General features: G+C 43.4%; 3 protein-coding genes across 5 annotated transcripts in view; 1 reads left to right on the top strand and 2 right to left on the bottom strand.

Annotated features, from left to right (window-relative positions):
* SLC44A3 (solute carrier family 44 member 3) overlaps window positions 1-11,055 on the bottom strand; it is a 76,788-nt gene extending 65,733 nt beyond the window's left edge. For both annotated transcript variants that reach the window (XM_056844107.1, XM_056844108.1), the window contains exons 1-2: window positions 11,014-11,055; window positions 5,860-5,967 (exon numbers count right to left, since the gene is read on the bottom strand). In XM_056844107.1, coding sequence (XP_056700085.1) covers window positions 5,860-5,967; window positions 11,014-11,040 — 135 coding nt within the window. In that variant the 5' untranslated portion in view covers window positions 11,041-11,055. The remainder of the gene's footprint in view (window positions 1-5,859; window positions 5,968-11,013) is intronic.
* A 24,021-nt stretch (window positions 11,056-35,076) lies between these two features.
* F3 (coagulation factor III, tissue factor) lies at window positions 35,077-103,375 on the top strand. The gene is made up of 7 exons (XM_056844739.1): window positions 35,077-35,202; window positions 90,734-90,845; window positions 94,892-95,006; window positions 97,427-97,611; window positions 99,486-99,667; window positions 101,818-101,977; window positions 103,221-103,375. Exons 1-7 carry the CDS (start codon window positions 35,077-35,079, stop codon window positions 103,364-103,366), a joined length of 1,026 nt encoding a protein of 341 aa, XP_056700717.1. The 3' UTR covers window positions 103,367-103,375.
* A 21,865-nt stretch (window positions 103,376-125,240) lies between these two features.
* Window positions 125,241-176,811, bottom strand: ABCD3 (ATP binding cassette subfamily D member 3). Of its 2 annotated transcripts, none has more exons than XM_056867663.1 (23): window positions 176,691-176,811; window positions 154,658-154,688; window positions 152,198-152,296; window positions 151,227-151,315; window positions 150,341-150,410; window positions 147,169-147,266; window positions 146,876-146,999; window positions 145,554-145,610; window positions 136,218-136,360; window positions 134,329-134,398; window positions 133,050-133,119; window positions 132,246-132,343; window positions 132,060-132,151; window positions 131,436-131,524; window positions 131,278-131,350; window positions 130,479-130,542; window positions 129,243-129,320; window positions 129,088-129,153; window positions 128,912-129,001; window positions 128,191-128,310; window positions 127,760-127,864; window positions 126,920-126,976; window positions 125,241-125,819 (listed from the first exon to the last, which is right to left on the bottom strand). In XM_056867663.1, exons 1-23 carry the CDS (start codon window positions 176,807-176,809, stop codon window positions 125,742-125,744), a joined length of 1,980 nt encoding a protein of 659 aa, XP_056723641.1. In that variant the 5' UTR covers window positions 176,810-176,811; the 3' UTR covers window positions 125,241-125,741. The 2 variants fall into 2 exon arrangements, with proteins under 2 accessions (XP_056723641.1, XP_056723640.1); XM_056867662.1 differs by lacking the exon at window positions 150,341-150,410 and adding an exon at window positions 148,985-149,054.
* Between the last annotated feature and the right edge of the window lie 54,810 nt (window positions 176,812-231,621).

Here is a 231,621-nt window from a genome sequence, read left to right as displayed (position 1 = left end):
CAAATTGTTAAAGCACCTGAATTCAAATGTCATAAAAAACTGGTTTGATCAAAGACTTCCTAAATCAGGGACAGCGGCTTCATAAGTGGGGTGGGGAGAACAGGTTTTTCTACTTGTATGTTTTCCAGCTTTCTTCAATGTAACAAGCATCCAGTATGGCTTTTGTTCCACAATCCCCAGCATAGACTTTTCAGCAGTCAAAAGGGGCCCCCTCTTTTACCAGTGGAAAACCTGATAGGATGCAACTCATCACATCTCTGTGTGTACCAGTGCAAGCATTCCAAGCAATGAGTGCACACAGTTCTCTATTGTACTATGTACACATGGTAAGAAGCCTTGATTGTGATGGATTTCCTTCTTGGAAATCGAAATAGCAACATGTATCTCATTGACATATCATGTAATCTCCCATATGGCCATAAACCGTGTGAGGGAAGTGTTATAGTATATGAATTTATTTATTTGATTCATACCACAACCTTTCTTCCCAAGTGGGACCCAGAGCAGCTTACATCATTTTCTTCTCTTCTATTTTATCCTCACAACAACCTTGTGAGGTAGGTTAGTCTGAGAATGTATGGCTGGCCCAAGGTCCCATGGCAGAGTAGGGATCTGAACCTGAGTCACCCAGATCCCAGTCCGGGGGTCGGCAAACTCATTAGTCTAAAGAGCCAAATATCAACAGTACAACGATTGAGATTTCTTTTGAGAGCCAAATTTCTTAAACTATATAGGTAGGTACACTGTTTATTAACTTAATAAACTTTAATTGAAGTTTTAAGTCTTAATTAAACTATAGGTACACTGAGTAAAACTTGATATCATACTTAATAGTGATCTTATTTATTGATAAAAATAAAATTGTAAGTCCCTGCCATTTCCCCCTCCCCATCCGGAGTCCTCGTCTGGAGGCCTGGCCTACCGCCATAAAAGCCTATTGGTAGACCTGGCCTCCGGCTGAGTCCCATTGGGAGGCCAGGTCTACCCATTGGCTTTCTTGGCAGTAGACCTGGCCTCCGGAGGCTCATAGAAGCCAATTGGTAGACCTGGCCTCTGAAGGGGGACTTTTCCCCCTCCTCGGAGTCCAGGTCTACTGCCAAGAAAGCCAGTGGGTAGACATGGCCTCTGAAGGGGGACTTTTTCCCCTCCTCGGAGTCCAGGTCTACTGCCAAGAAAGCCAGTGGGTAGACATGGCCTCCCAATGGGACTTAGCCGGAGGCCAGGTCTACCAAAGGAAGCCCGCCCCGCCCAACAGCTGATAGGTGGGGGGCAGGAACCAATGAGCTGCCCGCCCAGCAATCGAGCGGCTAGAGGGGAGGGGAGGCTTTAGCCTCCCAACCATTGAGGGCAAGGGAAAGGGGGACCCGGCCATTCTCCACGGTGTGGGGGGGAAGACAGCACGCCCGCTCGCCCGCTCTCTCTCTCTTTCAGGCGCGCTGGCTCCACAGCCCAGCTGCCGGCGCGAGCGGGCGCAAGAGCAGGGGCTCCGAACCAAGTTCGGAGAGCCGCACTCAACGGGCCAAAGAGCCGCATGCGGCTCTGGAGCCGCAGTTTTGAGACCCCTGTCCTAGTCTAACACTCTAACCATTATACTGCACTGGCTCTCATGGTCTATCCATTCAGCATATTAAGCTTGCAAAGGATAAGAGTTCTTTATCATTACTTGTAATAGTTAAACAAAGAGAAAAGTTTTCCTGGCAAATTGCAATGATATGCTTAGGGTAAAAGATATCAACTGAAGCATCACAAAACATTACCGTATATACCCATGTATAACCCGACCCGCGTATAAGCCGAGGTGCCTAATTTCTCCCCAAAAATGGGGAAAAATTAGGCACCCGCGTATAAGCCGAGGGTCGGCTTATAACCCCTCCCTCCCCCACAGGCTTACCTGACAGGGCTCTCCAGCGGCAAGGGTCCGGCGGCGGCGCGGCCCGGGGGGGCCTGGGCAGCCTTCCTGCGGCTGCAGGAGGCTGCCCCAGGCCGCTCCCGGCAGGAGGAAGCGGCGGCGAGGCCCAGGGGGACCCGGAGCAGCCTTCCTGCGGCTGCAGGAGGCTGCCCAAGGCCCCTCCCGCCCGGAAAAAATGGCGGGGGGGGGGCGGGAAGGGCCGGGGCAGCCTTCCAGGAGGCTTCCCATGGCCCCTCCCGCCCGAAAAAAATGGCGGCGGGGGCGGGGGGGGCCTTGGGCAGCCATCCTGCGGCTGCAGGAGGCTTCCCAAGGCCCCTCCCGCCCGAAAAAAATGGCGAGGGGGGCGGGAAGGGCCGGGGCAGCCTTCCTGCGGCTGCAGGAGGCTGCCCAAGGCCCCTCCCGCCCGAAAAAAATGGCGGTGGGGGCGGGGGGGCCTTGGGCAGCCATCCTGCGGCTGCAGGAGGCTGCCCAAGGCCCCTCCCGCCCGAAAAAAATGGCGGGGGGCGGGAAGGGCCGGGGCAGCCTTCCTGCGGCTGCAAGAGACTGCCCAAGGCCCCTCCCGCCTGGGAAAAATGGCGGCGGGGGCGGGAGGGCCTTGGGCAGCCATCCTGCGGCTGCAGGAGGCTTCCCATGGCCCCTCCCGCCCGGGAAAAATGGCGGCGGGGGCGGGGGGGCCTTGGGCAGCCATCCTGCGGCTGCAGGAGGCTTCCCATGGCCCCTCCCGCCAGGGAAAAATGGCGGCGGGGGCCGGGGGGGCCTTGGGCAGCCATCCTGCGGCTGCAGGAGGCTGCCCCAGGCCGCTCCCAGCGGCAGGAAGAGGCACGGGCCCGGCGGCGGCAAGTTTCCCCCCTCCCTTCCCCCGTATTGACCCGCGTATAAGCCGAGGCCAGCTTTTTCAGCCCATTTTTGGGGCTGAAAAACTCGGCTTATACGCGAGTATATATGGTATGTTATGCCAGTATAGCATTAAGGCAACAGATATACATGCAGTTTTTTGTAAGGATTATATTGCCAGCTTTGCAATTGGTAATGGACTTTTAGTTTAACAGAAACATCAATTAATCTGCAACTGTTCGCTTAATATGCAGCATTTATGCAACACTATCATATCCCTTGAGCCTTACTACTCAACAATGAATAATGTAACGCTAGCGGCCTAGAACATTTATCTTAAACACATTTACTTAGAATACATTTACTGGGGATACAGTGAATTGAATAAACTGAGCCTTACTTTCACGAAAACTTGTAAAGAATGGGCTGTAAGTCTGCAATACTAAACATAGCTACCACCAATGAGGCCCTTTTAAAGTTAACGGCACTTACATCCAAGTAAATATGTACAGGATATAAACTGTGCAGAGAAAAATGTTTACATGTTTTCCAGATGTGAACAGGAGCTCATCTGCTATCTCTGAAGAGGATTCTTCACAAAACTAGAGCCGTAGTAGAGAATGCCTTACACTAGTCCCACACAGATGATACTTCCCATTAAACTATGCTAGGTTTGATGCTGGCAAGACTATATACTTAACCCCAGGTCAGCCATTCTGCTGACTTTTAATGTCACTCAATTTTCCATCTTTAAAACACCAAATCACTATTCAGAAGATGAATTATATAAAAAGACATCTGAGAAATGTGCATATTGGTTCTTTATTGCAGTACCTTCTCATTCCTCATTCATTTCTTTACACCCACCACTGACATTATTCCCATACCTGTTCATACACCACTCTTTCTCTCAAGCACATTCACCGCCGTTCACACCTCCTTCAAATACCGTATCTCCCTACATAAGAACATAAGAACAGCCCTGCTGGATCAGACCAGTCCAGCATCTAGTCCAGCATCCTGTCTCATACAGTGGCCAACAGTTCCTCTGGAGGTCCAACAACAGGGCACGGAGGCCGAGGCCTTCCACTGACGTTGCCTCCTGGCACAGGGATTCAGAGGTTTGATACCTCTGAACGTGGTGGTTCCCTTTAGTCAACATGGCTAGTAACCACTGATAGACCTATCCTCCATGAATTGGTCTAATCCCCTTTTAAAGTTGTCTATGCCTGTGGCCATCACTACATCCTCTGGCAGCAAACTCCACATTTTAATAATTTGCGGCATAAAGTATTTCTCTTTGTTCATCCTGAAACTATTTCCTATCAGTTTCATTGGATGCCCTCAACATCTTGTATTTGGGAGAGAAAGAAAAAGTTCTCTTTGTCAACTCTCTCCACCCCATGCATAATTTGATAAATCTCTATCATCTCCTTTAGTTGTCTCTTTTCTAAACTGAAAAGTCCCAGATTCTTCAGCCTTTCCTCATAGAGAAGGTGCTCCAACCCTCTAATCATCTTGGTTGCCCTTGTCTGTACTTTTCCCAGCTCTGAGATGTCCTTTTTGAGACACAGTGATCAGAACTGCACACAGTATTACTAATGAGGCTATATCACAGATCTAAACAGGGGTATTATAATATCAGCCACTTTATTTTCAATCCCTTTTCTAATAATCCCCAACATAGTGTTTCCCTTTTTCACCACTACAACACATTGGGTTGACACTTTCATTGAGCTATCTACTATGACCCCAAGATCTTTTCCCCTCTCAGTAGCAGCGAGTTCAGACCCCATTAGCCTACATTTAAAGTGGGGATTTTTTGTTCCAATGTGCATAACCTTACACTTACCAACATTGAAGTTCATTTGCCACATTGTTGCCCACTCACTCAATTTGTGGAGATCTTTCTGAAGCTCTTCAGTCATCCTTGGTTTTCACCATCCTGAATAATTTTGTGTCATCTGCACACTTGGCCACTACACTACTCACGCCTAGTTCCAGATTATTTAGGAACAAATTAAATAGTACTGGCCCTAATACCGATCCTTATAGGACCCCACTGCTTACTTACTTCCATTGTGAAAACTGTCCTGTCATTTAACTAATTTTTAATCCATAAGGGAAATCGTCCTATTATCCCATAACTCTGGAGTCTTTGGTGAGGCACCTTTTCAAAAACCTTTTGAAAGTCCAAGTATGTAATGTCTATTGGGTCACCAGTGTCTACATGCCTATTCACTTTCTCAAAGAACTCCAACAGGTTGGTGAGGCAGGACTTCCCTTTGCAGAAGCCATGCTGATTTTCCCTCAGCATGCTTTATTCCTCTATGTGCCTAATAATTCTATCTTTGATTACAGTTTCAGCTAATTTGCCTGGGACACATGTTAGGCTAACTGGACCCACACTTTTCACAGTGAACACAGAAGCAAAAAATTCATTGAGCTTCTCTGCCCTCTCCCTATCTTTCTTTAACAATCCCTTTATTCCATGGTCATACAAAGACCCAACTGCTTCTCTGGCTGGTTTCCTGCTCCAGATATATTTAAATAAATGTTTATTGTTTGTCTTGAGACTTTTAGCAACCTGCTACTCAAATTCTCTTTTTGCATGCCTAATTATTTACTTACTTTTCTTTTTCTAGAGCCTGTGGTCCCTTCTGTTCAATTCATTGGGGCAGACCTTCCACTTTTAAAAAGAAGCCTCTTTACTTTTTACAGCTTTCTTGACTTGCATTGTTAACCATGCAGGTATTCTTTTGGACTTGGGGAATTCCTAACCTGGGGAATGCATTCTTTCTGCGCTTCAATAAGTGTGGTTTTAAATAGTTCTGAGCAGCTGAAATTGCATAATCCAACTGTAACACTTCAGCAGTTAAGCCAATGAGCAGGGGGGATTCTTTCAGTCCTGAACCTTGAATTCTCAAAAACAGCAATGGAAGTTTTAAGTACTACTATAAAATTTCAGAAAATCAATGTAACAGTGTTACAACACCACAGTAAAGGGTTTTGTGATACTACACTCCAAGATTATCATTCATACTGCAAGCTTCTAGTTAGTAGCAATTTCAATATTTTTTTTTGCAATACATTTGTTTTAATATGAGACTACTTACCAAACCTGCCCAGAAGAGAAAGAATAGCATCAACCAAAGGGAATCTGTACATTTCCTGTACATCAATGGTTGCCACTTCGTTGGTTCAGGTAACCCATCTTCAGAAACCTAGTATTTAAATGTTACATTAAAAAATAAAACATTAAGTCTTGTATATGCCAAAAGAGAAGTTTAAATAGAAAAATAGTGCAGTCGTATGCATGAACACATGAAGTTGCCTTATACTGGAATCAGACCCTTGGTCCATCAAAGTCAGTATTGTCTACTCAGAGCAGCAGCGGCTCTCCAGGGTCTCAGGCAGAGGTCTTTCACATCACCTACTTGCCTAGTCCCTTTGACTGGAGATGCCAGGGATTGAACCTGGGACCTTCTGCATGCCAAGCAGATGCTCGACCACTGAGCCACAGCCCAAAGGGGTTTATTCCCAGGTAGTGTCTTCTTGCCTAGTAATTTTTTCCAACAGCATTAATTTAGACCACACATAATGTTCAAGCATTGCTGGGTTGAAAATATGTGCTGCCATAAGTAATGAAGATAGTTTCCAAACGGATCAAAACAAAAGCATGAAGATAAAGTGCTGTTTGTCTACTAGCACCAACAGCTACAGAATCAAGACATGTCCACGTGGAGCTAATGTGCTGATTCACCATATCTAGTTCTCACAAGCAATAGATAGGTGTCTTCCACCTTGGGTTGCCAACTCTGGGTTGTGAAATTCCTAGAGATTTGGAAGTTGTGACTGAGGAGGGCGGTGTTTAGGGAGCTGTGGGAACTTAGTGTGGATGTGATGTCCCTCTACGACAGGGGTGGGGAACCTTTTTCCTGCCAAGGGCCATTTGTATACTTATAACATTATTCGAGGGCCATACCAGGCATAGATCTCCTGTGGGGGGGAGGAGGCTAGGGTTGCCAGGTCTCCAGCCACCACCTGGAGGTTGGCAACCCTAGCAGAGGCTGTGCAGAGAAGGAAGGGGAGGGACGAGGGAAAGGAAGGAACGAAAGAGAGGGAGAGAAAGAGAGGGGTTCCCAGCTTCTCCCCCTCACACACATGTGCAAACCTCCCCAGCTTCTCCCCCCACACACACACACTCACTCACTCACTCATGCAAGCACAATGGGGAGAAACCTCCGTAGCTTCTCCCCTGCCCCTCCTAGCAAGCAAGCACCTGGCTGAACTAGCAAACAGGAGCGACTGGGAAGTTGCCTCCACAGCTTCTCCCCCACCCCACCCCAGCAAGCAAGGAAGCAAGCAAGCATCCGGCTGCACGAGCAGCCGGGCACAACTGGGAAGTCGCCTCTGCGCCCCCCCCCTGCCCCCAGCAAGCAAGGAAGCAAAAAGGGAAGGAAGCAAGTAAGCACCCAACTGCACGAGCAGCCGGGCGCAATTGGGAAGACGCCTCCGCGGCTTTTCCCCTGCCCCCCTCCCCAAACAAGCACCCGGCTGCACGAGCAGCTGGGCGCGATTGGGAAGTCGCCTCCACGGCTTCTCCCCCCCTCCAAGCAAACAAGGAAGCATATATATTGCCTCAGGGCGGTGGGGCACGGCCGAAGCCAAGCAAACAAAGTTGGGCTGCTGAGAGAGCCGACCAGGCACATGTATTCTCTCTCGCAAAAAACAGGAAGCAGGGAGACTTGGGGGAAACGCCCCCACAATCACACAATCAACCTTTCCTTTTGTATTCATGCGGTCCCGGCTTCCAGCCAAGCTGAGGGGATGGCCTGGCTAGTGATAGCTAGCTCCGTGGCGCTCCAGGCCTCGGCAGGTGGGCTGCAAAGCTCCTGGCCTTGGCAGGCGGGCCGGGGGCCGGACAAAATGTTCTCGCGGGCCGCATCCAGCCCGCGGGCCGGACGTTCCCCACCCCTGCTCTACGACTTCTGTTTCTCTGCCATCTGAAGCTGTCATTTTCTTCAGAGGTACTTATCTCTGTAGTATGCAGAGCAGCTGTAAATCTGAGAACTCCAGGCCACACTTGGAAGTTGGCAAGCTGACTTAAGCCCATGTTAGTGCCCCATCAATGTGAAGATGTGATAGACTGATAGGTATAGTTCAAATATAACAGCAAACCATGATCTGGTGCTACATGCAAGGGTTTTGTGTTTATAAACTGTAGCTTCAGTGAAAGTCATAGTTTGCTAGTCCTGTACACCATGACTGCAAAACATGGTTTGTTCATAGTTTATAATCCTCCCTAGTTTGGAGAAGAAGTGGAAATGATGGCCTTTGCTAAAGCAGAAACAACGAATTGATTCCAGCAACAGAAGACAAGGACAGAAGTGGAAGTAGCATGAAAGCACAAGGCTTGTTCATGCCCTATTAAACCAAAGTTTTGTTTTATGGATCTGAATTCTACCAAAGAATTCATTCCTGGCAGGACTGACATCAGCACAGGTTTCCTGCTTACAACCGTTGTTTTTTATTCTTTCATACAGATGTACCAATTTGGAAACTGGACAAATTTCCAACTCTTGCCTACTGGGCAATTGCCATTTTTTCTCTGCAACTTTCTCTCACAATGTAATGGGTTAGTTCCTCCATTCTGGACCAAATAAAAATATTAATGGATGGTCTGCTTAGGCTCTTTTGTCCTGATTGTCTTGATGTATTTCATAGTAAACATAAATCCATTTCCAAGTACTGAAATGTGTGACTGCACGGAAGGGTACAGTATTTTTTTATAATGCTATGTTCACAAAGCACACCATGACAACAACTACATCATACATCCAGTCAGCATAGTTCTTGCTGGACATTTGTTGGACCCGTGCCATACAACAAAAAAAGACAGCTCTTTCTTGTGACCAAATTAGGATGATTTTGATTATATAAACTTACAAGGAGACAGATAGCATTTATTTTTATTTATACCATAAATTCTAAACCTTTAATTCACTGCTGCCTACCAAGTATGCAGCAAAATCAAATCTCTCCCTCCCCCAAGAAGCTATACATAAAGGTATACTTATGATATATGCCAAAAAATACCTAGATGTCTATTTCTCCCCCCTCCAGTTCTTAAATGTCTTCAAGATTAGAAGATTGACCCCAAGGGTCTTATGGCCCTGTTAGGAATAATTGATTTATACCCGTGCCCTAATGGAAGGCACTGGCAAACCACCCCGCAGTCTGCCTAGGAAACGTCTGGATGTGACATCACCCCATGGGTCAGGAATGACCCGACGGGTTACCTCACTTTGTATTCCCAGTGATATATTAAGAGTTTGAAAATGTTGTAAAAAACATCGCTTTAAAAGGGTTTTTGGATACCACGGCTTATAAATGGTTGGAAGACGTCTTCACAGCTAAAGGGGCCAAACAAAGTGCGAACAGTATTTTTTATAACATTTCCAAACTCTTAATACATCGCTGGGAATACCTAGTGCAGTAACAGCCACTGTTTGCACTTTCTATGTATTCCTACTGATGTATTCAGAGTTTGAAAACACTATAAAAAATACTGTTCGCACTTTGTTTGGCCCCTTTAGCTGTGAAGACGTCTTCCAACCATTTATAAGCCGTGGTATCCAAAAACCCTTTTAAAGCGATGTTTTTTTTATAACATTTCCAAACTCTTGATACATTGCTGGGAATACCTAGTGTGGCGACATCCAGTATTTTTTATAACATTTTCAAACTCGTTAATACATTGCTGGGAATACAAGTGTGGTAACCCCCCACGCGTTTGCACAGGGGACCTTTACCTTTTAATACAACTATATTGAAAACTTGGACTGAAATCTTATTATCAAAGTTTGCTATGGAACCTATTTAAGCGCAGAGCCTGTTTTACCCGGTGACGCGCCCCTCAATCCTAGCAGCAGAGCCTCTGCTTGGCATGCAGAAGGTTCCAGGTTCTTTTTTTAAAAAATTTTTTTATTATTTTTCTTCATTTAATATATCCATAAAAAACAATATAGTAATGATAATAAAGGGGGGGGGAAACAAATATTATTCAAATTTAACAATCAAAAGACTTCCCCCTCTCCCTCTCCCGTCTAAAATTAAATTGTATAATCTTTAGCTAACAAGACTAATCCCAATATTATTTTAATTTATCTATTCTCATCATATCCGACATTATGAAATCAATACCTAATATAAAAGTTAACGCAAAATATGAATTTTGATTAGATCAATGAGTATCCTTTACATCACTGGTTCCCAACCGGGGGTCCGTGGACCCCCAGGGGTCCGCGAGAACTAAATTAAGGTCCACGAAACAAAGTTATAAACCCATAATAAATTAATATTCTCGATTAAAAGTTCTCTATTATAAAAACATATATTCAAATATTATTCTAAGTTTAATGTTTAACTAACAGTTCTGATTAAAGTTTATTTTCAAATTCTCGGAATTTTTATTTTGAACCTTGGGCTCCCTGCTCCGAACAAAAAAAGCCCTAGTGGTCCCTGGCCAAAGAAAGGTTGGGAACCACTGCTTTAAAGGGTCCCGTTAAAAAGTAATTTTTTTCCGCAATACATTCTCCAAGCCTCCCATTCCCCCAAAAAATTGTTCATTATCCTTCTGATTTATCAAAGCTGTAAGCTTCGCCATCTCGGTCAATTCCAGCATCTTTTTTTTTTTTAATCCAGTCTTTTTTTATTTGGTATCTCAACTGCCTTCCATGTAGCTGCATACCTCAATCGAGCAGCCGTGGTGGCAGAAATCAAGGAAGTGCTAGGAGTCAAAACAGCGCCCGGAATCCTACTCAGTAGCATCATTCCAGGTGTTTTCGGACCAGTTCGTTGCATAGAAGGTCCCAGGTTCGATCCCCGGCGTCTCCAGCGAGAGGCTCCTACCCTCCCTGCTTGCAAACTTTATGGCACAGCCGCGGAAGGAGGGGGCCCTACCCATGCAAGCGGCCCAAAAGAGGCACCTGTGTCCCCCCCCCCTCGAGAGAGAGAGAGGGCCGCTCGGCTCCAAAGCGCGCTAGCTTTGCGGCTAGGGCAAAGTGGCATGAAGTGAGACCCCTCCAACACCCCCCTGGGCCGCCCTCGGGAAGCGGGGAGGCGGCGCGGCGCAGCCAGCTGAGGAGAACAGCGCTTTGCAGCCGCTGCAGCCGCCCTTCTCCCTTCCCGGGAGCCGCCTCCGACTCCCCCCCCCCCGCAGGCGCCGCCAAAAAGCCCCTCCTGGCGCCTCCCTGCCCCCCTCTTACCACGTACTCGCCGCGGAAGCACGCCATGCCGCTCCTCTCCCGCCTCCCGCCTCCCGCCCCGGGGCGGCCCCGACCTGCTTGGCCCGCCGCACCAAGGGAGGCTCGCAGGCTGGGCGCGCGACGGCTGGCAAAGCAGGCGGCCGCCGCCCACCTGCCCGCCCTCTTGGACCCGCCCCTTTCGTCGTAGGAAAGGGCAGGAGTCCACTGGCACCTTACAGACTAACAACAACGTTTGCTGGCAGGGTGTGAGCTTCCGTGAGCCACAGCTCCCTTCCTCGGATACCTATATTGTTAGTCTTTAAGGTGGCTTCTGGACTCTCCTCTCTGGCCAGACCCATTTCTCCTGTGGCATTTTAACGAATGAATGGATTGTTTATTACAGTAATATACCAACACATACAGAAAAGGGCAAGAGTCCAGTAGCACCTTAAAGACTAACACGAATATTTTCTGGCAGGGTGTGAGCTTCCGTGAGCCTTCTTCACGTACAGCTAGAATGTGAACCCATCTGTCTTTAAGTACAGGAGAGTGAATTCAGACAAGCATCAGTATGTAAATGTTAACCGTATGTCCATGTGAATAGCAGGCGTGATGGGATGAGGTGTGGCATGCAGAAGAGTCTGTGATGTCCAGGGGAGAGATGGGTGTGGAGAAATCAGCACTGGTCATGAGCCATGAACGCAAGGTCTTTATTCAGCCCAGGTAAATGCATTGACTTTAGTTTGAATATCTGCTGTAATTCAGCAGTTTCTCTTTCCAGTCTCCCTTTGAAATTCCTTTGTAAGAGAACTGCTACTCTTACATCTGCAACAGGATGTCCTGGAAGGTTGAAATGTTCTTCCAAAATATTTTCTGGCAGGGTATGAGCTTTCATGAGCCACAGCTTAGAATGTGAATCCATCTGTCTTTAAGTAGAGGAGAGTGAATTCAGACAAGCATCGGTATGTAAATGTTAACAGTATGTAAATGTGAACAGCAGGCGTGATGGGATGAGGTGTGGCGTGCAGAAGGTTCTGTGATGTCCAGGGGAGAGACGGGTGTGGAGAAATCAGCATTGGCAACGAGCCGTGAACGTAAGGTCTTTATTCAGCCCAGGTAAATGCGTTGACTTTAGTTTGAATATCAGCTGTAATTCAGCAGTTTCTCTTTCCAGTCTCCCTTTGAAATTCTTTTGTAAGAGAACTGCTACTCTTACATCTGCAACAGGATGTCCTGGAAGGTTGAAATGTTCTCCCAAAATATTTTCTGGCAGGGTATGAGCTTTCGTGAGCCACAGCTTAGAATGTGAATCCATCTGTCTTTAAGTAGAGGAGAGTGAATTCAGATGTGAGGGTTCCCAACCTCCCTGTGCAAACTCCATAAAATCACTTGCTCAGATGGTCATGCAGAAACAAGGAACTTTATTGGAAGCTTCAGGTTAGTATAGGCCCTACAATGGCAAAGTTGCAAGTGCTAGCAATTTCACAAAGACAGAATTATAACCCCTACAGGGAAGCAGATGTCAAATACATGTTATGGGAATCTACAAGATAATTGTGCATGGTACAGGAACATCAAAGATCTCAGGAAGCTCATTATTGCTATCTACACACCAAGGCCATAGCTGGTGGGAGGGAGTCAGAGAGAGCAAGGGAGGTGGATGGTGGGAAGAGACATTCCAACCTGGGGCCTGCTGGACGCAGCGCCTGAACCAAAGAAAGGCAAAAGGCCTGGACTGCTTTTATGAGCCCAGGGGGGGAGCACACAAAGCAAAAGCTTACAGACCCTTACATCAGACAAGCATCGGTATGTAAATGTGAACAGTATGTAAATGTGAACAGCAGGCGTGATGGGATGAGGTGTGGCGTGCAGAAGAGTCTGTGATGTCCAGGGGAGAGACGGGTGTGGAGAAATCAGCACTGGCAACGAGCTGTGAACGTAAGGTTTTTATTCAGCCCAGGTAAATGCGTTGACTTTAGTTTGAATATCAGCTGTAATTCAGCAGTTTCTCTTTCCAGTCTCCCTTTGAAATTCTTTTGTAAGAGAACTGCTACTCTTAAATCTGCAACAGAATATCCTGGAAGGTTGAAATGTTCTCCCACTGCAGACAGACTAACACGGCTACCCACTGTGAACCACCCCTTTCGCTTCAGATTTTTTTTTCTTAGTCCCCACAGGGATAATAATTTCCTTTTTGGGATCGGTTTGCGGGTATCGGTGTGGGTTTTATGTATGTCCTTAAAAAGGCCACAGAAGTACGAGTACTCAATGTCCAGAGCCAATTCCTCACCTCGTGTCACGGCTTATTTGCCCATTCCTCTAGCCAAAATATCGCCTTCAGCCCCATCCTGTTCATATTCGCCTGAAAATAAGGGCCATTTTTCCATCCTGTTGGGTTTATGTCTAGGTCACACGGGGGGGGGGGCATTATGCTGTTACCGCATTAGGTATTCCCAGCGATGTATTAAGAGTTTGAAACGGTTATAAAAAATACTGTTCGCACTTTCTATGTATTCCCACCGATGTATTAAGAGTTTGAAACTGTTATAAAAAATACTGTTCGCACTTTGTTTGGGCCCTTTAGCTGTGAAGACGTCTTCCAACCATTTTTTAGCCGTGGCATCCAAAAACCCTTTTAAACCCTTTTAAATACTAGGTATTCCCAGCGATGTATTAAGAGTTTGAAAATGTTACAAAAAACATCGCTTTAAAAGGGTTTTTGGATGCCACAGCTAAAAAATGGTTGTGAGACGTTTAAAGGTGCCAAACAAAATGCCAACAGTATTTTTTATAACAGTTTCAAACTCTTAAAACATTGGTGGGAATACATAGAAAGTGCGAACAGTATTTTTTATAACAGTTTCAAACTCTTAATACATCGTTGGGAATACCTAGTGCGGTAACAGCCTTATGTATTCCCAGCGATGTATTAAGAGTTTGAAAATGTTATAAAAAACATCACTTTAAAAGGGTTTTTGGATGCCACAGCTAAAAAATGGTTGGAAGACGTCTTCACAGCTAAAAGGGCCAAAGTGCGAACAGTATTTTTTATAACGTTTTCAAACTCTTAATGCATCACTGGGAATACATAATGCGGTAATCCTTATGATTGCTGCTTGCTGTAGTTGCGTGTATGTGTGTTCGCTGGTATAGTATAGTGTCCAATAGGGGTGGGGAGGGGAAGAGACTCATTCAAATCCCCACTCAGCCATCAAACTCATCAGTAATCTTGGGCAAGTCCTTATCTCTCAGTTTAACCTAATTCATGGGGTTGTTGGGAAGATGCAGAGGAGATACACTCACTGAACTCCTTGAAGGGGATATTGAATAAACATATCTTGGAGAGTTTTATGTGAGCAACAAGAATTCATTTGGAGCCACAATGACAACACATGAACAGGAAATGCAACTATTTTGCAATGGCCTGATCTCGTCAGATCTCAGAAGCTAAGCAGGGTCAGCCCTGGTTAGTATTTGGATGGGAGGCCCCCAAGGAAGTCCAGGGTTGCAGAGGAAGGCACTGGCAAACCACCTCTGTTAGTCTCTTGCCATGAAAACCCCAAAAGGGGTCGCCGTAAGTCGGCTGCGACTTGAAGGCATTTTACACACACAGAATTATGGTATTACCTGCTTTCTTAAGAAATTTTAAAGAAAGTTCCTTTTTCTCTACATTCAAATTAAATTTATCATTCTACAAGCACTGAGCCCTCGATGAAGATAAGCCCCCTCCTCCCCTGCTGATCTCTAATGTGTCCTGGAATTCCATAATTCTGTGCCCAAATTCAAACACCACTCTTGGCTTCTGGAAATGGTTTCTAACATTTTCTGGCAAAGCCCTGTTGCATAACAGGTGCATGACAGAACAGATCTTTTAACAGCTTGATATTACAGCACCTCTGTATCAGGTGCCAACTGTACACCTGACAGGGTTGCCGCCCTTTAACCTGGCAAATTAGGAGCAGTTAAAGAATTTGCCACATTAGCAGGAAACAAGGGGTAGGACAGAAGGGTCACAATAATCATGTTTATTTGGTCTCACCTTTTAAATTAGTTATTATAAGGTTAGGTAATTAATGCTTCATGCCATTATAGGCCCTATGAAACAAACTAGTGAGGTACTTGATGGGCGCCATTAAGGGCAGTAGTGTGGGATGCAGACAGCTCTGACCCACAGGGTCTGTAACTCTTACAAAGCTCCCATTCATTTTAGTTAGGCTTGTGCAGAACTATTGAATTGTACTCTGAGTTAACTCATAGGGAACTGGTACTATTTGGGGTTTGTTTGGGGGTTTGGGGTTTGTTTGTTTGGTTTTTGTTTTGGTTTTTGCTTTTGGCCTATTATAACTGGATTATATTACAGCTATTTCAGTTTTTAGAACTAGAAAATAACATTATATACTATATTTCTATAAAACAGGCAGGTGGCCATATTAATTCTTTCTACCCATATCTCTCTTTTAAAGCATACTTGCTGTTGCTTTTCGTAGCTTCCAGGTGGTCCAGTACATAGTTCTGTCTTTAAAAGAAATACATCTTTGGACTTCCCAGGGTTTGTGTGTATGTTTCCTAAATGGGAAAAGACATTTTGCATCTACAATCTGACTCATCTATGGACCAAGACATGCATCAAGGTCCATAACAGAAAGCCAGGTTGTCACTGTTGAGTGGACCACTACTTGTTGCCTTGCTTTAGTGCACTGGTTCCCAACCAGGGGTCCGTGGACCCCCAGGGGTCTGCGAGAACTAAATTAAGGTCCGCGAAACAAAGTTATAAACCCATAATAAATTAATATTTTCAATTAAAAGTTCTCTATTATAAAATATATATATTCAAATATTATTCTAAGCTTAATGTTTAACTAACAGTTATGATTAAAGTTTATTTTCAAATTCTTGGAATTTTTATTTTGAACCTTGGGGTCCCTGCTTTGAACAAAAAAGTCCTAGTGGTCCCTGGTCAAAAAAAGGTTGGGAACCACTGCTTTAGTGCCATCTGGGCAAACAGACATTTGGTTAGTTAGATTCTATTAAGATATTGCTACAGAGGGAATTGTCTTCTATTGTACTCTTGCAAAAAGCACAAGGCAATCAGGACACATGCCAGCAAGGAGGCCACTACCATACACCTGCCAGGTACTTTGGTGTTGTACTGAAGGTACCTGGTGGATATGTGGTAGCTGGCAACACTAAAGGCCTCATGGTGAGAGACAGCACCTGGGAATCTTGCATTGCCTGGATGTGCAGAGCAAGGCAAGGGGGAAACTGGTGAATGCTACAAGTGGATACTCTGGCTGCTGCTGGCTGCAGTACAGCCAAAGAGCTTACATGCATGTGTACCTTTTGTAAAATAGCCCAGTATTTGCCTGGATTGTATGCTTCAATCTGGCTTGACTAAGCAAACTGCCACTATTGACACACTGCCAAATTGCCCACAATCACCTTTTTATGCTCAGCTGCTGTTTCGCATATGGATCACAACTAACAAGCAACATATTTTAGTTGTTGCTCACAGTTTAGCTAAATATTATTTGACATTTTAAACCAACAATCTTAGCTTTCGTAAGAGATATATAATTTTTTCTTCCACATGGTGGTGCTCTCAGACGATAAACCTGTTTCATCAAATTGCTGTGGTAAAACATATCCTAGTTTATTGTTGGCTTATCTCATTGAATATGGATGGTCAATTCAGAACCATTTACTCAACTTCTACTGTACATTTACAGAAACGTAAATCAGATAGCTGTTTTTGTGTGACTACGTTTATTGAGATATGAAGTTTATAATATATAATGTACAACAAAAATAATGTACAAAAGGGATTGTATTGAATTGTATTCTGTATTGAATTGTCACTCCTTGCTGGATCAGGGCCAATTAATTGAAATGACATGAATTTCAGCAGAATCTACTTTGTAATAAATGTACTTAGGCATATTTACCTAAAATAATCAAAAAGGGCAAGAGTCCAGTAGCACCTTAAAGACTTAACAAAAATATTTTCTGGTAGGGTATGAGCTTTCGTGAGCCACAGCTCACTTCTTCAGATACAGCTAGAATGTGAATCGATTCACATTCACATTCTAGCTGTATCTGAAGAAGTGAGCTGTGGCTCACGAAAGCTCATACCCTACCAGAAAATATTTTTGTTAGTCTTTAAGGTGCTACTGGACTCTTGCCCTTTTTGACTACTACAAACAGACTAACACGGCTACCCACTGTGAATTACCTAAAATAAGTTCTATTAAAACCAATGGCAATCAGTGCCAAGGAGAATACATTTGAAGATACTTTTTTTCCAGAATGATGCCTCAGTTAAAGGCATTTAAAATTACATTTCCTTCAGGGCTACACTTCAAACACCTGTGCAGGCTGTGATGCCTCTTATTCATGAACTCTGCTGGACAAAGCAGGGATATAGTCTGGGCAGTAGATAAATGGATACTTAACATCATTGAGAGAATAGTACAAAGTTCTTTGACTTCCCAGTATGGGTGATATCCTGATTGGAGAAGTGAGAATCCACTGACAGGTTTTTATGATTAAAAGAGAACAAACACTTCAGGAGGAGCCATTTCTTCCACTGAAACTCAGAATGTCACCATTAAAGGCCTTGTGCATTTGTAAAGTCGGGTGTGACTCTTATTAACTTGCTCAGGAATCATGTATGCAGGAAAATTCTGTTCTAACAAGCTGGCATCCATTCCAGTGTTAATAGCTTCTACATCAATTGGACAGCTTGGCACATCCATAATTGAAATGAAAGAGATCTGGTATATTTTTTATTAGCATCATAGTTTGATCCTGCCCTTCCTTCAAGGAGTTCTGGCAGCATATTGGGGTTTTCTCTGTTTCATCCTTACAACAACTCTGTGTGGTAGGTTAGGCCGAGAAAATATTATTGGCTCCAGTTCACCTGGTGAGCTTCATGGACAAGTGAAAATTTGAGCCCAGTTCTTCCAAGTCAAAAGTCTAATTAAGATGAAAAAGTCACAGAGCTTTCTGTGCTGAAAGTGTTATTTTATCTAGGCTTGCTACACGCAAGTAGAGACAGTTTGAGGCAGATGGGCCCATGGAGAAGCTGCAGAAGAAGTCTGGTGATGTAAGATAAGATGAGCACATGCAGAGGAGAATAGAGTTTGGGTATCTTTAATACTTATGTAGAAAAGAAACTGACAGATGCAGTTTGTCATGCCTTGACTAGTGGTTGCAGTATGGAATGATGAGTCTGGAGATTGGTGCACCTATATAAGCTAAGGAAAGTAGCCACCTTATAGGATTATCAGATCCATGTATTTGGCAGAGGATAGATATTCGTGATAAGAATGTTGCCCTGGGACTGTTCTCAGGGAGACAAAATTAGAGAGGAAATTAGAGATTTGTGGTTCAGCCTATACATGGCTAGTAAACAATTTTGTTGAAATTTTTAAAAGAAAGAGCTATACACAATATGAAGGGTAGCACAGCCTGTCAGTGAAACATTACAGAAGAATCCCTGTCTTTTATTTATTCTTTTTCCATTTATTTATCAATCTATTTAAGACACCTATAAATTTGCCTTTCTCCCAGTACACTGGGACTCAAGGGATCCAGTTTTCAGACCATCTCATCTCATAAAGTGATCTGTCTGTCAACACATAAACCATGTATAATGACTCAGTAAATGTTTCACAGAGAGTTCAGGTCTAGCTGTTCAATTATTTCTGCCAGGGCACTTCTAAATACAGTGCTTTGTACAGAATCAGTTCACAGCCACCTACATATCATTCAGAGTTCTGATCCTCATGCCAAGTGCTACTGCTAAACCTCTTCTTTAAAATATTATCTGTAGTTTTTTCAGATTCTTACTGTTTAGGGCAAAATCTAAAAGTGCCCTAACAAACGTTGATATCCGTCTTAAAAGGGAAGAATTTCAGTGACAGATGTCATTGACTTGCCGCCAAGTTTACTTTCTGTGCCCCCGCAGGGGTTTGTTTCTTAACTCAGAGAAAACTGGCTCACAAACGGACTGGCGGTGGACACACAACAGAACACCAAGTGCTGCTTTTCTATCTGAATAATAAGCCTAGAAGGGAGGGCAGAGAACAATCTTTAATATGCAGAGGTGCACATGGGAAAGTGGCCAGGGATTCAGGAAAGAAGCCAAAACAGGCAGCCATCCAGCAGAAGACAACAATCTGTGTGTTCTTTGACCATAGCAACAATATACATGGATGTTTATGCCCTTGTCCAGTTATGAGGGAAAAGGGGGATAAAGCATTCTAGTCTGATAAATGAGAAGAGATTCTGGCAGCCAGGACCTGTATTAGTATTGTGCTCATTTCAAAGGAATGTAGCTGAACTGGGTTCCCTTTAACTAAGCCTAGCAGTGGCTATTTATTAAGGGGACAAACTTAACGTAATAAAGAAGTCGAGAGCAAAGTCTATGTGCAATTTTTCCTCGTTGTATAAGCAATTTGTTTTTCCTCAAGTGGATTTGGCAAGTGTGTACATTCACACATGAAAAACAACTATGTGCAGATCTAATCCAAAAGCATTATGTTTTCCTAAGCAGATCTATGTTTATAGAACAATCAAACATTATTAACCTTGAATTAAAGGAACAGCTATTGCCCTTGTATGTTCTCCCAGAAGGTGTCAGCAGAAGGCAATTCTAATCTTCTGTAAAGTTACTGTGAAAGATGCTTGAAAACTTACTCATGTGGGCATGAAAATATCTTATTGTGGTTTCCTCGATTTTTGTTGTTGCTTAAGATCAGTGATGGTTGTTTAAGAAAGTCTCCCTGTTCCCCAAGGCACAAATGTTAGCTCAGCAAAGACTGGGTTGCAAACTGGGAGCTGGGAACCAGCGTGGTATAGTGGTTAAGAGCGGTAGTTTGGAGCAGTGGACCTGATCTGGAGAACCGGGTTTGATTCCCCACTCCTTCACATGAAACCAGCTGGGTGACCTTGGGCTAGTCACAGCTCTCTTAGTGCTGTCTCAGCCTCACCTACCTCACAGGGTGTCTGTTGTGGGGAGGGGAAGGGAAGGTGATTGTAAGCCAGTTTGAGTCTTCCTTAAGTGGTAGAGAAAGTCGGCATATAAAAAACAACTCTTCTTCTTCTTTTTGCTAGTAGGGAATGTGAGAGCAGCACATTAAGAGGAGGAAATGGTTGTTTACCCTCTCATGCACAGTCAGATTTATGCACAAAAGTAAGGTTCAGTTTAGCACCTAAAATTATGAGAGGCATCTAAATATAAAAAGTACATACCCTACATTTCAATAACACCAATTGACTAATGTAAATCCCTCACTAAACCCATGCAAAGGAAACACTAGGGTAGAGATTAATGTTTCCTTATAATTTCTAGTTATGCCTTCATATTCCATAAAATAACAGAATGTCAAAACAAGGAATAGTAAGTATACAGAATTAATTTGTGTTATTTTTATCACATGAATTTGGAAAGATCCCGGAATAACCAGAGTGCCTCCTCTGCGTTGTTATTTCCAATAAATTGTTTTTTACAGTACAATTTATATTGTATTGGTATTTTCGATGTATAGGCAACATATTTTATTGTGTTCTATGTGATAAAGAGACTGCAATGTGAGGCTCAGGTGACCCAAACACTAGTGTCACAAAAGCAGGTTTATCACTTACCTTGGTAGTATCTCAGATGCTGTGTGCCATGTCCTGGTTAGCCCAGGCTAGCCTGATCTCACCACCTCCAGGTGGTGGCTGGAGATCTCCTGAGATTACAACTGATCTCCAGGCAACAGAGATCAGTTCATTGGAGAAAATGGCTGCTTTGGTAGGTGGACTCTATGGCATTATATCCCATTGAAGTACCTCCCTTCCCCAAACGCCGCCCTCTTCAGGTTCCACCCCCAAAACCTCCAGGTATTTCCCAACCTGGAGCCGGCAACACTAGTGGGCCCTGGCTAGTTTTGGGATGGGAGACCTCCAAGGAATACCAGGGTCATGATGCAAAGGTAGGCAACAGCAAACCACCTCTGAAATTCTCTTGCCTTGAAACCCCTACGGGGTTGCCATAAGTCAGCTGTGACTTGAGGGCAAAAAAAAAAAAAGAATGTCTGTGTGGCAGTAGGAACCACTTATAGAATGATCCTGAGAGTAGGAGAAAATAGTAATTAAACATCTCACGCCCAACCAGATTCTGCCAGCTGTATTTCCCACATTTATTGCAGACTTTAGTATGATGGTCTGCTTATACTGATGGCGTGAGAGTAGTACAAAGAGCATCTAAGTCTTTCTTCCTTTTTCCAGAGCACAGTGTGTTAGTGTGACATCACTGGACTCTCTAAAGAGGAAGCTACTTTATTCAGAATTGTGGTGTGTTTTCTAAGAGAAATGTCTATTTTTGGTAACAGGATGTTGCATTTTTTCTAATATGAAAAAATCCCAAATACTGACCTATGCCAGACTACTCAACCGATTACAGCAGTATGGCAGCAAAACACAAGTCTTTTCTGCTCACATGGTCACACTGTGATGTCAGTACATTGCAAGTGCTGAGGAAAGCTCAGAATGGAGGATGAAAACACAGAAAGCCGCTGAACCCATTGAACTCTGCAGATCCTGTGGTGTTGACTTGGAATTCCCCGCATTGCTTTGGGAAATGAAGGTTTATAGGAAATGGACTGGGAGACCTCAGTCATCATGGGACTAATGTCCTAATACAGATGTATCTCCAGTTATTAACAACAAAGCAACACACACTCATCTCAATGAAAGGTTTACAGTACTGTGGCTGAACAGTGGCTCTTATCTACATATTGAATTACTCTTCCAAACTGCTTCTTTCCAAACAAATCCCATGCTGGTTGTATGTGGAAGCACCAGAAGGGAGGATATGAAGGGTATTTATTTCCTGGCTTATTTATATAATATAAATTCAGTTATCCAGATGATAGCATATTTCAAAGCAGGTATGCTTTAATGATAATTCTCCCCCCCCCCCAATGTACTAATATGAGGCTTCATGCTGAACTCAAATAAATAGGAGTATAAGGAAGCTGAATTAAAAACAACCAAAGCGAATTACAACTTATTAAAAAGAAGAAGATATTGGGTTGAATCCTATCAGCGCTTTTTTGTGTTATTTTATCATATATAAGGCTGCACTGATTTCCATCATCCCCCCTGCCCCCCAGTCTTGGGAGAGCTGTCTAAAAGGTGCCATCGTTCAGTACTGGTGAGTACAGTGACCAAAAAAGTCTTGCATCTTATGAACCACAAAGAGAAATCATTCAAGGATTTTCCTCATCTTTCTCTCCCCCCAGCAGTCACTTGTAAACCCTAAAAAGCTGATACTGAGATGTGAGAGAAGAAAATACCATGGAGCTTGGGAAGTTGCAGTGAGGAGGAGGAAGGCAGGCAAAACTTCCCCTTCCTGCTATCAGCCTGTGGCACCAGCAAAAGATCTGCTGGTGGAAGAGGAAGGTAGAGGTGATTTTACCTGATTTCCTTTCCTCATTACATCCCTCATGCCCTATAGCTTTTTGTCCAGGAGGCTTTCCTGACTCCCAGAAAAAGTCCTGGGGAGGCCATAAGGGAATTCTGGGGAAGGAGAAGGCCGCGTCTGTGAGTGCTTGTACTTTTATGGCCGTGGATCCTAAAGTGCCGTTCCGTTGGTTCAGCAGCAGCAGCTCCTCTCCCATAATACTATTTCCCTCTGCCAAGGAAGAAAGCTGGACTTTTGCCAATTTTCCCTTCCTGCTGCAGGCTTCTGGTTTGCTCCCTGCACTAGTCCACCAGATCCAGTGGCCAGCAAGCATACAGTTTTGGGAAGCAAAGAAAGCTACAGAGGAAGGGGGGGAGTTGTGGAAGTTGCTTTTCTTTAGTGTAACTGCTTGCGTTGCTTTGGATCCAAGCCGTTGTTTATAGCAGGGATCCTATGAGCACCAAGGCACCCACCAACACCTTTCCTGGCCCTTGCCTAGTGTTTTTAGAAAATGGGTGGGGCCAAATAGGGCTTTTCCAGTAGGGCTTCTGATTGGCCGCTGGAGATATGATTGGCTATGAATATTTTTTAAATGTTGCTTCAGCAGTAGCTGCATTAGCAGTAGCAGTAGCTGTCCGCGGATGCGTAAATAATGTGAGCCGACACCAGAGCTGGGATAATAAAAGGGCCAACTTTATTTAATCATTCAATAGGGATCTGCAGCGCACAAAACCAAAATATCCCCAATAACTGACTGCAGTGCGGGCCATTGTGGGGATGCTGAAGAGTCAGGCCTCCTCTTGCTTTTGCATCCCCGCTCTAAGGGCGAGACCCACCCTGGCTCTGAGCTCCGAGCCGTCACATGTGGTACGGCTCCCGCTCTTCCTTGCCAAGCCTTTTTAGTGCTCGAGGGAGGTGTGCCGCGTCCAATCCACCCTAGCCGCGAGGTCTATAGGTAAAGGATAGCGGCACCCCTCAAGGAGTTCCTGTCCCAGTTCCCTGCCAGGCACCGAGGCCCCAGTCCTGGTTTGAGGGTTACTCCTTCATCTTCCCAAGTGATGCCTCAGGGTGCTCACCGGAGTTGTAAAATGAACCATGAAGCCACCTTTCTCCCGCACTGCTCCCGCATGCTACCTACCACTTTCAGAGCAGGGTAGGCGAAAAAACCCCTTCGGCTAGTTGCCAATGGTGCCTGGGGGGTAAAAAATTCCTACCCGGCCCCCAGACGGGCGACCAGCTTACGCCTACTCTGAAACACGGAGAGGGAGGGTGGGATGTCTGCTCCGTCCGCTTCCAAAAGAGGGAGGAAATTTCCACCCCGGCGCTCTTAAGCCCTTTCCCCCAGGCCCGCCCTCTTCCCCACGTCAGGCAAAGATGCAAGAGGACTGGCTCTCCTTTCGCGCCCGCAGACAAAATGCGCCCCTCCCCTCAATTCTTTGAATGTGGGGAGGGGGCGGTCTTGTCCGCGGATGCGTAAATAATGTGAGCTGACACCAGAGCTGGGATAATAAAAGGGCCAACTTTATTTAATCATTCAATAGGGATCTGCAGCGCACAAAACCAAAATATCCCCAATAACTGACTGCAGTGCGGGCCATTGTGGGGATGCTGAAGAGTCAGGCCTCCTCTTGCTTTTGCATCCCCGCTCTAAGGGCGAGACCCACCCTGGCTCTGAGCTCCGAGCCGTCACATGTGGTACGGCTCCCGCTCTTCCTTGCCAAGCCTTTTTAGTGCTCGAGGGAGGTGTGCCGCGTCCAATCCACCCTAGCCGCGAGGTCTATAGGTAAAGGATAGCGGCACCCCTCAAGGAGTTCCTGTCCCAGTTCCCTGCCAAGCACCGAGGCCCCAGTCCTGGTTTGAGGGTTACTCCTTCATCTTCCCAAGTGATGCCTCAGGGTGCTCACCGGAGTTGTAAAATGAACCATGAAGCCACCTTTCTCCCGCACTGCTCCCGCCACGGGGGCGGATCAGCCCAATGCTTGGTCCGCCCCCAGCCCCCACTTGCCCTCTAGGCTGCCAGGAGGCCCCGCTGCAGATCCCTCAAGAAGATGTCATAGCCTGCATCTGAAAGATGGACCCCATCAGGTCTGTATAGGTGTGGAAAGCAATGCTTGATTTCCGGATGCGCAATATGCAAGCCATCCCCCGAGACTACTGCACGCCGTATTTCACCATTCACCTTTGCCCGAGCCCTTTCCAGGTGCCCTGGGGCCAATGCGCCCTTCCAGACCCGTCTCTGGAGCATGTCTGACCAAACCAACCGTACGCCGGGCACCAGGGCCCTCAGGTGCTCAAAATCCGCCAGGGCTTGCAAAACAATAGACTTTCCAGGCCGCTTTCCCATGTCATTCTCGCCCAAGTGGATGACGATTACTTGAGGTGGGTGAGACGCCTTCAGGTGATCGTGGAGGGTTGGCAGTAACTGTTCCCACTGCATGCCCCTTCTGCCCAGCCATGCAATCAGCATCGTTTCGCTTAAACCCAGCTGCGTGCCGAAACCCCCTGTGGCTGCCCTGCGGCTAGCCCAAAAGATAATGCTGTGGCCACAGATGAGCACCCGCCTCCTCCTGCGCTGGCAGCCTGTAAAGACAAAATGTCAGTGTGCCGGCAAAGAGGATCCCTGCCCCGGACCCACTCCTTGTAGCTGTGCCACCGCGACCAAAGGCCTGACATAAGACCTGAAGGCTGCTGATCGCCACCTGCCAACTGCCTTAACCATTTCATCCCCATGTCCCAGAGTGGCCGCTGTGGAGGCAGCCCCAATGCGAAATGAGTGAGTACCAAAAAGGTGAGGGGGGGCTCCCAGGCTGGCTAAAACTCTCTTCACCACCGCCCAGAACTGGTACCTAGTAAGTGGCTTGCCATCGGCATGCTGGAAAAAAGGCCCAGATCCCTGTCCCCGTGTTGCAACATAGCTCTGCACGGCTTGCACGGGGCAAATGGCCACTGATGCACAGGGGTACAATTGAAATACCACTCCCTTACCCTTCTGATCAGTCTTAGATGCTCGGAGCGTGACCGCCAAACCCGTGGCCGTTACGGAAACATCCCGCATATGCAGTGCCCTGCCTGATCGATCCCACTTGGACCGCACTAACATTTCACTAATCCGCAGGGCCCCAAAGAAGGCCAGGAGGGCAGTTGCACGATACAGTTTGACCTCGAAAGCTGAGGCGCAGTGCGCTTCTAGGCCCAGCGACAGGCCTGCTAGCAACTCAGGGGACACAGGGGCCCTGGCATCTGGCTTCCTTGGCTTTTCTCTGGCCCACCCCTCTAGCATCCTCCGCACCCTAAAGTCGCCTGTCGTGTCTGCCTTCCCGGCTGCCTTTGCGTAGAATGCCAAAGCTGACAGGCGGCCAGATATAGTGGAAACCGTGTACCCTGTGTCGTGCAGCTGGACGCAGTACTGCATGAGGTGGTCCACCGGTATAGGCCAAGCCAGCTGTAGCTGCTCCTTCCCCCTAAACTCCTCAAAAGCCCGGAAACTCCTGGCATAGCCATTCCGAGTACGCGGAGCCAAAGAGTTGTTTATGGCACGCCAGGCCTCACCCCTCCAAGACTCCACAGTGCCACGGGCATCTCCTCTGGTGATTCCTGGGCTAGAGGGGCCAGGCTCCTGAAGCGCTCTATCTGAAAACGGGATAGTGCATCAGCGCAATTATTTGTTATTCCAGGAACATGGCGAGCTGAAAAGAGGATGTTATATTTGAGGCACTGTAGTACAAAAGCCCGCACCAAAGACATGACTCTAGGGGAGCGGGAGGACAGTGTGTTAACGATGTGGACCACAGCCTGATTGTCACACCAGAAATGCACTGAATGATTGGCTAGAGCCTCCGGCCAGATGTGAACTGCCACAACCATTGGGAAAAATTCTAGGAAAGTGAGGTCCCGTATTATGTCACTGGCCTTCCATTCTGCTGGCCACCGCTCGGCACACCACCTGCCCCGGAAGTAAACGCCAAACCCATGGGCCCCCGCTGCATCAGAGTGCACCTGAAGTTCTGCCTCGAGCAAAAGGTCTTCCCTCCAGAAAGATACCCCATTGTAACTTTCCAGAAAATGGGCCCACATGCAAAGGTCCTGCCGCATGGCAGAAGTGACCCGTATCCTATGGTGGGCGGCCCGCACGCCAGCCATGGCCCGGCAGAGGCGACGCAAAAAGGCACGCCCCGGCGTGACTACCCTGCATGCAAAATTCAAATGTCCCACCAAGGATTGGAGCTCATGCAGCGTGACTTTCCTTGCCCGCTTAGCCTTAAGCACGAGGCCCCGTAGCTCAGCAAGCTTTTGGACTGGCAGCCTCGAAAGCTGGCCCACGGTATCCAGTTCGATACCTAGATAGGTCAGTTTGGTGGATGGGCCCTCAGTCTTTTCGTGGGCCAGGGGCACTCCCAGCCCCTGGCACAATGTATGAAATCGCTGCATGAGCTCCAAACACTTCTGCGAATCGGGGGGGCCGGCAAAAAGGAAGTCATCTAGATAATGTGTTACACCTGATAGACCAGAAAGCACCCTAACTGCCCACTCCAGCATGGAGCTGAATTTCTCAAATGCTGCGCATGATATGGAACAGCCCATAGGCAATGCCTTGTCAAAATAGAATTTGCCTTGAAATGAGAAACCTAGGAGATCGAAGTCAAGTGGATGGACGGGGAGGAGGCGGAATGCAGACTTAATGTCGCACTTCCCCAACAGTGCACCCTCTCCAAAATTGCGTATCAAACGCACTGCATTATCAAAGGATGAATATTTGACCGAACAAAGCTCCTGGGGAATGGCATCATTCACCGATCCGCCCTTTGGGAATGATAGATGATGTATCAGCCTAAACTCCCCAGGAGCCTTCTTTGGGACTATACCCAGTGGTGAAATACGCAGGTTTTTTAGGGGCAAGTCACTGAACGGGCCTGCTACTCTGCCTTCCTTGACTTCCTTATCAATTTTCGTTTTAACTATACCCTCCATCCCAGTTAATGACTTCAGGTTCCTGGCCATGCTATGAGCCCTAGGGCCCACCGCTGGGATCCGAAAACCATATGTAAAACCATCCAGCAAATACCGTGCGTCTAAGTCCCTCGGGTAGGCAGCTAAAAGGCGCCGGAGTTCGAGAACTTTAATTGGACTGGGCGCCTTTTGGAGCAGCACCTGTGGCAGTTCCCCCACCTCCTTTCTGACCCCAGCCCCGGTCCCCTCGACCCCGCCTATTGGGTCGGCCCTTGGGGCAGGAAGTGACGGGGTGGGGTTCCCTACAGATGGGGCATTCATGTCTGTATCTGCAGGGGCGATGATCACAGCGGCCGGTGGAACTGAAATCCCAGCAGAGCAAGCGGGGTTGAACCGCCTGGCCCCCAGGGGGCCTAGAGCTCGGAGCGCGATCGATGAGGTGTCCGCTGTGGGACCTCTCACCCTGCACAGCCCTTGCAGGCATCATGCACTGCATCCACAATTCACCCTGCGGGACATCCCAAGCAAGTGCCGGATTACGAGCCGCTCGCAGTCTGAAATTCTCATCGTACTGGAGCCAAGCCTGGCCCGTGAACTCGCTATAAGCACGATTAATGATGTCCAGATACTTGACCAAGGCCAAGGCCCTGGATGGCTGTTCACGCACAATCACCCCCTGGTAGATAAGGTAACCTACCAGCCAGTTGGGCCAAGTGCGGTCCACTTTCCTCCTCCGCCACTTATCGTCATCTCTATGCCCTTCCTTGTCTCTCCCTTTTGGCTCCTCATCCCCATTCAGGAGTGAAAACATATCCACATATTCCCCTCTAAGTATTTTGTCTGTGAGGGCCTGGGGAAGGTGGGATCCCAAAGGAAGCCCCATCTCCCCATGTGCCATCAACTGAGGTTGAGGGCCCTGGCCAAGCGTAGCTGCAGCAGTAGGCTGCCCAGCCACTGTAGCGGGCCCTGTGGCTCCCCCGTCCAGCGTCCCCCGGGGGCAAGTGGCCTGCTGTCCTTGCCAAACCTGATTGACCACAGACATTGGATCCTGGGCAATGGCAGCAGGCTGGCGAGAAGGCTGCCGCCCCCGCCCAGAGAACTGTGTGGGCCCCAAGGCAGGCAGTGCTTCATTTGACTGGTAAGGGGGTGGCAAGTCCATTGCCTGCTCATTAACTAAAGACTCCCCAGTAGATGTTGTGGCCCGTGACTGTGTGTGCACTGGGGACTCACCTGATTCCGGGAGCCTGGGTGGAGAGCAGCTCTCCCCTGTTGGTGCAGGGGCAGACTCACTGCCCTCCCTGGGTTCACTGGCATTCCCCTGCTCCAGCGTATCCATACGCCCTGCAATGTCATCCATACGTCCTGCAATCACGGACACAATCTGGTAAATGGATTCTAAATCATGAGCCCCCTGTGGTGAGGCCCCACCCCGAGCAGGCGGCCTCCCTTGCCCCACGATTCCTTGCACCCCACTCACTCCTTGAAAAGCACCGCCCCGCTTCCCTTTCCGGGCGGTCGTGCTTCTGGCTTGGATGTGCCGGGCCACGTGGCCAGCAGCCTGCCCCTCCAGCACTTTCAGCGTAGGCTTACGTGCCCTTTTAGACCTTATGGCCTGTGAGGGCTGTGTGCCTTTCCTTGATCCCATGGCTGGTAAGGCCAGAGGTTGAGGGGTCAGAGAAGGAATGCAGGGGCTTCCGATTCAAAAACGTGCGCGAAGCAGGAGGCAGATGCTGCAGCCGACAAAAGTTTCTGTTCTAAAACGTGCGTGAGTGAGAAACAAAAGCTAAGCCACCAGCCCCTTAACAATGGGGGCAGTAGGACCCTGTTGCCGGGCAGCCCGTCCGCAACCCGGCTTCCTAAACAGGACAAAGGATATGACCCTTAAAAGCAGAGGAAACAAAAGGAGCGAAGCAGCGTGCGGACAGCGGGAGCTGCTGATACCCTCCGTGCACAAGCAGATGCTTGCCACCCCCTTGGGAGGACTGTACTACACGGATGCCCCCCCCCCCGCCTTTCTCCCTCGCTCGGATACTTAGCCACGTGTCCGGGTGTGAGTTCCTCTGTTCCTCCGACTGCCTGTCTGCTCCGTCCGCTTCCAAAAGAGGGAGGAAATTTCCACCCCGGCGCTCTTAAGCCCTTTCCCCCAGGCCCGCCCTCTTCCCCACGTCAGGCAAAGATGCAAGAGGACTGGCTCTCCTTTCGCGCCCGCAGACAAAATGCGCCCCTCCCCTCAATTCTTTGAATGTGGGGAGGGGGCGGTCTTCGTTTGTTTATTTAATGCTCATAGACCAATCAGTCGTGAGCATAGGGGGAAAGGCACACTATCAGACAACATAATAATTAGACAGGCTCAAATGTAGAAATTACATTTTCAGCTTTCATAAAACGTCGCAGTAGCTGCTACCACAACACAAGGATCTTCACGGCAATTGTCTTCTACACAGGTTATCTGCCACAAGTTCAGTGCTTTTGGGAGCAGGCTTCCCCCCACACACACACCCCGCAGCATCGCAGTATATTCATGCACTTCCAGAGGTTTCCCCAGCTTTTCTCCAATCTTTCTTGAACCTGCTTTACTCTGAAGTTTTGGGAAAGATCACAGTAAAGCCAGGATGGCTGCTGTGGAGGGGGGGAAGGGGGGATTTGGATTTTTCTTAACTTGTCCTTGTGGCAGCCATTGATCCCTACCACTGGGGGGGGGGGCTTTAAAAAATCAGCACTAGAATACTGTTATATCAATACACTGTTGTAAAGATAGCTGTAGCAGGTTCTCTGCATTTCTGGTTTACATTTTTTTTAAAAGACCTTTTCCGCATGCTCAACTTATTCCTGATTTTCTTGGCAGTCAATCCACAAGCATTGCAATTGGTTTGGGTAGGGTTCTTTTGCACATCTTCCCCCCCCCCCTCTGCATTTTCACAGTTGTGGAGTCATCTTATTTTCTTCCTCTCATGCCTTAAATAATAACAAATTTCAAGAGAGGGTACTGTCATCATTGGTGCCATCAGTGGCATCACAATATACTGATGTAGTGTTGTAATGTTAGTTTAAGCAGGTTCTTGGAATTCCCTGCTTTCATTTTTTTTTTAAAGTAATTCTCTATTCCTTTCCTTCACAGAGTTATGCCTTTTCTCTTATCTCTCTATAAGGGAAGACGATAAAGATTTACTTTTTAAAAAAATGAAACCTTGGAATTCAGTGAAACTGTTTAAACTATTATTACAACACTACATTGATATGTTGATATTTTAGGGCCTTAAAAAAAAAAAACTGAAACCACTCATCTTCTTTTTGAAGATGATGACAGTCCAAACACTGAAAAATTGGCTAAAGGTTGGTGGGAGTGGGCGGGACAAAGAGAACCAACAGAAACATTACGCACAAGGAAAAAGGCGATCCAGATAAAGACTGGGATAAACGTGGTTTCGGAAGAACTGGGAAAAACCTGAGGAATAACAAAAAATACAAAAACTAAAGGTATAATTTTTTTGCAGAAATCAGGAGAGAAATTGAAGCAGTATGGGGCCACAACCAATTAAAAATAAACCATGCTGAAAAGTCCTAAGTGTCTAACCCTTTCTCTTGCAGGGATATGAGAAAAGGTATAGAGACTTACTTTAAAAAAAAAATGGAAACTGGGAATTCAGAGAACATGCTACACCTATCAATACAAAGATATATCAATATAGTGATATTATAGTACCCTTTCTTCTTCTTTTAATTGCAAAAGCCCTGTTGGCCCAGGAGAGGGGAGAGGTGGCCACTTCTGGGGATCGAGGCAGGGAAACTATGGGGAAACCTGCCATGCGAAAGCTTGTTGCTGCTGTGCTTAATCTGCAGCTGTACCAGCAACAGGGAAGAGCCCCGTGGTGCAGAGTGGTAAACTGCAGTACTGCAGTCCAAGCTCTGTTCATGACCTGAGTTCGATCCCGATGGAAGTCGGTTTCAGGTAGCCGGCTCAAGGTTGACGCAGCCTGTCATCCTTCCGAGGTCGGTCAGATGAGGACCCAGCTTGCTGAGGGTAAAAGGAAGATGACTGGGGAAGGCACTGGCAAACCACCCCGTAAACAAAGTCTGCCTAGAAAATGTCGGGATGTGACATCATCCCATGGGTCAGGAATGACCTGGTGCTTGCACAGGGGACCTTTACCTTTATTTACCAGCAACAGGGAAACTGCAAAAGCCTGTCCCTGTGTGGAAGCCATCCGTTACCGTGTGTGGTATGCAAGAAAATATTTTAAAACAATATGTTCTACCTGAAGTGTTGAAGTTACCACTCCCTGACATTTTGAGGTTGACTTCACCTCCTGTGACAGCCATTTTGTAGCTGGCTCTGCCTTCTGTGGAAGCCATTTTCTGGTTGATTCTGCCTCCTATGGCAGTGATTTTGTGGTTGCACCCACCATCCTGGGTCAGAATTCCAAAAGGGCCCACAGACCTGAAAAGGTTGGGGCCCCCTGGTTTATAAGGTCCAGCTAGGGTTGCCAGCTCCAGCTTGGGAATTACCTGGAGATTTTGGGGGTGGAGCCTGAGGAGGGTGGGGTTTGGAGAGGGGAGGGACTTCAATGCCATAGAGTCCAATGGCCAAAGCGGCCATTTTCTCCAGGGGAACTGATTCCTGTCACCTGGAGATCAGTTGTAATAGCAGGAGATCTCCAGCCACCACCAGACGTCTTACTTTGCCGTCCAAATACATAGGAAAGGTACACTCCTTAATGTATTGAATGAATAGTGCACGGAAAGACTGAAGGCTTGAAAAAGTTTACACGAAATGGAATTATACCGGATCTCCATTGTACCACGTCTTGTTTCCATTGCCTACTGATGCACTATCTATGGATTTATAAGAATTGAGCATTTGGGCTTATATATTTTTGTATTGTAATGGTCTTATGCTATGAGTTGGGGATCTTAATTAGACCAATTGTGTTATATATTTCTTTGCTCAAGAATTGTGACTACTGAAATTGTTTCCAATATATGTTTCTAATAGCAAGAATTGCAATTGTTTGTTTTCCTAACCTTGGAAATAATTGTTTTGTGCTATACTTTGAATTCCACACTCCTGATTAGCACATGTGAGCCGCTGTTTGATTACTACCACCTGGAAGTTGGCAGCCTTAGGTCCAACCCATTATGTTGTGTCAAATGATGAGATTATAATCCAACTTGATTGCCTGCAAATGTGCACTTTATATTTCTAGAGTCAGAATAAGATTCTTGCTCACAGTGCTTTTATGACTACATGTTTATTCAAAGGACATTGATAGTTTGGATGATAGGTGGAAAAAGAGTTGGCAGATGCATTGCGGTCAGCACAGGAGACAGAAGTCTGTGTTTTACAGCTCTCAAGAAGCCTGGGGGAGGGTGCATGCTAGCCTCTCTTGGGAAAGAACATGTGAACATCCTGTTGCGGGGAAAGCTTCCAGAGATGTTGGTTCCATTGCGGGGAGGGGTCTTGCCTCTCCTGGAAAAGAATATGGGAGCTTCAAATAAGGATCTGTTTGGATAATCGCTAATGGGAGGGTGCCTTTCTGCCTTTTCTGGGAAATTTGGTGGGGCACTTTTCCCCAGGCAGGTAGTAGGTTTGAGTGGGGGGGGGAATGGATAAAGAGTCTGATAGAGTGCACCATCACAACAGTGCAAGCTGCAAACTGATCAGTATCCAAAAGTTGATAGGACACACAAGGAGAAGGTACAAATTAAAACTTGCATTGTGGGACAAGCACCCCAAATGCACTGGAGCCCCTGAGGGAAGGAAAACACAGAATGATGCTGATGTCTAGAAGACACCCTTATTTAAGCCAGAGCCAATTAAAGACTTTTGGGCTGGAGGGGGCACACCCTATTTTGTTTTTTTTATTGCAGGGCTCTGTAGCTGCTTGCTGGTATCTTACTTAGGTGTTGGGAGAAAAGATGGTTAGCTTTATACTGCGTGTCCCTGATTTTGGGGGCAAAGAATGAAGGCAACAGTTGCTTCCACATGAAGATTTTACTGTGATCTGGCATCCAGATTGGAGCAAGATTTTTTTATTGTTTTTTCTTTTGTTCCCCCCCCCCTTTTTGAGCATTCACACGTCATCATCCACTTTCCAGGTTTCCCCTGATTTGCTCCAGTCTTTTCCAAACTTTCTTTGCTATGATCTTTTTTGGAAAGAAAATGTGTCCAGGAGCATTTGTACGCTGTCTATGTGGAAAGGAGTGCTTTTTGATGGTCTTGTCCACATCAGCACCATTTTCCTTCCAGCAGCCACCATTTGCTCTGCGAAGCCACCAGGGGGTTTTCTAAGGGCTTAAAAAACCAGTAATTCCTATTGCATTATCACACGCTAACATTATAACACTCTATTGCCACATTTTACTAGTTCTGTTACATTCCCAACTTTCATTTTTTAAAGTAAGGCATTTTTTTGTGGCGATGTAAGGGGAAAGGTGCATGCAGGTTTTGTCCTAGGGTTGGGGAGGGAAAGCTGCAAGATGGCTGGAGCAGGGCAGGAGTTCACTGCTCAACCAATCATGTGGATTTTCTGTTGCTGTTGCATGCCCCTGCATTCTCACCAGCAATGAAGAAACATGAATTGTCTCCATGTGGATGCAACCTTATACTTTCCTCTTTCTGATTGAGGCAGAGAACGACATGTTAGCTTTGTCACAGGAAGCAGAAAGGGCCAATTCATGATGGCTTCTCCATGCCACTGCAATAATAAGTAGCATGGCTGATCATGTGATTCTCTGCCCAAGTGAAGGGAAAAGGCTGATGTATGTGGTATGTGGTATGTGGGGAAGGCACTGGCAAACCACCCCATAAACAAAGTCTGCCTAGAAAACGTCGGGATGTGACGTCACCCCATGGGTCAGGAATGACCTGGTGCTTGCACAGGGGACCTTTACCTTATGTGGTGAAAAGTAGCACTGGGTCCTTTTTCCGTAGCTTGGGTCCTGCATCTGAAAAACCTACTGTTTCACAGCACCCAGAGGAATCATGGATGTGAATGTGCCTAACTGGTATGCTATAAGTCTTCCTTTTTCTGTTTCTTCTAAAAACACAGCGGGGTGGGGGGAACTGACCATCCTTCCCGAAGGTTTTTCCCACAATTAAGCAACTAATATGATGATGCCTCAGGGAAATTGGAGTGTTTAAATCTGATGCCTCATGGTTGACACAGCTGAAACCCCTGAAGGAGCGCAAGATCCAAACTCTAGCATTCTGCACTGCTTGTAATTCTTTTAATGTGCATAAGCAATAACAAGGCACTCTCCAAAATAAATATTACTTCAGCATCTTCTCAGCAACAAATACCCAGCATGTAGGAAGCTAGCTGGCAGTATTTCAGGCTTGTGGAGATGTAGCTACAATCCTTTTTTCTGGACACTGTGCTTCAGTTCTTTCCAGTTTTACTCTTTAGATGAATCTCTGCTTAAAATTTCCTTAGCATTAAATTTGCCACTATTATTGATAGCCATTCTCAACATTTTTGTACAGTGTAAGTCAGAAGGAGTAGTAAAATCAGGAAGCTGGCAATTGATGACACTACAGTACGACAGAAACATACAGCGCATTCCTGAGAAGCGCTGGCGGCACTTACCAAAGCCCTTAGGAGGCTGATGAAGGCCTCCGCCGGCGCAAGGGTCCACAGCACCAGTGCCCGGAAGGCGCATGCCGGCATTAGCAGTCCTCGGACGCTGCCATGGCAGTGCTGGGCCCGGACGCCGCCAGAGCCTCCCGCCGGCATCCGGATGCCAGCACAGGCTGTGGCGGCGCCCCAGGTGTTCTGGCGCCCCAGGAGGCGTTCCTGGGGTGTAACAGCGCCAGTGTAACAGCGCCAGCGCCATTTTGGCTTGGGAATGCCCCCTTTTATTTTTTGTGAGATATGCCACCTTTGCCTGAGACCCTGGAGAGCTGCTGCTGATCAGAGTAGACAATACTGACAATACTGACTTTGATGGACCGAGGGTCTGGTTCAGTAGAAGGCAGCTTCCTGTGTTCCTGAGTTCCTGTATTTATTTATTTATGTGAACATGGCCCGGCCCACCAAGTGACATTCATGTCATATCCGGCCCTCCTAACAAATGAGTTTGACACCCCTGCACTATAACCTCTTGGATTTTTATCAACCAGCCTCAGCTCCCTCTTGTCTGGATTCACCTGCAAGCTGGCTAACAGAGCCTGGCCCAGAACAGAGATGGCTGTCCCTGGTAGCTTAGATAAAGAGGTTTATAGCTGGGTGTCATCAACATATTGGTGACTCACCACTCTGAAGCTACAGGCAATATCCCCCCAAAGGCCTCACACAGATATTAGATAGCACTAAAAAACAGAACTCCCCTTCTGGATGCACACCTTAACGTGGTGAGGGGGTTTGTGTGTGTCAGGGAAGCTGAGAGCAATACCGTAAGGGGTCTAGACTCTATCAAGAGACTAAACTCCTAGCAGAGTCACTCAAAATGGAATGGTCACAGTTGAGACACCAGACGAAGATGCATCCACTCCCTTAAGGGATCGATGGCCACATCCGCAGAAGAGAACAGGCAGTTCCAATGGGGATGGGGGCAGAGGAATCCCTGAAAGTTAGCTACTGGGCAGCATTAGTAGTGGAAGGTGACACTGGCGGAGGATCTTTCGTAGACAACGGCAGTGCCACTACGGCTAACCCTGGTTAGTACTGCGCAGAAGAAGGCACTGGTAAACCACTTCTGACCAACCTTTACCTTGAAAACCCTATGATGAGACAATCCAAAATGAAAGAAACAACAAAAAAGGAACAACAAGAGATCTGTTCCACAAGATCCAAGAAATCAAAGGGAAATTTAAAGCACGGTTAGGCATGCAGAAAGATCAGCATGGAAATACATTAACTGAACAGGACAAAATAAAGAAAAGGTGGGAACAATACACTGAAGAACTATACAGAAGAGATGAAAGGATAAAAGGTTCTTTACAAGAAGAATCTTTTGAAGAAGAACCTACAGTTTTAGAAAGTGAAGTGAAAGCTGCATTGAGAGCAATTGGGAGAAACAAATCACCAGGAGCAGATGGGATATCAATAGAGCTATTCCAAGCCACAGAAACAGAGTCCATCAAAATCTTGACAAGAATATGCCAACAGATATGTAAAACAAAACAATGGCCCAGACTGGAAATGATCCATTTACATTCCAATTCCCAAGAAAGGAGACATCAAAGATTGCAGCAACTATCGGACCATCGCATTAATTTCTCATGCAAGTAAAGTGATGCTCAAAATCTTACAGCAAAGGCTGTTACCATATGTGGAATGAGAAATGCCTGATATTCAAGCTGGTTTCAGAAAAGGAAGAGGCACTAGAGATCATATTGCAAATATACGCTGGTTACTGGAGCATACGAGAGAATTTCAGAAGAAAATCAGCTTGTGTTTCATAGATTACAGCAAAGCTTTTGACTGTGTGGATCATGAAAAGCTATGGCTGGTTTTAAAGGAAATGGGTGTGCCACTACATCTGATCGTTTTGATGCGCAACCTGTACTCTGGACAAGAGGCCACAGTTAGAACAGAATATGGAGAAACGGAATGGTTTCCAATTGGCAAAGGTGTCAGACAAAGATCTATTTTATCTCCTTATCTCATCAATCTATATGCAGAACATATAATTAGGAAAGCTGGATTGGATTTAGATGAAGGTGGAGTGAAAATTGGAGGGAGGAACATTAATAATTTGAGATATGCCGATGACACTACATTATTGGCAGAAAATAGTGAAGATTTGAAACAACTACTGCTGAAAGTTAAAAGAGAAAGTGCCAAAGCAGGACTACAGCTGAACATCAAGAAGACAAAAGTAATGACTACAGGAGAATTACACAACTTTAAGGTTGACAATGAGGAAACTGAAATTGTTCAAGACTTTCTATTCCTTGGCTCCACCATTAACCAAAAGGGAGACTGCAGCCAAGAAATCAGAAGGAGATTGAGACTGGGAAGGGCAGCCATAAAGGAGCTAGTAAATATTTTGAAGTGTAAGGATGTGTCACTGGCCACCAAGACTAGATTAATTCATGCCATCGTATTCCCTATTACTATGTATGGGTGTGAAAGCTAGACAGTGAAGAAAGCTGATAGGAAGAAAATAGATTCCTTTGAAATGTTGTGTTGGAGGAGAGTGTTACGGATACCGTGGACTGCCAAAAAATCAAATCAGTGGGTTATATATCAAATCAAGCCTGAACTGACCCTAGAAGCTAAAATGACTAAACTGAGGCTATTGTATTTTGGTCACGTCATGAAATGACAAGAGTAACTGGAAAAGACAGTCATGTTAGGAAAAGGGGAGGGCAGCAGGAAAAGAGGAAGACCCAACAAGAGATGGATTGACTCAATAAAGGAAGCCACAGCCTTCAGTTTGCAAGATCTGAGCAAGGCTGTCAAAGACAGGACATTTTGGAGGACTTTCATTCACAGGGTCGCCATGAGTCGGAAGCAACTTGAAGGCACTTAACACACACACACACCAAAACAGAACAGAGCAGTATCCCACAAAAGAGACCCCCTCTTGCCAATTCACCCTCTCCAGCTACAACCTTCTGAATGAAGCCAATAAAAAAAATTTCAACCACTCTACCCATACTGTTCCTCCCAAAACTAATTCTGATTCCAAAAATTTTCATCCGTATTGAGTGGCTAACCATGTTGAAGGTTGCTGACAGTTCTAACTACAATGACAGTGTGATAGCTCCAGCACTCATCTCATTTTAGATTATTTCAGTAATGTAAGAAATAAAACCCCAGGAAGCCATTGAAATGGGATATCTTGACACACTCCTGACCTTTTATCACCTCACCACAAACCCCATTTCTGTGTGCCTGTCATTACAAACCAAACCTCAAGATTTATTGCAGAGCCCACCGGAGCATAGATTTTCATCTCAAACCTTTCCCACCCCACCTTCTGGGGAATTTCAATGTACTCTTTGAAAGCTTCATTTTATTAAAACAAATAGTAGCCTCTACAGCACTTGGTGAGGCAAGTTAAACAGTATGATATTGTGCAAAGCAGTACGAAGACATTTATTCTTGAGTCTTCTTCTCTTTCCTCTCATTAAGATCATTGCTCAAAACCAAATCCATTTATTTAACAAGGCATATCTAAAACTCCCCACATTTAACCACCATTCATTTTTCATCAGTATTTTCCCTTGACTTTGGTTTAATGTGGATTCTCTGAATAGAGACTGTGTCGGCTTCTAGATTTCATAAAGCACTTAGCACACAAGCTCCTAAATTAATGCATTTCAGGGCTGTGTCTTCTCTCTAAGAGTTGAATAAGCAGTCTTATAAAGAGATTGTTTTCTAACAACTTTTTCCAGGAGACACTTCTCAGAGGTTCCTAGTGAGAAGATCCATAGTGTCAGAAAAACTTTATGATAGCTTGCTTATCACTACCAATCTTCGTTGGCATGTTATTAATCCTGCAGTAGGTATGTTGTAGAGCAGCAGTCTTCATTCCTTGGGTTGGGACCCTCTGGTGGATTGCAGAGCCCTTCCTGTTGGGTCACATGCCCCTGCAGAGCAGCCATTTTAGGCTGCCCAATGCCCATTGTAGGGACACACGGCACAGAGAGCAGGGTGGGGTCTGTGCTTCCCAACTCTCTCTGCATGCATACTGAGATGAGCAGCAGGACTGCAAGGAGAACACACTCACTGGTGGAGAGGATTCCTCCATGGCTCTGACCCTTCAGCTTGTTGCTCATTGCAGCACTCCTTCTGGTGTGTGGCTTGTGTTTCATAATACCTCACTGCACAGTTCACCTTGGGGCAAGATCTGAACAGCACTCTGTGAAATCAGAAAATTTGAAATACCACTGACACAGAGGAAGCGTAACATGGTAAGGTGATTAGCAATGAGAGAGTGAATAGAATTCAGCAATTTCAAGTTCAGGCATACCACAAAAATGCCTTTGAGGTCACGTGCTAACAGTGGGTGTCTTTCATGTGGTCTTTCATGTGCAGCCATCCAGTTTTCAATTCAGTTGAAGGCTGTGCAGAAAGGTGGATTTACAACCACATTACATCCTTTATGTAATTTGGCATCACTTATAAATGCTGGGTTTTGCCTGAAGCAGGTTGTTGGTCTTACAGACAAAATTGACGGGAAGCCTGTACAAACTAGGCCAATAAAGATATGTCCTGCACATAATGGGGCTGGAGCCTAGTGCTTCACTTCAAGATAGGAATGGAAATGTGAATGCGCTAAAGCAGCGGAGATGTCTTGTAGAAAAATAGAAGTGAATTGTGCAACATATGTGGACACTACCTTGGAAGCTACACTTCCAAGTATGGATCATTTTGTGACAAGAGCAGAACAGTGTTGCAAGATTGCACTCAACCAGGGACTTAAATGTGCATCTGCGGCCTTACTTCCTGCTCCTAAACTCCATTCCCAGTAGACAAAAAGCAATGGACTCAGACCTGGCTTGACCACAGAACCCTGTGCTAGCCTTGCCCGTGTGTTTCTGATGTTTACCAAATAAAATAAAATAAAATAATTGCATCCCTGCTACAGAAAGTTGCTGGTAGGTGCTTCCTTTCTGTCTTGATGACTTTTGTCTTTAAGTGGGGGATGCAAAAGTACTGCGTTTTGGAGTATCATTGCAGCTTTAAGATTAATCAGTAATGATATAAGTTTTACAAAGCAGGGATATTTTATTGTGATGAAAACTTTAAAAATGTGATCCTCCAACTGCAATCTGAAATGATGTAACCCTAGGAACTATGTACTATGTGGTTTATCTGCATGGTGAGATCCAGCAGAGCTCTTCTTTTATTCTTTGTTCTTAAATTCCTTTCTTCTGTTCCCTGTTTTACATAAACTATCACCATGTAAACTGTGAAAAAGATGCAAAAGCAATTTAAACTTGACATGTGAAAACTCCCAGCTTTATCTGACTGAAAAACAGAACCAGGCAGTAGAACCTAAAAGTTACGTGAGCTTATCTGAAAACATAAGAAGAGCCCTGTCGGATCAAACCAGTGTGATCCGTCTAGTCCAGCATCCTGTGTCACACAGTAGCCAACCAGTTGCCCTGGAGGACTAATAAACAGGACATAGATGTCGCCTCCTGACACTGATATTGCCTTCTAGAACTGTTTCAGCATTTAACTGCCTCTGAATATGAGGTGGGAAATGGGCAAGACAGAAATGCTTTTTAAAAAATAAAACAAAATCAATAAAATTGATGATATACCAAGAAATAACAATTTGCATTAATCTTGTCCTTTCTCCAGTATTTAGAAGTTAGTGTGAAAATATTTGATTAATGCGCTTTTATAACTGAGATCATCCTGAGGGAGCCACTCCTACTGGGTTACATAACCAGCAAGTAGAGCCAACAGTATGTGACTTAAAACAATCTGGATTAACAAAAGAAGGGATACACCCTAGGGTGGATTTTAAAACCATTCAGTACTTGCAATGTACTTACAATGAAAATAAGAATGAAGGTTGTGTAACAATTAGAACTTGTAGGTCTCCATGTGAGAAATGAAAGTGGGAAGAGGTAGAGTGGAAATGCCCATCGGGAGCTATGCACGGTAATCAACACTCTGCCAAAGTGACTCAAGTGGTTGCTTGGGGTACCACAAGGAGGAGAGGGCACGCCAGTGCTGCTAGCGATTGTCTTTCTGCCAGTTGGCAGGTGTACAGGAGGAGATGAGGGAGGTATGAGTTATGCCTACCAGCAGCCAGGCCCAAGGTGAACTCCTAAGGTGTTCATAGTGCTGCTGAAACTTGGGTCGAACCTGGCCATGTGGGAACAGGTGTCTGCCAAGGCTGACACCTGTCAGTTTCAGTTTCAGTCACCTTTATTGGCATGATAGCTGGCACCTGTCATTGCCTCCTTGATCTTCACTACTGGCAGTCAGTTCTGAACTGAGCTCCTGTGGTTCTAGTAGTACCACTGGGGCTTGGCTTTCTCCTGACCGGTGGTGGCAGCACAGGAAGAGGATTTGTTCCATCTGGATCCATGCTGCCACCATCTGGGTCTTCAGCACTACTCTCTTGGGGCAGCAAAATACCTTGATCTAACAGTTACATGTTCCAAAAATGTGGAAACTGTAAATTAAAGCTGTCCCTCTGTGATGCCATGTAAGCAGTACAGACATACAGGCTGACATTTTGTGCTTGCTAACAATTTAGACTCCATGAAGTTGCACTTTTAGATTCTGTTTCCAAATTGGCATTACTGCTACAGCCATTTCTTAATCAGGGCATTCCGGGTGTAACCAAATTCTCATTAAGTTAATGCAACTAGCACCATAAGGATAAATATACTTAAGCAAACAATGGATGGTTTGAGAGGCACTTTCGGCTTCCTCCAATGTAGTTGAAATGGGGGAAAGTGTCATGACTGGGAGGGGGGTTTGGCTACAACTGGAGGGAAGAATAGTGGCAAAATGTTGGGGAGGAAGAGGTGTTGATAATTTCAGGGTGTGTGTGAAGGAAATGGTGATGGATGGACACATTGTCTGGCTGTGTCCAGTGGCCCATAAAACTTGCAATTGACAATTCTGCTCTGGTTTCTTGGGCCCAGGCCATTTAAGGACGGATAGGTTATAACTTGAATACAATCAAGAAAGCAAGGGCTATATAGCTCTCTATACCAGCTGAAGCTGGTGCTCTGTGTGAAGTTTGATATGCATTCAAAGTGGTGAGAGGTTCCAGGAGCAGTGTTTACCTGGGTTGGTTCCTTTTGGAAGAGGAAGCACTGAAGACGTTTGCCATTTTGCAGTATGTCACATCCATATGTAGTAATGGGGAATATGATAGTATCTTGTATACAGATGCAAAATTAGGCAATGTAATTCAAGCTAACATCAGAAATCTTGTTGTTTTTGTTTCCCTGTTATGCCTTCCAAAAGTCTTTCATACTTTCCCCTGCTGGTTGGCTGGCTTTAAGCAGCAGTGGTGGTGCTATAGAGCTCAGGAGGCCTAACACCTCAGCCCCCCCCTCCCTCTTTAAAGCTGATTGCTACAACTCCCCTTCAGGGACAGAAATCCACCATAGGTATTAAACTAGGTCCAAATCTGACTGAGAGCCAGCATGGTTAAGAGCCAGTAATAGTTAAGAGCAGTGGACTCTAATCTGGTGAACCGGGTTGGTTTCCCCACTCCTACACATGAGGCCAGATGGGTGACATTGGGCTAGTCACAGTCCTCTGAACTCTGTCAGCCCCACCTACCTCACAAGGTGTCTGTTGTGGGGAGGGGAAGGGAAGGAAATAAGACAGTTTGATTCTCCTTAAAAAAAGGTAGAGAAAGTCGCCATATAAAAACCAACTCTTCTTCTACAGTGGTCAAGTGCTCACTGTCGACTGATCTTGTGGCTTAAAGCCATTGCACGTGAGGGGTTTACAGCAATTCCCAGAGCTGGTAGTCAAGGTCAAAAAACACTTTATTCCCCCCCCCCCCATGACACAACATATACATGTGTTAAAACTGCTTTCAAATGCAAATCAACATCAGTTATCCTTAAATATGAGCAGGGGGAGACAGATCTAGAATCAAATTGGCAGTGCAGTGAACATTAATAAATATAATTATTCTGTTAATGATGGCTCTTATTTGAGATGTGTATAGTCAAATAATAATCTGTGACCATCGAAGCCATTTCCTCTTATTGGTACATGGCACAATCCTATTGCTGGGTGTCATGATAATCGTACAGATGTAATGAAGGCAGGGAAACTGAGAAGAGGCTTCATTGTTGGGGAACTACCTGTTTTATTCATTGAAACCATTCCACTACTCTACAAGTCAAGGTACCAGTGAAATTGACAAGAGCAGGGATGGAGAAAGGGTAGCCCAAGACTATAATATCCCTTGCCTAAGACTACCTGCTGAGATGGCTGTTTCTAAGACAGTATTTGAATTACAAGCACAAGCAAACAGCTGAGAGACTGCTGCTCACCTCATAGCATATCGCCAACATTGTACTGTATTTAACTTATTTCTTTATTCAAGCCCTTGTGAATGTGAAGACTGATGGACTTTTACAGGCCATTCCTGAGCTGACAGCATACGGAGACGGCAGGGAAGAGGCGCAGCGGTGCTCAAAAGCAGACACAGCAACGGTGTTCCCGGCAGCAGCAGCCAGGGGACGAAACGAGATAGGGGACGAAACGAGACAGGGGACGAAACGAGGAACGCTGTTCCTCCCACCGGAACACCCCCCGGAACGGCCCCCTGTGCCGGCGCGGCCTCTCTACACTGTGGCCTGTGCCACAGAGAGGCCGTGCCGACTGAGGGGGGAAGCGCGGTCCCACGGCGCTCTGCCGCTGGCGGGACTGGCCTCACCGCCTCCTATCCACTTTCGGCCCATTTCTCAGGAATGGGCTGTTATTGTTCTACAAGGACCACCCTTTTCTTGTTTATGAAGATTCTCCCGAGTTAACATCTAATTGAAGTGGAGGATAACAATGGAACTTGGAAAAAATTCTGTTACAAGAGAAGCTTGTGAAGAGAATTTCAGGATGGACTGATTAAATGTTTTGTATATGCTTAAAATATAAAATAATGCAAATTGCAGTCTCAGTATTGTTGTTGGGTTTTATTTGTTTGTGTGTTTTGCTTGTGTTTATAATTCAAAATTGCCAGAGATTGGTCTCACTTGTTTTGTTATGAGATAGAATTTGAGCCAGGGACTATTCAACACTACACTATCTTATACCACAGTGGGTGGCCATGTTAGTCTGTCTGCAGTAGTAGAAAAGGGCAAGAGTCCAGTAGCACCTTAAAGACTAACAAAAATATTTTCTGGCAGGGTATGAGCTTTCGTGAGCCACAGCTCACTTCTTCTGAAGAAATGAGCTGTGGCTCACGAAAGCTCATACCCTGCCAGAAAATATTTTTGTTAGTCTTTAAGGTGCTACTGGACTTTTGCTCTTTTCTACTATCTTATACCAGAATGTGAAGTACTTACATACTAAAGAATGAAACAAATTATTGAAAAAAAGAATTATTAACTCTGTAACAGCAATCTAACCTCTAATGCATTTCTTGGATAAAGACTATGACCTCTGTTTGAGAACACAGAGAATCTCTCTCCCCTAAATGTTGCATTCTGTACACCAACATTGTGGGCACATGACAAATATGTGTGGAGGGTATAGTGAAATGATTCCTCTCTGCAGCATTTTGATGTACTGAGAATGGGAGATCTGCAGCAGCAGTTGCTCCCCAAGAAGAAAACCGTATTGCAAACAGACCTCTTTATGATGTTAAGGCTAGAAATAAAACTCTAAGAGCAATATAAGTAAAACAAATGAGGCTGCTTCAGTTACATCTATTTTGGCCCTAATTAGAAATTGAACAATCAGCTATTTAGTATGACTGCCAATGATGTTATGCAACAAGATTCAATAGCTCTACTGACATGGGCTGAATGACTAATAGGCAGGATTCAAGAAAGAAGCAAGTAATTGATGTTTTCACAGGGTGAATATTACTCAGTATGGCAAATATATAGCTGTGGATCCTGTTTTTTTAATTCCATGGTTTTGCTTGTGCTTAATTTCCCCCCTTTTAATTCCTCTTTTTAGAAGCAGTTGTCTAGGGAGCAGCTAAGAATCACCAAAAAACAAAACAAAACAAAAAAACCCTGTGTTTACAGAATGTTTATAACTGCATGAACTTTTGACAGCTGAGTCAAGCAATCTCTGAATTAAAATGGTTTACTTTTAGAATGTGAAAAAATTGAAATCACCCACCCTTACTATCCAGCCCACCAAATTCTCGTCCCAAGCCTTGCTCTCTGTGTTCCACCTAGAAAAGTGAGGCACATGGCAGCCAGACAGGGCTTTTTCTGTGGTGACACCTTGGCTTTGGAATGTCCTTCCTCTTGAGCTCACCTGGTATCTACTTTACTATTCCTTAGGAAACAAGACAAAGCACTTCTTATTCCCCAGGCTTTTGATTGAAGGGTTCCACCTTTTCAGTTGTTTTTATAGGACTGTTTTATGGATATCATTGGAGACCGATTAATGTTGTTTTTATGTAGGTTTTATGCCCTGGTCGGTTTTGACCTGTTTTTATGGATTGTTTTTAATATTGGTAATATTTAGGATTTATAATTTTATCGTATTTTTGTATTTTGTTAATTGCCTAAAGCTGGTCTCTAGACAGGCAGCAAATACATTTTCTAAACAAATGTGTGTGTGTGTGTGTGTGTGTGTGTGTGTGTGTGTGTGTTAAGTGCCGTCAAGTCGCTTCCGACTCATGGCGACTCTATGAATGAAACAAATAATAAATAATAAATATATAATCTAAACAAATAATAAATATATAATACTACCACACATTAGAAGGAAGTTTGGTTGACTTATTTGGTCAACCTCACGTCCCAGAATCTTAGGGTGGCTTTTACCTCCCTAAGATTTCAGACCATGCCTTCAGCCTTTCTGACAGGACGGTATAATAAATCCCCAAAGGAACATTTACATGTATCTGTGGATCTTCATCACTGGAAGACATTTTTCATTATGTGTTATCATGTCTGTTGTATAGTGAGCCTAGAGCCAATTTTTTTGATATAATTTTAAAGGGAGTAATTTTTCATTCTGAAATAGATAAATTGATTTTCCTACTTTTTGACTCTAATTCGCATGTCACCCTCAGAATGTCTTAATTTGCTATTGCAGCCAGGAAGATTAGAGCCCTATCAAGAAAAAATTCTGTATAGGAAATCAAATGAGTGTGACCTTTGTTTTAATAGAGATTGTATATGAAATTTTTTTATCCGGGAAATGTATATCAGTGCAATTTTATCCCTTTTCAGATACCATTTTAGGTTTCTTTTTTGTACATACGTAAGGATATTTTGTAATGGCCTATGGCTAAACAAATATACAAATTCATTCATTCATTCATTCATTCATAGGACTGCTCCAGTTCTGCTACCTTCCAGTAAATCATACAGAGATACAACTGGTAGCATCTTGTCGAAGTATACAGTGGGTTCACAGAAGTTTTCCGTTATTTATTTATTTATTTCTCAAGGCACAAAAACAGTTATTATGCAGCAGTTCTCTTGTGCCTGGAAATTATCGATTTAGATGTGGTGTGTATCTGCATATACACGCACAAGTTCAAGGGTAATGAAAGCTGAATAGTTAATGTATATAACAACCAGCCATTGTGCACATCTGCCTTGGCTCAAGGAGAATATGCACATCATTTTTCCATGAAGAGAGAATTGCACATCTTACCTGGTCAATAGACAAACTATCCCACAAGTCTTGAGATATGTGTATATATTGACTGTGTTTTCAATTTATTTATTTATAAACTATATTTTATCCCATTCTTCCTCCAAAGAGTTTAGGGCAGCATACAGGCTTTCAGGAAACTGAAATAGTGGGGGAGAATGAAATGCCCCCCACAAGTCCTTGTCAGTCCCCCACTTGAATTTTCTAAGCATGTAATCAAACTAGTCAGCGTCAAACATCTAGGTGACTATGATATGAGTGCACAGTAATATACATGCAGCAGCCCGTGTGCTTCTGCCTGGACTGGAATTATGGGCATTTTGCTTGGTTATCTTATTTGGTAAATGGCTGTGTGAATCACACTTGTTACCCTCACAAAATCTTTATCCTTTTTTGAACCATTTGAATTCACTAAATTGACCAAATAAAAGCTGTTTCAAGTGTTATCGACGTGATGTTTTTTAGGCATCTTCTTGAGGCATCGGGCTGCCTACTGCTGGAAACAGAATGCTGGACTCCATGGACCTTTGCTTGTAGTAGTATAATTCTTATACTCTTAGCCATGCCTGCCCATATAACTGTGGTGCCAGAATCATGATGGTAGCTTATAACATATTTTAAAGCTTGGCCTTTACATGGGCTATTACAACAGCATGTTTTTTTAAAAAATCTTTTCCCCAAATGTTGCCCTCCCTAGGCTCCAGCCCCCCAGTCTCCAGGAATTTCCCAACAGAGGTGGCAGCCCTGTATGAATGTTTGATCTGTGAAAGTAAGAGCCAAACTGGAAGACACTCTGGGAGATCCACAAATGGATTTCTCCAGCATGATTTAAATGGAACTACCATCCTTGTTTCCTGTCCCCCATTCGGATTGGGGATATAGTTTGGGAGGGAGCAGAGGTAGTTTCTCCATTGCACACCAAACATTTCATTTGTTATTTGCCTTGGACATGGGGGAAAAAACACCTACCTTGTACCTCTGACCACAATCTTAGTGGAGGAGAGGACTGAAACCCCACAATGCTTTTAAATGGAGTTCCCACTGGGAACTTACAGCTGCAATATGGCTGCAAGTACCTGTGGTGGACTTGCATATAGTTTGACACTGCATTGGTAATTTGTGGAGCCATCTAAAAGAAGCAAAGAACTCTCTATTTGAAATGCTTCCTTACCTGGTTGCCTGGAAACTCAGGCCGCTACTCACCTTAGGCCTGATTTGCGGGTGTGGGCAGGGAGTCCGGCTCTGGTACGTTTGGGGAGAAGGTGAGAGGACTTGCCCGGCAGTTTCACGAGCCACGGAGCTTGGGTGGGGTTTTCCATGCTTGCAGGCATGGCTCTGCGCCTCGACTTGGCAGGGGGGGATCAGCTGCTGTGTGGCTGGGGCTGGGTACTGATGGCGACAAACAACGCTGCCTCGCTGCGCTCCAGCCCCTCCCCTGCCAAAATTCAAATGAGCCAATCAGTGCCTTCATGGAGGTGCGGCTTCCTGGCCGGCTGCTTCGGACCTGAGTTTTTCACTCAGGTCCAGTGGCCAAGCAGTTAAAGCCAGCCCTCTCACCTCCTAGCTCAGTTTTCCCTTCGAGCTTGTAAAGGGAAGACTAGGAGCAAGAGCTTCCAGCTGAAATCACTGGGCTGAATCACTGAACTGAAATCACTGAGGGCTTTGCTGGCATTTGGGCAACTGAAGTGGTGCAAGGGCAGCAGTTTGTGGCATTGTGGTCTGAGTTGGGGGGCTTGCCTGGCTGGCCCCAGTTTCCCTCATAGCAGCCAGCAGCTGGAGGAGAAGGTGTTGTGGGGCAAGTGAGCATCCCTCTGAAGAAACATAGCAAAGCACCTCAGAAGAAAACAGGACGGGGTATTTTCCCCTCACTGCACCAGGGGTTAGGCTGGGGGGCCAAGGAAGTCTGGTGGAGCCCTGGTGCCCAGCACAAAAAAAGTCACGCCTCTTGTAGAGGTGAAACCACCATGACAGCAGAATCTGGGGAAACAGCCATTGGGTCCTTCCCAGCTGGGGGGGCCTTCACGTGCTGGGGGGTACTCCTTACAGGGGCTCACTCACCTAGTGAAGCACTTTCCTTTTCCTTTATTTCAGGCTCCTTTGACCAAAGGTCTTAAGCACAAATACATAAATTAAAATACTATAGTATACAAATTTAAAATAAACCACAAGAATAACTTAGGATTCTTAAGGTGCTTAAACATTAAAATCAAGATCATTTGCCCAAAGTTCAATTACTCTACAGAGGCAGCAGGGACTGCAATAGTACTCATATCACACTACAGATGCAACAAATACAGCAGCAACTCCAATGGTAAACATGACACTGGTCACAATGGTTTTAGTCTTGTCGTCCCTTTAGAGAAATTACTATTACCAAATATTTCGCGACAAATTTAGTTATTCCTGGATCAACATCACTCATCAGATATGAGGCCACCCAGGATTCGGCAGGGAGATGGTATTTTAGTAAGATTGGTGTGATCCAGGTGGCCCACAGAGATGGTTTTTGTAAATAAGGGATCATATCATTCAAGTAAAGATTGAAGAGTAGGGGGCTAATAGACAACCTTGTTTAACTCCTTTTAACAGGGGAATGGATTTTGTTGATTGGCCTTCCAGACCGCAACGGACTTGTGCTGTTGGATTCTCGTATGATCTAGAGATTAGCCACAGGAGCCTTTTGTCAATTGATGTACCAGCAAGTTTGCGCCAAAGGCGGGATCTTGGGACAGAATCAAAGGCAGCCCTAAGATCCATAAATGCTGCATAGAGTCGCCCACCTGGTTGGGAAGTGTACTTATCTGCTAAATGGTAAAGCGTGAGGCAGTGATCCATGACTGAGACGCCCCTCCTTAATCCTGCTTGTTCAGGATGCAATATAGATTCAGTGTCTATCCAATTCCGTAGTTTAGAATGCAAGAAGGCTGAGTAAACTTTACCAATAGATGACAACAGACTAATAGGCCAATAATTTGTAGGATCGTTTTTGGCTCCTTTTTTATATAGACAGAGACTATTATTGCATGTTTCCAATCTATGGGGATAGTTCCAGAGGCATTGATTTGAGTGAAAAGAGGGACCAGGCTACTCCACCAAGTCACGTTTGCTTTCAGAAGGTCAATTGGTATCAAATTGGGCCCAGGGGCCTTACCTGATCGCATTTGTTTAATTAACAAGGCGACTACCTCCGGAAGAACCTGGTGGAGGACATTGGGCGCATCTAAAGGCAGCAAAGGGCACTCCTGAGTCCTGACACACCCAGTGGAGCTTCAGACGGGGCGCTCAGAGGTTGCATCCAGAGCACCGGGAATTGCAAAGGAAGGGGAAGGGCTCATTGTCCTCTAGCCCAGGCAGCTCAGTATCCAGTAGCTTGAGGTCTTTAATTTTGGTGAATGCTTATTTCCCACCCTATTCCATAAGTTTAAGATCTCTTGGTGCTGGAACCAATTTGATTCCTATTTAGAGAACCTGGTTAGGCTTCATCCTGAGACTCCAGTATTATTGGCTAATGACTTTAATCCTAGAGTTCGGGAAACAAAATATAATCTTTTTTTTTTAATGTTTCAAAATTCAGATAGAGGACATATCAATCATGAATTATAAAAGATCTAAAGATAGGAAAAGTAATGGCGCTGGCAGATATTTTGCAACCTTGCTATCAAAGAACGATCTAGTGATAGTAAATGGATGTACTCAATTTGATGAAAAAGGAGACTATACATGTATAAATCATGAAGGGGCAAGTGTAGTGGATACAGTTGGTTATTTTGTTTATTTAGTTGTATTTTGTATTGTATTTAGATTGCTTTTTATTATTGTAAACTGATTTGGATCCTTTTGGGAAGAAAAGCAGAGAATAAATATTCTAACTTCTCAAGCAGGTTGAGTATAACCCTTGTGCCTTACAAACCTCTTTCTGAATGTTTGATCCATTCTAAAATATTTCATAGCTACAAGATGAATATGTGAATGAAGTACAGTGCTACTAGGGATGACATCACTTGTGTACTTTTATGATATAGGAAAGAAGGTGAAATCCTAGACATGTATGTGAGCAATGAATTATAAGTGGATAATAGAAACCTGAAAGAGCTCAGTCACAAGAATCATTGTATATTAAAATGAATGAGTAAGCAGAAAGGCATTTAAATAGTTTCTGGTGTCTGGAAATGGAAAGACCATAGTACTGCCAGAAACTTGTGTCATTTTCCCCATCAGTTCAAAAAGCTTGTTTCAAGAAGCAGCATGTGTTTTAGTTTAAATAGTGAAACAAAAAGTATAGATGAATATGATGGTGCTAATGGGTTGGATTCAGATGAACATTTCCTGTGGGCACAAGGACTTCTGTCCATGAAGCACAATTCCCCCCTCCTCCCAAGGCAGCATAAAATAACCCCCAGAATCCCACGGGAGAGAGGATCCTCAGGCACAAGATTTGGGTGGGTGGGGGTTCAGGTTACTGTGAGAGGGGAGACACAGGAAAAATAACTTTCTGCTGGCAGAAGTCCTTGAACCCAGAGAAATGATAGTCTACATCCAAACAATTAACTCCAAAGTAATTTGAGAAGATCTAGTTTTGTCATGGACTATGACATGGAATTTATATAATATATTTATGTAATATAAACAGTGTCTTTTTGCTCTCTCCACTGGACAAATCGGGCAGTCATGATGCAAAAGTATAAATGGACACCAATGTGACATTAGAAATCACAATATTCAGAATCCAGCGGGAGCACAATTTAATCTTACAGGACATACTGATACTGATCTAATAGTAACTGTGTTCCTACAGAAGAAATTCAAAGGGAGAATCCAACAAGGAAGTACTGAATTAAGCCATCAAAGATGCAAGACTATCTCTCCTGTAGGCTTCAACAAGGACTTGAACTTCCTCACTCACTATAGTTAGTAATAGCACAGCATGGCTCAGCTTTTACAGCTGATACTTAGTTTTTCTTGTCACGTTTCACACTATATCTTCCTTGATCTACTCTGCCCATCCTCAACAGTCAGGAATGGTCCTCTCCCACTCTGAATGAATTGATTTCTCTTTGGTTATTGTTTCAAATTGGCTTCTCTTATTAACATCTCCCTACTCCCACCCTTCTCTTTTCTTGAAACTTTAAGTATAAATAGTGGCTATAAAGGTATACTTCATGCTTCTGATAAAGTGAGTTCTGTCTCACAAAAGCTTGTGCTGGAATACATGTTGTTAGTCTTCAAGGTGCCACTGGATTTCTGATTAATTTTGCTGAGACGGACTATTGTAGCTTCCTTTCTGACATTATGGCATTTATGTGACGTGCATAATATTCTCACAGGTCTCATGTAACCCCACGAATTCTCTTCAGAATAGGTTCTTGTAGGTTATCCGGGCTGTGTGACCGTGGTCTTGGTATTTTCTTTCCTGACTGTCACACAGCCCGGATAACCTACAAGAACCTATGAACTCTGACTGTGAAAGCCTTCGACAATATCTCTTCAGAATGTTAATTCTCCAAGCTATAGTATTTTGGACGAATACTTTCCTCATTGGAATACTTTCCTCATTGCAATAGTTAAATGTGAAACCCTACTTTGAGCTCTATATTTAAGTGAGTTAATTACTATCCATATACCTACAATGATTAGAAACAAGGGTGTGATCTCTGCCCTGAGTCAATGGCCCAAGAATGTCTCCATAAGCTAAGAAAGAGATTGGCATGATCATCCATGCAAGCAATTACAGTACATCAGTGCACATCATGCTCAGCCAGTCACAGAAATGAAACAATGTTGTTACCTTCTTCCTCTTCAATGATTAAAGGATTATTACTTTTTAAAGAACAGAATCAGTCTAATAATCCTATTTTCTGTTGTGCACCATCTGAACAAAATAGGATTGTATATGTCTACTTGCACTAGTGGAACACAGGGCCAGTTTATACCATCAGCAGAACCGAGTGATGAAGCTTTTTCTGGATCGTCTGCCCAAGAATTATTCAACATAGACATACCAACAGGCTCATGAATGACTAATTGCACATTACATAGATGATGCATGCCTTTAGCTATTTTGTCATCACTTTCCAAGAAAAATGGAATAGTAATGTGGGAAGCAGTTTCCCTGACTGTCACCTCGGCCTGGAACTACATTATTATTGTTTCAAAGGCAAACCTCTAATGATTGATTTCACATTAGCTGACTGAGATGACTGAGAGGTGATATGATAACCATTTTGAAGTACTTGAAGGGCTGTCATATAGAGGATGGTAGGGAGTTTTCTGTTGCCCCAGAAGTTCGGACCAGAACCAAAGGGTTGAAATTAAATAAAAAGAGTTTTCAGCTAAACATTCGGAAGAACTTCTGACAGAGCAGTTCTTCAGTGGAACAGGCTTCCTCCGAAAATGGTGGGCTCTCCTGCTTTGGAGGTTTTAAAGCAGAGGCTAGATGGCCATCTGACAGCAATGCTGATTCTGTGAATGTAGACAGATCATGAGAGAGGGCAGGAAGGGTTGCATCAATGCTCGGCTCTCATGTCCCTTTCTTACATGCCCAGGGTAATGCCGATTGCCACTTTGGGGTCACAAAGCAATTTTCCTCAGGGTCAGATTGGACAGGGATCTTGGTGGGGTTTTTTGCCATCTTCTGGACATAGAGCAGGTGTCACTGGGGGTGAGGAGGGAAAGTAGTTGTGAATTTCCTGCATTGTGCAGGGGGTTGTGCAGGGGATAAGACTAGATGACCCTGGAGGTCCCTTCCAACTCTGTGTTTCTATGATTCTAGCCAATGACTACTGTTAAACTATGCAAATATGATCTCCCAAAGTCCATCTCTCTCTTTTTTGAACAGCTCACATTTTCAACTACACATGAACATACACATTTGTTCTAGTAATCATGATAACTCCAGTAGACTCTAGGAAGCAGAATGTAAACAGTAACCCCCTTCCCTGCTGGAAGTGTCTGGGTAACAAACTCCTGAAAAGACAAATCCCACATTAGCTTTCATTGCCACAATCAGCAGAGCTGAAATCCAGTTGTGTGCATTGTCTGAGTGAATGATGTGGTCAGTTAAGTATGAGCAGAATATGACCCCAAGCTTCCCATCTGGACTGAAATAGTCGCCAGATGCCTTTACTGGCAACATTAGTGGAAGGAAGGAGTAGGTTATTCCAAGACCCCCAAATGTTTTGCTACTGTATTTGTACTAACACACTGGTTTAGGCTGCTCCTAGTGATAATGAAGTAGCGTAAATGGAGAATGTTTGCCCTTACATTATAATTACATTATAATTTTGGTGCTCCTACTTGGCATACTTGGAGAGTGTGCCAGATGTGTGTAACCCTGAAAGTAGTCCCGGTTGGGAGCTATGGTTTTAAGCCCCACTCCCATGATTTCTCAGACTTTATGCTGTCTGAGATTGCAGGAGATGCTCCATGTTTGATATTAAAACCGAGAAATTAAGATCACAGACTACAGGCAAAATAACCAGGTTCCTCTGGGGGCCTAAACACTCTCTTGACAGTGGCTGTATTCTTTGGCTCCCTGAGGGCTCAGCAGAATTCCAAGCCATACAAGGTTTGCAAGAAAATAAGCTAAATCTAGAACCACCCAGGAATCTGCCTTACAATGCAGACTTCCCTGGAAATCTAATTATGAGTAAAGCCACAGCCATCAGCCATTGCCTAGCCTTTGTTATTCCATTCTGCCACTCAGGTAATTCCGTTTTCCTGCCTATCCCATGTCCCTTCTGCCTTGCCTAGGATTGCCAATTCTGAGTTGGGAAATTCCTGCGGATTTGGGAGTGGAGTCTGGGTAGGGCAGGGTTTGGGGAGGGGAGGGACTTCACAATGGGGTATAATGCCATAGACCTTGGCTTCCAAAGCTGCCATTTCCTCCAGGGTAAATGACCACTGGAGTCTGGAAATCATTTGTAATTCCGGGGGATCTCCAGGCCCCACCTGCAGGATGGCAACCCTAGCCTTTCCTAGTACATATCTTTATCACTTCTTCCTTTTGACCAAATATGGATATTCTATGCTTCTCCTCTTGTTGTCCTTACAAAGGTCCTGAAAATGCCACCAACAGAATTTGACCCTAGTAGTAAATGTCCAAGAAAAACAGGATAAAACCTAAGACCCTCTTGTTCTCACGCGCAGCCCATTCCTGAAGCAGGGGGTAGATAGGTGGCTGGGAGCGCTGCCGCTGCACCGCCTTCACAGAGGTTTCCTGGCTGAAAAATAAAGATTAAAAATGCATTTTAAAAACCCCGTGAAACTCCCATGGAGTTACACTGGGCTGCACCAGCTATTTTGCTGATGTAGCAATGCTGCAGCATAGAGGGGTATTCCCAGGCTTAAAGGAGTTTGGAAACTGACTAATGTCAGCTCTTCCCTGGGAACGCCCTGGGAATGCCTCGCTGGCACGGGCACCTACTTCTGGTTTTTAGCTGCCTGTACTGCTGCATCGCTCCACAGCGCTGGCCACTTTATCTCAGCGCAAAGTGGCACAGACACTGGTGCAGGGTTATGCTGGCTCCTGTGGCACTTTGCCCCCCCCCCTTCAGGATTGCACAATTAGATAATAAGGCGAAATGCATATCAGCTCAACAAAGGCTATTTTTATTACTATTTTTCACCACAAACTGTCCCTCCACTCCAATCTGCTGCTATTAGCATTGTGCCTGCCAGCAGTTAACTTGAAAAAAAAGTTTCATTCATGGTAGTAGGGCAATTCCAATGGCAGCATAGTGAGGTCTTGGGGTTATGATGGCCTTGGGTATCGGGCACTTTCAAGAAAACTGTTATATGAAATATCTGAAAGCTTACAAGAACTACGGAAAAACTGTGAGAATTATCTCAGGATGAACTGTGGAATAAATGCATTAGTAAGCTACTATGGCCTGGCTATGTCCCACTGTAAGAGTGATTCACATACCTCCTACACTAATCTAGGCCGGTTGAAGTCTGCAGAGAACCAATCACTCTTCAGACTTCTGTGCATACAGAAAGGGGAATATCCTGTGCAGAGAAAATTCTCAGGACATCATGTTCTACTCAGCATGTGGTTTGGGTTGGGGTGTGAGCTGGCTAGAATATAATACGATGTCTTCCAGATGTGAAACATTTTCTTCAGTTAGTCTTCTCCTTGGATAGAACTGGACTCTATTACGTGTGTCTTGCAGCATCTGCTCCTCCAGAGTTATAAATAGACTAGCTGCTACTAAAAATATGCCTAATGATGGTCTAAGCATACAGAGATTAGCCTTTACTTACCAAGAAAATCCTTTCCTCATGTGGAAATAGAAAATGTTTAAATAATTGACAAAAAAGTTTAATGAAACTAATAGATATAGATTTGTTTTCCTATGTTAACAGTAATGGTATTACAAGTAGAACATTGGTCTTAGATCAAGGACAGTTGATTTCATATTCCTGTCCAGACATAAAGTTAATGAAAGAGTGATTTGTTCAAGTCACTGTCTTGAACACGTGAACAGATGAAGCCGCCTTATATAGAAACAGACCCTTGGTCCATCAAAGTCAGTATTGTCTACTCAGACTGGCAGTGGCTCTCCAGGGTCTCAGGAGAGATCTTTTGCATCACCTACAACCTGATCCTTTTAACCAGAGATGCTGTGGATTGAGCCTGGGACCTTCAGCATGCTGAGCAGATGCTATGCCACTGAGCTGTGACCCCTCCCCAGTTGGGGTCTCTTAGGCATAACAACCAAAATCTACCCCACTGTTAGCCCCAAGCCCTTTTACCTGACTCTGGCAACATTTGCCTCCATTTACCTAGTGCCTTAAACACTGACACTGTAGTTCTAATTCTAAGGATGTCAGGCATGCTGGGAAAACTATATGACCAGGGCAATGATTGCTTGGGTCACAGGTGGCTGGGAGGTTAAGTATTTTCAGAGGTGAGTTTGGAAACACACAAAGCACATTTGCAAATCCCATTGCATTCCCAATGATGTCATTAGGTACATTAGGATAAGGATTATTAATTTTGGAACTAGGGCTGGAAAAACCAAATTGGATAAAACTGAACAAGGCTCTTCTGGTTAACCCAGAACATACTTTCATGTCCATCACAGAGAACAAGAAAGCTGCAGTTGTAAATTATCTTTTCTGTAGGCCATCATTCAATCCAGAACTAGGTATGAGTACATTTAAAACTGCGTGTTTTTCAAGTCAGAAACCTGATATTCACATACTTTCCCACATACATTCTGTTTCTCATGTTTGCACACCAGAAGTGGGATATGGTCTGAAAAATGCTATAAGAGGCACATATGAATTTGTTCATTAATTTGTACATCTCCCCAAAGCAGCTTCCAAAAGTGGGCTGACTGGGGTGTTGCCTTTGGATTTCCATGTCATGCTCCACTAGATTTTCTGCCTACTGAATGCTGGTACATTCCAGGTGGCCTCCTCTGTGGATGTCACAGGTAAATGAATAACAAGAACACATGCAAACTGGCACCACAGAACTACAGAACCATTTCCACAGGCATTGTGTGTTCGGAAATGGCAATACACTGTGGATGGCTGCTTTGCAAACCTTCAAGACCAGAATCCTATGGACTTCTAAAATTTCTTTCATATTTGCGGTATCCACCTAAAAGCCATTTCCCAACATTCTGTTACTCTCTGGTATGACCAAGAAATGGAACTAAGCATGAGCTATACAAATAGCAGGAGACTTTGTTCTCTTTGACAGAAATCACTAGAAGCACAGAGCCCATTCTGACCTCATCCTAATGGTACTTCCCAATGTATCCCTTTACTGTATACCATACAAACGTATAGTTAATTTATGTGGGGGGGGTGATAAAGTGCTGGACTTGGGGATACTTTTGGTTAAGGGCAAATCTTGACTGCATTCCTGACACTGGATGATTTGAGGTGTCACTTACAGGAATTCCAAAGGAGGATGCTGTGTATCTCTCAGTGAAGCGCTCACAGTACACTATAACACCTGGAGTCACTTGCAATGTAAAAAAGTTAGAAAGCAATTGTTTTGACTGCGAAGAGATAAAGAGTAATTAAAGCTCCAATAAAAGTAAAAAACAACTGGAATGCAGGTTGGCAATAACATCATATGGATACTCTGTAAAAAATGGGTGAATGTGAATTATGTCTATTCTAGATTTATTTAAAATGTATTATTTTTAAGCAGTGAAGGAAATCTGGGAAGAACTCTGCTAGCTGTGTGAGCCCTGGGCTAAGCCTCTGTTCCCTTTTTTGCTACAGGCTTTTCAGCCTGGGAGTGGCTAGAAGCAGGACAAAGGGCAAGAGTGAGTTATAGATTAATGAATCCAGGACCAGCCCAGGATGTTGGAGGTATTTTTCCCGATTGTTTAAATTGTGTTTTGTGTTTGCTGTGTAAACTGCTTTGAGTTTCCAATGTGGGAGAAAAAATAGGTAGAAATGCTTTAACAAATAAGAATAAATAAGATTAGGGCAGTGCACGTGATTTCTCTCCAACAATCCTGTATGGTAGGCTAGTCTGAACCAAAGTGGCTAGCCCAAGGTCGCTCAGCGAGTTTCATAGCTGAGCAGTGATATAAATCCTAGTCTCCTAAATCATAGGACAGCACTTGAAGTATACAGTCTGAGTTAGTATGATGTTGCGGTTAGTGTGGGAGCAACTATGTCATAACCCACTTCATAAGGCCAAGGACTGAGTCAAAATGGATTGCAAAGAGAATGCATTTGTTAAAGAGATTCTTACCACTTCCCCTACCCACACAGTTTTCTGCTCCCCCGGCTCTCCTGGGGATTGATGTACTTTTAATTAATTTAAATTAAGGGTTTTTTAACACTATTTTAGTCTGGAAACTTTAATTTTAAACAGTCAGTGACCTGTTTTTATTGTGTATGTTTTTAGGCTGGGCTGGATTTTTCATTCTGGATTTTAATTAGTAATTATAATGTTTTGTTTTTGTTATGTTTATTTTGTAAGCTATCTCAGGCAAGTTCTTGGAGAGGCAGTATAATTTTTTTCTAACTAACTAACTAACTAACTAACTAACTAACTAACTATAACTAACTACGGTAACTAAAATAATGTGCACTCTTGTGTGGGTACTGCCAGGAGGGGAAGTTCACAAAATTCCAATTTCTTGCACAAGTCTTTCTCTACCAAAGCTAAGTGTGTGTATAGGGGGCGGGTATGTGTGCTACGAACAGTAAAATGGTACAGGGGAAGATATGCACACCTCTTACCTCCTCCCCCAGTGTCATAGTCCTGAACTTTTTACTACCCAGGGCTGCTTTTACTCTAAAGAAGGGGGGAATCCAAACTCAGATCTCTAACTGAACATATAATTTTAGTTGGATTGGGGTGAGTGGTATTCAGCTAACCAAAACTCAGGTAAATCTTCTCACTTGTGTTATACATTAGGCTACATGCATATTTAATTTTTTTAACCCACAGTTCATTTTACCCTTGAAACTAAGTGCTCTCACATAAATCAGCACATTCAACAATGAACAATCCAAGCAGTTGCCTTAGTCTGCTTGCCAGTAACAAATGTCCAATTACAAATTTACATATTGTACTAGTTTAAGAAAATGGAAATCTCGTGGGTGATTTCCATTTTCTTAAACTAGTACAATATGTGTACAATTTAACAATGATGTAAGATATCCCAAGGTTTCTGCTTGAAACATTTACTGAAACAAAAGATTTATTTCTTCTTGTTCTGGATTGTTGCCTCTACAATGACTTCACTAGATTATACTATTCTCACATAATATACCCAGTATGTTATTTTGGGTCTCTTTTTGCTTACTTGTAAAACCTATTATATCTGGCATGTGCTTAGTTTACAGTACAATCATTAGCAGAGTTACATTTTAATATAAGAAAGCGGAACACTGATTCAAATAACAGCCCTATCCCAAGTGTGGTGATAATAACCCTTTCAAAGGAGTCCCATTACACTTGCCCACCCTTAATACCTTTGCAACTTACCTTTATGAAACAACACATTTGTCCTTTATAGTTATTACCAGAATGCTCTGGAACATCTTTAGCTACAGGCTTCACTATCAAATCAATACATGCAGTGAGTTAGTATGATCATACTTCGGTATTTTCTCACGATCTATGTGAGTTGATCTACCATTAGATAATGTTCTACAGAATGAGAGAAAAAAGTGAGATAAGTGAGATATGTGCTCAGAGATATAAAATTATCTCAAAGTACTGGTACTTCATTTCATTATCTATGCAAAGGCAACTTTGTAATAAAAGTAGCCATAAGAGAGGTCAGATTTCCTTGGCAGTAGCATACAGAATTGTTCCCAGGAACTGGGAAATTAATGACTCTTGGATGCTTATATATTCAAATCAAGGATCCTTTATTTGAATTGTGTATAAATTCACTAACATTTTGAGAGAACATACACACACTCAAACACAGTTTTCTCTTCTTGTGTGCAAATGCAGATATACTTTCCCATGCTCCTCCATTTTCTTTACTAGGATATTTGGTATCTTCTGCCCCAGACCATACATTAATTCCCGGGGGACCTTGAAGTCTTTGTACACATAAGCATGATAAGACTTGATATACCTCTAAAGAACAAAAGGGGATAGAGACAGATGCTTAACAAAATGACAGCTTTATCATCCTAACCAAGATAAAGGGTAGCAAAGAATAGGAAACCAATAGCACATGAGTACAGATCAGTCCTAAGCAGCTAAATACAGGTGGCATTTTTAGTTTAGGCAGTTCAGTTGTAAAATACAGGTGGCAATTCAATAAAGACATTCATTTTGCAAAACCCGAATGTAATCATTTACCCCAAATAATGTGTTCCTCCCATACAGCTAATCCAGAGAAATACTACTCAGGATGGAGGGAAAGTGTATGGGGATGCCCCTGAAGGGATGCAAAGATACAGAGGGTAGGTGGGAGCAGAAGGTGGGAGAAGGAAGGAGTCCCTAGCCAGGTGAGGAAGAACAGGGAGTCTATAGGAAGCTGGAAGGTGGCAAAACCAGCCTGCTGAAGGAAGAGAAGGCTGAAGTTATGGGAGCAGGGAGGGAAGACAGGACATGAGGATAAGGTTCTGAGAAGGAAGGCAGGAAAATGTGAGAAATTAGATGATACCCTGCTTGTCGTAAAGCAGGGATCCTGTCATCTCATGTCAGTAATGGAAGGAGGTTCAAGGATGGACACCAGTTCCTGTGCTAGTGTTGGAAGAAGGTCCCGGAAGCAAAACCAATTCAAAATGGCAGAGCTCAGAGAGTCCTTTTCCACCTAGTTAGTGTTAGGTGGTTGCACTAGGGAGGTGTCTGGACCCTTATACCATTGCTCAGACTTTCAGGTGACTAAAGGTTACTGGACATGGAAGGTATTAAGGCCCTAAGGTGCTGGTTTTAATATGGCTAATTTTTATGTTTGTTGCTTTTGTGATGTTATAGGTATATTATTTGTACTTTGTTAGCCACCCTTGAGCAGGTCTTTGGGGAGGAAACATATAGGTTTCTAACACAATAAATAAAATGTGCATAGAAGTGCACACAGACTTCTCACAGATTCTCACAGTTCTAAAAAAGTCACATCATTATCATACTACCGCAGCAGGAAGGTCAATGATGTGGTTCTTCTTCTGAAAATCTGTAGAGTAAGGAAGACAAAGAGGAAATGGTTTCATCACTAACCGACAATTTGGGTGTCATCACTGTCTCAGTTTTTATGTAACAAAAATTATTTCCTAGATGTGTTAAGTATTAGTTGCTTTCTAAATCAGGAAGCTGCAAGATAATGGAAATTCTGACTCCAAATTCCTCACAGAACCTCAAACTGTACTTTGAATACTAAACACAGAAGCAATTATATGCAAAGTTATTAACATGCAGAATATTAAATAAAAGTGAAGACTAGGGTCGTGCAAAAGAAAATTCAGTAAATGTTGGGTTCGGGTTTATTGGGCCTGATTTTTTTGGTAAACCTGAAATAATCCGAATACCCATACTGGTAAATTTCAGTATTCAGTTTATTACCAGGTTTACCGAAAAATTCAGGCCTATTATAGTCTGGGATTATTTTTGAAGCTCTTGTGTGGGCATTTGTGGAGGTAGAGTCACCAAATTTGCAGCACGGCTGCAAGGACCATCTCCTTAGATCAGGGGTGTCCAAACTTTTTTCAAAGAGAGCCAGATTTGATGAAGTGAACATGCGTGAGGGCAGACCATTTTGCCTGAAATTCTTAATTAAATTAATTAAATGCAAATTAACTATTTTATGCAAAGTTTATTGCAAACGGCATACTTATTATGCCCATAACCACAGACTGCACCACAAAAACCATGGCTACGTTCCTTCCTTTCCCCAAAACCCCTTTAAGCTCACCGGACGCCCCCCAGCTTCTAAATCTCCAACCTTCCTTCTGTAGGGAGGGAGCAAGAACTCTTCCTCCCCACCCCCCCGCTCACGTGCCTCTCTGGGACTGTCAACTCTCTCCCTTCAACCATGCCGGGGGTATTCTGTCCTCCCCTCATCTGAGCCAGGAAATAAACTGGTTTTCATTCTCATGGAGTCCAAGATTCAAACACTGTGACATCTCCCGTGTAGGGAGGAATGTGCAGTTTTTCTCCCCATGAGAGCCAGCGTGGTGTAGTGGTTAAGAGCAGTGGTTTGGAGCGGTGGAGTCTGATCTGGAGAACCGGGTCTGATTCCCCCACTCCTCCACATGAGCGGTGGAGGCTAATCTGATGAGCTGGATTTGTTTCTCCCGCTCCTACAAACGAAGCCAGCTGGGTGACCTTGAGCTAGTCACAGCTCTCTCAGCCTTACCTACCTCACAGGGTATCTGTTGTGGGGAGGGGAAGGGGAGGGCGATTGTAAGCCACCCTTAAGTGGTAGAGAAAGTGGGCATATAAAAACCAACCCTTCTCTTCTTCTTTCCTTCTGACCTCTTTGCTCTCTGCTCGGGCTTTGACCTCCGGAATGAACACGGGTGTCCTCTGCAGACGCGGCCCCATCTGAACGCGCCTCGTTTCCAAACACGATACATGCCAGGAGTCATTTATTTCCCCCACCCCATCCCTTATTTCGAAGCAGCCACTTGCCTTGGAGAGAACCTGCTGGGGGGATCTGACTTCAAACACTTCCCGCCCCCAAATCCAGCCCCCTCTCCCCCTGCCTTTCCTTGACTCACAATCCCCCCACTCAAGACCCATCCAGTCTCTCCCCTCCTCCCTCCCACCCACCCTGCAAATCTGGATCCCTCGCGAGGCCTCCGCAATGCAGGGAAGGGGCTGCATCTCCCCCCCATCCCAGCCTTCTGCAGAGAGGAAGGAGGAAAAAGGAGAGCCAGATGGAGCAGCCCCCCCACTCCCAGGCTTTTCGGTGTTTGTGTGTGTGTGTGGGGGGGGGTGTCTTTCCTCTCCCGGATTGGGGCAAGCCTCTGACCTCCCTTGCATTTCCCTCCCCCCCCGCCACCTTTCCCACCCTCGAGTCCCCCCCAACCCATCCTCAGGATCCCCCTTGACCCACTCGGGAGCAGCTGCTGCTGCTTTTCCATGCATCAGAACAACAAAGGCCCGTCCCCACGCACGGGCTCTGGGTAAGAAGGAAGTGGCCTCTCTAGGGTTTCAGACTCGCTGGCCTTCATTCCGGGGGGTGGGGCTAAGACAGCCAATCGAGGTGACCCTCCACCCAAGCGTCGCCCCCTCGGTCGGGGATGCAAAGCACAGGCGCAGCCCCCACGCACCCCCTTTTCTCGGCTGGGGGGCCATATTAAACCGGCCCAGGGGCCGCAATTGGCCCCCGGGCCGGACTTGGACATGACTGCCTTAGATGGTCACTGAAGTTTGGTGAATTTTGGGACAGGGGGTCCAATTTTATGGGCCAGCAAAGGGGTCACTCTCCTAGTCTCCAGGCATTTGCGAGCCGAACTGTCCATTGGTTTTCAGGTTCAGAAGTTCAGTGTTGCCGAGGACTGGCTGAAAGAGCCGATTGGCAGGCTGGCAACTCAAAGTCTGCAGCTCCCTTCGTATCTGGGGCGCATAGCATGATGTCCATGCAAATTAGCTTCCAAACTGAGAAAGAAGTCTTAAATGCAAGAAAAATAAGGAACAGAAATAATTTATTTTGGTTGCAAATGACATCCTGTGAACAGTCCTTTATTATATTCATCAAAAAGCTGATTTCAAGAGATGGTCATGGTGCGGGGAAACGAAGCTTTTACTCAGGGTGACCTTCAGCTTGAGAGCAGGTTTTCGGGGGGGGGAGTGATATTGGAGCCAGCTGAAGTCATGACCAAGGCAGCTCTTGTGAAGGAGATTGCTCATCCGCGTGGGTGAGGAGTCTTCTACAGAAGCCCAATAAGTAGTTGTAGAAGCGGCCATTTTTTAGTTGGAGGTTATATCCCTCTGGACAGGACTGGGTGAGCCCCATCTTTTAAATGCAGATCAGCCCAGTGCCTGGTTGGTCAGGCCAAGCTGGCTCCAATTACATGACCCCTGCCTCAGAAGGGCCCCAACTATGGAGCCTTAACAAAACCAGTTAAAAAAAGATAGAAAAATGGGAGAAAGCACAGAGCCATGCATCTGAGCAAAGGCGAATAGCCGAACCCGGAAAAGCCAAATAATTATTCAGCTTTTTCAGGAACTGCCTGTTCAGCTTTGAGCAGATTTCCTGGTTTTGGTATTCAGTCAACCTAAAACCCAAATATTGCCAAAACGGCTAATTTTGGGTTTATTTTCCGTTTGGGTATATTGATATGCACAACCCTAGTGAAGACTCTTCCAGATACCACTATTAGTGGTAGTAAGGCAACACTCCCCTGAAACCTAATTCAAATGGTACTTCCTATAGTATGGTACCATCCTTATTTACGTATGGACCTAGTTCTTTCCTATCTACTGTGCTGACCAGGCTGGTCAATGAGGACTAACAGCTCTTGGTTGGAACAGGAATCTCTACACTTCCCTTGCCTTTCTCTGATCTGAATATTTGATTTGCAAGTGATGGCAAGTAGGGTGATTATTATTATTATTATTATTATTAAACAGGGTAGCCCCTTTCCATTAAGAGTGCAAGGTAATTAAGGAGAAATTGTTAATAGGTACTTCCTGCCCTTGTTCCCTACAACAGTCCTCAGCCCCTGGTTTCCACACTAATTATTTGTACCGTTTAATGAAATGTCTTATCTTTGTGTGTTCACATCAAAAACCTTCCATTTGGTCTTGGAAATGATTTTCCAAGCATCTAATCTCTGTTTCTTCAACAAACACATACATGACGATGTATTTACTAACTCTGTTCCAAAGACGACTATCCCCCAGATGCAGACAAGCTGGAGACAGCATTCCTTTTTCCGCCCCGCCCCCACTGGCAACACCCACTGCGTTGCCTCCCCTTCCCAATACCCCCTCCCCACTTGCTAGCTATTTCCTGTGGTTTTTAATACTTAAAAAAAATTGCAATTGATCTAGCAAAAGAACTTTGCAACATTGATCTAAAGGAACGTTAAAGCGTTGGACTAACCCACCCTAGAATTCCCAGCCTTTGTGGCCTTTGGGCAGGTGTGTGTACTGGAGGGAGGGGGCAGGGGGGGAGGAAATGGGCTAATCAAACCTGTTATCATGGCCAAAAGAAAAGAACAGTGCTCCTGCCCCTCAGAGAAAACCAAAAGGCTCAAGAGAGGCTTGAGTGGCAGCAAAGTTGCCTGGCAGAATGCTGGAGCGCCTGGATTTATTCATCCCCCTCAACATCAACATGTCCCATCACACCGGTCCCCACCTCTGAATCAAACAGCAAGGAACTGGAGGTTGGCTGCTTCAGATTTCTTGCTGTTTTGGCCCCCCCTCCCCAAAAGAGCTGTCAAACAGCGAGGATGTGGAGGCTGGAGCCTTCAGAACCCGAGGCAAACAGTGAGGATCTGATGGCTGGAGCTTCCAGATCCTCACTGTTTGCTTCAGATTTCTCACAGTTTGCCATCTCCCCCCCACACACACACACACAGAGGGGAGAGCCAGCAAACAGCAAGGAACACATGCACCAAAAAAGGGGGGTTGGATGAAACCAAAGCAATAAAATGGCAAAAGAGACAGCATGCAGACAAAAAATTCACTTCCAATCCTATCACATTGAACACCAGGATACTCAGCTCTAAGTTGATGGTGCAGTAACAGCCTTAGTTAGGCATAATACCAGAGATCAGAATCAAACCTGCTTCCAGGCAGACGTATTTGGTGAATCAGCCAAATAACACTCCCTGGGACCATTTCAGATTGGGAAAATGGCAACGAGAGGAAGGTTGAAGCCCCTTCTCCATATGTACCATGGACCTGCTCCAAATATCTGCTCCCATTGGACATCTGGTTGGAAGAGAGCCTTCAGAGTCCCAAACAGACAAAGTGGAGGCTGGCTTCCCTTGGACACTCATTCAAGTATGTGTATGCAAAGTGCCGTCAAGCCACAGCCGACTTATGGTGACCCCAGCAAGGGGCTTTCAAGGCAAGTGAGAAGCAGAGTCCATTTGCCATTGCTTTCCTCTGTGGAGTCTTCCATGGAAGTCTCCATTCCAAGTACTGACCCTACTTAGCTTCTGAGATCCGATGAGATCAGGTAATACCATGCTGCCCCTCCTCCTCATTCAGAGAAGAGCATGTGAAATTTGGTATGATTCCAGAGAATCTAGAGAAATGTATAAAGAAGTTATTTAACAGATTGCATGACAGAGTTTGGAACTGAAAACGAAGTCTCACATGCTTTCCTTGCATCCAAATAATGGATTTTTGCAATCTGTCTTCTTAATAGTAATTATTTAGTTAACAGGAGGACTGCTTTCCCACAAAATTCCACTTAAGTATCATTAAGTAATGATGTATTACTTGACTTCTCTGGTAATGCTTGATATTACTAATGCCAAAAGCCTGCAGACACTTTCTGGTGTCTATACAGTGACACACATACACCCTGAAGTGTCTCGCATAACTTATGATATATGCAGCATTAGGTGAGTAAAATCTTTCATTATCTAACACATATTCACATATGTTCTTGTTAGTTGGTCTGCATATTGGTATTATAGTAACCTCATCGGTTTTGCCACACAGGTTTTGCCATCTTATCAAACTGTTCCATCAGTTACATCTCCCACACCCTAGTTGGCACAGATGCCAAGATTACCCATGGATAGCAAAAAATAATTTTTATATTCCATAAGAAATGTCACTCTCCTGATTCACTCTGAATCAATTATTTACAAAAGACAAAAAAAATCCTAGAAAAGATATTGTTTGATATCTGCAAAGAGAAAATGGGACTTTGGCAACAATGCAGTCTTGTTGACATTCAAGGAAGTGTGAGATTTGTTTGCTTGCTTGAAGACCGATTGCCCAAGTCGAGAGTGAAAATCGATTGGCAGATACAGGGGGTGGAAGCATTACATTCCTTGATTTAAAATGGCAGAAGATCTAATACACAAGCACATCTCAGATTCCTGGAAATGTGGCATTAATTCGTGGGCAGGGGAGACATGAAAAAACAGGGAATTAGAAATAGGTTTAGGAATTATATTGGTCAATTGATCAACAGAGCAACAATTAGCTTGTTATGTGATAGGACAGCAAACATTTAGGATGGCTTTGCAAGGACAGTGGGTTCATCAATTATAATGATTTGTACAAAAATTATCCTTGCTATGCAAAACTTATTATTGAAAACCTGTGTGGAAGGTGACTGAAAAGCATATTTTTTCAAAAAATTAAGAAGAGTCAAAGATGAGTAACAAATACAAAGAAAACTGAATCATTACTTTATATTTAAACTGTCAGCTTTCTCAAATGTAATCTTCCTTAATCAAATGTAATCCTCTTTAATTTTTTGCAGCCTCAAAGTAAATATAGTTTGAAGCATGTTTTAAGAATAAAAAATCAACACCCACCTTGGATACTCAGGGTTACTCCATGTCTATAATTCACTGGTTTCCATTTTTTTTACTTTTCTATATCAACATCTGCTAAGGAACTCTTGCACATCCGCCACAGAAACTTAGCATGTTCTAGGTCTCTTTTACTCTGATGCATTGTGACTAAGACAGAATTGCCATAAGCATAGTAGACCACTCATTCTCTGTAAGTATGAGGAGTTATTATAGTTTTGTGTGAAAACGTCTGCCCCTTTATGTTCATTGCTCCTGTAAAGTGTATTGAATGTGTATATTCACTTTGAGGTGTTACACATGGGTTGTTTGCCAAGGCTTGGATGTTATTGGGGAGCAAGTGTCCCCCAACACACACTTCCCTGTAGTATTGTAGGGCTTTTGACAGAAGGAATCTATAGAATTCAGCAAATGGGAGGGTCCATGGCTCAGTGGTAGAGTATCTGTTCAGCAAAGCACTGATTCAGCCAGACCTGCTTGTCCCCATTTCCTGATAACATTTGAAATCTCAGAACACGTAGGGCACCCAGCTATCTTTTCACTCTAGGAAAAATAATTAGCTCATCACTAGCATAGTTTTATACCCTTGTTTAAAACATGGGATGTATGTGATTGTATCCCATAAACTGAACACCACCTTCTACTGACTGTTCTTCTTAAAGGAAGTACCAAAACCAATTGTAACTTGCAAGGATTAAAGATGGTTTGCTAGATGTTTTCTCTACTCACCAACGCCAACTAAGCCAACAACATATATGACTTCATTGTTTTCTGTATCATCCAGGTGTGGTTGGAATAGTTATGAAACTAATCATAAACTCTCGTACTGATAGGTTAAGAGCCACAAACAGGAACATTGACACTTCAGCAGGTATCTACATCTCTGCATTCCCAAAAATCACCACACAACATTGGGGCTGCAAACTTGCCTGAAGAAAAATGTCCTGTCCCTTTAGAAGAGTGGCAATGGAAATGGATGGGTGAAGCTTTTTATAGCATGCAAGTAAATAACATCCCATTAAGCCTCCATTAAAAGAACAGGACATTTTTCTCCATGTCAGTTGACAACCCTACATGACGTACATGTATCATTTACCTACTAATATGGTAAAAGCTCCTACTATGGAACTTAAATAATCTCACACTTTATTTTATCAAGATAAGATGCCTACACCACAGTAGCTACCTCACGCTATTGACTCAATAGTGTCTGCAAGCAGGGCCAAACTGGAGATCACAGTAATTTTGGGAGGCTTGGGATGCATGTCACATCAAGTGTGGGCTTAAAGGTTAATAGAACCTGTCCCTTTGTGCAATGTTGTGCAGATATGGATCTAAGCCTGAATAGAAAGAGCTGACAGCAACCCTGCCCTGTTTTTAATATCTAGTCTGACCTGACAACTCCAAAAAGTCTCTGGTAGGCGATGCTGTTTTGCGTAAAGGATTCCCCTCTCTGTAAAGTTGCTTTAGTGCACAGGGTGAAGACATTTTCTTCTGCTTGTGTTAAAGAAAAAGGGTAAAAGTCCCAGGGAGCTCTGTGCTTGATCCTATGCTTTATGCCGCAGATCACAGGAACAGACTTTCAATGCAGTTTTGAAGTTTTAGTTAAAGGGGAGTTTGTGAATATCCACACTACCTAGTACTACTTAAGCAAAGGCATTCTGCAATCAGCCAGAGGCAGAATATTAACGCTTTGGCTTATGAACATCCCACAGTGCCTTTCCAGAAAACATGGTCATTATAGTATTGCTGAGTCCAATTGATGCACTACCGATGACTACGTCCCTTTCTCCTGTTGGTTTATTTTTAAAACTTTTTTTTCCAAGCAATATAAGAGGTATCGTCCCTTGTTACAATGATACTTACGAAAAGCAGGAGAGGATGAAATACTGGCAAGTAACAATGTCTGGTACCAAAGTGTTAAAAGGTTTGCTAGCAGTCAAGTTCAACAACCATGACATTGATGGAACGGATTCTTGCTAAGCATGCAACAACAATGTAAGAAAGGATGAAAATGTGTACATTACTACATTAGTGTGCAGTCTCTTTGGTAACGTATAGCATTTTAAAACTAAGCCAATATAGCCTAGGAAGAGATTTTAAAAAAGAAAGAAAATAATTAGTGCTATGAGGGTTCATAGATGCTTTGAGAACCTGCACTCTTCTTTCCGTAAAAGACACTTACAGTGTAATCCTAAACAGAATTAGAAAGGTGTAATCTGTTGTAGCTAGTGGGTTTAGAAGAGTGTAACTGTTTAGGATTGCATTGTTAAGCTGTATTTTTTGTTGTTGGGCTACTGCACTTCTGCTTAAAAAAGAAGTAGGTTTTTTTAAAAAAAAATGGCATTTCCAGGCTATGTAATGATAATAGTATTGAGTATCTCTGTTTCAACAAGAAGATAAGATATAAAAAGAGACGTGACCACACTATAGGAAAAGTAGGAGTAACGGTGCAGCCAGATAATGCAAGAAGCAGAGAGGAATTGCAACAAGCTCTGTCACAAGCGACGTCACTGCACATGTCATTGAATGCTCCTCTGCAGAAGGTGGGACAATACTGAGACACTAAGCCAATCTGCACCTGCAAGGATTACAACTCAATCCCATTTGACACCAAAAATATCTGTACAAGTGAGCACACTGAAGAGCTGTGAGCACAATGCAAAACGCACAGAAGTCTAATAGGCTGGGTACAATGTCAATGGCATGAGTGAACAACACCTGCTCCAGAGGAAAAAAGCCAGTGTGAAAACAGCCTTAGTTTCTCTTGCTATCATTGATCACCATGTTCACAGCAACAAAAAGAGCCAGGCTGAGACTGGGAGAGCTTCATCTTCACCTCTTGAACTCTTGCAGCATTCTCCAAACCTTTTCTTCCTGGATTCTTAACAGACACTTCAGATTTCTGAAACAATCCTGCCTTCCTAGTTAAACCCTTGATTATGTTGAAACTAGTGAATAATACAAGTCGTATTAGCTTTTCCCCTAAGGAATTTGAAGGTTGGGTCTAAAGAGGATTTTCAGAGAACAGCTGGAGCCCGCAAACTTAAGGTGTTTACTCAGTGTTTGGAAAGAACTCTTGAAGCTTGAACTTGTGAAACTTGTATGCTTCATTATGTTGACACAAGCCATGAAGGTAACTAAGCTTATTGAATAATGTCATTTAGGAAAAGTACATTTGCAATCTGGTTGTATTCAATTGAACTTTCAAGTATTAGGACTGCAGCTTTGGGCAGATTGATATATTTTTTTCTGTTAAGGTATTATGATAGGGACATCATTGTTCATGGCTGGCATACTCCTTCCATGGCCATATCTAATCAAATAGTTTTGTAATGCTTCAAAATACTTGCCAAACCAATTGATGAGAGACAAAAGGCCAAAGAAACAAGGGTATAAGCTGAAGACAGTGATGGCTTCAACTGTATGAAAATCTAATGTATTTTTCCAGCTTCTGTACATCTTCCTTGCAACTAATGAATCTTTGCAAAGTTTTGTGAAAGAAGAAATCAAACTTGGAATTCAGGTTTTCAAGCTGCAAAATTGTTAGTAGAAGAAAAGGAATGAAATGAAGCCGGGGTGGGGGTGGGGAATACTAGAGAGAAATACCTTCTGATCTCGTGGAACTAATCCAAATAACCCAAATACTTTGACTTAACTAAGTGGTGGATGAAGGTCAAGGTATGCTTAAAACATCAAGAAGCATTTGACATTTTGACCCTGAAATGAGCCACTAAAATAAAATGCTGCCTTAAGAATGCAGGGCAATCGCAATTTGATGTCAAAACAAAACTGTAGTCTCGTTCTTGCCAATCTCCTTTCATTAGCTACTGCAATGCCAAATTCCTAAGCATTATACTGCTCTGGTTTATGTCAAGGGAACCTGAACATGATGCCTGAAGTCACACCAACATTGACACTGATAATACAGTATCATTTTTAGATTGATTACAAACTGCATTTTCCAACTACTTTCAACTTTGAATGATTGCTCATTCATATTTAGAAGATTTCAAAGGAACAACATAAACTTTTGACCTTTTTAACCAAAAAGCTACATTCAGTGAAAATCTCCTGAGCAATGTGTCTCATGGCCCATATCTTCAAATCTGGTTTGGAAGATATGAAATATGGGGCTGGCTGGACTTAGTGCATAGTTTTCCTCTCCCATGTAAATAAATTCCTCTTTTTAAAAAACCTTTCCTTAGGTGAACTCTTGAACAGTTCAGAATTAGCTCTGCTTCCCTAACACAGAACGGCAACTCTACGGTCCCATCTCCTAAGCAAATCCTTTTGCTCTGCTTTACAGTCCCTTGAGGGAGGTGTAGTGGCAATATCCGGAAGAATATTGTACGAGGAGTTTTAGGTTGACATGGCACATATTCCTCCATATTCCCTATATGAAAGTATAGTTTTCTGTAATGAATGTTAGTTTAAAATATTGTCGAAGGCTTTCACGGTCAGAGTTCATTGGTTCTTGTAGGTTATCCGGGCTGTGTAACCGTGGTCTTGGAATTTTCTTTCCTGACGTTTCGCCAGCAACTGTGGCAGGCATCTTCAGAGTAGTAACACTGAAGGACAGTGTCTCTCAGTGTCAAGGGTGTAGAAAGAGTAATATATAGTCAGAAAGGGGTTGGGTTTGAGCTGAGTGTTGTCCTGCAAAAGTATTGTCCTGTAAGTATCAAGATAATGTGCTAATGAGGGTATGGTATGTTAACTATATATTACTCTTTCTACACCCTTGACACTGAGAGACACTGTCCTTCAGTGTTACTACTCTGAAGATGCCTGCCACAGTTGCTGGCGAAACGTCAGGAAAGAAAATTCCAAGACCACGGTTACACAGCCCGGATAACCTACAAGAACCAATGTTAGTTTAGTTTCGTTTGTTTCTGTAGTGTTAAAAAGGGGAGTGTTGGGTTGCCAGATGCGCTTACTAGTTGATTAGGCAGTCTGTGCTGGCTCATGCAGCAGCTGGTATGCATGATCAGGAAGGCAGGGCTGTGGGCCAAGTGCCCTGAATCAACCCAAAGTACCTGGCCCAAGTGAAAAACCCAAGGAAGGAGACGAACGGTGGGCTTCTACACAGATCAGGCTGGATGCTGTGGGACAGGACTGGTGATTCTGGGATCTCTCTGGATGCGGAGCCCCCTGCACCCAAGAAGGAGAGAGAGACACTCATGTACAGTGGTATTGCTCTGAGTTACTTTGTATTGTTTTGCCTGCTGAATGTGTAGTTTGGTAATTAAACTGTTGATTTTCCTTCAATTACCAGTGTGCTCATTGCCTCCAAATCTTAAAGAACCCCTGCTTTGGCGGGACAGGAGGTCCTATCCTATGGAGAACGACCTCCTACCCAGAAAGTTCACAAAATAGTATATATAGGACCCAGCAAATATATCAGTCACCACTAATGCTATAATAAATCTGTACCTCAACTCTTCTTTTTTGTTTTTACATTTTACATTAAAAAACATACCCTGCCTGAACCAAATATTGTTTTCCCAGGATACAAATTACAGCACATTACAGAGCTTGGGAAATGTGCAGTCTCTACATAATGAAGAAGCAACTTCCATTCTTGCTTTAAAAAAACACACACACTCCATTGCTCTACTCCCTCCTGAAACCCTCAAAAGTGTCAGGGAAATTTGAGAATGAAATCACTCTGCTCTGACCCTTCTCCTTGGACAGGAGTTATAAGTGTGAACTGAGGATATTTGTTCAGTTAAACACGTAACTGGAAACTCTATTTTTCTCTGATGCTCTAACATACCTTTCTCCTTGCACCTCTGTGTGCTTAATAGCCTCTCCTGATTATCTGAAACAGAATGCTCTGAGACAACAGCATCAAGCAGGTTCCTCTACCCAAGTGCCATGGAAACTCTTAGCATACACACATACCTGGACATTGAGAGGAGTCTTGTTCCACAGTGTCAGAAAGGTCTGATTACATCACTTTACCTATTAATTTTACTCTCTTCAGGGAGAGCCAGCATTTACCCACAGGTCTGGGTTAATACAGAGAATTGGACATATTCTGGAGCATACATTATTTAACATATAATGTCTGATATTCTATGCATTGGTTCCAATTGCTGTAATCCTAGTCCTTTTATATTGTTTATCAAGTGTCACATCACATTGATTGCACTGATTTACAACTTAAAGGAAAAGAATATACCAAGAGGAAACTGTACTGGTATTTGTATTATATGTGTTTATTACGTGTCCCACATTATCTTTATCTAAAAGAATCTTAAATAAACTGACATTGGGAATGAAAGAAATACCTTATTTTACATAGAAATTGGGCTATTTTATTTTAACTCTCTCCAGGAAATATTGTTTTTGGTATCAAAATTCTACCCTGGCTACCTACAGGTGATTTGATTTATATTTAAAGATACAGTGGCAGAGGGGCATGGGATTTGCTATTCCAAAACCTATGTAAAAAAAAAAATGTGCCAAGCTTGAGAACACTAAAGGAATGTCAGCATCAGCAAAAGTCTCCCTGTAATCTGGCAAAAGAATCATTCCAAGCTAATCACCCCATGATAAGGAAAGAATGGCTGAACAAACATGGTTTTAAAAAAATAAAAATCAGCAAGGACAGACATGTGACAAGCATGAGCAGAAAGCAAATGGATCCGAAGATAAAAAGGCAGGCTGAAATGAATATGCCACTCCCTAAGTCTTTGTTCCTTGCTTTAGGTAGACTGGCATGTAAGAGGGAAGATTAAAAGGTAAAACCTGAGCAAATGTTAGAATTTGGTCCACTGTATATGGACAAAAATGCCACACCTCAAACCACTCTTCCAGTGTTAACCTCACTTACTGAGCAATACACTCCCAAGAATGTCCAGAAACTCTCATATAATTCGAGAGGATCAGAATTTCTCACTCTGTCTATAAAACATGGTATGTTAACTGTTTATTGCTTAAAACTAGGCCCTTGATCATTAATTTTTTCATTACATTGTGTTTTCTCTTCCCATACCATTTTTCTCTTTCATCTTCTTTGCACATATTTCCCCTACATTTCTCAAGACTGTGGCCTTTTTGAGAACAACAGGCACTCTGCAACATAGGCGTAAACTATGGGGGAGCTTGGGGGCTCGCGCCCCCCCAACGTGGCTGGGGGGGCTGAACCCCCCCCCCCGGGCAACCAGTGCCCACATGAGGGGCTCAGTTACAATGGCAGCTGAAGCATAGTTCTGTCCTACCTTCCTGTTGTATCATATTACAATTTCCATGATTCTTTGGGGCGTTGTTCCTGTTTGCTAGTATGCTAGAAAGGCACTGCTGACAATTTTAGCATCAGTAAGGTACCTTGCCTGTCAGAGCATCGCAATACGCAGCCATGACGAGGAAGAGTCAAACCTGAAACAGCTCTTGCTGCTACGTGCTGCAGATGTTCCACAGCTGAAATCATGGTTGAATCGTACAAACTACAAATGGATTTCACCTACCATTGTGAATGAAATGCTTGAGATCATGGCTCACAATGTTCTGTGTACACTAGTGAGGGAGATTAAAGCAGCTGTTTATTACAATGAGACCACAGATACCACTACACAAGAACAGGTTTCATTTTGCTTCTGCGTTGTAAAGGAATTCTTTTTTGGATTTCAAGAAACTGAATCCACCACTGCTAAAACTCTTTTCTGTTTTGAAAGATGTACTGTCACTTTGATCTTTCTCTCTCTCTTTTTTTTTATTTTATTTTATGTTTTAAGGGGTACAAAAAGGAAAAGAAAGGAAGGGGGAAAGATAAATCATGAATATATATATCTTTCTCTTGACAGATGTTGTGGCCAATGCTACGATGGAACATTGAATTTTGCTGGACATCTTAGTGGAGTACAGGCTCTTGTAAAGGCTGAGGAGCCAAGAGCACTATGTGTTCATTGTTTTGCACATGTTGTGAACTTACTGGTATATGTCATGTCAGAAAATGTTACTAAGTGTAGAAATTTCCTGAATGAGTTATCTGACATGATTGCCTTTGTGAAAAATTCACCAAAACATCTTGCTTTGTTTAAATACTTTTAGTAGGCCGAGAACATAAATCTGAGACAGGTGGACTGTTAGAGCAGCTTCCTTACAGTCAGTGGCTTCAAATTATAGGGAGTTGATTCAGTTCTTTGAGAATGTATCATAAGAAAAGAGTAGGGAGTTCCTGGTGCACGGAGTTCCCCAATTTAACTATGCATTGTGTGAAGAAATACTTCCTTTTATCTGTTTTGAATCTCTCACCCTTCAGCTTCAGCAGATGACCCCATGTTCTAGTATTGAGAGAGGGAGAAAAGCCTCTCCCAGTCTACTCTCTCCATAGCATGCATAATTTTATATACCTCTATCATATCTCCTCTTAACCACCTTCTTTCTAAGCTAAACAGCCCTAAGCGTTTTAACTGCTCCTCATAGGACAGTTGCTCTAGCCCCCTGATAATTTTAATTGCTCTTTTCTGCACCTTCTCAAGCTCTGCAATATCCTTTTTGAGGTGTGGTGACCAGAACTGTACACAGTTTTCTAGGTGTGGCCTCACCATAGATTTGTACAAGGGCAGAATAGTAGCAGCAGTTTTTATTCCCTATTCCTTGTCTAATTATGGCCAGCATGGAATCTTCTGAGAGGAGATCCTGAGGCAAAAGCAGATGGATATGCACAAAGCTTGTGGGATTTGTTACTTATTTCATGCTACAGTTACTGCTGCTTGTGTTTGGTCGTATGGACACATTAAGCAAAACTCTTTAAAAAAGTAATCTACAGTTCCATCAAGCAGAGATTCTTCTTGCTTCTGCAGAGTACAAAGCAATTGCAGAACAACTTTGAACAGTTCTGGACTGGTCACAGACAGTCATGACAGCAAAAGACTTAGATTTAGAGAGTCCTACTGTTCCTAGGTGCAGAAAGCCTGCACGACATGTTGATGCCGGGTGTGATCCTCACCATTTTCAATCTCCTAAGGTTTCTACTGGAAAAAAATTATGAAGTCATTGATAATATTTACAGCAGTTTACACAATTGCTTTTCCTCAGATGTGTCCCAACACATGAGCAAAATTGAAAAGTTTGCCATAGGAGAGGATGATAGTTTTGTAAAAAGTTTAGAATGTATGTACTGACTTGGATGCTGCCTGACTACAGCTTCATCAGGATATGTTTTGGGATATTGCAAGCGAGAGGAAAGTCAAACTGTTAGCTCTTTGTGATGTTATTGTTCTGTTCAGGGAAGAACAAGAAAAATGTCTCCAGCAGCTACTACCAGAATTAGCTAAACTTATCAGAATAGCCCTTACCATACCTGTTTCTTCCTGTGCTTCAGAAAAGGTCATTCTCATGCCTTTATAGACTAAAGACCTTTCTACAGTCAAGCATGAGACAGGCAAGGCTCAATCACATGGTTCTTCTTCATGGACATAAACAGATCTCTCAGGAAACTGATCTCAATGTTACAGCTAATGACTTCATTCAAAGAACATCAATTAGAACAAACACATTCAGTTTCATAGAATTATAAAATCATAGAGTTGGAAGGGATCACCAGGGTCATCTAGCCCAACCCCTGCGCAATGCAGGATATTCACATTTACCTCCCAACACCCCCAGTGACCCCTAATCCATGTCCAGTTAAAGTTGTATTTCAGCTGTCTGATCAATCACTTGTTGAAGCCCCCTAAATTTCTGGGAAGCCCCCCTAAATTTCTGGGGAGCCCCTCCCTAAATCCCCCATGGCCTTGGCTCCATAGATAGTGGCAATGGAGGCCCCTCCCTGTGATGTCACTGACTCCTCCGTATGATGTCACAGTAATGCCTCTGGTCCAGCCCCAGTCGCAGCCCCGAGAAATTGGAAAGTCTACGCCCCTGCTCTGCAAGGGTCCTTGCAACGTTTGTTCTTTGGTTTTGTATATAAAAGGCTGTATATAAAAGACCATAAAGGTACCGAGAGCCTTGCCCGAGATAAAATGGCAAACAAAACCCATTCCCTACTCTGAGAACTGTAGTTCTAGAACAGCATATCAGAAACATAAAGCAGGTATTTTATTTTAAAGCAATGCCCTTCCTCTCTTCATATGCCCTCCAGTAATGAGGATTCTATCACTCATCCTTACCTTAGCTCTGCTGAAATCAAGCAGGATGCTTGTTGAATGCACTATTTCAGTGCAGATGGGAGTTGGTAGGTATGGGGTGGGATTTATAAAAGATTGCCAGTATTTGGCATCTGGTATTCCTGACAGAAGGCTCGAGGCAGAATGCCCAAGATTGGGGCAAAACTGACTTGAAAGGTTTACAGAGTTGTATAAAAAAAGGCAGATTGGAAGCTGATATTCCCCTGTAGACATGCATGCTTTAGAGGCGGCATGACTGTATTTAGCTGTCTCCCTCAAATATTAACAGAAGTGGAATACAATAGGCAGGACTTAATTCATAAATTAAGAAACTGAGAAAACAGATCAGTAGGGCCAAGCCAAAATAAACAATTTATGTATTCAGGTCATCTTTGTCCCTGGAAAATATAAAACAGATTACTGGCAGTGTAATCCTAAACAGAGTGACACTCTTTTATATCACTTGAAGTTAATGGGTTTAGAAGGATATAACTCTGTTTAGGACTGCAATGTAAAGCACACCTATATTGCTTCACTTTCAATATGTCCCCATCTCATTTTATTATATTTCAACAACCTTCAAAGAGCAATAAAATTCTATCTCACAGGAACTGTGTCATTTCCTTAAGGGTACCCAGATACACACAGTTAACACACTTGCTAAATAAACACAAACCATAGGGAAGGGCGCTTTATAATTTCTTTAGCTTTCAAGGAAACATGGGTTTCAAAACTTTTTATTAATGAAAATATATACATAAAACTTGCTAAGTGTGTCATTTGTTTGAGGGACGTGCACTGGCTAACTTCAGTAATAAGACTCATCAGAGAAAACCCTGCATTTTCCAACTAGCATGTACTTCCACTTCTTCCAGCAGCTATTGATCTAAGAATGAGAAAAGATATTTTACCATCAGCTCTTCACATATGTCAAGCTTTCAAGAATTCTCTGTCTCAAGAATAGATGAAGAAAGATCAAGAAGTATCAAAGCAGATGAAAGAGTTTTTACTAGATGGCTCAGCTTTCAGATATTAAGTGCCTTCCAAGAATATTTAACATTGCTCCATGTTATTTCCAACAAGAGCAAGGTCCCAAGAGTTGCTAATAGAAAAACACACGCACAAAAGCACCTTTTGTTAAGACCAACCAGAACAATATCCAATGAAATGGAGCAAAGAAATATGTACAATATGTTGTTACATCAGAACACAGGTAAGTTGCAATAATAAATATTACCGGGGAGGGGGGCACAAGACCCAGACTGCTGTGTTTGGTGATGACAGCGGTGGGTTTAACATAACATTGAGTTTGGCCCAACTCTTGGAATTAAGCAAGCTATGTGATAACACTTCAGAGATTTGCATGTAGACACTATAGCATGCAAAGGTGAATGCTTGACATTAAACTGTTACTAGGAATTGGAGCGAAGTACAAGAATATCACTATGATTTACTGTGCAATTATAAGCAGAGTGGCATGAATTTAGAAGGGTGTAACTCTGCTTGGGAAGACAGCACTGTAATAACAGACCTGACTTAATCCCCCAATGGCAACAAGTGATTTGTTAAAAGGGGAAAGCAATGAAAGAGTCCTAAAAACGGGGTGTTTAAAAAAAAAAAAACATTGGGAGGCAACTCAAGGTTCAAAGAATACCTGTATTTAGTTTATTTAATAGAAGGTTAATAAACAAACTACACTGCCTGGTAAATAAACATCCCATTAACCTTCTGTTAAGGGAACAGGATATTTTTCTCCAGATGTTCTGGCAACCAGGTGTGTGGAACTTAGCAATGGGCAATCCTATATGTGCAGGATGGCAGGACATCATCCTGGAGAGCCAAGTATTACAAAAACAGTAGGAGGGCAAAACTCAGTTTTCAAAAACTGGATCTGACTGGTGAATAAGGTTTCCATGCCTGGCCTGGCAACCAGCAAGAGACTGGGAGGGTGGGGGGCATCAGCAGCATGATATCACTTCCAGGGAAAACTTGGAAGTAACATTGTACCTCTCCATAGGGAAACCATAGAGTTTCCCACAGTTCCTAAAGGGGTGTGACATCACTTCTGGGTTTCACCATTGGCTAAGTGGCCATTTTTATTTAAAAAAAAAATCTGCTGCCACTCAGAGCGGCAGTGGGAAAAGGGAGATCGGGGCTGGTAACCCTTCTGGTGAATCACGTTAGTGAACAGTTTGTGAAGCTAATCATGCATTAAATGCTTAGAGACAATATAAAGCTTGAGTTGTCATCAGTTTAATTTTTAAAAGTGTATGCAGCTTTGCTTAAGGCTGTAATCCAATTAATTACTACCTGGGAATAGTCCCCAGTGAAAAAACAGTGGGTTTTACTCGAAAATAAACATGCATAAATTGGGCTGCAAGTAGTTTACTTTCTTAAAGACTGGATTCCCCCTCCAGTTTTGTGGCATGAATGTTGTGAAAGATAAAAAGCAGTCAAGAGGTACCTGGTGGGAGAGCATATTACTAAGCAAGAGCAAGCATAATGAAAAAGGAAAGCAACACAGCAGCCTTTGTTTATTCCTGGCAACCGTATCACATGGGCATAGTTTCTCCATGCAATATATCTTGATTCAATTGTGTTATGTCCACAAAAAGGAGATATCAACTTACCATTCCTTTTCAAAAGTAAACTAATGGGAATGCAGCAGGTATTCAAGCACTCTGGAATGGGTACGTAATTGAAGGAAGACAAAGAACAGAGTGTTTGTAATGTTCTGCATCATCTCTTTACTATATTGTAGTCTGGTTCCTGGGGTCACTACAATATTTTGTAGTGAAAAATCAAGCCACCATATTAGACCAAGAAGAAGATTGCAGGTAGCTGTATTCATCAGCAGAAAAATTCAAAATGCAATAGTTGTGTGATACCTTTCGTTAGGACTAACCAAAATATATTTTAAAAAGTTTCCTCAACAAAATATTTTCAGTATGATTTGTTTCACAGGAAGTTTTACAAATGGGGTAATCAACCAAATACTCCTTGAACTTTTGAACGTAATGTTTTTTTCAAACACAAGCCCAAGCCACAAAGTATTCAATAATGTGAAAAAAATGCTGATGAAAAGGACTGCTGAAGGATTAAAATCTAAAGAAGTGGCTTGCTGGGGACACAGCTTTGGAACAAACACTAAAGAACTTGTCTAGGCATGAACAGGGCTGCAGGCATTCCACATTCTTCTTCGGAACCAGTGCCTGACTGAGTAGTGACATTTTCTAGTCCATGATAGAAAGGAAATGAAGAATGTCAAAGGATTTTCATTTTTAATGGCATTTCTCAATTTTGATTACTTTAGAATTCCAAATTAAGAATAATCTGAGCTGAGACCTATACATTCATTAATCTTAATTTCTTTTTCAGGCATGATGAACATATGGTGGGTTTCAGACAGCCAAGCATTTTGTTCATATCTTTACAGGCGGGATTAAGTAGAAATTATCTATTCAGCATGAATGACAGAAGTCTCAAGAACATCCAGTATCTTTATTGGTAATGTCGAACCCAAAGTGGATCAGATGTGAGTGATTTATCAGCAAAGCATTAACAAATTGGTTATAGCAAGCTGCTGGTGTATTTGCTCCATCCTCCCAGGGGCCCTGTGGCGCAAAGTGGTAAACTGCAGTACTCAGGTCTGCTCACGACCTGAGTTTGATCCCGACTAAGTCGGTTTCAGGAAGCTGGCTCAAGGTTGACTCACCTTCCATTCTTCTGAGGTTGGTAAAATGAGTACCCAGCTTACTGGAGGTAAAGTGTAGACAATTGCGGAAGGCAATGGCAAACCACCCTGTAAACATAGTCTGCCTAGTCAACGTCATCACTCCATGGGTTAGTAATGACCCGGTGCTTGCACAGGGGACTACTTTTACCTTTTACCCAGGGGCCCATATGTAAGAGAAGTCCTACCCATCCATTCATTGAGATGACTCTTTTTGCAGAGATCACATAAGGTTCTTTTATTTTGTTGGCAGTTATAGGTGAACTTCTACTTGAGTTATTTTTCATTAGCTCTTGTTCTAGCCACAGGACTGAAACGTGTGCAGATGAGCTTGCACTGCCAAAAACAGAAGTCATTTTTTAGAGCTTGTGCCTTGAAGAGTACCTTAATTGGCTGGGGTGGAAGCACATTGTTAGAGGCCATAACCCATATTAAAGTGTATATGTATACAAGTTGTCTACCTAAAGAATCATGGGAATTGGTACAAATGTAGCTGTCAGAGACATTAGGGACTAAAGGCTCCATCTCCCGTGTTCCGTTTAGAGAAGGGATTACTTTTAAACTAGCCTGCTCATGGGCTGTGTACATATATCCCATGTGCATTTGTAATTAACTAGCCCTGACCGTTTTGGAGACTTGCTGAGCATAAAACAGGATTTAAATTTTGTGAAATAAATAATAAATAGAATTAAATAATGAAGGCTGCCCATGGGCCATCCCTCTCTTAGTGATCTTGCACTAAGGGAGACACTTCAGTCCAGTTCTGCATACCCATCCCTCTTACTCTAACACAGCAAACTGGGTAGCACAAGAATGGAGGGGTTTCCCAGTGGTACCCCCACCCCCGTTGTGGGTGCAAGCTTTCAAGTTCTCCAGAATTCTTTACTCATTCAGATGTTAAAAAATAAACACTTCCATAGAAGTTCCCTTCATGTTGAACTCTAACATCACCAAAGATGGGTGTTCTTGCTGTTTTATGGGTTAGAATTCAACTTCATTCTGCAGCATATTTTGATCATGTTCTCTCCTTGGCAAAGTGGCATGGCCAAGCCTACTCTGCCTCATGCCATGGAGAGACAGAGGAGGCAGCAAGGGGAGTAAAGGGTTCCAGTTTTCCCACTATAGAAGTCTGGTCTGATCCAGCCAGCAGCTTTGTGAAACTTTTCTGCACAAGTGGAGCAGGCTCCTACTGTGAGAAGCCTGTATGCCCTGTAATTATTTCTCAGCCTGGCATGGTGTAGTGGTTAGAGTGTCAGACTAGGATCTGGGATGACTGGGTTCAAATCCCCACTCGAAGCTCACCTGGTGAACTTTGGCCCATTATAATCTCTTAGCCTAACCTATCGTCACAAGGTTGTTAATGTGAGGATTAAATGCAGGAGGGAAGAAAGAAGCATGTGAAAAATTTGTTTGGATCCTGATCAATGAGAAAAATGGGACATAAAAGAATAAATAAAAATAAATTCTCTCTCTCTCTATCCTCATCATGAGGCACAAAAGCTCTAGTGAGAGAGTAAGACAGGATGGGAGCTGGTAAAACCATCCCCACCCCAATGTGGCCAGCTTGATTTTTTTCTTGATGACTGCCATGGTGGTGGTGGCTTTACTGTCTCTTCTCTGCTTACTATCCTCCTGGAAGCCACTAGGTGCTTGGATTAGAACACAGAGGGTGCAGAGAAGGGTGTGCAGTTGTTGGAGAGAACAGGCCCTTTACTCTCACCCATAGTATGGAGCTCATGGTGAGTGACAGCTTTCCCATCTTCTGGTCACTCTATCTGTGGCTGTTTCAAGGTGGAAGCCACCAGCCAATCACAAGCTGCACTGGGCAATGGCCTTACCCACCTTCCTGGAACATGGGGCAAGTGCCACACTGGGGGATGCTACTAGGATTGCCAGCCTCCAGTGGGACCTGGAGATCTCCTGGTATTACAATTGATTTCCAGGCAACAGACATCAGTTCCCATGGAAAATGAACTCTATGGCATTATACCCCACTGAGGTTCCTCCCCAAACCCTGCACTTCCCCAGACTCCACCCCCAAATTTCCAGGAATTTTCCAAATTGGAGTTAGCAACCCTAAATGGTGCTCTGAAGAGCCACATTTGGCATGTGAAGAGCCACACCGCTCTATAATTACCAAGATTAAGTTTAATGATTACCTAGCATTACATTAGTAAAAACTAAGCTTTTGTTGGCCCTGGCCTAGATAGCCCAGGCTAGCCTGATCTCGTCAGATCACAGAAGCTACTGTATAATTATATTTTAATGAAATTAACAAATAAATCATCATATCAAAAGAAAAAAAACTGGCAGAGAATGCCCGGAGAAGTAAGCAACGGCATAGCTGCTTACCTCTCTGGTATCAATGGCTTCCTGGGGCTTCATGGAGAGGATGGCTGAAGGCTGGCTGGAGAAGGAGTGGGAGGAGGAAACACGAGAATAGGTGTGGGAGGGCGTGGATAGAGAGACCAGTGCTTTGGCTTATGCACAGTAATGGCGATGATTTGACCCAGGTTGATCTTGGAGAAGAACTAAGAATTGCGTTAATAGAGCATCAGGAAGACCCGGAGAGAGTGCGGGGTGGTTGCGAGGTCAACTCCGAGGGACGTAAAACTCATGCATAACTGCAATTCAGTCCGGGGGTGACCATGAGTCAAAGCACCCATGCATAAAAGACCTTACTTTTAAAAAACCGAATGCTGAGAATTCAGAGAACCTGGTACACATATTGTTACAATAGTCTAACGATAATTCTGGTGCTGATTTTAAAAATGAAAAAGCCTTCAAGTAGCAGGGGGAGACAATGGCTGCTGCAGGGACACAGTCTGGGGAAATGGTTGCTATGTAGGTCAGAAAATCCAGATTTTCTCATCCACCCAGCAGCCATCAAGGCTTTACTGTGATCTTTCCCAAAAGTTAGCAGCAAAGCAGATTTGAGAAAGACAGGGACCAGTCATGTTACTCAAGCTCCAGCACCATTTTTAAGTTCCAAGTACATCCCTGTAAGCCAATACACTGAGGACTAACTACACATTATATTTTCCTGGGTCCGTCCCTGGGTCTGGACAACAAATGTGGTCTAGAAGTTCTGTGCTTTTCAGACACAAGTAGTCTGATTTGATCTAGGACCCTGGTGCACTATTTTCCAAACTGCAATGAACCTAAGAATCTATTTGTCCCACTAGGAAAACTAACCATATACTGGCGGGGTTACCACAAGCTAGCTGATTGCAGGAGATTTCTGCCCACTGCTGCTGCCGGAGGGCAGCAGGAGGAAAATGGCAGGCAAAACTGGTGTTCCCAGCATGATGACAATCTGCGGCATGACCCAGAAGTGACCACCATGTTGGGTGACACTCTAGCATTCACCCCAAACACTATGGTTAAACCATAGAGTTTTGGGCAAACGCTATAGCATCACCATCAGTGCAATGACATCACTTCTAATAGCTCATATCTAAGCCTTGTGGCGGCTGGGCATAGCATAGCCAAGGTGCTGCTGTGGCACCTCCAAAGAAGCTCCCCAGCTGTCGCAAGGCTTTAAAAAGCCTTTTTAAAACAAAGACAATGGGATTCCCCCACATAGAAAACAGTGATGCCATGCCAGGAAAAACTTGGCACAGCAATGCTGTTGCTGGAGGGGGTGTTCCCGGGCTGGAGGGGCTTTGGAAGCTTACTACCATCAGCTCCACCCCTGGGAATGCCCCAGGAAACCCCACCCCCCATGCCGGCGCCACATCTCTCTTCCAGGATTTAGGTCCCAGAGAGACTGTGGCATCAGAGGAGCGGCATGCAGCTCTGCGGCGCCCAGGTGCCAATGGAACTGCCCATGGTGCCAGCATAAGTGTCTCTTATTCCGTGATAAGAGGCCACTTACACTGGCAGCGGGGTCACGCCGCCTCCAGAGAACTTTCAGCCCCCCACCTCAGGAATGCACTTTAATGCATCAGAAGTTACGTCATCAAGGAGGGAACACCAGTCATTCCCCCCGCAACAGCATATGTCCCCACCTCCTTCATCTCCCAATGGTTGCCAATGCTGTGCTTGGTAGCCCTAGCTGCATAAATACTGCAGGTAAGCAGTTTCAAGTTACTGCCAAAGGAATATTTTCCTCTGTGAACAAACCTGGAATGCATTTGAAAGTTGAAGTTATCATACCAGATATTTGCAGGAGTGATCACAGTTCCCCCAAGGAACAGGAGTAAATCCAGGTCTGAACTGGTTCTGTCTGGGGGAGTACTTGAATTGAGATGGCTAATTAGCGTGGCTTATATACAGAATTGGTTTCCAAAATTAGAATGCTAAAAGCCAGGATTAGAAATGAGCATATTTCTGAACAAGTGTTTTGACTAAGATTGATTCTTACCATATTTTTAATGAGATGCAATAAAAGGTAACTTACACAGAATAAATGCCTGCCCTTCAGTCAGAAACAAGGATGTACTTTCTTGTAATGGCTGGTGCAGATATAACACTGAAAGCTAGTGACCATAGTAAAGGGATGAGAAAAAGGCTGAGCAAATGTGTAGTCTCACCCTCATTCTCTGTTGTTCAGCACCCCACCCTAAGATTCCTTCCCCACCACTTCTAAGCACAGTTCATGATTATATGTACATCCAAACCCTATTTAATCCTAAAATAAAGTCTTTTGGCTCCATGAAACTGTACTAAACAAGTTTTTAAGCACAGGTGCACCCAGTCCAAGTCTGTATCTAAGCTCATTGATTTTGATGGACTTAGAAAGGAGTAACTCTATTTAGGATTGCACTGTAACTGGCCAGCATTAAAATTTCATCAATTACTAATATGTTTAGTTAATATGCCTTAACATCTACCCTGTTTATGTTTTATAATATTACTAAATTTTCATATCAAATAGAGCTGTTGTGAGCATATCTTTGAAATCAAATGACACAGATTTTGAATTCATGATTCACATTAAACCACAGAGGCTCAGTCTTCCTGCGAAACTCTGCTTTATGGTATTCAATTGCCTACAGTACCATCCTAAGCGGAGTGGCGCCCTTCTACACCCATTGAGGTTAATGGGCTTAGAATGCTGTAACTGCGCTTAGGATAGTACTGCTAATGTTTGTGCTCTGAGATGGTATGAAAGGTCTGTACAGGGCTGAATAAATGCATCTGAATTTGATTAGTTGTCATAAATTGTAAATTCAGTTTGTACTTTCTGCTTTAGTGAACCAGCAGTTTGTGTCCTCAGGCTGATAAGTATGCTTACTTAATTCCTTCTTGAACACATTCAATTCGTGTCTGAGAAGCACACTCTGAAGTATTAGTTAGGCTAACCTTAAGTGACTAGGGCTATAATCCTCAACTATTCAATAGGATTTAACCAAACTGTGCAGTGGATTGCATCTGTAAGCAACCTTTTCTGTACATACAATTGAGAGGAGACATGTTCCATTACATCAGATAGTTCTGTACAATGGCAATAAAATTTCAAGGACGCCAATAACGTTGACACAAGCATGATCGTCAGATGAGTTTACCTTGATTAAACTCCTTTACTCAAACACGAAGCAAGCTTCTGACTGGGTCGTCTTGAATTTTCTATTAAAATTTGTCTTGAGCACTGTGTCAAGCATTTTTGCTCCTGCACTGCACCACTTATACTACGGAGACAGGCTGTGGCTTTGTAATAAGTAACAAATAAATTACAACTTGTGGCCATAATTGCATTTGCACAGTCCGCAGACTAAACCTTTCATTTACCAGAGAATAGGCATGCATTTTTTCAGGTCATAGCTAGAAAATTAAAGTGATCTATTCATCATTCATTCATACTCTGGTTTCTCTTCAGATCGTATAAATATATTCATCAACCACAGATTCAAAATTTGTCCCGTTTTTGCTCCTGCACAGTCATATACATTCTCTAAGACCTTCTATGCATGGGTTGTTCCCATTGCGGTCAACACCCCCCCTCCACTACTTTGGGGCTTTGTTTTAATTATGCATGAATTTTCCGACCTTCAGAAGTCACCTCACTCTCCTGGCGCAGTTTCCTCAGGTTTTCAGGATGCTGTTTTATCCTGAGTTTAAAGTCTGCCTCAATCCCAACTGGAAAGCCATTCCTGTGCCCGCTTGTCACTTTGAGTTTCTCTCCCCTTCCTCCTTCTTGCTTCTCCCTCTCATGCATCTGTCCCCCTCATCCAACCCCTCCCCTCTAAGCCGTTTGTGAGTGCACTAGCAAGGTTCCAATTGCAGAATATAGTTGGAATAAGTCCAACTGAAGACTTTCCCCCCTTCCTCTCCAAAAGAGCTTCTGAGGGAGTTACTGCACTTGTATTCCCAGCAATGTATTAAGAGTTTGAAAATGTTATAAAAAATACTGTTCGCACTTTCTATGTATTCCCACCGTTGTATTAAGAGTTTGAAAACGTTATAAAAAATACTGTTCGCACTTTGGCCCCTTTAGCTATGAGGACGTCTTCCAACCATTTATAAGCTGTGGTATCCAAAAACCCTTTTAAAGCGATGTTTTTATAACATTTTCAAACTCTTAATACATCGCTGGGAATACAAAGTACGGTAACTCCCTGAGTCTCAGGGTGCTGGAGGAAAGGAGTCAGAGGAGGATCAGCCTCCCCCCCCAATACTGACATGTGTTCAACCGGCTTGGAAAGATGAAGAGCAGGGACAGGAAGGTGTGTGTGTGTGTGTGTGTGTGTTTGTAGGAGACTCGAGAAGAAGGCAACAATGCCAAAGGGGGCAGGCATGGGGAAATCTGGATTGGGGCAGATGCCCCCTTGCCGGTCTGCACACATCCAAGGCTTCTTCTGGGATGGAGCTCCCAGGCCCTTTTTTTCTCCTTCCCCCATCCCAATCCCACACGGTGCAACTACTAGCCCCTCAATCCAAAGAGAAATAAGTGGCAAGGGAAGAAGGAGGGCAGCCGGGTGCCTGATGGAATGATGAAATGGTCACAAATGACCATACAAGTGCTTTTGTGTTCTTATGAACCCTGCATTGAAACCACCAGAAACAAGTTCGTTGGAGGGAGTTGTCCTTCTCTGCTTTGGCTGTAAAATGGCCACTCGGTTCAGATCAAAGGAATCCTGCTGAGGGGCTGGTGACATATTTAAACAAAATACACCACAGCCAATTACAAAGCAGCATTTTCGGGGGGAGGAACTCCTGCATGGTTCAGAAGCTCGGTATTTTTGCTTGTGATCAATTATGCATCCCCATGCATAATTGATCACAAGGTACTCTTGGAATTTCTTGGGGGAGGAAGCCCCTGTGCATGGTGTTTTCAGAATTCAACTGCATATACTGTGCAGCAGATCCCCCTGAAACAGACCATGCATAAAAGGCTTAAGTAAACCTGCAAAAAAAAAAAATTGCCAACTTTTTGCTCTTGTGCAGTTAGGGGCATTTATTGTAAAATGATCACATGAACTAATTGCAAGATTAGCTAGGTTCAAGGGCAGGAACTAGTCATACAGGGACACCCAAGTAGTAAATCTCAACTCATAAATCTCAAATTGATTCCCCCTCTTTAATGATATGCCTTTTAACAACTGAAGGTACTAGCAGATTGGTGGTGGTAAGGCAGCAGCTATGAAAAAGTTCTAATTGTGTAAATGGACAACTCCACATTTGGACACATCAAGAATAACAACAACATCGTAAAAGTTTTATTACTTCCACAGACACCAGTATCTGAAGTTCTTACTTGTTGCACATTTTTAAAAACAAAAATATTCAGCAGACCAACAACCTAACATCTGCATCATCACAGTGAAAAACCATTATTACATGCACCACCACATCATGAATGTCAGATTTCTCACTGACACTCCTCCCTGAAAGAGGCTATTTTTACAAGAACGCATGAAGAAGCTTAGGTTGAGAAGTAAAGAATGAAATCGCCCAACGATTTCCAACTTCAACAAGGATTTGAATGTGTATGTGTCTCTAGGATTTGTCCTTGCCTCAAGTACGCATGTAGCACAGATTGGCTTTCTCCAGTTCCGTGACCTGCATACTGAAGATGCAGCCTTGAGGATGACTTTAAAAGTGTGCCACACCTGTCTATGATTAGAAGACCTGCTCTGCATCCAAAGTGTGAGAGATCTCTTTTGTAATTAGGTCATGACGCCTTAAATGTCAGATAGGCTTTTCCCTTTCCCTTCCCAGATGACGTTAAAGAAACCAGAATATTTTAGGAACAGACGATACAGGAGGTCAACTGCCACTCCCCCCTTTTTTAATGACCGGGTGTAGGGAGACACCCAAGAGATTTCCCTGGCTCGGATATGAAACGACTCTAATAAACCTTCAATTCGTGACTGGAGAGGGAAATTATGGATGTATATGAGGATGGCCAAATTAGCAGGATTCCTACACGGAAATGATATGGAAGAATTCAAAAAAACTTGGGCAAAGGCCATCACATATTGGGATAAACGGGCAAAAAGAGATTTTACTATTTTAGTTAGTGAGTTATAGAAACAAGTTTCTATAACTCACTAACTCAAATATAGCCTTCGACAATATTTTCAAGTTTACTTACTTTTCTATTATTACTATTAACAATTTTCAAAACTGTTTAGGCACTTCTGCGGAAGTCAGGTGATGGGTCACTTTAAGGTGGGTGGAGGGTCGAAAGGGTATTTTTGCTTTGTTGAATTTTATAACTTTGTATAATTATAATTGATACTCTTTTGTATTTTCTTGTATTTTTTGTTATTATTGTATTTGTTTATTTTGTTTTATATTATTAAAAAAAAAAGGATATGAAACGACTCTGGCTGTTGGTCCTAATCCTCCCCCTCCTCCCCCACCCCCACTCCCAGGCTGCAGCTTTCGTGGCTTCGGGGTCGTGTCCTTTCTCAGCCACTTATGGAAACGGCCAAGGCGGGGCGGGGCGCGTGCTCCCTCCCCGCTCCCGGGGGTCGCGAGCCGTCCGCGCCTTCGGCTCGCCTCATCCCTACGCAGCCGATTGCCAGCCCTTTGCAGCTTCCTCCTCCTCCTCCTCCTCTGCCTGTGGCAGAAGCAGCCCGGCAAACCGCCCCGCAGCTCACCTGGGTTCCCCGTCGGAGGAGAGAAGGAGCGGCTCTGCCGGGCGGGAGTTGACTCAGAGCCGGTGACTCAGCCCCCCACCACCACCCCGCCAGCCTTTTGTCTGGACTTCCCTGGGGGCTGGCGCTTATAACATCGACGCGTCCTGGGTTCTTGCACACATCCCTCGCAACAAGTCTTTGCGCCTCCGTCTAGGCGCGCGCCGCCAGCGCCTCCCCGCCCCCTTTCTCTCCAGTGCGTCTTTCCCAGCGTTAGCAGACAAGGGCAAGAGTCCGGTAGCACCTTGAAGACGAACACAAATATTTTCTGGCAGGGGGTGAGCTTTGTGAATTTCCCAGCATTAGGCGACATGGCGGCGGCCGCCGCCTCCGGGAACCCAGCGCTGCTCCTGTGCGCCCTGCTTTTCCAGCTGCGACCCAGCTCAGGTGAGTGTCCGGCGCGAGGAAGCGGCGCCTCGTGGGTTCGCCTCGGGGGAACTGAGCTCGCGGGCAGAGACCACCTGTTCCCGCGGGTCATTGGAGGAGGGAGGCTTTCCCGCGCAGTCGGCTCCCTCGGGAAACAAACACGGGACAAAAAGGCCTTCCCCCCACCTAGGACTTCGCCGCCGCTGAATTCGACGCGGTTGCCTTTGCTTTTCAAGGCAGCGCCCTGGTGTGGGTTTGGAGGCGTTTCCCTCCCCCCCCCCTCCAAAGAGGATAAGATTAAAACGCTGGACACAAAATTTGGTATTTATCAAAATAATATTTTGATAAAGTATTATTCATGGAAGGTTTTGCCTTGGATTTGCCACTCTCTAGATGCACCTTTCCCCCATCCGAATTCTCAAAACTCTGCATGGGGGCTTATTGTTGAGTTTTGAGAATATGGATGGGGGGGAAGTGCGTCTAGAGTGGCAACTCCGAGGCAAAACCTCCCATGAATAAATGGAGTTTATTATCGGGTCCTCAGCGCTGAAGATCTGCCCGCGAGGGAAGGACCCTTTCCTTTTCGCGCGCGGCGGCGGCGGCTCTTTCCAAATAGGGGTGTGTGGGTTGGCGGGCGTGAAAGCCGGAACTCCCATAAACAGAAACTGTTGCGCAAAAACGGGAATGTGTCAGAGATGCTCTCCTCAAAGAGCAACATTTAGGAGACTTCCTTTAGAGCCGTGGAGATGGCTTCGGACGCGTGTTTCGAGGCATCCAAGCCGACCGAATTCCCACGCCAGGCAGAACTCGATGGAATGATTGGCACCAGTTCCTAAAGAACCCACTTTGAAGGGATGACGCTGCACCTAAATAGGTTTGCAGCCTGGGATACGCTTGGGAGAGTGGCTGTCTAGCTGTCCATGACTTGTCGGTTTTGTGGATTGGGATGCCTCTCGAAACTAGGTGCCTTGGCTAGTTTCGTCCCTCACTAGTTTATTTCCTGAAGGTGCTCAGAACACAGATCCTTTGGAGGTTTTGTGGCTCGCGGGATAATTTGGACGCAGTCCTTTTTATGTATGACCCTGTGACCTTGATTCGCTTGGATGCCTTCTGTCAGGGGTGTCGAAGTCAATTGTTACAAGGGCGAGATAAGACATAAATGTCACTTGGTTGGGCCGGGCCATGCCTCGCCAGCCCAGATTGAGAGCGGGAGGGCTGCCTCGGTGAGCCGGATAAGAGCTCTCAAGGGTTGGATCTGGCCCTCGGGCCTTCTGTTTGACACCCCTGCCTTAAGGGTTCTGGTCTCTTAAAAATCATTTATTTCCCAGAACAAGCACTGGAAGTGAATTATTTGATAGGTCCATGGCTACATTTTTATTTATCCATTTGAAATATGTGGATTTGGCTGGTTAGAATGTCTTGAAGGTGGACATTGTGGCCTGTTCTTCTGTGAAGAAATTAAGTCAGAATGTCACTGCTTTGCTGAGGATGTTGTGTAACTTCAACAGTTTACTGTGGATGTTGTGTAACTTTAACAGTACATACATCTGTGCAATGTTATGGTTATGGTGAATATGATAAAGTTGTGTTATAAGAGATTCTCATAATATTTCAGAGAACAATGCACATTATCTATGAATTAATATTGAGAGAAAGATTGCAAAGGAGAATTAACAAAATTGATACCTTTAAATATGTATATACTTTTCAATATACGGTACTTTAAAAAAGCTTAAATCAAGACTGGTGAAATAAATGTATATGGTACATACATTGTGAAATAAATGCAGCTGCAGATTAAAGTGCTTCATATTTAGCTAATTCCCCATCCCCCATAGCAGATGAAATTTGGCTATAGTTAAAGAATAAGCAAAATCTCAATAATTGTTCCTAATTATTGCATTGCCCTGACCTGGATGGCCCAGACTAGCCTGATCTCGTGAGATCTCAGAAGCTAAGCAGGGTCGGCCCTGGTTAGTATTTGGATGGGAGACCACCAAGGAATACCAAGGTTGCTGTGCAGAGGAAGGCACTGGCAAACCACCTCTGTTAGTCTCTTGCCATGAACCCCCCCCCCAAAAGGGGTTGCCATAAGTCGGCTGTGACTTGACAGCACTTTACACACACACACAATTATTGCATTGGGAAGCCAATTTATTAATTGCTTTAGTTGTGGAAGGATAAAAGGCTTAAGATCTGACCTGAAGGAAATGACACATGATTCCCAGAATAAGGCAGTGTTGTTGCATACATGTGTTTGTGAGGAGAATACAAATGTGATGCATTGAAAAGAAATCTAACTGGAACTGGAGCAGAAGAAAAGAAGTGCTCTATAAATATTGTCGAAGGCTTTCACGGTCAGAGTTCATTGGTTCTTGTAGGTTATCCGGGCTGTGTAACCGTGGTCTTGGAATTTTCTTTCCTGACGTTTCGCCAGCAACTGTGGCAGGCATCTTCAGAGTAGTAACACTGAAGGACAGTGTCTCTCAGTGTCAAGGGTGTAGGAAGAGTAATATATAGTCAGAAAGGGGTTGGGTTTGAGCTGAGTATTGTCCTGCAAAAGTATTGTCCTGTAAGTATCAAGATAATGTGCTAATGAGGGTATGGTATGTTAATATGGAACCATTGTATCCTGAAGTGATCTGTTAATGTGTGTAATCCAAAGCTAATCTGTATGGCTATTGTTGAATGTTGTCTTTGTCTGGAGGTTTTTCAGGGCAGGAAGCCAAGCCTTATTCATTCTTAAACTCTCCTCTTTTCTGTTAAAGTTGTGCTGATGTTTATGAATTTCAATGGCTTCTCTGTGCAATCTGACAAAATAGTTGGTAGAATTGTCCAGTCTTTCAGTGTCTTGGAATAAGACCCTGTGTCCTGTTTGTGTCAGTCCATGTTCAGCCACTGCTGATTTCTCAGGTTGGCCAAGTCTGCAGTATCTTTCATGTTCTTTTATCCTTGTTTGTATGCTGCGTTTTGTGGTCCCGATGTAAACTTCTCCACAGCTGCACAGCTGCAAGGTATACGATATACTCTGCAGGAGTATATCGTATACCTTGCAGCTGTGGAGAAGTTTACATCGGGACCACAAAACGCAGCATACAAACAAGGATAAAAGAACATGAAAGATACTGCAGACTTGGCCAACCTGAGAAATCAGCAGTGGCTGAACATGGACTGACACAAACAGGACACAGGGTCTTATTCCAAGACACTGAAAGACTGGACAATTCTACCAACTATTTTGTCAGATTGCACAGAGAAGCCATTGAAATTCATAAACATCAGCACAACTTTAACAGAAAAGAGGAGAGTTTAAGAATGAATAAGGCTTGGCTTCCTGCCCTGAAAAACCTCCAGACAAAGACAACATTCAACAATAGCCATACAGATTAGCTTTGGATTACACACATTAACAGATCACTTCAGGATACAATGGTTCCATATTAACATACCATACCCTCATTAGCACATTATCTTGATACTTACAGGACAATACTTTTGCAGGACAATACTCAGCTCAAACCCAACCCCTTTCTGACTATATATTACTCTTCCTACACCCTTGACACTGAGAGACACTGTCCTTCAGTGTTACTACTCTGAAGATGCCTGCCACAGTTGCTGGCGAAACGTCAGGAAAGAAAATTCCAAGACCACGGTTACACAGCCCGGATAACCTACAAGAACCAATGCTCTATAAATATTCAACATTTAAAAAGAATTTGCCATGATGCAGCTGTGAGAGCAGTTCTGCACATTTCCCTCAAACATAATCTTGTGGATATACTTGGGGTATATCAGCACTTGAAAACTCAAACTCCCGAAACCATCTTTGCATTTTCTTTAGAAATCCAAGAACTGTAGTCCTGTGTGAGAGATCTCTAACAGAATTTCTCAATACTAAGCTACAATTTCAAGGATTCTTTGGGAGAAGCCTTGAAAATTAAATGGATGTGTCTGTTATTTATGTTCATTCTTAGTCATTTGTAGCACACTCAAAATATTGTTGTACATGGGACTAGCTATGTATCACTTGACTAAAACTGGTTCTCTCAACTTTGTGTTTAAAGGTGAGTCCTATATACAGACGGCAGTTAATATTACTTGGTCATCCATCAATTTTAAGACAATACTAGAATGGGACCCCAAGCCATCAAATTATGTTTACACTGTTGAAATAGATGGGTAAGTTGCATTTGGGGTGTGTGTTTTCTGTTTCTTTTCTTAACTGACTTAAAATCTTATTTAATGGTTGAGAAACAAATAGTGCAACCCTAAGCAGAGTTATAACCTTCTAAATCCATCCAAGGCTTAGAATGATGTTGTTTTATTTAAGATTACACTGTACTGAATCTGTGGCTAATGTTTTTGATGAAATTGTTAAGGGGCAGAAGTTAAATGATTTTAGAGTTTTGGTTTTATTTGATCAACTGCTTGATGGTATGCCAATAAAGGGTATTGAAATTTGATTGCACTGTCAAATAATCAGAATGCCACCACGGGTTTCATTAGGACTGACTTCTTTATAAGGTTGTAATTTGATGAACAGCTTTGGAGTAAATCTTATTGAAATGTTCAGGGAGTAATCTTGAGATTTCAGGTTAATTTGAATAACACTGAGCTGTTAATATGCAAAATCAAAACAAACAAACCAAAAATCCCACTCAAATGTAAAATTTGTGGAGTTGTTTGATCTGATCCTTTTGTCTACGTGGGTACAAAGCTATCCTCTCCATGTAAAAATTTTTTTTTTCTGATTTCCATGATCTGTTCACCTGTCCTCAAATTTTGGTTTGTTAGTCTGTTTTCATACAATTCAAATAGGATTTGACCCTAAATTAAATGATGTTTTATTTCTTTTTGCACTTAGCATAAGGATGCAAGTCCACAATTTTATGATGGCTTTGTACTCGCCTATATTTTATTTATTTGAGCATTTTAGCCTGCTCTCCCCTCCCTCATACACACAAGGGACACACGGGGGGGGGGGGAGTTCCAAATTACAAAATGGACAAATGAATCTGGGCTGATCCAGGTATGGCAAGCCAAGGTCGCAGACTGTGAGCCCTGGACTGAGAGCCCTTTGGATTGTGCCTGTGACCCCACCCACATTAAATACCTGCAAAAAAAAGGGAAAAGTCAGTCTACATGGATGTCAGCTGCTTCTATTTTGCTGCAGCAAAGTCTCACTCAGTTTCCTCCTTTAACCGAATTGCATCTACATCTGGACTATGGGATATGCACTGTAATGAATGTGTAATTGCTGCTAAAGTGATGTTGACTTTGGATTCTATGCATGTTTCAGAGTCCTGCTTTAAAATGCTTCAGGCCACAGCAGATGAACTAAGCAGGAGATTCAGACTGACAGACCTAAAATACTATTTTACTTTTTTTGTAAAGGTGGAAGCTAAATGACTTACTTCTAGATATATATAATGAATGTTCAGCACCTATTTATAGGGTTTATTTTTTATCTTATCCAATAATGAGTTGTATGATTAGATATTGCAATTCATCAATCATTGCCACTATGCATTGTCCATTTATTTTGCTGAAACATTCCTCAGTGGTCACACATGATCAGTATTTGGTAAATGGCACTTTATGTAAACATACTTACAGTTGGTAGATCTTTATTATCATCACAGAATTGCTGGGAGAAAAAAAGTGTTATCATTTTGATATAGTACCACACTTACTCCAAACTTTTTTCATTATGTTGTTGTTGCTTCCCCGTACATTATCTTGTGTGAATGGCTGACCGTGTGCACTATTTCAGCATTCAGTTGCTTACATATCTGAATTATAGGCTGGATCTCAAAACAGCTGACCTTGCTAATTGGAAATAACATTTCTTAACAAGAATTATAGTTATATATTTTTTAAAGCCTGGTAATAGTTTCCTTCCTGGTTGTACAGTTTATAAACATTAAAAAAATCAAAGGTGTACATTTCCATGTAGCTAAAATTATTTTTATGAATGGAGTGCTACCTGCAAATTTGAGGATGATTCTAAGCCAGCAGTCTCCAACAGGTAGCTCATTAGCTACCACTAGCTCACCAGCTACTGCAGAGTAGTTTGTGTAGCTCCTAGAAGAACCAGGAAAATATCACTTTAAAAAAAAAATCTTTTAAATCTTTTTTTTAAGCCTAACTTTTTTTAAAGTCTAACTTTTATACTTCATAGGATTTTTCTTTGCACTGCTTTGCTGCTAGCTTCTTAGCTTTGTCCTGTCCTAGAACAGAATGTAATCTTGGTAACATGTTGGGGAAGATGGGGAGAGAAATAACTTGGAATATTTTTCACTATTCAGAAAGAGCCCTCCATTATAAAAATAAAAAAGGTTGGCAACTGTTAAAAAGTCATTGAAAATGTTATAAATTCACAGGCAGACGATGTTGCTGACTTTTGTTAATGGTAGCTTACATAACAAAAAGAGCATGTTTTATAATGATCTGGTTTATGATGACACAAAAATGGCTTAAACAAAAACTGGCAAAAATGATGCCCCCACAGTTCACTGAACCACACTCCCTTCACACCTACTTAGCCTTGACAAATGTTACAGTTGTTGTCTGAATAGCATACTTCCATTTTACAGAAGTCAATCAGACTGGAAGAAAACGTGTGTTCATTCTGCACGGACAGAATGTGACGTTACTTACCTTCTGGATGATGCAAGGGATACCTACACTGCCCGTATACTGTCAGAAGTGCCACTAAGGGACAGCAGTGATTTCGACCACCCTCCTTTTGCAATCTCTCCACCATTCATACCTTATGAGCAAAGTAAGTAAAAAAATAATCATACCTTTTGCATAGCTCTGCATGCATTAAGAGATTGTGGGAACAAGCCCTAAGCAGGTCTACCTGGAAGTAAGTTCCATAGTATTCAGTGGAGCTTACTTCCAGGAAAGTGTCTTTTAGGATTGCAGCCTGTGCTTGTATCCCAGTGTCCTAGTGTAACTTCCAAGACTGACAAAGAGTGCCCTCTTGAGAACTGTCCATGCACCCAATCTCTACTAAGAAGGCACACAGGGATGCATTCACACTGGCTGTCTGCTTTGCAGTTTTGAAATTTATTGTTAAGGGACAAACTACAATTTACTTGATAAATCCATAATTAGGTTCTCCCAATGTTGGTTTTTTTAAAATCAAAATGTAGCTATGGGGCAGTTTGATCAGAAGAGGGTAGCTAACCTCCCTTCTCACATAAGTTATTTTCCAAATCCAGTTTCCTTCCCCCTCCCAGGCTGGTCTTTGCATATTCAGTATGGCCACAACATGTTCTTGCAGTTTAGAATTTTAATTGATTGAAATTCTGAGAAATCTTACCTTAGAGTTTGCGGCTCACCCACGTAGAGTCCAAATAAATGACTGAAAACTGAACATAATGCAGTTTGATGCATTGGATGCATAATTTTAAACGCACCTTTATATGTTTAAGTAAAGAGGTGGCAAAATGTAATGCTGTCCAGGTGGCTTATTTATTTCACAGTGGTTGTAAGGCTGATGGAGTAAATATGATTTCTGAAAACATCTTAAAATACATTCTTTTCAGTTGATTGTAAGCACTGTGTTGAAACAGCAGCCCACTACTCTTCTGTAAACAGTTTTGGATAAAATCATAACTTGGGCTTCCATGAGCACTATACAGTCACCCTCCAGACTTGCTTTTTCCAGTGGCTGTTTGGATAGAAACCTCAAAACAGCTAAGGGTGAGCTCACCTGTGCATGCTGACCACTCATTACTCCAATAGTAAGAGGCAATTTAGATGTATAAAATGGCCATAACTTCACAAAACAGATTTAATGTCACTTTATTTTCAATGGATAAAGTTTACACATTTAGCTAATAGTTACAGTTAATGTGATAAACTGCCAAATGGTGAGATTGTGTGTGCTTATTTGCTTGTGTGCACACACCCTGAAGGAAATGTTTATTTAAAATTTTTTATGAACCTGTGCATGTTATGTGCTGATTTGCTGTGCAAACATCACACACTTGTGTTGTTATACTTCCATTGTAGAGCTGTCCTTGCATTGCCATAGGATTGTGCAAATGTTTTTGGACATACAGTTTATGACTACAGCGGCAGGTTGGAACACCTGCACAGACCGTTATGGGCATAGGCAACAATGGCGTAATCCATACATTCTTAATTTTCTGACATGTATGGGACACCTTTACATATACAGGCTTATTTAGACTTTCTGATAAACATGGTGGTGGTGATGGTGGAGGGTATGGACTGCAATTATGGTAGTTACCCTCCCCCGCACACACACACCCTATACAAGAACTACCAAAATGATGTCTGCACAGGGTTAGAGTGTTCTTCTTTTGTGATCACAAAATGTAGTGCCTCATTGTATGTGCTTATAGCAATTACTAACAGTACAATCCTAAGCAGAGATACAGCCCATTGACTTCAATGGACTTAGAAGGGTATAACTCTGTTGAAGATTGTACTGTAAATCTCATGATCAAGCTCTTACTACTGATTAAATCCATCCCCCTGCACTGCATGTTACTTTGATAAAATAAATTAATCCCTTAGATCACAGTACTGAAAAACTAGTTTATGTCTTGATAATCAAAACACATTAGGAATTGGGTTTTGCCTTTCTCATACATAATTAAGAAAATGCTTCTCATCTAGCTGTGATTGGAATGCCAACTATCAGAAAGTTTGAACAAAAAAACAACATTTTGAAAGTTGTGATAGAGGATCCATTAACACCATACAGATTTGTAAATTCCAGCTTTAAAAGCATAAGAGACATATTTAAAGATGACCTGGAATACACAATGTACTATTGGAAAGACAAAAGTACAGGAAGGGTGAGTTTCTATTTTAAATCTCTACGATCTTTGTTTTTGTCTTCTCTAGTAATCTTATTATCTTTTCCAAATAGTTAAATAAAATTATACACTGGCCATACAAATATCTGGACCTGAAATGTTAATCATATAAATAATTTGGACAAAATCTGCCTCCATCTCCTTCCTCTTGGTTTATTTCCCTTCTTTTCTTCCAACTCCATCCCAGTCCCTTGCATAACTAATCTTCTACTCCTCCCCTCTTTTTAAGATACAGATAAGATTCATTATGGATAAATGTTAAAACATCATTCATAGGAAATGCTGGATTTTTTTTAAGAGGGCATCAAAATAACTATTTCATAATACAGATCTAGAATTATAATTCTGCATTCTTTGAAATTTGATTTTTTGTGTTTTTTTCATATATGAAGTGTATATGCCTCACTATGAATCAAAAGCAACAAGTTATTTAGGCAGAGCTATTGATACTGATAGAGAGACAGCATGGTGTAGTGGTTAAGAGCAGCAGACTCTAATCTGGAGAACTGGGTTTGATTCTCACTTCTCCACATGAAGCCTGCTGGGTGAATTTGGGCCAAGCACAGTTCTCTCAGAACTCTCTCAGCCCACACGGAGGCAGGCGATGGGAAACCACCTCCAAACGTCTCTTGCCTTGAAAACCCTACAGCAGTGATGGCGAACCTTTTAGAGACCGAGTGCCCAAACTGCAACCAAAACCCCACTTATTTATCGCCGAGTGCCAATACGGCAAAGTAACCTGAATACCACCCCCAGAGGGGGCCCAGAGGGAGAGGCTAGGGTTGCCAAGTTCCTCTTCGCCATGAGTGGGAGGTTTTTGGGGTGGCGCCTGAGGAGGGTGGGGTTTGGGGAAGGACTTCAGTGCCATAGAGTCCAATTGCCAAAGTGGCAATTTTTTCCAGGGGAACTGATCTCTATTGGTTGGAGATCACTTGTAATAGCAGATCTCCAGCTAGTACCTGGAGATTGGCAACTAGTTCCTTAGTGTTTTCTCTCTGCATATCAAGACAAATGGAAAGGTGTTTGGAGGATAGCTTGTGGGAACTTCAAAGGTGGAATAGGACTGCACGCCCCTCCGCCCGCACAGTCCCAGAGGGTGCCGGAGAAGCCGCTGGAGGGAAAGAAGGAAGGAAGGAAAGAAGGGAAGGGAGGGGGAAAGGGAAGGAAGGGAGGGAGAGAAAGAAAGAAAAAGAGAGAGAAAGGGAGAAAGAAATGGAGCAAGGGAGAGAAAGAAAAGGACAGAGGGAGACAGAAAAAGAAAGAGGCCATTTATGCATGGGAGGTTTTGCCTTGGATTTGCCACTCGGTGGGGCGGGGCGGCAGGCTTGTGAGAGGCGAGCAGGGTGGGGCAGAGGGCGCCTCCTTCACACCCACCGACCAGCCATGCCCCTCCGCTCGCACAGGCCCAGAGGGCGCCGGAGAAGCTGCCGGCCATGCCGAGTGTGAGCGCTCAGCTTCTGTTCCCAGCTCTCCCACCCGCCTGGCTGGCTGCGCACGCTCCAGCGGCGGCAATGGCGGCAGCTTCTGTGGGAGAGTCCGGGGGCCACCGCCAATGATGTCGGAGGTCCCCCACCCCTGGGCTACAGCCTCCCCCATCCGGGGTGGGGCAGGGCCGGAAAGGCCAGTGGCTTGGAGGAACCGTGCGTGCCGGCAGAAAGGGCTACGCGTGCCGGAAGTGGCACCCGTGCCATAGGTTCGCCAACACGGCCCTACAGGGTCTCCATAAATCAGCTGTGACTTGACGGCACTTTTCACCACCACCACTGATACTGGTATTTCCGTAGTTTTGTTATAATTTAACTTTCCTGTCTGCCTGAATGAAGAGGAGGAGCCGGAAGCAATTGGGAGAGGGGAGAGATGGTGCTGGGGAGGGGATGAGAGAAATGGGGTTTCTTCCTTCTCTCTTGAGCTTCCTCATGGGTCTCCTACTAGTATTTTTAAATGAAACTGATTCTATTTTAATGAAACTGATTCTATCAAAATGTAGGCTAGAAGTCCTGTTTCTCTGGTGGGAGGGCTTTAAGTTCAAATGTACTGTGAATTTCCACAATCTGTAGTAAGTGTTAAACGCTAGAATAGTTGCAAATGTATCTTCAAGGAAACTTTTTTTTTTTTTGGCGTACTTGTAGAAAGAAACAAAGACCAAAAGCAATGAGTTTAAAATCAACATTGACAAAGGGAAGAATTACTGCTTCTATGTTCAGGCTACTATTTTGTCACGCACAGAGGACCGTAAAAGTGAAAAAAGCTTTGACAAATGTACCAGTGTGGACAGGAAATCATTGGATGGTATGTACTGCATGATGCAATAAGCTTTGCCATCAGCATATAAACTTTTCCTGCTTTAAAATCTTATGTCGAATTTCAGTCTAGATAATTTCTGCATAATTTATCATTTCACCTCCTGCTAAAACTGATCTGCAAATTGAACAGTGAGTGGACTAATTTTTGCCATTTCTCCAAGCTGTTAAATTACATGGAGGTGCATATAGTCTGGCACAGATTTTCTTTTCCAGAATAATAGGTTTTTTTCCTATTACAAGAATAATTCAATTAAGCTATTTTCACTACTTCAGTACTATGAAAATGTTTATTTTGCCTTATCTTAAATAAACATTGAGAAATATCACATTATTAGGAGGGGGCTTTACCATTCAGAATAGAAACTGGGGTATGAATGATTTAGAAGCTCCCTTTGTAAAAAGAAAAAAAAAATCTATCCGAACATAGATTGGTCAGAAAGAATACCAAACTAGAGCCGTTGCTTATATGCTAATTTGGACATGGAGAACAATTTGATTTTTAACCCCCACTTATGTCTGAAGTGGAGCAGTCTTAAATGGCTTGATCGCTTAATGGTTCTGGAATGTGTAATCTGTCCTTAATAGAGTTTTGAATTCAACATATCTACGGCCCTGGAGAAAAAAAATTGTGTGTAAACAAATATGCATGAAGTTGTTTCAGAAGATACATTACATTTAACTGAATGATTCCTTATTCCAGAGAGGATTAAGGAAAAATATGTACATAACAGGAGGAACAGTGACACTTTCTGTTCATGTACCTACCCCATTCATGTATAAATTGAAGGTGGGGAGGGGTCTACGGTTTACAGCAAGAGGGACGTGACGGTAAAGTTTCTTGTCAGAGCCAGGCTGGGAAGAAAAGTGCCTAACAATGCAATCTTAGGAACACTTAGGAGTAAACCCCTTTGAATAGACCTAAGCAGGACTCTGAGTAGACCTGCTTAGGATTGCTCTCTGAAGCAACAGAGAGTAGAAAGTATGAGACAGTTTGGCTTCCCAAAAAGTCCATTCCTGCATTATTTATATGTGAATGGTACAGTCCCGTGAATAAACTAACAAGGCAAGTCTCCTTGCTTTTATAGTTTGGTTCTAAACCAGTAATAAGAATTAATCAACATATTTCAGAAATATAATCTTTATTAGTTTTATCCCCAAAGAGCCGCCAAGGACTGTTGTATGAAAAAAACCTGTGACCTCTAAATGAATTTGCATTTTCCCCCCCACAGATCTTGAGCCAGAAGGAATCCTTATAATTGGAGCTGGAGCAGTTGGAGTCTTCATATTATTTATTATTTCATGTGTGGTTTATTATAAATGCAAAAAGTTCAAAGCTGCTGTGAAGGAAAAAGAGAATGTGCCACTGAATGCGTAAGGCAAAAAAAAAAAAAAGCCATGAGATGAGTCTGTTACTGCTGCATAATGTTGTAAGGAAACCTATGTTTGTGAGAGAACTGACTTTTAAATCAAGTAACATTTGCTGTTTCTGTGAAACAGTTTCAGTACAGTTGACACTACATTAACAGCCTGTTTTATTCTGACAACAATGAAAACTGATAACATACATTAGCTGACAAATACACTGGAAATACTGCTGTTTCTCCTGCACTTTTGGAAAATGTTGTGGTCAAATGATCTGGGTACATTACTTGGTACGGGTTTAACAGCCTCAGAGATGTCTTTCAAGGTATAATGGTGCAAGTCAATATGAAAGATCAGAATACATTAGTTCCAGGTACCTATAATCAGCTTCTAGGTCAGAGACTCTCTACTTTCAAACTGACTTCTGGAAACTTTAAAGTTGGTAAGTTGCATTATTGACAGTCACCTTGAATTAACAGGTATGAGTCCTATACATATTCATTATGTATCAGGATTTAGCACTTTAAATATATATTAACTGCTGGACAGATACCCAACATCTAAAGTGTCATATGTCTGTATAAATAATTACATACTTGTGACTAAAGTTTTACATGTTACTGTAATCAATGTTAATATATTTGTGATTTTTACAAATAGGTGTATAATTTTATATTATATTTGTATATATTGGTAGTAACTTATTTCATATACTTTTACAGAAATAAAGGTGAAGGAGAATAATAGCGGATTCTTAATTTAAGTCTGTCTTTGTTTGCAGTGAAAATTTTTGTATGTGTCTAAAATCTATTAGGCCATTAAATGTGCTGTGGGTGCCATGTACTTATTGATGTGTTTCCTGCGGTTCACTTGCATCTTCCCCAAAGTGAAGTGCCAGTCCTGGCTTCCCCCCACTTCCCTGGAGTAGGAGCTGCTTTGGAAGAGCCGAAGAGGCATGGAAAGCAGCTGCCTCCATCATAGGAGAATGCTTGGTTTGGAACCTCCTAACGTTTTGGGATCGGTTTTATCTCTGCTCTATCTCTGAAGGCAGCCGTTTTGTTTTGGCACTCACAGCCTGTCCTCAACATCCCAAGAGTGTCAACAAGCTTAGGAAAAACCTATACTAGGGCACCGCACATCTGAAAACCCAATAAGGACAAGATCCTGCCTGCAGGCTTATACTCTTAAGAAATCAGGAACTGGAAGATAATTTTGGTTTATTATTTCACCTTCAAGAACCAGAATAGAATGTTGTTCACTTAAAAGCTGGATATTTTACCACTCTCTTCTTTCATTCCTGGCTCAAGTTTCTTTTCTACTGGGACAGTTTCAGCTATGAATGGATTTTAAAAAAAAAACCTGCTGGCTATTTTAGGAGCAATCTTACACCATATCTGAAGATAACGAAGTCTCACCGTGAACTGAGTCTTTGTAAAGACAACAAAATAAAGAGCCATTGCAATGTTACAGTGGCAAACTATAAAGATTTGACAGGTTATTTCTGGAGCCAAATGACACAAAATAGAATAGCTCTACCTCCTACTTCCTGTTGACACCTTTTAATCAAGGTACCTTGGATCTGCATAAACGTTTGCAAGTATCAAGCATATTTACGTAGAACAAAATGTCATACTCTTATGGAAAACTGGTTATACCCTACAGCTGCTGTTACACAACATTCACAGTGCTGTGAAACATTCTAGCAACAGCAGATTTAACAGAGGAATTTGCTTCTCTCGATACAGAAGATATTACTGTATTTTCTCTTGGGCATTATATATATTCTAGCCTTAGCATCAGCTAGAAGGGCAACACATTCTGAGAATACCCATGATTTAGCACCTGCGTGTGTGTGTATGCGCGCCTTGTTGGTGTTCTTCCTAGCAACAGTTGTAGAAGACCGACCTTGTTTAGAGATAGTGGAGGTTTTGTTCACTAGCGCATTTCTAGCATAGCAATCTCTAGTTTAGACAGTCTGCAGCCAAAAGGCATGTAATGAAAAGAATGTGATTATGGGCTTAACTTGGAACATTGCTCATAGGACCATTTAGGACAAAGCGCTTATGGCATTGCAGAGGTAACAAAAAAAAAATAGATTAGCAGGCTGGTGCATTTCTTTTCCTCTGAGCCCAATTTGGACCCAAGGATCTTTCATTAAAATTTAAGCAAAGCAGTTCATAGCAAATCAAATTTTGTAGGAGATTCAGCCTTGGCAGGCATTCCCCCTGGTGATTTAGCTATTAGGCATATTTTTATGCCACACTTCCTCCCCAGGAGCTTACAGTTATATTCAAAATTCTCATTTTATTCTCACAACAACCCTGTGCAGTAGGTTAGGCTGAAAGATGGAATAAAGTTTTGTGAGTCTTTAAGGTGCCACAAGCCTCATATTTATCCTCTCTTCATGGATCAGTTGAATTAGCCTCATGATTGTACCAAAGAATACCTATATAAAAAGACAGTTTAATGTAAGGTTTAGCCTTATTGCACATAACTGAAAGGCTTGTGAAATGGCATAGGTAAAGGGGCCAAGCAGGACTCCATTCCTTTCCCCTGCCATTATCCTTATTCCCCCTCCCGCCTTGCTTTGGTCCCTGCCACTTGTTTTCTCCTTGACGTTTTGCTCATTTAGTTCCTCCCTTTCCTAACTTCGTCCCTTCAAAGACACACTGGTAACTCTCTCAAGTCTGGGTCCTGAAGTTGTGTTTTCATTTTTTATAAAGCAATCACAGGGTATTCCAGTAATCCTTCCCCACATGCTGCCTTAAGAAGGGAATATTTTTTTAAAAAATTAAAATTTTAGTAAGAGAAAATCAGAATACAACAACAAAAGAAAATGGAAATATAGCAGAAGGAAATAAATTGTAATGCACTGAACTCTTGATGTTCCTCCACATCAGTTCTTGGATTTGAGGGTGTTGCATTTCCAATGCTTCATCCCCCAGCCAATCCAAGGGATGGCTCCAGTAGACAGAAAAGTCATCCAGTTTTTATACATGCTGGCTCCTAAGATGAGGACGGCATCAGAAATGCATTCCCTCTGCTTGGCACGTTTTTAGCTTGCTGTTCCTCCAAGAATCTAAGGGCAGCATACACAGTTCTTCCAAACCCCCATTCTGTCCTCCCTATGAAGGGATTGTGCCTAACCCACATGCCTGACAGCTCAGAAAACATACAAAGAAGGAATGTTAGGAAGCAGCTATTATACATATTCTGTGCTTCCCACTTCAAGCTGTAAGAAGTTGAAGCTGTAAGAAGAGCTTGCGTTCAGAGATGAGAGCTCTGTGTGTTTTGTTTTTGTATTTACAAACATACAACTAAAGCACATGCAAGGACAAAGGCAAAGAGGCATTCCTGCATGGCCACAGAGTTCGTACTCCACATCATATCCCAAGAGAAAAAAAGGTCCTGCCCCATCCAGTTACTCTAGCTAACATACAGCTGTCCATCTGCAATTCTTTGCCCAATCTCAAAACTGCATTCCTACACAGAGACACAGCTACCCACTCCCTTCAGCTGGGAGGAATCAACCTCCAAGCTCTGATGGGTACTCCAGTTTAGCCACAGGGAAAACATCTAACACTTCGGGCTTATTGAGAACTGGCAGTCAATCCTGCTGAGCTGTTAACCATCAAAGGAACAGTCAGCAACTAACTGCAGCAATGTAGATAGACTGTACAGATAACCCATAACTATCATGTCATTTGAGTTCTTTAAATACTATGGCTTTCTCTGTACATAATTTGCAGTATAGATTATAGTACTTCTAAAATGGAGTTTTATCTCCCTATCTCTTCAATCTATATACAGAACATATAATTAGGAAAGCTGGATTAGATTTAGATGAAGGTGGAGTGAAAATTGGAGGGAGGAACATTAATAATTTGTGATATGCTGATGACACTACATTATTGGCAGAAAATAGTGAAGATTTGAAACGACTACTGCTGAAAGTTAAAAGAGAAAGTGCCAAAGCAGGACTACAGCTGAACATCAAGAAAACAAAAGAAATGACTACAGGAGAATTACACAACTTTAAGGTTGACAATGAGGAAATTGAAATTGTTGAAGACTTTCTATTCCTTGGCTCCACCATCAACCAAAAGGGAGACTGCAGCCAAGAAATCAGAAGGTGATTGAGACTGGGAAGGGCAGCCATGAAGGAGCTAGAAAAGATTTTGAAGTGTAAGGATGTGTCACTGGCCACCAAGACTAGATTAATTCATGCCATCGTATTCCCTATTACTATGTATGGGTGTGAAAGCTGGACAGTGAAGAAAGCTGTTAGGAAGAAAATAGATTCCTTTGAAATGTGGTGTTGGAGGAGAGTGTTACGGATTCCGTGGACTGCCAAAAAAACAAATCAGTGGGTTATATATCAAATCAAGCCTGAACTGACCCTAGAAGCTAAAATGACTAAACTGAGGCTATCATATTTTGGTCATGTCATGAGACGACAAGAGTTACTGGAAAAGATAGTCATGTTAGGAAAAGTGGAGGGCAGCAGGAAAAGAGGAAGACCCAACAAGAGATGGATTGACTCAATAAAGGAAACCACAGCCCTCAGTTTGCAAGATCTGAGCAAGGCTGTCAAAGATAGGACATTTTGGAGGACTTTCATTCATAGGGTCGCCATGAGTCAGAAGCGACTTGACGGCACTTAACACACACAAAATGGAGTTGCAACAGGCACCTACGATCTAAAGTTTCACAACTGGCCTAGCCACTTTCCTTATATTGCTAAATAGCATACCTGCTTTTTTTCAGATCTAAAACACTTGGGGACTTGGCACCAAGCCATTACCAAAGCCAAAATTTCAAGTTAACTCCTTAGGCATGCTGTTCAGTCAAGGCAAGTGAGCATCCGAGATGCAAAGAGCAGGGTTGGAGCTGATCAAAGCAAAGTTGCTTCCCTCTCCTAGGATCTTGTTCTCAAAGAAAAGGGAAACCCTCAGTTTGTTAAGCTTGGCCTGCTAAATGGAAGACCCACTGGAAGTTGCAAGCGCTGGGCAGTGAGGGAGAACTCAGTGCTCGTGTTGCCAGCCACAACTAATTAAAAGGGAAGAAAAAAAAGAGTTGGTTATCCTGGTTTTCTCTACCTTTAAGGAGTCTCAAACTGGCTTACAATTGTTTTCCCTGCCTCTCCCCACACAGACCCTTGTGGGGTAGGTGGGGCAGAGAGAGTTTGGAGAGAACTGTGACTAGCCCAAGGTTACCCAGCAGGCTTCATGTGTAGGAGTGAGGAATCAAACTCAGTTTGCCAGATTAGAGTCCGCCGCTCTTAACCACTACACCACGCAAACAGGAAGCATCAGGTGGCTCTGCCTCACACTGGAATATGACTATAGCTTGCAGACCCAGTGCCAATTTAGGTGTGTGCCAAGAGCCGTCTACCCCATACGACCCAAACCGAACTCCAGTCCAGAACCACCCTTCACCCCATTAGGTTAACACGTGCATGCAATTGAAGACACTGAAAACAGTAGCTGGATGAAAACGGCCACAACTTTATTTGGATACAGCAACAAAGCATTGACGTGGCATAGGGGCGTGATCCATTGACATCAACCAACCACCTGTTGGCTGATGCGCTTTACTCCCAGCCCACCTACTGGGACTGAATCGAGATGTATCCGGAAGCCAGCTGTGGGGTCCAATGCCACTTGGTGGGAAGGTCCTTCTGACAGCTCCCAAGCTGGGCATGTCCCTGACAGCCCCCTCTGCACTGGGGCATGCCCTGACAGCCTCTACTGGCATTTCCTGTCCAGGCCTCCACCAAAATCCCTTATTTGGATCCTCAGCATGGGGAAAAGGGGGCACACAAGCTGGCTTTCCCCCCCCCAACAGGATCCTGCCTCATGCCAAACTGCCACAAGAGTTGGATAGGCCCCCCAACCCAGGCCCTGCCAACTCCCGCCGCCTAGCACTGTAAACATACCTTCAGGCCATGCCAAATGTCATGCAGCCAGACATCCATCCCCCACAATGACAAGTGGACCACATCTGGGTGGAACAAGGCCTTCAGATATTAAGAGATATCTGGGTGACAAATCACAACACCCCCAAGATCACACACTGCTTTGCCCAGCATTGCAGTGACCTTCTGCCTGGCCCGATCCACCTTCTCCAGACACACCACTCCTTGCCAGGACCACCTCTTCAGAAGGTTGGATCATAGTAAGCCGAAGTCGGGAAACTCAGCCACCAAGGCCCTCAGGTCTGTCATTGCCGTTCTCAGGTTGATGCCCTTCCTTGTTCCCAAATCATTCTCTCTCAACTAGATCACCAGTACGTCAGGGGGTCGACTAAGCCGTGCTCTTCTCCAAAGCATGAGTGGCAAGGCATCCCAACGCATGCCACATGTTCCCAACCAAACAATTTCCACACAGCTTTCCAGCCCCAGGTGTCGGCCTCAGCCTGATGTCATGGCGTATTCCCCAACTCACCGCACAATGCTGTGCTTGCAAATCCAGACCCATTTCCTCAGAAAAGCTGCAACTTAAGCAGAGGCTGAAAACGGTGCTCCCTATGGCCTGACATATGCTTTACAGGCTCCCAGTCACCATCTGCCAATTGTTTTGATCTTGGCCTCTGGCAAACCCAGCCTGACTGCCTCCGTGGCAGCCCCAATTCAGAAGGAATGGGGCTAATGTGTCTGCTTGGGAGGTGGAGCTTCACAAGACATTGCTGCAAAACGCTGGTGAACAGATACTGCATAAAAGGTGAGCCATCTGCATGCCATTGCAACATCCCCTCCCCCCGTGGTCGTATTGCCATAAAGGCGGACAGGGCCCAAACCGGGCATGGGAAACCAAGCAGTGCCATCCCCAGCCTCAGCACCATCCTATGCCCCTGCTGATTGGTTTTAGACCTCCGAATGTGCAGAGATGTACCTCCCTGGACCCCAGCCTGGCATCACCTGCAGCCAAAGCCCAGCCGGAGCCATCACTGCGGGAACCAACCACCAACTCCCCCACCTGGAGTGCTCCAAAGAAGGCCAATGTAAAAGTGGCTTTGAACAGAGTTACCTCCAGCATATTGATGGAAGGCCCCTGATCATTTTAGATAACAGGGAAAGAGTGATCGGTCTGCATTTATCAGGGGGCCTAGGTGCACGATGGCTCCAATCCTCAACCACACACCTAACCACAAAAGAAGCACAAGGATCCAGGTGTCAATAGGCTTTATTAAAGAAGGAAATGGCAGCCATGTGCCCCCCATTGTCCGTGGGCCGATCCCCTGCTCCCTACGGTTTGCTAGGTATGAAGCACCATCTCCTCAGCAACCAGCCAAGAAGATGCCCCCTGGTGGCTTCCTGAGAAAGACAGAAAGGCAGCAGCTGTTGCAGAATATGACAGAGTGGTGGGAATGACTGAGCCAAATACCCCCTCCAGTATGGCATGCTGACAAGGGACCAAAGGTCCTCTGAGAATGGATCCTGCTGAGGGGTATGGAATGTCATGTGTCCAGGCCTGACCCCATGGCCCAATGTGTTGGTTGCCTGGGGCGAAAATTAAAGATATTGTAGAGCAGATACCAAAACTGGTCATACCTTAAGATCATTACCCAATTGTGATGGTCCATGTGGGAACCAATGACAGCTGTGAACACCATCAAAAATATTAAGGCTGACTATGAAGCTCTCGGGAGGAAGCTGAAGGGAATGGGGGCATAGGTGGTGTTCTCTTCAATCCTTCCTGTCAGAGAAAGGGGAATATGACGGGTGAACCACTGGCTTCATTAGTAGTGCAGGCAGGAGTGATTTGGGTTCTGGGACCAGGGCGTAGGTTTTCTGGATGACAACCTACTAGCAGGCGATGGAATTCACCTTTCAAGGTCAGGGAAGAATGTTTTTTGGAAGAAACCTGGATAGATTCATCAAGAGGGCTTTAACCTAATACCGCAAGGAGAAGGAGATGACCAATGTAGGGATTTAAATGAAGGAAAGCAAACCGCAGAGGCTCACCCGGGCACGATGGGTCTAAAGGAAATGAAGGTGAGGGGCTTCAGGTGTCTATGTACCAATGCCCAAAGCTTGGGCAATAAGAAGGAAGAGCTTGAGCTTCTAATGCAGTCAGTGGGATATGATTTAGTAGGCATTCCAGAAACTTGGTGGGACAATTCCCATGACTGGAATGTAGCAGTGGATAGATATGGGTTCAAGAAGAACCAAAAAGGTCGAAGAGGTGACGGAGTGGCGCTGTATGTGAGGAGAGGGTTTGCTTATTAAGAAATACCAGAGGAAGAGGGTGACAGCCCAGTGGAAAGTATCTGGGTGAGGGATAAGGGAAAGAAGGACAAACAGTATTGTGGTTGGAGTCTGCTACAGACCTCCTGACCAGGGTGAGGAGGTGGATGCTGCCCTCCTTGAGCAGCTTGACAGGGTATCCAAACAACAAGAGCTGGTAGTTATGGATGATTTCAACTTCCCTGATGTGTGCCTGGAAACAAACTCTGCAAAGTGACCACAGTCATGCAAGTTCTTCATCTGCCTGGCCAACAACTTCCTTCATCAAATGGTGGAGGTCACTATAAGGGGCTCAGCCATACTCGACTTAATATTGACCAACAGGCAAGAGATGGTAAATGAGGAGAAGGAGGTGGGGACTTTAGGGGGAAGTGACCATGTACTCCTAGAATTCCTTTTGCTGTGGGGGACCAAAGAAGTTCATAGCCACACATGCCTGTTAGATTTTGGTAGGGCAGATTTTAATAAACACAGTGGCATGATGAGAATTATTCCATGGCCAAGACTGCTGGAAGGGAAAGGAGCCAGTGAAGAGTGGGCTCTCCTAAAAGAAGAGCTCCTGCAAGCTCAAGCCCTCACTATTCCAACAAGAAGGAAACATGGTAGAGGATCCAAGAAGCCAATGTGGATGAACAGAGAACTCCATATTGAGCTAAGGGAGAAAAAAGAAATGTTCAAGAAATGGAGACAAGGACATACTTCTAAAGAGGAGTATCTGCGGGGTTGCTAGGCACTGTAAGTCAGCCATCAGAGAGGCCAAAGCTCACAGTGAGCTGATGCTGGCCAGGGAAGCTCGCTACAACAAGAAAAGCTTCTTGTGTGAGAAGCAAACGCAAGGGAAAAGAGGTCATAGACCCACTGTTGGGTGAAAATGGAGGAAACTGGTAAATGACAGAGAGAAAGCAGAAAGACTTGATGCCTATTTTGCCTCAGTTTGTTTCCCTGAAAAAGAGAACAGGCTCATCTAGAGATGATAGTAGGAAAGGCACGGCATCTGGGCTGCTGGTTGACATGAACAGAGAGGTATGAGGGGGATGGTCTCATTGACCAAAAACTGTTAGAAATTAATTCGATGAATCGTGATTGTGGTTAGAAAGAGTCTGATCAGAGCACACAATAAACACAGACAAAAACTTTTGTCTTAAGCAAAACAAATTCTTTACTCTCTAACAAGGGTCTGGTAACATGGATTAAAACAACAATTCCTTTCTACATGACTAGTTCCCTACAAACTTGTTAGTTTGCACTAACAGGTATCTATAGGCTTAAGATCCATCTTTGCTCCATCTTGTTGGTGTAAAATCCAAGACATGACTGACTCTGCTGTCTCTTCTAAACAAAAGGACAGCAATTAAACACAATTGCAGGTACGTGACTTTTGGCATGTAATCAATGGAGATTTGCTGACCAATAGAATAAAGACACAAGTCATTACATCATTTTCTTGAGACTAACTAAACAGTCAATATAAACAAATTAACTCTTAACTGTCTGACAGAAATGGAACTCGCATTGTATTCCCAACAAAAACCCTCAGCGAAGCCCTCCCCAATAAATTTTTTGGCATCTCTAAATGGGTATCTGGCAAGTAACGGCCTCAAAGCTTCGAGCCTGATAGGTGTCCTTGCCAGCTCTCTTAGTGAGAATGGGTCACTTGCTGCTTCCTGCTGCACCGCCGGTTCCCCGACTTCGTGAGTGGATGGCCGACCTCCCCGAAAGGTCTGCTGCCCACCTGAGGCTTTTGTGCATGAAGCCCTGGGGTCGTGCCCTGAGCAGAGCTCACAAATGTGTTCAAATTTGCACTTTGTTCTAGTGCAGGAGCCATGGCTATACTCCCAGCACACCCTCTTACAGGCTTCTGTTCGAGTGCCCCACCTCCCACTCTTGCAGTTCTCAATTTCCCCTTTACATGCGGGTTAACCAACAAATTCCAGATGTTGTTGTTCATCAAGTCCTACCTTGTTTTCTCATTGTAAGATGCCCTTTTCCTAAATTCCTCGTCATAGTCAAGGGCCACTGCCTCACCTGCCATCTCACTAGCCCAGAACACCAACATCATATAATTAAGCTGGTTCCAAACCTGCTCTGGGTACGCTATAGCTATTACTCCTGCATAGACCCCAAAACCCTTCAACCACCTCTTAATCATTCGCTCCCTGGTGTCTTTCTTATCCCCTTTTCAGTCTTCCTTAGCTACACTGGCACCTCTGCCATCCACTGAGTCAGACTTGATTAGGGAAAAGACATCAACATAGCAGTCATCTAAAATCTTACATATTTTGCAGGAGAGATGCTATGCAGGAGGATTCTCTTCCTCCCATAAGGGGAGGAAATTCTACCCTTAGCCCTGAGCTCACTTGGTTCCCAGACCACTTTAGACCCCCTATCCTTGTCAGGGTCCCCTTCCTCTGCCCTCCTTCTCAAGGCCCAAGCTGGTAAGGCTGGCATTTTTGCAACAGTCTGTAAATATTGGACAGGCACACTCTGATTCTTCCCAAGATGAGGACTCACCTGAGTTTTTGCTGAGTTTCCCCCGCTGTCTGAGTCCTCACAAGGCCTTGTCCACTTTTTCTTGCCGTGGTGCCTCCGCTTACGGCCATGTTTGTATTCCTGCCAACGCCTCATTCTAGATCCCGAACTGCTTGAGCTGGAGCTGCTGGAGCTGGAGGAAGGGGAGTCCTTTCTCTTCCGCTGCTGCAACCCGCCCTGAGGGCGGCCTCCGGATGTAGAGCCCAGCTCTCCCACTGAGTGTTTGCCGCCTCTGGTGCCATCCTCACCTTTAATTGCCCCACCTTTAATCGTCAACCAGACTCTCCTGCACCTTGGAAAGGCTTAGCAAGGAGTGCCCTGCTGGCCTGGTGGCATCAGAGCACCAGGCAGCTGCCTCCTTTTCTTGCAGATGGGCTGGCCTCCTAGTCCCTGGGGCCAATGCCTCCCACGTTCTTCAGGGGCCACCAGCACGCCCACGGGTATGTGGGGGAACTCCTTTCTGGCAAGCCACCTTGGCCTCCCCTGCCTTCTTCTTTGGGGGCATGATGCCTGTACCTACCCCACTGCAGCAAAATTTAGGCCACAAGGTAAACCTTGCAGAGACAAGCAAGGTCCCACAAGCCAGCAGAACACAAAAAGGAGGGGGGGTTGCTCAGCCCAACCCCCCTTGATTTCAGCAAATGGGGATGGTTATCCGAAAACCCCCACCCCTAGTGATTCCAGCAATGTGGGTGCAGGGGGAAAAAAAACCCTTACACACTGAGTGATTCAGCTCACGGAGGTCTGAAGGCAAGCCCCCACAATCCTGTGCCCGCAGGTCCTGCTCAAGTGCTGCCCAAGGAAAGCTCTTCCAAGAAGGCTCCATTGCTCTCGGCCTCACAACGCGAAGCCAACTGAAGCCTGAGCCAATCGGGGCCTCCTTATATGCTGGGGAGTCAGACCTCAGTGAAAACACCCAGGTCCAACTTACCAGCAGGCCCACCCCTTCCCAACTAGGGCCCTGATTGGCCCATTTAAATTATAGGGCCATGCAGCCACCACCACGCTCCCCAGCCACAGGAGCATGATTGGCCTCGCTCCCAGGTCACATGGAGCCGATTGGGAGTGTGTGGCTGACCGCCTGCCCAGAGAGCCCTGCCAACCTGCGCCACCCTCTTGCCCCGCCATTTGCTGCTGCTGCAGTGGGCCTGCATGGGCTCTCCAGCACCCCTCAGACACGTACCTGCAAATGGGGTTCATAGGAAAGTCTGAGCCCTTGCTTCAAATTAGCAGATACTGCCTCAGTAGTGCCCAAGACTCCCAGCTTTGAGGAGCACATAAGGGACCATCCAGGCTGACAGATAACAGACGGCTTGCTTATAAAACAACTCTACTCAAGAGTTTGAGAACTGTGTTTACTCTCGCAGTATTATTCTAGCTAAATTAAAATTCCTCTCCATCTAAACAAAGACATTCCTTTCTCACTGAGTTTGCATAAACTTTGGGAACCTCCAGATGGGGCCTCAAGATCTCCCAAGATTACAACTGATCTCCGGACTACAGAGATCAGTTCCCCTGAATAAAATTGCCGCTTTGAAAGGTGGACACTATGGCATTATAACCCACTGAGATGCCTCCCTAAACATACCCTTTCCCAAGTTCCAACTGAAATTTCATATTCTGGAGTTGGCACTCCTACTCCTAACACTAGCATTCAGGATTTTGCAGCACATTTCAGCACAGACCCAAATTTACATGGCTCACAGCAGAAAAGCAACAAGTATGCAAGGAGTATGCTGGTATCCATACTATGTTGGTTTAAAGAAGTCCATTTACAGAGGAAAGTTACTAGTAACTATAAAAAGTATATAAAATGAATCAGCCAGGATCTGCCGGTTTGTGAGTTGTCAGAAAAGTCTTTATTTGTTCCAGGAATTTACTCTCTGCTATGTACATGTAAATATATTAATTGTATATATAATGAATCAATATCAACCCTCTGGATGTGCAAGTCCCCTGATTGATCTGCCCCACTCCATTATTGTACACTGTCAAATCCAACGTATGCCATACAAATATATTGGTTCCTTCCTTAATCTAAAAGCAATACCTTTTATGAGTGTGCAATCTTTCAAGTTCTACAGAACTCTTCATCACGCTCTTAGGGGACAAACAAGTGGTTTTCCGTGGGAAATTTGTGCTATAGTACTGGGGTAGTTTGTCTTGAAGGCATCTTTCCCCTTAATAGTGAAAATTCACATGTTGCCAGGCACAAGTGTTGAAGAGGGGGGAATCACACAACTGACAGAAAATGTGACTTCACACAAGTTTTTGGGGAGTGTGGCCCTACTCCCATTTTTTCCTGTTTTAGCTGTAGATACATTTCAACATGGATAACTGTCAAATTTCTACAGAATCCATGACTGTGACGCAAGCCTCATGTGCCAGATTTTGTTGATTAGGCATGAAACGACTGACCACCACTGTTATTCTCTCAGTTCACTTTGTCATAGTACAAAATGTGCAGGTGTAACCATCTAGTCGGGATATAATAAAAACAAGAGATAGAGCAGCATGTTGAAGGCACCACAAATGTCAACTTTGTCTTGCATTAAAAGGATGGACCAAACCAGTGCCCAGAACATTTGAGATCTCTCTATATCTGTAATTTCATGTCCTCTTAAGCAAATGCAAGGAAACTAGGGTGGGAAATCTGCTTGCTTTTAAATCAGTACCCAAGATAAAGGGTATCCTACTTCTTACTCCGCTGCTTTCAGTGTTTTTCCCCCCATTCCAGCTCATGAGAGGGAGGGCATCTCGGCCATCTTCTGGACATGGAGTAGGGGTCACTGGGTGTGTGGGTGGGGGGGAGGAAGTTGTGAAATTCCTCCATTGTGCAGGGGGTTGGACTAGATGACCCTGGTGGTCCCTTCCAACTCTATGATTCTATGGTTGCCGAATTCTAGGTGGGGCCCAAAGATCTCCCAGAATTACAAATGTAGGGCATTATATCCAGCTGAGCCCCCTCCCTAAGCCCCCTCCTCCACCCCAAACTCTCGAGGAATTTCCCAACTTGGAGCTGGGCAATCCTAATTCAGCTGTTGGGCAGGGAAGAAAACACCAAAAGTAACAGAAAATGGCAAGATAACACAGTCGAGGCAGAGGATACAGCTTCCCTTGTCTGCATGATCCATTTGTGTTTAAACCCCCACTCCTCTTGCAAGACCCAGTAAAGGAGGGAAAAGCTCCTCGTGTCATTTTATTACCCCCATGCCCATTCTGCAAGTGAAAGCTGCATATTAGAATTGGGGTACATTCTCCTCTCTGCATGAAATATGGCAGAGGACCTTTTAACAGCAGTATTCTATCAATACACTTTCATTTTTATCCTTCCTCCAAGGATCTCAGGGCTTAGGGTTGCCAACTTCCACATGGCACCTGGAGATCTCCCACTATTACAACTGATATCCAGCCAACCAAGATCAGTTTCCTGGAGAAAATGGCTGCTTTGGAGAGTGTACTCAATCGTATTATGCCCTGCTGAGGTCCCTCTCCCCCCAAAACCCCACCCTTTTTAGGTTCCACCCCCAAAATCTCCAGGTATTTCCCATCCCAGAGCTGGCAACCCCATTCAGGGCATAGATGTTTTATCTTCACAACAAACTTGTGTTGTAATGGGGACCTAGGAAGATTCTCCAGGCTCCACTAAGAACCGATCCCAGCAGCTTGTGAAGAAACTGAACAGATTTATTGACATGTAAACCAACTAGGGTTGCCAACTCTGGGTTGGGAAATACCTGGAGATTTTGGGAGTGGAGCTTGAGGAGGGTGGGGTTTGGGGAGGGAACGCAATGGGGTATAATACCTAGGGTTGCCAACCTCAAGGTAATAGCAGAAGATCTCCTGCTATTACAACTGATCTCCAGCCGATAGTGATCAGTTCACCAGGAGTAAATGGCCACTTTGACAATTGGACTCTATGGCATTGAAGCCCCTCCCCTCCCCAAAGCCCACCCTCCTCAGCCTCCACCCCAAAAACCTCCTGCCGATGGCGAAGAGGAACCTGGCAACCCTAACAATACCATAGAGTCCACCCTCCAGAGCAGCCATTTTCTCCGGGTGAACTGATCTGTCGCCTGAAGATCAATTGTAAAGCGGAAGATCTCCACCCATCACCTGGAGGTTGGCAACCCTAAAACCAACTTGGGCCTAAAGGCCCTACTTACTGAAACTCCAGCAGCCATCTTAACTACTCAGGTTCTTTTTCCCAGACACCACCCGGAGGCCGATGGTCTGGCCTCTAACATTTAACACTTTAACTGTACGTCCTGAGTAACTCTTTACCACAACCCTCTAGGTAAGTTAGGCTTGAGGTGCCCCCCCATTATCGTAGAGTCCAATAAGAACAATGAGGGCAAGGAGGCTGGTATGAGCTTACGGCTTGCTTTATTGGCCAAGAAGTCATAACCGGGTGAGCCAGGATCCAGACAAACAGCTCCGCGATCCTGTCACACCGAGGCAGGGCTAATGCAAGAGGTTTTATAGACATTTGACATTCCAATACAACAATGATCCATTTTCTTAACATCTGATGTTAGCTTGTCAACGCAACGTCATTAGTTTCTACAGCGCCTGCGTGATCCTTGCTACATTAATGAATGGAGCCTATTCTATTGAGTTCAGATTTGTTCCCTTGAAAGCGAAAGATTTATTGCAAAGGGGAGGGGGGGAACGCCGGAGCGTTCCTTATCAGACATTGGAATGGTGTGCGTGCCTGGTGCTATGCAAGAGAAAGGAAAAGAGGGGCCATTGGGAAGCTGCTTCTTTGGTTTTTCTTGTAAGCAGCTTATGCATGTCGCTTGCGTGTATATGAATGTGAGTTCAGGTATGATTACTCAGGCACAACAGGCTGAGAGAGATTGACTGGTGGAAGGCCACCTAGTGAACTTCATGTCTGGACACAAGGATTTAGGACCCAGACTTCATTGGTTCTAGCCACCACTCTAACCACTATGCTGGCTCCCAATATTAAAGAATCTGACTCGGGATTTCAAAATAACAAATTGAGTTAGAGTTGGTCTCTCTCTCTGTTTTGCACACTCCTAGTGCTCATTGCCGCTGTGCCTTTTGTTTCCTTTGTTGCTCTGAAGTACGGTTGCAGCAATTACTCTCCAAGACAGAATTAGCCCCTGATTCCAGTCTCTATCTGCTTGAGTCATTATTCTAGCAAAGTCTGCATATACACAACCACCCCCACACCATTTAGAATTTGGGAATGTTGTAAAATAAATCCTATCTGAAACTTTTTCCAGGAAACAGCTAGCAGCATTTCTTGGGTCATCAGCAAATCTCTCTCCTTGAGTGGCATGGGCTAGACTCAGGGTGGGGGAAACCATCCTATTAAAACCCCTGTATAAACAAATTCTACAGTTCGCAGCCATGTTTGGCACAGGCATTCTTGTTAAAAAGGCAAATTATGCTGTCATGATACTGGTATTTCTCACACAGGATTCTTCCTCCTCAGCATGCTTTAAGTACACTTCACCAACCAAAGTAAGACTTGCTGCTTTACTCAAATGATTTTTAAACTTTTTCAAGCAGGACCCAATTCTAAAGTGACTGCATTTCTAGACTTACTGTAGTTTTGGGGACCCACTCTATGCTACTCCCTCTATCACATAGCTCTTGCATCAGTTTATTTAGTTTTTCTAAATCTCTCTCCTTTACTGAGCAACAGGCTTTATTTCATGTGCATTCTGCACATTACATTATTCCATTCGGTTTGCTGCTATGCTTGTTAGCATGCTGTCAATAAACCAGATAATATTTTTGTTGGACTGTATAAATTAGAAAATAAAATGTAAAACAAACTAAAAGTCTCTGGTTCAAGTAGAGGGCTAGGGGAAGGGTTGACATGGGCTCCCATTTGGGCCGGCTCTGGCAACATGCAAATGCACACATAGAGGGCAGGGAAATGACAGGGGGACGGCGATGAGCAATTCTCTTGTGAGCCAGTGCCATCTGCATGCTTTCTGCCGGCTCTGTCATGTATGATGCCAGGGGATGCCATCCTTCCCTCCCTAGGCAGCATGCCAAGCATTCTGTGGGAGGAGCCTCCTCCAGGCAGATTAGTGGTCAACCCTTCTTTGAGAGATGACGCATTGGGGGGAGGCCCCTTGGGGTGGATGGCCAGGGTCCAGCAAGAGCAACCACCCACCCACTGCCTCGATAGTGCTCCCACCTCATTGGGTGGGCCTGGGTGGGGCCTGGGCTGGGGCCCCCAGTGGGGTGACCAGGGCTGGAGATCTGCCCCAGGCTGAGAGGGACTTGCCCCACTGGCAGCTGGGCCTGGGAGGTCTGGAGTCAGCACGTGGTCCCAGGGAGTGGTGAGACACCCTGGGGTCTCGCGCTACTGAAGATCCACCAGAGTCGGCAGAGCCCATGGGCACGACATGGCAGGCACCTGGCATGGAGGAAGGTGCCCATGCAAGGGCCGGAAATGATCAATGACCGACCGTGCTGGGTGCCTGTCTTGTTGAGCATCCGTTCCTGGGCATTCCTCAATGCTGAGCAGGGCCTGCGGGGGGCCAATTGGAATGATGAACCAACCGGCCACTGTCCTAGACAGTCACTGACACAAGGCCAGGAGGCTGCCGGCATGGTCTCACCAGCCGAGCCTCATGGAGAGCACCAGAGGCAGCAGGTGTGAGCCGTCCATGCAGCCGTGTGAGGGTGGTTTGGATGGGCCGCTTGTGGTGAGCCCCTTCCAGCAGTGCCTCCTGGAGGGGCAGCTGCACCAGGACACGCCTTGCCTCCAACACTGCCAGGTTATTCTCTATTTTGGGCACAAGAGCCCCCCCTGGAATGGGGGTAGAAATTTGATAGGAGAAGAGCTTGACCGTGTCACGCCAGTCAACCGCAGATATTTGGGTTCCATTGTCCCCTGGGCTGCATGCGCTCCCCATAATGGCCATACATATGGCTATAAGTCTGCACTTGGAAATTAGCGGCCTGGGCCCCGTGAGCCCTCACCAGGGGCAGACACCCTCTGATTGGAGTAGTAGTCCTGTGGCTGTGCAATGCTCTTAGGCGGGCAGTGGCAGGGAAGAGGAAGCAGATTGCTTCCACCTCGGGACCAACAGCCAGGCGGTATGGAGGGTGTGCCCCCTCCAGATAGGGTGGCTCAGTGGTGGCCAGGGGAGTGACCTCGGCAATGGGGCGAATGTCTGCAGGACCTCCCCCTGGCCATCTCGGACTGGGAAAGCAGCTGTGAGTGGGCCAAGCAATCCGAAAGTCGTCTGTATTGGCATGCAAATGGGGGGGGGGCGGACCCTTGAGTGACAGCTGGTGTGAGCCGTCTGGCTGTGGGTATAGTAGGTTCCCAGAGTCTCTTCCTCGCCCTGCTCTCACCACCCCGCGCCGGTCTCATTACCATGGGCACTGGGGACCAACACTGGGGTTGCCCCCAAACCCCCAGTGAAGGACTGGAGGCTCCTTGCGAGGCCTGCAGCCCACCCATCCCAGGGGGCCCACCAAGCACTCAAGCGGCGCATGCTGCCCCCAACCTTGTACCCTCCCAAGAGACTGAGAGGCATGGACAGGTGGACCAAAGCATGGGCAGAAACATGCAGCCGTGGCACTGATGCTGCCCTAAAGGACCATGGGGCCGCAGAGGCCACCCTGCACAGATAGGTGCCATGTTAGGCCAGGCATCGGTAGCTTGGCCCCGCAGGCTCTCATCTCCCCGCCTGCCAAGTGTTTGTGAGCGGCGCTAAGGGTCGCAGGCCACCTCACCCAGGGCAGTCAATCTGGAACAGGGGCTGTACTATCAGGAGGGCCCACCTCACCAGTGGAAGGTGGAGGACTCGTCAGCGCAAGACGCCACTCTGTCGGGGTGGCAGCACCCTGGCACTGGGTCTGGGGTGTCCTCCCTGATACACTGATTTGAGTTGGCAGGGTGGCTTGCTGCTGGGGTTCTGGGCCGGCAAAAGTTGGTATCTGGAATGACAAAGGAGGGTGTGAGCGTTGCCCCACCAGGCAGGGGCCCTCAGGACCTTCCAGGGCGGCCAGCTGAGGAAGACAGGAGGTCCAGGGGCTGGGCTCGCCAGCGCCGCCGGGAAAATTGGAAGCCCGAAAGAAGAGTGTCATGGCGGCTGGGGTGTCGTGAGGCTGGCTGCAGCAGCCACTGGATGAACACGTTGAACCCCAAGAGTGCCATGAGGAAGGGGGTCGGCACGCACCGAGAGGGATCTCTGCCATCATCGCCTCTGCTCCAATGGTGACGACGTCTCCTCGACAGCCAGATTTCACCATCCGGAAAAATCACAAACGCATTGCACTGGGCAGCGATACCTACTAGCTCTATTGTGGCTCACGCTATTCCAAGGGCTCGTCAGAGCGCCCCCTAATCTGTGGAGACGGTTGCCTCGCCCATGGCTACCATGACCAGTGTGAGCTGGCCCACCCACACACCAAGTCCAGCAGGGAGACTCAAGCATGACAGTGTCCTCCCCCAGTATTCAGGGGATGCCCAGGAAGAGTTCTCCTTGAGGAGGGGTTGAGAGGGAAAAAACCCGCAAAGTCCCCACCTCGGGGAGCTGTCCAGCAGCATGCTTCCTCTCACAAGGCTTACCTGTCAGATGAAGTTCTGGCTCGAAGTGCTGCTTTTGAAGGATTTCTCTCCCAGCCAGGCCACTCCCCCCTGGGGGCGCATCCACTTCCTGCCTTCCACCATTAGCCTGCCACCTAGTTGAATTCCACAGCCGCCAGGGTGAGGTGGGCGGGGTGCTCGCTGGCTGACTGGTCTGGTTGTATGGGGCTCAATGGGCTGCACTAGGTTAATATCTGACATAACTTTGCGCTGTCAAAAGTGGGCATTCCTCGGCCGAAAACACTTTGGAACGCCCCCGGGAACACCCCTTTGAGGGACAGTGGCTGCCTCTGTGCCTCTGGAACAAAGCTTGCGCTGCCTCAACCGCGCTGTCACCGGCCCCCAGCTCCCACCACTAGCCTAGCTCCACCTATGCTGTCACCCAGCCCTTTCTTGACGGTGCAAGTGCCCCTAATGCCGGAATAAACTCCTGTGCGCCTCCTAAGCCCACTCAGCCCCCAACCTCAGGAATGAGCTGTAAGTCTGTATCATTGGCTTACTGGTACATGAGCAAAAGAATGTATCCAAGGCACTTGAAAGTTGCTCACTCTTTCCAGTGTTGAAATGGCAGCCATTGCAACTATTAAACACCATCAGGCTGAAATTCTATATGAGAAACAGGGATTCTTCATTCTCTCCACCTTTCCTACCACTCATGATTTCCAGTTTACGCAGCCATGAAAGTAGCAACCAATGTACAAGACCACAGCAGAAATTCATAGCTGAACCCCCTTTTTTAAAATCACTGTGCACCTGGTGACCTTTTGCAAAATTTCTTCACAAAATAGCATGATCTTAAACAAGATTCCTCTTGAGCACTGCTTAGGTTTATTTGTTCTTCATATACTGACTGCCTGACAGGATAAGTCAATTCTGGAGCCCTCACAATATAAATATTGCAAATAGAGATATTATAAATTGCCTGGCGTCATGGCACCCAACTTGTCTAAATTTGCTGTCAAATGCTGAATTCAATGAACCAGCCTCGTCTCTCTGTGACTACTGAAGTTGATCGGCCCTGTTTTAACAGGTTAAATTAACGTTATTTGCATTCAGTATTATCACTGGGTCTTGAACTGCAACCATTCTGGGCCTTTTCCAAACAATGCTATATAAATAACTGTTTTCTGCTAATTATTGACAAAAATACAACATTCTTAAAAAAAAACCCTCATCTACTACCACAATTTTATTGGGAAAAAATTACAAATATTTAAAAAGCAGCATTTTTCCACTTTAAAAAAGTATAGCAGTTCCTTAAAAACATTTATATTTGAGATAGTCAGCTTCTCTAAGAGAGCCACTGTAGGGCAGTTAACTTTAGAAGCAGAGGCTATATGAAAAAGGAACTAACCCCTAGCATCGCAGCAATCTGCTATGAGCCACATTTACTTCTGAAACCAGATAAGCATTTGAGATGAATCTGTGCCAGCCAATTTGCTCATGGTGCTGCTAAACATCGGGTATCATGCCACTATAAGTATCCTCAGGCTGGCACAAAATCTCCCAGAATCCATCTGTTATATGTGATTAAAATCAAAACCAGTGATGTACAGATGAAATTAGTTCAAAGGTGTCTTCTTAAGCTTTACTATTAGTTTGATTGTTGTGGCTCTCCATTGGTTATTTTGTATTTTGCACATGAAAAAAATCAGTGGCATTTATAATGTTGGACTGAAGATGAAGGACCCACACTATTATCTGTTTCAAGTTTACAAAATTTAAAAAGGGAGAAATCTTAATATGAAAGGGAGGGTATTAAAATTGACAACAAATCACTGACAATGAATACTGCTTTTACAGGGGGAAACGACAGCAGTCCCATTTATTTGCATATGTTTCACATGCCTTCATGTAGTGCATTTCAGCATTACAGCACATGGGCAAAAATCACACACCCATCAGACCTTGATAGTAATGCAGGGGTTTTCAGTGATTTTTATAAAGGTGAATGGCACCTCATCACATGGATAGGCTAGCCAGCCACTATCTTCTCAGCTCCATCTACAAGGCTTCCTCTAAGCAATGATCTTATGTATCACTATGTGGCAACAATAATTGTTTCTGTGGAAAATTAATACTTCATAAAAAGAATCTCTTCCACAGGCCGGCATGCATCAAATGCATGATTACATCACACCTTTTGGGGAATTGTTCATGTATGGCTAACCATTAAGTTGGTAATAGGTAGTAAAGATAAAAAAGAATCCCTTATAAACTCTGAAAGCTATCCTCAGGAACTACACATTAAAGAAGAGAGAGAGAAAAAGAATTTTTAATATGCAGCCACCACACTTCCTTTCTCTTTAGCTTCCACAGTGGGACATCAAGCAAAAAATGGCTACTTTTAGTTAAGCTGAGTGAGAGAATGGAAGGATCAGAACAAAGCAGCAGTGGGAAGTTGTGGATGGGGCACAGGATCCCCACATAGTAGTTAAAAATACACAAATGGGGGTTGCTACTCTCCTGGGGTTTGTAAGCAGAGCTCCACCAGAACCTTGTCAAAAGGAAAGGCTCATTGCCCTGTGCAGTGCTGCAGTAGGAGAGCCTCGTACCAACCCGCAAAAAGCACGATATTCCGTACAATAAATTGATACATCAGAACATGACATGGAAAGTCATACGCACTGTTCTGGGAACAGAGGAGGTAGAAACCCTAAATTTTAACAGGGTTCTTCCCCAGAGGAAACTGAGGTCAAATAGAAGTCAAATTAGGTGACTTCAGAATAGTTGCATCCAGGATGAATCAAAGTTAATAAAGTGATTTAAGCCCAACTTAATTTAGGCAGGTATCAAAAAACCACAAGAATAAGGGCATTCTTAGTACATATTAATAATTAAACCAACATATACACAAATTAGTAATATCCTACATCATAGTAAATGCCTCAACATCTTGTCTTGATTATTGTATTCCTAGTAAATCTGTTTAAAGAATAAGCTGAGTAACTCTGTTACGTCTCAATGCCGTCTGTCTTTCTATATGCTGTTATCAGTCATTGTTGCAGAGTGAAGACATGTTTAAGAGCCAAATTCAATCGTCTCGTCAGTAATCTTCTTGAACTCATAATTTCCCCTTCCATCCATATGAAGGTAATACTAAGGAGGACAAGAATACAGATCAGTTAACCTGGTTTTAAAGGAAGTTTTATTTCTTGGTGTAGATAAGGACAGTCTACAGTAGTGATCTCCAATGTGGTGCCTGCTGGCACGGTGCCAGCCAATGTGCTTCTTGGTGCCCACTGGCTTGTTCAAAGAGCCAGTCCTGGCTTTCTTACATTTTATTGGACTAGGAGATACTTCAGTAAAGCCCAGGTGTGGCATCCCTGGTTTGTCTGCAGGGACCACCCATTTGGAAACAGCTGCTTCCATCATAGAAGGAAGTTTGGCTTGGAACTTCTTAACGTTCTGTTGAACCTCACAAAGTTTTGTGATTGGGCTCTGCCTTGGTGGCAAAACCATTTTGTGAGTGGTCCTACACCCCATAGTAGTCATTTTGTTCAAGCAACCCCTGCTTGTTTTCAAAATTCCAAAAGTGCCCAGAAGGTCAACTAGATTAGGGATGCCTGGTTTACAGAAATTAACAAACGTGTGTCTCAACACATTCCTTCTTACAGTACACGCTGTATGATGCTGTGTGTATATATCGCCATCTTGCAGCACTTGCAGGCTGTTGTGCTGATTGTTTTGTGAAACGACACCGAAATTCCTTCAATTTTGGCTTCAGATACGTATACAACTTATTATTGAAAATGGGTGAACGCATAGTTAAAAATACAGGTGAATTTTTCTCCTCAGATTTCAAAATGAGTTCTGGGGGATTTATGCACTGGCAAATTAGGAAATGGCATTTTTAATTTAAGGCTTCAGATTTACTTATACACAGCTACTGCCCCATGGTAACCATGGGGAAAAACGAACAGTAGCTTCAGCCCCAAGGAGATTTTTAGACTTCCTTTAATCACAGCAGCAGCACTTCTCCCCAGCTGATGCATGACAACTGGGGGATTTCAAATGCGGCTTGTGGATGGCATAGGGCTCAGCTGTTCAAAGAACATCCCAAATTCAACTGGCCCTCAGAGGTTTACTGAATTTTGCCCTCTGCCTCCCCATTAATCACACACATACACAGCAGCTACAACATCTTACTTAGAGATGTACAAATTTTACAGAGAAAAAGCACAATCAATAAATCTTACATCATGGTGCTTCCAAAGGGACTTTCTGTGAGATACAGTGAAGAGAGTGATGCCAACCTAAAGCATGAGAAAACAAATGAGGACAAAAAGTGAGCTTTCCAATAACTACTCCAGATGGGCAGCCGTGTTCATTTGTAGCAACACAATAAAACAGGAATCCAGCAACATCTTAAAGACTATAAAAGTTTACTCCAACGTAAGCTTCATGAGTCAGAGCTCAGTTCTTCAGATGTGCAACACAGTGAGCTACGACTTATGAAAGGTTATGGTGGAATAAACTTTGATAGTCCTTAAGGTGCCACTGCAATCCTATTGTATTTCTCTACCAATAACAGTATTCCTCCTAAAAAATTCTTACATCAAGCTTCTCCACAGAAAATAAACTCTTCAGACATCTTTTACACTGAATCATGTATTTAAAATTTTGTAATTCCAACTGAATGCAGTGGGAGACTCTTAAAAACCTTTCTAATGGAGAAGAATAGGATTTAGGAGTGTTAAGTTTAGCAGGATCATGTCTTTAATGAGAGAGGAGGAATGGGGCAGAAAACAAAAGATATGACCCACAACTTTTCTGTGGGCCTTGAAAAGTTATTAAAAACTGTTTCACAAATACGTAAGATTTGCCAAGCCTTTTTTTATGTACTGTGGCAAAACAAAAAACTGTGAGCTTAAATTCAATGTTGTATGATAGAATGCCACTGAAAATATACACTGCAGTCCAGACAGGAGACCTGCTAGTTCATACTATCCTTTGTTTTGAGCATACTTTACCCTCTCCCACTGCCAACTGCTTTGGAGAAATCTGACAAAATTTTGAACAACCGAATGCACACATACTTTCCGGCAATGGCTGTAGATGTAGCCTTCTACGTCAACGCTAACAGCACTTGTACATTCATCCAGAATTGCAAACTGAGGCTTATGGTAAAACAGCCTGGCCATCTGTAACGCAAAGAACTGAAGCATTAAGGTGCCCTAACAAAAAGCTGACAAAAATCCCATTGCAAACATCGTAGTAAACAAGCCATTTATCTTGAAGCATACAGAGATATTTTCCTTAGTTTGCCTTTCAATAGAGAAGAGATTCTACAGCTCTCAATCAATTTCTATCATTATTTTAGGATTATCTTAAAAATACACACAAAAAAGGACTATTCAAGAGCAGAACAGTTCACACCAGTTTTATTCCAATTGCCATCTATCCTCAGTTTAAAAGGAGACCAAGGAAACAAACATTTGGTAAATGATACTTGTTAATGAAGACATACCGCCATCCTCTGCTTTTCTCCTCCACTGAGCACGTCCATCCAGTCCTGAACACTATCCCAGCCTCCTTCACGCTCCAGGATCTGACCCAACTGAACATTGTCCAAGTACTCTTTTAGCACCTGTAAATAAATTCAGATCAACAGGTTTATGCATGTAGCTTCTTGATGTGAATGTTTTTAGTTTGTCCAATGCCCTCTTATAAAAGGGACTTAGAACTGTGGCAAATCACAACAGTGACTATTCCAAGAAGCATAGAATTCTGAGAGCATAACAGCTCTGAATACTATCTGTCAGGATAGAGAGAAGAGAGGGAAACTGGTCACTAAAAGAAACACAATGCTGAACCAGATAGACCTTTCGTCTCAGGATACTTATTAGGCTATTAACAGATATTTCTAAGGAAGGACGGGGGCATGGTATAGCCCGATCTCGTCAGACCACGGAAGCTAATCAGGGTCAGTACTTGGAAGGGAGACCACCAAGGTAGGCAATTGCAAACCACCTCTGCTTTTCATTTGCCCCGAAAGCCCCTTGCTGGGGTTGCCATAAGTTGGCTGCAACTTGTCAGCACTTTACACACACTCAGTAGATATTTCTGAAGACTGTCTAGGTTTTTGTATGTTTAAGTTTATAACACATTTACCCCTTCTTCCTTTGGCTATGGAAGAGTATGCTATACAATGGTTTAACAACAAGAGCAAAATTATAAAACACTTTTACCTGGTCAGATATACCTTTCCTTTTCTGATCTTCTACAGCATCTGGATATATTACTTGGTCTCTTAGTGTTCCAAGGGTCATATATGGTCGCTAAAATTAAAATACGGGATCAGAAGTGTTTGAAAAATTAAAACATGTAAAAGAACATAAAATGCAGGTGGCGTATTTTTCTTTACCTGAGGTACATAAAACAGCTTTCCTCTCTCAGGTTTAGTTAGAGAGCCACCAAACAGAGGCCACAACTGCAATTGGAAAATAATTTTTTTTAAAAAAGGATTCAGGAATTAGTGATTTTGTTGCTGTTGAAATTTTTATTCATCTATTTACTTACCTCGCCGAGCACACGGAACAGTGAACTCTTTCCACATCCATTTGGCCCACAAATCAAAACATTGGCACCCGACCGTACCTGGAGAAACAACATCAAAACAGCCAGCATTTAAGTATTTTAAAAAGAACCACAGGCAACAGCGTCTGCTCAACATGCATATGGTGAAATTTGATAAATGTATTTTGCTACTAAATTCATTCTTCCTGGTTGAATACATGATGTTCCATCAATTGTGAGCACTGAATGGGAACATTCAAATGTAGAGTTAAGAATACCAAATGACTCCCATGCTTAGCTCATCAATCATTTTTTATTGCTCTTTTCTTATTAGATGTTTATCCTGCCTTTCTGGAATGCAAAGCAGCATCAAACTTTGGCAAAGTGCTGTCTCATGTGCCTTCTAACCATAACCTGGGCGACAGTCACATGATAACCTTCCTTCAAACTATGACTTGAAAACTTCTGTTTTCCTATTCTGATGTTCAACTACATTTAAAAGTTACAAAACTAGAGATGCGAAAAATCAAGGAATTCAGAAAGCAATCAAACTAAAACTGCAACCCCGAAAACACTTAAAAGTCAGAAGGTGTGACTTCTGATTAACCATTTTTAGGATTGAGCTGTAGGAAGAATACTGTCTGCACGATACAATAAATTCATTTACATTCCTTCTTATTATCAGATGATGTTCAAAACTGTTCTGTATGATTTATGGCAACGTTTGGATTATCAGATAATTAAAAAAACATTTTTCATTAGCACTTCAATGATATCTGGAGAAAATAGTATGTCAAAACTTCGTTAAGAATCCCCTGAATTTGACTCTAAATTTTAAAATGCAGACCATAAAATATTACTTAACCACACAAGTTGCTGGTCAGTTGTACTCTACTGTGAAACATTCTGATGAACAAACCAAGATTTTATACTAACTTGCTGGAGAATAAATATGTTTGTTCACATGCTACAGTGAATATGTGCTCATATGCACATCTGTTGGTAAAAAAAAAGCCAAAGCATATTCAGTTTACAAATGAAACTGGGATAAATAACTGAATAAATGTGGGGTTTAAGTCACGCATTCAGCTTTACATGTGTTGAATGTAATATGAGAATGACTCAATGCACATATTTTAAAAATCAAGTGTACACTTTACATGGAATTTATGTGCATCCACTATAACTTGTGAACAGGGTTTATATCTGAAGATGAAATAGTGTTTGTCATAAACATACCTCAAAGTTAAGGTCTTTAATCAATATATCGCCATTTGGTGTTGCTAGTGGAACATGATCAAACCTGCAAGGAAAACGGACATATCACCATTAATACTGGAAGGGCATGCTTACTGTATTCCTATTATATTCCAAGAGTCTTGTGATATAGCCATACTAGAAAGAAAAACAAAACATGGCAGCTGGTCCTACTCAGCCGAAGCTCAGTTCTACAGAATGGGAATCAGAGGAGATAAAGGAATCAGAAGGCAGACACTCTCCTAGAATCCGCGCCTCTTTGGAGGTCACCTCTCTTCCCTAGAACGACACACAGAACAGAACTGGAGAATCTAACCAAATGCTCTCGTGTTTTCTTTTCTTAGTAGGATGAAGAGAACTGTAACAAAAAAACTCAGATAGCTCATTTGACTCTAGACCACTCCAGCTGACCAATAATCTGGGAACTATGGACTTCTCCCATCTTTATTTTGCTGTAAACATGTATGCTAGAAGAAAAGCTCTTGGGTTTCAGACAGGCAACATCTATAAGTGACTAATCAATGGTATGAAAAAGTTATACAAAGGCTTGCAAATGCTTGTAATTTAGATTAAGATTTTACTCTGGTGTTATTTTATACATGGTTAGTGTTTGCTCTTTTGATACAGAATATGGAGCATTCCAAGTAGTACAATTTGAAGTGCTTGCTTATACACAGTGAGCACTGACTTAAAAACAAAATTTGAAAGGTTTGGGTTCAGCTGAATTTAAGAGGTCTAAAAAACAAAATGTCTAGTAAGAAACGAGAGATACTACACATACTTGATAATCTTATCTGCTATGACAATTTTTCCAGCACCAGGAATCAAGGGGGCAGCTTGCACTATTTCTGAATCTTAAATTAAAAACAAACACAAACATTAGAGAACGACAAGTGTGTGTGCCTTGATCAAAACACATGCAATAAGTTTGTTGGTTACCCTTTTCTTGTGCTAACATGGTACGCTTGTATTTGCCACTGTTCAAGTCTTTAAGTACTTGCATTAATTCTGTAATTCGAGCTGTGAAACTGAAATTAAAAGCAAACTCATTACAATGAAAAGGCAGTAAGAAATGTTCTTTAAAAATTAAACTATAGACTACAGAAAAAAAATCTAAAGCAACTCAAATTACTGGAAGGCACAGTACTGCAAGGAATGCACATTTACGCAACGAGACTTAAGAATTTCAAAGCATTTTTCCCCACAGCATTAATGCAATTGCTCAACTACCCTGGGCCAGTCATCGCAAGTACTATAAATTGAAAAATTATCTGCTTTAATTAGACAATGTAGGAAGGGCATTCCATTTTCTATAAACTGACATCTAAGTCTTGTTAAAGTTCCAATATTACGGCAGACATGCACTTCAAGATAATTAAGTAATGAATAGTTAAGTCAGAAAGAGGCCCTGCTTCGAATAATACAGCAGGGAAAATAACAGCAACATCCTTGATGCAGGAAGGTTATTGGATTCTGAAAATTACTGCAGGTATGGGATACTGACAAAAGGAATAAATATGGGCTTGCTTTACAATGCTAGCAAATGTGCATATTTAATCTTACCCAGCCAATCGCGTCATTTCACGCCCTGCCAGAACTATCCTGCCCAGTGCTTGGGACATTCTCAGTAACATTCTTCCACTCTGGTAGTAATCCTTAAAGTAACAAAATACAGGATGGACCATGAGCGACCAATCAAACTACATGCCACCCTCTATACTTCACTCATTTCAGGAGTTTATTACTTACTTCCAGAAGTTCTGCGTGGGTACTGTTTAGATGGCGAGGGTGAGCATGATTCAAAAAAGGGCGGCTAACAACAAGATAGCCAACTACTGTAGCAAGATCTACAACATTAAAAAAGAAGATTATGAAGATACCATTCAGTGTAAAAGTTATCATAGTTTTAAATACACATTAAAACAGTGGTCTTCAACCTTTGGGTTGGGAGGGACTCATGGACAGATGGCAAAGCCCAGCCTACTGGGACACGAGCCTCTTTTTTTGCTGGTAGACGGGCAAGGGTACCATGACTACTGCCTCTCTTTGTACACATGCTGAGAAGCAGGAGGATGGCAAGCTGAGGTTGCTCTTGGACAGGCAGGATTTTCTCTATGGCTCTGGCCCTTGGCTTGTTCCTCACTTTGGTACACCTCCTCCTGGTTCTCTTTTCACTTCCTGTCCCCAGATATCTTGGTCTGCAGCCCACAGTCCTAGCCTTGACACAAGTGTGGTCAAATGTCTGCCTCCTCCTCGTCACATGACTTCCTGTCATATGCTCACAGCTCAATGGGTCGCAAGTCTGAAAAGGTTGAAGACCACTGCATGAAACCAAGCTCCTGCAAAAAAATATCACAGTGCAAATAATATCACACAGCTCTCTCTACTCTTAATTTCTTATTGATACCACATGCTTCAGTATAGTTGTTGGACTTCACAAGCTAAATAGCAAATGTATAGTGGGGTGATGAAACTTTACACACCAAGCAGCTTATTTTTCCTCTTGTGGGACTATTACAGGTTTGTGACAGGAGAAAAACTGTACATGCTTACATTTGGCAACGATGGTATCTATAAAGCCCATGGTAAACCGGAACAAAATGAAATTGTGCAAGTGCTCCACCTAATGGGATGCAAGAGTTGGCAATTAATTCAAAACACTCTAATAATTTAAACAGAAGAATCAGTAGCTCTGAAGAGCAAAGCTGATTCTCAAATAGTCACTTATAATATATGCATGCATTTGTGGGATCATAAAGTACAAGAAAATGCTTAGCCAAGGGTGAGCAATACAAATCCTTCAGGCCTCTTTGGGCACCAAGTCCCACCGATTCATGTGAAAAATCTGAAAATAACCACTTAACCTTCTGAAAGTATATGGAAAAGTCAGATACACTCAGTGCATTAAAATTCTGTTTACTGAAGAATATATCCTTCCTGACCACTGTCTTTATGAAATCAGTACTTCTACCAATTGAGTATCTCTAAACCACATAACTTGGCTGTGATTTCTCATGGCAGGAAACCACTATACAAGTAGCCATGCTTTTGCTGGAATAGTCTAACAGCTGAAAGTCTTGTGGAGCATTAAAAGCTACCATATGTATTATGAGCTTTACAAGAACCATACGTGTTACAGCTATTACAATAACCAGGTTTTTACTTAGAAAAGCTCATATTACAGTAAATTTATCAGCTTTTAAGACACATCATAAAAGAATTTGGCTGAAAAAGGAAGGAAAGCAAGGCAAGAAATCTGCAATTTAGTATTTAACAACAGGGAATGAAAAACTAGCATCAAAATAAGAAGGCACTTGTCAGCAGTTGGTGTATGAACCAGTTAAAGTAAGGAAATTGTTAGGAGAACAACACTCACTGTACCTAAAAAGATATGGGTCTTTAAAAGTTCTTAATTTTGCCAAGCAAGTTCGTGAGGTCAGCGAAAATCACAGGCTAGTTTTATGTATGTTTACTTAGCAACTATTTGCCTTTTAATTAGCGTCAAGATTCAGAGTGCAAAACGATCTCTGATGACATCGAACATCATGACTTCAGATCAAGTGTCGACGCCCAACACTAGTAAAGTGGGAAAGCAGTGGGTATAGTTACTTCCCTGACATGGACTGATCTCGTCAGATGTCAGAAGCTAAGCAGGGTTGGCCTTGGTCAGTATTTGGAAGGGAAGCCAACAAGGAATACCAGGGTCCCTACGCAGGGTCACCCAATGGGAAACCACCTCTGAATGTCTCTTGTCTTGAAAACCCTATGGGGTCAACGTAAGTAGGATGTGACTTAACAGCAAAAAAAAATTAAGTCCTTTTTGCTGACTTACCAGTTTGCGAAATGCTTTGTGAATTGTCTGCTGTTCCCTTTGATTCCCATTATAAAAAGCGATTTCTTCACTATGTAAAAAAGACATGTAATTTTTTAATATATATATATACATTTACCTCTGGCAAATGTAACCAGACCTAATCTATAGAGGTACCACTCAACACACACACACGGTGGTAAAAAGAATCTGCTCCACTTGAGCATTTTTGAATGCTCCCCTGCCTTAAAAAGAAGTCAATTTATACAGGAAATTAAAACAGCAAGGAGTAAACTGACCTGGGCTAGAGCCTGTTCCTCTATGCTAGTTTACTACTTATTTATTTACTTCATTTATATCCTGCTTTTCTCCCTGATGGGGACTCAAAGTGGTTTAGATTGTTCTCCTCTCCTCCATTTTATTGTTGCAACAACCCTGTGACTGGACAAGAGAGCTTCCATGGCAGAGTGGGGATTCAAACCTGGGTCTCCCAGATCCTAGTCTGACACTCTAACCACTACACCACACTGGCCCTCACTGAAAGCTTCCCTTCCTTTTACACAGAGAGAACACAGACAAAATATGATTCCCTGAAGCATGAAACTGTACAGTCCACTCTACCACCTCATGATTGTATTCATCTGCTAAAATATTACTTTGGGTGCTGATCTTGATATTTTTACAGATTATTGTTTAGAATAATTGAAGTACAATGTACTAGATCCCATGGACTGCTACAGTATGGCACTGGTGGATCTTTGCTGCCTTCTTCCAGGAGCCTCCTCCAAACACCAAGGAGGACCTACACAGTTATCCTCTCCTCCATTTTATCCTCATAACAACCCTAGGAGGCTGAGACAGTATGACTGACCCACGGTAACCCAGCAAGCTTCCCCAGCACAGTGGGGATTCAAACCTGGGTCTGAGTAATAAAATGCATTTTATTACTCAGTTAATTTGGGGGGGATTTTAACTGAGTAATAAAACACATTTTTACTTTATTTTGCACCATCAGCCTTGGCTTTATTATTTATCTCCTAGTGACTGATGCGGCCCTTTTGTTTCTCCTTCTCCCAGATCCTAGTCCAGCACTCTAACTACTATACCATGCTGCCTCTCTACACCAACAAAGCAATGTTGAGAGACCAGCATGGACAAAAGTCATGCAACAATGGGTGGCTGCAACAAGCAGGAGGTAGTGGAGAAATTCACACCTCCTGCCAGCAGCGACAAGCTCTGTTGACATAAGAGGCCAAGGGGACAATTTTGCCTGGGCCTCGCTCTTACTATAGATGTCAGATGGCTTTTTATCCATGTGTCCAACTTCCTGCCATCACCTTCTTGGCACTCACAGGGGGCTGCTGAAGGAAGGCAAAGGGTAATATGAAAAATATTCACCTCTTCAACACCTTACTTAGGTACTGTGTAGGATCTAACCCAATATTCTCACCCTTAGGAACAGTTAAACAATAATGCAAGTTAAATGGCTAGACAATATGTGCACTGTTCTTCCAGTGTCTCTTTTCTTCTATCATAACCCTGGTATCCCAAGTCTATGTACCTGCAACTAGCCCTGGTTCATAGCATTTACTTTCCTGGCAGAATCATCTGCTAATATGCCAATTACCCAATTGTTATAGTAACTATGGGTTATTAAAATATTCTTTTCAGCTTGCAAGGGCAAACAATTTTGACAGCGCTCCGTAGGAAGACTAGAAAAAATAACCAAGTGTATACACAGATCCTTAGCACTGATCAGAGGGGTTGTGACCTTGGATTTTTATCCAATCATACTGCAAAGACTCTTGGCAGGTAGCATTAAAAAAAAAAACAAAAAAAAACAGTGAATTAATCTCCGTTCACCAATAAATATTCATTTATTTACAGTTTGACATCAAGCAAACCCATACCTGTTTGTAATGAGCCGTGAATTGACGTATCTGTACTCTCCTTCATATTTTTGTTCTGTGACAGTCATCTTACCAGTGGGTCTTCTTAAATGCGTAAGGAAAAAGCCTGAAAAAATCAAGTAGGCCATCATGATAGCAGGACCCTGCAAATATTTAGGAAAGGACAGAAATGAGACTGTAGGACAAACTTATTAGCAACATTTTTTAACATTTTCTTTGGTTGCGCCAATGCACAACTTTATCTTGAACCCACCCACCTATGGGAGGGAAAGCATCAAAATTGTTACAGCATTTCCATTAGAACAGAAAGGGGAAACCTGGGATAGATACGGGATAAGACAACCTCATTACTAGAAGAAAGTCTTTCACTGTGACATTAAATAGTTCACCAGATGAAATAATGAAAAAGTCACTTCAGCACACAGCAAGCCATGGTCACACATGGAAAAGCATACAGGCGTGTAGCAGTTTTTCCTTTATACATTTGAACCAGGGTTCCTGGGTATGGCTCCTGGCGGTTTCCAGAGCAAAAAACAAACAAAAAAAGCCCAAAACAAAACGGTTGTTCCAGTTCAAAGGGAAAACAGTTTGGTAGTTGTGGCAAGTAACCATGTGAACTCTTGGCACACAGCCAACCTGGGGGAGAGGTGTGGAGCTAAGCTCTGCCTTAAAATGGCAGAGCCAATCTCTACTTTTCTCCCACCCCCCATTTCAGCCCTTTAAGAGCTCTTTTTATTTAACAGCTGAGACTTGACTTAGCTCTTAAAGGGGTGGGGAGAACTGTTGGGTTGCAGGGGGCCTGGCAAGATTATCATTGTGCTGGTACTTCTGGACTGATCTGAAACGAAAGGGCGATGTGGCAACAGCTGCAAGTGGACTGGTCCTGCTTCCACAGCAGGGGGGCAAACTCCCCACCCCCATGTAGAAGCAGCCTAGCTTAAGATCTAAGGAGAAGGAATATCCAGAAGCAGCCAAGAATGCAAACTACATTCACAAGTACATCTAATATGGACGCTGATCTACTGACCAGACATTAGGAGCTGCTTCTCAGAACTAGCCAGCTACAGAACCCACTAAAAATTCAAGAACTTCTCTTCAATATACCTTCTGTGTGCTTTGGTGACTTGTCAGTTCATTTGTTTATGGAACTGGTTTACAAAACTTCAAATGTCAACTTACCTCAACTTTCTAGGTATTACCACAGAAATAAACACTTCGTAAGCATTTATAAATTATTTCCGGAATGAGTCAGAACTTTGAGGTACAACTCTAGTTGCACCAGTATTTCCTATTACTGATGGATTTATACGGCTTTATGACAACGCAGGTTTGTCTTGTTTCAAGTTTGCAATGAAATGTGAAACTATATTTCCATCGCAGGGAGATGGAATTTTCACTATCCAAATGGGGTAGGAAGAGTGAAATCAACATACATATACCACTTTTTGGTCTTCCTGCCACTGCCTCTGAATCTTTCAAGTGTGGGGTTGAACCTCAAGCATATTTCCAGTCTAATACCTTACTCTTGTACAGTGCTCATTTGTACACCTGTTTAATTTTGGTATTGGTGCAACAAGCCTTTCACATTTACTTTGGAATGGACTGGTTCAAAGTCCTCTTGGAAGGAATTCTGAATTTCTAACCCAAATTCTGACTGGCCCAATAAGAGAACTCTCCAATGAATGGGAAACATGTAAATGAGGTATGTGGTTAACATACCTCATTTACATGCATAGTGGGACTTCCGGGTCGGACGACCCCACCGCTCAAAGCGCGGAAGCCGCGCTCCAGCTGCCCACTGCCCGGGGGCAACAAATTCGCCCCCGAAAACATCTGTAAGCGGCACCCCTCGTGGAAGAGGGGGTGCAGAATCGGGAGTCGGTGGCTGCCCCGTCATCGAAGCGATAGCCGCCGAGAAATCGGCGGCGGTCGCTCTGACGGGAGCAGCTGAAGAGCCGGTGCCATCTTAAAGGGACAGCTGCAGAGACGCGGTGGTGGGATCCGATTTTAAAAGCAAGTTGCTCACAGACTTTTTTTTTCTTCTTTAAATTTTTAAACTGGGGTGTTTGGCAGAGTTGGGAAAAAAGGAGATAATTCAGGACTATCTATAACTTCATTACGCTGTTATAAGTGAATTTTGGCTTTTTGCCAGAGGACTGACGCAGTTTAAAAACTTACTTTCAGTATTGGAAGACTCTTAAAACAAAGAAAAAGAGTAAGAAAATAGTCACAGTGACATGAAACACACCAACTGATATGTCATAGTGAGTGTATTTTCTCCAAACTGAATTGATCCATCTGAACTAACTTTTTTTTAAGCTGATGAACTAACAGAAATACTCTGCCCCCCTCCCTCTTTTTGGATTATTGTGGGACTCCGCTTAGCCTCTCAATGGGAGAAAAAGAGAAGCAAGTCAAGGAATCTCTTAAAGAAACAAAGCTATTGGTACAGCTTCCTCCACGTAGATCTTCTGTATCTACAACTACAGTAAAACAGATGACTTCACCCTCATTAACTACATCAGAAACAACAAAGATGACTCCAAAACCTAAACCTGAAGTGACACTGAATTCTGTATTTGAACTGTTAACCAAGACCCACCAAGATGTCACAGAAATGAAGCAGGAGCTGACCCAAAATACAGCTACTACCTCTCAGAATTCAGTTGCAATTGCTGCCCTACAAGACACAATCACTTCTCTGACTGTCAGACAAGACAAGGTGGAAGCCAAACTTGTCAAAACAACACAAGAGACCAAAGAAATCAAGAAAAAGGTAGACACCTTGCAGATGTCATTAGCAGCTTCGTGTGAAAGGGATGAGAAACAAGAAGACCAAATGGCAATGCTTGAACTCAAGATTAAGGAATCTTCCCTACGCATACGTGGGCTGAAGGAAAAAATTGAAGGACGAGATCTGCGGGGATATCTGACAGGACTTTTGGCAGATTTTTTACAGGAAGCGGAAGAAGTTATTGAGGGGATGATTGTGACGGCCTACAGAATTAACTCTACATACGCAACTAGAAATAAAGTACCAAGGGATTGCCTGCTTCAACTTTTCTCCAGGAGTCATCGTGATCTTATCCTAAACAGCCATTACAAGACACCACTTAAAGTTGAAGATGAGCCTCTGAGATTGATGAAGGAAATACCTGCAAGGTTGCTGAGGAAAAGGAAGGATTTTATGGAGATTGTGGAACGCCTAAGACTCAGTGGAATACAGTTTAGATGGGAATTTCCACAAGGCATTTCTTTTACCTTCAAGGCTAAAAGGTTCAAGTTTACAAATGTGGATAAGGCTGAACAGTTTTTGCGAAGATATAATGCAGAACTTTTCAAACCAACCAAGCCAACTAAACAACCTACAGTTAGAGAATCTACAGAAGAAAACGCGTCTGAAGCAACTGGTGGCGGAGGCTTACCAATAGACTCAGCAGAGGAGTCTCCGACTGATGATAAGGAAGGCTGAACAGAGAAAAAATGAATGATTATGGGGGAGGGAGAAGGGGGCAGGTTATGGGATATGGATGACAATTTTGGCTTTGGAATGAGATAATGGTTTTAACTGAATTTTAATATGTTACAGGTTCTATCTTGGAACATCAATGGGCTGAATTCTCCCAACAAAAGGAGGAAAATATTTCACCATTTACAAAAGTCTAAAGCTAATATTATTTGCTTACAGGAAACGCATATAGTCCCAAAGGATATAGTTAGGTTGGAACAACCAAGGTTGGGTAAACTTTTTACGTCATGTAATGAAAAGAAAAAAACTAATGAAATAGTTATGTATTTACCCTTACTATTAGAACCGAAAATTATTTATCAAGATATAGAAGGAAGAGTGCTGTTGGTGGAAATAATCTGTGGGTTCCAGAAGATATTATTGGTTGGAATATATGCGTTTAATATTAATCAAAAATGTTTTATGATAATTTAGCAATAATATTAGCTGAACATGCTACAGAAAAATGATTTGGATGGGGGATTTTAACGGAGTAATGGTACCTAAGTTAGACAGGTCTGGAAAAAAGAAAAAGGCAAAGAATGAAGGTAGATTACCTGGAATCTTTGATGCTCTAATAGATCAATGGGATATGTTTGATGTCTGGAGATTGGCAAATTGTAACAAGAAGGGATATACTTATCTTTCCCCCAGACATCTTACACATTCCAGGATAGATATGCTATGGCTTTGGAAAGGGTTGGTAAATAGATCAGAGATGCCAGAGATTCTACCTAAGGTGTTATCAGATCATAATGCAGTATCCGTAAAACTTAAAGTAGGAGATAGAAAGTATAAACCTTGGATAGTAAATGAATTTCTTTTAAAAAATAGTAAAATAGTGGATAAATTGAAGGTGGATGTACAGAATTATTTTAATGAAAACATAGGTAAGGGTACTCGGGAAGATATAGTTTGGGATGCCAGTAAGGCGGTGATTAGAGGAGTATTAATTCAACATAATACAAGATGGTTTAAAGAAAGGGAGGCAAAGAAAAAACACATTTTGGATGAAATAAGACAAGGTGAACGACAGTTTAGAAAACTTCAGGATGAAATATCTAAACAGAAACAGCTTGATAAGATTAGAAAATGGCAACATCAGTATGAATTTTTAATATCGGATGAAATTGAACAGAAAATTATTTTTAATAAACAAAGATTTTTTTGAACATGCTAATAAGCCAGGTAAAATGTTAGCATGGCAACTCAAACATAAAGAGAAAAAATTACTAATATCCCAAATTAAGAGGGTAAGATAACACAGGACAACGATGAGATAATAGAAACATTTGTGGAATATTATACAAATTTGTATAGAAAGAATTCAGTTTCAGAGACAGATATGGATACTTATCTCGCCAAATCAGACTGGGAAAAAATAACTCAAGAAAATAAAGAATTATTGGATTCTCCAATAACTAGAGAAGAACTAGAAGAGGTAATAGGTAAAAGTAAATTAATCACCGGGACAAGTGGATTTACCGCATTTTATTATAAAGTATTTAAAGATCAGTTAATTCCTTACTTATTAGATGTGATGAATTTATGTTTGATAAATGGGACCATTCCTCAAACTTGGAAACAAGCAACTATAGTATTAATACCTAAGGTGAACTCTGATATATCGGAAGTCAAAAATTATAGAGCGATTTCATTATTAAATAATGACTACAAATTATTTGTTGCAATTTTAGCAGCAAGACTGAAAAGGGTATTAAATCAAATAATACATGAAGATCAAGCAGGGTTTTTACCTGGAAGATTGATTAGTCAGAATGTAAGGGTGGTAATAGACCTTCTAGAATATGCAGAACAAGAGACAACTCCGATAGCTATGGTATTTTTAGATGCGGAAAAAGCATTTGATAATGTGAACTGGCAGTTTATGATTAAGATATTAGAATTTATGGATTTTGGTGAGAATTTTAAAACTGCCTAAAAAGTGTATATACTCATCAAACTGCTAATTTGTTGATAAATGGAATGATATCACCGAGGATTGAAATTCAAAAGGGAACGAGATAAGGATGTCCTCTTTCCCCTTTTGATTTATTTTGATATTAGAATTGTTATTAAAAAATTTAGACACTGATGAAGTAGTTGGCATACGAATTGGGAGAAATCATTATAAAGTTAAAGCATATGCAGATGATCTTGTATGTTTTTTGATTGATCCGGTTGAGCAAATTGATAGATGGAATAAAATAATGGAGGTTTATGGACAGCTTTCAGGTTTCAAAATTAATAAAAATAAAACTAAGATATTGGTTAAAAATATGACTCTTTCACAACAACAAATACTGATTAAAAAGACAGGATTTAGTATTGAACATAAAGTTAAATATCTTGGCATATGGATATCAAATAATAATCTTAACTTTTCAAAATAATTATGTAAATCAATGGTATCAGATAGTAAAAGATTTAAAAAGTTGGGAAAAAAATACCAATATCATTGTGGGGATGAATCTCAGTAATCAAAATGATGATACTACCTAAGATGCTTTTTTTGTTTCAAAATCTACCAATATTGAAAGGTGCACAGATATTTAAAAACTGGAAGAAAGATATTCTAAATTTTCTCTGGGGTACAGAAAGACATAGGATAGCATATAATAATTTAGTGGAAGTGAAAGAAACAGGAGGGTTGGGATTACCAGATTTGAGAATGTACTATCAGGCAGCTTGTTTCACCTGCATAAAAAATTGGATTCTATTAGAGAATCCGAAACTATTGGAATTAGAGGGATTTAACTTAAGATTTGGGTGGCACGCATATCTATGGTAAATAAAGAATTGAATTCCCATATTATCAGGAAAAGCTTATTGCAAATATGGAAGAAATATAAAGGCTTTTTGGAAGCCTATATGAGAAGGGGTGTACATTTAAATTTGGATAGTAACATATATAGAGAAATGATAGAGTATAAAGATGGGATATGGATGTTGAAAACTAGAGAAGAGCTTCAAATTAAAGACTGGTTTCTGTATTATCAATTAAGGGATATATTTAACAAGAATAATAGGATGGGCTTTAATCAAACCAAATCTAAATTTGAAATTATATTAAATAAGGGAAATAAAGGATTGATAGGAAGGATTTATAAATTATTAATAGAAATGAACTTAGAACAGGAAAGGATTAAACCAGTGATGGTGAAATGGATGAGGGAATTAGGTTATAATATAGATTTGGATATATGGGAAAACTTGTGGAAGAAGGAATTTAAATTCACCATTACTAATGAAATAAGAGAAAATTTATATAAAATGTTCTATAAAGGTAAAGGTAAAGGTCCCCTGTGCAAGCACCGGGTCATTCCTGACCCATGGGGCGACGTCACATCCCGACGTTTTCTAGGCAGACTTTGTTTTGCGGGGTGGTTTGCCAGTGCCTTCCCCAGTCATCTTCCCTTTACCCCCAGCGAGCTGGGTACTCATTTTACCGACCTCGGAAGGATGGAAGGCTGAGTCAACCTTGAGCCGGCTACCTGAAACCAACTTCCGCTGGGATTGAACTCAGGTCGTGAGCAGAGCTTCGACTGCAGTACTGCAGCTTTACCACTCTGCGCCACGGGGCTCTAATAGATGTTCTATAGATGTTCTATAAATGGTATATAACCCCAGTATTACTAAGTAAAATGAAAAAAGAGGATGAGGGTCTTTGTTGGAAGTGCGGAACGGATGTAGGTACATTTGTGCATGTTTGGTGGTTTTGTAAAAAAATTAAGAGATTTTGGAGATTAGTTTTAAAGGAAACTAATAATTTGATTAATTCAAAAATAAAAAAAGATCCTGCCTTTTGTTTATTGGGTATTCCTAAAAAGAATTTAGATAAAGGTGATAGAGTCATATGCCAATATAGTTTTGCTGCAGCCAGAATTATAATAGCTAAGAATTGGAAACAAATAAATAAACCTTCAATTAAAGAGTGGAGAGAAAAGCTATGGATGTATATGCAGATGGCCAAAATTACAGATTCTTTACATGGTAAAGATATGGATGAATTTAAAAAAATATGGTCAAAGGCTACTGCATATTGGGATAAATTGGCAAAAATGGATTTTACAGCTATAATGAATTATAGAGTAATGCGTTTTTTAATAAATGATTATAATACTAGATTATTATATACTGTCATAACACCGCTCCGGAAGTCCAAGGGTGGAGGGCACAAAGGTGGGTGGTGGAGGTTTGGGCACTATGTATTTTACAAAGGATAGTAAACAATGTATTAGCAACGGATGTAATAGTGCTCTGTATACTTTGTTTCTGTATTGAATTATGATTTTATTTTTGTTTTGTATCTTTTTATTTTTTTTGTGTTTAATTATAAAAAGCAATAAAAAATTTATATAAAAAAACATGCATAGTGGCAGGGTGGAGAACATGAATCCTTGATCCCCCGCTCAAGGGGGCGAGACATTTATACACTGTAAACATATCTAGCTAGCAACCGTATTTTAAATTTTTTTCTAGCATTCTATGCTATTCCATCTGTCTATAGGTCTTTACCAAATATATGTATGCTTAGTAAATAAAACTCATATAAATCTGGTATCTGGTCAGAGATGAAAGTCCTAGAAAGAACTTACTCAAGAGTTGGTTGCTCAGTCACTCTACCTTAAAGGCCTGAAGCAAAGGGGAGGCGGGGGAGAGGAAGCCTCATTTGTCTCATGCATACGTAACTTATGTTTTTAAAGAAAAGATATACTGTATTTTTCGCTCCATAAGACTCACTTTTTCCTCCTCAAAAGTGAGGGGAAATGTCGGTGCGTCTTATGGAGCGAATGTGCGGACCCCCACCCCTCCCGCCAGCCGGCTGGGCGCGCCAGAACGACGCGAGCCGGCGTTCCCCTCCCCGATGGCTAGCTGGGCCTTGGGACTAAACCCCGCCCCCTCCACGGTTCCCACCCTCCCGGGGGTTCCCGGAGAGGGAAGGGAAAACCCCCACTTACCGGGATCCCCGGAGGAGCGCAGTAGAGGAGAAGGGGCGACAGGCCTGGGCGGCAGGAGCAGCAGCCGCACCCAGCGCGAGCAGCCGGGGCGTGGCTGGGAGAGGGGGGGGCTCGGCGCGGAGGCACCCGTCCCCAGCTTCTCCCTGGTGGCGGCGGCGTGCCAGGTGCATTCAGAGGGGGCCGGGGCTTGGCCGGGAGAGGGGCTTGGCCAGGAGAGGGGCGGGACCCGCCCAACAGCTGAGCCTCGGGACCGGGAAGCGCGCGCGGGGGGGGGGAGGTTAAACTGCTCTGCGCTGCCTAGGCAGGCAGGCAAGAGGAGTTTAAAGACCACCCCCCCGCCGGGCTTCCAGGGACTCCCTGGAAGCCGGGTGGGGGGGTCTTGAAAGTGCTCTGTGCTGCCATCCCGATGCACAGGCGCCCAGCCGGCATTTCCTCCATAAGACAAGTTTTTAGAGGAGGAAAACACTAGGTGCGTCTTATGGAAAGGTGCGTCCTATGGAGCGAAAAATACAGTAAACTGACTTGGAACCATCTATCCAATACTGGTATGAAATATTAAAAATTAATATCCTGTCTAAGTGGTGGTGGCAACATATAGTAGAGTTCAAAGGTTTAGGATCAGACTCCTAATACTGACATGTAGCACGTGGACGAAGAGCTGAAGGTGGACAGCCAGCGTTAGTGGAATCTCCACAGTGTGCTTATAGTAAAAGTATTGGGCATATTTGTATGTTTCTTAAATACCTAGTTTACATGTGTCTCTCTACATAAGATCTGTAGAAAGTTCCCTGATAACATATCCTTCATATTCTACAGTTTGGGTCCATATTCAAAACCATTCTATGGCATAAAGAAACATGATTTTACCTGAGCTCCTATTGAACTGGTTAGCTTGAAGATATAGAGAACAATATCCAAAAATGGCTGTAAGAAAAGATTTCATATTAAACGTTATGGAAAAAGAAAGGATAGCATACCATTTAAAAAACTTTAAATGGGTACCAACTACTATGCTCTGCAATTAACACAACTAAACCTTAACAGTATAACCCAAGTCTACAATGACAGTGTAATCCTATGCAGAGAGATGCCAGTCTAAACCCATTGAAATGAATGGGCTTAGACTGGAGTAACTCTCAGGATTGCACTGTAAGTGACTCAGAAACTGCATTAATCTCATAGCAATATGCATATAAGGTAAAGGTCCCCTGTGCAAGCACCGGGTCATTCCTGACCCATGGGGTGACGTCACATCCCAACGTTTCCTAGGCAGACTTTGTTTACGGGGTGGTTTGTCAGTGCCTTCCCCAGTCATCTTCCCTTTACCCCCAGCAAGCCGGGTACTCATTTTACCAACCTCGGATGGAAGGCTGAGTCAACCTTGAGCCAGCTACCTGAAACCAACTTCCATCGGGATCGAACTCAGGTCGTGAGCAGAGCTTAGACTGCAGTACTGCAGCTTACCACTCTGCGCCACGGGGCTCCTGCATACAGATTTGATATTTTGGTTCTGTTTTTAAAACTAATTTATATAACCAATTAAACTAAGACAATAATGCCCATAACTCTACCTAGTCAACCTTTATTTATGTCTCCTGCTTAATATACAATTACAATAAGGGAAAAAATCTGATCTTTAACTGAGAAGTCTACCAGAGTCATGACAGGAGAGCAACATTTGGAAAGCACTATACAGCCCTAAATGTAAACCACACTTAGGGCTGTACAGTGCTCTCCAAATGGAAAAGATGCTGTTAAGTTACAAACATGAGGCTGCAAGCCACTGACTGCACTTGTGAGATTATCAGCACAACTCAAGCAGAGTCACACCCTTCTAAAGCCTGTTGAAGTCAAACAGGTTTAGAAGGGTGCAACTCTGTTTAGGATTGCACTTTGAGAAACTTAACTGAAATATCTTCCATCGCATGTAACACACACCCACCCAGCTGGCATATACCGAAGGCCAATTCGTCATACAATGCCAAATGCCAACATATAGGTTGAGCACCCCTTTGATGTGGCTAACTCAGCTCATTAAAGATTGCCCGGTGACCTGAATCCAGGCTTAGAGGCACACAGTTATGCTTTACATTTTATCAATGCTGTCAATATACTCCATCCCTCCTCACTTTTAAGCAATGTTTAATAATACATAATGTGAAAATGTATCATTGAGAAGGAAAACTTACCTTGCTAAGATTGGAGTACAGATCTACTATACTGTTACAAAATTTTTCTACATCTTGTGTAAGCAGCTGATCAGGATTAGCTATTCTGTTGTCTAGATTTCCCATTTTGTAATAAGTATAAGTCCTAAAAGGCCAGGAAATCAATAGTTTAGACAATTTTACTTCATTATCAATTTAGAACTGATAAATGGTACTAAAAACTCCTTAGCACATGGCTTATGGGTATTTGCAATTTATGTTAGTATTTTAGTTTAACATTAAGTTATTCAACAGTAAAAATATTAATCACTTACTGAAGATACTGGTCATAAAGGTACTTGGTGAGTCGTACACGGAAACACAACTTAAGTTCATTTAGGCCATACTTCAAAAAGTTATTCACTAGGGAAATCTACAAAGAACAGTAACACAGTAAGACACAAACTAAAACAGCTAAATAAAGAACACAAAGCATCAGTAAGCTTGTTTGTATCAGTAAGCATGCAAAATCTAAGCTGCATTAAAAAATTCCCCTTCGGGGTTAGATTGCATTGCATAGTCCAAATTATGAAACCACAAAGTAAATACACTTTGTATGCTTTTTCAGGGTGCATTTTCAAGAGGAAGGCTTTTTGAACATTATTATTTTAGATGCTTTAGATGGAGGGGAAGATGGCACATACTACTGTTGAATTTTAAGAGGCGATAAAAGGGCTATTTAAATCACTGAACTTAACTGGCCACCAGGTTCATACAATGTAACCATCCTAAGACATGCCTAATCAGATCAATTTAACTCTGACAGCTCGAAAGGCACCATGTCTGCTTTTGCTTGACTAAAGGAAAATCAAAACCTTTAGAACAAGAAATGTTTCTTCTTATGAGCATGGGAAGGTTTTTAGAAGTACTTTACAAACTTGACATATGGGTAAAACAGAACCCAATTAACAATGCAATCCTAGGCAGAGTGATATTCTTTCCTCTAACCCATTAAAGTCAAAGGGCTTAGAAGGATGCAACTGGACTGTTTAAAACTGCACTGGAAGTTTATTTCGCATCTCCAATTGAATGTTGAAAGGGGGCACAGCATTAAGGATATGTATCTGTAACACAGCAGTAGTGTCAGAGGTCTATAATGATTTCTCAGATATCAGACTTAATGATGCACTTTTTACTTCAGCCTGAAACTTTCCAGGAAGTATGCATTTAAAAATAATTGATAGAAAATATCTACTTTAACTTCTGGCTATATCATAAGAAAAATAGTGATGCTGCTAAAAAAAAATTTTTTTTCAAGTTGTGGCATTTATACCTCTTGCTTTATGTACCAGCTTGCTTTATGTGCACAAAATACATTATTCATGATAGATTTTAAAAAACAAAATGGAGCATTGTATATGTATAATAGGACAACTCTTCCACACTTCAGTTACACAGTAAAGATCCTTACACTATGGAGACAACTTCTGCTTAAAAAATCTGCACAGCCAATCAGATCTCCAATGGCTAATTAGACGTCCTGCTGGGTAAAAATAAAACCTGGCCCTGCCCATTTTCTAAAAACATCTGGCAAGTGCTGAGGGCACCATGGCACCCACAGACACCATTATTGGGGACCCCTACTCCTACATCTTGCATGTGAAAAGTTTCCTTTTCCCTGTTTGAATCTAATGGGCCCAACTCTGACACCAATGGCAGCAGAAGGCTGAAACATCAGAGAACAGCCAACTATATTATTGTACTGTACAGAAGATAAAGTAACATGGGTAAGGGAAAAGCTGTTGCCTATTTTATACCTCATTTGAGGTCAATGACAACCCCAAACACATGAGAGAAAAAATGCTATTTTAAAACATTTTTAAAAGTTCACCTGAAATGTTGGGACTGGTATTTTGAATTACTTTTACCAAACAAACAGCTAGAGTAGAGTCCAGTAGGACCTTAGAGACCAACAACATTTTCAGGGTATAAGCTTTCGAGAATCAAAGCTGCAGAAAGCCTATATCCCAAAACTCTGGTTGGTCTCTAAAGTGCTATTGGTCTCAAATCTAGCTGTTCCACTGCAGACCAACTTGTCTACCCTCTGAAATTTTTACCAAAGGGATGTCAACAACAAAAAGCACCACTTACAGCAGGCATGGCAGCGATGAAGTTGAACAAGTATCTCGTGAAATCTTTCCTGCTGCGGCCAATGATAGCACTGCAAACCACCACATGCAAAATGTTAGTGGCAAGAGAAGCAAGGCCTACCCAGCAATGCTTCCCAAAATGAGGCAGTTGGGAAGCCATTTAAGACAAACACAGAAAAAGAAGTTCAAAGAAAGCAACAGGACCCCTTTCCCAATGTATAGGCATTACAGATGTGTTCTCACATCTGCTGGCAAAGTAGCAGCCAGTTTAATGAAGCCCACCCACCTTCTCCCCATTCTCATTGTAGTTCTATACATAGCAAACTACAGATGCTGCTTATATCTAGAAGCCTTTGGTTCTCCAAACATTGTTCTCCATCCCTAAAGCAGGCGCTACATGTTACAAACAAGGGGCTGTTACCCAATACTGTTGCCTTGTCACGTCATCATCTGCCTTTGCTCTCTGGTGTCTAGTACAACTCAGACTCTACAGGGTTGTGATCACTGAACTAGATCCCACAGATCCGTCTAAGCACCTTTAGCTAGAAGAGGAACATGTGTCAGGGAAATGTGCTGGTCTTAGCAGAAGAGATCCACCCCATTATATATATTACCCTGCCTCCTTTCCACTTCATTAGCTTCAGCTAGTGGGGACAGGGAAGTATATGTTGCAAGGATACAAGGTCATGGAGTAAGATTAACTAGGTGTTATAGAGGAGAACTATATATGGGGCTACTGCTTTTAGAATTCTTCATACAAATACTGGGAAACTGGGAAAAGGCCACATCAAAATGTGGAAAAGGCCACATCAAAATGGGAAAAGGCCACATCAAAATGGGAAGACAGAAAGGTGGGGAGTGGGAGAGAAAAGCATATATATTAAACTGGGGAAAGTGGAAGATGGACAGAAAAACAATGACAACAGCTTAAAAAAAATTGAATGGGGGGCTGACATTGTCCCCCGTAAGGTTTGACCTCTGTTTATCCCTCACAACAAACTGTAGACATAGAATAGGAATTGACGGATGGAATTTATTCTCTTTGTGCTCCTTTAAACGAAGTTAGACAACAACATTTGTACAAAGAAATCTAGCTAAAAGTTTTTCTTCAGAAGAGGTGGAAAGCAAAAGTGAAGGTCACCCACACCATTCAGTTAAATCTGTATGAACATTCTGAAGCAATTAAAATGAGAATGAAAGCCAGAGCAGAACTGGAAGTTGTGCAATTTAGTTGAAACGGTTCAAACTAAATCTTTGAAGGCATAAACCACTGGAGATGAACAAATTGCTTCAGTTATGCATCAGTTACGAGCATAAGTATAGTAGATGCATGCTTATATTTACAGTATTTGTTTACCAGTGGAATGGAAACTATAAATTTAATCATGAATTTCTTGAATAGTGAGATATCCCTGCTTACGATCGCACTGCAAGAAAAAAAGTGTATAATTCAATACCTCTGTTACTGACTGTAATTACATTATTGTACAGTACATAAATGAAAAGCAATTACTACTGGAGAAATATAAGCAGAGGAGAAAATGTGTAGGATAAGAAGAATACAGTCAGTTGGTATTTTGTATAAGATATTGTTTTTACATATGGGGTTTGATCCAGACTAGGTTTTCTGCTAATGGAAGAGGTAGTGTAATTTCCTTCCATATGCTCTTCCTGCTGCAGGCCCCCAGTTTACCCCTCATGCCGTTCTTGAGGGTCCCCTGCTCCCCAGAAGCCACCTTTTGGCAAGATCAGTGGGATGCAGTAGGAGGCAGGTTCTTTTCCACAGATAGAAGAAAATTTTGTCTGGATCCAAACCAAAAACATAGCAATACTGTAGGCTTACTGGAACAGTGATCCAAAATGTACTAGTTTTTAATTTTTTTAAAAAAAAACCTAATTAGAAGCTACCAAATAAACTAAAAACTTCAACAGGATCTCTCATTTAAAAATACCACCAACATCACAGACAAATTACCTGGATATCATTCCTGCTCACAAGAATTCATTGCATTTAGAAAGTACATTCCTTAGAAATAAAATATATTTGATGATGGGTGTTCCATCTGCACTGTTTTTGTTTACTTGCATCCAGCTTCAACTCATGACCGATGTAGCTACATTGCCTTTTTTGAATCTAAACCAAACAGTATTCATTTTTTGCAATCTTTGTCTTCAGGTATTGCATCACAAAATACAATATTCAACACAGATCAATGGTGGAAAATGAAATAAATTACACTTACCTCTCAATAACTGTTCCATTTTGAATCATCCAAATGTCACAGTATGTGCGAAGTATCAGTGTCAGGGCAATTAGTATCAAATAACCTGTCTAAGTGATATGAGAGGACAGAGTTTAGAGATTACTACTCCTAAACATGTTCTACAGAAACATAAGGGCCTTCACTGAATCATAAAATAATTACCATTATATTTCAAGAACAGATTTCCTGTCCTGTCCTTCCTGCTCCTTTAGCATGCTGCAGACACTACCTCCACTTGCCAACTACAACTCCATCCTCTCTAAACCACTGGGACAATGCCAGGAAGCCATGCCCCATACTAAAAAAAAAATCCCGTTCATTCCATTCAGCATTTTAATTGAGTACAAGTCTGCATAGGTGCTATGGGACAGGGCTGAGTCAATGACCCTCAGGGTGCTGTGCAATAGCAATGTAACTCCTCGGCAGAATCAGTTGGATGGAGTGTCTTTTTCTAAGACAGTATCTCCCTTTATTCAATTCAAATAAATTCAAATATTGTCTTATCTCAGTATGTAGATAAACAGGTAGTTTAGTTAATCTTCACTGAAGTGGTTGCATAGCTTATAATTGAATTTAATATTGAAGTAGACTTCTTCCATGCATGCTTGTAAATGTTGGCTGCTGGTGAGATTAAACGAACAGCTAAAAAGAGACGCTTAATCTAAACTAGACAAAAAAAGCTAGAAGACAAAACCACTAGAAGCTGCAACATCCATATCCACTCTGTGCTTTCTAATACTGACAATGTTTCCATAATGTATCATTATTCTGAGTGAATTTCAGGCTACCTACATAAATTAAAACAATTTATCCTTACTGAAGGTTAAGGAATGGGAAAGAAGCTATTTGATAAAAGTGGCAGTGGCAAGAAATATGATTTTCATAAATGAGATGACAGCAAAGAGCAACATAATTTGAAAGGCTGATATTTCTTCATTTTAGAAGCTTACCTCTTTACAAAATGTTCTAGGGACCATTATTTTCAGGATGCGACATATTCTTCCAACAAAAACTCTGTCTACCATTGCTCGCTCTTTCTTGACTTCTTTCTGCACAGGACAAAAATTACACAATATAATTTTTTACTTTCTACTGTCCTAGTCTGCTAGAATGTTTACACCATTTACACTTATGTGTTTCCTAGGCTCAACAGAGCTGAAATTATGCATGCTGTTGTGAGCTCCACTGAGGAAGGATGGAATAAAAATGCAATTAATAAGTAAATAAAATAAAGCATATTATTTAGCTGGAAACAGCTCTACTTCAAGAAGTTAGCTGCAGCCTTTCTATCAGTAGATCGAATGGAAGGGTAAAAGGAAGGGTTCCTCTCTGCTGTTCTGATTTTGATCTTCCTCCTACAACAGCTATTTCCTCTATTTAAAAAGTGAATGTTGTTCAATTTGGCCATCAACACCCATTTAAACATCCTGTTTTCAATATCCTATTGAAAGTATAACTGCTGTGTATATCTCATCTTTTTAAAACCTCTTGGTAAAGGCTGTCAACAAATGCTTTAAAAGCATTTGCTATTTCAAGCAAGAACATACAGTGCATACACACATACAAACCCCACATTTGTGGGAGAGGAAGAAATTTGGAAGATCTTGCTAAGTCTAGCAGCAGTTGGATACCATCTGGGCTGAATTTGTTTTCTCCTCTGCCTGCAGGTACTGAAGCCTGGAATTGGACTGGAAGTAGCCAAAAACAAGCCCTTGGGAGAAAACCCAGGCTGGGGCTTCCAGTAGCTAGCCCAGTGAATCAAAACCCACCCACAATGTGTTTATTCTTGTTGTTTTGTTTATTTAACTGCACTGTTTAAACTGGTTATTTGGGATATTTCTATAAACCACACTGCATCCCTTTGAGGGGAAAACAGCATAGAAATGTTCTGATAAATAAATAATTGGTAGATGGGAGAAAATTAGCCTTTAACAATATTTTAATGGGTATGAGAGCACAATGGCTCCTGTACAAATGCGAACAAGAAACCGCAGTATAGTATGTTTTAAAGTGATATTAAATGGAAGAGCGCCATTCTAGAGGCAAGCAATACCATGCAGAGTTACTCCAGTCGAAGCCCTTATATAAAAAATAAGCTTATATGGGAATAAATCTGCAACGGCTTTTATTAAATTTTTGCAGTACTATTACAGTCTTCTTAGATGGTCCTGCAGCTACAAAGCCCCTCTGTGCTCCTCTATACTAACTTCTAACATGAAAAGTTCTCTTGTTCCACAAAAGTCTCAATTCCAGTCTCAATTCCAGTCATCTCTCCATCTCTTCCTGAGCTTAGAAAGCTAATATGGACCCTGCTATTGAGCTGCACAGGGCCTCACTTCACTGTAGGCTCTGGTACAAGTGAGGCTTCTGGCCAGCATTTAGGGTTCAAACCTTATTCCCAGTGCCCAGCACTGTCTTGATTCAACAAAATGTGTTTCCTCATTCTGAGGGTTAAATTTTTCAGAGGCATTTTCAGAAGCCTCAATACAAAATATCTTTACAGATTCCACTTTCAGAAATATGTGGTTGGGTTGCCTCTGCTAGATCAGATGGCTGGATTAGCATCTATATGCTCTGTATTTAAACTATAAACAATGAGTAATTTAGATGTAGGTGAATATTGGTGGAAGGAACATTAACAATTTTTGATATGCAGATGACACCACATTACTTGCACATAATAGTGAAGACTGGAAATGACTCATGATGAAGGTCAAAGCAGAAAGTGCTAAGGCAGGATTACAGCTGAACATCAAGACTACAAAAGTAATGGCTACTGGGGAATTATACAACTTTAAGGATGACAATGAAGAAACAGAAATTGTTCAAGATTTTCAAGACTGCAACCAAGAAATCAGAAGGCGAATCAGACAGGGAAGGCAGCCATGAAGGAGCTAGAAAAGATTCTTAAGTGTAAGGATGTGTCACTGGCAACCAAGATCAAGGTAATTCATACCTTAGTATTCCCCATTACTAGTTATGAGTGTGCAAGTTGGACAATGAAAAAAGCTGACAGGAAGAACATTGCTTCCTTTGAAATGTGGTGTTGGAAGAGAGTTTTATGGATCCCATGGATCGCCAACAAGACAAGTAAGTGGGTTCTAGATCAAATCAAGTCAGAACGCTCCCTAAAAGGTCAAATGACCAAACTGGGGCTATCGTACTGTGGTCACATAATGAGAAGACAAGACTCACTGAAAAAGGCAATAATGCCAGGAAAAGTTAAAGGCAGAGGGAAAAGAGGAAGACCCAACATCAGATCAATTGACTGAATCAAGGAAGCCATGGCCCTCAGTTTGCAAGGCCTGAGCAAGGCTATTAACAATAAGATGTTTTGGAGGTCATTAATTCATAGAGTCGCCATAAGTTGGAAGCCATTTGACTGCACTTAACACACACACCCAACTCACCTCATTGCTAGATGTTCTTCCACTTTTCTTTCTGAAAAGAGAAGACAGTTTAGGTTTTTTTAAAATCCTGAACAGCAGTTCTTCAAACTATACCAAATTATAAGAGCAAAATTCTGAAGCTTTTTTGCCCCCTAATTAGCCAGAGCAAATATAATACAAGATATTTTTCAAGCGACAGTTTGCCACAATGTGTGGAATTGCTTATTTTTCTCCCATTGTCACAATGTAAGGTTTAAAACAAAGTATTCAGAAATGCTCACCTGATATTATAATGTTTACTAGGATTACATTTCTTGTTTTTGCTATAGTCTTAACTGAAATGACAATAAACCACACAACATTCCAAAACCCTTCCTAGCTTTGTTGAAGAATAAAAGCAGAGCTTTCTATAGTTTCCCATGGTTAAAGGTAAAATAAGAAATTTGAGTCCTAATCGAGAGTGCTGCACCTAGCTGTTGTTGAAATCACATCCCATTTCAACAGGCTGTACATATAAATAGTATTTGCTGGATCAAATCCAGAATGCTACCTTTTCATATTTATGAAGACAAAATTTAATTTAATTCTCTAGCCAAAACCAGAATTTTCATTACCCATTTATGAGAAGTTTCACAAGTACAACCAGAAAAATTGGTTGTTTAAGACTCAATGAAACTAGTGGGGCTCAAATTAAGTCAGAAGAACCCTACTGATTTCAAAGTGACATTTTCAGGGTTAATTTTCTCTGGATTAGAACTTTTATTTTCAAAGCAAGTAACTGAAAACAAAACATTCAACATCGGGGGTGGGGGACAAATGGCTTTTGCCAATATTGTGAAATAATATACCACATATTTCTCAATGAAGCTTGCAAAGAAACATCTCCCTTCCTGATGTCCAGGTTAAGAACTACTGCACTGTAATAAGTCATGACTTGTTAGTAAGTTTTTGGACCTAAATTCTAGAACAATATCTGGACTTGGTTCTTGTAGGTTATCCGGGCTGTGTGACCGTGGTCTTGGTATTTTCTTTCCTGACATTTCGCCAGCAGCTGTGGCAGGCATCTTCAGAGGAGTAACACTGAAAGCCTTCGCCAATAATATCTGGAATCTTAGCTCACTCCCAGATAAATAAATGATCTGTGGGTTTGATGTCTATTAATTAATTGCCCTCAAAACACTTCTCTCTCTACCATCTCCTCTCACTTGAGCCATTCCTGCCCAGAGATCTCCATCGCTGCAACCCAATCTGTTGTCCCCCTCCATCATAAAGATATGGGACACACAGAGAGAAAATCTAAATAGGTTGCTTCTTCCAGTGAACGATCAACAAATGAGCAAGCTGGTCTCCAGGACCAAATCCTTCCAAGCACCTTTGAAATCAGAAAATTAACCAGTCTCTGGTCCCAATATGTGAAGTGGAAAATTGACCAAACTGAAAACTTTTCATTGTTTTTCCCCCCTATGGAAAATTTTCTGTCCATAAAAATGAACAACAATGGATGGATGCCATTGCCCTTACAATATTAGGCTAGGCTGGCACTTTCAAATTTGTAATTAATGTTCTCCAGCTTATTATCCCGAGAAATTGGGTAAGAGTGAATACATGTTTTACTGATTTGACGGAAGTTGGTTTCAGGTAGCCGGCTCAAGGTTGACTCAGCCTTCCATCCTTCCGAGGTCGGTAAAATGAGTATCCAGCTTGCTGGGGGTAAAGGGAAGATGACTGGGGAAGGCATTGGCAAACCACCCTGTAAACAAAGTCTGCCTAGTAAATGTCAGGATGTGATGTCACCCCATGGGTCAGGAATGACCCAGTGCTTGCACAGGGGACCTTTACCTTTAAATGAAAAGAAATGTGAATAAAACCACAATTCAGATTTTTAAAATGGAGTTATGAGTTTACCTGGTTGGCTGCACTGATCAAATCAAAACCAAAGCTAAATTTCTTGTTTATATGTCTCCTCTTCAATAGTGAAACAGATACTTTAATCTGATATGGAACTAACACACAGCAACTGATGAAACAAGTAATCCAAGTGACATAACAGAGCACGACAGTGAAACTGGTGCTACTGTGATCTCTGTAGAAGAGTGTTAAATTCTGTTGAATAAGTGGACAACCACATCTGCAGCATATCATGTACTGTTCTTTGGGTGCACTAAAAATAGCACATCAACAATTTTCAGTGCCCTTTGTTATTCTATTCATTTTAAACGAAGTAGAAGTATATGCTTTGTCATTCTTATGTTTTTAGAACTAGTATTAAAAAAAACCAATTTCTACATAAAACTTTGAAATTACTTGGATATAATGATTAAGCCAAATATGAATTATTTTTCCCTTTACATGCTAAATCAGATCATACTTTCTTTAGGACATGAGAAACTTTTCTGGAAAGCCTTTAGAGTCAATATTTTCTAGAAAACACCTATCAATCAAACCTCCATTGGCATACACAATACCTGCAGGGAATATAATGAAAAACCCTTATCAATGGTATGGCCGTCACATAAACAAAAATGTCAGAGAAAGCAGGGATGTGTGGGAAGCAGAGCACATGTAGACATGCAAAGATCTGGGGAAAACAAAACCATGTTTACTCACCGAGAGGGTTCCTTCTACTATGAGGTAGAAGGGCATCTTGAAGTGCTGGGTTATTCCCATCCATCGCTGGGGGAGGAAGGATCTGACATTCTACTTCCTATCTCCCTGTGGGAATGACCTCAGCTTCCAGTTTACCTTAACCAAGCTACAAACACAGAGACAGGGGTAGAATGCATACAGAGAAAAAACAATAAATGGAAACATGCCTCAAAAAGCAATTACTTAAGGTATTAGAGTAAGAAACTCTAGATTCAAGATAGGTAATAGTGAAGAAAAAACTTTGAACATGTAGTCAGTGCTGTCATTAATCTTGTGTAGGACCTGTATCCACCCAGGATCTGAATGCATAGCCATCATTTCCAGGTGGGCATGATGCCCTTCTACCTCAGAGTAGGAGAACACTTTCGGTGAGTAAACATGGTTCCATTCTCACTCTGAAGGAAGGGCATATTGAAGCACTGGGATGTCCAAGAGCTGTATATCTAATGGATGGGAACTGAATCCTCTTCCTCTGCATCAATTAAGTTTGGCAGTACTCTACATCCAACCAAATGCTGCATCTGCTGAGGCATCGGTATTGATCCGGTAATGCCTTATGAATGTGGAGATATTGGACCAAGTTGCAGCTTTACAAATCTCTTCCATCAAAATTTGTTAAAGGCTGCAGTCATAGCGGCACTTCGCACTGAGTGAGTAGTAATGCCGACTGAGATCTTAGTGGGTTTATAGGCCTCAATGATGCACTATTAAATAGCACTGCTAAGGGCTGGTCTGGACATTCTTTTTCCTTATTATTACTTGGGTTTGGACAGAAGGAAGGTAGCTGCAATTCTTGCTGAACATGGAAGAATTGACTTTTGGAACATAGCTAGGGTTAGGAAGTAACACCACTTTGTCCTTATGAAATACACCAAGTTCCTTTTGGATGGAAAGGGCATTGAGCTCTGAGACTCTTCTATCCAAAGTTATTGTGATTAGAAAGTCTTCATTCAAAGAAATGTTGATCAGATAGCCATGACCTTCCAGCGTCATAGTTACCTTGTGTGTGATCTGAGATTATTCCTGTTCGTTGGGGGCACAGACAAGGATGTCGTCAAGGTAGGGGTGGATTTGGATTCTATCCCTCCTTAACAGGGCTACTACAGTGACAAAAACTTCTGAAAACACCCGTGGAGCAGATGCCAGACCAAATGGAAGGGCCTTGAACTGAAAGTATTGTTCCATGGAGGTGAACCGAAAGAATCTTCAATGTGCTGTATGTATTGGGTACACCTCCGTAAGATCTATTGATGTCATAAATGTCTCAGGACGTAGAGACTCCACTATTGATCAGAGGGTTTCCATTCTGAAATGCTTCGATTAGATGTGCTTGTTGACATACTTTAGATCGAGAATAGCACGCCAATCCCCATTCTTCTTGGAGACAGTAAATAATATTGAATAAACCCCTGTGGATTTGTCCTCCGATGGAAAAGGCTTGATTGCTCCAATCTGCACCAGAGGAAGTATGGCCCACAGGGTTCTTGACAGCTTGTCGGCCCGAGATGACGCTGGAGACGGAACAAAGTGGTCTTGAGGTTTGGTTGTGAATTTGATGTAGTAACCTTGTTGTATAATCTGCAGCACCCAGGGATCTAGTTGGGATTGGGTCCACTGATGGAGAAAGAGCTGCAGTCATCCCCCCATGGAAGGAGGCCTGACATCATTGTTTCCCTGGCTTGTTGAGCTTCTCTCCTTTGTCACCTCTGAAGTGCTGTTGCTGCTGGGGCCAGATGAATCATCCTTGCCTATGAAAGGAGCCCCTTGAATTAGACTATAAGGTGCATCTTTGGCCAGATCTGAATTGTGGCAAAGTATGAAAGGACCAAAAGGATTGAAAACCAGAGAAACCTTTGTTGTCCTTGTTATTTTTAGGCATCATTCATTTCTTATTCTTTGTTTCGGCCAGCATTTTGTCAAGTCTATTGACTGCAATAAATGAATTGATTGATTGATTGTCAAGTCATTCTCCAAAGACCTTGCCGCCCTGGTAGGGATAAGCTAGCAGTACTGATTTTGATCTAAAACCAGCCTGCCAGGCCCCCAGCCACAGTGCTCTTCTGATGGTAATATTGCAGCGACTGATCGAGATGAAAAGGTGAGGGCATCCAAGGAAGCATCGGCTAGGAAGGAAGAAGATTTTAAGACCCTCCCCAGACTTAGCTACCCTCCTGTCCTCTCCAACTAGGAGTTGGGATAGTTTCTTAGCCCTGGAAATTGCAGCCCTGGTGATAATGGCAGCAATAGCTGTAGTTTGTATGGCAAGTGCAGACACCTTGTGTGCTTTTCTAGAGAGGAATTCCGTCTTCCTGTCCAATTGGTCCCTGGTCTACACCTTCTTCTGAAATTAAGTCAGAGGACTGGGGCATCTACTATAGGAAGTTTCAGCATATACATAGCGCAGGAAGCCATGTCATACAGTTTCTTGGTAAGGTAAAGGTCCCCTGTGCAAGAACTGAGTCATTCCTGACCCATAATGTGACGTCCCATCCCAACGTTTCCTAGGCAGACTTTGTTTACGGGGTGGTTTGCCAGTGCCTTCCCCAGTCATCTTCTCTTTACCCCCATCAAGCCGGGTACTCATTTTACCAACCTCGAAAGGATGGAAGGCTGAGTCGACCTTGAGCAGGCTACCTGAAACCAACTTCCGTTGGGATCAAACTCAGGTCATGAGCAGAGCTTGGATTGCAGTACTGCAGCTTACCACTCTGCGCCACGGGGTACCAGGGGGAATTGAATATTGACAGAGGGCTTGTCCCATTCTGCCTGAATTACTCTCTCAAAATATTCAGACAAAGGAACCTTTTTATTGACAGCACAAATCTAGGGAAATACTCCTTGACCCCTCTACGATTGGATTTAGCCATAGCTTCCTCTGCAGGGTCAGGATCATAAGATACGTCTAAGAGGAGCAGGGCCATAGAAAGGAGGGATTGGTAATCTTCTGGAGAGAAGAGACTAGATTGATGCTCTTCTTCCTCTAAGGGGTTCTCTTCATCTGATATAAATTCCCCTACCTCCTTCAGTTCCTCATCTGGGTCAGCCTGAACAGAATCTCCCCTGCGGAAGGATTCAGGACAGGCATAAATAGATTTCATGGCTGCTTTAGTAGGCCATGGTCTCCCTGAAGTAGCCTGGCTGCAATAGAGCTATGCAGAATACCGTGACAGAGAATGGTCAGGAAAATTCCCAGGGGAGACTGCTTGGTTCGCTGGGGCATGGAAAGAGGGAGGAGGCTGCCAAGATTGGAACTGTTCCTTTAAGGCTCTGCTAATCATCTGGGTCACCCCCTCGTTAATAACCATGCTTACACATGCACCTTCAGTTGAATGGAGGGAGGGGTACATTCTCTTTGGAGAGGGCTTTGGCAGTAGCAGACTCCCCAGCAGCGATCTGGTCTGAATTGAGACAATCGGGAGCAGCCACGGAGGCCTTTTTATCCAGCTGCTGTTTTTTCCCTCCTTTTTTGAGGCACGCTTCCAGCTGGTGCTTTTTTGTACGCTGACTTCCTTTGCCTTCATCCTCTTTTTTTGCTCAGGTCACTCTGTGAGACCACAAGAGTGGCTGACAAAGGGATCCATGGAGGCTTGCTGAGCCCAGGGATGCAAGGCAGAGTCATGGTCCCCCTCGGAGAGAAAGTCTTCCTCCTCTCCCCTGCTGTTTGTCACGTGGGCCACTTTGTCAGCTGGGTCTGTTTTCCCAGAGTGAGATAGAAGAGGGGAAACGGAAGAATTTAGGAGAGGAACTGAAGTTTAACAGTTAGGAAAAAGAGGTAAGAACAGAATAGTAAAAGAAATATAGAATAAGAGATAGGAAGCAAGGTAAGTAAGGATAATCTAGCTTTCTAAACACAACAGCTTTGCTATGAAGTTGCTCTCCCCAGCTAGGCAGGAGGAAAACTGGAACCTGAGGTGATTCCCACAAGGAGACTTGAAATGAAAAGTCAGATCCTGCCTCCCCTAGCAATGGATGGGAATAACCCAGAACTTCAAGATGCCCTTCCCTCAGAGTGAGAAGAGTGTTTTTCCTACCCAATCCCAGACTTTTCCCAACTTTTTAATGGAAAAATTGTGTTTGGGAGAAGAGCTGGAAAAGATTCCTATAAATCTCTTCTGCAATGAGTGAAATACAACTTAAGATGATACTCGCTAAGAATATATGGCAAAGATTTTATATAACACTATCTACATTAGATAATGAAAATTCATGTGCTCACTGTAGACATACACAAGCATATTTTAGAAAATGTGACAAACTGCTTGTAACAAATATGTTGTAATTTATTGTTTACTAAAATACTTATACCCTGCCTGGTTCAATGTCCTCAATATGCTTCTGCCCCTAGTATGACTATTCTTGTTCAAACACCATACTTTTTTTTTACTATAAAAACTCTGTTCAAATTAGCTTATCTCCCAGAGAGACAGACTTTTCATCACTCCCACATTCCAATGCCAACACCCTTTCTCAATCTTAGCAAAAATTTATAAAAAGTTATTCCTCAGCACATCCAATTTGTAGCTGGTTTTGGATCCCAGTCTGCTACCCCAACTGTATGGTTGGGTTCTCTACTTTTCCATCCCATTCTGCTGTGCTTCCTCAGTCTGGTCAGTTTCCCTATCCGGAGCTGCCCCACGGTCTTCAGGAAGCAGGCTCACGTGTCTTCAACTCTCCCTTTTAATTTCCTCCCTTAGAAGCAGGTAGTTTGTTAGGGAAAGGGTTTAAACTGTGTTTGTACTCCACATATGCATTTATTTCCTTTCTGTAGTGCCTCTATTTTTATTTACCTGATTTAACTTGTTTCTCTTTCTGTTAATTAAATAAATTAATTTTCTTGTTTAAGAAGCTTATTCCCCTTTATTTCTTTTGTGTGTTGGTCTGTATACATATCGTTAGGATCTTGGTAATTAGTACCTCATAATACATATATTCTCTCCTTGTTAGCAGAAGGACCCTTTTGCTAGCTACAGGGGCTAAGACTGCCCAAAGTGCACACTTCCCCACCCTCCTTTCTTACCCGTATCTAGAATTATTCCCAAAATCTGCATCATCCTTTCTTCCTTTTTGACAAATCACATTACATACCTTCCTGCAACCTGTACCTCACCCTCACCAGAAAAGAATTTTTTTAATCTATGGATTCTGTAACTTGCCCTATAACCTTAGCCCTGTGTGGCCTCCTTCCTTGTGGATTTGTTGATCTGGAAAGGAAAGCCTTAGTTTGCTTTAAAGAGATAATTCTGTAATCGTGAATGTACTGGAAAGAAAGTAGATAGATTTCAAGAATTAGTTAAAAGAACATAATGGATGAAAAATACCACACAGGAACACACAGTAAAAAGAGGCTTTTTGCCTACTGACGTAAATGTTTACCGATTATATAATAATTGCCACATAGCTGAAAGAGTTATTTCAGCTATCGCATGATGTGTTTTGAAATGTCCCCATTCCTCTCCAAATAGACAGCATGCTGTTTTGTCATGATACACAATTAGGGGTAAAGAATAGCAACACCACAGTTGACAAATATTCCACCAGTATTGATATCATTGATTTGGTTGAAATGAGCAAGAATCCAGTAGCACCTTAAAGACTAACAAAATGTCTGGCTGGGTATGAGCTTTAGTGAGCCACAGCTCACTTCTTCAGATACCAGATATTCATTTGATATGGTATTCATATTGATTTGGTTGCCTTTCTAGAAGCACAAGTGGGGGACCTGCAAGCATATGCATAGGGCATTTCATTTTCCTCTCTGCCACTATTTCCTCTTTCCCTTTCTTGAAAGCCCTCCATATCCACTCCCACTTTCTTGCTTTCTTCTCTTGTTCCCGCCCACCGGTCAACCTAGCTTTATCTTCCCCTGTTTTCAGCATTCCCCTTCTTCCTTTCCCTGGCAGTCTCTCCTCAGGAAAAGTCTGGCCAAGTTGCATGGTGCTGACTGGACTGGGCCTACTTGCATAGTGGGGAACCTTCAAGGACCTGGGTCTTGCAGATCCTACTCTGATTCTTTTACCACTACACCATACTGGCTTTCGTGTGGCATCTGCTGCCGAATAGTAGTGAGTCACCAGGTGGTAGCCACAGGGCCTGGGTGAGCTGTGCAAGTTTTGTGGTAGTGAGTGATCTGTTGGTTGCTGTCATGCTTGGCCTACATGGCTCCTCCCTTGAGGGCAAGGGGGAGGGGAGCAGGGGTGGCCTGTGAGGCCAAAACAGCCAGGGAAAGGGACCTAAACTTCTTCCTCGGCCTTTACCAGACAGAAACCAAGGGTTGAAAGCTGGCAGTATTGTTGCGGGTGCCTAGCAACCCCCAAAATAACCAATGAGGACATTCAATTCTTAAAGATATTGGTGCTGCTTCGATTATTTTGGGATGTTTTAGCCCCCCCCCATGTATTTTTTTCTTTCACGTTTTTCTGCAAACCTGGGGCTTTTCTCAGGTTTGTAGAAAGATCTGTCTTGTCTGGTCCTTCTCCAGTCTCCAGATTTAAATACCCAAGATGGGGCCATGTTGAGAATTAGATATACTGATAACGTAAGAAGCTTTCCAAACTTTACTGCTGTGCTAGACTGGAAGAAAATGATAAGCCTTTTACTGTTGCTCCATACAGCTCAATCTACATACTTGTCAGAGGTTGCCTTGCGATTGCCTTTTGGTTCTTCACTGAATGTCTTCTGAGTCCTTGCCTAGCCATGCTTGGGCTGACCTGTAAAAGCAGTCAGGCTCCTGACATGAGTTAGGCCAGTGTTCGCATTTTGCTTTGATGTTCATTTGCTCTGTTATTCCCACTCCCTGTCCATTCCCCCCTCCCTTGCCTTGAGCGGCTAACGAGCAGCACCGTGTTTAGGCTCCGTCTTCCTCCTTCCTGCCAAGCACCGTTATCTAGTCATTTCCCAGGCCGTTTGAAACTGCACCTGTGATGTAATCATGCTTTTAAGTTATGCCTAGTAGCCTGGCTCCTCATTAGCAGCTTTGAACCTGCAAGTTACCTTAGCTGTGCCCGTTGCTTCTTCAATAAAGTTTACCTGCTTCTGACTTGACTGTCTGAGCGAGTGGCTTTTTGGGAATTGCCCAGGTTGGCTGGAAAACCTGACAATATTATTTCTCAAGTGTACCCCTATCTGCAGATATCTAAATCTGCAGATCAGGGCCACACATGCCGAAAACAGATGTTTCTATGAACTTGGGTGAGCCCCTAGGTTTGCAGAAAAATCTAAAATGTTACAAAAAATGCATTGGGGGTTGAAATCCCCCCCAAATTAAATAAAGTGTTGTCTGTGCATGCACTTACTTTTGAGGGTCCTGGAGGCTGCTTCAGTGGTGGGGGGAAGCCTCAGCGGGCCTGCCTGGAGCAGCTCTGGGAGAGCTGCCAAGAGCAGCAATGTGGGGGAAGCCAGGGAGACACACACACACACACACAGAGAGAGAGAGAGAGAGAGAGTGATGGGGTGGGGGCAGAAAGAGAGAGTGATGAAGTGGGGGCAGAAAGAGTGACAGGCATGGGGGACAGAGTAAAGAGAAGAGTTGGCAGGATGGCAAAAGAGTGAGAGGCAGAGAAGTAGGGGGAGAGGGGAGGAAACAAAGGTAGGGGGAAGTTGGGAAGTGGGTTATTTCCCCCTTCTCCACAGAATTGTGGTGTATTCTTGCACCTTATGGAATTTCCATTGCTTTCCTTCAATCCTTCCAAAATCTGTTTGTTCCAAAGTATTGGACTGCAGAAAAGTATGCCAGTAAGTTATTATTAACAATGAGCACACTCCAGCCAGAGTTAGACATGTCAAGTTCCATTTATTTCAACGGTACAGAAAAGCACCTGGTCAACTTTTTTACTGAAATCTACAAAATATGAACACACTGGACTTGGAGCACATCATGCGCAATGAATTTTAAAAAATAACTGAAATGGATCGAATTGTTTAAAAAATAACTGAAATGGATCTAATTGTTTAAAACAAATCAAACACTGGACATGCACCAACAATCAGTATAATGCTGGCCTGCTCAAATCACTACTGAAGCCCAATTTTGTAGCACATATTATTAGCTAGAATTGAACAGCTACGCCTTACATTACTGTTATTTTCTAATCAACAGGGGTTTTCAACAATCCATCAGGAGCAAGGGGAACAGCACTGTCACGTGAAGAATGCCATCTTCTTTTACAATGCGGAAAAAGAACCAAGGGCTTTGTTCTGAATTTCTCAAAGTTCTGCAATTAACTGGCTGATGCGACTTTTTACTCTTGCCTGGAGGAATTATAGCTGCTCTGCTAAAGCTGAAACTTGGCTGAGCAATGAGTTGAGAAAGCCAATTAGCTCCTTTTCAGATAAAAGTTTATAAGCAAGATTTACAAATAATCACTCTGGTATATCCTGAACAACAGAGTGTACAATTACTTTACAGAAGTCACTGGTAATATCATATAGATGTGCATTTCAGCTATGAACACAAAATTAATCCAATGCTGCATGATGAAGGTACAGCTCTTTGAAGGCCTCTTCCACAAAGGGTCCTTGGTTCAAACTTCCACAGATCAAGAAATTACTTTCACCATTGTGCATAATTCTTTGAAACGATACTAATTTAACCAGAACTTAAGTGAATTATTTCCTTTTAAACTGTCATGTGGAACTAAGAAACAACAATATATAGTTTCCTTTACTTAAGTATAAACACCCTGAAATTTATTACACTACTTCTGTGTAGATGAGAACACAACAGGCAAGAACTATTAAAACTATGTGGTAATCATAACACATTTTATTCATATCCATCGGGAAGTTAAATTTCCACTCACTTTTCTGTAGATCTTTCACACTCTTTGATAGAAATAGCTTTCTAAGTTTTCTACTTTTCCTATACATTACAATTTTTCCCATTTGGCTACACTCAGTCTGATATTTACAACAAGAACCTGAACATTTATTTAAACTGCCATGGTATATTTAAAAATTACCTCTTAAACACTTATTTGCTAGTATACAAGTCAGTCACTAAAATTAAGTTTGCAAATCATTGCACTGAGTTATAAGTAAACATTTTATCTAAACCAATCGTACTTTTAAAATTTAAGGTCATTCCTGTAGTAAAACTACAATTTACTTTCCACCTGTGTACACATTTAACTGTTTCTCTACATTTCCTTTCTAGTGACATGTTACACTGACTACAGGAATCAAAGGGCAAAGGTGATACAATATAGTAATAGATTACCTTTTACCCTAGGAGGATCTGGCTTTATGAGAGAGGTGAAATGAGGGAACAGAATCTATAAACTGACATTTTCATGCATGTGGTCATACAGAATGCTGAAAGCTTCCAAACAGATTCTACCCCATTCAGGCACTTCGACATACACCCCTTTTTAAGGTTCTCATGTGATGATTTCAGAGCACTTTCTATTATCTCACCTATCCTTTGTTCCTCACTGCACCCATAGTGCTCTTTCTGTTCCTACATTTGACTATTTCATCGAACAATACATTCCTCAGTGTAAGAATGTGAAAACATCAAACCTCAGTAAAACACTAGGCCTTTGAGCAGAGTTATGGACTAAGCTCTCTTTACTGTTAGTCTCATTTCATGGGATTGCATCCTACCAGCTTTCCCACTGGCAAAAAAGGGAGGAGGGACCCTTTTTACCACGAAACATGCTATTCTAAGGATAACTGAACCCACAAGGACAAAATCGGCTCAGGATAGAGGCTACACTGAGGAGGAGGAACCAATACACCTGAACAGAAAAGCTGGCAGAATCTGTAATTTTTATTTGCATCCCAGAAGCACCTGACTATTGGCAACAGAATGCTGCACTAGGTGGAATTAATTGTGTCCAAGTTATTCTAGCTCACAGGCTTCCCTGTTAGGACAATCTATCAACTTCAGCACTATCTGGGATGAGATCAGGAGAATGCCTTAGGTGATCACCTCCTCTGCACTCCTCATCTGCACTCCTCTCTTAACACGACCCAAGCTAGTGGTCGCCTTGCCGGGGTCACCTTGGTTGTGCGGCTACCCTTGGTTGAGGAGTTTCCTCGGCCTCAGACCACTCAGCCGGGGAATCTGAGCTCTCTTCCCCGTCTGAGTCCGCCAGGATTGTGGGCTCTTCACAACTAGCTGTATCCTCCTTGGCCTCCACCCCATGACCCTTTTGGGCACTCCGCCTCCCTGGCTCCGCCCTCCAGAGCCCATAAGGCCCTCGGGTCCCCTTCATTTCCGGGCCCATCCGGGGGCGAGGCTGTTTCTGCGCCCCCGCCCCCACCTGGCTCTCGCCCTGCCGCTGCTTAGCTGGCTGTCGGGCGTGGTTCCCGGCGCCTGACCCCGCAGCGGTCCGTCACGCTCCGGGGGTCTATTGGGCTCTGTGCCGCGCGGCTCCTCGGGACCTCCATTTGATCCCCCGTCCGGTATCCAGCCTGCAGAGGGGAGAGGAGGGTTCCCTGAGGAGGCGGCGTGCTGACCCAGCTCCCGGGGCCTAAGGACGCCGGGTTCCTCCTCAGCCCCCCCCCCCGTTCGGCTTCCTTCCCGGCCGGCCCCTGCCTCCCTTCCCTGCTGGCGGGTTGAGGAGGTCGCCTCCCGGTTCTCCCGGGTTCCAGGTGAGCGGTGGGAGCGGGGGCGAGTCTGCGACGCCCGGGGAAGGGCCGGTCGCAGGACAACATAAGAGTCTTGCCTCTCTCCCAAACACATCATACAGAATGGTCATTTCTCTGTGCCATCTTACAGCCACCATACAGGGCTTTTTTGAGCCACTTAGTGATAGAAAAGTTTTTTACTAAAAGCAAACAGCACACCCTCCTCCTCCTAGGATAGGGAAAGACCACTGAAGAAAGGAGAGGAACTGCTCCATGCTCCAGTGGGATGGAGAATCTCTGCAGCTGGCACTGTGCCCACAATGTGGGACTCCACAGTAACCATGAAGATAAAATATTGTAAATTCCATCTCAAACAAATAATATCAATAATAGTTTCTCTTTTAAATACAACAATCATCAAAATGTCTGCTGAAGTTCCTGAAATAAATTACCAATGATGCTGGGCAGAACATGAGCTCTCTCCATTATCAAAACAGTTAGGATTTGTCTTAACGGGCTGAAGAAGAAGAGCACTTCTCTACATTTTCCCAGTCGGTGGCACATGGGCACAACAGTTTCTCGAAAAAACAACAACAAAAGAGGGAGGGAACCAAATGGAACTCAACCAGAGTACTGATTCCAGACCAAAGAGGTTGAGCTGAAAAATGCTAAAATTACAAATATATAAATTTTAATAAGGTGCACATTCAAGTTAAAAACATAGGCCTCTGGCATAGGCTAAACGTTCACATTCAATGTATACAAACATGAACACCTGTGATGTACTATCTTATATTGACCAAAGTAGGATCCAAAAAAAGGACCACACGCGTTTTGGCCTAAGAAGGCCTTTCTCAGTGGTCAGTAATATAGTTATAGTTTAGCACACATCCTGATAATATAATTATATCATAAAAAACAGTAAAAAATGTATAAAAGCCCTTCTAGTATAGTGAAGCTCCCTGTATGTTTGTTTATTTCTTATATACTAGAATGTGGCTTCCATGTCTCACCTTCTGTTGCATGTCGGGCTCTTAAGGATGTGTATACATCAAGCAGTGTAATTGACCTATTGAATGTGAAAGTTTTGCCTATGCTAGAGGCCTTTGTTTTTAACTTGAATGTGCACCTTATTAAAATTTATATATTTGTAACTTTAGCATTTTTCAGCTTAACCTCTTCGGTCTGGAATCACAGTGTCTCCCCATCTGCTGCATTTATGGATAAGTGGTTTGATTTCAAAGTACAGTACTCGTTTACTTCATTTATACTCCACATTTCTCCCCCAATGGTGACCCAAAGTGGCTTACATTGTTCTCTTCTCCACTTTATCCTTACAACCGCTCTGTGAGAGAGGTTAGGCTGAGAGTGTGTCTGGCCCAAGGCCACCCAAAACAAGGAAACAAATCCATGTAAAAACCTTTTTAATAAAGCCAACCACAATGACACAAAATGCTGTGCATTTTGTTTGGCCTGAATGAAAAGGTATTACATGGACTTATTTGCTTGTTCTGGATTTTGTATGGGCCAATACAGCTATTTGCAAATGTTTTTTCTCGTTTATGGCTACCCAAGGTCACCAAGCAAGATTCCAAGGCAAAGTGTAGATTCAAACCAGGGTCTCCCAGATCCTAGTCTGATACACTAACCTCTATGAAATACTGGCTCTCACAGGACTTCTACCCCCTTCCCATTAATACTGCCTCCCTTTGACTACATTTTATAATGGAGACCCACTTAGGAAGGTTTGTGCTGTTAATTGTAATTAAACATGAAAACTTCTGGTTTTAAATAAAACCAAAGACTTAACACCAAGGAACTCTTCCATAAGTATGTAACACAGAGATTTCAAGTATGCCACTAACATGATATACGCAGGTGTGTCACAAAAATGTATCTCAACTTTCATCTACTCTCCTGACACACAGTATGATTCAGACAATGCAACACCATAAACCATTCATTTCAGTAGGACAAAGGTCAGTAAGCCTCAGCGTGCCTTATTATTATAACACCTACAACCGACATCATGATAATTCTAGGCATGACAGAGCTTCTATAATATTAGCCCTAATCAAAGCTAACAAAAGTTGCCAAATGCAGGCGTTCACAAATCCATTAACATCTTCCTTCTGACGAAGACGCCCAACACCCTCTTTCTTCCCTCAGCTGTCATACTCGTAAACTGCAACACAAAGTTTAAGAAATAGCAGAAGGCTGCTTCTCACATTTATCTGATCTTCTCAAACCTCAGCACAAGCACTTCCCAGAGGTCCTTGGGCAGAGGATCAGGATCTTTCACATGTGCTGCACTTTGGAGACAATAGGGCACTTCAGGAATCTTTTCCACTGTTTCTGCTTTCTTCAAAGCTCTGCACAAATGGGAGAAATCCATGCCTGTGCTCCAAACCCCACTCTGTATGCAGGAGGATTTGGGGATGAGGAAGCCCTCGATGGCAAGCACAAATAAATATTGACTTGGCTTAATAGCCAAGTTCTGTTACCTCTGGGCCCAATACATTATCATAAGACAGCAAATGGTTTCCAAACAGAGCATCATTCAGATGCACTGGATAGTCAACAATCAACCCAATTTTTTGCCTCAAAAACCAACCAGTTAGAATGGGGATGGGGCAGTGGTTGGGACGTACAGGCTTCCAAAAACACTCATCTATGAACCACTTTTCCACATCTTGCGTCCACAAAACCCTTCATCAGATCCACCATTGCATGATGTCCAGCTCCCCCAATCTGGTCTCCAAGAACTCAACTTCACACTATCTAAGCCCCACTCCCACATGCCCCTCTCTTCTTTAATGTGCCAGAATAGCTCTCCCTGCAATACTCCTAGCTCAAACAATACTGTCATCCAAACCTCTTTGCGCAAGGACCATCACAGATGCCACAGTCCTTCACCCTCCATAGTATAGGCAGATTCCATAATTCATTCTGCTATGCTCCAGTGCCCTGCATTTTTTTTTTTTTTTTTTGCTGTCTCAACCAACTTACGGCGACACTGTAGGGTTTTCATGGTAGTAGACGTCCAAAGGTGGTTTGCCATTGTCTGCCTCTATGTAGCGAACTTGGTATTCCTTGGTGGTCACCCATCCAAATGCTAATGAGGGACAATCCTGCTTAGCTCCCAAGATAGGACTAGCCTGGGCTACCCAGGTCAGGGTAATGCACTGCATACCACTTCTCTAAACATTCTGCCTGATACTCGGACTGCTAAATTAAAGGGAATGGTGGAGCCATGAGATGCAGCAGTCTGCCCTGTGGTGCAGAGTGGTAAGCTGCAGTACTGAAGTCCAAGTTCTGCTCACGACCTGAGTTCGATCCCAACGGAACTTGGTTTCAGATAACCGGCTCAAGGTTGACTCAGCGTTCTTGAAGAAATTAAATCACGCACTGCTAGCAAACGGCTATTCCAGAAATGAAATCAGAAGGGCCATTAAATCAAACAAAAATCAGAAAACTCAGGAAAAACAGTCTCCCATAGGAAAGGTATTCTTGCCATTTATTAAAGGAGTCACTGATAGGATGGAGAAACTTTTGAAAAAACATAACCTACAAACAGTGTTTAAACCCACCAAGAAAATACAACAGATGCTACGATCAGCAAAAGACAAAAGAGACCCCCTCACCTCTGCAGGAGTATATCGTATACCTTGCAGTTGTGGACAAGTTGACATCAGGACCACAAAACGCAGCATACAAACAAGGATAAAAGAACATGAAAGATACTGCAGACTTGGCCAACCTGAGAAATCAGCAGTGGCTGAACATGGACTGACACAAACAGGACACAGGGTCTTATTCCAAGACGCTGAAAGACTGGACAATTCTACCAATTATTTTGTCAGATTGCACAGAGAAGCCATTGAAATTCATAAACATCAGCACAACTTCAACAGAAAAAAAGAGTTTAGGAATGAATAAGGCTTGGCTTCCCATCCTGAAAACCTCCAGACTAACAAAGACTAAAGTCCACAATAGCCATGCGGATTAGCTTTGGATTTCACACATTAACAGATCACTTCAGGATACAATGGTTCCATATTAACATACCACTCCCTCATTAGCACATTATCTTGATACTTACAGGACAATGATTAGCACATTACCTTTGATACTTTTTGCAGGACAATGATTCAGCTCAAACCCAACCCCTTTCTGACTATATATTACTCTTCCTACACACTTGACACTGAGAGACACTGTCCTTCAGTGTTACTCCTCTGAAGATGCCTGCCACAGCTGCTGGCGAAACGTCAGGAAAGAAAATACCAAGACCACGGTCACACAGCCCGGATAACCTACAAGAACCAATAAACTGACTTTGTTTAGATGTAACAGAAGATGGTCTGCTTCTACAGGACTGAGCCCTGAAAGCACTTGGAACACACTCCTGTAAACCTTAAGATAATTAGTTATTCCCAGCAAACTATGGTTTCAAGCTTCATTATATAGGAAGTCATGTCTGAACCAAACCACTGACATGGACAAAGTAACGCACCATAACCACCATTACTTGTGGCTTAGTCAGCCCTTTGTAATATTGAGACTCACTGGGGATATTAAAGGGCTTAGTAAAGCTCCCACAGTGAGCCCTGAGGTGCAGAGTGGTGAGCTGCAGTATGCAGTCCAAGCTCTGCTCACAACCTGAGTTCAATTCCAACAGAAGTCAGTTTCAGGTAGCCAGCGCAATCCTTCCAAGGTCGGTAAAATGAGTACCAGTTTGTTTGGTAAAATGTAGATGACTGGGGAAGGCAATGGCAAACCACCCCGTAAACATAGCCTAATAAATGTTGTGATGTGATGTCACCCCATGGGTCAGTAATGACCTGGTGCTTGCTCACCTTTACCTTCCACCTCTACCTTTACCTTTCACCTAAAGCTCCCACACTTTATGTTTGACAGCCCTGCTTTATGGAAGTTAGTGATAATACCAAAATGATTATTTCAACTTGAAATGCCTAAGAAATCACCACTATTTATGATAACACCGTCAAGGAATAATTTTTGTTCTGTAGAAGCTTCTTGCTCATTTTATGAAAGTACAAAATGCAATGCATAAATAATGTAAGTTGCCTTATTAGAAACTAAATTTTACATAGATTATTTGACTACTATACATGAAAAGTGAAAAGATGCAGAATAAAAACCTTTTGGTTCTTGTAGGTTATCCGGCCTATGTAACCGTGGTCTTGGTATTTTCTTTCCTGACGTTTCGCCAGCAGCTGTGGCAGGCATCTTCAGAGGAGTAACACTGAAGGACAGTGTCTCTGTCCTTCAGTGTTACTCCTCTGAAGATGCCTGCCACAGCTGCTGGCGAAACGTCAGGAAAGAAAATACCAAGGCCACGGTTACACAGCCCGGATAACCTACAAGAACCAATGAACTCTGACCGTGAAAGCCTTCGACAATATTTTAAAAACCTTTTAACTTCTAAATGTACTTGCTTGTAATACTAGTCACTGAAGACTGAAAAGACAGTGACTCAACAAGTTAAATGAAAACCTGCCTTAGACTTTGTACTACATCATACAAGTGAGAATGATTTTGTTAATCTCAACTTGGGACTCAAGTCATAGCAAACAGGAATGGAAATTACGCAACTATAATGTATGATCACACAATTAACTACTAACTAATGGTGAAAATCATTTTTACCTGGATGTCCGTATACTATATAGTGATAAGTAATGGTATCAGTTACACATACACAGGCTATGCAACTTTTGGAGTCTATAAGTGAAAAAATAAAATCCAAGCTAAGCATGTTTTTTAAAAAAGAATGAGAAAACAAATTTAATTTTGCCTCTGACTTAAAACTGTTTTCAAACTATTCAATTTTAATTTTTTCAGTTTCATGTTTACATTTAGTGATTTATCATCTCACAATCATTTTAGAAGTCTGTGCAGGATCTTAACTTCTTCTTTGGCTTAATTTTAGGATCACAAGTAATGAGTTAATACAATTTCAAGCAAATCCTGGTCCAATGCATTGGAAGCAAGTCACACTAGGCTGAATGACACCTTTTTCCCACTTGGAAGTTTGCAGTCTGAAGCATATTTGCTTAAAATTTCACCTCAACAAAATTAATGCGACTTACTTTTGAGTAAGCTTGACCAGCATTGGCCATGGAAGAAAAATGCATTCTTGCACATCTTCGAGAGCCAGCACAGTGTGATGGTTAAGAGCGACAGACTAATCTGGAGAATCAGGTTTGATTCCCCATTCCTCCACATGAAATCTGCTGGGCGACCTTGGGCTAGTCACAGTTCTCTCAGAACTTTCTCAGCCCCACCTACCTCACAAGGTGCCTGTGGTGGGGAGAGGAAGGAAAGGCGACTGTAAGCCGCTTTGAGACGCCTTAAGATAGAGAAAAGCTGGGTATAAAAACCAACTCTTCTTCTTTGGCCTATACATTTTACCACTCTTGAAATATGTTGTACCTCAATCAGTACAATATACATTAGCGTTTATACAGACAGCACTTAAGCAAGGCATTAGGTATGGAAAACCTGGAAAACTACTGATCACAAAAAACAATCAAAAAACCAACCCAAAACAGCAATACATGGGACTTCAACCATTCATAATTGCCATCAATTCATTTGAGCAATAGGGTGGTGTACTTGGAAAGATTCAGGATGAGGATTTTTTAGTTTAGTTTTACTATTGTATTCTGGACAGTTAAAATATTGGCCCATATTCTATTATACCACTCAGCAAAGCATGAAGCCTTCCTCTGGCAATAGAGCCATTTAAGTAGGAGGAAGACCTCAAAATTTGCTGGGCCAGAACAGCACAATACAGGACATTGCTCTTTTTCCACCAATATGCAACACTTTCTGAAGATGCTCTTACAGTCCATAAGGCAATGCAACTACAGTTATGCAGTACTTTAGAAGGCACATGATCTTGCATAATATAAATTGTACAACTTCTTAAAACAAGCAGTTTAGAAATCAACAGGGACCATTGCCTCATTAGTGCAAATTCTTACTTCAACTGGAATGCACTGAAATAATCATTACCTTGCTATAAGCCATTCCACCTTTTAGATCCACCACCCTGATTAGATTTGTGCTTAATTTGGAAACCAAATGTTGTGTAGGTTCCAAGTATTCCATAATCATCAATGCCTAAGCTATCCTTCCAGCTTCCAAACATCACAACTGATAGCTTAATAGACAACACTCTGTTTATCAGAGGAGGCAGATTTTCAAATATACCAAGACACCTTTCAGGCCAGAGGATGCAAAACCTTTTTCCAAGTCACATTTCAGACTATCCATCGTTGGCACATGAAAACCCACTATTCATCCTTACAAACAGCCAGCCTGGATTAACATGCCCCCCACATCCAGCCTTTCAGCTCTACATGTCTGTCTTTATCAGCCAGGTTTATGGCATTATGAAATGCTTTAGAAACAGCCATTCTGCTTTAACAAATGTACACACCTTCTTGCACATACACCTCCTAAGAAGTTAGGTGCCATTTTTTCTTTGGGAAACCTTGCCCAAAATAATTTTGATGAATCAGATTATACCAAGAACCTGCCTTCCCTTGTATTTTGGAAAAGCAAGAAAGCCACCCATAACTGTAATGTAACATGAATGCCTATATAAAGCAGTAAATGTGACAGCGCTCCCTGCCCTTGAGAAAACCGGTGAAGATGGTTGTAAGGAGAGCCTTTAGAGCAGCTTTGGTACTGTTTAGAGAAAAGGTGCCACCCTGAATAACTTGATACACTATTGGGATTGTTGCCACAGTTATCGAAGTATTCAACACTCATCACACACATTATAAGTGCTACATAAATAGCAAATACAGTTAGCATGACCTCCTCCCAAGAAGATCTCCTATATAGCTTGGGAACATCTGATAACAGCGTTGTTGAAACAATGCAGATATGAACTCAGCCTGTGTATGGATAGGAGCTCCTCATAAGCCATGCTGAACTTTTTAAAGACAGAATGGAACATAAAGCATGCAAAATGAGCAATAAATATCCACACAAAAGACACACTTGTTGAATTGCCACCTGTCCTTCAGGTATAAAGGGTAACCTAAGTGAGAGATGGGGCTATCGGTCAGAGGCACAAGCTTTACATGTATAAAGTCCCAGCCCCCACACCAGGCATCTCCACCCCAAAGAAAAACAGGTGTTTCAGCTAGCCCTTGCATGAAACCTTGAAAAGTCACGGCCAGTGAACGCAGGCCCTTACACAAACCTTGTCCAGCCACTGCCAGTTAACACGAAGCACCGGGCTACAATGACCAGAGTCCTGATTCAATCTAGGGAGGCATCATATACCCATAGGGATGCCACCCTTACAGAACCAATGAAAATAATTCACGGTGGGTAGCCGTGTTAGTCTGTCTGCAGTGGTAGAAAGGAGCAAGAGTCCAGTAGCACCTTAAAGACTAACAAAAATATTTTCTGGCCGGGGATGAGCTTTCGTGAGCCACAGCTCACTTCTTCAGATACGAAAGCTCATACCCTGCCAGAAAATATTTGTGTTAGTCTTTAAGGTGCTACTGGACTCTTGCTCCTTTCTAGGACCAATGAAAGACTAAGGATTCCCTCCAGAAACGCTTTTGTTTCCCCCCTTATTATTATTATTATTTTGCTGAAGAAGGATCAGCCAGTCCCGCTCAGCTCCTTATAGGGCTCTTGACCCTTATCCCAACCCCGCAATCTTTTCAGCCAGCAGCTGCAGCCATCCACTTTATCGCCTCGTCCACAATCAGCAAAAAGGACCTTCGTTGCGCCCAACGACCGCCTCCCCCCCCCCCCCGCCGCCTTGACCGCCGGCCTGACTAACCCTTGCAACGCAGCCGCCTTCCTCCGCTTGCTGAGCAGGCAGAGAAGCGCGCAGGCGGCAGCGGTAGCCCCGGCCATGGTGGAGTAGCGCGCGGTGAAAAACTTGCTGTAGGCGGCCATGGCGGCGGAGCAGCAGCGGAGTCACCGGCAGGCGCAGCCTCAAGCCCAGGCAACAGCGGCGGCCGACCGGGAACTAGGCTCGCCGCGGCGCGGTGGATGCCGGGAAAAGAAGGGCAACGTCTATTCGCTGAGGTGGAAGGCGGCGACTCAGGCCCGGCCTTCTCCACAGTCCCGCCTCGTCTGCGGCTCCACCTTCAGCGCCAGCCTCACGGCCGAGGAGGTAGGCGGAGGTGCGCGCGCTGCTTGAAGCGGGAAGGCCGTTAGGGGCTTTTAAGAGAACGCGGGAGGGCCTCGCGCCGCCCGAGGAGGGAAAGCGAGAGCGAGCGAGCGAGAGAGGGGGAGGGCCTGGCCTGGCACCCTACTAGGTCTTCCCAGCGATGTATTAAGAGTTTGGAAATGTTATCCAACATTATGAAATCAATACCTAATATAAAAATTAATACAAACAGCTAAAGAGGTATTCCCAGCGATGTAGTAAGAGTTTGGGAATGTTATATAAAAAAAAAATACATCGCTTTAAAAGGGTTTCTGGATGCCACGGCTAAATAACGGTTGGAAGACGTCTTCACAGCTAAAGAGGTATTCCCAGCGATGTATTAAGAGTTTGGAAATGTTACCAAAAAAATCGTTTTAAAAGGGGTGTTTTTTTTTTAAAAAAATATTTTTTTTATTTTTCTTCATTTAATATATTTATAAAAACAATATAACAATACTAATGAGAAAAACAAATAGTATTTCTAATTTGACAATCAAATGACTTTCCCCCCTCTCCCTCTTCCGTCTGAAATTAAATTGTATAATCTTTTGCTAACGGAACTAATCCCGAAATTGTTTTAATTCATCTGTTCTTATCATATCCAACATTATGAAATCAATACCTAATATAAAAATTAATACAAACAGCTAAAGAGGTATTCCCAGCGATGTAGTAAGAGTTTGAAAATGTTATAAAAAACATTGCTTTAAAAGGGTTTCTGGATGCCATGGCTAAATAACGGTTGGAAGACGTCTTCACAGCTAAAGAGGTATTCCCAGCGATGTATTAAGAGTTTGAAAATGTTATAAAAAACATCGCTTTAAAAGGGTTTCTGGATACCACGGCTTATAAATGGTTGGAAGACGTCTTCACAGCTAAAGGGGCTGGACAAAGTGTGAACAGTATTTTTTATAACGTTTTCAAACTTAATACATCGCTGGGAATTCAAGTGCGGTAACCCCCATAGAAAGTGCGAACAGAATGGCTAAAAAATAGTTGGAAGACGTCTTCGCAGCTAAAGGGGCTAAACAAAGTGCGAACAGTATTTTTTTATAACATTTTCAAACTCTTAATACATTGCTGGGAATACCTAGTGCGGTAACAGCCAATGGCCAATTGGGGCTGAATGTAAAGCAAAGCTGCCATCCTATGTGTACATAGCTCGGTGAGGCTTTCTTATTGAGTAAACAGACTGTACTGCAGGTTTTACAGGATTTCTCGTAGTCGAGGTACACACTTCTCTTTTCCCCCGCTGTATAAAAACTGAAAAGCTAGATTTTAAACAGAGGGAGAGGGAGACGTGTGCTTCAGGTACCAGGAGCTTAGGAAACACTGCACTAACGATACAAACCCTATGCATCTTCACTCAAAAGGATGCCTTAAAGAATTTACTTTTCCAGGGTACAAGGAGAAAGAAAGGCCATGGTATCCCCAAATTAATCACTAGTTCTTATTTCAGGGGAGAAGTGCAGTCCTAAACAAAGTTACAGCTAAAATAGCTTGCTGTGGTTTGGCAAATTGCTGGGGAGTGGGGGTCAATTGGGGAAGGCAGAGTCAGGGAAGGAGAGGGAGCTCAGCAGCAATGTGGTGCCATAGAGTCCACCCTCAAGCTGCTGTTTCCTCAAGAGGGATTGATCTCTTACATCTGGATTTCAGTTGCAATTCCTGGAGAAGTTCACGTTCCACTTTGGGACAGCGTTCTGAGCTCACTGCCTTCAAGAGCAGGTTAACTCTGTTAGGATTCCACTGCTAGTACTGCTTTTTCACTTTGCTGGGCTTCTTTGGTTATAGATGTTCTTGTACTGTACATGTTGCTTGCCTGGGGTGAAAATTAAAGATATTGTAGACAAGATACCAACACTGGTCAAACCTAAAGATTTGTGATGGTCCATGTGGGAACCAACGACACGACCGTGAACACCATCGAAAACATTAAGGCTGACTATGAAACTCTTGGGAGGAAGCTGAAGGGTATGGGGGCTCAGGTGGTGTTCTCTTAGATCCTTCCTGTCAGAGGAAGGGGAATGTGATGGGAACATAAGGTAATGGAGGTGAACCACTGGCTGCATTGCTGGTGCCGGCAGGAGTGATTTGGATTCTGGGACCATGGGCTAGGTTTTCTGGATTACAACCTACTAGCACGAGACACAGTTTACCTTTCAAGATAGGGGAAGAATGTTTTGGAAGAAACCTAGAGAGAGGGCTTTAAACTAATACCACAAGGGGAAGGAGACGACCAATGTAGGGATTTAAATGAAGGAAAGCAAACAGCAGAGGCTCACCTGGGAGGGCCAGGTCTAAAGGAGACGAAGTTGGGGCTTCAGGTGTCTATGTACCAATGCCCAAACCTTGGGCAATAAGAAGGAAGAGCTTGAGCTTCTAATGCAGTCAAAGGGATATGATTTAGTAGGCATTACAGAAACTTGGTGGAACGATTCCCATGCCTGGAATGAAGTAGTGGATGGATATGAAATGCTCAAGAAGAACCAAAAAGGTTGAACAGGTGGCGGAGTGGCGCTGTATGTGAGGAGAGGGTTTGCTTGTCAAGAAATACTGGAGAAGGGTGACAGCCCAGTGGAAAGTCTTTGGATGAGGATAAAGGATGGGGCTCAGCCATACTCGACTTAATATTGACAAGTGGAGTGCCACAGGGTTTGGTTCTGGGCCTGGTAGTTTTCAATATTTTTATAAATGATCTGGATGAGGGTGTGGATGGACTGTTCATTAAATTTGCAGATGACACCAAATTGGAAGGAGCAGCAAACACACTAGAAGACAGAGATAGAATTCTGGGTAGCACTCACTCATAGCTGCCCTCCTGGCCTGGGATGGCTGTGGGGAGAGGTCCTGCAGGCAACCGCCCCATTGGCGAGGTCAATACCCGGCCCACCCTATCTGGAGGAATCCTGCCTTCCATACTGCCTGGCCAGTGGTACCGAGGTGGAGGCATGTCAGTGAGGGCACCCAGTCAGACCCGGGATGAGTAAGCTCCGTGCTCTTTCCCCCCCCCCTTCCCTTCCCATGGGAAAAGGGACAGAGACGGGGAACTGTAACACCTCCACTTCAAAGCCTTCCCGTTGTAAATCTGAGGTCGACCTTTCTAGTGTCATTCCTAACACCTTGTGGAAGCTTCAAAGAAACTTGATGTTTTTGCATTTCAAAGTCTACTTGTAATTAATTCTTTGTATGTTCTATATATGCTGTATCTGTCTTTCTCTTGCCATTCTGTCGTTGGATGTCTCAAGGATACTGATCTCGTAAGCTTCTCTGAAATAAACTTTAAACTCTCTGTAACGTCTGGAGTGAAGTTTATATTACTGGAATGCTAGGAGGTACTGAAACCCTGACAAGGCAATCTGCTGCGACTTTTGCTGCGGCAGCTTCCTCATCCCCGCCACTGCCCAGCTCAGGGCATTGCACAGCCGCGGGAATACTCATCTGATCAGAGGGCCTCTGCCCCTGGCATGGACTCACGGGGCCTAGGCCATCAATGTCCAAGTGCAGGCATAAAGCCAGATGTGCTCCATTATGTGAACAGCGCCCAGCACATGGGACAATGGAACCCAAATATCTGTTGTCGACTTGTGTGACACGGCCAAGCTCTTTTCTCCTTTCAAATCTCTCCCCCCATTCCGGGGGCTCTCTCTCTCTCTCTCTTTTTTTAAATAAAATTTTATTGGTTTTTTAGGAAATATTAAATTTAACATTCGTTTAACAACGTTTATAATAATCATTAGTAAATATCTCGGTAATGTTGTTAAAAATACATAGTAATGAATTAACAATGACTTCCCCATCACCTCCCTCTGCTTCAAAATAGATTAGTACATTTCTTTCGTTTATTATATTGACCCTAATATTAAACAAAAACCGTCAATAACTAATCATCAAAAAACACATAATGGGTCAATTCAATATGTAACCTTCTATTTTCCCAGAATGTAATTCTTGTTCACAATAAATTCTCCATACCTCCCATTCTCCCCTGAACTGTTCATTATCACTTTGGTTAATCAAAGCCGTTAATTTTGCCATCTCCACTAAGTCTAACATTTTCAATATCCAATAGCGTTTGTCTGGGATATCTGTTGTTTTCCATTTAGCTGCGTATAACAGTCTTGCAGCCGTGGTTGCATAAATCAAAAAAGTTCTGTGAGTTAAAACGGTATCTGGTATTATGCTAAGTAGCATCATCTCTGGTGACCTAGGTATATTCTTCCGCAATATCAATCTAATTTCATAATAAATCATGTCCCAAAATTCTCTAGCTTTGTCACAAGTCCACCACATATGATGAAATGAGCCAATCTCTGTTTTACATTTCCAACATTTAGGGGACATCGTATTGTAAATCTTTGCCATCTTTTTGGTTAAATACCACCTATACATCATTTGATTATTTGTAATTAAATCTTTGTTTTTTGTGGAGATCCAAATTCCCAAATATTTATTTTTCCCATCTTGTAAATGATACAAAGTCTTTTTGTTCAGCTGCTGCCATATTCTTAAAAATTGTTTGCTTCTTTTCTTGGTTGATTTTAAAGCCTGAAGCATAACTAAATTCGTTCAAGGTTCCCATTAATTTATCCATAGATTGGGTTGGATCTTCCAAGATTAACAAAAGATCATCCGCAAAGGCCTTTAGTTTAAATTCATATTTTTTTATTTTCAATCCACGGATGTCCCTCATTGTTCTAATTTTAGAACACAAAGATTTCAAAACCAAAATAAATAATAAAGGCAATAACGGGCAACCTTGTCTAGTGCCTTACTGTATGGTACAGTTATCAGACATTGATTCATTCACTAAAATTTTAGCTTGTTGTGATGTGTATATAGCAGTTATGCCTCTCAAAAAACATTCACCAAAATTCATTTTTTCCAAAACTTTATGCATAAAATCCCAAGAGACCCTATCAAACGCTTTTTCTGCATCCAGTAAGACAAAGTCTGCTTTTTGTTGATTATTATATTCATAGTATTCCAATAAATCTAGAAGTATTCTAATATTATCTTTGATCTGTCTTCCTGGTACAAAACCCGCTTGTTCTTCATGGATTAGGTCTCTAATAAGCTGTTTAAGTCTGTTTGATAATATCCAGGCATATATTTTATAATCCACATTCAACAAGGAGATAGGCCTATAATTAGCAACATTTTCTGGGTCTCGTCCCGTTTTATGAATCAAGGATATAAAGGCAGATGACCATGTCTCAGGCGCTTTCCTTGTATCCAAAATATTGTTACAAAGTGTCAAAAAATAATTAACAAAGTTCTGGTTGAAAAGACGATAAAATAAGGCAGTAATTCCATCTGGACCAGGAGTTTTATCCGTCTTTTGTTTATCAATTGCTTCTTGAAGTTCTTCTTTAGTAATAGGAGCATCCAATAATTTCTGTTGGGCTGTTGTTAAAGCTTTCATTTGTATCGAATTCAGAAACTTTTCCATTTTTTTAACTGATATATCATCCTTTTGATACAATTTAGTATAAAAAGTCACAAATTCCTTTTGTATTTTTGTAGAGGTATATAGTGTACCTCTTGGTGAGTGGAGTTTTGTTATTATCCTCTTCTGAAAGGAGTCTTTTAATTGTAAAGCCAAAAATTTCCCTGGTTTGTTAGCTTGCTCAAAATATTTTTGTTTGGCAAATTTCAAATTTTTATTTATTTCTTCTGTCATCACTAAGTTTAATTGGTGTTTACAAATGGAGATCTTCATTTGAATATTTTTCTTCAAATCTTCTTGAGTTTCTACTATAAGTTGTTGTTCCAATTTTTGTAAATCCCAAAGAATATTGTTGGTCAATTGTAATTGTGTTTTCTTCCATGCAGAGTGTTTCTGAATCATAAATCCTCTCACCACTGATTTGAAGGCATCCCAAACTATATCCAGTGACGTTTCTCCATTCATATTAATTTCAAAATAGCCTTTAATGAGAATAGTTAGCTCTTGTTGGAGTTTCTCCTCTCTTAAAAGTTTATCATTCAGTCTCCATCTAAACGCTTGTCTATGCCTCCATTCAAATGAAACTGGATTGTGATCAGAGAAAGTTTTTGGAATAATATGTATCTTACGTAATTGAGTGAAAATTGATTTACTTGCCCAAATCATATCAATCCTGGAATGTGAGTCATGTCTTGCCGAATAAAATGTATATTCTTTGGCTGTTGTGTTCATTGTTCTCCAGATGTCTTGCAATTCCAATTCTTCCATCATGTTAAAACAACTTTTTGGTAGGCAACCTTCTTTGTCAACCTTAGCTTTTGATTTCTTGTCCAAATTAGGCTTTATAACTCCGTTAAAATCACCCATCATCAAAATTTGGTTGGCCGCATATTGGGATATTACATTCTGAAGTTGTGAGTAAAAGTTGGCCTTGCCTTCATTAGGAGCATATATTCCCACAACAATTGTTTTTTGTCCCATGATATTAATTTTAACAATCACTATTCTGCCATCTTCATCCTTGTAAACTAATTCCGGACTCAAATTTGAATGTGCATAAATAACTACACCTTTGGTTTTTGTTTTAGCTGATGAAATAAAAGCCTGGCCTAGTCCTTGTCTTTCCAGATATTTCCTGTGTTTTGGCATAATATGTGTTTCCTGTAAACAAATCAAAGAGAATTTATGCTTTTGCAGATATTTGAAAATTCCAACTCTTTTAACTTTTTCATTCAGTCCATTCACATTCCATGAAATAGCTTTAGCCATAGTGACGAGAAATTAAATTAGTTATAAGTCAGAGCCACCTTCTGCACCTTCTAGTTCCTGCTCTTCTTGCCCTTCTTGTTGTTGTACCAGTGCTGGAGTAAGGCCAACCAGGTCTTTCTTGTATCTCCTTATAAACTTGCCGGCATCCGCTAGCGAAGTGACAGTTATTCTGACCTCGTTGTAAGTAAAAAGAAGGCCTTGTGGTATAAGCCAACGAAACCTTATACCATTTTTCCTCAGCATCTGTGTAAATTCCTTGTAGTTGTTCCTTTGAGAGAGAATATGGCGAGGTATATCTTTCAAAATCACCAGAGGCGTCTCCCCTAGAACAATAGGATTGTCATAATGAATTTGCATCATCATGTCCTTTATTCTGATGTCATAAAAAGTTATCATAATATCTCTTGGCTTAGATTTCTTCAGTCTCACAGGTAAAGGTATCCTATATATTCTATTTATGGCCTGGTCCAGAGTCTGTTCTTGAATTTGAAAGTGGTCAGCTAATACAGGAATCAGAGATTGTTTATCTCCGCCGGAGTCTTCAGAAAGATTGCGCAGGTGGAGATTGGATTCTCTAGCCTTCATTTCCATTGCTGCCAGTTGGTCTTTGGTCGTGGTCTGCTGTGTATGAATCATAGCAATCTGTTTGTCTTGGCCCTCTATTTTCTTTTTAACTTCTTTTTGTTCTTCCATCCCTTTTTTGACTGATGATTCCATTGCTTGCATATCTGCTTTCATTGTTGCCATTTGTGTCTTCACCTCTTTTAAATCTTCAGTGACAGTATCCATCTTTTGATTTATAACATGGGTTGTTTGGCTAAGAGAGGTTACTAGAGAGGTCAGCTGAGTCATCTGACTAGACATGTGTTCCAGTTGCTTTGCAGTAGCCTCAGATTGCTTGGCTAGCAGGTCTTGTACTTTTTTTCCCCATTGCTGAGTCTTGTGAGATTTCTTTTAGTTTTAAATACGCAGGACTATGTAGCGATCCTGAGCGTGGACGGGTTCCAGACATTTACATATATAAAATTTAGAAAGAATTGGCAGGATTCCACCATATAGGTTCGATAGAGAGTGTTTAGCTGATCAGCCAGGTATTTTTTTTCGCCGCAAAACAATTATTTTTACCTTTGAAAAGCCACTTTTAAAATTCTGAAAACCAGCGAGTACTTAGGGACGCTCTAGGTCGGCAGGAGAAGGAAGTAAACAGGAAATTCTAATGACGTGGACTGTCTATCGCCTCGTCTCGATGGTAAAAGGTAGGAAGGGTTTCACCGTAACACAAGTAAGGCGTAGTTCCGGTCCTGCGTCGTTCTTCCTTTGTTGTTGCAGTTCACAGCCAGCCATAGAGAGCACAGCCCACAAGCATCCGATTGAATCTTAAAATGCGTAGCTGGAGGACTAAGTTGAACCGGAAAAGCTTCTCAGTTGCAAAGGTACATTTCCACTTTCGCCCTCCCCTTGGAAAAAGGCCACGTCTAATTGGTGAATCTCATGCCCATCATGCAGAGTTCGATTGTTTAGTCTTTTGGCTGATCAGAATTATAAGGTTCCTGCCGCGATATCAGATGGAGCTTGCATGCCAAACTTATCCAGTTGTATAAAGGCAGGTACAGGGAATTCAGAATGTTAATGAATTAATTCCCGGTGTTTATTTTCTCAAAAGAAATTACGGAAGATTGTTGGTGACTCACGTGAGCGTCCGGAGGTGAGGTTGTGGTAATGATGATGTTCTTTGATGGTGATTAAAGGGGGAGGACTGATCCTGGTTACCAAAAGAGATGCTCTGGCGATGATTAGTCCCTTCTTGCCCGCGGGATCGGCATCAAAACCTTCGGGGGACTTAAAAAATCTCCCTCGGAGAGTTCTGGAGATCAGACCGCATAGGTGGCTGCAGGGAATTTCCTGCTTCTCTAGTCCACTGATTAGGACTGGGTTGGAGTGTTATTTAACACCCCAATTAGAGCATTTCTTGGATTTTCCCTGGAAAGTCCAGGAAACCTGGCGATCAGCCCAGCTGCCCCAGCCGGAAGTCCTCCAGGGGGGCTCTCTTGTGCCAAGAATAGAGTTAGAGGGTTGGCAGGGTTGGAGGCAAGGCATGTCCTGCTGCGGCCAACCACCCATCCCCTGATGGTGCTTGCCACTTCCAGTCTATCTGTCAAACCACAGTCATGCCTGTGCACGCGCCTCTCACACCTGCTGCCTCTGGTGCTCTCCATGAGGCTCGGCCAGTGAGACCGCCTCAGCAGCCTCCTGGCCCCCATTGTGTCAACGACCATCTGGGACAGTGGCCGGTGGGGTTGCCACTCCGAACGCACGCCCACCCACCCCACACAGGCCCTTCCTGGCACTAGACAGCACCCAGGACTGGATGCTCAATAAGAAGGGCGCCCAACACAGCTGCTCATTGACCTTTTCTGTGCCTTACATGGGCACCCACCAATCCAGGTGGCTGCCACATCATGTCCATGGACTCTGCAGACTGTGGTGGAACTCCAGCAGTGCATCACCCCGGGGTGCCTCACCGCTCCCCGGGACCCCACACCAACCCTGGACCTCCCCGGCCCTAGCTGCCAGTGGAAGAAGTCCATCTTGGGCTGGAGTAGATCTCCACTGGGGGGCCTGGCCCTAGCCCACCCAGTGAAGTGGCAGCCTTAGCAAGGTAGTGGGTGGATGGTTGCTCTGCCTACACCCTGCCCACCCACCTGAGGGTCCTTCCCCCAAATGTGTCATCTTTCAATAAAGGGGTGACCAGTATGCTGGCTGGAGGGAAGCCTTCCCCCACAGGATGCTCAGCATGTTGCTTAGGGAGGCGATGTTGGCAGCACCTGGCTGAGGACATGTCAGAGGCTTCAGAAGGCTCGCGGATGGCAATGGCCACCTATTACCATGGCGGACCTGGACTCGGGACCACCAGTCATTCACTTATCAGGTCCCCTGACTGATCTTACTCTCCACCCCCATTCTTTCCCAAATAAAGTGTTCCTTGCCACCGTCTCCACTTCCCTTGTGGGCAGTGGGGGCAAGGGGAGGCCACTCCTGGGTCAGCCGACACCTGGCTTACAAAGATGCACTGGAGGGCTTAGTGGACCAGGCAAGGGACCCAGGACTGAGGTGTTAGAGAGCAGCCTAGGCCACCTTCTGGCACAGGCAGGAGACCCAGGGGAATAGTGGCTGGACAGCTCTGCAGGGGGCAATGGGTGGAAAGAAGAGGTTGTGAGGGCTGTGCTCATCTGCATCGCCCTGTCATTTCCCGGCCCTCTATGGTCACATTTGCATGTTGCCAGAGCTGGCCCAAATGGGCCCCCCACAGCCCCGTCAACTCTTTCCCCAATCCTGCAATCATCTTCCGGCCCCTCCGTCCAGGGGTCCCTCCCTCCCACCCCGTCCACCATCACCTGCCGGACATGGCTGTCAGGACTGGTAGAGGCATTGCCACTCTCCCATTCCTAATGGGGTCTGACCGCCATCCGAGCTTGGACGTCCCACGCCATCATGGCAGGGATCCCCAGGGCCTGCTAAGACACAGGAACAGCCATCTGATCAGATGAGCCATTCCCATGTCTTGCCCTGGGTTGGGATGCTTTTAGCCATTCCCTTGTCATTTGGGGGCTGATAGCACCTGCTGTTGGCCCCTACCTGGTCCAGCCTGGCTGTATTTGCCACAGCATGGCAACTCCAAGCTCGGATGCTGACTGACCCCAGCCCCCTCTTCAGGGGGACCTTTATGTTGATGGTCAAAGGATAGAGGCCTCTCCTGGTGGGTATTTTATCTCAACCCCCTCAAGGGCATAGCTGCCCCACTCTGGCCCTGGCTGCCAGCAGGAGTGGCCATCCAAGCAGGAGGACTGTGCCTGTGGCCTTGGCTGGCCCTGGCTGGCCTGGGAGAACCCAGATGCCTTGAACGGTCTCTCCATCCAGCTCTGTGCAAGGAGTAGGCTCAGTATGACACCTGGCACTGGCCATTTTTTCCTGGCGACATGCATCTCTTGGCCAGCCGCCACACCTCACTGCCACCTGTGGTGTGAGGGAGGCAGCCGGCAATCACCGGCCTCGCGGACAGCTGGTTGGATGGGGTGTTCAGTGGAGGCAGCTGGCGGACTCTGGGAGAGGGAGAGCCACCACACTTGGGGCTGCCTTCCACCTTCTCCGCCCTCCATGGTGACTGGAGCGCACCCTCTAGGCGCCCAGGACTCACCCAATAATGGGATGGTCCGTACCCCGCTGACCACAGGTTTGGATGGGGGGGGAGTTGGACCAGGGGAGGCATCACCTCAAGTGGTGGTGGACGACCTATTGGGCTGACAGGTGGAAGGAGACTATGGCAGCCACTGTGATTGCCCCCAGGAGCCATCTGTCGACAATGCTTGGCGTGACTGTGACCATCACTGAGAGGCAGGTGCGATTGAGGGGGGCTCTGGGGACCCTGACGTGTGCAATGGTAGCTGCCCCACTGGTAGGTTACCTTTCACCGCAATATGGAGGAAGGGGCCCAGCCACACGTGGACCCGCCTGGGGACAGGCCCCCTGCCATAGGAGGTGGACTCCCCCCATTCAGCAACCCTGGGGCCGGTGGCAATGACCCCAGAGACGACATGTCACTTGTGGACAGTCTGAGAGCTCTGGAGGGACAGATCGGCCGCCTTGCCATGTTGGCCCCATCTGGGTGAGGGACACCGCCAAGGTGCCCCCTCCACTTAGAGACTCCTGGCTGCTCCTGGGAGCTCTCCCATGTGGCCCCTCTGACCCAGCCCCACCTCTTTCCCCCCACACCGCCCCCTCCATTCCCACGGGAGTTTCCACTGAGGGGGTGGGGACTGCTATCATACGGCCCTGCCCACCTCTACCCACCCCCATTCCAGTCTCCTCCCCGTCGGGAGAAGGCTCCTTGTCTCGATGATCTCCTGTGTCCTGCTCTGCCCAGCCTGCACCGCCGTGGCGCCACACTGCCCTCAAGCGGCACCCTTTATTTTTCAAAATTCACGCTATTTTCTTTTTCATCCCTTAGGAGCCCATCCGCACCGTTGCTATTTTCTTTTTCATCCCTTAGGAGCCCATCCGCACCGTTGCTGCACCTCTCCCTGCCCCAGTGCAGCTCCCTGACACTCAGGAATGGGCTGCAGGTATAAAGGCTTAGGATTGCTGGTGTGAGGTAAGTTTTATACTGTGCATGAAGAGTAAAGAGATCACCAAAGCAGAAGGTTTAATAAAACAGCAAAGATTATTTATTTAAGTACCGGTTATGTGGTGAATTTTCTTTAAAACGTTCTTTGAAACCAGGTCTACTTATCACCAGAGACAGGCCTCAACAACTCTGTCCTCTCCCAGTGGTAGAATTAAACCACTCTGCCACACTACCAAGCAGAGCTATACACAAAATTGCTGAAACAATTCCCCATTTCAGTCTGTCCTTTCTCTCAGGCAGTGTTTAACTCCCCCTCCAGCTCCATCCACCTGGAAGAAGATTGGATGCTGGAGCAGCACTCCCATAGGCTCAGGTATGAAAACAGCTGAATGTCTGTTTTACCTTTCAGAGGCAGGACAGCCGCCTGTCTATAGTTCCACTACTAAAAAACTGTTTTGTTGTTAGCATGTTTGTGTCTCTTGGCAATTTGCTTAAGAACCGGAGCTCATCTCTTGTGGTGCTGCTTCATGGGATCCAGCAGTCCTAACAGGCCTGGAGAAAAATGTCCTATTCTTTTCATAATGTGTAGAAATGGGCAGCTGAAGCTTTCTGTGGCATGGGGGTAGGTAAACAACATCCCATTAAATAAAGGGGCAAAGACATTTTTTCCTCCCAGCTGCTGGCAGTCCTAGGAGTAGGGTTGCCAGCTCTGGGTTGGGAAATAGCTGGAGATTTAGGGGGCAGAGCCTGAGGAGGGTGGTGTTTAGGGAGTGTTGTGTATGTATATAATTGGGGAGATATCAAGGGAGGCAGAGGAGCTTGAGTTCTGTCGAAGGATCCTAAACCCTGCTCACCCTATTGGTCAAGCAAACTGATCTTATTGGCCCTAAGCCAGCATGTCCCATTGGTCACCGAGAGGGTATTTCCCCCCTATCACAGATCAGGGGGGGAGTGGCCGGAGGTGGCCAAGGGGGCATATAAGCAGGGCACGTTCAGTGTGTAAGTTAGTTAGTTCTGTGCTGAAATCAAATAAAGCTGTGTTGTTGAACTCCGTCTCTGATCTCGTGAATCCTTCCCACACGGACTTAACAGTGGCGACGAAGACTGGGGAGCGGCCCGGCTGACTTGCTGAATCACTTGCCTCGCCATCCGCAGTGACCAGTAGGCAGCCCGGTCCGCCACGCTGAATCACACGCCGGCTAGCCCGCAGCCATGCTCCGCGCACTAGCTGTATCCAGGCAGCCGGCCCATTTTCTGATTCCCTGGGATTCTCGGGAGAGACGTACTCACAGCCCTCATGGCCACCACCGGATCTCTGGAGTCATTCGACATCTCCAACCCCGGCGACTGGGAAAGCTACGCTTCCCGCGTCTCGTTCTTCATGGTGGCGAACAAATTCACGGATGCCATGCAGAAGCGGGCGGTCTTCCTCAGCGTCTGCGGGCCCCGGACATTCCAGCTGGCCGAGACCCTCGTGGCCCCCGCGCAGCTCGAGGCGACCGACTTCGACGCCATCATGAAGGCGCTGGCCGGCCATTTCTCCCCGCAGCCCACAGTGTTGGCCCGCCGCCACGATTTCCACCTCCGCGACCAGCGGCCTGGAGAGACCGCCGCCGAGTACCTCGCGGCTCTCCGCCAGATCGCCAGATCCTGCGCATTCTCAGCCCTCGACGAGATGCTCCGGGACCAGTTCGTGTTTGGCCTCAGGGACGCGAAAGTGCGCCGTCGCCTGAAGGGAAAGAAAGAGGCAACGCTGGCGACGGCTGTCGAGGAAGCGACCGCAGCAGAGTCTGAGGACCGGGACGAGCGTCTGGGGGAACGCACCGCCATTCCCGCTGCCAGGGGGCCCAAGGAGGCTGCCCCCGTCCATTTTAGCTACTCCAGTGATGGCGACTCTGGCGACGAGGCCCACAAACTGTCCACCAGGGCTCCCAAGCCTCGGGGCCCGGCATCGAGGGCATGCGCCAGCTGCGGCGACCCCCACAACCGACGCACGTGCCGTTTCCGTGATGCCCTCTGCAGGGCGTGCAGCCGAGCTGGTCACATCGCTAAGGTCTGCCGTTCGTCTCGGAAACCGTCCCGCCCGGAGAAGAAGGATGGCGCCACCCGACCAGTCCATGCCCTCTCCGACAACGACGACTCCGGGTCCCCGTCCCGCGGCCTCCGCGACCGGCGCTGCGTCCACACCCTCCGCCTGCACAAGGTCCACGGCGAGAACAAGCTCTCCACCAGCGTTTTCATTGAGGGGGCCCCCTGCGAGATGGAGGTGGATTCCGGGTCCGCCCTCCATCATTTCCGAGGACACTTTCCGGGACCTTGCCAAGCGCGCCCCGCTGCCCGAGCTGGAGCCCTCCAGCCTCGTCATCACGGACTTCTAACGCCGCCGTGTTCGGGTTTTGGGCGTTGCTCGTGTGTCCATGCGATACGGGCCCCTCACCAGCCGCCTGCGCCTCGTCGTAGTCGAGGGGCGCCGTGCCAGCCTGCTGGGGTTCGAGTGGTTCAAGGCCCTCGGACTAAACATCTTGGGCCTCCGCTACCTCGATCGTATCACGGGCCTCCACCACCTTAGTCTGGCGTCGCTCGAGGCTGTCTGGTCCGAGTTCGAGGATGTTTGGCGTGGCCCCCTGGGTTGCTACAAGGGGCCGCCTGTCCGCCTCCTCGCCGATCCAGCCGCCGCCCCCATCTGCCTGAAGCCCCACCGCATCCCCTTCGCTCTGAAGGGCCGGATTGACGCGGAGCTCGATAGGCTCATCGCCCAGGGCGTCCTGGTTCCAGTGCCCAATGCGAAGTGGGAAACGCCGATTGTTACCCCGTTGAAGCCAAACGGGGATGTCCGCATCTGCGCGGACTACAAGTGCACCCGGAATCGGGCCCTTCAGAGTCACGCATACCCCATGCCTGTCGTCAGCCGCCTTCTGGCTTCCCTCGCTGGGGGTCGGGTCTTCGCCAAACTTGACCTGGCCCAGGCATACCAGCAGCTACCGGTTGACGAGTCTTCAGCAGAGGCGCAAACCATCATCACGCACCAGGGCGCTTTCCGGGTGACCCGCCTGCAGTTCGGGGTCAGCACTGCCCCGGGAATTTTCCAAAACATCATGGAGGAGTTCCTGAAGGGCCTGCCCGGCGTCGTCCCATATTTCGATGATGTCCTGATTGCCGCTGCCTCCGAGGGTGAGCTCGTTGACCGCGTCCGCCAGGTTCTCGGCCGATTCCGAGCCGCGGGGCTCACCGTCAAACGTGAGAAGTGCCAGCTGGGCTTGCCGCAAGTAGAGTTCCTGGGCAACCTCATCGATGCTGACGGCGTCCACCCGACCCCTTCGAAAGTCAAAGCGATCCATAGCGCTCCCCCACCCAAGTGCAAGCAGGAACTTCAGGCGTTCTTGGGACTTTTGAATTTTTACCATGCCTTCCTGCCCAACAAAGCGTCGGTTGCCGAACCCCTCCACCGTCTCCTGGACACTTCTACGTAATTTACGTAATCCGAATTCAAAGACTTCCTGGCCAGGAACTTGATCCGCCACACAACCTCGGCTCCGTTCCACCCCACCACCAACGGGCAGGCAGAACGGATGGTCCGAACGACAAAGGATGCGTTGCGACGCATTGACCGTCGTGACTGGGACAGGGGGCTAGTGGATTTCCTCTTAGCCCAGCACACCACACCCAACTCCGCGACCGGCAAAAGCCCCACAGAACTCCTCATGGGTCGCCGGCCGAAAACCATGCTCGACTGGCTGCACCCCTACCTCGCGCCTGAGTACCCGGGCCGCAAAGACGCGACAGCCTCCCCAAGGGTCATGGAACAGGACGACCCCGTGTTCGCCTGAAACTACGGAGCGGGCCCCACCTGGATCCCAGCCACGGTCCAGGATGCCACCGGCCCGCTATCCTATTGGGTCGCCACCCCGGAGGGGCGCGTCCTGTGGCATCACATTGATCAGCTACGCCGCCGCCCCATCGACTTGCAGGAAGCAGCCACAGTGACAGCGCTGCCGCCGATTCCTGCCACCCGGGAGCCGGAACAACCAGAGCGACCGGAACAGCCATTGCCGCTGTCAGCGCCGGACCTCAGCCCAGCGAATGTCAACCCAGCCACCGAGGGTAAGACTGATTCGGGAGCGACGGATCGCCCATCGTCCCCCATCCCAGTGCCACGCCGTTCCCAGCGGAATCGCTCGCGGCCGAGTTACCTCCGGGACTTTGTGTGCTCCTAGAGTGACAGTGGGGGGGGGTGCTCGGACTTAGGGGGGAGGGGTGTTGTGTATGTATATAATTGGGGAGATATCAAGGGAGGCGGAGGAGCTTGAGTTCTGTCGAAGGATCCTAAACCCTGCTCACCCTATTGGTCAAGCAAACGGATCCTATTGGCCCTAAGCCAGCATGTCCCATTGGTCACCAAGAGGGTATTTCCCCCCTATCACAGATCAGGGGGGGAGTGGCCGGAGGCGGCCAGGGGGGCATATAAGCAGGGCACATTCAGTGTGTAAGTTAGTTCTGTGCTGAAATCAAATAAAGCTGTGTTGTTGAACTCCGTCTCTGATCTCGTGAATCCTTCCCACGCGGACTTAACAGGGAGCATCTAAAAGTCCATCACTACCTTAATTCTCAGAGCTGGGACTTCCTCCATTGTCCCTTGACACATGGTCAAGATGGAGTCTCTAGGTAAAGGATTAGTCCTTCAGGACTTGAGTATGGATTGCGTTGTCACTGTTTATTTTTATCCTTGCTCAGCCTGATGCTTATACAGACCATGTATACTTTAAAGAATTGTTTATTAAACTTATGTTTTGAATGCCCAGAGTCTGATATCTATAACCAAACCTATTCAGTTCTGCTTTCCAAAGAGTGGTAAAGCAGAGGTGCAGTGGTTGAGGTTGCTGTCCCTGAAGTGTGAAAGGGCTGTAGATCATCCCTGTGCTAGCTAGGAAAAGCAAAGTGGGAGATGTGGCAAGTAGCTGGAGCCTTTAAACAGCAATGCCAAGTGCTAGTTCTACAAATATGTCTTGCAGGAGATACTCCTTCAGATTTGTTGGTGGCAGCAGATACTACTCAGAGAAGATAATTCACAGTGGGTAGCCATGTTAGTCTGTTTGCAGTAAAAAGGGCCAGAGTCCAGTAGCACCTTAGAGACTAACAAAAATATTTTCTGGTAGGGTATGAGCTTTCGTGAGCTGTGTTAGTCTCTAAGGTCCTACTGGACTATTGCCCTTTTTACTCAGAGAAGAGTTGGTCACCCCCACCCTGCCCAGGAATAAGGGAAAGGGACAGCTGCAGGGTTTTTTGAGCTCTGGGAATACTAGGGAACAGGGCTTGTGAGTCTCATTCCTTCACAAATATAAACAAAAGGGCTTAGAGGAAGAAGAGGGAGATCCCTATGAACTTAGAGGTGAGCACTCTGATTGGTGGAAGGTAAAAAGGAGGGAGTGGTCTGGTCCTGTGAATATTTCCAGCTAAAGGGAGGAGCTTTATCGAACTGGGGATTTCAGAGGAAATGTCAGCTGGCTTGCATTGAGTCGGTGTGAATAAATCAAGAACATTAATGGCAGTCTATGTCGTTGTCAGAGGGAAAGTTTGCAGCAGGATCCTTTTTGTCTAAATGTACCTTGATTAATTACTGGTATGCTCTGATTAATGGGTCTAGGAAAATGGAGAGACTTGTTTGTCTTTGGGACTTTGTTTCCACTGAGCATGATGAGATAATGCAGAATTTCTCCTTCTCCTGCTTTGTTGGCTCTCAGCCTTTGTATCGTAGATGACCCTGAAGTCATTTTCTGAATCTCATGTGACTGGCAGAGAAGAGCTCTCAGTCAGCAAGTTGGAAGGGGAGAAATGCCAGGAAGCACATGAAATGGAATTTTGATGGTAGCAGGGGAGGAAGAGGAGCAGCTACTGCCTCAGTCTGAGTGGTACCATGTGTGCCACGTTTATGCCCTTTTGGGGGCCTAATGCCACCCTGAGAGATCAGGCTGTTACAGAGTGGCAGGTCCTCCAAGGGGCCTGGTATCTCAGCAGCTGCCCAGTGATGTCTACCTTTCCAGTGAAATTGAAGTTTCTTCCACCAAATGGTGCCTGTACCTGTAGCTGGTGTTGTTTTAGGAAGGCAACATTTACAGCTTCACTTGAGCACTATCAGTAAGGGGCTTCGCTAAATCCTTTTCTCAGTACACTATTTTGCATGTTGAGGTGAGATTAACATGGAATAGGAGAATGTTTTATATACACAGGTTTTATTGGTTTAATAGTCACAGAAAAAGAGATCTTTCCAGATAAGAAATGTAACCTGTCATACAGGTGGCTCCTCTTTCTTCACAATCTGGCAAAGTGAGAAATTGGAATAGGCTTAGTCTTTCCTGTTTAGCAGGAAAATGTGTAATCCTTCTCAGATTCCAACACTTTAGGGAGAGGAATTGTTTAAGCTCCATTTCACCACAGATTCTGCCCCACTTTGCTGATATGGTATGTGTTAAGTGCCTTCAAGTTACTTCTGACTCATGGTTACCCTATGAATCAGTGTTCTCCAAAAGGTCCTATCATAACAGCCTTGCTCAGATCTTGCAAATTGAAGGCTGTGGCTTCCTTTTATAGAATCAATCCGTCTCTTGTTGGGTCTTCCTCTTTTCCTGCTGCCTTCAACTTTTCCTAGCATTATTGTCTTATCCAGTGACTCTTGTCTTCTCGTAATGTGACCAAAGTACAATAGCCACAGTCATTTTATCTTCTAGGAAGAGTTCAGGCTTGATTTGATCTAGAACCCATTTATTTGAGTTTTTTGGGCAGTCCACAATATCCGTAACTTTCTTGCAACACCACATTTCAAAGGAATCTACTTTCTTCCTGTCTGCTTTCTTCACTGTCCAGCTTTCACACCCATACATAGTAATGGGGAATACAATGGCATGCATTAACTTGATCTTGGTTGCCATTGACACAACCTTACACTTAAGAATCTTTTCTAGCTCCTTCATAGTGCCCTTCCCAGTCTGATTATCCTTCTGATTTCTTGGTTGCAGTCTCCCTTTTGGTTGATGATGGAGCCAAGGAATAGAAAGTCTTGAACAATTTCAGATTCTTCATTATCAATCTAACTTTTGTCTTCTTGATGTTCAGCTGTAGTCCTTCTTTGGCACTTTCTCCTTTAACTTTCAGCAGTAGTCGTTTCAAGTCTTCGCAAGATTCCACCAGTAATGTAGTATCATCGGCATATCTCATATTGTTAATTTTCCTCCCCCCAATCTTCACTCCACCTTCATCTAAACCGAATCCAGCTTTCCTTATGATATGCTCTGCATACAGATTGAAGAGATAGGGAGATAAAATACATCCTTGTCTAACACCTTTGCCAATTGGAAACTTCTTGTTCAGAGTTCAGGTTGCGCATCAAAACAATCAGATGCTGTGGCACACCCATTTTTGCTCATATAGTCATTACCTACCAGTTGCCTCAGACACAGTCTCTACTTTGAAGAGCAAGGACAGCAGGCAGTATAAAACAGGAAGAAAGACTAAAACATTGACTAATGGGCTTCAGTGAATGAAAATTATGAGTACATACAAATAGGAGTGTCAACAGGCCTGGAGAAAAGAAATGCCCTGTCCCTTTAATAGAGGCTTAATGTGTGGAAATGGGTGATTAAAGCTTTCCCTGGCATGGAGGTAAATAACATCACTTCTGATTAAGTCTCTAAGGGGCAGGATCCCTCACCCCACCCCCCAGCAGTTGGCAATCCTATTAAAAAGGACTGGTTTGAGGAAGTGAGATAAGAGAATGTGACTGACTTCAGAGAATATTTCCAAAGGACAGGCAGTTGTGTTTTCTGAATTACTTTCCTAGAGGGGTCATCGAGGCTCACCTCCAGTCAAATATGCAAACACTTTCTATATGTTATAGATCCCAATATGTATGCTGTTTATTTTAGTTGTAAAATTAATATCTCCCAAGCGGTAGCAGCAGCCTCAGATTCTTCTTAAGGCTAACTGTACCATCATTTTACAACTGTTTTCATCTGGTAATTGTCTAATGTTATCAGGATTATTAATATTTCTAGCTGCGTGTGCACATGTCCACCTGTTCAGTATTTTTATACAACAGCAACTTTTTAAGCTGTGTTTTCTTTTTTCCTGATTTTGTATGCCACAACTTATTTTGCCATTTTAGTCTGTGTGACACAGTTGCCCAAATAATATGAAGTAAAAACTGAAATTTTCCTGCTTGAATACAATATGTCTTTGAGATTTCCATTCCACAGGACACTGTTTCTTAAATAATTGTTAGGGCATTATATGTTTTACTTGTTTTAACGTCAATAATCCTCTTTATTGAAAATGCAGAGCATGGCTTTTAAATGGAACATGAATTTATACCCGTGGCTTTATAGTGTGCTAGAACCTTAAGGCAAGGTTTAAGCACCTTTTGTTCAGATTCATTTTGCTAATGTCATCATTTTAAAAAAGAACTCCTTTTCCCACTTCTAGCTTGAAAAGTTTGTTTCAGTAAAATGTTAACAGTGGATAAAACAAATGGGAAAGTTAACAAGTTATTCCGTTCTTCCATTTCTGAAGGTAACTTACACAAGAAGCTCACATTTTCCCTGTAGGTAATTGTCCCGAGACTTGGCTGCTAGCCACACCTCCGGGACTCCGACCAACCCCCTCGTCCCCAGCCCCACTTACCCGGGGAGAGGAACGAGCCGGGGAAGTGCGGCTGGCCAGAGAGGCGGAGGAAGAAGATGAGGAAGCAGCGCCGAGGCTGCAGTCAAAGCGGGAGGCTGGGGAGCAGCTGGGGAGCGCCAACACGGCCCCAGGCTTACAGCTGACTCCATGTGACGATGGAAGCACATGACAGCGGCCCAACATATCACGGGTAAATTTGCCAGGACCAGGCTTATAAGAATCATGGAAATGGAGGATCCTGAGTCGACCAAGGAGTACATCCAACTCCCAGCTGGCAGGCGGGCTGGGGAGAAGGGCAGCGGGGCCATGCGACGCCCGTAAATGGGCCGGGCCCGAAGAGTGGGGGCGGCAGCTGCACAGCCACAAGAACGCCGGTTGCCGCAACAGCTGAGCGGCGGGGAGGTGGGGAAAAGCTGGGGATCGGGGAAAGGGGGCCTGAGGGAAGGCTCCACCCCTTTATAGAGGCTGGGGAAGGGAAGGAGGGGAGGGGGTGGGGAAGGAAGCCGTCCCTGCCCTATAAAAGGCGGACACATGCGGAGACCAAGGAGGAGAAGGTGCTAGCGGTTACCCAGCGCTATGGGTAACCGTGCAGCCGCTGAGCTGGCGGAGGGGCAACCTTCCTCCGACTCAGAATCTGCGGTCTGGGAGGTGTGTGTCACGGTGGTCCCAGGGACGGTGGGAAGAGGGTACAGTCTGACCCCGGGCAAGGCGCCTCACATTGTGGTGGAGGATGCGGGCACTAGCGCCCCTGTGAGGAAGCCTTTGCCACATCTGCCAACCCCAGCAGGCTGGACCAGTTCCAGGCCACTCCTTCAACCCACGATTTTGGAGATACCTTTGGAAAAACCAGAATCTGCATCTAACCCAACTGTCCACATGGAACCTGGTGGGGGTAAAACGCAGAGCACTATGGACCTGGCCCAATTTGGCCAGTGGATGGCCGAGTTTCAAGGGCAACTGATGAGAGAAATGTCACGGCAGCACAAAGAGTCCCATGCCACCCTGATTAGCTGCTGAGGCTTGGCAACCAGAGGTGTATCTTTTTAAAAAATACTTGGATCCAAAATATCTGCCACCAAAATATCTGCAACTAGAGTTTTTACAATTTTTTGAAGTAAGTTCGATACCAAGACATGAAAATTAGGTGAATTAACAATGATTGGGAAACGGCAACAGGAAGGTTGAAGATTTGTTCAACTGCTTTGTTGTGTAAAGCAGTCACTGCCTATAAAAATAAACAAGATGTATTCTTGCTACTTGAAACCCTTGGATGTATCTGACTGCAGGCATATCACCTTGCACAATTGTGTGTGTGTAAAGTGCAGTCAAGTCGCTTCTGACTCATGGCGACCCTATGAATGAAAGTCCTCCAAAATGTCCTATCTTTGACAGCCTTGCACAATTAGTCAATGGCTTATGGGCTCATCTATTCCTTGGACATCTAAAATGATGCTGTTTCAGGGAGCCACCATTAGAAGGAGGAGAATGGTAAGAGAAAAGATGGAAGGCAGTCCCTCATGCTAGACGTGGAGAATGGAGTTCAAAGGGATATGAAATGGAAAAGAAAGAGAAAGTCAGGAGACTGGAAAAGCCCATTGTAAGGAGGCAAGAATCAGGATATTCATAACTGTCAAGGAATAAGGATAATAACCTTAGATTAGTTTGACCCAGCTGCAGGTAGCCTATTGTAACCCGAAACCACTTTAATGATGTAGGCAGAGTAGCATGTAGGTAGATATTGGAACAGAATATATATAATATCCTGTGAGAACTTGTAGGAAGGTTGTATAACTTACCCATCTAGTTCAAAAAACACTCATGTCATATCCAGAGGCATGCCAGCAAATCTCTATATGTTTATATGTTCAGGCTCTTAAACTGACTTTGTCTTACTGATACCTGAAATGAAAGTGAAGATGTTTGACAGCTTACCATTCCAATTTTCATATACACATTTAAACTGGCAGGGAGAGCCCTGGGGAGCCTTACAGCAGAAAGACCGGTTATAAATAACACTATAAATGGTAGACTGGTCATGCAGAAACTTGTGATGTGGCTCAGTTTAAGTAATTTTGCAATTTGCCCAAGGTACCATGACTCCTTCAAGTGAACAAGTCTTTAGCAGTGTTTCCCACAAGTATCATACATTCTGAAGTTAGCACTGATGTTTGATTCATCCTTGGACCCAATTCAAGATGTTTGTTTAGATACCCAGGTCTCCATATAAAGTTAGAATTGAGAAGTTTTAAAAAAAAAGAATTGAAAAGTTTTCAAGCAGAGCATCTAACAAATTAGATGAAAAAAATGGAGTGGTGTGTATTAAAGGGTTGGATCCAATGCTTGTTTTCCACCAACAGAAGGAAACTTTTATCAGCAGCAGTGAAGATTTTCCCTGATTCCCTCCATTGCAGATTCCCATGGCATACTTAGCACTGTCCCTGGGGGATTTCTTGAACCCTAGGGGCAGTGTTTTGTGAAGCATTGAGAGGGGAAAACTGTTCTGCAAGCAGAGTTCTTCTCACAATAATTTGGATCCAACCCAGAATCATCTGTAGAGTTTAAGAAGAAAATGTAGGCAGAATTAGAGTTGTGCAGAGTCTTGAAGATGAAGTAGACTATCTTAAATTTGCCAAGAAAGAGAGGGGGAAGCCAAGGATAAAGAGGGAAGTGTCATTGTATGAACAGCAGGTGATATAGAAATGTTTAACAACTGTATTCTAGATATTTGGAATAATAACACTGTTGACTTTTGTGACAAGACAAACTTGCAGTTTCTGCAGCCACCTGGCTATTTATTCCTCAGAGTTTTTGAACTGAAACAACCATCATTCTACCTACAGACTTCCTTGCATATAGGTAATGATAGAAATTCTCTATAGACTTTACAGTGGCAAGACGTTCCTTTCTCATTGTGCAATAGTTTTTCTCTGCTTTTTTCTGAAGTAAGCAACTGGTTTTTCTTGTCCATCATGTTCCTTTGTCAATAGAGCACCCACACCATACATACTAGCATAAATATTTAAAATGAATGGGATCTTAAAACCTGGTAAACTAAGACTGGAGCATTCACAAGTATATTTTTCAATCGTTGCAAAGTTATGTCACATTTGGACCCATCCAGTAGCTTAGCTGTATTAATAAAGCCACAGATAAAATCTTTGGTAATAAGAGCAATGCCCAACAAAACATTTTACGTAAGTTAGTGTGACTTTGCTTGTTGTACTTATTACAATTAACAAATATCCTAATACCGTTATGGGCCGAGAGTGAATTTTAGAGTTAAAGGGATTTTTTTCCTATTTGTTTCTCTTGCTTGAGCTTTTCCACCTGCCGTTAAGGACAAAAGATGCTGGGAAGTTGTTTAACAGCTGGTCCCAAGTGCTGAGTGCAGAAAAAAACTTATTTTCTCTTCCCCTTTTGAATTGCACGATGAGAAAGGATGGCTCAGAGGCACACAAACCTAGAGAATAAATTGAGATAATTTAAATGTGTGTTTTTTTAGAACTGAGCATCAGCTCTAGGAGAATAAAGAAAATATATCAAGAACTGCTTCGCAACCTTTTTTTAACTCTGGCTTCCGGTGTGATGGGTTGTGCCTAGTGTCACTGGGAAAAAAACCTGAAGGGTGACGAAAGAGTTTTTTTGGGGGAAACCCCATGGCGCAGAGTGGTAAGCTGCAGTACTGCAGTCAAAAGCTCTGCTCACAACCTGAGTTCGATCCCTACAGAAATTGGTTTCATGTAGCTGACCGAAGGTTGACTCAGCCTTCTATCCTTCTGAGGTTGGTAAAATGAATACCCAGTTTGCTGGGGTTAAAGTACAGATGACTGGGGAAGGCAATGGAAAAGCAACCCGTAAATATAGTCTGCCTAGTAAATGGGATGTTATGTCACCCCATGGGTCAGGAATGACCCGGGGCTTGCACAGGGGACTACCTTTACCTTTAGTCACAGGGAGGAGGAATAATCTCTGAGCAAAGAGGTATTGCTGGCCCAAGTATTGAGAGAGAATCTCTCCCATGTCTTCTACTTCATTTTACCTCAGATAATTGAGATGCCAGAGGCTTTATTTAGTTCAACAATAAAATAACATAATTTTATTATACTTCATAGGGAAAGGTATTGGAGGAAAAACTAGTATTAAGAAAGGTACAAATTTTCTATATAAATAACAAGTTACTGCTGAAAGTTAAAAGAGAAAGTGCCAAAGCAGGACTACAGCTGAACATCAAGAAGACAAAAGTAATGACTATAGGAGAATTACTCAACTTTAAGGTTGACAATGAAATTGAAATTGTTCAAGACTTTCTATTCCTTGGCTCCATCATCAACCCAACGGGAGACTGCAGCCAAAAAATCAGAAGGAGATTGAGACTGGGTTGATTTCTAAGTCAGACGCTGAAATACTGGGCGACTGTAGTGGTGCAGCACGGGACAGAAACAGGGAAACTATTATATAAAGCAAGGACGCAACAGGTGCCTGGTGCAAAGAAAGAGGTTTTGCAAGCAATAAAATATATATATATAATCAGAGGATAATTTAACCCTCTACAAGTCCTTGGGTTCTCCCTGGTCCTGGTTAAGAAAAAGAACCGGCTTCCATAGCTGCAGACCACCAGGCTTCCGAAGGAGACTCCCTCACCCGCGTGGATAAGCAATCTCCTTCAGACAGCCCCTCTAGTTGAGACTTCAGCTGGCTCCAATATCAACCCCCCCCCCGAAAACCTGCTCTGAAACTGAAGGTCACCCCAAGTAGAGGCTTCATTTCCCCACACTGTGACCATCTCTTGAAATCAGATTTTTGATAACCATAATAAAGGACTGCCGCTCATGTGGAGGAGTGAGGAATCGAACCTCGTTCTCCAGATCAGAGTCCACTGCTCCAAACTACCATTCTTAATCACTACAATTTAGTGGCTCCCATAGCAATGCCCATAACTAAGGTTGCGAGGTGCTTTCCATTATCAGACCTTCTTTTCAGTTCCATTCTTAGACTTGTAAATGCTGAGGCTTAGCATCTGTATGTGCCTATACTAGTATTTTAAAAAATTTCAAGCAACAAGAAAAGCTGAATCACATACAAAATAATCTCACATATACATACATGTGTGTACAGCGAAGTAGTTCTGATAGGTATTCTTTCACTGATATATTTGATACTCCTTACTTTCTAATAAAAGGGTTCCTTTTGTTAGATTTACGCCATCATCTGTTTCTTAGACCTGGTTTACATGTGCAGCAGAATGAGGTTGGTAGACTCCTGAGATGGACAGTACTAGGGCTGTTGATTCGGTTCGGCCCGAACTGAAAATCAGCCGAATTTCCCCTGATTCGGTGGTTTTTAGTTCGGGAGGAACCGAACTCAAAACTGGCGGGCAACCGAGGGGGCCGAATTCAGCGAGTTCGGGAGTTCGCGAATAAATTCGGCAAATTCGGGGCCGTCAGTAAGCAGCATAACCGTCAGTAAGCAGCATTCTCCTCCCCCGGCCAATCGGTGGCCAAGCTGGGTCTTCTTCTGGCCAATCAGTCAGGATTGAGTACTGGAGGAATCAGCTGATGTGCGGCCCGGCCAGGGAGAGAGAGCGAGAGAGCGAAATCCTCGTGTGTGTGTGGGGGGGTGCTTGTGCACATTTGCTCCTTTCTGTGGCTGCAGGGGGCATATTTTTTGGGGTACAGACACAAAACTTTCAGTGGAGCTTCAGATGAAGCTTCTTAAGATACCCCCCAAAGTTTTGTAAACATTGGGTCAGGGGGTCCCGAGATATGGGCTCCCCCCTTTTTCTTTCCATGGCTGCAGGGGGCGCATTTTTGGGGGTACAGACCCCAAACTTTCAGTGGAGCTTCAGATGAAGCTTCTTAAGATACCCCCCAAGTTTTGTAAACATTGGGTCAGGGGGTCTTGAGATATGGGCTCTCCCCCTTTTCCCTCCCCCCTTTTTCCATTTATGTGGCTGCAGGGGGCGCTTTTTTGGGGATATAGCCCCCAAACTTTTAGCATAGCTTCAGACAATTATTCTTAAGATACTACCCAAGTTTTGTAAAGATGGGTTCACTGGGGGCAGAAATATCGCCTCCCCCCCTTTTCTCTTTCCGTGGCTGCAGGGGGCGCATTTTTGGGGGTGCAGATCCCAAACTTTGAGCGGAGTTTCAGACCAGTGTTCTTAAGAGACCACCCAAGTTTTGTAAACATTGGGTCAGGGGGTCCCGAGATATGGGCTTTCCCCTTTCCCCTTTCCCCTTTTCCCTATTGGGATGAATGGATCAGCCGATCCTGTGTGCATCTCCAGAGCAAAACGTCCCGTGCCTAATTGGAATCATCTTGGATTACAAGTCCAGTCCCCAGCCCCTCCTGATGGAACAGAAGACAGCCACAGTAAGACCCCTTTGGGGGCTTTAATCTATAATTTTTCTCCTGTGTATGTGTGTGTGCGTGGGGGGAAAGCAGAGTCTGTGTGTGTGTGGGGAGGGAGCAGTTTCTGTGGGTGGGGGGGAAGCCAAAGGGGGCTTTCGTCGGTTCTGCCTGGGGTGTGTGTTCCCCCTCGAGTCTCTCGCTCCCTGGTTTGAGGGGGGAGGTTTCAGTTGTGTGTCTTCTGGTTTTCCCTGTTGCAAAGGTGTTGTTTTACAAGGTTGTGTTGTTTTGCAGTTGCTTTGCAAACGTCTCAGCTGTTGTCGGGGCTGGGAGCTTTGTGCGTGGGCGGCAAGCTCTGCTGAGAGATTCACATTAAGGGTGGGGGGACCCCTTTCAGGGCCCATATCTCAGCCCCCCCCCCCGACCCAATCTTTACAAAACTTGGGGAGTCTTTCAATAAACGTTCTTTGAAGCTCTGCTGAAAGTTTGGGACCTCTAACCCCAAAAATGCCCCCCCCAGAGCCGCGGAAAGGCGCGATTGTGTTTTTAATGGCTTTATTCGGCCGATTTTTTTTCCGAACTTTGAATTCCCGCCGAATTGAACGGATCCGAAGTGGGGGAGTTCGGACTTCGGCATATCCCGAATCTAAACGGGCTGAATTCGGCTGAATCCGAACTATACCGAATTTTTTTTAATTCAACAGCCCTAGACAGTACCATTTCAAAGTACAATAGAAAAATTGCATTGCTTAAATATTCCCTATACAAAGACAAACGAACTACTCCCTGCAAGCACAATAATGAGCAGGCTGGACTAGATACTTTATCCTTGCTATACTAGTAGTAGTTTTTTTAAACATATAGGGAGGAACTGTGGATCAGTGGCAGAGTATCTGATTGGAATGCATATGGTCCCAGGTTCAATCCCCAGCATCTCCAACTAAAAGGATCAGGTGATAGGTAATGCGGAAGACCTTTATCTGAAGCCGTGGGAAGCCACTGCAGGTCTGAGTAGATAATACTGACCTTGAAGACCAATGATCTGATTCAGTATAAGGCAGCTTCATATGTTTATGTGTTTCACATATGGGTGCATTCAGACTAGCATGCCTCGCAGCAAGAAGAGGTCAACCTGTTCTACTACCTCTTCTCTGTCTGTAGACTAGGTGTGGAATATAAGAAGGATGATCTTACACTTCATGATGCACCATAAAGTGCAAAGGTTGGACAGGCAGGTTCATTGAAGGCATTCTGTATCTTCTTGCGTTCTATTAAGCACTTGGTATTTATTCATTAATTGTGGTAGTGTCATAATGGCTAGTCAAATAAACTCCTGTTCAACAAGAAGAGAAGAAAGGCATTTTCTAATTTTTCACTCAGGGAAAATACTATATTCATGCCACAGCTGTAGGGCACAGTGCATTGTGTAATCTCCAGTCAGCGTGGGAGAACTTCTGCTTTTTCCCACAGCGTAATCATTTCCAAAGACCCATCCCCTCCTGTGGTTTAAGCAATCCCTCCTCCTATGCCTAGCAGCTAATGAAGGATTGTGGAGCAGAGCAGAATATCTTCATTTATAAAAAGGAGCTTCCAAGACTGCCACAATCCCTCTGGCTGCTGGGTATCAAACTTGTATCTTGATGTGGCAAGCTTTGCCATCAGGGGTTTTTCTTTTATTATTTCTCTCTAAATAGAAAATACAGTGTCAGCTGAAGCTAACAGAAATGTTGCTAATTATTTCAATAAGGTTTGAGTGTAATAATAATCTCTAAACTGCCGACCCAGGAGGAAAGGAGGCTGGTTGGTTTAAGGTGGGGGAGTAAAGTAGAGGGCTAAAAGTAGAGTTTATTATATTTAAATTGTTCCATACTTGTGGTTTGCTTTGTTCATAAAAGACAGGATGTAAACATTTGAAATAAAATATTAAATAAAAGGAAATATGTGGTTTTATGGTTGACTCCCTCTCTTGTAGCAGCCATTTGTGGTTGGCTCCGCCTCCTCAGGCAGTAATTTGTGGTTAGCCCCATCTCTTCTGACAACCATTTTGTGCTTGTGTCCACCACCCCATGTCACAACCCCAAAGTGCCCACATGCTCAAAAAGGTTGGGGACCCCTTACCTAGCTCATGAAAGGCCCCCTTTCTCCCCCATGGTTTCATGAATGGGACCCAGGACTTTCAGTCTTATAGACCAGGATTAAAGGCAGCGCATGAGTAGATGTACTGCAGTGGAATAGCACAGCCTTAACATAACAAGAGGTCCTAGATTATATCCTGAGAAGTGGACTCCTGGGAAAGCCAGCCACATACATTTCTGAGGCAGTGCTCTCCTGTTTCAAAGTGGACTAATAGCTTCATTGAGGGAATCTTCATTGTATTGAGTCATGCCCCACTCTGCTTCATTTAGTTGCTTGCCAGTGTCTGCTGGTTACTGCCTCCTCTCTTCCCTTCATGAAGCAACACTGCTGGATTTTTCATACCAATAGTAACCATGGGGAAGATGCAGGAGGATGTTGCGGTACTGGGACTTTACCACCATTGCTGATACTCCAGTGGCAAGGCCATAGACAAGATACAAATTCTCAGCCCTGATGGGATACTGAGATGAAAACCCCATTGCCCCCTTCCATTGTAGGTCCCATTACAGAGATATCTGAGCGGAGTAACAAATATGTGTGGGTATGAAGACAGAGAGGGTGGATCTATATTCTAATAATCATAACAGTCAATGCTGAAATTGTTCCGTGAGTTCAATTTTCAATCCAATTCAATCAGCCTTTAATGGCATATGAAGTACAGTTACAATCATTAAACATAATGTATCCAGATAAAATAGTATAGTTTATTTGTAAATAAAATCAATCATGACAATAATCAAATAGGTTTGCGCTTAGTTCCTCAAATCCTCATAGCTAAGAGAAACTTAGTTACCTCCTCTGTAATACAGGAGCACTGATCAGCCAAGAGGAAAGCCATTTTGTACCCGTTGCGGGAAGATAGAAAATATCCTGCATCAGCGGAGCAATTCAGGTTTCCTGTAGGGACCCATAAAAAACACAATAAAGCAACACATGAGCCACTGTTTTTGGTTGGTTCTGCTAGCATGGGCTGGTCCAATTGCAGACAGGGATGTTCTTAAATCTACCCCAAATAATTTGTGTTGGATATTTAGGCAAGCTAATATAAAAACCTGATGGAGTTGCAGAGATGTTAAACAGGAAAAATAAATCAGTAAAGCTCTGAAAGTAGGGTGAATACTTAGTTCCAGCGGGGAGCAAACCCTGCGCGCTAATGAGAATATAGTTTGCCTCTCTGTGTCTAGTATTCTTTGTTTCAATAGCCTATAAGCTTGTTGCTCGTCAGTCATGAAAGGAGCATCTAGTGGGACTCCCATTGCTCTTAGAGTAATCTGTTTGGACCATTTTGATTGATAATGGTCAGTTAACATTAGCCAAACTAGGCTGGAAGGGTTAGATTTGAAGAACTTGCAGAGCCAGAATTTGATTGTTATAAGCCATCCGCTTGTTCCCAGAAAATTTAGCCCTAATTCAAGACATAGTGTTGCGTACGCTACACAATTTAGAATTCCCAACAGGTGGCGTAAAAGGAAAGATTGGATTTGCTCTAGACTGGAATTAGCGGAGTTTAGCCATATTGGGATCCCGTAAAATAACTGAGAAAGCACTTTGGCTTTATAAACTCATATGACAGCTGGAACAAACTGGCTGACTTTAGTATAAAAGAACCAGGAAATGGCCACTGATTTTAATTTAGCCTGATTTGTTGCCTGTTACTGCTGCATAGTCCATTTTAAATTATATTGAAAGCAGACTCCTAGGTACCTAAAGTGCTTTACCTGCTCTATCCTATTTCCCTTAACTGTCCAGTTCCACGGCTTCCAGGATTTTGAAAAAAACCAAGACCTTAGATTTATCATAATTGATGGTAAGGGAATTCGTTTCGTGATCCATTGCAAAAACTTGCAGAAGGCGATTAAGGCTCTTTTGAGCTTGAGAAAGCAGGACTGCATCATCCACATAAAGAAGAAGGGGGACCGCACGAGTAGCCAACTGAGGGAAGTGGCCATCTACTCTGAGCAAGTTGGGAGTAAGGTCATTTAAAAATAGCATAAAAAGATGGGAAGCTAAAATGCAACACTGTTTAACACCTTTATTTGATGTTCAGTGAGTTATGGGAGATTCCCAGCAACATGGGAATGTTAGTCTTTTTGTTCCTGCAGGGCACCTGTGTGTTTGAACGCTACGTGACCATAGCATATGCAGCTTTTTCATTAGTGTACCTTCATGTTGGGAAGCTGCATTTCTACTTGCTGTGCATTTTTTAAAGGCATGAAAGCCCAGGAAGAGAAAATATGGCAGTTCCCCACAGGAACAGCTTTTTGGGCCACATCTGATTTTGCTCTTATGTCTCACTCATGGTTTTGCATCAAACTGTTTGAGGACATCTTTTGCTTGGAAGGCTGCCTGGCTAGCTATAGTGAAATAAGAAAGATATGGTGTCGTGGCCTCACCTGAGTCAGAGAGCTCAGAGGGCGAGCTAGAGCAATTAGCAGTCTCTCCAGAGAGACTGCTCTTTCAAAGGACATATAGGCCCCAGGCAACTACCAACCCGATCGCTTTTCCTTTCCACAGTCTCAGCAGGGAAGGAAGTTCCAGAGCAGACAGAGGGGAAAGAGACATGCCCAATCCCCACCTGATGTTTCCCACAAAGGGGAGGGTCTACCATGATTAGAAATTGACACCATGTTTGGCAATAGGTTAAGCCATTTTCTCCCTGCTTGGCAATCGGTGACAGTTGACACCTGGGTTTTGACCATAATAAAGGAAGGTTGTTTTCTTGAGTTTATGCATACAACTCCCCCTCCCCAGTGTCCTGCCAGGAGGTGTTACCTCCACTGCTACAGCAAGAGGTCACTGAGTTAGCCTCCAGGGGAGCAGTCCAAATGGTATCTGAAACTGATAAAGGTCATGATTTCTGACTAGATATTTTTTAATTGATAAGAAGGGAGGTGGTAAGCAACCAATATTGGACTTAAGGAGGCTGAACAAGTTTTTGAATGTGAAGACATTTAGAATGTTGTAACTGCTGTTCTCAGGAGCCCCGTGGCGCAGAGTGTTAAGCTGCAGTACTGCAGTCAAAAGCTCTGCTCACGACCTGAGTTCGATCCCGACGGAAGTCGGTTTCAGGTAGCCGGCTCAAGGTTGACTCAGCCTTCCATCCTTCCGAGGTCGGTAAAATGAGTACCCAGCTTGCTGGGGATAAAGGGAAGATGACTGGGGAAGGCAACGGCAAACCACCCCACAAACAAAGTCTGCCTAGAAAACGTCGGGATGTGATGTCTCCCCATGGGTCAGGAATGACCCGGTGCTTGCACAGGGGACCTTTACCTTTACTTTAACTGCTGTTCTCACACTTCTGGACTCATATTCCTGGTTTGTTGGACTAAATCTCAAGGATGCCTACTTTCATATTTCCATCCTTGAATCGTGAAGGCATTTCTTGAGGTTTACTGTTGGGGATGACTGCTATAAATACACTGTCTTACCTTTTGGGTTAGCAACTGCTCCCAGGATATTTAAGGTGTGTCTCATTGGTGATAGCATTTCTGGTCTTGCAGGGATGCATGATATTCCAGTATTTAGATGACTGGGTGCTGGCACTATGGGACCAAGTTTCCTTAACATTGTCAACCTGTGTGACCCTTCACTTAGTGGTTAATTATGAGAAGTCCACTTTGCAGCCTACACAAACCTTAGAGTTCATAGAAGCCTGTTTGGACTCTGTTTAAGGAAAGGCTTTCCTCCCTGTGACCAGAAATTGGGCTATTCAGAATTTGCTATCCAAAACATTGTTATCAAAGGGCTATCAGAACACAACACTTGCTTGGCCTTACGGCTTCTACTACTTCAGTACTAGAATATGCCTGGTTACATATGCAGACATATGTAAGATGTAAGACCACTGCAGGTGTGGTTTCTAGAAGCTAAAGCATGGCTACACACCTTTAAACATAGACTAAAGGTCATATTCTCAACTGAGAAGGATGGCCTGATCTACAAACTAAACCAAGATCAGTTTTGCTCCCGCTGGATGCAAGAAATTGACAAGAAATTATTAAACTTTGGCCTATCTAAGGATACCTTATTAGGTATGGGGAAAAGTGAATCTATATTAACCATCAAGAACGATATAAAAATTAGATTACTCCAGCTCTATAATGTGTGCTAGGAAAGTATGCTCTACCCAATTCTTGGGTATCCTTCCATCTTTGTGAACTCCAGCTTATTTTAACACCTTAATAGTCCCTCATTACCATAGAGCATTTATGCTTGCTCGCCTGAATGCCACACCTTCGGCAGTGTTAAATGGAAGATTCAGCAATTTACTTTATTCAGATAGGCTTTGTCCATGTGATCTGAAGAGAGTTGATTCATTATCCCATATTATGTTGGAATGCCCAATATAATGTAGAGTGGATTACTCCTATGGCTGCTAACATCTGGGTGGAGCCTGAAGATCTCCTGGTATTTCAGTTGATCTCCAGGAGTCAGAGATCAGTTCCCTTGGAGAAAATGGCTGCTGAAGTCCCTCCTTTCCCCAACCCCCCCCCAGGCTCCACCCCCCCCCCAATCTCCAGGTATTTCCCAACCCAGAGCTGGCAACCCTAGTCCACATGGAGCAGCACAATTGGCAAAATAATTCCCCCCCATGTGGTTTTTGCAGAAGAAAACTGTTTGAGGGGGAGACAGGAACCCTTCCTTCCTTTATGGCACTGTTCTGAGCCTATCTGGGTTCTCCTTTTTTTAAAGAACCAGTTCCTGTAGCTGCTGTTCGGCTGCAGAGATTGCGGCCAAACTAGTGTAAATGAGCAAGCAAGTGTATCATGTAGTTTGTCCCTAAGCTGCTGGAGGCAGATGTGAAGGTCCTGAGTTAGTGTCTTGAGGCTGTGGTCACGTAGCTGAGGGTAAACAAATTGAAGTGTGATCCAGGCAAGATGGAGGGGATGCTGACTGAAGAGACAGAGTGTTTGGCTGGTGTTGCTCTACCAGGCTTAGATAGGTTTTAAGCTTTCTTTACTAGATCAAGTGAGAGCCAGCATGGTGTTGTGGTCAAGGTGTTGGACTAGGACCTGGGAAACCCAGGTTCAAAACCTCACTGGTACCACGGAAGCTTGCTGGGTGACCTTGGGCCAGTGACATACTCTCAGCCCTGACCCTGGTTAGTATTTGGATAGGAGACCTCCAAAGAATACCAGGGTTATGACACAGAGGTAGGCAATGGCAAACCACCTCTGAACTTCTCTTGCCTAGAAAACTCCACCAGGGGTCACCATAGGTCAGCTGTGACTTGATAGCAAAAAAAAAGTAGACCAAGTTAAGAGCCTGGGGTACTCCTGGATCCAGCCTTGATGATGGATAGGCGGGTTGGCACTGTTGCCACGAGCGCAACAGTGTAAATTGGTGCCATATTTAGGCTCTACTGACCTAGCCATACTGATCCACACTGCCACAATCTCCAGATTGAATGGATACAGAGGGCGTCTTTACATTCTCCATTCAGGAAGGCATGTAAAACAGTTCTATTTTGAAGGGCATTTGGTGGAGGGTAAATTGTTCTTGAAGACATAGCTCTGCTGTCCTTGTCTTGTGTACTGTATGTGTATTGCTGATTATTCGATTGTGTTTTTGTGTTTGCAGCTTGCCATTGCTTTGCTAGCTGTCTTGAGTCTAAGACATAAAAATATATATTTTGCATTAACATATACAATGCTGTAATTAAGGCAACTTTTACTCTTTCTAAAGGTAGTGACTTGCATTAGAACATTGTCTATTGCATTAGAATTGTTTGTTTTGCTGCCATGTGCCCTGATTCTAATCCTGCAAGGCAGAATGAATCAGAAGTGTTTGAGGAGGAGTGGAAATACAATGTTTGATGTTCATCAGTAAAGGTGGTTGGTTTTTGCACAGCCTTTTGCAATGCACATTTACCTACATTTGGAGATGTGTTTCAATAATGCTATCTACATACATCCATGCATCTATGTCCCGTGTGGGAGATACCACTATTACTGTTGAGTAAGAGAAGATTGTTAAACCAAGCTTTGTTTCTCTATATTCCAAGGAATGCTGTACATACCCATCTGTTTACTGGAGGTACTTAAAGGGGGAAGGTTTGGAGAGATTTGGAACCTTTTCACTGATAGGTGTGTACCTTGTTAAAAGTGTTAGAGTGAGCAATTCAACATGCCTGGACATTGGTGTGGGGTGAAGGGACTACATAACCCAAATGTGTATAAGTATTATCTCCTTGAATGGGATGTCTCACTCTCTTTCTTAATCTGGGAGCTGTCCTCTGACCCCCCCGCCCCCGTGCTTTGTTCTCCCCCATTCTCTGCATGGTCTCTCCTGTAGAAATAATGCTCTCATGCTTTCATACACATGATGCCAGATTTAGCTGACCAATTGTGATAGGGAAAGTCCTCTTTACATTAGACTTCTCTCTCTCCTTTTGACTGTAACCTGAATGTGAACTGAATCTACTTGAATAAATGTAAGTTTTACTTTTGCAATATACTTCTTGGGAGATTTATTTACTTCACTCAATAACATTCTTCTATGACTGAGCAAACTGTGCTACATTAACCAAATATCCCAATAAAAAAATGGAAAGTGACAGCAAATATCATTATATCTAAATAGTAGACTGGTGGATTCCTTTGTGGATAATGAAAACTGTACAATGGGTACATCCAAAGACAAGTTAAGGGTCTTCACATAATCGGCGGCTTCCCAAGTATGCAGAAAAATGACTGTTAAAAAAAAGAGACAGAGAAAAAACCATTTAAAACAGCCTCTTGAAGACTAAATAGTCTCCAAAAGGTATGGAATGTTGATACCAGCTGCAAGTTAGTGAAAGGAAACACTGGAGGGTGAGGAGAAATTAGCTTGTTCAAGTTTAGAGCTTAGAGAATCTTGGAAGGAAAGATTTAAGGCAGGTTGGATTTTGTATTGCTCCCATGATTCCTCTCAGGCCCCCAGTTAGTTAACTGTTAGTAGCCAAGAGACGTTATTCACTCCAAACTCCTCATATTTTGCTCACCCAAGACACCCATCTATCCCCACCCCCAAATATGGTTCAACTTTTGGCTAAGGGACATGCCTCCCTGTCCACTCATACTTTTCCAGTGATTCCCATCTGTACCCCAAAAATTGTCCCTTATTTGGCAAAGGCTAGATGCCTATCCAAATCTCAAAACTCACCTCTATGTAAAGTTGACTGGTTTATATTGTAGTTCTCTTCCATGTGAACATGCTTCTTTTTTGGAACTCCAGCCTTTTAGAAAGGTCAAACATTTCTGTTTAAAAACACAATTTTTGCAGCTTTATCAAAAGCAAATAATTTGCATACCTTTAAATTGAGAGCCTTCTTTCAACTCAAATATTTCCTCTTTAAAATTTTCATCTTTGGCTTCTGTCAAATTTATTTTAAAGACTCTGTTCTTGGATCATTGGGTGGTCTAACACTTCTTCTGTTGCCAAAGGAACACAGTATTACTCCAATATTCAAATTGTAGTCTATATTTCTGTAAATCTAGCAAGGCAGCAGTGTAATACTCGATCTAACAAGGAACCCTCATGTTAAAGACAATCATTTTTCTTGTGGGATCACTTTCCATAGACCAAATTCCACTTGAGAATACATATATAAACAAGTGTTCCTATGGAGGGGGTGGGAACTGTTTTTACAAGATGAGATTAATGAATCAACCCACTGGATTCAACAAGCCTATAATTAAAACAGTTTCATGACACCCTCAAGACTAACGAAATTGTCATCTTAAACATCCTGAAGCTTTAATTAAAATCATTGTAAAGTTCACTTTAATGCTTGCAATTAATTGATTGTTAGCCTTAATCCATTAATACTTTTGATCATACTAATAAGGTACATGAATGAAAATGTTTACTGCCAGAGAAGGAAGCTAGCATAAGTGCACATTAAACTGACATATCTTAGTCCTCAAACAAATCAGAATAGCTGCAACAGGGATACTCATTAGTTGCCTCTGAGCTGCACAAATGAATGATAGTGGCTCTTGATTAGCTTTCTCAAATAATATTATGAAAGTCATGAATCCATGGAGTTAGGTGCAATGCATTTACAGATGTAGGCTGAGCCTTATGTGTAATCATGATTGCAGTCATAAATTACTGAACTCAATCGTAAGCTTCTAATTAACTTCAACACAGCAGGGTTGCATCCTATCACTAGGACCCAGTTAAGAAAGGAGAGAATCAGATATGCAATCAGAGATATACCTGCTGTTTTAATTGCAACACTAGGCCAATGCCAAAACAAAACAAAAAACCGCCCACTTTTCCAATTGAACTGTGGCTTGCCTCCTTTTCTGACAAAATACCAAGTGGGCTATTATTATGGCTCTCTTCCACATGTACATGTCTCTTCTGTAGATCCCTGACATGTGCATGTCTCTTCTGTAGATCCCTGAGAAATGGCAAAGATTTCAGAGAAAAGTTCATTTTTGAATCTTTGTAACTTAGCTTTCTAATATCTGAACTTAGCAATACCAAATTCCTTTGGCAGTAGAGGAATTGTCAGAGCTCCCAATGAAACAGGAACAGGGTCTTGAAAATATATTTGACAGAAGCCATGCAATTTGAATGAAGGAAGTACCTGAAAAAAAGAGCTCTTAATTGAAAGGTAAGCTACAGATAAGTAAATCTACTTGATTTTTTTGAATGAAGCTACAAAGCTACCTTCCCTGTGATAGTGTCAATGCCTGAGACAGTGGGACATCCACAGATACTAGGTCGATGTCTCTGGGATAACGAAGTTCCTGACCAAAGCTCCTAGGGAATCTCATTCCAAGAACACTGCAGAATATTCCCATTGTTGCACTCTCAAAATGTGGAGAGGAAGCTGAGGTCAATAGCCAGATGCACTTGCTGCATAGGCATGGATTCTACAAATTGCAAGTGCCTTACATTCACCGAGACTGATCTTCTTTTGCTTCTTCTTCCCCCAACAATTCCCTGTGACAACAAAAAGCCAAATCTGAGGGTTGGCAGACCCTCATAGACAAAATGCATGAATCATGGATGACTACAGTAAGGAGGGGAAATTGGACAAAAACATCCACTTAGTGACTTTTGCAAAGGCCTTGAATGTCAGTAAGGAAAGGTCTAGCAAATTAGGCCTTTGCAAAGCATTGGCTCTTAACAGGAAGCAGCTGGGGGAAGGGGAAAGTCTGCTTCCACAAGTGCAAGGTACTTGCAGTTTGTAGGATCTACCCCATAGCTTAAAAATGAACATTAAGTGAAAAATAGGATGGCTCTGCTTAAAAAAAAACACCACTGGCAAAGAGGCCAAATTGCACACAAAATTCAGGCATCTCAGAATAAAAAGAACAGATGTGGTGTTTTTTCTTCTTATTTGTTTGCAACCCCATGGATACTGAAATATTCACCCACCGATTTCTCTGTAGTTTCAGATAAATGTCAGGCAGATCTGTATCCGTCCATTCTGTTATAAAGAGATTGATTGCTTTGGGGTGGGGGCTAGCCCCCATTTTAAAAAAATTGGAAATTTTTCCTTGCCATGGGTAGCCCCATTGGACAGATTTTTCATCCACATGGTGGAACCATCATGGGAATTGGTTATATGATAAAAGGGAATGGTTAATAAGCAAAAGGAATACACCATACTGGAGGATACGTGGATGAATGAGCCCATTAGCTTGTATTATTCTGTTCCATATTAGTGCTTCCAGATATACCTAGGTTCAGAATTGAATTGTTACAAGGCTTGGTTCCTGAGTTCATGTTTGGTGGAGCACTATTGTTCATGAATATTCATTTCAGATTAGAGGGATGAATGTTAGCAAAGATGTTTCACCATGTGTTGGGAGTCTACTTTCCAAACTGAACCCAAATTTACACTAGGAGTGCCACCACCCTCTTTCATGATCACATGAACTAGGGTTGCCAACTCTGGCTTGGGATATTCTTGGTGTTTGGGAGGTCAGACTTTGAAGAGGGGAGGGAGCTCAGCAAGGATATGATGCCAGAGTGTCCACTCTCAGAAGTTGCTATTTCCTTCAGGGAAACTGATCTCTGTAGTCTGATCAGATACAATTCTGGGAGAATGCCAGACTCCTCCTGGAGGTTGGCAACCCTACCATGAACACATGAAGCTGTGTTATAGTGAATCAGACCATCGGTCCATCAATATTAATACTGTTTACTCTGACTGGCAATGGCTCTCAAGGGTCTCAAACAGAGATCTTTTATATTACCTACACCTGATCCTTTTAGTTGGAGATGCCGGGGACTGAACCTGGGAACTTCTGCATGCCAACCAAGCAGATGTTCTACCACTGAGCCACAGCTCTCCCCTTTCATGCTTATTCTAAAAAAACTGGTGGCTAAAGTTCTGCACCCTTCTTAGAGAGTTCCTCTTTTCTGAGCAGTGACCCACATAAATGTCAAGAGGGATCTGTTGGTTTATATTTTTAGATGCTGAAAAAGCCTTTGACAATATTCTTTGGGCCTTCTTGGAAGAAGTTTTGAACCAACTAAATTTGGGACACAGATGTTTGAAATGGATCAAGAATATGTATAGAGGCCAAAAAGCGAGATTATTAGTGAATGGAAAACTAACAAGTGGATTTCAGATTAACAAGGGAACAAGACCAGGCTGTCCACTATCACCTTTACTGTTCAGTATTGCATTGGAGGTTTTGACCAATAAGATAAGAAAAGATTCAAAAATTACAGGCATGATGGTGGAAGGTGAAGAATTTAAGTTAAAATGTTCTGCCAATGGTGTGGTATTGATAATTGAGAATCCACAAAATTCGATGAGTTATCTGATGGAGCAAATAGAATAATATGGCAATTTTTCTGGATACAAAGTTAACAAATTGAAGACCAAAATACTGGCAGTAAATATGACAAAAGAGGAAAAAGATGAAATCCAACGCAAATCAGGTTGTGAAATTACAGAAGATCCTGTGGAATATCTGGGGATAAGATGTACAAGCCAAAATAAGACTTTGTTTAGAGACAATTACAAATCAGCATGGCAAAAAATTGATAGTGATGTGGAGAGGTGGAGAAAATTGAAAATTTCTTGGGTGGGGAGAATTTCCACCATTAAAATGAATGTGTTACCAAGGTTAAACTTTTTGTTTCAAATGTTACCGTTAGTTGTGGAAGAAAAAACATTGGAAAGATGGCAAAGTCAAATTAGCAAATTTATTTGGAATGGGAAGAAACCAAGTGACAGATTTACAGTATTACAAGATGAAAAAAATAGAGGAGGACTAGTGGTACCGAATCTGAAATTGTATTATCAAGCAACTGGTATAGTGTGGATTACAGATTGGATTAAAAATCCTGATTCGAAATTAGCAAACTGGAGAGAGACAGAGTGAAAGAAGGGTTTCATTTTTATCTGTGGAAACAGACAAAATACCAGAACATTGGATGTCAACATGTAATAAGAGGCAATTTACTCAAACTTTGGACAAGAATGAAAAAGAGACTAAGTCCATTTCCTACATTACTGATGTCTCCAATGGACACTTACTACTCTATTGCAGAAAGAAAATTTATGGACTTAGTTATGTACCAGCATATGATTACTTCAAATGGGCAAATAAAGAAATGGGATGAATTTAAAACTGAGAAAAAAAGAATAGGCTGGTTTTCTCAATTAGTGTCAAGGCTAAAGAAGGATTGTATGGAAGATGGCACTTTCAGGGACCCAACAGAGTTCGAACAATTGATCAATAAAGACAAAGATCATCTTTTGGGAAGAATATATAAACTCCTATTGAAATGTGATACAGAAATAGAACAGATCAACCTGTATATGATAAAATGGATGCAAAATATGGGTCAAGAAATTGACTTTAAAAACTGGGAATATTTTTGGCCGAAAGTAATCAAATTAACTGCTAGCCAGAGTCTTAGGGAAAATTGGTATAAGCGTTGCTGAAAACTTAATAAAAATTTCTTTTAAAAAAAGAAAAGAGGAATCTGCTGGCAAAGTGATACAGTTTGTCCACAATCGTTGAAAGGAACACTGATCATCTGGATAGAGAAAAATGAGAAATAAAGTGCTATGCTCAACACTAGAAAGACCACATGAAATGCCCAGTATTCGAGGCACCCCACACATTGTGCATGGGGAGGCAAGAGGCCAAAGAGGCAGAATAAGAGGGTAAAGTAGGGGTTCATAGCTGTCTATGCGGCTTCCAGGCAGAGGTCCGGTTCCCTAAATTGGTGTCCAAATATCCAGGCATCCAATAATCCTAAAGGTAATTCCAGGGGAAGAGCAGCAGGAGCCCAGCCTTGCTGTTATCTGCAAAGCACACAGAGATGCAGAAGGCAGAGAAATGTGGAGAATGCCATTCAGGAAGCCTCTATAGCCACACACATGTTAGACAGCATACAGGAGCACATAAGACCTTCAGTGTGGTGGTGGGGGAATCTGTTCAGAAGCTTCAAAAGATTCTTGTAACTTCTGGCTTAAAATGTGGGGAAGATGTAAAGTGAGCTAATACTTATGCCACAAATTCAGTTAGAGGGGGTAAAGAAAAGGTCCAGGGCCCTGGGAGAATTTCCAAATAGATAGAGAGTGAAAGCAGAGGTGAGTCTGCAGAGTGTAATTCTATCATTTCGCCATTTTATGAATAAGTTCATACTTAGGCTTGTTACTTAGAAAAGAAATAGAAGTCCTTTTATTGTGAGAGAACTCCACACTAGATAGGAGAGGCAGAGTAAAGGATTCTAGCTGTCTATCTAAGCTAGGATGGAGAGAGAGTGTAGAAAGCAGCAGCAGGAGTGGACAAAGGAAAAAAGTCAGCACCCTATCCATCCCTTTAGTAATGCTCTACTGCTCTCCCCTGAGACGCCAAAGTCTCAAGCAACTTTGCGCTGTTCATTCCTTCTAACAGAGAGGTGTTCTGACGCAATGTTAGGTGGGCTTTTGGTAGGATTACCAACTTCCAGATGGGGCCTGGAGTTCCCCAAGAATCACAGCTAACCCCCAGACTGCAAAGATAAATCCCCCTGGAGAAAATGGCAGCTTCAGAGGATGGACTCTGGCATCCTATCCCCGCTGATCTCCCTCCCCAGACTCTACCCTCTTTAGACTCCAACCTCAAATCTCCAGGAATTTCTCAACCTGGAGCTGGCAACACTAGCTTTTCGTGGAAAATTCAAACCAATCCAAACTGGATCCGTCTGAACATTTTAATAAGAAATATTAATGGGAGCATAGTTCTTAGTTGCCATGCAACAGGATTCTTTGAGTCTGAATGTACCTCATTTAATAGCTTGAGATGTCCTGATTGCCCAGTACCAGTGGAAGCCTGTCTTCTCTATGGAACTATTCTTTTCCTGTATTATTCAATTAGGAGCAATCCTATTCCTTCCACTAGACCTCAGTCCTTTGAGATGCTAATGTCCATAAACTCTGTTTCTTGGCCTCGTGTGGCTAGCTGACCGCATTCTTAGGGTTGCCAACTTCCAGGTACTAGCTGGAGATCTCCTGCTATTACAACTGATCTCCAGCTGATAGAGATCAGTTCACTTGGAGAAAATGGCCGCTTCGGCAATTGGAGTCTATGGCATTGAAGTCCCTCCCCTCCCCAAACCCCACTCTCCTCAGGCTCTGCCCCAAAAACCTCCCACCAGTGGCGAAGAGGGACCTGGCAACCCTACCCATTCTTAAGATGGAAGGGGAAAGGCCAAGAAAAATGGAGACTTGATGGCAACAGGCATACCACTCAAGACCTTTGCAAGGATACATCATTTTCTAGCAGTGGCTATAGATTAAAGATTTATTGGAAAGGTAGGTCACCATTACTTTCTTTCCTGTGTTAATTCCACTACTGTGTCAGTTCTTTCACCCAATCTCTACAGTCTAGGCCAGCAACAGGATTCTAGTTTTTGCCTCAAAACTGATAGGTAAACAAAGGATCTGATTTGGTTCATGGAGTCATGGTAGAACTGATGCTTTGCATGCAGAAGATCCTGGATTCAATTCTTAGCAGCTCTATAAATAACTCAGGTAGCAGGTAAGTTCTGGAGATCTACTGCCAGTCAGAGAAGACAACGCTGAGTGTGATAGACCAATAGTCTGACTAAGAATAAGGTAGTTTCAGGTGTTTGCATGACATGTAGACCCATGTGGTTTAAGACTAGGTTCTGGGAGACCCAGGTCCACTCTGCCATAAAGTTTGTTGGGTGACCTTGGGCTAGGTACTCTCTTTCAGCCTGGCCTACCTCACAGGGTTGTTGTGAGGCTAAAATGAAGTCTGCAGTCCTGAGCTCCTTGGAGAGATGGCAAGATAAAAATGTACTAAAAATGTACTAAATGTACAGCAGGGCAGGAAATGCAGTTCTGGAATGATCTCCCAGCCCTATCTCAGCGTCAAGGCCAGGCAATCCTATTGCAAAAACCAACATAATATTGTTACATTATGTCTATAAATAAAAGATTTAGGATGTTAAAACTAGGCTGTTCATTAGCAAGGGTAACTGAGAAGCCTGGTGAGGGTAGCAAAGAGCTTGTGAGTCCTTCTGCCTTGGAACCACTAGATGGTGCCAGACAACTAGACTTATAAACGTTTTAGGTACTGTTTCTTAAAGTGCGCGGTTCCACAAGCCTCTGATTGCTGAACCGGAACTACACACCGCATAGCTTGTTAACTGTCGTTCTGTGGTTCTTTTTACCATTCAAAAATGTATACAATGCAGCCTCTTGGCTACAATTCAAAAGGGAAACTCAGTGGGGGGAGGGGGGAGATTATATGTTATTGCATATTAAAAGCATCAGTATTTTGTGGCAAAAAACCTCTAATTTTCCATGTGATCAGCTTTGACGTGTGGCTGTGGTAATCTTTCCCATGTAGGGGTTCGCATTCAGTTGGCTGTGTATACATGGAAAGGGAAACCTGAGAATATTAGACTGGAGGAGCGGAGGCTGAAACACTCTTACTTGTACCCAGCATCTCATGGATGAGCTAATTTTTATTCATGACATTATTTAATTCTTCCTCCAAAGAGCTCAGGGCAGTGTGATTAAGTTATCCCATTTTATCTTCACAACAGTCATGCACGGTAGGCAAATTAGGCTGAGAGTGACAGTGAACTTTATGGATATGCAGAGATTTCAACCCAATTTTACATGCAACACCCTGCTCATTATACCACACTGCCTTTGACGCTGACGCTACTCGTATCCAAGTCCAACATGTTGTGTACTAGAACTCGTTTATTTGCCTGTTGTTTCACAAGCATGCTTCTGATGTTCAGTTTCTGTGACACGATTAGATAAGATGGCAGTGATGACAAGGGACATGGATATCCTTATCAACATAAATCCTGCTCTTCCTCTGCACATCTTAATTGGTAATCTAAATCTCATTGCTTCACAACAGATGACCTGGAGCTTCAGAATGTGAACTGTCAGGCTGTTCCCATTCAGAGTTAGAGTAATATCCTTTGCCAGACATCTGCACTAAATGCTAGAATTGAAGAACTGCATCTTAAAGAGCATGTGGAACCAAACATTCGCTTACCATTCACCAGGCTGGGCCCGGAGTTTCCCCAGAATTACCAATGATCTCCAGACTACAGAGATCAGCTCTCCTGGAGGAAATGGCAGCTTCTGAGTGTGGAATCTATGGCATCACGTTCCACTGAGCTGCCTCTCCAGACGCCACCCCCAAACTCCAGGAATTTTCCATGCTGAAGTTTGTATTAACAAAGCAGCATGGCAGTGGTAGTGGTAAGCAATGTCAAATAGGAAAGCAGCAGGCTGGAAGGAGAGAATGGAATCCTTTCTCCATTTGCTGCTTCCCTACAATCCCTCCCCTAGGTAGGGTTGCCAGGTCCCTCTTTGCAACTGGCAGGAGGTTTTGGGGGCGGAACCTGAGAAGGGTGGGGTTTGGGGAGGGGAGGGACTTCAATGCCATAGAGTCCAATTGCCAAAGCAGCCATTTTCTCCAGGTGAACTGATCTCTATCGGCTGGAGATCAGTTGTAATAGCGGGGGATCTCTAGCTAGTACCTGATGGTTGGCAACCCTACCCTTAGGTCTTTTTTCACCTAGCCCCCCACCCCATCTAGGAGAAAATGGCTATGGAGAAGGTTGTTGAGGATTTAACACTCCCATCCCATACTTCATTTGTACTTGAGACCGCCACCCCACTTCCAATCTCTTTAGTGGCAATAGACCCAGTTCTATGATGCGAGATACAGACGTAACATATAGTTTGGGCTTTTATTCCTAGATAAAACTTACTAACTAGATTTTTACTTTAAATCCTATATGAAGTTATTTTCTTGTTTGAGACTCTATGTAATTTTATTGCAAGATTTAATTTCTGTGCCATATCGTCCCATGATCCATTCAACATGTTTTCCTCCCTGTCTGTCCCAGAGGTGTTTACCAGAACAATCTGTTGTTGTTAGCTAGCCACAAAACCGTTTCCTTTAGTATTTCATTACACCGTGTTGGCTGTTTTGTTTGAAATTCAGAAGTCATTTTAAACTCGTAATGCAGAAAAGAGTCCTGAATCAATGCTGACCATTTTTAACATGGGTTACTCTATTTGTTCTGAAAGTGTCTGAAATCCTATGCTATGTGTTACTGTGTTAAAGTTTACTAGCCTTATTTCCTGGTTCCACCCTATTATAGTTCCTTTCTAAGGGAACAGTATGTATATTTTGTCTTTCATCCTTCACGCCCCCCAAGTCATCAGAAGGCTCCATTAGGGCACTGCTAATCTCTGTAACCATCTCTCTTTCAGGATTACAGGGCGTAGCCTATTTAGTCTAGAGTTTGAGGCTATCAAGCTGTTTTCAAATGGAATTGCAAACATCTTTAATTTCCCAGTGCCATTCTCCACACCCTCAAAATGTGTTTCTGCTTTTGACTACCCTGGTTTTTTTTTTTAATGGGACTGACAATATACACCTAATTTTGCTGCCCCTTTTAGTAGGCAGCAGTTTTGCTGATTGATTGCTCAAATAACTTATCTCATAAGATTTCGAAGAAATGCTGTTGTTAATATTCTTCTCTCCCTTTTATTGAGCAATTTAAGGACAGGCTTTTTCAGATGCAGACATCTAAGTGTAGTTGTGACATGGAAAATCTTCCCAAGACTTACAAGCGACATATATTTAAAATGAGGTGAAAAGGGACACAAAACTCTAATCTTCTTCTATTTATTCCCTCCTCCCATGCATAACCAGTAAACTAAAATATTTTTTTCAGGATTAAGAAAAGACAGGGAAATACCTTGTCCTTTTTTCCTTTTCTTTTTACATTTATCACTACAAAATTATAAATTTAGTCCCCTAAAGTGTGTCACCTCCTCCCTCCCAGTTTCCAACCAAGATGCAAGAGATTAAGTGATGGATGAAGTGTTCATATGGCAACAGCAGTAATGTAAAGCTGCACATAATTTGATTCATTAAACTGCTCTGATAGTGCGTTCACTATGTTTGTACTACAAATATTCTTTCAAAGATGGTTACAACTGGTTCTGGCAACTGCTGTGGATATGCAGAACACTTGGGTTTCCTCTGCGGTATCACAAAACAGTTCTGTTCCCAGGGCCATTTTGCTTTATTTTTAAAAGTGACATGACAGTTTTTGTTTGTGATTACAAAATAAAGTTAGTGAATATTAAAACATGCAGTGCTTTGGGGGGGGGCAGTCAGCATGGAATGCCTGTGTTAGAATGCCTAGTATGTAGGACTGAATTTTGCAGCACAAAGATTGGGCTTGATACATAAACTGCAAGGAGCTAAGGTTGGCCTCATTTTTTTTCCAGGTCCATCACAAGGACTGGTGGTTAACCAAAGTCTGGCAGTTCCATGCTCTAACCCCTGGACAGACAGGAGCCCAATTTGGATCGGGACCACTGTGTACATGGCCTTGTGGCTCCTGCACCGTTTTCACAACCTGAAATGGGCACCGCTTGCCCTGCTGGAGAAGCTTAAATGGACAGATAGTAAACTTGCCGACATTGCACATGTAGCCCATCAGCACGTGTTCAATTTCCCCAACAGGGCAATTAGCAGGACTACATTGGGGAGTGGGAAGATTAAGCTCTTCCTCTACATACGTCATGGTCCCAATCCAAATCAGCTCCCACATGCCTGGGAAATGAAGGCCAAGCACGGAACTCCCAAACTTTATTCGTCAAATGGACCTGGGGAAAGTATAATATGTAGTTGGCCCTGTCAGCGGGACTCATTTGCAAGTAAAAATGCATGGGATTGAGATGCAAATTCCTTGGTTTAAAAAAAGTGCACAGCAGCAATGTATTGTAATGTTCTTGCTTCTACGAGAGATTTTTAATCTCACAGTTCCACCTCCCTTCCAATTTGAGGGCTCCTAAAGAGTCATTAAGTTAAAAGATTCCTGACCATATACGGCTCATTATCATCCCTCTCTCTGTAAACCAGCATGACGTAGTGGTTAAGAGCGGCGGACTCTAATCTGGAGAACCGGGTTTGATTCCCCACTCCTCCACATGAGCAGCGGATTCTAATGTGGAGAACCAGGTTTGTTTCCCCACTCCTCCACATGAAGCCTGCTGGGTTACCAGTCACAGTTATCTCAGAACTCTCTCAGCCCCACCTACCTCACAAGGTTCTGTTGTGGGGAGAGGAAAAGAAGGCGATTGTAAACCAGTTTGAGACTCCTTAAAGGTAGAGAAAAGCGGGGTATAAAAACTAACTCCTCTTCTTTCATCCCTTCAGCAACTGTGCTTGAGTTTCCAGCAGTTTCAGGTACATGACCTCGATTTATGCTGCTGCTATTATTTCCTTGAAGTAATCTGCACTTCAGATTAAGTTATCTGCACTTATGCTAGTTGACAAAGGCCATTTTTGACCTAATTTCCTGGGGTTATTTAATTGGCATTTCTTTAATGCATGTTGTCTCTGAGTTTGTGCATCACCAAGCTATACATTAATGAAAACATGTGTGCCCATAAAAATCTGCCTCTCTCTCTATTTGTGTGCGCGCGCGTGTAAATATATATGCGCGCACACACACACATATATAAGTCGGTACAATAAGGTCACAAATTATGTAATCAAATAATAGAAATATTTTAAGAACGTGATTCAGCAAGGTAATCCTGATGATACTGTGAAGCGATTGTGCTAGTGATCAGATACTGTTGTCAGTTTGAGTGATGTGTCATTTGACAGTGCCTGGAAATTCTGAGCAAGAAAAATGGTTCTGTCAGTCACTGGACTCAAACAATGAAGCACACTTTCAATCATTCAAATAAATGGACATCTTGCCACAGCACTGTTTGATGGATGTTCCTGCTCACAGATGATCTAAATCCCAAAACAAGAAAATGATGGTACATTCGGGTGGAGTTATCTGGCTACATTTATACCCTTTTAAATTAAATAATGGATTTACATTTATATCCTTTTTAATTATGTCATGGATTTATTTTCTTTATTTCTATCTGTGATGTTTGTATCCCACCCTTCTTCTAAGGAGCTTAGGGTAGCTTACATGGTTCTCCTCCATTTTATTCTCACAACATCCTTGCAAGGTAGGTTAAGTTATGAGTGTGTGTCATAGGCTACGGTCACCCATTGAGCTTCTGTTGCAGAATGGAACTTTGAACCCAGGTTTCCTCAGTCCTAGTCTCACATTCTAACCACCACCCCTCAGTTGTTAGAAAGCAATTAAATATTCTTTAGAAGACATGTGATATAGCCTTTTAATTAATGTTTCAGAATTATTTTTATTACACTTGTGAAAACCATAGGATATTTTAGCCTCTGAAACATGGAGAGTTCTATCTATGATGTCAGTTTGACGATGGGTTCTGTTATATCCCTCTGGCTGGTGGAGATGACTTAAGTGGTTTGGTTTCTAATGATGTTTTGCATCACTTGGTGCCTTATGCAGTGTGTTATCATCATTAGTCAATCTAGCTTAGTGGTGGGGAAATGGTTGTGTCAGTCATTCCATATGATTTGTGGCTGGGAAGAGAGCTTTAAAAATTGCACAGCATTCCAAGTCATTTTGCTAGCCCATGTCCTACGGTTACAGTCCTTTAAATTACTTACTTCAGAGTAGTTCCACATTAGTCAGTGGAAATGTTTTGAGGAATGAAACTACAGTTCTATATTCAAATATAATTGGGGGTTTTGTAGTTGTTGTTTTGAACAAAGATACTACAGTTCTATTTTCAGATATAATTGGGGGGGTTGTAGTTGTTTTGAACAAAGATACCTACATGGAGTCACTATACAAGTTACAAAATAACCTGCCTAACCTTATAATGCTACAAGTTACATGTTCATTGCCACTGTAATCACTGAGTAGAAAATAATTACTCTTGAATAAGCACTATGGGAAATATTTCCATTCTGGCAACTTGCGAAAGCCACCTTGAGCAGGACTTTGGAGAGGTGGCATATAAATCCCCTAAATAATTTTTTAAAAAATGTGCACCACTGGTAGATAAGAGATTTGGAAAAAAGGAGATCATGCTTCACTCTGTGGGGCTTGCAATAGCTCCCACGAATTTTGGCAAGATCCACCAGGTGAAGACAAGGTATCCCAGCAGATCTGGAATGTGCTTCAAGCAACCGATTGACTGATTATAAGAGAAGGAAGGAATGTGTCCTGGTTTTCATGTCTGGAGCTTGCTAAAACTCTGTAAACACATCTGTTTCCCAGCCTAAGAAAAAAAGGCATTTGTGTGGCTCTCTGTTTGAATACTATATAGAGTTTCAACTTATTCTTATGGAAGCAACAGCAGTCGAAGGACTTCCCTTAATACTAGTTTAGCAGCATTGTTTTATGTGGCTACGAACTGAGAAAATTACCCACCCCAAAATGCCTGCCTACAAATTCTCTAATTGTTTTATGTTAAACCCAGCAGAGGCCCTCAGGCATCCATGTTTCCTTATGGAAAATACTCCAAGTCTTACCTAACCTGCACGCTCTGGTGCCTAACCACAATCCAATGATTTGATTTCAAAGGAGCTAGTAGCAGAGGCCGCACACCCTGTTGTTGCTCTCCCAGCTCCATGTCTGCCTCGTAATGCTAATGTGGGGAGGAGAGACATTCTAAGAGGAGAACTGGCAGGTAGGCGTTTAACCCTTTCTCTGGCTTCTGATTCTCCATTACAATTTTTTTGGGGGGGGGGTGGAACAGCTCGAGTCAGAGCGATTCACTGAAGACACTTGCTGAATTCATAGCAGACGTGTAGTTTGAAACAAGTACTTGGTGGTTCATCTCAGTCTCTTAACCATGAAACCACACTGTGTTTGTGTGTGGGGGTATATAAAGTGCCATCAAGTTGCAGCCAACTAACGGTGACCCCTTATGGGGTTTTCAAGGCAAGAGACTAACAGAGGTGGTTTGCCAGTGCCTTCCTCTGCATAGCAACCCTGGTATTCCTTGGTGGTCTCCCAGCCAAATACCAACCAGGGCTGACTCTGCGTAGCTTCTGAGATCTGACGAGATTGGACTATACCATTCTGCCTTCCCTCCATTGAAACTACATTATCGCTACTATTTCCACTTTTTGAGCCCATGCCCCAGAAGGAAGAATTTTTTAAAAAAGGACCCAGGAAGCCATTTTCAGGGGAGAACTGATGGACGGGGAAAATGCTAAGCATCACGTCTCCTTGGCATTAGCATCATGAGGGAAATATAAGATTGATTCTCTCACAAATGTGTTTTCCATTTTCAGTCTCCTAATTTGTAAAATAACAAGTGACCTTGATAAACATGTCAAGTAAAGATGACTAATCCCGCAAAAAGGCCCATTTGAACAAAACAGTTCTGTTCCCTCAAGGTTCCTATGCAAGTTCATAGGGAGAATGGTGCAGGCACAGAAACCATGTAGCAATTCTCTTGAAAATGAAAAGCCCAAATGGAATGATTTTAAGCCGGAGTGACTCAATTTGCAAGAGATTCTAAGTACAATGGCTAGGAGGGATATGGGGGTGAAATGGAACAGATTCCCCTGCATTCTGTGCATTGAACAGTCTTGGTTGCATAGATATTCATCTAGACACAGCTTATGCTCCAACACACACACACACACACCACTGTGTCTCACAACAGTGTTAATTAGATGCAATTTGTTAAATTGTGTATAACTAACATATGCAAATGTATGTGACTTTCTGGCTCATTATATGCCTTCCATTTTGTTCCTTAGGCGTTGAACAAGTTGTCCTGCCATGGGCTATGGAAGTCCTGATATTTCACTCACAGTGGACTTTGCCATTGACTAGACAGCCTAAATTACACAAATGGGCTCAACATAACGAAACTGTGCTGTGCAACACATTTTTCCATCCTTGTATGAATCAGCATCACAGAATATGGGCCAACTTATCCTATCAGTTTCAGAGGCTTTACTGCCACAAGCACAATACAATATACACAGATATATTTAGGCTTAAATGCTTGGTATTTTGGGAAATATGTCAAAAAATTCTGCTGAGCCAGGCCAAACAGATGTCAGATGCCTCACAGGGTATAACCACATGATATGTATAACATGTGTCGGGTTGTGGGTGTGCAACTGGACTCACAGTCAGATGTATATCAAGGAAACTCACCATAAAAAGCACTCAATTTGTTTGGCACTGTGAGGGAGTGCTGTGATGGGAGAGTAGCACCATTTTGGGTAGCACCTGGCCAGATTGTTTTGGCCAGAACAAGAATGTTGGGCAGATTTTTCAGGATCTCTACACAAAAAGTGGAGGTGGGCTGGTAAAAAGGAATGTGAGGCTGGAACTAGTGGGGGTGGGGCACTTCTCCCCTTTTCTCTGGCTCTGCATGTCCTAGATCACCAACGGTATCACCGGAGGAAAGCCAGGGCAACAGCCAGCTATCCTTTCCCATGTACATTAGCCACTACTAGCACCAGCATCAATCTAGGAGAAAGAAGCAAAAAAACCTGTAGTTTCCTACCACTAGTAATTATTCTAAAATACACATTCTCCTTTTTCATAAATCTGATAACAAATTCAGAGATTTACTTCAATAAAAATGGCATTGATTTACATCTGAGCAATGTGCTTTATGGCTAAATTAGCATGCAAAAACATGAATTAGTTGAGTACCTCAAATAGTGGGCTGAATAAGTATACCAGATCCTTGGAAATACCAAAGAAAAATATACTCAAGGCAAGAAAATAAGGTAGATTATTTGTATTCTCTGAATTTTCCTTGGTAAGGAAATCAATTCTAATTTAATGGCCATCTTCTGGGAAGCTGGACTGGTGCAGTGTGCTTCACCTAGGACTGCTTGTGAAAACTGTTTGGAAGCTTCAGTTAGTACATACAATACAGGATACAATCAAATCCAGTGATTATTCAACTACGTCTTACGTCGGGATGGGATGAACAGGGCAGGTGCACTCTGGTGACACCTTTTACCACAAGTGGAGGTTAACTTACCCCTCTCACAAACTGGACTGTGAACGTTTGGTTGCTTGGAAAGGAACCATCTGGAATTCTCTTCTGGTTACATGTAAAAAGCCAAGATGGGCAAGGATCAAGCATAGAGTTGTGTTGCCAAGACCAATACACCTCCATTTTGTTGCCATCACTTCCTACCATTTCGGATAGCACCTGGCCATAGTGTTTTGACCAGATCCAGAATGTTTTGTCAGATTTTACAGGATCTCTAGGAAAAAAGTGGAGGTGGGCTGGTAAAAGTAATGTGAGGCTGGAACTAGTCATTCAGAGTGATTGAATCTGAGCCCCATGAAACAATTACTAGCTCATCAAAGAAACAGCAAAGGTATGTAGGACCTTTGGAAGAGCCCTGTGGAGCAGACCCAACCTTGTATGACCAAGGCACCACGGCTTGTATACAAAATATTGTATATGTTGACCTAATCATATCAATGATTTCTTCACACCAGTTCTCATTCAAACAGGCCATCAGGCCTCTTCTTCTCCAACTGGAAGTGCAGCAAGTTGTCACTCTGCCTTGCACTCCAAACAACCAGAAGCACTAATTCTAACTGCTCCTCATGACAAACCCACTATTGTGCCCAGTCCCTATAACTGAGCCCCCTTCCCAATGCTAAATTGCATACTGCCAGCACACACCCCATCCTGCATACTGCCAACTTGCACATGCCGCTCTGCATATCCATATATGCCTGCTCACTTGCATTTGTTTGCCCAGGGGTCTGACATGCTGATCAGACACAGTATCACTCCCTCTTTGGATTTTATGCCTGGAACTGTTTCTGGATCAGGCATTTGGCCCCCTTGCAGAACATCTTTTCTTGGATCTCCCTACAAGCCACAGCTGGTGTGTCAGTCTGAGGATCACTGGAATTGCACTTCCCCAGATGATTCCCCAAGGAAAAGTAATGTTTTCCCCCCCCATCTTCTTTCCCATCTCTTCTTACTCCCCCCTTCTCTTGTCCTTTGAGGTATGCGCTTCTATGTGGGGTAACTACTGGGTGGGTGCCAGAGCTGGGTGCATGAGCAGGTAGAATAACTCAGCCCTTGGTAGAAGAGATTCCCCTGATAGGCAGTAGCAGCAATGAAGTCTTGCTCTGCTTTCCTGTAACCATGCCTCTACTCAATGAACTATTTCTCATCTTCCCAATTTATCACAGCTTCTGTTTTTCTTTCAGAACCTGCTATGAAGCTCCATCACTTTTCATTTTGAGTCCAAACCTCTGGGCGCACAACATTCATTCACCTCCATTTCAGCCTGGACCTGAGTGCTATTCATGTGGACAAGGATGTTTGAATGCCCCCCTCCCCTCCATCACATTTGGTCAGATGTGATAGGCTGCACCCTTCCAAGCACTTTGTAAGCATATTTTGGAATTAATCCAAGCAACTGCAATTCGTCTGTGCTCCAATTACATTCTAACACTGACTGTCTGAAATAGTGGTGTTCAAGCTACGTTGAATGTGAACAATTGTACCTGTGAAACGCATAGCAATTCAGCTATAAAGGGCTACTGAAGTATCTGTGTTTAAATCACTGGAGCAGTCTTCTCATGACATGGAATAGCTCAGCAGGATAGCTTTTGGCAGTAAAGAAATACATTCACTTCATCACTATTGGCACCACAGATAAACCATGGCAATGTGGATCTGACCAGTATTTGATTGAATTAATTGCAAATTTTTCTCTTCTTATTCTCTTATTGTCTACTCTTTTAAGTACCTCCAGCTCCTCAGTAAACCAAGGAGCTAAATGGACTCTGTAGGGTGCCAGACAAGATCTAGAGTGTTTCAATCTGCCAGGTCATCTTCAAGGTCCAGAAATTGACTAGAGTTTTGACAGAAGTACTAGCCATGAGAGCAGCAAATTCCCCAAGGGCCTTCAGAGTTTCATCTATGGCCTCCTTAGTGCTATGACCTCAAGGCTTTAAGTGGGTGAGTTTGTACAACAGGAAAGGTAAGGATTACAATCAGATTGGTTCAGCTGATTTAATTTTGTTTCATAATGTGGATTTGGGGTTATGCAGTTCTTAAAATCCCACTATTCCCACTGGAAACAGAGAAAGTTTTGTATATAAAAGGGAATGCAGATTTGGGGAGTTAGTTCATGTTTTTGATTTGATGTATCCTGGATTAGAACCTAATATTT

The sequence above is a fragment of the Euleptes europaea genome, chromosome 2, assembly GCF_029931775.1.
Source record: "Euleptes europaea isolate rEulEur1 chromosome 2, rEulEur1.hap1, whole genome shotgun sequence".
NCBI lineage: Eukaryota > Metazoa > Chordata > Lepidosauria > Squamata > Sphaerodactylidae > Euleptes > Euleptes europaea.
Note: the sequence above shows the minus strand (reverse complement) of the source record. Positions and strands in the feature narration are given on the sequence as shown.

Coding starts and splice junctions, on each gene's coding strand:
- F3 (XM_056844739.1), top strand. CDS start 35,077: ATGGCAGTGCTGGGCCCGGACGCCGCCAGAGCCTCCCGCCGGCATCCG. Junction 99,668..101,817: donor AAGACAAAAGTACAGGAAGG/GTGAGTTTCTAT, acceptor GCGTACTTGTAG/AAAGAAACAAAGACCAAAAG. Junction 101,978..103,220: donor GGACAGGAAATCATTGGATG/GTATGTACTGCA, acceptor TCCCCCCCACAG/ATCTTGAGCCAGAAGGAATC.
- ABCD3 (XM_056867663.1), bottom strand. CDS start 176,809: ATGGCCGCCTACAGCAAGTTTTTCACCGCGCGCTACTCCACCATGGCC. Junction 152,297..154,657: donor GAAGAACATCTAGCAATGAG/GTGAGTTGGGTG, acceptor TGTCCTGTGCAG/AAAGAAGTCAAGAAAGAGCG. Junction 132,152..132,245: donor CCCACGCAGAACTTCTGGAA/GTAAGTAATAAA, acceptor TGTTACTTTAAG/GATTACTACCAGAGTGGAAG.